At 47.7% G+C, this 286,973-nt stretch overlaps 1 protein-coding gene across 1 annotated transcript; it reads right to left on the bottom strand.

Moving 5' to 3' along the window:
* Positions 1-75,367: 75,367 nt before the first annotated feature.
* PAX2 (paired box 2) lies at positions 75,368-200,293 on the bottom strand. The gene is made up of 11 exons (XM_055793641.1): positions 200,203-200,293; positions 162,844-162,954; positions 158,997-159,165; positions 157,727-157,924; positions 129,118-129,203; positions 126,917-127,036; positions 104,984-105,159; positions 103,029-103,155; positions 86,597-86,698; positions 80,513-80,599; positions 75,368-79,168 (listed from the first exon to the last, which is right to left on the bottom strand). The coding sequence occupies exons 1-11, from the start codon at positions 200,291-200,293 to the stop codon at positions 79,092-79,094; spliced, it is 1,344 nt and encodes a 447-aa protein (XP_055649616.1). The 3' UTR covers positions 75,368-79,091.
* Between the last annotated feature and the right edge of the window lie 86,680 nt (positions 200,294-286,973).

Below are 286,973 nucleotides of genomic sequence, written 5' to 3'. Positions count from 1 at the left end.
TTGCACTCAACTTATTTGGAGAGAGGGAAGAGTTAAAAAATAAAAACACATGGAAAAAACTAAAATCATCTTCTCTTCAAATGGGTCCCAAGTGTATGAGGAGGAAAGAGGAGAGAGGAGAGGAGAGGAGAAGCAAAACAAAGCAAAGAGAATCTGAAGCGCAGACAGCCTTGTTTTGCCATCATTTTTCCAAGATATGCTGGAGACTTTTATACATTAGCACAGCATTTGGGAATGAATATTTGTTCAGGGAGATATGACTCACCCATAGCAGAGCAGTGAAATATAGGGTATTTTGCTTGTTGGCAGCAGATTTCTGGCCGTCTACGTTTTTATTAGTGCAGGTTTTCTATATGAGTATAGCTATTTATCTAGCAAGCAGGGCCAGCAGATAGAAAGTTGAAGAGAAAGCCAGCACAGTCCTAAGCTATGTTCATAGATAAAAACCCTTAAGGCAAAATATCTACAGGATTGGGCCATGTGCCTGAATTAGGGGAAATGCTGTTACATTTTCCCAGTCACATCAATATCCTGCAGTTCTTGCACTTCCACAAACACAATTTAAAATGCAGCTGATATAATGCCATACTGAGGATGTGTTGTCAGCTGCCAGTATTCAGTCTTGGATCTTTTAATTCATGAGCTAGAAGATGGAGCTTTTTAGTAGAGGTTGTAACAGGCTGATGACCTTTAGTGTTTTGCCCAGTTACCACCAGAGGCGGTCAGACAGACCCAAAGGGCTTTGAATTACACCAGCATGTGGAGTTTACTGGTCTGATCTGACTGCATGGTGGTGACAGTGGAGGTGAAAGAATCCAAATATGCAGCCTGATTCTCTAGAGTAATAATTTGGGAGTGATTGTTGGGATTAAGCCATACACTAGGATGTTCTCTGATGATAGTGGGAATTTTGTTTGAGTATAAACTGGATCAGACCTGTGAGACCTGATCTTTAATTTATAATACTTGGCGTGTGGCAAATGCTCTGAGGTAACCAGACCCTTTACTAGAGAGGGAAGCAAAGACAAAGGTTACCAAGTGAAACAGCAGAGTCAGAAACCAAGTAGGACCCTCATTTCCAAGTTTATTCCCTAAACTCTTGATGTTTTGCTTGAATAGTTGCTGAAAGCAGAGTAGAAAAGGCAATCTTTGCTCTAGAGATTCAGAAAGGAAGTGTAAGATAAAAGATAAAGACAACCATTGATAAGGATGAGACACCACGGCTTGGGGAATGTATGGAGATTTTCTTAAGTAGCCTTATCTGTATAACCAAATGGAAATAAGTTTTTTGAAAAATGTCATTATAAAGGACTTTACAGGTGAGCTTTTGATGGAGACCAATGAAACAACCTAGGGGCATTTTATAAGGAGCTCTGTTGTTTCATAAAGGGCATCTGAGGAAGAGGCACAAGGGCACTGATTTGAAGATCCAGCAATTACCATTGGGTGTGGGAGTGTTAAAGAAACAAGAAGCACTGGGAAGGTACAAAGAGAGGGCGGCTGTGCTGACAGGTAGGCTAGGAAGGTCAACTGTGCAGTAACATAGCAGAAGGGCACAGCAAGTTTCCAGGCCAGGAAGACAATGGCTATAAAGCTTAGTGGTTATGTGGACTACTTAGTTATATTTCTGTCTTGGATCATCTAGAGGCTCTGCCTGTATACTCTGTTTTTAGCTCCTCCTATAATTTGGTGTGACCTAAATATGATCTGCATAGGCAAGAGCTTGAAATTGCAGCCAAACTGCTATTGAAGTCAACTAAGTTAGGGTTAGAGTGATCTTAAAAGGCCACTCCGTAGAAGCACTTCTAGTCGGGGTTAAAAGCATACTAGTAAGCACGTAAACATGCAGCATCTTGGGTTCCACTATGTTTTGATATACTACAGTTCTGAAGCTGGTTCTAGCATGTTCGGTGTATAACTTCTGGCTAGGCTACAGAGTGTAGGGGAAGCATGGTTGGTATGCCCAGCTTGGGGAGATACTGGTTTCTGAACAAGTCCACTGGGGCTACCATCATGTGCAGCAATAGCAGAGCAATAATAATTTGCAAAGCAGTTTGGGATCTTTTGACAGAACAGTGCAGTAGTATAATTGTACATCTGTATTGTTTTGATATTTTTACCATTATCACCAGCCTTGATCTAATTTTACAAGCATTATAAAGCATTCTCCTTAACGCTGGCACAAATACAGAGCCATTCCTACCAGCCCAGACTCGCTTCCATGCAGCTTGTCCTGTAACTAAAAGTAAGGTTGTTTTGAAGCATGCAGAATTCCAGAAAGAAACAGAAATACCAGCCTTTGTATTATCAGGATGAGATCAAATAAATAAGTATATGTATATGAGTCAAATATATAGATACGTTTATGTATGGGGGGATTCAAAGTATCTTTGTGTTTTGCAATACGGCAGTCTGTGTGGTTCACTCCACAAGGTATTAAATAGCAAATAAATAGGCTTTTAGCACCTGAAGGTGGTTTTTCTTGTATTTTGGTACAGTTCTTTTTTATTTATATTCCCTATTTTAAGATTTATTTTTGGAACAGGATTTGTATTGTTTAGAAACTCAGACACAGATTCTTTAACAAACAGACCTGTTCTGAAACATCATGTCACTGTTATATATTTATTGGCTCTAATCCTGAAAAGATTATTTTTTTTTAAATGTGTTCAGCTTGATTTCAGAATAATTGCCTAGATGTATAAAATACAGAAATAAATCTGTACATATCCAGAGCCCTTACTAATCAATATAACTGTTCTTTTGGACTTGTTTTCTTCACATCTATTTCCAGGGTTGTAAGTATGGGGTATTTTGGTTTGAAGTATCCTATGTGTATTCTGCAGTAAAAGGATTTATCTTATGAGATTAAAGTTGTGGCAGTAATGGCAATTATGGTATTAATGGGTGATTTTTTTAAATGGCAGCTTTCATTCACATCTAAAGCACTTCTGACATTGCTTGATCATTGAAATTCAGCTTTCTTTGGGTAGAACAAACCAGCTATATACCAGTGCACACCAATACAGAAACAACACAGAAATTTAACAGCAGGCAATAAAACATACCAAAGCTAGTGAATCATTCAGACCTACTTAAGTGGCTGGCTAGCATGGTTTGTGCTGAAGTGTGAAGAATCCAATTCTCCAACATCATGATCCTTGTGCAGTGTCCAAGGTCCGTAAAGCCCACAGATGGTCAAGTTTGCCATTGCAGATCAGAGCCCACAAGTTTTGTCATGGTTGTTTGGAACTGAGGCTTATGTAGAATGGAGGCTGGTTTTGTGTTTAAGTCATTTGAAGGGACTTAGAAGGACTGTTCTGTCACCTGGACAAAAAATGTGTTTATCTCATGGTCATTTCATAATATGGGAAATTTATACTGCCTTGTATCAGAAGGGACAACGGAGGGAATTGTGGACTTGATTCTCATTGAAGTTAGCTTGCTATTAATGTTAAACAGATGTGTAATGTCTTTTTGAACATAAATGAGAGTAATCATGGGCTTATATGACTTTTCTGACTTGGGGTGCCTAGCACATGTATGTGTGATAGTTATTTCATCGCTGCTGTTTAAGACCCTGGAACAGAAACTGAGTGAGACACCATGTCCGATCCAAATACAGAAGTCTGTGGAAGGATTCCTACTGACACCCCAGGGTGTCCAAGCCAGGCCTCCTTTGTTATTGTAGCATTTGCATTTTTGCTCTCAGACTCATGAGATTTGGTTTTTGGTTTTGTTTTCTCTTTATGCAAGATCTTTTCCTGACTGCTTCTGTCCTGGTTTTCTCCATTCTTATTCTAGCAGTTTTCAGTAGTCTTGGTAGCCTGTTTCCTGTTTTCTCTCGTAGATGTCTGATTCAGGGGGACAGACTTTGTGCACTGCAGCAGGGCTGGTGGCAAGTCTCCGGCTTTCTTAGTTTAAGGTTAGAAAGAGAACCCTTTGGTGGAGGGGAAGAACCATGGCATTGAAAGGTAGTTTTATGTCAGAAGGAAGTGAGTATTCTCCTCTCAGCAACCCTAGCATCTAGTAAAGTCAGAGGAAATTACGCTGCATGTATGTGCAGGTCAGAGCCTGGGCCTTTTACAGTAAGATTTGCCTAGGAAACAGTCTTTAACTTCAGGTGAGTATCTGAAATGGGAACGTTGTTCTACTTGAAGAGATTGTAAGTGAAGAGATGTGAGTGCCTTTGGGAGAACTCTCATCGGGGTGTACCAGTGATTGTGCAGGCACACTAGTGCCCGCTGTGTCTGTGAAAATGGATACATCAATGGTGACGCTACAGTCTGTGAGCTCTGTGTGGCTGAGTGTGAGAGCATGTGTACCTGCCTCTGTGACACTGGGACTGAGTACCCGTGTGGGGGCTTGTCAATGTGACTGTGTGTGGTGCGCAACATGCAAATGCTAGGCCTGTCTGGTGTATCTATGTTGGTGCGCAAACGTGTAAGCAAGCATGTATGTGAATGTGTATGTTGCCATGGGTGAGAACGTAGCCATGAATGCGTATGTGAGCATGAGTGTAAGTAGCTGTAGGTGCAGAACATATGAATAAATGAATGTGAATGAAGGTATATGTTAACGGGTGGTCTTAGAGGGAGAGATGCTGTTCCAGACATGGCCTCTGCTCTGTCTTGTCCATTTCTGTACACATATTAGTTGTAAAGATGAAAAGCGCCCCAGCTTGGCTTTAGCCTGGGCATCACCCCTGAGTGCACAGTTGCTATGCCAGCTCAGTGTGTTTGTGTGCTCTTGTGAGAGAGTTGGTAATTGTGAGTGCTCCCTAAGAGAATCTCTGGGGCCAGGGGATACAATAGGCAAGGGTCTAGGGTCTGAAACTGTAGACTTTAATAAAGCCACTGACAGCAAATAAGAGCCTGACATGTGAGTCACATTACTGACAACAAGGGCTGCTTTGTAGTCCCATCTGCACCCCGATCGGGTCCCGTACAGTAACTGAAAGGACAGAACAAACTGCTGCTGCCTTCAATAAATACAACAGTGCCACAAAGGCAGCTGAACAGACCAACTTTGTGTGGCTTTGCTGCAGCTGAACTGCTCTCCTAGCTCTCTTCCTCGCCTCCCCCAACAGTGGAAATGACTGATGTTACCCTGTAAGGGTTGCTTGAGAGCCCTGGCTATGTGCTTGGCCCTATGGCAGTCATTACATGCAGCCCTGGAACATCTCTCTTCCCTGTCACCCCCTGTGCTCCCATCCGGCGCAGCCTTTCCCCTTCTCTGACTGCAAGGACTGGGAGAGACCCAGAGCCTTTGCCTTGTGAGCCATGTTCCTTGGACCTTCTGCCCTCACCTGGGCTAGCCAGCACTGGGAGCTTAAGCAAAGCCTTACATCAGGCTATGAGCACCGTTACTTGAAATGTCTGTTGTTGGACTCCCACTGGAGTGGTTGTGATGAAAATGTTGGACTTCCCAGCACAGTGACTTGAAGGCCTTTCAGACCCTTAGTGGTTGGTCGCATCCATAGCCCAGGTAGCATCAGGGGATGACAGTGTTTGCTATTTATCCGGATGTCACCTAGTAGAGTCAGAAGCATTTTTTCCCTGGCTGCCCTCAGAGCCTCTTGCTCTTCCCTCCCTCTGGGCCTCTCTTCTTTGGCTTGGAGATTTTCCCAGTGAAGCACTTTCACATGGGGGAAAAAAAGCCGTGCAGATCGATCCCCCTTCAATGGGAATTTGTGCCACTGTCATGTCTTTCTCAGTTTCTCAGTGCTTTTCTGACCAGTTTTGTTGGGGTTTTTTGTAGTCTTTTTTTTTTTTTTTTTTTTGTCCCTTTAGCCCTAGAGAAAGGGTCCTTGCTGGACCCGACAGCATGTTCTGTCAGGTATTGAAAGAGTGGTATAAACCCTGGGAAAGATCACTAGGTTATAAATCAAAATAGAAGCCTGTGGTTGACAAAGAGGTGATGCTAAGTATCAGGATAGTATCTGTGACAGTGCAGGTGTGCCTGTGTTGTCTATCCTAGCATGTAGCCTGTCAGCCCACCTAGCAAAAGTCTGAGTTCTTGTCTGCCTGAAAAAAGGAACATCAGACTCAGCAGTTTATGCCCAGCAGAAACTCTTGTTTCCTTCTGTGTTATGTAGTGCACACAGAACTGTGTTCCCTGGAGGTTAGGATACATCCCATGTGGGACCTGTACCATTTGCCCTGAGCTTCTGTAGTGTGCAATAGAGCCTGTAGCCTGCCCTGTCAGTGTACATGTACAGAGTCTAATTGACGGTGTCTTCAGCCAAGATGATCTCAGCCATAGTGATTTGTTCATAAGATGTAAGCCTTACCTACCTTAAAGGTCAGATTTTCATCTGTCAACTAGTATACTGCAGATTATAGGAACAGAACATGCTACAGGTGAGATGCAGCAGCTCTTTCCTTGGGAAGGAGATCAGAAATCGGGAGCAGATGAACCCAGTTTCTGAGCATCTTTAGGAAATCCTGCAAGATGGTCTTCTGTAAGAAAAAAACTCCTTGTGATTTCACATCCCTTTCTGTTCAAACAACCACTCCAAATAACATCAAGCGAAGTACAGACCAGCATAGAACAAATCAACAAGCAGTGAGAAGCAATACATCATACAGGGATGTATGCAGAAGAGAGAGATTTCACTGGTGTCAAATAAAAAGTGCCCAGCTGCTATAGTGGTAGGCATTGATAGGTGATATTTATAGGAGCAACTTGCGATGCTGTTTTGAATAACACTTGATATTTCTGATAGTTTAATGTGTAGAATTTCTGCTAGAAATTCCTGTTCTGTCTCTATTAATAATATATGTAAGGTTAAATACCACTGTTTTGAAATAACCTACTTAGCTGAGAAGCAGCACCAGAAACCTTAAGTCCTGTAGCACCTGTGTTTTCAGGGAAACGTCTGGAATTTTTGAAAAGAAATTTAGAGCATTTTATGTCACTGTTAAAAAGGAATGCAGGTTCCCCAAATCCTATTCTGGTGCTTTGATCACATAACAAGCTTCCTTTTTGCTTTGCTGTCCAGGCTAATACCTGGACAGGGCAAGGCCAAAGAACATGCATTCAGTCATCGTATCTGATGGTGGATGTCAGTCCCCTCAGTCCTCATCTGTGCTGACTGTAGAGGCTTCAGCAGAGGTGGCACAGCTGGCTGAAGTGGAAAATGATTATCAAGCATGGAGTCTACTGCCACAGCACCTGTGCCTCCCTCTGGAGCAGCTCCATCTCTTGAACAGGCAGGACCTCATGGATCCCATTTCTAGTAGCTTGATGCCTCAAGAGAAGAAGTGTTTCCTAGAAGGATATGGAAGGATAGAGCCCTGAAGAACAGGAACCTCCTGCTGTCATGTGGTAGAGAGAGAGAAGAAAGGGATCTGTGTGCAAGTCTGGCCCAGCTTTTATGTTTTCTTGTATTTACATTGTTTCTGTTTAAAAAGATGCTGTCATAACTGGGGGGAAATTATGTAGTTTCAATACCTTATGAAGCAATAGCCTTAGGGTGCCTTATGGGAGTGGATATCCTTCCTCACAACCCTAGAATGCAAAGGCTTTGTATTTAAGGAAGCCATTTTAAAATTACAGATAGTTCCTGGACCGCATGTTATAGTATGCCTGTTAAAGCACAGATACCACACAAATGAGGATGAAGCAAGTGAGAGCAGCTGAAGAGAAGAGCAGTGGCTAGGCAGAAACCTAGTGGTGACCCTGGCTAGCAAGACTGGCGAGGAAAGGAGGAATGGGTGGGAGAAGCAGGCTGTGGTGGCTGTGTGGCAGCACATCCTATAGGTCAGCTGCAATCCGGTGCCACCTTACTACCTTGGAGAGCAGAGGACAGAGTCCTGAGACTTGGCACAGGCATGCTAGATTGTGTGTCACTGCAGGCAGTAGGAAGCAGCTTGCTGCCCCAGCTGTTCCTGCACCAGGAAATCAGAGAGGAGAGCTTTAAATTCTTCTTGCTGTTCTTTGAGAAAGGTGCAGTTGGTAATTAATTGAACTCATGTTTTTCTTTCCATTTCTTTCTTTTCTCCCTTCATTGAAGAACTGGATAGTTAGGTCATTTGAGTTGTCATTCGTGGAGAAGCATAGCTCATTGAGTGCCCAAGTAGTTTAGTTTAATTTTTCCAGGTTTCTGAGTGGGTTCTCAAAGTGGTCTTTACTAATGACCCCTAAAAATTGAACCTGGTTCTATATGTTTTAAGCAAAGCCTGGCAGAAGGACTACAATAAAATGCAATGAAAAGTCAAATGCAGGGGAAAAAAAAAAACCAAAAACCAAAAAACAAACCAAAAAACAACCAATCCCCCAGAAAACCTTAAGGTCAACAAAACTTTGGAAAAGAAAAGACTATGGAAGGCATTGGAAATTACTTTTACGCTTTCCCATGATAAAGCTGAAGCCTTATTCAGTTCTTCTGTCTGGAATATCTTGAAAGCAGAGAAGAACTAGGGACTGCAGTGGTAGCCCATGAAGCATGTGATGTCTTACTTGGCCTGTATGGCCTCATCTAGCATATAAGAAAGGGGAGAAGACGACAGGATAGTCATATTCAGGTTGCCAACTTAAAGATGAGCATACCAGCTTCATCACTCTCTTCCCGTGCCCCGCCAAGAAATGCTTATTTGCATACTAAAGACTCTGTAAATAATTGGTGCTACAGATACCTGAGGCTGAAAGTTGTCTGAGTGGAATTTCATGTCCAGACTCCACTGACTTCTAGGAGAAGGTAGAGACCAACTCCTGCAAGCCTCCCTTCAAGCCACAGGCTGGGCTGTCATGCTGAAGCTCCAGAGCATGCACTGAAGTTGGGAACCTCCTGTCAGCGCTTGGCAGCTCTTCTGTTGTTCTTGCTTTGTGGTCTTAGTTTTTGCAGACCCTAGCCAGATCTTGGAGATTTGAGAGGTAAAAGAAACTCAGCCTCAGAAAATCTCAGATCCTTAGCAGTTCTGACCAAATAAATTTGTTCCTTATGGTTGAGGTCCAGTCCTTTTCAAGATAGTTTGAAGACCTAAATAGGTGCAAGAGGCTTTGGGAATGGGGAAAAGAGGTAACCTTCTGGGAAAGAGAGTTCAGTCCTAAACTGTCAGCCATTAAAATAAAGAGACTTTTGCCAGCTGAACAGGAGAAGCTACTTCCAATAAAACCAATCAAAAGCAATTTCCCTGCTGAAAGGTGGCCTACCTGAGACAGAGCAGCCCGCACCAGCTGCACGCTGCTGCTGTCAGCCTTGGCCGGGTCTGTCAATTAGGGGAACACAGAGCAATCTGTGAGTGCTGAAAGGGATCCCTTCAGAGCCCTCCGCGGCTGAGAGACAGGGCCATTGTCTGCATGCATGTCTCACATAGTTTCAGAGTCCTGATAAGCAGGCATGCCATGAAAAACTGCATTATATGGTGAGCTCAGGAATACTTTGGCTGGGGGCAGATGAGATGGAGGGGGGGGAGAGGAGGTAACACTGCACCTTTGCATTGTGGGAGGTGGGACAATGAAAGACGTCGCGTTTGGTGGTCCCCCAATATAACCACCTTTCTCACAAACTCTTGTTGAATGATGAAGTCGTCGTTTCCTCTGCTTTCCCTCCTCCCCTCCATCCTTGTCCTTTCTTCTGGAGTACAGAAATCAGCTGGGAAATGACTGCAGCACTAAGATGACAAACAGCTTAACCACCTTCAACTGCCACCTTGCCACATGTTGGAAGTCCTTTTTCCTAGGAATCTGGGACCACCAGGATCTATATGTCTGTGATTAGGGAAGAAGGAAGGCTTCAGATTTACACACATGTGTTGTGGAGACCATAGAGTAGGAAGGTAGGCACAGCACCTAGAGGAAGGAATGAGTGGGATTCCCTCAGCAGCTGCTTACCAACGTTTGCTTTCATCTTCCTCACATTACAGCCTGGTACCTGGATCCCTTGGTACATATGGACCCTGCATGCTTCCTAGCTGCCAGCCCAGAAGGGCTTGTGCTTTCAGCTGGGCACATCCTAGTCTACAGCAAGATGTTCTCTTCAACTCGACTGCTTGAGCTTGGGAGTACACAAATGTGTTAGTACATGCTAAAATGTCAACATTACAAAGCAAATAAAACCAAAGTCTTATGTTGCTTTTATGTTACCTTTCTAGGCCATTTTGCATAGAAAGAAGAGCAGAACTTTCTTTGAAATAAAATATCCACTATGTAATGTTAGTTTCCCATATGCTTGGAGGATATAGAAGCTGTACACTGATAGGGAGCAAGGGAATGTGTATATCGGAGCAAGAAAATCTGTTACTGATGCTGTAGTGTATAGTTGGGAAGAACCAATGTTGTGGTAACAGGGCAACAAATGCCACCATCCAGAACAGGAAGGATGGGCTGGCTGCAAGTCACCTTTCCTAACACTTTTCCTTTCCCCTTCTGGCTGGGTACCCTGTTTTCTGCACTCACTGAAGTTGATAATCTTCATGTTTAATTTTCATTCAAGGCATTCTAGATGATCTTCATTCAGAGTTTGAGCCAAAGCTTGTTGTAGACTTTTAACTGTCACAGATATATTGGACCAAAGCCATTTCTGATAAGTTGGTTAAATTCTGTGGACCTACCAAGGGACAAGTCTGCAAGTCTGGCCCGTACACTTCAGCTTTTACATCCATTTTTTTTGCAGTGCAGTGGGCTACCAAAGAGAGGTTTGGATTTCTGATCACTCAGTCCTTAGTCTTCAGCTGATATACCCTTGTCAGGCTTTAGTGATTTGCCTGCAGCTCACCCAGTGTACAGTGACACTCCAGGAGATGGCAGCTCCTAGTTTTTCCCAGTTGGGGGATGTGCCTTGGCTCAGCACATTTGATAAGGAAAATTAATGAATTTGTTATTGGATGGAAGCTCCTCTTTCGCATCTGACTTGCTGAGGCCCATGGAAACCCATCTTTCTTCTCATGTTAAATAAAGCTCCCACCATGGATGCCAAATTCTACTGTCTATCCTCACACTCTTGACTGCACGCTTGCACCATACTTGCCAGTCCTGGGTAAGTTTGTAGTGCTGACATATAATATTTGACCTTTTTTTTTTTTTGCTTTGTTTGATTCTTGTATTTACCCTTTATTTTATTTCCTTCTGTTAGGTATGCATACTTAAATTGACCAGAGAGACTAGCTTTGCTTTGTTCTCTGTTCCTCAGTTCTCCAAGCTGGAGACCTCACTAATGTTCACATTAGTCTCCTAAAGCTGTATGTGTTGCCCCCTGTATCCTCATTTAAGTGCAGTTCATGACATTTTTCACACCCAAATGCAGATATACCCTTTTCTGAAGCACACCAGAAGCCCACAGCATCCACTCAATCACACTGTGGGCTGTGGAGGACATCTTGAAGAACCTTGTAGTTTCCTTTTGCTTGTCTGTCTTGGTGTCTTTTTGGGCCTGTTGAATCTGAGTCATTCTTGATGAGGGGAAGATAAGTTGAGGCATCCCCCAAAACTGCTAGCTCTCTTTTCAACAAAATGAACTATCTCTTTGTGTAGCTTATATAAAGATAGTCCTAGCACAATCTTCACATTGCATTCTTACTTGCTTCAAGGAACAGTGAACTAATTAAGTGAAGATATTTAGCAGATTGTCATCAGGAGGCAAGTAAGCCACTCAGGGAGATGAATGGGGCAGTCTGTGCTTCTTGGAACTCTTGTTTCAGTATCTTTTCAGACGTAAACAGATACTGATGGCTTCAGGAAGGGCATGCATTTAATGTTTCCTATATGCTCAGGGTAGAGATTTGCTGCTTCATTGTAAAATGGAAGCTGAGGTTGAAGACCAGAAGGGATGGTGGTAAATGATTCCTGGTGTATCCTGCTGTAATTCTGGTCTTGCTTTTCAAGGTACAGAAGCAAACTTCTCATCCTTGCTCTGCTGTTTGTACTCTATTTATAAGCCTGTGTTCCACGTCGGAGCTGTGTGTCACGAGCTCTGTGTAACAGCCCTCACCTGCTCTCCTGAGTTTCTGCTGTGCCTCCCTGCGATGGGTACGAGTGATTGGGTGGTTTTGTGTAACTCAGACATGTACCTGGGGTATCTAAGGGGAAATATTTTCCCTTCTACCACATATTGCAGAGACTGCACAGTTCTGCGTGTGTGTGTCTAGCAGAAAGAGAACTGCTATACATCTGCTTCTTCGAGCCCCCTGGGACCTATCTGTGGTTTGGAAAGGGGAGGCCTTTGATCTGTGGTTTGTGTGGGCGAAGTAGATTATACTTTTGTGGTTTGCAAACAGCTGATGGTTCTCTCTTTCCTTCAAAGAAAAAGAATAGTGTCTATCTGTGATAATGCAGGGCATCACATGAGCAATTGGGAGTGGGCAGGATAATGTGGTTTGCTCTGCAAGTCGCAGTTCACTTGTATCATGGTGTATATTTAAGAAAAGGTGACAGCCTTGGTTGTGTCTTTAAGCCACAAGCCTCCTTTAGGGACAGCAGGGAATGGCCCAAAACCAGCAGTGAAACCCCATGCAGCTGAAAATTTCCTTCTGCATGTCTCCAGGGCATGTAGCAGTTGTTCACCCCAGGCAAAAGTGCCCCTTCTTATAACAACTTGCCAGTAGAAGGGATATTTGTCTGCAGGCATCTACCCCGTCAGGGGTCCTGTGGCACTGCCTAGTGCAATTTTAGAGTTCAAAGGAGCGTGACTACCATTATTCCTCATGACCCTGGAGATATGTTCAGCAGTTTGGGTGAGGACTGCTGAGAAAATGTTGAGTTTGAGCAGAAACTGCTGTGTGAATGTTTGTGTGTATTTGGGGAGGGTGGCATTCAGAGTAAGCAGCTCTGAAGGAAGAGAGTGGGGTGGTGCTTGTGCCCCTGCAAATTTGGGAAAAGTCTGGTGTGCAAGAGTCCAGTGCTCAGGATATAAAATATGGTGCCCTGGACCAAATCAAAGATCCATCTTCCATGGGATCCTGTCTCCCTGCAAGGTGAGTATTTAAGGAAGGGAAAATAAGAACAGGATGGTTATATAGTGATCTCTCTGATATATAGCGTCTAGCAATCAGAGTTGAGAGGTTTCTTGAAATGGAGAATATATTTGGCTCATTACAGCTGGTGGTCACCACTGGATTAATATCAGTCCCTCGAACTCCCATGATGCGATTGCCTTGGGCAGCAGGTCTGTAGCATTTAAAGCAACAGGAAGGAGAAGCTATTTGTTGGCAGAGGAGGGACTACTGCTGAGACCTGTAACAGTGTGAGTGCTGCCAGACACGGCGAGCTGGGAGGTCTCCAGCTGGGAAGGAATAAGAAGTGGAAGCATGTAAATCAACTACGTTCAAGACACTGCAAATACATCAGAGCAAAGCCACAGTTGTGGGACAGGAAGCGGGTGATGCATCAGCTATAGAACAGGTTTCCCTTCCAGGTGCCATTTTGGGTTTTGCCTAAATACTTAAGAACCTGATCGATTTGCCTCTGACCTCTTGTAGCTTGTAGGCTCGTGGGGCCAGCCTCGCTCACAGCGGCTTGGAATGGCTCTGGGCAATATTCTGCCACTCTTCAGTAGTGGGCTGTTGAGCAGTGCTGCTACATCCCTTTCAGCAGTAGCCTATTCCCAACACGCTTCAACATTGAGGACGTACCTGGTATGGTCATCTGACATCCATTGCAGATACACAGGACATGTGGTCCTGTGTGTGCCCCAGCAACCAGCTACTTCAGCAGCCTGCTGGAGCTGACTGCTACCCGTCACCTGTAGCTTGTGTGTGGGAGGCCTGTCTTGGCTTTTAATACCTAAATTTGATCCTTCCTAGGGACATTGCCGCCGTTTATGAGGAATGGGATTCTTAAAAGAACTTAGTACCACTTTCATTCTTTTTTCCAAATCAATGGTGTGCTGTAAAATCCTACCCTTGGGGCTTACGCATGTTAGCAAGATTGGAGCCCTACAATTTTTGAACATGTTTTTTTGTGAAATCCTTAATAGCTAGGTGACTCCTACTTATCATTGCTTCTTCAGAGCTGCTGACATTTCCAAGGAACACTAGCAGGTCAGGAAGTCAGCTTGGAGAAGCTGAGCTGCTTCTTTACCACATTACACTCACCTAGCCTGGTGCTTTATAACTCTGTCTTTAATGATTTTCTCAGCTATTTTTCCTGGTACTGGCGTAAGGCTCACTGAGGTCTATAATTCCCATGATTGCCCTTAGCACCTCTTTTAAAAGAAATGCAGAGTGTTGGCTCCCCTCCAACATGGGGGAAGAGTGCCTGTTTTTAATGATAAATCGAATATTTTTGTTAGTAACTTCTTCATACTTTGATTTCTTTAGAGTGTTTGCACAAATGTCATCTGGTCCTGGAGGTTTCTTACTATTTCAATTCTTAGGTTATCCTGTGGTGTCTTTTTTGTTCCTTTTGGGTTTGTCTGTCTGTTTTCAATATATCTGACTTTCTGTCCTCTACTATTATTGCTGTTTGCCGTTACAGGGTTAGTGTAATGTGGTCAAGGTGCCCGGACCTCAGACTGGAGACCCCTTATGCTAAATGTTTTACATAATTCCAAACCCAAACCAGTTCTTACTTTAGGGAACTTGTGATAAGGCTTTTTAAGACAAATTGAGCCTTTATCTAATTTTCTGCCACAAGGCAAATGACTATTTGTTTGTTTGTTTGGATCAGCTAGTCCAAGAATAACCTTGTGCAAATGTGTCTGAGCTCAAGAACATTGCCCACGGGTGGCAGTCCAGAGCAGAGAGGCCACAAGCCTAGGTTTCCACAGCTTTGACATTCTCATATTCTAGTCCTGTATTTTAATTGCAATGCCAGACATCCCAAACTCATCCTGTTTCCTGTACAGTTTGAAAATCCCTATTCTCAGTGACTCATAGTAGAACATCCCTGTAAGGGCATACCCCCTTCACAGTCCAGTATTTCTGCCTGTGTCAGAGCAATAAGGTATCCAGAACGTCATCAACCAATTCATGTTGTTTAACAACCCACTGTTGTTACTTGGGATAAGCTCTGCAATCTTTCCCCTTACATAGCTTCTGCCTCCTCTCCTCACCTCGCTCCTGCTGTCAGCATCTTTCTGAATGGAGTTTGCTGAAAGAGAATGAGCTCTACCCTTTTCCCCTCCCTTCCCCACTCCCAGCAGGCAAGCAATATGGCACAGTGCGGTCTCCAATGTCCCTTTAGTCACTTCTCCGCTGTCGGTGTCATAGGGCTAGTGTTTAAGCATTTTCACGCTGGATTTGAAATGAGATTATAGACTGGTCCACTCAATTGACTTAATGGATTTTAAGAGACTAGATCCTATTAATGCAGTCAGTGCCCCAGGGTGCCTCTCCTACTGCAGACAAGATAATCTGCCATGCAAATTAAATCCTGCCTCAAGATGCAGGGCCTGCTTAATGTGATCCATTACACAGTTTACTTGTTTATATCTAATATTGTAACAGGAATAGGCTTACGAGCAGCAGGACTCAACTGAATAGAAGAGTAAATTACCAGGAAAATGAGGTTTTAGAGCCTCTCTCTCTTCCTTTCTCTCAATCTCTCCTATTTTCTTCTCTCTCTCTTTCACTGGTGAAAACACATTCCTCTTCAGCTTTTTGCATGTAGGGAACAATCAGGGAAAATAATATGGCTGTGAGTGATGGATTCTGCTTCTGTTTACAGAGGAGTAAATTGGGAACTTACCCTGGAGAAGGAGCTCAAGAGTTTCAACAAAACCTGTATGGAGAAGTGAACCTTTCTTTGGCTCTTGTCCAGTCTGCATGGAGTTTTGGAATGTGGCATTCTGACTACCCCCTTTTACTGCAGAAACTCATGGGTGAGATTTCTTCTCATTCCAATAAAGTCCCAAGAAGAGGTGGCAATGGTGGACAAGAATACAGAGACTAGTCTTAATTGGAGGACCAGGTTTGAATTCAGGAAAGAAAAATCGGGGATATCCAGTTCGGATAGTTTAGAGGGAAAGAGGTCAGAGTCCAAGGAGAAGTGGTTCAGCAAGGTCACAGGCTTCCAACAGAAGGGACTTGGGCCCATGTAGTAATACACGTCAAGGAAAATGTGTGTATAAGTGATTCTTTCAAGGGCAGGCGGGATGGTTTATCTGATCTCCTGCTTTTATGATACTGTAGCTTATGTTAAGAATTCAGAGATAGGGATCCACAAATTTAGGAACACTGACATGATATTGGAAGAGATACCTTTTAATACATGACAAAGTCAGTGGCTTGTCCTGGAGTTTCTGGGATGAGGATGTGGAGGATCAAAGTGATGGGGCAGGATCCATAGCACAAATAGCAAAGACAAAATAGATGGAAAGGGCTGCATGACTGTCTCAAGTTTTAGGGAACTGGTATTAGGAATAGATGAGGGTTTGGTTTGCCTTTGCTTTTGTCCAGGTGCAAACAAGGTCTCCACTCATCTCCAAAACTAAAGCAATTTCCTGGTAGGGGAATAAAGATACACTATACCAGCAGACTGCTCGAGCATATACAGACTTGTATACCTTTGTACCAACACAGTAAGTGTGCTGTGCATGCACAGTGCAGCTAAAGCAGCGCAGCTGCAATGAGGGCTCTAGGCACAGCGGTGAGATGGCCCTTCTTCACACTCCTGAATGAAATGACTGACTGTGGTGTAGGTATGTAGGCATGCTGTGATTTGCACAATGCCTGTGTTGGATCCTGAGATCTCCAGGGATTTCTGTGTGAAGGGAGAGTCAAAGGCAAGGGCATATGTGGAGTGATTCTGTAGGACTTGACACAGTCTCTAGCTTTAGAGCAGTCATTGCGCCTACAAAGACACTCTGTGGCCAGACCCAAAGCCTGTTCATTGCAAAGGCAGGAGCATCAGGCTGCTTCACTTTTACGATATCTTATTGAATCCGTTTTTATTTCTGCAGTGATGGGAAGCGTCCCTGACAGGATTCAAACAGTAATCTGCAATTCCTGTCATTCACAGATCTTCTGATTTATCTCATGTAAACTAGTTATCTCACCAAGCCTCAATTGTCAGTCCATAGCAGTGTGATCTTTTCAGTTTTGTCTGTGCATGTACAGCCCAAGCACAGGGACCGTGCCTTTGGGAATAACCAGAAATGTGTACAGTACAACAGTAACTCTATGTATCTTACAGCTGGGGCCTGGCACAAGCAAGTGGTCACGGCCAGGGTGTTTGTTGTCACTGATGGTGCAAAGAGGTAGATGAGCCCCAGCAGTGGTACCTGGTGGGTGGTCCAGGCCTCATAACTGGTGCGGACTTCAGAAAAGGTCTCCGTGCCAGGGAACAACTCTACCTTGAACCAACGCTTTCACCATCTCTGCTGATGGCACCTCATGCAGGAAGAGAAGTAGAGGGAGGAGGGAAGTGAACTGTTTTTTTAACTTAATTTAAAGCTTTTTATGAGATTTTCACAGCTGTGATCTTATCAGGGTTTGGCTATAGAAATTAAAGCTGCAATTATATTTTCCCCTTCCTGGAATGTAAAATAAAAGTCTAGTGCAAAATGCATTAAGAACTGGAATGTAAAAGTGTAATTAATGTGGAGCAAAAAGCACATTGCGTCATTAACTTTTTTATTAATATTCTCACGCAGTGCAATTTCAAAGCTCAGTGCCACTCCATTTCCCCCAGTGAAATATCTCCCACTCTTTCATTGCTGCTACCTTTAACCTCATCTTTAATGGGATGACAGCAGCTTTCCTCTGGAATTACATCTCTGCTCATCCATCTGTCCCACTAGATCCTTTCTCCTTCCACTTAGGGTTCCTACCATGCTAGAATGCAATTCTGTTCCTACTGAAAAGAGAGAGGGACAAATGCGTGAGGCATTCACCTCGCATTTGTAGAGCAACAATGGACATCCTTATCTTGGTGAAGGCAAAGGGGTAGGATTCTTTCTTCTGCTGAGCTGGAGGAGCAAGGCTTCGTCTTTGAAAGGCATTGTAAGATGTCTTGCTTGCAGCTCACATCTGTAGACTTTGTGTATGTAAGCAACGCTCATTCTAGATCTGTTTACCCTTGTTGTGTTAAGGCCTAATCCTGTAAGTAGTAGTTGCTAGGCACCATCTGGGTACTGACTTAATTTCCCTTATTTTGTTGTCTCTGCATGCAGCAAGTATTTTTCAGTTGCTGCTGTGTAAACAGAGGACCCCTGCTTTCTGTGAGATGTCAGCCCAGGCTCTTTGCACTGTAGTGTTGATGGGAAAGCTAATATATAGCTCTTTTCAGTATGGTGCATTTTCCCAATGTCAGCCAGTGCCACAGAAGGAAGAATAGGGCCAGAATCAGTTCTTGCTGAAATCAGGGGTGGTTTGAGTAATGGAACTAGAGTACAATATGCAGAAAGCAGACTAAAAGGTAAAGTGCAGTGAAATCAAATTCATAGCAGTGGTGTGGTGTGTGCCCTGCATCATTTTAGAAGAGAGGCCAGGGGATAAAAAGAATCTAGAATCACCACTCAGTTCTTTCTAATTTCCAAAAGTCAATTTTTCTGGACTCTGTTTGGTTCTGGAGTGGGCAAAGACCACTCAAACTTGTTTTATGGTGACCTCTAACGGCTTCTCTGTCACAGACCAGCAGGTGATTTGTTCCCAGTTTCTAAGCTCAGCTCCTGGCTTCCTCTCATCATCTATTTTGATGCCAAATTACAATTACAGGATCTGAGTTTTAGTCCCTACAGTTATCGCTAGGCTTGAAGCAGAAGCAAGATTTTGAGAGCTACCATTTGCTTACTTTGGAGATGACTAGAAGAGTCTAGCATGGGGTATCTGTCCACTGCATGTGCCAGGTACATGTATTCACAGACGGTCCATGGTATCAGATCCAAAGGATTCCACCTGAATTTCCTGGTAAAGGTGGCATGTAAGCAAAACCTAGACTGTATTGGGAAGGATGGGACATTTACCGCCTCTGATGATTTTATCACATCCCTGATGTACATTGTAGAAGGGGATCATCTGCTCACCCATCCATTTGTGTAGAATACCAGAGCTGACAAGTTGTTTAGATCTTACTATGGTCCTAGGAAGTTGACAGTTTGCTTGCATCTCACCCGAAGAATTGGTAACATGATTGTGGCGCTGTGATAGTTAGGTCATGACCAGTAGAAGTGGAGGTTTATTGGTCACTTCATGTCAGGAAGAAGAGGAGAAACTTGGAGAAAGGAATTTGGGACTCTACAAGTCAACAGGAGTAATTTGGATGCTGTGTAGAGAAGAGGGGGCTTCGGTGAGTCTTCAAAAGCATTCTCACTTACGCTGCCTTGAAAAGCCAATTGACTTACAGAGCCTTGGTCATGGATTCCCTAGCACCAGTAATGTATAGAAGCAAAATAAAAGTTAGCTTTGGCTCAGGGATCTTACAGGCTGGTGAAAATACCCTTTAAGTATGTGATCAGTTCCTTACTGTTAACTGGGTTTTCTCCAAAGATCTGAAATAGCTAATATTGAAGAGAAGTTGTCCTTATTTGTCTGTCTAGGGTAGAATCCCAAAACCCAGTGAGTATGAGCTGGTATTTGTTGTGATCTGCTGCTTGTCTTACGAAGACATCTGATAGTGTCAATCAAACTTCCCATTTATTGATTTTTCAACTGCTTGCTTAACAAAACCAATGCATTTCACAATGTGTTGCCAATACTATCAACATTTTTGTGGGAACTGTTGTTCACATTTTGACTGAAATTATTATTGTAATTGCTTTCAAATTATAAAATTTTTCCTTTAATGAAAACCATCTCCCTGGAAATCATACTGGGTTTCAGATTAATTATATACGTATTTCACACATCTGTGATTCTGAGGTCCTATAGTATCAATTTCATCATTCATTTTCTTAAGGCTTTCTTCTGCATAAAATGTTTGTAGGTAAAATGAGTGTTTACCAGTTCTATCCAGTAACAAAGTTAAGTACAGGCTGGGGACTGGCTCTTCACTCTTTTTCAATAGGTACTTTGTTAGCTTGATGTTGTTTTCCAGCATCCTGGGACTGAACTGGACTGGACTTGAGGAGGACTATGTATTGTGTAACTTGCCAGGTACTTTTCTGAATAGTGCTTGAATTCTTGTAATCCCTCCTCGGTGAGTGCTAGCTACCTGTCAGATGTTACTATGTCAGGTACACCAGGATTAGAAAAATTACTTGCAACATGTGTGTTTAGCTTTAGTACATTCTCATAAAACTAAGCTGGGGAAGTGGAAGTGTTTGGCTTCAAATGTGTGATACTTTTTCAAGTTGTTATGTTCTTCCATATCATCTGCATGAGCTCTTCTCCTTGTCATAGCATTGCTTCCCCCCCCACCACTGGAGTTCTGCTCACCTGTGACCAGTATAAAGTAATTCAGAGATGTCTTCAAGATTTCTCAACTCCCAAATGGCCAAAATGATCCTGACATTGTAAAGACAGCATAGCATCTTGGGAATCACTATTTTTAGAGAATCCCCTCTAGTACTGGAAGTGCTCTACCTTAAACCGTGCTAGTGGTCGCAAGTATGCTTTCCCAAACTCTGTGTTAATCATTTCAGTAAAAATGCAGCCTTTTCTCCTGGAAATCATTGCCCAGAATCTGAGACCAAGTTATTAATTTTTAAATGAGACTGATATCCACACAATTAAGCTCTGGACTTCTGTTAAGTGCCCTGGAGATTGGGTCAGTGGCCAGCAGAACTCTTCGCTGCTTTCATTTGAAATTATGTCTTTATTTTTAAAGGCTTGTGTGGGCAATGATAAAAGGGAATTATTGGTTACTTCAGAGAACACACAGTTATATTAAAAAAGAAAAAAAGGGGAAAGGAAGCAAAAGTACACCCTGTCCCATTGTCTCCTTGTTGCATCCATCTAGTTTTTGTTACTGCCAAAGATGCATATGCTGCTCCTTTCAATATTTAAATATTAAAATGACAATGTCCACTGACAGATTAGTTCTGTGCTTACTGCCCTAATACCTACAGGACATTTCCTTTACCTCTTATCAATTTCTCACTGTTTTTATTGAGATTTTCATCCTGTGTTCTTTGGCCAGTTCTGCAGAGTGGTGCTATAGGATCGCTGGTTAATACAGCTAGTTTGGGCCATGTACTCCTTGTACAGTTTACTCTTTCAAGGTATGTTGGTACCCCTTTGTATATTGAAGGATGGGTATCGATGGTGATTTCAACTTTAACATGATCTACCTGCATGCTTTCCTGCTTTTGCTGGAGGGTGTGTTATCTCTCTTAAATGGGATTTACATATTTCATGCCTATTCAGCCCAGCAGCTTTTGCTCTCTTCACAGTTGCCTTGAGCCTTTGATCATTTTCTTCTGCTGTTTTACCCCAGCTTAAAATGCCATCTGTATCCATACCATCAACAGTTTGTTGTTCTAGTAACAACCCAAAAGGCAGTCTGCAGAAGCAGCATTTCTCAAAAGGAGTGTGCAGTCTGCACAAATGAGAGCACTGGTTTTTTGAATCTTGCTGATGTATCCACTGTAAAAAAAGATTTGGCAATCTTTCTCCAATATTTTTCTCCTTATAGACAATAAAATATGTTCCTTTTTACATTGTTAGTTACCTTTTAGCTCTGTACATCAGTGAAAGACTCTTCATCCTTTTCCCACAGTAGTCAAGGCATTCCCTCATTTTGATGACTCTTCTGTTTACATTATGATTCCCAGTTTATTTTAGCTTTTGATTTAGCAGTCATAGAAACTGAGACAGCTTGGCTTTTCCTCTTCTGTTTCTTACTGTGTTGATTCTGACTCCTTGTAATACATGTTTGACTCTTCTTTGGTAGCTTTGGCCTCCTTGGCTCTTCAATGAATACATTTGCCTGATGATATCCAGGATGTAACATACTTTTTTGTTCAGTAATGGGTGCTCTTTTCCCTGATATCATTAGAGTTGGTATTGAAAATTGTATCCCTTCCAATTTGTGCTTTTTTTTCTATATGATTCTGCTTTCGCTCCCCCCCCCCTCCCCCCAGTTTATAAAAGGAGTTATTTATGGTGGTTTTGACAATGTATTGGCTTAAGACAGTTGGCTTAAGATATCCAGTTGAAGACTATTAAATATCTCAATTATTCTCAAGGTGGTAATGCATTCATCTTAAATATCATGATGTGCATACCACCTTGGAGGAGTTTGTTGCTGAGGCCCTGCTCTTCTCTCCCTGCCTGTTGTTGGTGGCAGCTTTCTCTTCTGCAAGGACTGGTCCAGAGCTGCACGGTGGTTCTGTGTACTAGAGGTAGCCTGAAATATAATCAACTGTGTCCTGGTTACTGTGGACTTAGGGTAAGAGGCTGGGTGTCCCTTGTAGGAAAGCAGAGCTGACAGAGTTCATCGCAGCAGTAACTGATCACCCTAACACAGTATAACAAAACTCTTCCTTCTTTTACTAGGAAGCAGTGGTGACCAGCTACTCTGCCATTCACTCTTCTCTCTCCTTCTAACCCTCGTTGGAAATAAAACTTTTGGGCTGAGAGCAGTGTAGCTGCCTGCATTAGCTGACTACTGCACTTCCACTGACAGCCATACCCAGCAGACATAAAAGCTGTAGAAGAGGCCCATCTGATGAGGGCAGTAGTTGGGGATGTGCTGGCAGAGAGATGGCCTCTTAGAAAAAAAAAGTAATCAAATGCTTACTAGATTAAAATTGCCACCTTCAGATGCACTTGGGAGCAGATGGGAAGCTGGTACACTACCCAGAGGACAGGTGGGCTGTACTTATGCCAGCTTACTTTTCTAAGCAGGTGAATTACTGTCTCTGGACTAGCTGAGGCTCTCCAGGGGTCTTTGAGGTGTTCTACTGTTTCTGTCCTAGCAGGAAGGAAATACAGCCATGCATACACAGTGCAAAGCTGCATTAGCAGCTAGGCAGACAGCTGCCTGTGTGCAGCCTAGAGCTGGCCTGAACATATCAGCATAGTGTGCTTCCAGCAGAGCAGCTGGGCGTAGAGGACTTAAGCTGCCAAGTGCTGAGAACTTCCTTGGTAGTGCTGTATATCCACACTTGCTCTGTTGAGAGGTAAGGCAAGACAGGCAACAGCCTTGGAAAGGAAGGAGCTCCTGTTTACTAGTGTGGGATTGCTGTATAATTATTTGTGAACTGCCAGCATTTAGGTCCTTACCCAAAATCCACTAGGACTGCAGGAATCTCTTGAGCATTTTAAAGTAGGTTTTCAGTTTCCCCTGTGCATGTCAAGTTTCCCTGAGGAGAAGCAGCAGTGGCTTTCCATGTTCCTGTGTGTGGGTGCAGAGGCAACCCTTGCTATATGCCAGCTCCAGCATACAGTGGTCAAATAGCACTGTCAGTGGTGAATGCAACCAAGAGAAAGGGATACCTCATGGCCAAATCAATTTGTAGCTAAACCTACCCACTGCCTAGGAAATATGTAAACTTCTGAGGCCAAGTGCTAGCTTCTGAGCAAAACCTGTGCTTCAGATGCTTGAAAAATGCCTGGCCACTGTTTTTAATTAGTAGTGGAGGCATAATCCCTTCACATGTATACCATGCTGAGAGACATATGCGCAGTTCAGTAGCCCTGTGAATGAGGATGGGAGACTTAAAGGGTGAAGAGAAATTTGTATTTTCCTTTTCTAACATTTCTCCTAACCTTAAAGAGCCCTCAAACTGTTTGCAATTATGGGAGGGAGAAAGAGGGATTCACAGAGAAAGAGCAGGCTCTCCTCATAGGCTGTACTGTGGACAGGGGTTTATTTGGGTGGGAGGAAAGCTAAATGTCCCCACCCATCTGTCACATTCAGAACTCGGTGACAATTACCGACATGCTATTTCCCCCGAGGAATAAGGACATCTGGGAAGGAAGGACACCCTGTTAGATCAGCTCACAAAAAAGGTAGCACTGAATTTCTTCAAAACTATTAGCCAGACACACTGGTAAGTGATTGAAGATATTTTCCTTGTTCAGCCACCAATACTCTTAAACTCACGAGGTAGCCCTTGAGAACAGACCTGATACACTGATCTGTTCTTGGCTCAGGCAGAGTCACTGCCTTGTCTTCTCAGTAGCCATCATGAAGGCCCAGCACATCATCTGCATAACCAGTGATGTGATTGAGAATTTTCTTTCCAACGACTTGAGTTAAACTATCATGCTGGATCTTCTGTCTGTTCTGGCTGAATGGGTAGAGCCAGTAGCTTCTCCCCGTTTGAAAGAAAGAGTTAAACCTTGCCTACATATGTAATATTTTTGACATCTGTCTCCTCAGAACAACCTTATAACTGAGGAATAAATTCAGTCAGCAGGATGGGGAGCTTCTTACAGTTCTGTCCTGTGTTCCACTTGCTAAGCATTTGCTGGAGGAGTAAGTAGGAACTTCAATCAGTGTCTTCACATTCTTACAGCGAGCAGGATGGCTAAAGGCTCACCAGGTCAGTCTGCAGTCTGTCATAGCCACTACACTTGCCTAACCTTGAAATAGACTGATCCACTTGGTGACACAGGAAAATATAAGATGAACCAGAGAGAAAGCTCGGCTGAGCTAAAAACTGGCATAGCCTGTTCCTCTCTTGCCCACCCCTCTATCCCAGCTGAGGGCCAACAGATAGCACCCATCTGCTGACCACCACTTGTTCCCCCATCTCTTTCTCTCCTTTCCCCTCTCCAACACTTTCTTAATTGTCTTGTGTAGAAATGAATTTGGACAGAGTTTGAAGGCAAGGGAGCACACCTTGTTCTTTAAGGCAACCTCCTTGATTATTGTGGGGACGTTTCCTTTAAATCTGTGCTGGACTCCAGTGGAAGATCTGTCTATGGCCAGACTCCAAGCCTGAGTCCCTGGTGAATGCAGACAGACAGAGAGAATGGAAGGACAGAATAAGAGAAGGAGGAAAAGGGAGGCACTGTGACCCCTGTGCTGAAGCCTTGTGAGCGTGGCAGAGACTTCTGTGTGTTTGTGTGGAACGGGGGCTGTTTAGATAAACAGATGGCAACAAATGGCATAAAATTATATACCCATAATGTCAGTTCATAACATTTTGTTCGACATACTTGATTTAATCGCTTAGCTGACGATTTTGCTTTTGGGCCCATATGGTGGCAAATGGCAAATGAACCCTCTTTACACAGCAACTCCAATCTGGCACTTTTATCACTGAGACTTGGGGAAGAATCCGGGAGGAGAGAGATGCAGATGGAAAATGAATGAGCAAGCAGGGTGGGGTGCATGTGTGGGAAGAGGAGGTTTTGAAGGTGCGGCCAGGGGAGTGTTCTTGGGAGACAGAATTGAGGGGGGTTGAAATGAGGAAGGGAGGGCTGGGACAAGAGGAATCAGGATGTGCTATTTTTGCAAGCATCTAAGAGATGAAACAGGGAATTTCTTAGCAGGGAGAATCTGAGAGCAAAACAGTGGAGAGAAAATACACAAAAAATAAGGGGAATGGTGCTAAAGGAAGGGAGAGAAGGGATGCCACCAGTGGGCAAGGTGGGGATAGTAGCAGGTTTTTTAGGAAGTGCATTCAAATCCAATCTACAAACGTAGGGGAGGAAAGTGTGAAACCAAGAAAACAGATTGTTTGACTGCATTCTTCAAAGGGCCCAGGAACAGAGTCACGGGAAATGTACCAGATGAAACTGGGTTCTCCTGTGCTGTTACTAGGGCAGTAATCCCAAGAAGGGCAACATGAAGATGATGACCAAGTTCCCGTGGCAGATGACTATATTGTCACCAAAATTGTGGTAGAATCTGGCAGGACATTCAGGTTTTAGAAAGCTATTTCACAGCCAAGCTTTTCCTAAAGCTGGGAGGAGGCTGGACCTTCCCTTTGGATGTTTTCCAGCTAGGGTGTGAGCTTGCCAAGTGCTGAGGACCCTAAGTTTGCCTGGCAGTCAGGGAGCAGGGCAGTTGCCCCAGACACATCCAGGATACCTCCATGGACTAATTCTGTGGTGCGGATCTTCCTTTGCATGTTCCAGGGAGGACGGAAGAGGCAGCATCCTCCAGAAGTGCCTTGGACATGGTCCTCAGTAGGGTGGAGCTGGTAAGACATGGTAGTGCCATGCCAAGACCGTATCTAAGCCTGGCAAGACTGTGAAGTTAGGAGAAGTCAGAAGGAGCTGAAAATGTACTTTTTGATGAGACATTTCTCCTAACACAACACCAGCATTCTCATTACTTATAGTTCAGAAAAAAAAACACCCACCAAAATCCTCGGTGAGTCCAAAGAATTGGTCAGTGAGGCTGGCATGTTGCTAGTGAAATTTCATCATGACAAGACACACTGTCTCAGCATAATGATACTAAGCAGAAGTCAGAACATTGCAAAGAAATTTGTCATAATTTAGGCAAGCTTCCTCTAACACTTCTTCCCCTTCGGGCTCTGCTTTTTTTGTATTCTTTTCTCTGCACTGTGCAGTAGGGGAATGCCAGGCTGGTTCATCTCATTGTGGGGATCAATCCAACAGTTGATGTGAATCTGATTTGCACAATACTCAGGATGGTGAAGATTGCCATGATAAGTGCTAGCTGCTGGGGAGCCTATAGCTCTGTTATGGGAAAGCTGGATACCTCTAACCCACTGTTGTATATCTCTAACCCACTGTTGTATATCTCTAATTAATGGCAGATTCAGCTACAGAAACTGAACCAGATCAGAATTTCCACTAGGATGTCCTATACGTGTCTCTGGGCATACTGAGCCCTCAGTTCCACTGTTTCTCCTGAATGTTACTGCAATGCAGCTGTGGCTGTGACCTCCCCGCTTTGCAACTAGTTAGCTTGTGACCAGTACTGCTTATTTAAAGACTGCCTGATTGATTGAGGCTTATTGTAGTTAAGTCTAGATGTGGCTCAGGTCTGTCAAAAGTTTGGGGTGACTCCAATATTTGTGGTATCTACAGACAGTCCCTTTCTGACAAAAATTAGTGCTGCTTCTTCCCAGCTTTCCTTTTTCTCCTGACCAATTGAAGCTGCCTCCCAAACAATGCAGCCCAGCAGGCAACCGTGTGGTAACAGCTGACTGTGGGCTGTGCTGTTCCCACCTTATCCCACTGACTGGTGGTGAGGGGTGCTAAGCAGGTCCCAAGTTTGCCACCAGACTCCATTTTCTAGAGGCTTATGGGCTTCCAGGATAAACCATAGGGGTTGGTTCCCCCACCCTCCCGCCCTATCCATAGCTCATGGATATGAGTTCAATTTCAAAGCCTCTGCTTCATGAAACTAGTTTGACACAGCTCCCTCCTCCTCCCCCATTCACACCCCCCAGGCTCTTTACAACTAAACAGTTTGTCCTTTTCCTGACGTTTGGGAGAATCTGGGAATGTAAGTGCTCCAATAACTCATGTCTGAGCTCTCATTTACCCCCTGCCGGCATGGGGATGCTGCGCACCAGCCTCTCAGAATGCCAAATGAGTCGTGGCTGCCGCCTTGTCCCCCATGCTCCCTGAGGCCAGTGAGCGGGACCCTCGGTCTCGGCTGGGGCTGCTCAGAGGGAGCTGGCTGAGCATCCTCACCCGCTCCCAAGTGTGACAGTGCTGGCAAGCCACCGGGACTGGGGGGTGCTGTGTGCAGGACAGGTGGCTCCCCTGTTTTGCTTTTTGGATATAGTGAGGGGAGGGAGAAGGTTAGGTCCCAAACCTTAAGGAAGAAGAGTTTTGTAGTTTGGATCGTAAGGGGTGGCTTCACGCAGGGAAATCCACCTTTTAATTTTGGCTTTGCCGCCCTATGTGTCGCATTGCCCTGGCTCAGTTGCTTAGCTTCAGGTGTCTCAGTTTCTTATGTTGTCTGAAGGACAGAAAGGTGTTTTCCCACCATCCCCGTGCAGCTGCAAGGTTCACACTGAGAATTTGTGCAAAATGTTTTGAGATCCTTGGTTTGAGCAGAGCAGATTGTGATGAAAAACAAGATGGGAAAACGCATCATCAGTTCCAGTCTTTGAAAAAGTGGGAATGCTTCTCAAGCTCTGGGCTTCACAGTTGATGGGCTGAGTATCTCCCAAATGTCCTCTGAAAACAACCAAGGATGATTTAGGGTTCAACTATAGTGATGATGGGACCTGTGTCTAAGCTGCAGGGAAAGTTTGGAAAGTTGGGGTGGGTTTTCCCTAATGTCGTCTCTCTCCTCTGGCTCTGACCAGCTCCTTTTAACTTGCATGTCCCTTATCTTTGATTCTCCTTTTCAGCAGTGTAGTCGTCTCCCTTTGACCATTCTCTGAGGACTCTGGTGTCCTCCCAAAGGTTAGTTCGGTAAAACCAGCACAGGTTTCACTACCCACCCAGCTCAGTACGTCTGCGTAAGGGGCACTGTTCTCATTTTGCAGAAGGGAGCACAGCACAAAGCAGCCTGGGACCATCCGTGTTCCCTGGTCCCAGCCCCGAGGAGAATTGATGCACAGGGCTCACTCCGCGCAGCTAGCAGCTCGCTGTGGTGTTCCCGGCAGGGACAGGTGGGTTATCAGCCGCAGGTACTGGCGTGTCAGGCCGTTTCCCTCTGTCCTGTGTTCGCACTGGCTGCTTGGCCAGACTGGGCCGGGAACCCGACGGGCCGTGCGAGGGGAGCGCGCCGACGGTGGGTGCTGCCTCCCCGGTTTACGTTTGCTGGTGCCCTCCGGCAGTGGCTCCTGCCCGGCCCGGCCAGGCCGCGGTCCTTGCAGCCACCTCCCTGCGGGGCTGGGGCGGCCGCCCGCAGCGCTGGAACCGCAGGCTGGGCCGTTCGGTGGGCAGGAGGCGAAGGGGGTCTCCCGGGGCCGGGGTGACGCCGGCTCTCCCTGGAGGTGTGGAGTGCGCCGAGCAGAAGCGCCTCCCGGGAGCGCTGGCCGCGCTCCTTCCCGCCCTCCCGCGGGGCGGCCTGGGCTGCGCGGGGGCTCCCAGCCTTTCCCTGCCCGCGGCCCTGGCAGGCGGCGGGAAGCGCCGCGGATGAGAGCGGGTCCCTGGTGTCTCCTTTAGCTGCCATTGCAGTTAAATTAGAACAGAGACCTGCAAATAAAGCACCCCCTCCCCTGGCCCCCCTCCCCGCTGCCAGAAGCTCTGCATTTCACTCAAGTGCCCACCCGGGAATTTGCCCATTTACTCTTGTTATTTGCATGATAAAGGCTGTTCTGCTGCCTTTTCCGCAGCCTGCCTTGAAAAGGCAGGGAAGTTGGAGCGAGCAGGGGGGCCAGAGGGGTCGGGGCACCCAGCCCCGAGCCCTCCTGCCCCGGGCCGAGGGGGCGCGGCGGAGGGCGGCAGGCGGACAGGCCCCCCTCGGCCCCCCTCGGCCCCGGCTCCCGCTTTCCAGTTTTGTTCTCATTAGCGGCGCTGTGCATTCCCTGCGCTCCTCACAAAGCGGCTTATTCTGGCACGGCAATGTGCCCTCTGGGGTTTACTGAGGAAGAGACAGGGAGGGGAAGGAGGGACTTGCACGGGGAGAGCCGGCGCTGCTCGGGGTTGCATCCAGGCTGCCGGGGCGGGAGTGCGAGGGGAGCTGTAACCCTGCCGGGTCGCAGCCGGCCGTCGGCATCCTGCGTTCATCACCTGGAGCAGCCTCGGAGTTTCTCTGCCTTTGGCCAGGCTCCCTCTGCCTATAGCTATTCTGGGCAATTTAGATTCAATGGAATTTCCTTGAAATAAGCTGAAGCACAAATATGCAATGATATGCCGCTTTCAGTCCAGTCTTCACCCTGGTTCCGATTTAGATTGAGAGCTCTAAGGCCCCCCTGACAAAGGAAAAATTACCTAAATGAAAACATTACTTCCCCCCCCAGACAACTGGATGTTTCCAATGGGGAGGGGAAGCCCCAAAAGTCACATTCAGAAGGTTTTGTTTTCATTCCAGTGCACAAGAAACACAAATTTTGAGTCCTAGAAAGCAGTCACGAAATTCTTCTTTGGCTAGCTTGATTTATGTTCTCCAGGGGTATTTTGCCAGGCAAGAGTGGCTGGTGTTCAGCGGTGGTCTCTTCACATGTTTCCAGGCCCAGTGAGGCTCCTTGTGCCATTGATGAGGAATAGGTGACCACACAGGAGCTGCAGTGGAGATGCTTTATTTCCCCAGGTGTTCATGTTTGCTGTGGGAATCCTCTGTCTGCCTGCAAAGCTGGCCTTGCATGTACTTCGCAGTTGTGGAACTATCTGTAGCCAAGCCCAGCTTATGTACCACAGTCCAGCGGCATCTGGTAATAGTCTTCATCTCCCTGAAATACCTTGTTGCAGCTACCATGCATACTTAACCTCTCTGCCGGCAAGCATAACCAAAGCCCCAGCAGTCCAGCCTCTGAAACACTCTAACTGTGTTGGCTTCAGCTGCTTTCAGCCTGCTCACACAGGCTGCAGAGTTTGGAGGTTCACCCTCACCTTTGTGAACAACTGCAGGAAACTATAAAGGGTATAGACAGTGTAAAGGAAAAATGCCCAGGGAGAGGAAGCCCTCTCTCCTGTCTTGGACATTGAGCTGTGACAAGTATGGTAGTGCATGAGGGTAAAGAACTGGTGGGAGTTTAAATAGGCACAAGCAGCAGCAGCGGGTACTGTGTCAGTGCCCCAGCTGTGGTTTCACAAAGAGCCAGTGACAAAAGCTTGGAAGGCATCCCCATTTGTTGTGCTCCCCACGACTGGATGGTATATTACTTGATGGGAGAGAGTGGACAGGATGGGATGTAGGATCTGTTATGACTGATTGGACTGGCAGGGTGTGCAGGAGAGAGTCCTGGGAGTCCTGACATACAGGTGCAATGAGATCTCTCTGAGATACTAAGCAGTACATTTTTGTTTTCTGTTGTACTCTTTTCCTTTTGTCCTTCCTTTCTCATGGTGCTTCTTTTCCCCAATGCACGTATCAGAGAGAAATCGACTGCCCCAGAGTGACAGGCCACAACCCTCTGAGGATTTCTGATCTGTGCACAGGCTCTTTTTTAATAGACTTACACCTTATTCGGACTCTAAAGCCTATTGAAGAGGCCCCAAGGGCTGACCAGCCGGGTACAACCCAGACCAGTGCTGTCTGCTGTTCTTTTCCTCAAAGAGGCAGATGCAGATATGTATGTGTGGATTTGCCTTCAGGACCTCAGCTGGAACTCTCCACTGCAGAGTCACTGAATCACTTGGTTTTGCACTTTTAATTTTAACAATAACAAGGCTGGTGGAAAAAAAAAATAATTGTACTACTGTGCATTCCACCCTCCTACAAATTCTTGGAGATGTCTGGAGATAGGTTCCAAAATAATGTTTTTACTGAATGTGGATGTCCTTGGTAGATCTGGAGGGTTTTACAGATGCAGAACTTCATGAGCAAAGTTTGATCAGTGTTTCTACATTTCCCACCAGACTGCACTCTGACTGCATCCACAGTGGGCTCGAGAACCAGGATGCTGCTGATGTGTGGTCATGCTAGAACATGGAGTGAAACAATACCATTACAGAGGCTGGCCCTGTTGCAGTTCCTGGCTGCAGCTCAGGAGGGGTTCCAGAAACAAAACTCTACAAGCTTGCATTAAATTAGGGAAGCAGGTTTCTGCAAGCATGTGGCAGGCTGCACAGCCAGGATTCTGGCATCCTAAGTGGGTTCTGGAGCCAGCAGTCTTGGAGCTTATGGCAGCTCCTGGCTAGCGCTTGGGAAGGGTTCCAGAATGAAGACTTAGTGGCATCCTATTTTTTTTTTCAGACTCTTGATCAACAAGTTCAGAAGGTCTGTTCTCATATCTGAACTCCTCTGTCTCTGGGAGACATTTTGCATTTTCAGTATGGGTAATGATACCAAACTCATCCTCTCTTCTTGTCCACAAGGAATCAGATCTGCAGCACTGCCTGTTGTCTGAGCTGCTGCTTCCCAGCTGAAGAGTGGTGCACCTCTCATGTCAGTCTGGAAACTTCTGTGTTCACTGTCATTAGTAGTATCTCAGGTCCTCGGGTTTGGTTTTCTGGTATGTTGATGCTCGTTCTGCATCTGAGAATAAACATTTGTTTTGAGGTTTGTAACTTATTTTTTGATGGTACTTGCTGCAGTGCTGACCTAATGGAGGCATTCAGTTTAACAAGCAGCTGTTGACTAGCAGGCTTCTGGGAGTCCTGTCAGTCTCTTCTGATGGCTTTCATCTTGTACTATTTGTAGATTAAAATTAATTTGAGATGGATAATCAGGGGCTTTACTCTGAAATGGCATGTTTTACTTTTTCGCCTCCTTTGGCATCAAGAATGAAGAAGGCTGGACAGAGAGCTTGGCTGTGATTGCTTGCTGCACCTGAAAGGCACCATGGTAAAGATGACAGAGGGGTGTGGTGGGCATGTTCAGTAAATATAAAGTAAAAAAAAAAGTAAAAAAGGAAAGGCTTCAGTAGTGTGGCTGAGGAAGGCACTGCTGAGAGTACCGGGCAGGCCTGTCTGGCTAGCAACACCCAGAAAGATGGAATCAGAATGCAGGGACTAAAACTGTTTAACTCCTGCACTGCATGCTGGGCATCAGTGGCAGGTTGGCTGTGGCCAAGATGATGTCTTCAGGTAAGGAGAAGCAATTCTATACTTGAGCACAGACTTCCAACATGATTCTTAGAAAACCACTTAAGGCAGGGTTTGTCTCTTCTTGCTTTGGATGCCTGGGAGTCATCTCGTTATAGGATACTTACCTACAATATATACAGTAAGTTACCATCTGGATGTGTTTATGCTCTCCCCATTGTCTGTAGAGGGGGCCTATATAGATGAGACTGTGGCTAGTTTTTGTGCAGCAGAAACCTGGTGAGATGAGTCCCTCTGAGCCTCAGTTCTTCATATGTAAAGTGGAAATGGCAGCATTGCATAGTGAAATGATTGCAGGGTTATACAGCAAAGGACATAACGTGCCAAGATTCTGCATAGGTGGAAGAGGAGCAGAGAGAGGTGTCTGTGGAGTAGTTTACCTGACAGTATGCTCATCTCTTTTGGCATTTGGCCCTACACAAGTGGAAAGGTGTTCAGATTATTCTGATAAGCTTCACAAAACCTTGGCTTTGTAAGCAAATCACATTAACAAATTTATGTTGCTTAAGTTACGTTATCCCCAGCTATCTGATGGCTCTTCCTGAATGATGGACAGACAAGGAAGAATAGAAGTATTTCCATCATCTTGAGAAATGGCATCATAGCTCAGTTGCTGTTTTATTAGAGGCCTCCAGACTATTCTTCCACTTTTTCATGTCTCCTGCTGAAGTTTCTCTGTCCAGATGTAACTGTTTGGGGCTTGTGTTCTCTGTTTTTACCTGTTCAGATGGGAAATGTAAAAAAAGTGGAATGAAACAAGAATGAAAGCACTTCTAAGAATCTCTTCCTCATTGCATTAAGGGGGCGAAGGTTATGCAAGGGGAGTTTACGCTGAAGAGATTCTTTGCAAGCCCTCTGAAGCAAGTGTTCTGCTTTTTATTACTGGTTTGAATTAAGATTGATTTTCCTGGGATTCCTGGTTTCCCCCTTGGGACCAGCTCCAAAAACCCTGAGGCTCAAATGAAAATGGAAGGTGCTAATTAAAAGCACCATTTATCTCTCTTTGAAAATAGACCCCAAGAGTACATGGGGATTGGCGGGGGGTGCTCCTGGAAATAAGCTGCTCTCTAGCTTGGTGTTGCAGGTGTTCAATGCCAACAGGGCTGTTAAGAGCTGAATCTCAGTGGCAGAGATACGTAAAGTAATAGCTGTGAGCTCTAGTTCTGTCCCAGCTCAGCCAAAGTTTTGGGGCCTGAAGCACATATGACCTTTGGCCTCCATTGGGCAGGAATTGCAGGTACTGTCTGTGTATGTATGCAGGAGATGAGTGCATGTTCTGTGTTCCCTGCTGTATCTGATGTAAAGTGTTAGAGCTGAACTGGGAGCACTTAGCCCTGAAGGTCATGCATTCATTTTCTAGGGTACTGATCCAACAGGGCTGTCATGCTCTGACACCTTAGGACTGAGGTGGCTGGCTGGCTGCCTTGTTCTCCCCTTTCTATAACCCACCCCAGCAAGCCCTGGAATAAGTTGGATTGGCACACAGTGAGGAGACAGAGCAGCCAGGGACTGATAACGGGTTCTCCTCCTTTGAACTCAACTGAGTGCAACCAAAATGGTCAGTTCACTTATTCCCCCATCAAGCAGGCCTGATCCAAACCACCGATCAGGATTATGCTGCTATCACTGCACAAAGAACATAGCTCCGGGGCTGTATTAACTCCTCATTAGTAACAGGACTGGCAAGCCTGCTATGTACTGTAGAAGATGTGTAAGAAATTGATACAAATAGGAGCAAGAAGCTAATTTTACATTTGCTTTGCTTACTCTAGTTCACATTATAGATACATCACATTAATAGGTAAGGGGTTAGTTAAAAGGGTTAAAGTAAGAAAGTATTTGTAGTCATTTAAAGGGCTGTTAAAAGTGGACTCTGAAAGTTTGGTACGAGAATCCCCCAGGAGGATCTGCATGCCTACGTACCTTTGGCTTCCTGGATGTTTCCAGTCTGACCACAGATGTCTGGAATTTGGATGAAGTGCTTCCATCTCATGGTTATTCTCCAAGCTGTTATTCCCTATCACGCCACTTCTAACAGGCGGACTATCCTCACAGTGTTGAGTTTCTCTTTAGTGCGATCTCTTTGTGCTTGTGGTATGGCACCTAGAAAAGATGTGGATCATTTTTTTGCAGCCACATTTAAAAATTCTGTCCTTATGAGGTTCTCCACCTGTTTAAAAGGATTCAGAGAAAATATTATACATTAGAGAGGAAATATCACTCCTGATCTCCTGTTGCCTACCTCTTACTGTGGGTGGCTAAATGTCTCCTAGAACTGGTGATGGCATAGGGAATCTCTTGCTTCTTGTCACTGCAAGCTAACACCAGTGAACAAAACTTCCTGATTTCTGCAGCCTAATTGGTGAAATGCAAGAAAAAGATCTGGAAGCTGAATGTAGTTTTTGACCTGTAAACATGACAAAACCAACACTTTTACTAACAGCCACAGAGGACAAACTTAAGTATGGATGAGCCAGTGAGACCAAGGGTCACTGTTGCTTTTTAGATCAGGGAGGGACTATATTCTCTGTTCTTAAGCTGCAAACTGTTGCCATGATGGCTGGCTTCCCTGCCTTTCAATGTACCTGTTGTTGGTGGCAGGGACAGACTGTCAGTAGTTTGATTTTCGTGGTGTCCCAGCAGCCAAAAGAAAATGGCATCCTTTTGCCATTGCAAGGAAAAGCTTTGCTCTAGAAACTTGGCAAGCTGATCAGAGGGAAAGCGCTGCAAAGTCCACGGTATCTATCACGGGATTAATGTCGATAGTCTCTCAAATACAAATGGCACCCTGCAAGTGAAACTGTGATGCCATATGCCTGCTGTTGATTTCTGAGCTATAGCCACCACTCTGGAATGCCGGTGCCTGCATTTTCCAGGTCTCCACTGGCAGTGTCTGTAGAGTACCCTGCACCAGCCTCATCGCTGCCAGGCTGATGTATTTCCAGAATAAGGACATGTCCTCTAGTAGTTATAGCAAGATAGACCTGCCTGACTTTTTGGCTAATAGTTGGATTTCAAACTAGTCACCTTGTTTTATACAGTTTGTTTTCCCTACTAGAGAAACAGGGATAAGTTACTGTTAACGCTTTTTGCAAAGCCTTTTCTTGTCCTGCAGTGGAAGGGGGCTTCCAAGAGCCTCAGGGCGAGACAGGCACTGGATGCAGGAAACGCACGTAGGGTCACCAACAGCCCAGATGACATGGGCAGCATCCAGGAGACTTCCCTGGCTCATTCCAGCAAGGAGACACAGGTGGCACTTCAGTAAACATTTCACAGCAATTTGGCATGGAGCAGCACAGGAGAGTGCTGCCTTGGGTGCACTCCCCGCTCTGTGTGTCCGTGTCCCCGTGCAGTATCTTTGGCTGTTAGAAAACAGATCTGGGCGGCATCAAGCAGCCAGGCAGGAGGTGGCGAGGGCAGGAGTAGATGGGCGCACATGGAGTGCCCGTGGGGCTGCCAGGCACCTCTCATTAGAATGCATTTGTTCCACAATATTACAGCCGGCTGGTTCATCTCAGTCTCTTTCTTTGCGAGGCTGTTGCTTACAGAAGGTAGAGGCAGGGACTTGGGCTGGGTCCAACCCTGGTGCAGCTCTGCCTCTCTTCTCGGTGTCTCGCTGTGCGCAGAGCCGGGCCCCCTGCTGTGCCCTCGCCAGCTTTTACAGCCGCCCTGCCTGTCAGAACAAATGGTACGGCTCAGAAAATAAACTCATCTCATTTGTATGACAACACGGCCCCTCCGGTTAGAATGCTGCACCATTGCTTTTAACAAGGCTTTAAGCTGTTCGGTTCGGAGTGTGTTACAGCCCCTGGTTTATTGAAATACAAACCTTCTCCTGCTCAGTCATTCCAGGTGTGTTCCCCGATGCCTAACTGAGGCTACAATGCCGATGCCCCCGTGCTCCGTGGCCTGGCTAAGGCAGCCCGAGCTGAATGGTGTCACTCCTCTTCCTCCATCATAGTCCTGGGTTCTACGTCCCATGTACTGCTCCCTACAGTGGAGAAAGAAAGGATGGAAAAAGACCTTTACTGCCAGATAGTCAAGTGGCTGTGAATTTCTTGCTGTGCTGTGTTCTGACTTTGTCAGTCTATGTGCAGGGCAGTATCCAGCTGTGGCCCTGGATGTGTGTGTGTGTGCAAATGCAGGTACTTCCATGTCTGTGTCTCCCATTCTGTGAGAGTCTGTATGTGTGCATGAGGGTTGAGTTTGTGTGTTCCTGTTTGCGTGCGGATCCATCTTCAGCTTTGTGTGTTTGTGTCTTGTTTCTGTGTGTTTGATGTGTTGGATTCTGTCTGTGCCTGTCTTTATGCAGCCAGTGATTGTGTGTATTTATGCCTCTGTTGTCTATGCGTATTCCAGTGAGCATATTTTCATATGTCTCTTGCTTACCAGTATTGCAGAGTGTGCAAAGGTCTCATTACATTGAGCATTTCCCCCTGGTGTGATGTGTCCCAGCAGTTTACCAGCAGGTGATTGACTGTGTCCGTTTCTTCTATGCTGCTCAGAGCAGAGTGGCCCAAGAAGGAACCCTGGAGTTTTAGGTGAACCTAAAGGGTGCCTTGTTAATAAGGAATGAAAAAATTACAAGCAGAGGGAAAATAAACCTTTAGTATACACCTGGTGGCATGCAGCTCTTTCTGAAGCACACCATATGTTTTTTCCAATGATAAACAGAGGATCTCATCCTCTACTGTCAAAGTCAGTGATAGCTTTTCTAGGGAAAATGGGTGCAGAATCACATATGTAGAACAAGAGTAACTGTGCATCAGCTAGAGATGCACGCATGTGGCTGTAGATGGATGTGTTATCCTCCCCTTTCACCAGCCTCATTACAGAATACCTATTTAAGGTTCTTCTGCTTCTTCCATACCCTGTTTAACTTGTGCTGGACCAAATGTAACTATTTCATCTCATTAGCACATGTACTTAGAATTAAGACACCTGAATCCTTACTTTGCCACTAGTTTCCTATGTGACCTTGACAAATTACTGTGTGGTTTTGCCTCCCTCATTTGCAGGAAGGGCAGCTGATAGTGGGTTACCTTTCAGAGATGCCGAAGGGCTGGTATTAGTAAGTTATTTTGAGATTCCTGGATTAAAGTGGTACTGGCAATCACAAAATATTGATTCTTTAGCAATATTAACATTGCTGATAACCAAACATGCAGTTCATCCTTAGGCACGTGATGGATTTCCCTTAGGTAATAGAGCATCTCTGGAGGTGTTAAAAGCAAAATAGTGGCTGTCAGTAAAGCATTGAGGTCTAACGGTAGGATCTGACTGAAAATCTCTGCTCTTTTCACTGGACGATAGGCAGTAGCTGCTGCTCTGCTTGATGAGTTGGGCTCTGTGAACCCAAGCCTCTGTCCCCATTTCTTTGGCATAGGGTCCGAGGCTGCCTCTGCATATCTTCTAATGCCCATGAGCAGGGATTTCCACGGCAGAGAGTGAGCACTAATGGAGTGCACAGCCATTTGTTAGCTAAGGGCTTGGGGTTTGCAGAGCTGCGTACATTCCTGCTGACGAGTGCATAGACAGAGGAGTAAACAACGGCCGCCAGATTTACTGCTGCAGCAAAAATAAACCATTTGTCAAAGAGAGGATAACACAGGGATGCCAACAGCTTGAGGCCACGCCACCTTGGGATAGGATCTGGTTAGAGCTCGCAAACCAAGCAGGAAGGGACAGAAGTTCCACTGGGATTTGGCTTGGAGTCCATTCAGAAATGCTGTCCCTAGGGCTGCAGGGGAAAGTGCTGGGGAGTCAACAGGGGGTGCACAGAGTATTTCTTTATACCATGCTAAGAGCTCCTGGCAAATACCAAACTAGGTAAAAAACAGTACTAGTCTAAGCTCTACGCTCTAAAGCATTTGTGTCCTATAAATCAGCTGCTCCCAATTACGATGCCAAAAGAAGACTCTTTTCAGTATACACAAAAGATGGTCTCAAGGCTTTGATGGACGTTCTATGCTATTTTAAGAGTACTGTTCTCTGAGTACGGTATAGCAGCATTGATCAGAGCATTTGTGGTAATTAAACACCCCATGGCAAGTTTCACCAGGGACAGGTGACAGGTCAGTTAATTATTTTTAGGAAGCAAAATTCCCTCTTCAGTTCTGAACAAATTTGCTATCTCTTCCTCTCTACAGAAAGCAAAAAGTAACAGCAAAATTATCTTTCCCTAGGGGTGATATGGTGTTGTCATTAATATTAATAGAATATACTTCCCTTTATATTTGGCCAGATTTCGGTGAGTGGCAATATACAGAATACATTAATTACGTGTTTGGTAAAAATCAGCAAGATGTGGTAGAGTTATTTAAACGGGAAAACTGACAAAAACAACAAAGGGGATGTGAATTTAACCTGAAGCACAAATTTTTAATAGCAGGAATAAGTCTGAAGAGTATGAACATTGATAGAGATTTGCCTGGTGAGAAGTTAGATGCCAGTGTGTTTCAAAATGTATCCTGAACTGAGGAAACCAATTCACCAGTCCTCCCCTTAGACGATTGTAATATTTTAGATATAAAGTGGCACAATACTGAAGAAGATAGATTTGTCCACTTGATTTTCATTGGAGTGACTGACTCCCACGTTGACAAATTAAAGGGAATAAGGCTTGGTGAAGGGCTAGGCTGCAGCTAGAGAATCGGCATGTACAGAGTACTGACACAACCGTCTCCCCTTGTATGGGCCCTGGGAGGACCCAACTTGAGATACATCACCTGTATGAGGTTCATACCAAGGGTGTGTTGCCCTGGAGAGGGAGGAGGATGGAGGGAGGGAGGAGGAGGAGCACTTTCACACTGGATTGTGACTGGCTGTAGGATAATGTAGGGTACTTTGGTACCAAGAGGAGCATGCTCAGCGAAAAGCAGAAAATAGTCTCGTGTGGGCTGACAATTGAAAGAGTAAGAGAACTGAAAGATACAGAGTTAGTTCTGAGAGGAGATGGCAAGATGCAAACATCCAGATGCTGAGTGCAAAGCGGAAGTGGATTAAGGAGATGGAGTGCATGGCTCTAAAGATCCATGCCTGCCTTTTTTCTATGACTGTAACGATTAAGATGAATTACGTGTCTAATGTAAAACTGCTGTTTAGTTAGTCATCTCAGAAATTTAACAAATGAATCCCAGAGCTAAAAATTGAAATTGCTGTAGCTGAAGCTATTAAAATGGATTTGGCTTTGATAGCCTTCGTGGGCTGGGCACAGGGTAAACCTGAAAGCTATTGACAAGAAGGGTATCCTGAGAGCTTTTGTACAACTGCAGAGGAAACACCATGGCAAGTTCTGCACTACGTGGCAGAATTTGCTCACATTAAGCTCTTGGAGATACTCTGACATGATGCATGCACCCTGTAGTCTTCCATGTCCAAGGAAGCCATGTTTATCACTTACAGCATCCCCCTTCTTCTACAGACAACCTACCACCTCTACCAAAAACAAGAAGGAAAGAAAGCCTAAAAGGGTGAAGAAGGATTTTCATTATGAAGTTAATTAGCTTCTGAGCCAAGCTGCACCTTTTCAAGAGGAGGAATTAGAGGGATTTAATTGCTTTATCAGCCTTCTCTTTGATTTTCAGCAATCAGGCCGATTCCATTTAATTTAACTGCCACAGATGAGAAGAAAATTGATGCACTCACCTGCCTCGGAGCAGAAAGAGAGAGTGAGAAAGAAAAGTTGGAGAAATTGGCAAATATAGTGTCTGCAGATTAATGAAAACCAACAGCATTTGCTCACAATTGGAAATGATGTGCCTGCCCTGAGGTGTTTGGAGCTGTGCGTGTGTTGCTGTGCATGGTGATGTGAGACCCATCTTAATGGCAGAGAACAGGGAAAAGGGGGTGGACCTGACCTGGGGAAAGAGGGGAAATATGTTTGTGAGATGATCAGGGATCAATTAATGAATGGATGTGCAGGGGGGGTAGAGAAGAAAGGGGGAGGGAAGCGGCAAAAGCCTCGTGCTAGTGTATAAGCAGGCAGAGGTCAATGTGCTGAGTGGGCTTAGCATGGTGTCCATTGTTATCCTCTACCTGTGGGCTGTATCCTGCACTTGCTAGGCGAGAGGACTGGTTCATGTTACTAGTAATTGATGGTCTGTTTGTTTTGCCAAGGTACAGGGGAGAAGTTAGGAACTGCAGTGCAGTCTTTTGGTAAATAGCGTGCCTTTGCTGAAATGCTTTTCCTTCTGTCAGAATGAGATTTGCTGTTGCTCCCTTCCATGTTCTTAGAGATATTTAGTGTGGAGGCGAATGAGACACAAAAGCAATGTGTTGAAGGGGAAGAAGGAAATTAGAAGTGACAGGAATAGCAAAGGACCGGCCCATGAGGAAGTGACAAGGAGAAGGTGGCGAGAAGAGGAGCTGGGACCGTAGAACTGGGATCCACACAGGGAGAGCTGACTTCTTCCATGTAAGGTGTGCCCTTGCAGAGGGCCTGCTGGGTTTGTTAAACAAAACAGTTGCCTGCAGCCATCTGTAGCCCTAAGAGCAGTCTGGGAAAGTCCCGTGGCAATCAGACCCTCGGTTTTCAAAAATGAGGACTCCTGATGCTATCTAGAAACAATCCTTCAAAAATGGACCCACATAATTTTTGAAAATCATGACCCAAAATTGTAATGTGACTGTATTGGAAAGCCTGATTTTCAATGGGAGGGTACCTGGATTTCATGTCACGTTACTTTGGGAGTACACGAGCTAATTTCTTCACCCCCGCTGGCCCCCAGGTTGAGGAGGGCTGTTCCTCACTTAAGCCATGTCGGATGTCAGATAAAGTTCTCTGTGGGGAAACTTGGCATCCTTTCGGTCTGTGCAGCAAAGGTGAGGCTTCCTCCTGGTGTCCAGCCAAGTCTTGGTTTGGGGGAAGATGGTAAGAGTGAATAAAAAGCATTCAGGAAGACGGTATTTTATTTTAGTTGTGTCCCCTCAGAAAAAGATAACCAGGGGAATTGTTTGGTTTTAAGAGAGTGTTTTCCACCAGAGAAAACTGTTCAACTGAAAATGGAAACTTCTTGCTGAAATGTTGGATTTGCTGAGGTTTTGTTTCAGAAAAGTTTTTGACAGAACCCTCTCAAGTGTGATTCTTACCTTCCATTTCACTTCTTTGAAAGCAAAAGTTTTTTTTTACTTTAAAATAACTTGTTCAAAAATGTTTCTATAATATTCAGGAGGTTCTTTAAAATTTTAATTGGAAATTATTTTCTTTTTAACAAAACACATTAAAATATTTTTTATTTTATTGGAATAGAACATTTTAATTTAGCCAAATTTGTTTCTGTCAGGCAATTTATTCTATCATAGATTTCTTTTTGTGTGGATTATTTCCAGTCCTAGGTTAAACACATTACAGAATTGGAAGTTTTTTTAAAAAATGGGAATTTTCAGTTTCTCCATAGATACTGTAACCGGGGCTCGAGTGCTCTCCCCTGGGATTCCAAGTCTGTTTTCTGTTTCAGGTCTGCATATTGACTTTAACAAATCTCCGATCCACTGGTACTTCTCCCATTGTTTAGGTTTCATACTTCATGTCTTTGGCGCAACCTGACTATGAGAATGACCTTTAATTATTTGTAGGAGGCCACATCAAGATTCAGTCAGATTAGGTACATTATTTTAGATGCTACTGGAACTGTATATTAAGAAATAGCTTTTCCGCAGGCAAAAGGAGGAAGAGGGGCAGAAGCAGGGGAAAGGGAAGGAAGAGTGCAGAAGGTCGAGTGACTCGGCCAGGGCTGTATGGCCTGGGGGAGCGGACTCGGGAGCACAGCCTGTGCCTATGGACCTGCAGCCAAGTGATAAAGCCGATAGTCTGCGCTGCCTCTGTGCCAGCCCATCTCCGGGCTCAATACCAGTGGTCAGCCTGGAGTAGAAGCAGGAGCATTTAGAAGCTGTCATCACCCTTATGAATTAGCCTGTAGATCCTGTGAGATGGAGATGGTTCTTTGTTAGAATCTAACACCTTTAGGTGTGGACTTAAAAAGGAGCAGCTTTGTGGGATGTAATTAAGACTCTTGGAGGAGACTTTTTTTCTGGTGATTCTTTCTGCTCACACACAGCAGGTTAAATGAAGGGGTTAATAAGGTATTATTTCCCCACAAAAGCCCTGACGGTGCATTTCCTCACAGCTTGCCTGCCAGGCTTGGCCTAGCTCTGTGGATCAAAGGCTGGTTATCACTAATATTGAGCTGTTGTAACCTCTGTCCCCTTTGATTAAAGTGGTGCTGCTGTGAATTTCTCAGTTAATCACGCCTTGGCTTGCAGGGTCAGCTTGCAACTTGGCAAGTTCAGAAAACTACAGCGGAGGAGAGAAAGGTAAAATGTATTATGCAAATGCAATTATGATTGAGCCTGACTCCATCCAGCCCAAGCTTCATGCTGCTGGAAAGGCTGGAGGGAGAGGAATTGATAACCCGTCCTTCAACAAAAGCCTCGCAGCAGGGAAAGAGGAATGGAAAAGGAGACTCCCCTTTCCTCTCCCCTGAACTTCCCGCACCACTGAGGAGTACAGGGTTCTGGGGGCTCTGAAGCTCTCAGCCAGGTGCAGTGTGTTTAGACAAAAATGTGGCCTCCTAGGCATTTTCCATCTCTGGGAGCTATGACTTACAGTTTTTCCTTGGACTACGTTGAAATGGGAGCTCTGCCAATGGGTTCAGGACCACCAACTGTGTTCCACTCCGCATCACTTCCCAGAGCCTCAGGTTGAGAGGAATCAGCAGGCATCATGGCAATGTGGATCCAATTTCAAAGCACACAATAAGACAGACAGGAGTGTAAGTCACAAGGTGTATGTGCAGGGCTAAAGATGAAGGTCTGAGCCCCAGGAACGCTGTAGTGTGGGATGTGAAAATCAACCTGCTTGGCAGTGAAGTAGGTTAGTGAATACGGTAGCCTAACTGTGTTTTGAGGATGCTGAAGGGTAGGACTGCTAAGTAGAAAGATCAGGAGAATTGAGTCTCCTTATGAAAATCACTCTTTCCTGTTCTGTGTTTTGTTTTCCCTACGTGCACTAGGGTGTGATGGTATTGCCCTGCCATATGGAGGTGGATATGAAAGTTCCTCAGCACTCAGGATATGGGCTAAGTGGTTATGTTTGGTTTTTTTTAGGAAGGTACCCAATTCTTAGTAGCATTTCAGTAGCCTATAGAATTGATCTGTCAAGAACTGAGCTATCTGCAGGCATGTGGTAAAGCCATATGTACATGCAGAGATTTTAATGGTGTAGAAATACCAGTATAACGTACCAGTGAAGCATTTCTACTGTGGCTGCAAAACTGAGCTGTGTACTTTGCTATTGAATCCAAGTGAAACAAGCTACAGCTATGACTCCATTTTTGCATCATTACTGCGTCTTCAGGGGTGGTTTTGCCAACCATCTATTGATCAAGGTTTAAATCCTGGCTGTCAGAGTTGCTCCATGAAAGGTGTGCAGCCTAGGAGAGGTCTGTGCAGAGACTTAGACCAACAGTAGGTGTGACAGAGTGATGGAGCCACACTTACAAACAGCTCAGCAGTGCAGCCAGGAGCAGAACTGTGTGCCCAGAGCTCCAGCTCCCCTGTGCCAAAACTCCTGCTTTTCCTGGCCCTGGCTGACTTTAGCAGTGGTTCTCAGGTTCAGGATGTTGCCTGCAGATGAAGGGAATTTGCTGTTTCCACCGGCCTGTCAGAATCTTTCCTTACCAGTTCATATTCTGTCTGGATCCCAAAGTGATTTGCTGTCATCACATGCCTTCCCGCTCTTGGGCGAGAGGGGTGTTTTTCTGCCACTGCTGAGACCTGTTGTGCTTCCTGGCTTCAATGGGGAGAGGAGGGAGGGAAAAGAAAGAGATGTTTCTAGGGAGACTGGTATTCAGGAGTGCTGGTTAAGGTGGCACAGAGGGATATGTCGGCTCCAGCTGTGCTGCAAAGCAGCTCTGAACAGGTGAGCAGAGGTGAGGGGGGAAGGCAGCAGAGGGGCACCCAGGGGCACACCTCTGCTGCTGCAGTGCGGGTCTGAGCAGAGCACAGAGCACAGAGCACAGAGGGGGAGTGGGGAACGCTGGAAGAAGAACGAGCACGGCAGGGCATTCTTGATCAGACCCACTAATTAACTGCTTGCTCTTATTTTATTTACTCCAATCTTTCTATTTTTGCATCATTTGTTTCCCTGTTCAAGCGAAACAGCAAGGAACTTTTTAAAATTTAAATTCAGAAGTGCTGGAACTGAGCTCCTGCTGGGGAGAAAGTCCTGGAGCTCTCTGCTCCTGATGGCTTTTGGGAACGGCTGGCAATGTTTCATTGTCTGTCTCCCTTCCAAAGGCAGGTACCATTCTGCTCTGCTGGGGCATGTGGATCTCATTATGTTATCAAACTTCACAACCATGGGATCGGAACTGCAATGCCTGCTGCTATTTGAAAGACCCCTAAGCTTGAATTTTAGTAAGTAACGCATCCAGACATCTTCCCATTGTGGGCTTTTTCTCACTTTACATCTATCTTTCCCTTATGTGCTTCTCAGTCCCTTTGCACTGTTTTGTTGTTTCAGAATCCTTACATATAATTATTCTGTATTTTTTGGAGATGTTAAAGATACTACCCCGATGGCTCAAAGGTGCGACATGGACCTGGGCAGGATTTAATTAAAAATTACAGTTAATAATAATATCGTATAATAATAATGCTAAATTATAGTTCTTTTGTCAGAATGCTTTGGGAAGATAATGCAGCACTGCTGTCTTCATCACATGAATAAATTGTGGCTGGGGAATATGGTTCACCCAAGTTCATGGGAGAGTCAGGGGGTGAGTAAGTGTTCCTGGTAGTCCGTTTCCTACAGAAAGTGGGGTTTACTCCAATTTCTGTTTTCCCATCCTCTGAATCTCCCTCCGATTTCTTGGGCAAGCCTCCAAGAGAAGAAACTGGCATTGCACTGTGAGCTGAGGATTAACAGTTTGCTGAGGTCCAGAGGGATTGCCTTCTGTGATTCAGTGTAAGGACCAGTAGCTTCACTGTCCAGGTTCACACTCACAGTCAGTGAGGCTGCTCCTCTGTCAGGACTCAGGAGGGCTCTGTAGAACAGGAGCTGCACTTGAACTTCCTCTGTAAGTGGATGTGGCTGTGATAGAAAGGGTGTGATAGGCCAGGACCAAAGCTCTGAAGTCTCTGCACCTTACCCCACACACTTTACATTTCCTCTGGCAAGAGTGAGGACTTTCAGCCCAGATGAACCTTCCAGCATCCTTTCTGTGGTTTCCTGTGCAGATCTGGATGCCTTGATCTGTAAGGGAGCTGAATGACATTAGGCTCCCAGGTCCTTTTGAAATCCAATGGAAACTAGGCATCTCTCACCATTCACTTAGTTAAAAAATCTCTAGCAGTGACATGCAATGGGCTTATCAGAGCAGGGTTCTTTGAAACACTTAATGCTGTATTTCTTCAGTCATTAATACCTGATCTGTGCACTACTGGATCCCCCAGTAGTGTTAATGCAATTGATTCAGCTGCAGGACAGGTGGAAGTTCTGTTCAAGGTGCTGGAGCACTCGGTAGGGTTTTTAGGCAAGCGGTGTTTTTATGCACTAGAGGACATGTGGGAGAGTTATGCCTGGGCAAACCGACGTCAGTGGGATGGATCTGTGACTCCAGTCATTAAACTCTTTAGAAAAGATATTCCTGTGGACAGTCCTTGCCATAAAATACAGCACTTCTGAGGCTGCTCTGATTTACATTCAGATTTCCCCCTGCAACAGCCCACTATCCCAAAGGTAAAAAGGAGGTAAATACTAACCCCCTTTAACTTAGAGGTCCGATATAAAAGCCTATTCCTTATTTATCATAGTTAATTCTTTCAGTGGTGCCTGCCACTGTAATATCCTGCTTTCTCTCCCCACATCTTCGATCCTTCCTTCTTTTCTTCCCTCCTCCTTCCTCTTGCCCTTCTTTTCCCTCCTTTTTTCCCCTCAGTCCTCTACTTCCCTGCGCGAGTTTGCTGCCTCTTGATTAAAATGTTGACTTTAACTTGGAATTAACCTGATTAATGTAATTGAAAGTAAAAGTCCGCTGCTCAGCACTTTGGGTGATGAGTGGAGATGGATTGAGAAAGAAAGCTTTCAGATTGAATACACTTCTCTCCTCTGGCTGTTAATTGCACCGTTTACTGGTACCTGACTCGCTGACCGTCAGTGTTTAGTCCAGTTAATGATGATACACAGTCCATACTTTCCAGAGATAATTAAAAAACATTCCAGCAGACGCTCTGCTGCAGAGAGCTTTCCTATCTGTTGCAGTCAGCAGGCCCCAGGGGTTAGGGGTTGTAGCGGGTAGAGGCAGAGACGGCTGTTCTCCGGGTGCCGAGTGGAGCTGGCCTTGGTTATGCAGGTGTTGCGAAGAGGAGAGGGATGGTAGCTGCTTCACATGTTGGCTTTAGTGTGTTTGTCTCTTGACTGTACAATATTGTGCATGGGTGAGCGTGAAGGCTCTCTGGGGTTGGGGGCCTATTTTTGTGCTTCCAAAGCACTTTGACTAAGACATAGGATTTTTAAGTAGAGCTCTCTTGCCGCAAAGTCATTTGAGCTCTTATCTGTAAGGGTAACTCAGCGCTGAGATCCGTGAGAATTAGGCATTTAAAGGCTTTGTGCATCTGGACATTGGTCTCTTGTGGCATACTTTTACATCTGCAAAATAGGAATGCTCAGACTTCTTTACAGATGGGGACCTCTCAAATGTCTGTGGACAGAGATTTAGGGAAAATGCCTTGGCTGCCATATCCTAGAGGCTCCCATACACTGAAGTGGTAGCAGAAAAATTTTCTCTCCAAATAAAAGAATCTGTTTGGAAGCAGACTGGCAAGGGATCTGGTGAGAACTCTTACATTGCTGAAAGTAGTGTTCAGGCAAAACCAGCAACCTGTACCAGTGCCAGCAGTGGTATTAATATATTTGCTAATGACCTGAAAGAGGGATGAACAAAGGGAAGAGGAACTTGTAGGTGTGATAGAGGGTTGGTATGCTGATCAAGATCAGGAAAGATGACAAAGAACTTGTGAGGGACCGGGCAGCAGTGGATGGGTAGGTAACAGAAAGAATAGGTTTACACATAGGAGGAATCCAGAAATTGCCTACTGTGTCCTCCCAAGTGAGGCATGTGTCGTGCAGGTGACATTAAGAGAGTAAGAACTCGCTATTTCAGTTGGCACTTTGTTCCAATAGCTAATTACTGTAAATTAAAACTGTGGGCTGTATTTTTCATCTGAATTTGTCTGTATTCTAGCTTTCAAGCCACTGGTTCTTGTTAAGTCTGTCTTTGATAAATTAAAAAAAAAGCTCTTTTATACTTAATGTTTTCTCCCTGTTCAGATACTTCTGTGTTAGACTTGGTGTAAGATAATGCACACCAAAACCTATGATTTGCATTTCTTGTACGCCTTATGCTGTCAACACGGGGGAAAAAAGCTAGGTGTCACTGTGACCAGCTCAACAAACGTTAAGTACTCGGCATGTCCTCATCCACCCTCTCTTGTCCTGCTGCCATTTCCCTTTACACATGGAACCTGACTATGAGCAGTGTTGAAGCTCTGGGGAGGAGGATGAGATTTTAATGAGTGGGGTTAGTGTTTATATTACAGTAGCAATGAAAGGCTCTCATGAGATCAGAGCCCTTGTCATGATAGATTTTGTGTTTTGCTTAAAAAAAAAAACCAAACAAAACCCAAAAAACGGCAAGCAGATTATATCCCAGAGGTTTTATAATTCAAATGGCCTGGAATTTGGAAAGACTGTATCCTCACACATGGATTTCAGATCCACAGAGGGGAGCAGAAGGATTAAAAACCTTACGTCTTGCTCCTTAGTCCAGCACTGGTATTGTAAGAGCCTCCTGCACCTTGGATAACTTTTTAAATTGGTATTGCTGCACAGAAAGAGAGTGAAACAGTGATTTTTAATTTTTTTTTTCCTATTATGTCTCCTATTCCCAAGAGACTAGCAGTCTGCATGTGGCTGTGGTATATTTCCATATATTGAAATAAAACTTAAATATAATAGTAAATGTTGGGGGCTGCAAGGCTGCTTTCCTCTGAGCAGGTAACTCCAGAGGATTTTCAAGTATTTAAATCTGGCCCATTGGCCCATTCCAGACACAGTATCTGGTCAGGCATTTGATCAGGATGCCTAGCCAAAGCATCCAAAAATACTGAGTCCTTCTCGACCTGAAGGCATGGGTTGGTTTTGGCTTTAAGTAGAAATTTGAAAATCTCTGGTAAATGCCAGCTTAAAAAAAAAAAAAAGCAGGGAGATACAAAATTTTGGAGTATGACTGAAGAGCTGTGTCCTGGCTGTTCCACAGCCCTCCCTGTTTCATTTTTCATTTTCCATTCCTATATCTGCTTTAGCCTTTGTTTCATGCTCTTTTCCATGGTGATCCCATCTTCTCTGGCCCTCCTCTCTCTGCTCCATATTGCATAGGCTTGTGCCCTTCCCCACCAGCTGCTACCTCCTTTTTCTTTGTCTGTAGCCCCAGGCTGGCTTTATCAGATTTACCTTCAAGGCCATCCCATAGAGTATAGAAGTGTTTTCATCTCCATTTTTTTTTCCTGCTGAAGACTCACAAAAGCAAAGGGACTTTGGTACGGACCACCTAGCAGGTCTTTGGTACAGCTTGCTTTGACCAGCCCCTAAGACCAGGAGTACTTAGTCACCAAGAGCTGGATAACCTTCCTCTAGACTTTCAGTGGAATTTTTTTCATTGAAAAATTTTCCCATCATACTGACAGCGCTAAGATGAGAAGAGGGACTATTTCCTCAGGGTGGGCTGGTCCCTGCCCTTGGCTGACCTGTGCCTCTGGAAGGGGAACATAGCTGCAGCGGGGGGCATAACTAGGGTCCTTGAGACCTGGCCTGCTGAGTGAGTTCCCAAGGGACACTGACCTGTCACTGTAGAGAGTGGCCCTGCTGAGGGTTGCTTTGTGCTTGATTTTGATGCTGGAGTGAGTCTTTGACAGCACCTGAATGTGGCTGGTGGGTGAGGCTCACTGAGGCAGAGCTCAGCGGGAGGATGCTGCCATGGGACCTGTCGTGCTGGCACCTGCAAAGAGGCCAGGCTGGCTGTTGTTTGCTATTCCCTGCACACATGCAGGGAGCCTCGTGCACTAAGTGACATCAAGGCTCATTATTTTCATCAGATGGCACATTTGTAACCTGTTACCAAGTAAATCGTGATAAAATAGACTGGAGCAGCCCAGAGTCTGAGTCTGTGCTGAGATGGCTGCTGTGAGCATAGCAGGCAGGTACAGAGCCTTACAGGACCACTGGCTCCAGCACCTTAAAGGAGCAGGGAGCCCTCACAGATAGTAGAGGGTCTGGGTCAGAAGATGCTTACGATGCATCTTTTTGGCAGACACTGTGTGCTTGTGATGAGGGTGAACTGCATCCTTCCAATGGTCCCAGGAGTTGGGTCATTTACCTCCCTCCTTCTTGCTATTGGGGAAACTGAGACATGGGAAAAGAGAAGTGACTTGCCCAATGTCACATGGTAAATCTACAGCTTCATCTCCTAGTTCTGCACTCTGTGCTTGGAGCTGAGAATGAGTCCCTTGCAAGTTACAATCCAAATGGCAGGGTGAACAGCAGGGGACCCACAGTTCTCACATTTTCTTTTCCCCATGTTGAGAGTCCAGATAATGTGTGTGACTTGCAGTGGCAGTTGAGAGCACCAGAAAAAAAACCCAACCTAGCTCGTTGCTGGAGTTTAATTTTCTGGTTTTGAAGATTCTTAGTCTACCTGGAACATTCAGGTTTTTGGAGAGGAACTGCATTTGTTTCTGTACTGAGAGGTACCAACTCTGTTGCCGTTGCTTTGTGCTTCCCTCTCAAGCCTCTCCCTGCCCCACAGGAATAGATGAGTATGTGTTACAACATATTGTGAAGCTGGATTAGATATTATCTTCAGTTTGTATGTGGAGAAACTGAGGCAACGAAGAAGCTTAGAAATTTCTGCAGGGACTCTTTTGTGTCTTTGAGAGTTAGAAAGCTGAGAGCAGGAGTCTCTCCAGAGCACTCTCCCGTGAGATTTCTAGTCTCTGTTTCTGACATACGTGGAAGTACCCACTGTGGTTTTACAGAACAAATGGGACCTTTAGTGGAGATCGGATCTTCCAGTGTTGTGCATATCCGTAACTGAACTGCACCCTGTAGCACGCTTTATTTGGCTTCTAAATAAATATGTTCTTACAGGATTAATAGATGCTGAAGAGCAAACACAAAGATGCTTCACATGTGAACAGTATACGTCACTGGTGGTGCTGCAGTGGAATGTGCTGGAGGTGGTTATAATGATGGCTGTAAATACAGAATCTCTCAGGAATTTTAATACATCAAAAAGCGTGCTGTGATCCAGAACAAGAACAGTCTTTGAGAAGTTTGACTAAACTGAATGAAGTAATTTTAAGAGCAATGTAAATGTTTCACTCTGGCAAAATCCAGACGGTATGATTTTTAGAGCCTTTCTCTATTCTGATTTTTTACAAATAGGAGAAAACATTGAAGTAAAAATGTTTTCAATAGAAGTACAAACATTTATCAGAAAATAAACTGATAATATTTGCTTCCAGATTTATAGTTTAAAAATTCCCCCAACATAGTGAAATTACAAAATACTTTCTTGATACAGAAGGTACGTTGTGGGGAGGAGGTAGTGCATGAGCATTTTTTCTAACTTTAGCTGTGTGTATCCGGACCCTGGTTACCAACTGACTGGCTCTTCGCTGCCGCACTTCTTTAATGCTTACTGATCCCTTATAAATATAATAGAAGGTGTGCTCTACTCTCTGCCCCAAAGGTCTTACAATTTAAATTGGCAGTTTAGAAGAAATATCTCCCTATTTCAGGAACTGGAGCATAGCAAGATCAGGGACTTGCTCAAGGTGACATGGAAAGTATAAAAATCCAGCACCAGCTTGTTCCACGTCCAGATGAGATCCATCCTTTAAGTTACCTCTCATTTTGGGAGCACTCCATGATTGCCAGGCTGGCCTGTTTTACTGCCCCAACGGCTTGAGGTGGAGAGATGGCCAGTGGCCGGGGATGGGGGTGGCCAGCCAGCCCTGCTGCAGCTGTCACTGCTCTTTGCTGACAGTTGCTGTAATCCATGGTGCTTGCTTTTATGGTGCTAATTAATCTCTTTTAATTAATGAAATCCTTCTTCCTCACATTATTCCCCTTCCCTTCTTCTTTGCCTCTTTTCACCTTCCACAGCTGAAACCTACAGCCCTCCTTGAGCAGGGGCTGATAAAATCTCCAGCCTTTAAACATCTCTGTGTACTCGTCTGTGGCAGTGCTGGTGGCTCCATCTGCTTTTCTGCTTTGGTGCAGTAGCAGCTTAATCTTCATGGCCTGTTATCTTTGAAGCACACTTGATTTCTCAAAAGAAAAACAGCTAAGCATTTTAGCACCCGCTGCTTTCCTTCATAGACTGCTACATGTCATTGCTGTTTAATCATGGCCTGAGCTTGCAAACACTGTGTATGTGATGGTACTCCTTTGAATAGATGTATGGGCTTGATTAGGACAACACATTCAGATAATATTGCTTGCCAGCATCTTTGCACTCCAGGACTGTTTATCTTCTTTAATTCCATTCCTTAACTCCTACTCATAACCTTTTCTTTCTTCTCCTCAGGGCCCAGAGTCTAATTCTCGTCCTTGTGCTATAAGACTTGTCATAATGTGATGGGTAAATCAAGAAACAGAAGAGAGACTTTGGAACTGCAGGACTGGATGTACCCAACCTGTCCTCCCCTCTTCAAGTTATCACTTCTGGTATTTCTGAAAAAGCAAGGACCAGAGCTCTGCTGCACAAGCAATGGACAACACACAACAAAAACATAGTCCTGGTTCTGAAGGACATTCAGTTCATCTTGGGACAAGGAGCCCATTTCTGGACTCGCAGACCCATGTCACTGCTTGGCTTGAAGGGTGATAGAAAATTCTAGCGAGCAGAACTGTCAGCATTACAAGGGGAAGTTTCCATACCTCTGCATATTCAACTGCTAATCACAGCATATTTTTTCCCTTTGCAAACCCTGCCAGGTATGTTGTCTCTTTGTTATGTTTTTTTCAGCAGTTTCTTTCCCTCTTTCAATATCTAAGTTTATAGTGCCTTTCCTCTAGCTCTAGTGGCTGATTTACATACAAAAGGGTGATCAGCTGTGGGAAGAACAGTCTAGCGGATCAAATACTAAGTGACATTAAGTGGCATCTAAATGACATTACTTCGATTCTCTGCCGAGCTATGAGTTGCCGTGTGACCATGCACACAGTAATTAATTCCTGTGCCTCCGCTCTCCAACTGTAAAATGGGCATGGTTTTGAGCTCCTGGAAAGTCCTGCATTAGTTTGAGGCGAAGGTCAGGAATGCCTGCGTAGAGCTGAGAAACTGGTGGTGGGATCCATTTGAACACATCCTTAGAACCTGCTGGAAAGGTAGTTACTGTGTGTGGGAAGAATTGTATTGTGTCTTGTTTGTATGACAGAGCTATGCTTTTACATGATGGAAGAACTACACAGGGACCCTCATGTTACATTAACTTCCGCTTTTTTCTGTTCATTCCCATTTCTTTGGGTCAGAACATGTACGCAGTCCAGTGAAAGGCAGAACTGCAGACTGGCTCCTTAGCATAGTGAATGTCCAGGTGCACAAATCAATATAGCAAGGCACATCAACAATCAGAAAACTTTCATGGTTCCTATAGTAGGTTATAGTTTAGTCAGAGAAAGAGAGAAAAGCATACTTTAAAGAGTAGTCATAGGAAAGTGACTGGGAAAAAAAGCCAAACACAAAACCCCACCAAAAACTTCCATCTTGCTCATACTTGCTGATTCAAACTTTCCTCGTAATGGTTTAGATCCAGAATTGGTCTGTTAAAGTCAACATGAATACATTAATTTTCAGCGTATGTTCTCCGTGTACTTGGACAAAATCAAGTCCATTGCTACATCAGAAACTGTAAATGGTCTATGAAAGGCATATACCTTATAGCTTTAAAGGAGCGGATTCTTTTCCTGATTGGGCTGATGTAAATCACAGATGGTCCTGCTCAGGACAGGGTGAACCCCAACAGGCTGAATAAAGCCTGTCTCAAGATGCAGGATTACCTGAAAAAGGAAGGGAGCAACAGGGAGACCACAGAAGCTTAGTAAAAGCTCTTGATGTCGCCTTCTCTCATAGCTAGGTACAAAAGGTCTGCTCCAACTTTGTCCCAACCCAAAAATAGACCCTGTGTCCCTTGCAGAGACCTTTGCCTCTGGATCAGAGGTGATTTCAGCCAAGCAGCAATGTGCCTGTACTGGCCTTTTCTCCCCAAAGGGCAATCTCACCCATCCTTAAAGGACACCTGTGGAGCCACATGTGCTTTCATGCCCCACCGTGCTTCTCAAGCGGTAAATGAATATCACAGAGGGAGAGAGGGACTGTGGGGGCTGAGAGACCTGTGGGGTCTCCACTGACACCAAACACATCATTGAGCTGCCAATACAATGAGAACTGGGAGAGCTGCTGGCCTAGGATCAGGTGTCAAGAAGAAGTGGCAGGAGGTGAGAAGTGCCAGGAATACTGCTTCCCAGCTGGCTCTGGAAACAGTTTATGCCTGTGTCCATCTGCACTCAGATAAAAGCCTCCCTGAATTATTCAGGTACTCTTTGAAAACTCTGATCGGGCAGAAAGAAAGTGAAGGCAGCTTGGCTTTACCTGCTGGAAAACAAGCACTCACTGTAAGCTCCAGGGCCAAACCAAAGTTCCTCTCCTCACACAGTGACAGCAGCTCCTGCCACCTTTATGGCAGGAGTTCTCTCTGCTTGTTACACTAGGTTCTCACATACAGGCCTCAAATGTGTGGGCCTTCAGTCCTTACAGGCTTCAGTAGGTACTTTGCAGCTAATTGGGCCCCCCACCCTTCCAGTCCTGCAGTGATGCATTGGTACTGCCTTCCCAGGGTTCTGGACATGTGGAGAGAGGTGCACTTAGGAACAGCTACTGGCAAACCCACCTGGGCGGTGAGTGGTTCCAGCTGTATCGGTGGGAAGAACATTCAGTTTAGCCAAAAAGAATCAAGTAAGGTAGCACAAACTTGAGATTTCCAGGAGGGTGAGGGCAGTGAGTGCTCTTTGGTGCTGCAACCAGCCTGTTGAAGTGCTGGGGCCCCAGCTCTGCCCGCCACCCTTTGAGGGCAGCAGCACACAGCAGAGAGTGCCACACAGCAGCTTAAAAGAAAAAAATGGCCTGAGTAAGTGGAGCAGGGTCAGAGCTCTCTACTGTCGTTTAAGCTACCACTGACTTCCTCTTCGGGGGGGTGAGTCAAGCGATCCCCGTGTTAGATACCCGTTTTGGTATCACGGGCAGGTGAGAGCTGTCTTGCAAGGAGAGACTGCATACAGTCTTCATACCGCTTTCTGCATGTTAAACACTGTGCATACCCAAGACTGGGATTACACAGTCCAGCATTATTGACTGCTATGTCTTTGTAACATTTTAGTTGTGTGTTTTCTTTTAAATGACAGTGCCGGCAAGAAAGTATTAGATTAAGAAGTAACTTTCAGTTTTAGCATGGCACTTTACTAGCCATGTGGCTGAGAAAGTAAAAGGATTAACAAGGAGGAGGAAACCCTCTATCATCCCCAACATTTTTTTGTTTCTGAGATTTTAAGGCTGTCTTCTGAGTTGTTGAACATTTGCAGGTAGCAGCCCCCATTACTGGAAAGTTCATCAGCCAAATGCCACCTTTCATCCTCTGCTGTTGAGTGCCTGCAGGTTTGTAGAGTCAGGCTGTTCGTCCAAGAAAAGGTAACAGCAACAGAATCACACAACTTTTTCTTGCTTGTCAGTATTAGTTATATTGCAAGGCCTGTGTCCTTGATGTGCATAACTGTGGATTATGGTGGTCTGTACCCACTGACACACCCCGCCCCCCCCAAATTGTTACCAGCTGCATCACAGGATAACTCCCCAATAGACAGTGAAGTGGTTTGACAGTTGCACATTAGGAACTGATGACCTGTTGCATTCTAGTTTAGGCAAGGTAAATTGCCACATGCTGCCAGGAGATGATGCTTTGAGAAAAATGTGTGCTTCAGAGAGGAAGTGATTATATGGAACGATGTCCACAGCAGAGCTGCAGTGCAGGGACCTGCTCACTGAGTTCTTTGGCCTGCAGAGTGAGCTCCTTGAGGACAAATTATTGAATAAACTTTAACAGGAGAATACAGGGTGCTTCTATAATAGGGATGTCTCTCGGGATAAGCAAGCAGAAGCCCAAAATACTGCTCTGTGCCACAGAGTAGGTTTTATCTTTTTTGCTATCTTTATAGACAATAAAGGTGATCAGCATCTCTCTAAGAAAGTCTGTCCCAAGACAAAATTAAATTTTCTGACCTGATTGTTATTAGGTCCTCCACTATCAAAACTATTTCATATCTGATTTCTCCTGTCATGCCTGCTCTGTGAAGGAGTAGTTTATTTCTGGCACCAAGTAGGAACATTTTAAAATATTTATCTATCTTTTGTTTTGGTTATTTATAGTATCACTACTATATCAGACTGATCTCAATATTACTTGTTGTTTCTAGGCATTCATGGTTCCTATTACAAAGAAGTTATAATCTAGTGAAAATGACGTTAATCAAATGTTCCATTCAGAATATTAGCTGTAACTTGAGAGAATTAGCTTGTGCTATGATCCCTATTCTGAATATCTGAAATATGACATTTTTAAAGGCCAAAGAATGACAACTGTATACCTATGTTTCACTTCTTGAATTCATTGTTTTCCTCATCACTTTTCAGATGAAGCATAGGAATGAAATGAACAGAACTAGCAGGGATATCTGGGGTTACTGAGTCTAGGGTTTTTTCCATGGGAGAATGATTGGTTTTTTTCTGACTAATACAATATTGCAATGATTACAAAAAGATAGGGGAGTGGTTACTGTTTCTGCCTGCATGCTAATACTCGCACCACAGGCAGTTATGTAAGAGTTGGTGGTAAGGATGACTGCAGGCTGTGCATCCTGCACATCAGCTAAAACCATCTTTGCCCATGTACGTTACTCATTAGCTGAAGTAAAACATTCTCTTCCTCTTCACATGTGAAACTAAGGAACAGAAAACATTTTTTATCTACGTTTCTCTACGAAATATTGGTTGCTAGCAAGAAATGAATGCTAAAAAATGCACTTAAAGCTGATGGAGCAACATCAACTACTGTTGATCTTGGAAGGGATTTGTAAGGATTTTGTGTGACTGATATAGTCCTTTGTCAACTGAATCTCCTGATCAAGCTGTATATTCCATAACACACTAAGATTTATCCATTAATGGATAAGTACTGAGAGAGTGGAACCATAAATAGAAATACAGATAAATAAATAAATAAATACAGTTTGTCATTGGATCAGTTGTTTGCTTCCCAGCATTTGTTGTTCAAGATACATTCTTTAGAGATATTGTTGGGTCTTGAGGACAGAGTAGATATCCTTCCCCTGGCTTGTGTAAAGCATCTTTCTTTTAAGGAAACTGGCACAGTTATTCCAGTTTTTCAGCTGGCCTGTGGTGTGATAAGGTGGTTGTGGAGCTGTGATCTTGGAAGGTCACCTCTAGGATAGGGGTGGGTGCAAGGGAGCAGTCTAGGATGTCCCTCCAAGGTGTCCTCCAGGCTCTGGAGGGATCCGACTGGTAGCTCTGAATCAGCAGGTTACATTTTGTAGTTTGTGACGTTAAACTGAATCTGTTGTGCTGTCTGATGTGCTGAAGGGTTTATCTGAACTGTTCTCCCCTCTGTGTACTATGATAGGCAGGGCAAGGATTTCTTGCCACTTTAAAGCAGACTGGGGGCAGGGGTTAGGACAGATAAAGGCAACAACTTTTTGCCAAGGTAGAACTGCAGTGATTCACCAACTCAGACTTCTGCTGTAGTCATGTGTCCCTGTTACGCTGATAAGTATGGAGGGCCAGGTGTGTATTCAGAGAGACATCTGCAGAAATGTGCTTAAGTTCCATATTTGAACATTCCCAAAGTTTGGGAAAATCTAGACCCAGAATCCAAAACTTTGAAGTGTAGCTCTGTGTATCCAGGCATCAGAGTAAATAATGTGTGGACTAGAAGTGTTCCAACACTGCAGTTCTTCACTGGACACCAGTAATCATGTGTGGAGGAAAAGATATTTCTTCTTCAGTAGGCCCTTGACTCATCAGAGTTGCTAGTGGGAAACACAAACTCTGCCAGCACCAGTGCAGTATCATGACTCCCAGGATTTCTTTGTGTTCTTCAGCTTTTATATGGTGGATGAAGTTTTGGTTCTGCTGACCCAATTGGAAAATATGTCATATTGGATTAAACCAGAATTTATCCCACTGTTTTCCAACCAGACAAGAGAATGTGAAAAGCAGCCCATGCATCATTTGTAAATCTCTGCCATATGGTAGAGACACATTTCTGTCTCTTGTTTAAAGATGGAGATATATCTCAGGGCCTGGCTTGATGTTTTATGTGAGGGAAATGAGCATTTTCAAATCTTAAAGCCACAGCAGGGTAGAGGGGAACAGGGTAGTAGAGCACTGGGGTGGATTGCTTAAGGAGGTTGTGTAACCTTCGTTGTTGTTCTTAAAAACAGCCTAGACAAAAAGATGTAGAAGTACTTTAGCAGTGGTTGATGCTGCCTTGGCAGAAGCAGTCTTGACGATCTCCTAAGGTCAACTTCAGCCTTGTTTTCTGTGATTCTGTAAAAAGAATTGTTACTATTTCTGTTACTAGCATTCGAGGAGCATTTCTCAGAGATCAGAATCTGGTGTGTGCCTGGTGCTGTACTCACATGCTCGAGGAAGATGGTCCTGCCCTCAGAGAGCTTACGAATACAAGTCAAGAAGCAGTGGCTAGTATGGACAGCTGAGGGAATACAGTAAGGAGCAACGAGATGCTATTGATCAGCAGGATAGGCAGTACTCATCATACATCAGCAGCCTAACTGCTGTCAGATTTTTGCAGGCGTCATGGCTAAGGAGAATTTGAAGGAGGATAATGAGGAAGCTTTGCAAATGAAATCTCCAGGCTCCCACCACCTCTGCTCAAGAGCCGGGCAGCAGAAGGATAATGGTTTGCCACCCACTTCTGGTTGTTCTTGTGTCCCTGCCGGCCGCTGCCCACTCTCGTGGGGGGCACAGGTGGTGCTCTCGCAAACTTGCTTCTAGTTCATGTTGTGGCAGGATGGCAGGAGACAGAGCCAAGATAAGGCCTGGCCCTCTATCCCACATGCTGTGGGATCTCTTCCAGTGACAAGAAGTAAAGTTGACGAGTCTGTATCGAGACAGTGAAGTGACCCCCGTGCTGCTCCACATAATTAATAAATAAAGCACTGGGGGAGTTTTTGCCATGCCGGCTGCTATGACAGGGCTGTCTACGGTGCACTTAAGCATTAAATGACCAATTTCTGTCAGACTAACTTCCCAAGCCTCTCTCTCTCTCTCTCTCACTCACAAAGCTAGCTTCCTCGCTCCCTGCACTTGGAGTTTTTCAGCAACTGATGGCTCCTGGTTCATTTCTGTGGAATTAATTGGTCCCTGAATGAATTCTGTTGACAGGGCAATTTATCATGTGTTTGGGTTGACAGTGTTGGATATCGGTAAAGGGGGGTGGTGGTGTGTGGTGGGATGAGGGGAGATGGACAGGGTGGGGGTGGGTGGGAGGATGAAGAAGAGGAGGAGTAGAAGAAAGGGGAGGTGGAGGAGGAGATTCTTTAAAAAAACAAAATGAAAGAGAGAGGAAAAATTCTGTTCTTCTTTGGCTCGCTCCAGTTCAACTCGGTGTGATGGATAATGCACAAGAGGGATGGGAACAAGAAAGGGGGGAGGAAGGGAGTGCCACTTGTCTCATGACAGGAGTCAGGATGCTGCTTTTCCACAATTTGCACCATGGCTTGGGGGAAAAGGAATAAAAAACGAAACCCAACCAAACCAACAGCAAGAGGTAGTAGTTGTTGTGTGGTGTCTCCGGGGCTCAGCCAGAAGCCTCCATATGTGATGCCCAAATCTATTTCTTCCTCCTATGAAAGTGAGTGGGAAGCTAGGGGGAAATCTGGTTAACCCTCAAAATGCTAATACATGCCCAAATACTGTTTCAGTAGGTACTGAGTGGTGTCCAGCACCTCACAATGTGTTGGTATCTGCTATTGTGTCTACTGGTCAGGGACATCCAGGAAGGAATCACATCTTACAAAACAATGTCGTCGGTTTGGGTTCCCAGTTTCCCCTCAGTATGGGTCAGAGAGGGGTGCCTGGTACCATATGATCTCAGGTTACATTATTTCATTGTCCAAGATAGAGACAACAAGTGACTTCCCAATATAATTAAAATTACATTGTAATTACATTGTCATTAAAATGTTGTGACTCTGGTGTGTGGATTCAGTTTCTAGGCAGCGCAATCTAGATGATCGTTTAGTCCCTCTGGCTTCACAGCTTCTGAATGCAGAAGTGTGGGTATGTATGCACATGCATGTGCTACAGCATGGATAATGTTAAAACCAACTCAAGCCAGAAAGAAATTCAATTTGGATGAAACAAAAGTATTCAAATAAAGATTCGATAGATTTTTAAAATTATGTCTTTTCTAGGAATTTTTGAATGACCTAAAGAGGTGTAGTGAAGACTTGATCCAAGGAAGGCATGTCTGTGAAATGTTGGTTGCGTGCACGTGCAGAGGATAGGCTCCATTAGTGTCGTCTTCACTTCTGTCTCCTCCCCCACCTCTCCCTACACTGCAAGTGGGATGTTCCAAGATACTCAATGCTGAGATCAGTGGAAAAGTTACCAGTAGCTTTCCTGCTGATCTCACTGGAAGCAGCATTAAGTCAAGAGCTCAGCATTTCTGAAATTGCCATCCGGAGCCTTTAGCTGCAGGCTAGTGGGACCTGCCTTTGGGTTTTGGAGCACTGTGGGTCAGTTTACCAGCATTTAGTCATCATCTTTGTCTTGGAACCAAAGGCTTCATCAATTCAGCTGACAAAACAAGTGCCCGTATTGTAAACAGCCTGGAGAGAGAACTGAATCTGAGTGGCAAGCCCTACACTGGGGGTGGTGAAACACGAGAGGTGTGGTGGTTGATGGGCTCTCTCTTATTTTGTTCAGTCAGATGTAATGCAAATGCAAAAATAATTCTCATCTGGTAAAAATGGTGCGACTGAGCATTGAGAAGACTGCTTGTTTATGGTTGTCTTTACATTGGTTTTACCCCAAGTTGGGTCAAACCTCCAGCCTGCATCCTACCTGAGAACATCTGAGCATCAGGTCTCTAGAGTGCTAAAATGGATCAGGGTGAGGAGATGTAGGAAGCAGGGAGCTGGCACAGTCAAACTGCAGAAGATTGAGAGAGACTGTTTGTAGTGCCCCCAGGTTTCCTGCCAGTTAGGAAGCCAGTTAAAAGTTACTGTACTAAGAGCAAGTGTACAAGAAAAGGCAGTCATGCAAAGACATACTGGGCAGAGGGAAAGTTTGTTTTCAAACACTTTTATTTTCCTTCTCTTGGTGTGATCACGCCAAGGAAATGGTGCAAGTAGCTCCTTCTCAAGGCTTCTGTAACAGGTTTCCATTGTAGTTACCTCAGGTAAATAAAGCTCAGGTTCATCTGTAGTGCAGGGGATCAGATCTAGAAATACTCCTATTGGAGATGAGTGGATCCAAAATAACAGTTATGACTTGAGATAGTAGGATTAATGAGGATGCGTATGAATGTAGCGTTTTTTAATGTGGGATCCTAAAATGTAAGTTGTTTGGGGCAAGGACCAGCTCTGTTGTAGTTTAAGACAACAAACAATAATACATATAGTAACTAACATATACAAATTGACAATGGTGGCAATAATAGCTGAGAAGTGATTTTTCTACGCAGAAGTCATGCAGACAGACACAGAGAAATAAGAAAACTTAGGAGGTGTATGTGGTGCTCAGAAAGGGCCAGTCTGAACTGCAGGTATCTGTGAAGGGGGAACCTGGCTGGCTGCAATCCCACAGAACAAAAACATCATGGATTTCTAATGAGAAGGCACTTGTGTTGGAGTTGTGTCTTTTTATAAAGAGGGCCTCCACACAGAGATATGAAGCCTAACTAGAGGTTATTTACAAAGGGGTTTTTTTTTTCCTCATTAAAAACAAGATTAGTAGTACTACAGTTTAGAAAAATAAAGCAAAGTGAAGAATGTACAATTTGGGTAGCAAAAGCTCTGCAACATAGTATACAAAGATCTGACATAGCTCCAGCAGCTATAAGTTGATAGTAGGTAAATTCAACCAGAAATAATGTGCATGTTTCCAACAGTGCAGGTAATCACCTGTCAAAATATTTTAGCTAGGGTTCACTGTATTTTCCAGCACTCAAATCTTTACACTTGGTAGCAAATGTTCCTCAGAAACAGATTCCCTTAGCTCAGTCCCAGCTATTGGACCCACAGCAGGAATTAATTCAAAGCAGCCCTATGGGTATCTCATATCAGAGGCCAGACAAGATGATCACAGTGCACTAGGAGTCTCCTCTGGGGTAGCTGTGGCAATGAACTTGAAAACAACTATCTTAAAAGTCAATGCCTGATTCCAGTTTCACTTACGTGTTGTTTACATGAGTGTAACTCTTTTGACTTCAGACTTCTGATTGACAGTGGTGGATACAGAAGAGAAAGCAAGCTTCTGAGAAAAGTGGTTATGATCAGGCTGTCCTGAGCCAGTCAGATGAACATGACATAGAATGCATTAATGAAGTAAATGGGCGTATTTTCTCTTATGTCACTGAACCTTTGGAACAGAAACACAAACATTTTTATAAAAAATACTATCCCTAAAACCTGAAAAGAGAGTAAAACCTGAAACAAAACACATCTTTCTGTATTGTGAAATGGAGAAGAAAAACCTCCTGTCGTTGAAAAGGCAATGATTCAAAACTGAAGTCTGCATAAAATAGTGAAGACAAAATGGACCAAAATAAGCACAGAGCAGGTTGCATTTAGAGCTAACCAGGACACAAAAGGTAGCTAGCTAAGATGGCAAGACAAACAAAAAGTATTCAATATACAGCTCCTGCACAGTGGCTATTAGAAATGTACATCAGAGTTGCAGTGTGAATTTACTTAACTTTAATGCTAAATCTGTGGATTTAGGAGTATAGAATTTGTAAGACTGGCCCAGGCTTATGTTTTGTCTGGTCTACCATCTCCAGCAGTACTCGCAACAGGAAGGCAGAACTGTCAATGGGCAGACATAGGAAGCATCTGCAGTTTGTTGGGACCTCATGTAATCTGGATTGTCTTAATACCAGAAATGTTCATATCATTCCAGAATGTTTGTTGAATGCTCATAACTCTGGATTATTATTTTTTTAATCTGTAAAACTTCCCAGTCTTTTCTGAGACCTTCATAACTTCTTGTGGTTATGAATTCAGTTGGTCAAAATACAAACTGTGGGGAAAAATTTAAATCAGCTTTGAATTTGCTTTTTGTAACCTAATCAAGTGTCATCTTTTTCTTGTGTTCTTGTGACCTGCAGGGTCTGGTTCTGCTAAGGAAGCCTCTGTCTTGCCTTCTGCAGAGCGTTCAGAAACCGTTTTGATGAATTGCAATTAAGAGACTTCCTGACACCAGGGGATGCAGAGGTCAAAGAATTCCCTGAGCAGCATAGCAGCAGACCACATGGAGCAAAGATAAAGGTAAGGATATGGCATAATTGTAAAACAGAACAGAAAATTTCTGGAGACATGAAAGAGATTTGAATTTGGAAGGAACTTTGAGTGAAGAGTTCAGCTAAGATTTCTTCCTGGAGCCCAGAAGATTCTTCTGTACTTGGTGGAGAAAATAACAGTGATAATAATGCTTTGCCTCGCCTCGCCTCCATATGTAGTGATTAATCTGGAATGGAAGTTTACAGAAAATTGTAGATAGTCTGGGCAGAAACAAGAGCTTTTTGTGCTCATGTGAGATTTGTAAGGAAGATTATTGTGGTCACTTGAAGATAGATCCCTGAGTGCCTTCTGTTTGGTCATGATTCCAGTTGAAGCTGTGGGAAGTCCTAAAGATCCTAACAGAGGTGTTCTAAGGCACAGCACCAGTGCCTGATCTTGGGAGAGAAGCAGGAGACCTCTATCTGTTGCTAGAGGTGGCACTTGTCTGTGTAGCAATTTGTTTTTAATCAACTCTGTCTATGGCTAGCAAAAGGAAATCCAAGGGACTAACCTCCCAGCCAAGTGGATACTGTCAGGAGCAGAACTGAGATTCTCGCTGATGTTTGTAGAATTGATCTCTGTCTGTAGTACAGCACAAGTAACTTGTCATACTAATATTGTAACATTAACTGAGCTAGATAGGAGGTCTCAAATGAGTCTGAGGGACTTAACCTCAATGTAGATATACACCCATCTGGCTGTAGGACTGAGAAACAGTAGTGACCTTGGACAGAAAGGTAAAATCTCATTGCTCAAGTTCAGTACTGCAAGTGATTGCATAAACAAGTTGGTTGCTATCAGGATTGCATATTTTCAAACACTGGAGTCATGCTAGAATTCACAGCGGAAACTACTGTGAGTATTAGTCTACTACTTTGGCAATTCAGAGAGCAGCAAGAAAAGGAGCTCTTTCACACCATGATTATTCCAGGGACATGAAATCCTCCATGGAGGAGGCATGGGTCATTTTTGCAAAAAGGTGATGGCTAGAGCTTTTGTTTTCAGACTGTTCCCCTCTCTCCTCCTAATGTGCATTTTCCTCTCTCTTTGGCTTCTTGAGTCTAGGCTGTACTTCAGGTGACTTGTTCAGCATTTGAATAAGAGACAGATGAGAAAAGCTCACTTGAGGGGAAAAAATATAATACAATGGGGATAGGTGGCAGAAACAATAGTTGTTACTATTTTGGCCCTGCTTACTGCAACTAGAATCCTGCCAGGGTTTTTTGAAGATTGATCAGTTTAGGAGCAAGCCATGTTAGACAGAACACTGGCTAGTTTTGGGTGCCTGGAGAGAAACAGTGTCAGGAACATCATTCTCCATCTTTGCTAAGCTTACAGATTCACCACACTTGTCACCTTGAAACTGGGTTAATGAGACAAAGTGAGAGGACCTGCAATCACAACACTTAATGTCTGAGGAGGAGGAGGGTAAGGACATTGGCAGCTGTATGATTTTATGATTTTTGTCAGTATATATCTCCTCTTTTAGCAGTATGGGGAATGTCAAACTAAGAAGTACCCATTTTGGCAAATTAAGAGCATGAGAACCCTTCTGCTGTTCTGGAGCATAAACCAAAGTCAGTAGCAAGATTCCAGCTGCCTTTTGAGGCTTTTGCTTGTCCATTTAATGCAGCCTCTGATGCTTACTGAGGTAGTACACAGATATGTATTGCACAAAAAAACATACATGTAGCTCTGTGCATATGTAACTGAATAATCAGGCTCAACTTCTGTGTTCTGCATGGCTGCACAAGGGAAGAGATGCATCAAAGCTGTTGCTTTTCCCATATTAAAGCCCTTTTAGTTCTGAGGTGACACAAATCCAGTACCTTTGCTGCTGTACAACTCACCCAGAAGGAAGGGCTCCAAAAAGCCTTGCCTCTTTTCCTCCCAGTCACCTCTGAATGGAACACAAAAATTATGAAGCCCAGCCCTGTGATACAGCCACATAAGCATCTGCCTTCCCCGGCACTTCCTTCACCACAGGTCCCAAATGTTTTGGGGTCTCCCTCTCTTCTGAGGGAACAGGTGTTGTCTGTGCTCAGTCTCGGTTTGTGAAGGCAAACAAGTCTCAGAGCAAATAAAGATGTTACTGAATTTTTGCTTTTGCTGTATCACCCAAGCAAAATACATATGAAGAGGTAGAACAGATGAATAAACAAACAATAATGGGTCAAAATAGGCAACCCATACTCAAAGATAAAAATAGAAAGACACACAGGACAATACTGGAGATAACAATAAAGACTGTGCCGGGTTTCCAGAATCCAAGACTGTGCTAAGTTCCCTTTAGCTTTGTCTGTACTCTGTCTCCCTCCTTTTGGTGGGAACTTCTCATATGGCAACTTGACCCAGAGCAGGATTTTCTGGGAAGTCAGTAATGGCAGAGAAGTTGCCTCCAAGGAGAAGAAATGTTCGACATCACCAGGATTTTTCCTAGGAATGGTACTTTGTGGTCTTTCCCCAAAAAATATTTTTCCATTTACAGTTTATTTTGTGGTAGCTCTTTGAGACCTCTGGTGTGGGCCAGGAGCCCGCTACATTACCTGCTGTGCAGACACAAAGCAGTAAGAGAATTCCTGCTACAGACAGAAATGACCACAGTCTAGTGAGAGTGATCACCTGATACAGACAGAAGGGGGAGCACAATGAAATAGTTGGAGCAGAGGGTATAATTTAAATCCCTTCTGATTTATAGTAAAACTTAAGAAGTTGTTGGATGGTATATATGTATCCTAGCTTGTAGAAGAACAGGGTAAGATTTTTCCTAATGAACTTAAGAGAATTTTCAAAGTAGGGCAAGTTAAAAATAAATAAATTAATTAAAGCTCAGGTCTGATTAGACACATTAAAAACAATGGATCGATTTTCAGGAATCTTCAGCAGTTGTTGTTACAAAACTTTCCCCAAAAGCTCAGTGTGTAATGTGCAGCTGAGTGCCCCAAACACTCCTCAAAGCCTTCTGGTAAAAATACTGAGCGGTACATATTTGCATGCTTAGCTCACATTTGGACCCTTTTGAGGAGCTGGTCACAACTGGAATGTCCTTTGGAATATGCTGACAAAGGTGAAACCGAATAACAAAAGATTGTACAGTTCAGAATACCGGCCAGTTTCTTATGGTTACTGGCTAGTGAATCCTCAAAGTAGAGTACTGGGATGGGAGTAAATCATGGAAGGAAATCTCAATCCACTCCTGAGTGCATCTACAACAAGAACAGATGCTCATGAACTGGGAAAATGCTGGGCTGTTGGTGATTTGGGAGAGTTGTGGTATTTAGTTAGATCCCTGAATACGGGGTACATTTTAGAGAGCTCCATTTGGGAATCTTGGCTAAGAGTCTCCCTGCATAAATAGCTTTAAGGCTGTTCTTCAGGCTGTCGATGTGCTTCTGTGAGCTATCTGTTAGCTCACGCTTTCTTTCCACTATGTAACATCCTAAAGTTTCTCTTCTATTTTCTCACAGCATTTTCCAACTCATTTGCTTAGACACTCTTTACACTATATGTATGTATTCCCCTGCCAGAAAAGGATGCAGCAGGTAGAAAACCTGTGCTGAAGATTCATTATCTTTTTTGTACTTTCTCAATAATATGGCGAACCTTTCAAAGTATGTCACTGAGGTGGGTCTGAGCAGCCACCTCTTGTCTCTTCCCAGAATGTGATTGCTTGCCAGTATCCTTCTGCTAGGGCTAATTGGTGGTGGCCCACTTTGCTTTTATTCCTACCTGCATAAAGGGCAGGAGGATCCGGCATGCTGGCACGGCTGGTGAGGTTTGTGCGTCATTCCCTTTCTGTCAAGGACCAGGTAAGCAGCGTTGAATGACTCGCTTCCCCTCTCTGTTTTGTCTAATGATAAGTGCGTTGGTCAGGACAGGAGTGATGTCTTACTTTGTACAGTACATAACGCAGAGTTGTCGTCTGGATATCTCTAGGTGATGCTGTATTATGGTTCATAGTCGCAGTACATAGGGACTGTAATGTTTCTCTCCGTGCCTGTAGCCTGTGGCTATGCTACTTTGTGTACTTGTTCAGTACCCCTGCAGCTGTCTGCTATAAGCAATCTTTCAGCAGGCTTTTCAAGACCCCAAACTATGATGTACAGATTGTATTTTGACCTTATACGTGTAGCCCAGCAAACGTGTATATGAATGCTAACTAGCATCATCTGGTCAATGTTTTACCAGATTCATTTCTCACATGAAAATCAGTACTTTGTATGCCCAGTTTGGCGAGTCTCAAACACTCAGTAAGGAAGAATTGCTTTCGTCCACCTGCAAGAATAATGACATGAGCTTAAATGTCATAAAGAGCTCTTTTCCTGTGTGTTTTTAAGTGCTTTGTGTTGTCATTTTGAGCCTGTAATTGAAACTGGATGGTTGAACCAAATGAACTCACAACTGTTTTAGGAAGGCTGAGATTTTCATCTTATATATCCTGTAATTGGAGCAAAAGCACCAAACTTCCGTGAGACTTGTGAGACAACTGTGAGAGCTAGTCATGTACCACATTCTGATTTTGAGAGAACTGGCTGGCTACCGCACTGACGAGAGAATTATGTTGATACCTGCAAACAATGTAAGTGGCATATGATGGCAGAGCTGTTCTGAGCAAAGCAAAGTAGAAAGGAAAAATAGAGGTGCCTGAAATGAGCTTGTCATGCAGTGCTTAAGAAGCAACATAAATCCATCATCAAGCAGTAGCTCTGTGGAAGAGCAAGTTTCTTGAATGGTTCAGTGGCAACCTAATGCAAATGATTACACTTTGAAAAATTAGGTTAAATTCGCTTTTTTGAGTGCAAAAGGAACGATAAAAATTTGGCACCCTTCTTTGGGGCAGACAGCAGAATTCAGAATTTTCCAGTGAAAACTGGACAAGTTGAGATGTCCCCTGAAGTCTGATCTCTCTGGGGATCATTCCCACAGGTATCATCAGCTCCTAAGTGCCCCAGCTCCTCTCAAGCACCATGCTGTGAGCTGTTGTTTTTGCTACCTTTTTTCTTCCTCTTTTACGCCTTTATAAAAAAATGCTTCCCTTGGCATGTGAGGCCTTGTTCACTCAGTCTGCCATCCCCGCCATTCCTAGCAGAGAGGTAGAAATACCCTCTGCTTCTTCTCGGTGGGTGACCTGGCAGGCTGCAGACAGCAGCTTTGGAAAGGGGTTTGGAATACTCCTCTCTCTCCTCTGTGGTATTGTAGCTCAGTCCCCAGAGCCCCAGGGATGTGGCGTGTCACATTTACCGCTCCTGCTACATCCTTTTAGCCACCGGAAAACCTGCATAGTTTAAGAAATCAAAGCTTTCACTTAAGGTGTGGAAAAAACCATGCCAGTTCCTTGCCTCTCACCAGAGCCATGAGGAAGGAGCCAAGCCGCAGATTGCATTGAGAGTGAGGAGGGTAAACTCCCCCTTCCTCCTTCCCCATCCCAGCCCCAACCCAGCCCCCAGTAAGGCTTCATCTCTCCGTGAATGGAGTCCCTCTGAGCACGATGCTGAGCCAGAGGAGTGACAGGTGCCTCCTGATATGCCTAAATGAGAAGAACCAATCAGAGGAGCCTGCCCAGCTTTTGTTGTCATCTGGCTTTGCTCAAGAAAGATGAGTTTGATTGACAGATGCATCAAGGTTCACAGTTTATTGGTTTTTGCAAAAGAGCCAGATCTGCCAATTTAGACAGGGGAGTGACACAAAACTTTCCATCTAAATGGACTAATTTTACCACAGGGAATTCCCAGGCAGAGCGCTCCAAGGCAGGCGCAGTCCTGTTTTATTTTTTAACAAGGACTGAATGACAAATATAAACGACAGTTCTAGGCTGACGGAACATCAGCATTTGACACTTCACAGGGGAGTGGTGAAATAAACAATAGGCAGAGAAATTGAATTAGAATCAGATGAGAGTCAGCTAGAGAGGGAGAGGAGGGCCTGATTCTGTACCAAATCATTTATAAAAGAGCAAACTGAATACTAAGTAGGTGTAACATGCTCACATCCTGGCTTATTAGCAAATTTAACCTACTAGCATATTACATTTGTGTGATGTAAATGGATCACTGGACAAAGGTGTGTTGTAGGGAAGACCAATGGACAGGGAGTGGGGGGTGTACGAGGGGTGTCTGTTCGTGGTGGTGCAAACCTCTTGTGAGAATCTTACCATGGGTTACTAATAGGCTCTACAAAGTTAAGAGAGCAAAAAGTATGACAAGTTAATTAATTTCTCTCCTGTTCCCTCCAGCACGTTGCCTACAGAGTTCTGTCCAGTCTTCCTGTATTATGGAACTTGCTAACTTTTGGGTACCCAGCTTTGCAGCCTTGGCTCAATTCTTTTACTGCTGTTTTTTTCTCTAGGACTTTTCAATTTAAAACAGGCAATCCATGACATTTAAGGAGAATGATTCTGAGCAGAGCCTGTCTGGGACTTCTGAGTGTGGACCGTGTCTGCTTGAGATAAAAGGTTGTCTCAGCTGATAGCGTTAGCCAGCTATTATCCTATTTCTACTCAGTTTTAACAGGGGGATAGGATATATAAACTTCCCCAATGGGTTAGACAGCTAACTGTTAGCTAGATGTTCCTTGGTAGAAATTTGGATTCCTGGATTTTATGTCATGCTCTGAGATTTGAAGCGTGTCTAGAGAAGTGATTTTCAATCTTTTTCAATTAGCAAACAGTAAGAACAAAAAACCAGTCAGCAGAAGAATAGCTGCTAGTATACTGCATCTAGGTCCATGAGCTCACTTTTCCCAGTTACATTAAAAGTGGTTTCCTTAAAAATAAACTAGAGATGTTAAAAACGTAAGATTAAAACCTAGTGGTCTTGATGTTAGAGAAAGGGGCATGAAAATATGGGGCTTTGGATTGATTTGCTTGTTAATGATGATTTGACTTTCATAATATGAGTCTGAAAAGTGCACCTGGTGAAGCTGCCTTGTTAGCTGGGTGCTGTAACTAACCTTTGTTGGTGTCTTAAGGAGGTGCCAAATGCAGGTCTGTAGTTAAAACTGCATTCTGATGGACGTTGACATGGAGGAAAAATGCCTCTTTCTTCTGTACACAGAGGTACTCTATCTGTGTGAGATTTCACACTGTTCAGTCTTGTACCCTTTGGGTTTACTGTGTCAGATTTGTTTGTCTTCCTTTCTAAGTGTTCAACAGGGTGTGTTTGAAATTGGTCTGGGGCTGAAAGCTGCAATGTTTGTAATACGTCATTGTTGGTGTGTCTCTTTAAAACAATAATTCAGATGCCAATTATATGTTTTGAAAGGAGATAATTTAGAAGTGAAGCCATTTTTGTTATGTTTCACAAGAGAAAGCTTATCCTTCACCAAAGACTACTGTGTAGTGCTCTGTGAAACCACGGCCATGCATTGCATTGCGTCAGATGGTCCCTTACAGTTTTCCTCCTGGAAACCACAGGTGGTTTCAGTTTCAGCTGGTCAGCACTTACTTACAGACTCTGGCAGCGGGAAGTTCAGCTGCCTATAGTAAAGGTGGACATTGCATCTGTCCTGAAACCTGATGTTCCTGTCAGGGTAGTAAACGGGACTGAGGAGAGCAGCAGAAAACAGTAAGGATAGAGAAGGTTCTCAATGTGTGGGAGAAAGGGGTGTGTGGAGAAGCCAATAGTGCCTGAGCAGGGAAGGTGGGGTGCACGATGGTCTCACCAGTGTGTATGACAAGGAACATGGGAGGGTTTATACTTGAGAGGGTAGGGGGCAGGGGAGGAGGAAGGATATTTACATAGAATCCACATGTTCCACATGAGGGGCAATGCTGAGGGACAACATGCCCAGGGCAGGAGAACTAGCAAGGCACTGGAAGGGGTCTTGAAGGAAAGGGCAGAAGTGGCAGGAAGCAGGGGTTGCAGACAAGGGGGGGGTCGGCTGCATGGACAAGGAACAGTGGGAAAAGGTCCTCTCCAAGCAGCTGCTATGGAATGAATTTTCAGGTAGAGTTTTGAACCTGAAATGATCAAACATGCTTTGCATGGGCAGCTTCCACCAAAATGTCACAAAGCAGAAGGCAGGAAAAAACCCAAGTCTTTGACAAGCTTTGGTATCAGACCAGCTCTGTCAGCCTTGCCAGGAGTTACAGGGCTATTTCCAGGTCTTGTGACATTTGAGCTGCTTACGAAAGCACTAGACCACAGGGTCCTTGCCATGCAGTGAGACTCTGTTTTCACTGAATGTGAATTTCTGACTCTTGCGGTGGAAGAGGCACAATTAATAACATAGCTGTAGATGTCTTGAGAACACTAAAATTATAAGTCAAGCAAGAGTTGTTTCGGTTTTGTTTTATATACATGTATATAAATATACATATATACAAAATGGTATCTGCTACGTACAAATTACGCTATTTCCAGTCAATGTTGTGAGTTTTATGTGTACTTGGTTCATGATTTTTCAAGTATTGAGGGGCTGGCAATACAGACTCTAACAAACTTGCTTTGCTTCACTGCAGGTAGCTCCTGAATCACTTAACTGTCCTAAGGATATTCCCAGCTTTTTTTCTAAAGCAGACAAGAATTTATGTACAGACTGTCTATTATGCATGTGTTCATTAACCACTACTTGTTTAGTGAGCTGATCCTTCCCTTAATATTTTAAAGTATTTTCCTTTGGATACAGTCATCACTCTGTAGATCTACTAGATGATAGTTTTCAGGATCAGTTTTTTCCTTTAAAGCATTGGTGCTGTTCTTCCATTTTTGCTGTTCCCTAGGTCCTTACAGTTTTTCAGTACTGATTATGTGTCCAGTAAATTCATCCGCTGCCTCAATTAATACTTTCAGATGTGTATCATCTTTATTTGCCTACATCTCTTTAAAGAATGTATTTATTTTTAAAGAAGGTTTGTCATCATCTCAGAATGTTCAAACTTATCTTTATTTTTCTTGTCAGAGGAATCATAAAGAGGTTTTCTTAACTTAGTGTTTCATAATCTCTTACAATATCATTTTCCTCATTAGGAGACAGACTGTGGTGCTCTTTTTAATTTCATCGCACATTTTCACACCCAGAACTCCCATTGATTATGCAGGATTACTAAAGCAACATAACAGTAGTTGGAATGGTAGAAATAGCTCTTTCATGCAAGCATTTCTTTCTGCAACATATACAAGTTCTTCAAAATTGCCAAAGTTTTGCTATAGATCTATCATCAGTTGTAGAGACTTAGGCAGAAATGTCAGGCTGTGATCCTCTGGGCTGTATTCAGTGCAATACAAATGAGATGATCATGCTAGTTTCTAAGTGTTTCTTCTAAGATTATTTGGCCAGGATTAATTTTGAAAATCCATTTTGCTTTCTTCTGGTGCATCTGTCTGTTGATTTGTAGCCTGTCTTTCACCTCTGACAGTGAATGTACATTAGTAATTTCTTTTTATTCCACTGAGTTTGACATCCAGGATCTCATCTGTTAATCCACTGTTTGATTCCTATCACCTAAACTTCGGTAGATAAAGAAAATTCTGGCACATGAAAGATTTCAGAGTCTTGGAGTCCAGTTTTGTTCTGATTTTGAGCGTAAGCCTACCCCTGCATCGCACCCCAGGCCTGCCTCGCGGGCGGCGGACCCTGCAAACCCAAAGCCTCTGACTTCAAGAGAGTTGCCAGGCAGTTCTGCTGCAGTGTTGTGAAAATTGAATTGGTTTTACAGACTGTTTGGATTTGAACAAATTTACTTTCACTTATGGAAAATGCCCTGTTGGAGGATTTTCAGCCTATTCTTGTAATGCTGCAAGGGGAAAATATAAACTGAAACAAAAGGAAATACTTTAACTGTCTGATGAGCAAAGGCTTCATAAAAGCATTTGATTTCATGACAGCACTTCTGCACAGGCTTTCCTTAAGATACACACATGCAGCAGCAGAAAATGTGGCCCACTGGCTTTCATGAGCTGTTGTGAGAATATTTTTAAATGCCTAAAAATTGTAGAAGCAAAATTGGTTTTGCCTAGCTTGACTCCTTGCTACATTTTTACCCTGCCTCTATGACCTTAAACTGCATCTGACTTCCTGCAGAATGAATGCTTGACTGAGGGAAAACAGAGTGAATACTTAAGTATTTGGTATGTTTATAGCATACCTTAATGTAATGCCTAGCTCTTTGTTAGGCAGACGATGAATGGCTTGGAGAATGGTTATTAATGACATCGCATTTGGGTTTGCCCCCCGGTTGACCAAGACAGATAGAGATTAAGAGAGAGCAGGATATAATAAAACAACAAGCTAACAGAATTCCTCTCATGGAACTAAAACAAGGGTAGCAGAGAAGTGGGGAGCTGAGAGCTGTCAGCCACCCTCGCTTTATTGCGACCTCGTGCACAGGCCCCCAGTGCTCTGATGGAGCATCAGGGCTGATTCTGGAAGACTTAAAATCCTCCTAGGGATGTGTTGAGCCAGTGTTGCTCATCCCCAGCTGGGGCTCTGAGGAAACAGGCATAGAGGGGAAGGGGAGTTTGGGTTACCTGATGTTGTGGCTACCCAAGAGCATTTTGATTTTCTGAACTACCTGGGGATACCTGATGTGTTATGGATCATTGGGAGTCAGTCAGGTGAGATCAGTAGAAGAGGGAGTCCTGCTGGCAATGAATGAATAGGAGCAGGGGGGGGGGCTGGCGGGGGCTCAGAGGCTGGATTGCAGTGTAGGGTGTTGCAGACACGTGTGGTGCCTTCCGTCACATGGCGTGGTGGTTGTTAGCAATGATAGTGTTGTTTACATGGTGCCCGAAGGGTGCTAGGTGCAGCAAATGTAACATCCTGGAGACCTCAAGGGGAATCCACTGCAGAGAGAAGCGCTGGGGAAGGGGGGAGTGGGACGGGAGAGGAGAGAAAGAGAAACAAGCCAGAAGCCACAAAAATGACATACAAAAAAAAAATTGTTTTTATTTCTCATGTGCACAAAAAGAGAAAAGAAAAGGGTCAAACAGAACTGAAGCAATGAGGAAAAGCCAAGAGTGGCTGCAGCAGCCTAGAATGGATATGACCCTGTACTTGGCACTGGCCCCCTCCCCTCCATGATCTCATTTCTAGCTTAGCCTGGAGAGCATCGGCAGGGCTGCTTACGGTTGGATTTGTCATCAGTTCTGTAATTGTCACTGTTTGGTCCCTCCTTCCTGCTTTGCAAGTTTGCCACTGTCCTGGGCCCAGCCAAGGAGCACACTGTGGTATTTGTGGGGTCCCTCAGAAGCCCTCATTCTGTCAGTGCCAAAGGGGGCAGCTATGACTCATTTATTTTCCCAGAGGGGTGCTTTTCCTTAGGGACAAAAGGGTGGGGCTTTTGCAACAGTTCAGCAACCCAAAAATTCCTTTAGGAAAATGTTCATGTGCATATATAATTATATACTCAAGAGGAGAAAGAGATGCAGGGCTTTTTGTTTTCCTTTCATTGTTTAACATCCTCACATTCATGTTGTGATTAATTCTGAAGTCTTACTCTGAATTTGAATCACTGCTACCGATGGGTCAGAAAGATGTGGACTTCTCCCTGTTTCCACAGCAGGGCTCATTGCCACCAACATCCCCAGCAGATTTACAGGTCACAAGGGTGCCAGCTTGAATGCGTCCACCTCGTGCAACCCTCCTCCCATCTTGCCCCACATCCTGTTGGGCCAAAAAAATACAGGAGCTTCAGAGAACAGGACTCAGTAGTGCTGCCCAGTTTTAAATGCCATGGTCCCTGTTGCTTCTGGTGAAGCATGGCATTTGAGAGCTCATGAGATTCTTCCCCCGCAAAAATAATGGTGACAGAAGGAGATCCAGTCACACAACATTTCTGCTTCGTCCATTAGATAAAGCAAATGTAGCAGCAAAGCTAAGAATGATAGAAGAAGAAAGATGTGAAGGGAAAGCTAAGGAAGAATAAATAAATGAAGAATGATTTGTGAGAAAAAGAGAGAAATGTAATAGAAACATTAATTATTATTCAGAATAATACTTAACACTTCGATAGAATTTTCTTTCCAGGATCTCAAAGCACTGAGCCGGTGCTAATTAATTCAGCTGCACAATCCCCCTGTGAACTAGGAACTGTTGTTATCCCCATTTTACAGAAGATTGGAATTGAGACACAGGGGGGAAATTGGACTTGACAAAGGTTCTCTAGAGCCACGAGGAGAACTGGGGAGTCTGAGGTCCCAGATACCTGCTCTCCATCAGTAATCCTGTTCCCTCTCTGGACAGAAAAGTACATTGGGAATGAAGAATAATAAAAGAGAGGGATAGAAACAGAATGGAAAGAGGGTGTGAGAAAGAAATGGGAAAGGGAAGAGACAGCAGAATGGAGGAGAGAGATGTGAGTCATAGACTTCACTAGATTTTGCATAGTGATTTCTTCCTCCAATTATTTCTCATTTTTTCCTGTAAAACTTTTTAAAGAACAGAAAAAAAGCCCAAAATCCACCTATAACAAAGCAACTGTTGGCCTGTTGGGGAAGGGGTCCTTCCAAGGTTTGGCTGTTCCCTCAGGTTCTGGATTTGTGCTGTGCTTTATTGAACATACTGTTTTGTTTTCAGTGAGCACAACGAGACTTGCACAGTACAGACAGTGTGTTCCTTATCTACAGGATGAGACGAGGTTGTTTTAATAACTACCATGATGAAGATGGAGATGAACTTATATACAAGAGGAATTGCCTTCACATTACACACATTATCTTCCTACAAAGCAGCAATTGTTTTTGCAAATAACATAATATTAAATAATTGGTAGAATTTTTGCGTTTCCTGCATAGTCCAGTCTAATGGAATCTATATGAATATTGATGGTTTTCTTCTGCATAATATCACCACATAAATCCCTGTGTCAGATACTAGACTTTAGCTATAATACTGCTTTACAATGCATCCACCGACTGTAAATCAAAACAACCAACACAAGAAACTCTTTGGCAAATGTAGTTCAGTACATTCGCATGGGGGTCTACAGATGGTGGTGGAAGAGGATTAGACTGCCCGGTCCTTTGCATAATTCTGCTTTCCTTTTCATTTTCCTGGTCAAACTACATGCCGTACTTATGAACTTTCCAGACCAATCCAGTGCCTGGTGGAAATCCTCTTTTATCAGTGGAGTTACACCAACAATGGATTTGGCCCTCCGAGGGTCAAATCAAGCCAGCCATGAGTAAGCCAACCAAAATCCTGCTTTCATACCCTAGCTCGTGTCTCAAGTTTAGCACAACACCATCATAAAAATAAGCATTTCTGAGCTGCTAGCTTCTCTTGAGGTGGCCCCTGGACTGCAGGTCACCAAGTGTGAGGCAGGACAGTCTCCTTTTCTCTAGCCTCCTCAGGAGGTTCTCCTTGCTGGTCCTGGGATTTACTGCCTCTGCCCCGACCACCCGCTGCGTGAAACGGGGTGGTGCGCAGGGAGAGCAAAGGCTGTACTGAGACACTAAAGGGGAGACTTTGCTAACAGGGTCCAGCATCTGTCTGGTGTCTGTGGAGGAAAACAGAAGGAGTGGTGAAAGTAAATTTTCAGAAATTACTCAGAATTTGCTTCTCATACAGAATAAGATGAGATAACGGGCCAAATTCTGGTCTTGGTGACAGTGTAACAACTCCGCTCTTTGCAGCAGGTCACTCAGAGGTAAGACATGCAGAATGACACTTTTAATAGAACAGGAGTAACCTCTTTGATTTTATTCTGTACAGGAACAGATTTTAGCTCTATATCTTCTATGTAAACATCCCGCCAAATACCCTTATCATTTGGGCACCCCAATAAAGAAGACACAGACCTATAATCAGCTAGAGCCATGCAAGGGCTAAAAGTGTTAGGTGAAAGGGGCCTTTGGGATCAACACAGCTGTTTACTGATGATGGATTTCATACATACAAGTTAAACTTGGAGACAGAATACCGAGTCCACAACCACATCTCCTCTGAGGCTTGGAACTTTGGATTTTATACATAATGTTGGCTGTACAGATTGCTCCGCTGTTCACTTTTATGCCCTTCGGGGGTTTGATTCTCAATCCTGTCTTTGTCCATGGACAGTAGCCCACAAGTTTTATCTGAAACCTCTCTAAAACAACACAGATCTACTTTGGCAGACTTGATGCCCTGGGGACAGGCTATAGCTGCCTTCATGTTTTCTTTGAGTATTTTTTAGGAAGTGTCAGTGCAAGGAACAGTTTATGAGTTTGCTGACGATACAGGAGTAATAAGCGTTTCTATTGACAGTTAGCCTTTTGCAGAACAGTGTTTGCCAGTCACTTGGGAACCAAAAAGAGCAGAGAATCCCTAGAGAATCATCAGGTGAGCATTTGGGTAAGGGGTAAATACTAGGGGTGCACAATATAGGATTGAAGATGAAAAGATGGGGCTGTATGTTGGGACTGGCTGGTTGAATGCAGGCATATGGATTTGAATGAAGGCCTATAAATTAGTAGGTGTATGAGCAGATGGGCTGGGAATCGAAGGGGGGCCGTAACAGCAAGGCTGCAGTGGTTAGGAAATTAGGTGTTGGGCACAGATCATGAGGCTGTTGTCACCGGCAGTGAGGGTCTGGAGAATGGGTGCTGGACGTATCTAAAATTGCGAGAGTTGGGATGAGGGTGAACTGAAGTCATCACAGGTACAGGGGTTAAGGTGAAGGAGAAGAGGCTAAGGGCTAGGGAACCAAGCAATAATCCCAGCCAATCCTGAATTTGTCCATCTCAGTCTCAGCTGTCCAGAGGGCAATCAGATGGGCCCACATGAAGCCCCACTCTTTCCACCACACAGCGCAGCTAGAGCGCAGCTGGGCTTGTTTTCTTTGTTTGCCAACCAGTGACATGGAAAACGTTTGTTGACTCAGAGTGCTTTTTTTGTCGACTGATGTGTTTGGTAACTTTGTCAGATGTGACTTGTCCACACTGCTCCCCAGAGACAGGATTTGGGAAAGGGGAGGAGGAGGAGGCGACAGGGGTGGAGCTGGCATCCAATCCTCTCCAATACCACCATCCCATTGTAGTGCAAAACAGAAAGGAAACAAAACCCTAGAGTGAAAGAGGAGCATCAAACGTCAGAGGAACTTGTCTGCCATTCAGGTGGCGGGGAGGGATGGGACTTGGAGTTTTATTTTTGTAGGGTTTTTTAATTATTATTTTGGTTTTTTTGTTGTTTTTGTTTGCTTGGGTTTTTTAGAAAATTGGGGATTTGTTCTTTTTTTTTTTTCTTTTTACAGACCTTCATGACAAAGCATAAAAACACAGTTATATTTATATATCTATTTATATATTTCTTCATTCCGTTGGTTGGTTTGTAAATGTTGCTCCATCCTCCTGTCTGAGCTGATTGTGTGTCACAGAAGTTGTGGGTGTGTGTGAGGTTCCTCCCGACTCCGGCCTGCAAAGCCGCCGCGCGTGAGGTGCAGCTGACCGTGGGGGGCTGTGCTGGAGCATGGGGATGAGGTGCGCAGAGAACCCCTTGCGGGGCGCAGGTCCTTGGTCCTTTTCTTCATTGCCAGGCGGGGCAGGTCTCTGCACTGCCATCTCTGCTCTAGCCAGACCGTTCCCTCTGTCCTGGGGAACAGGGTGAGCATCGCGGGTTGCACATGCCGAAGGGTCCGCCATGGGAGACCGTATCTTTGGGGATCAGTGTTTCAGGAGCGGCGATCTCCCCTGCTTCCCCTGGCCCCTACCGCTCCCAGAAGAAGGGGGTCCCATAAGGCAATGGTTGCCAGCTGCATTGCTTCCCAGTCCCCCTAAAGTCCTGGAAGCCGAGGGGGCTTGGTGGGGCTGCACTTGGCCCAGGCGCGGTGGAGGGCTCCAGCAGGAGAAGCCGCTGGGCCACAGGCTCTTCCCAGCACAGGGGGAGCGGTGGGGGTGGGGGGCAGGGGAGGGCGGGGGTCTCAGTCTTGTGTGGTGAGCGCTTGGTCCGGTGCCTTCGTGGCGAAGAGGAAGGAACTGGACTGGGGAGGAACGGAGAAGGTCTCTTCACCCTTCCCAGGGATGGAGGGAGGTGATCAGACAGGTACAATGTGGAGGCCTAAGCTGTCGCCCTGCAGTTTCATGTGGTTTCCATGGTAACTAGTGGCGGTCATAGGCAGCGGCAGCAGTGGGAGGTGCGGAGCCCCGGGATGTGGCACTATAATAATAAGGGGAACCTGAAAGTTAACACAGGAGAAGAATGGACTGGTTGAAAGGACAAACAGTAAAAAAAAAAAAAAAAAAAACCAAACCAAACAAAAAAACCAAACCAAAACAATCAAACGAAGAAAAGAAGCGAAGGAGAACTGAAAAGGAAAGGAAGAAAGAAGAGGAAAGGAACCAAAAGAACAAATTTGGGGACTCTGCTCTTAATGGGGCTAGGGAAAGGCAATCAGTGGAGGCCAGGCAAGGACTGCGTTTCTGTGTGGAGATGATGCTACTGTGGCCGCTGGCTCTGGAGCCCCTCTATGGGAAGGAGATCCTTTTGCTCCTGGCCATCAGTAAGCTGCTGAGAGGGAAGCCCATGAGCGCTGCAGCACAAATACGCCACACCTGATCTGCAGCCACAGAGGAAGTGTCAGGGCCAGATAGCCTCAACATATCTGACAAAGTATAACAGGTCACTTTTAAAACCAGGAGGGGAGAAATTAAACAAAATTACAGGGTTTTATTGTTTGGGATTTTGGTCGCATTTGGTATGAAAGCTCTCTAGATGTTTATTGAATGTGTGTTAAATAGTGATTGATTATTAAGATCACATTTACTGAGGTTTAACAACACTAGAGTGAAATGTGCATCTATTACCCAGTTGTTAAACCTCAGTAAATATGTAAGTAATAATCACAGCTGATTTATTTTTCATATAATAAATCTTTTCCTATTCCCTTGCAAAAAAACGTTGTGTTAGAAGACACAGTCTTTGCGGAGTTTTTTTTCCCCTCCGAAAAAACCCCTGACTCTTTCTGGGCGTATTAGTCACTGAAGATGGATCTACCCTTGCAAGAAATCTCTACAGGCTATTATAAACCTAGTGATGCAGGCTGCCTCCCACTCCGGACACTGTTCCAACTGGCCTGATAGGAAGAACTTCTATGGGATTTCCAGATCCCCAGCAGCTGGCTCTGGGTGTAGCTTGGGAGAGGAGTGAAACCTCATCTGGGTTTTCAATCAGATCCTGAATGGATGCTGATTGCAGCCTGAAAGAGTAGCAGAACCTGAGTTTAACTTCTGATCTAATGTAGAATGAACTGTGGATGCAGCCCACAGAGAAGCCAGAGCTGAATTGGAATTCTGAACCATCTCATGGAAGTGTCATCGGCTTCAGAACACATACAAAACACACATGAGGTGTATACCCATCTAGATGCTGGACTGGAGAGTGAGGGAGAAGGCCTCTCACCTGCTCAAATACTTGAAAACCCCTCTTTAGGGGGGGAAAAAAAAAAAAAAAAAAAAGAAAACAAAGAGACAAACAGAAGGAGCGCGAAGCTGGGGGTGTGCTGTGGGAAAGAGGTACTCACTTAGTAATGCAGGGTTGCTGAACCGCCAGGCCTCGTTGTAGGTTGTGTACTGAGGGTGGCTGTAGGGATTCCCTGAGAACTCGCTCCCTGGAAGAAAACAAGGAAGGTGTGAAATATGGTTAGGAATGAAGATTTACATCTGCTTTTCCATCAAGCCAGCATTCGTGCCAAATCCGTATGCCAACATAAAAACTAGCATACATACCTTCCTAGCCCAACTGAGACTGTGCCTTTGAGGACACTGTAGTTTGTTCAGTGCAGTGTTACTCACCCATAAAATTTAAACTTATAAAGCTGACCTTTTCAGAATCAAGAAATTAGTTTAAAATAATGAATTTCAGTAATACAAATAAATAAAATGGTTTACTTTTCGTTGCCTTCTGACTTCAGTTCCTCAGGTTGCAGTGGGATTGCATGTGCAGGTTTTTTTGGCAATTAGCCGTCAGCTTTCTTTTAAATAGGATCTAAGGTTCTCAAGGCAGCAGACATGGGAGCTTGATGGGACAAGTTCACAATAAACACATTGGGATTAGCAGTGCTGTTGATGGCGATAGGTATTGTCATGTTTTGTTCACAGGGTACTGAGGGCGATGATGTTTTTGTGTAGAAGAGTACTGTTCATTTTTGGAAATGGTCTGAGAGCAGGGTGGGCTTAAATACAAACCAAAATGGAAAACGTATGAATCACTCTTTCTTACTCTATATGATGATGGTAGCCAGAAAACTGATTCATATATGATTAACCCCACCTTTATGCTTAGCTAGTGAGTTACATAGAAAACTTGCTGTATTCCAGTTCTGGCAGATAGTTTTCTAATGATTAGCACGTTAGGTACTACTCTGAATCTGAAAGGCAAAGCTGAGCTACAGCATCCTTTTTCACATTCAGTAAAATGGGCCCAAACCAAAATACTTGCGAGCTTTGTGATCCAATAAGGCTCTGACCCAAGATTTGAATGTTGTAGAGTCTTCTTAAATATTCATTCTTATTGTGCATAAGGAGCTGAGTCTCCTTGTTTTATAGAAGGCTGTGCACAGCTGAAGGAATTGTATGTGGTAACTGAGGAGGTATGGTGCTGCATTGAAAATAAATCCCCAACATTTAAAAATGTATGATTCTGTTAAGTAAAAATATGCCATTATCTGATCATAAGCTCAATTTAATGCAGTGTCAATAGACTGGGGACAATTAATGCAATATGAAAGGTATTGTGTGGTTAAAAGACAGTGAAAGAACAGTGTGACTATTGGCTTCTGGTCTGCCCTGGGGCAGGAAAAGAGCTGTTAGGAGAGAAGTGTTTGTAAAGCACCTGGGGTTCCTGCTAGATACCATGGAATAGGGAAAGAGGGCAATGCAAGGCACGCTGGATGCCTGTGATACAATTACCAAATAAATGTCAATTAATTATACTGTAATCTCCGCAAATCTCCCCTCACCGGAGGGTTAAAGCCAAACCCACAGATTCTTCAATGGTGAAAATTAAGTCTGTTGAAGTCAGGGGATTTGCCGTGGTTTAAACATGAAGAGAATCTGTCCAGCCAGATTTTTCAAAGACACACTGTGTAATAACCAAAGAAGTCAGTTTGAAAATGTCTACATATCAAAATGAATCATCATCCAAAGCTGTTTTAGCCACAGTAGTTTTTAGTTTCAGCATTCAAACCTCATTTTGTGTGACGGACCTTTCTAAATACTGTTTTAGTGATAATTGACTCAGCATATTTCCATATCTAGAAACATCCTCCACTGAAAATCTTGACAGCTGGCTGGGAACAAATAGGTGAAACCTGCTATGGTGACCAAGATGCTGTGGGATAGGATACAAAGGCAAAAAGCAATGCATAGTCCAGAGTTAGCTCTAACTGAAGTGAGTTATCTGTGAGATATACCGGAATGAGTTTGCCCCCCAAAGAAGGAAAAAAAACCTATCTGGATGAGAATTTCTGCTTTGAAATGCCTCATATAAACTTATGTCACTTCTCTGCATGGAGAAAAGTTGTTCTGCTATTTCAATGCTTCTCTCTCGCCCTCTTCTGAGTTGTCACCCTAAACTGTTTATAGTGTTCCTAAAGCACGGGTTAAGTAGAGGAGAAAAAGCCCCAGCTATGGAGAGCTGGGGAGGAGGGAGGGCAGCCACTGGAAACAGTGTTTATTGACGAGGAGTGAAAGCATGCATGCAGCAGGATAATGAGCTTTTGAGCTCAACTGTGACCAAGAGGAACTGAGCTATCGCCTTCCCCAATCACTAATGAAACAAGTGTAATTTCCTCATCAACATTGGATTCTGTTTAACGACTCCCTGCCGTTGCCATCACCAGCCCTCTGCAGACTCTGCGCTGCTCTGTGTAAACTGCAGTTCCCTTCACTGGATGCTCACTTCACCAAAACAGTTTGCAGAAACTAGATGGCCTTTCTGGGAGAGATGAAGAATTAAGGCAGGGATCAAAGGTTCTCTGTTACCTGTGCAGGAAACCTCTCTCAGACACATGGGTTAAGCATAGCACAATACCTGATTAATCCTTCTTTGAGGAACTAACTCCTGCTTTTTCAGGTCTGTGCTCCAGGACTTACATCCACACCTACAGCCTGGGACCTGCCATTATGGGCAAGGGCAAAGGCAGGATATGTATCACACCACATCATCCGCATAAACCTCAGAGATACTTGCATGCATGACTGACCATGCTGCATGGACGTAATGCTACTGGAGACAAGCTCCTCTCTAGGCTATACAAGTAGAAGTCTAGTGAAAGGCTGTCATGGATAGAACAAAGCGGCTTTGGTCAGCACTGGTCAAACAATCTTCTCAGAAACAGTTTTCCACTGGAAAATGCTGTCTCATCGAAATGGAAATGTTTTGCATGAGCCTGTCAGTTTCAATGGAGTTTTGGAAAGAAAAGTTCTGAAATGATTGCAAATTGAAACAAAGTATTGTTTCAACTTTCTTGTTTTGTTTCATTTTGCCTTTCTCATCTCATTTAATTTCCTTTCAATTCTTTTATTATTTTAATATGTCTTGACATCTAGAACATGTTGACATTATTGAAATGTTTCATCCTGATGTTTGCAAAATGAACTATTTCGATTTTGATTCCTCATACGAACACAAGAGGAAAACAAATGTAAAAAACCACAGTGTTTTGCATGGCTTGGAAATTCTCATTTCTGACCGGTTCTATTTTTAGCTCTGTGCCTTTATGTAGAGAAGACAGGGCACCTTTTTATATTCACTTACATCTGGACAATGAGGTTTGTTTGCGCGCCAGTATGTTTCTTAAAGATACTCCCCGAGTGGCTGTCTTGCTGGCTTCTTGTTTGCAGTGTATTTAAAGCGCTGGCCCCTGATCTTTCTCAGCCTGAGGGCATGTAACAAACTGTTGGCAACATCATATTTGTTTTCTCAGTTCAACCTGGACTCTCAACAGAGGTTGCAAGCAGGCACAGAGGATCAATCTCATGAGGCCTATACTCTGTGCAATCTGTGCTCTGGGAACCTTTACTAACAATATTTCTTGGTATCTGTATTTAAATCTTGGCACGTTTAGTCTTTTAATACAGAAACCATGAGGCATGAAGTAAGCCTAGCAGGTGGCGGGTTCAGAACAAATAAGGGATGTAGTTTTCACATAATATGCAGTTAAGCTGCAGAACATCTTACCATAGGTTGCTACAGATGCTGAAGGCTTGTATGGGTTCAAGAGATACTGTTCAAGTTTGTGGAAGGGAAACCTATCCAGGGTGTTTAATACTAAATAGAAAAATACTAAATCTGGTGTAGGAAGTCTCTGAGCTGCAGCTTGTTGGAGGCTGGGAAAGCTTTTGAGAAAGCACCGATACATCCTTCCTCTACTCTTATACCCTTCCCCAGGCATTCACTTTTGGCCCCTGCAGAGAGTAGTGGCTGCAGAGATCTGTGGTGTGACCCATTAAAGCCAAGTCTTCTGTTCCTTCCCAGGAAGCCTCTTTATCTCCAGCTTGTGGGCTTCCGTCAGGTTAGAAGACAAGAATAGAAGGGCTGCCAGGCTGGGTCTGACCAGTGGGCTATGACTGAAACAGCCAGAGCTTGGTGCTCTGTGGAAAGAGGGAGCAACTACTGCAGGATGCCCAATTAGGACACTGGGAGAACTTCCTCTAATTGAATATTGACATCAGGTGTAATGTAAGGATATCCATTTGACTTGAATAATCTTTTTTTCTTTGAAGTGTAACTCAACTTTTTTCTTTATCACCTGCTCCTTTTCCTTTTGGGGGTATTTGTGTGGTTTTGGGGACACTGCTGTCTTATGGACAAGTAGCCTTCACATTAAGGAACTGAAATACCCTATTCTTGGATAAGCGGCTCCTGTCATATTAGTGGTCTTAAGATTTTTGTCCCAGTTTAGATGCCACTATCATCCTTGCAATGAGGATGTTAAACTTACATAGCAGTTACTGAACAGTTGAGAACAGTTAGAAGTTGAGAAGAGCCTGTTTTTTAAAAGTACCTATTCAGAGACTCAGCTACTTTGGTGTTATTAAATATTTCAACATCCCACAACCTTCTATAAGTTTTGACCTATAACTGACTTTAATATTGACAACTGCATCTACCTAGTGTTACTGTGTGGGGTTTTTTAATTGATTTATATTGTCTTAATGCTTCTCTGCTTCTGGAGCTAAACCATCTCCTTGAAAAATTTAGTGTAGAAGGAGATGCCCTAAAATTTGCCAACTCTGCACCACCCCAAAAGTTCTGCAAACTGGTCAACTATTCCAAGGGACTAAAGTGGGGGTGAGGATGGGACCAATCCACTATTGTTTCCTGATCTGGAGGTCAATCTCATCTTCTTCACAACATAGCCCAAGATTTTGTTCTGCCTTAGGACTGTAAGCTGTAGGTAGCTTGTTAGCTCTGTGACCATAGGTATTAGCCAGTACTCCATGGTATATAAGCAGTGATTTGTCATTTAAAGACGTTAAGACTTTGACTCGCAAACATTTCCTATCAGCCATATTTTCACTGTCCTCGCTATAGTGTATGTTCATTTAGCTAGCTGTTCCGAGATTCGGATGAAGGTTAAGTTAGGCTTTTCACTCATAAGCCCTGGCAAATCATATCACAGTGATCTAAGAGCTTTCTGTCATCTGCTTTCTGCTGCTTTAGTTCTGGAGTCATCCCTTCAGTAGCAGAGGTTGCTGAATGGACTGTGTACCTGCTCATTAGCTGTCACGACTCACAACCGAGGGCAGTAACACAAACAGAAATCAGTGGCAAGTGAAGTTCTGAGCTGCAGTGGCTGAGAAACAAAAATCCTGCCTCTTAATTTATCTACTGGGGATAACTGTCATCAGAGGAGCCGGGAACAGAGCCTGGGGTAAGACAGTCTTCAATTGCCCTAGGGTAAATGTTCTTCTCTTCTCCCTAAGCGGTGGGAGAATCCATATGCCAAGAGAAGGTATTTCTCCAAAGGCACTGGGTAGCAAAGAAAGAGTTTGCCTTTGGATCTAGGGTTAGGTAGGTAGTTTCTTGGATTGGAGGCACTGTCTTACAAACAGGAGATGGGCAAGTAGCTGGTTGTTGAAAGTGAATAGTCAGTTTCTCCTGAAATGCTGTTAATCATTGCTGAGTCTTAGCTAGTTTAGGCTATGGACAGTAGGTCTCCAAAAACTGCGGGTATTAAATTACCATTGATGATTTTCAATTTGATGCCTTGGCTTTAGATAGAAGGTAAGTCCATACCCTAAGTTAGCGGATAGCTGAATATCCTGAGCCATGAGCAGTACATAATAATCTGCACGGGTCATTGGAAAATGATTACATTAGTTAATGAATACTAAGGTTAATTAATTACCAATTAATTGCCACAGGTTACAGATAGCTAGTTGCCCATAGCAGCAGTGAATCAGTTACTAGGGTGAGAGGGATACGTTACAAAAAGGGTTGTTAGCTACATTGGTTATAGGCACCTGATGACTTCTTTATGAAAAGAATAGCCCTTAAGATCAGCAAAACAATAGCAAAGCCAACTGTGAAAGCTCTTACAGTGCTAGTACACTGTTCAAACACGTGTGCACCATTACTGAAGTCTGAGGGGGTGACTTACCAGGAACCATTCCTGCAAGAGTTGAGGTTGGGTAGCTGCCTTGTCCAGTTGGGGGAACATGGGGTGGGTAGCCAGGCAAGGTGGTACTTGCCATATCACGACCTGGAAAGGGAAAGAATCAGGGCAGGTGATCAATAGGGATAAGGTCTTTCAATATTGATTTGATATCACCTTTTGTCCCACTGTCACATGACTAGCAGCTTGGTAGGCAAGTGCTGTGCAGCCTTTGTCTTATGTAAGTGCTGTCCATCCACTGACAATTCTGGGGGAAGGTCGTGGTGCTTTTGATCTCACCCTGTAAGGCTGGATGTTAAAACTTAGTTTTGTGAGGCTCAAAATAATTTGTTTTCTTTCATTGTAGATTTTGGATCTACTTTAAATCAAAATGGCCCTGAGCTGGACAGAGAATGGCAGCATAGTTGCTGCCAGAGTAGCTGAGGTCCTGCCTATATGCAATGGATGCAGTTCCAAAACTGTGGTGATGTTGCTTTAGGGCGTGATCAATGCGCAAGACATTGGAAAGTGATCCAAGAGTTTTCTGTGCCTGTCTGTCTGCCCACCTCTCCATTCACCTGCTGATGATTTTAGGCAAGTCATTTCACCTCTCTATGCTTCTTTTTATGCTGCAAACTCTTTGGTGCAAGGGCACACTTTTAGTACATTTGCACAGCGCTTAGCATGAGATCAATACTGGTTGACTCCCTCCAGGTGCTAGTGTAATATATATAACAGGATCATGCAAATTAGTTTGAGTTCCACTTCATTTTTATCACAGGTACCAATTTTTGTTAGCAGTGCTTGAAGTCGTAGTATCTTTTCTCCACCAAAGAAGTAGAGAGGGGTGTGAACTGGGTGGATGATTGTAGTTTATTTTTCATCTCTTAGGAAGTGCAGCTGGAGGCTTCTTGGTTGATGCCAGAGGCATTTCCTCATTTGGACTGGTTAGCCTGAAAATGGGCCAGCCAGAAGGGCATTTGCTGTTAGCGCTTATTGCATTTAAATGAACTAAAATCATCTCAGAAGCTGCTGGGAGTTTCAAGCCAAAACAAAACCAAAACCAACAAAAAAGCAAAAAAAAAAAGCAAAAAAAAGAAAAAAAAAGCTAAATAAATTAAGATAATCTTTCCCCCACAGCTGCTGGGAGATTTACAGCTCAGCCTCCAACGCTGCCTACTGAGATCTCAGCCTGTTCCAGGCATCCAAAGCCTTTCACATTTCCTAGGTGAACTGTCGCTCACCGAGAAGTTTGTGCCATTTGTTGTTCCTTTGTTAAATTTTGTCTCTCCTGTCTGTTCTAACTGGAGGGCTGGAGTCTGATTTGCCTTTAGAAGTGACAGGTTAAATATGGCCCGTTAACACCACTGGAGTTACTGGAACCGTGCTGGGATATGCTAATGAAAGAAGAGTAAGAGTTGGTTTAGCTGTACTAGTGGCACAATGGTAACTGGTAAAGCAGGCCCTGGAACAAACATGGACCTTGGCTGGGGAATCAGAAATAAAAAACCAGTTATACAGCAAAGCAAAAACTAATCAACATGGAGCATTAACCTGAAGGGAGGAAGTTTCTCTGGGATGAGGTAGGCTAAACCAGTGTCATCACTTTCATAGTGATTCATCTTGACTAAAGATTACTAAGGTGGTTTGCTCAAGAAAAAAGAAATGCAAGGTCATTCTTTCTCCATGAAGAGTTTTCTGATCAGTGGCTGATGTTCCTAGCTCACCTCCTCTTAGGTAGTGGCACAGAACCACCAGACAACAGCTGAGCCATTTTCCAGCCACTCCCCAATACTGATAAAAATAAATATATAATGCCTCAGGGATTTGTATTCTACACTCTTCTACTCTTATCACCATCATTCCTTTAGTGATTTGTAGCTGTGTGTTAAGCTACATGATTAGCACCTACTAGATGTAGTACTTTTTTTTCCCCTGACATTCTTTTAAGGCAAGAAAGTTCTATGCTTAAAATTCATGTTCTTTTGGTTTCATTTATTGACTAGCCTGAGAAATAACAACAGGTGATGAGTGAGAAAACAGTGTCACTGAAAAGTTAGAGAGAACATTATGTAGCAGCAGGCGAAATTAATTCATTTTGACACTTCCATTCAGGTGGCAACACATACACACTCACTCTGCTACTCGATCTATGCACATACGCCCCTGTGTTTTTATTCAGACATGAGTGCACAGAGGCTGACGTTCAAAACTCAGTGTGGAAAATTCATTGGGAAGTGATCATCTGTCAAATCTCCCAATCTTGAAGAAGAAGATAACAAACAAGTATGGTATCAGCAACATGAATAAGAGTTCCACAGAGAGACTCTGAAAATGCTGTTACATACAAGCAGGCCCCTTTCATTACCTCTTCTCATTACCAACAGGTAGATAGGATTATTAAATTCTTGTACTTCAGGGCTGTGGCAAAGCTAGCACCTATCCTGCTCATAACATGCTTCCAACTCCAGACATTCTCCCTTCTCCAAGAGCCCTCTGGATGAGGAACAGCACCTTCACCACTGTGACATTGTTTGAGCTTCTGAACACTTTCTCCCATGTCTAATTCTCCATAAGGGTCCTAAGGCAAGTGCCTCTCCTGAAACGCAGTGCCTTCTAGGCTAGAGGGTGATCATACATGTCTGCATCCCCAGAGACCTATATTGTTGGAGTCTTGTCAGGAGACTCCTTGGCTTAGGAAGTGCTCAGAGCTCAGAGGCACTTGCTGGCTGCAGTAAGATTGGACCAAGACAGTGCTATGAACTCAAAGTCTTCTCTGCTGTTACTTAATGCTGTCCTACAGGGAGGTTTAGAAATGCAAATCTCACCTGACAAGACAAAGGGAGGATGTTAGGTCAAAAGAGAAAAATAATACAGGAACATGAAGGAGACAGAGGTAAGATGTGTTTCTTCAGCACTAGGAACTGCAGTGTGCCCTAAGACTTTGTCTGTTCTGAAGAAGCCCAAATTACATTCTTTGACAGTGGAGTGACAACAGCCTCAGTGGTCACCTAAAATGATATCCACTGTTTCATCCAAGCACCCCCTGAGCTTCTGCAGCAGTGTTGCTTCAGTCACCTTGCGCAGGAGTTTCCCCTGGTACCTACCTGGAACTTGTCCTTCCTCCACATCCTCCCCTCCACCCTGCTGCTTCTAAGTGCTGCCACCTTCTGCGACCTATTTCTTCTCTTCTGTCCTTCCCTTAAAGGCTGCCTACCTCAGGTCTGTATTCCTTCAGCTGTAAGACATGAATAGTCTCTCACCCACCCTTCCTGGTCTGGACATTCAGACGTGACGCTCTGTTTCTTAACTACTTGGTCTGCTGTGTGAAGGCACCAGCTGACACACTCCAAACCAGGAGACTCAAATGTTGCTCACAATGTAGCTGTGGGAGTGCTCACCAGCTGCCTATGTATTTATCTGACTTCAGGGTTTGTACAACCCACACTGAACAACCCTGTCAGGCCTAGAGCTGGCTGGGCTGGTCAAGCTGCTACCATCTGCCTAGGCTAGCACACAGCACCCTTGCTGGGCCTGCAGAACTCAGGGGCTATGGCTATTGAGGCAACATGGGACTTTGCTGTATGAGTGTTTCTGTAATAAGTCCCAGACCCATCCAACGGGGACACCCAGTTGCTTCTAGGTAGTTACAGCTTCTTTTCCCATTTTATGCTAAAAATGAAGGACAGGCATGAAATCTTTTTTTGCTTCTCCATGGAGCTGAGAACACATGCTGCATACACAGAACTGGATCATGGTTGGTTGCTCTGGTTCCCACTTGCACTCAAAGAGCTTGCAGCATTTACTGGTCTCCCCGTCAGATGAAACTGAACCCGTTGCCTGCAGCATCCCCACTGAGTTCGTGGCCAAGGCCGGTTACCTGCTATCAGAGGCTGGCTGCTGGACTGCCCAAAGTGGGCACCATGATGAAGGAAGGCACTGTAGCAAGGCGTGGACGCATCGTCTGAAAGGGCCATGTGGAAGGGCTGAAGATCAGCCTGCCCAGAGCCGACCGGCGTGGTGGGGGTGAAAGGGGTGAGAGAGGCTCCATGAGGCTCTTGCTTTATACTGAGGGGAGAGGAGAGGTTTTCTGTGGTAGGGTAAGGGATGGACACAGACAGACAAAGGGAACAGGGGGAGGAAGAGGAGGGTGGGGAAGGGAGGAGAGGAAGAACAAAATGGGTAAATGAAAATGGAGTGGTTAAAATCTACAGGGAAATTAATTTAAAAACAAAAATAAAAATAAAAAGGTTAGGAGTAGATCAGAGGAGCCAGTGCTGAGACAACAGCAGTAAACGTACCCGGGGGCTAGGCTCTGACCGCAGGGATGCCTCTGCAGGAGCAGCAGGAGATGAGGAGAATGGAGTGCAGTGGCATGGGAGGAGTGGGATGCAGGAAGAGGAGAGGTGACGAAGGGAACATGCAGGAGAGGGAGGACAGGAAGAAGCGTAGGGCTGGGAAGGAGAAGAATGCTCTGAAGCTTCTGTGCTCCCTTTCCTGCTGCTTTCTCTCACTGGCCGAGGGCACATGAAGGTGCTACACTTGCACATTTTGGCCCAGGGAGTTACACTGCTTTGTCTCTTCAAACTCAAGGTAACCTTCCCCAGGAGAGCAGCACTGTTATGAGCATCTTATTGAACAGGATGCTCATTGTAACAGCCAAAGCTTCTCAAGCCAAACTGTGGAAAAGCTTTGACAAAAAAGGTGTAGCTGAAGTTTGAGTTGGTTAAAATAAAAATGGGACTGTGCAATTAATAGGTGGATAGACAAATAGATCAATCAATTGATCATGTTCACAGCGGCACACTTCGGAGCTTTAAGCATAAAAGCAGTCAGAACTGACTCTGGTTGATCGCACAGTATAGTGTTGCCAGACAGATACCTTGACAGAGAGATATAATGGAGGAGAGGAAAAGTGGGTGACTTATAAGAGGTCTCATTTTCATTGTTGTTTGTGTTGGGCCTCCATTTCTGATATGCAGATTTGCACAGGCACAACAGATACAGCTTTGCAACTGCTCTGAACTTGGCTGCCAAGTAAGAGGTTTGAGAATTGGAGAACTCTGTGACCTAAAGCACGATTACTCCAGAACACCCACCGTTGCTGGGTCAGCAGTAATAGAATCCTGTATTTGAACACCTGAAGCTAAGTATGGATGATGTGATCAGATCCAATCCAAATCATCTAGCAAACCATCCACCCTCAGGTGGACAGATTAAAGCCAATAAATGAAAGCCATCTCTCTGCCATGACGGCAAGTGTTGCCAATGGCCTATGAAATAAGTTAGTTCTGGTGGTTTTGATTTATACAGAGAAATAGAAATGTGACATATAATTAGGTCATAAATCTGACTTCATTAATGTAGGACTGCCTTAATTAACTCTAGGCACTTATTACGAGACTGCAATGCTCACCTAGACAATAAAGGGCTGGGCAGTTTCTGTGTGTGAATGCTGTTTATCCTGAGACATTTGTTTCCTAAAGGTTTGCTACCTGGCAAAAACGATGGTTTGCCATCTGTGTTCTCCAAGTACCTCTAACCTGGATGGCCAGCAAAGGCCTCTTGATCACTGACACTCCTTTGCAGCAAAGACATATGTTCATGGTTCCATTGATTGGGAAGGATCAGTCCTGGCCAAAAGGTGTACAGTTCCTCTTTAGTTAGTTTACTTGTGTGGAGTCTCTGGTATGCTGTGAGGATTGTAATTTCTTCTCCCCTTTTGCTATAGGAAGCTCTGTTTGGCAAGGGCCTTTTGTGAAGGATATGGGGGATAGAAGCTGGAGTGCCTGCTTCTTGTTGCACGGTTAATTAAAGTCACCAGAGTAGGCAGCACATCAGTGCCCACCTTCTGCTTTTTACAACTACAATCCTACCAGTGAGCTTCCATGTGCTAGTGCCAGTCTCTGCAGATGGAGAACCCCTAAAGCTATTTTTCCCCTGCATCCTCTGTCATCAGATGGCAAGGAGTGCACGGATTTACCTTCAGGCCAGACAGGCAGAGTCACCACCAGCAGTCTGGGAGTGCTGAAGCCTTTATCCATATAATGTTGATACTAGATAATTTGGATGAATAGCTCTACCTGCAGGCAAAGGGCCAAAAGTTCCCCTGGCTTTCATGGGCTGCAAGAGAAGTGATATTTTTCAAGGAAGCAGTTTGACAGTCATATCTAAATAAACTAGGGATGCTTTGGTCCTGGGCATTTTCTGGGCTCCTTTTTCAGCTCTCCATCTTGTGGGGAGCCGCCGGGGAGGAAAGGGCAGAGAAAAAGATGGACACGGGAAGCGTGGGTGGGCAGAAGCAGAGGTGCTATGGGCAGAGGTTAATCCTGTTTGCACAACCTCCAGGCACGTTGGGTTTCCTAGTCCCTCCCCTGCTTTATTTCTCTTTTAAAGCATGGAATTTTCAGCTATAATCCTTCCTAAACCACAGCATTTTTCAGGCGCTCTGTGTAAGTGAAACCATAATCTCTGGTAAAACAGACCGCTTAAGCTCCTGTAGCATTAGGCCAATCTGATCCAGCCCCTGGATTTCCGCTCTGCCCAGCCACCACAGAGAGGATTTCAGCCTGAAAGACTGTCTAAAGCCCTTGCGATGGGAACAACAGTGCTAGGCCTTGCCTTGCAAAGCTAGGAAGGGTTAAGGGACCAGGAGCTATTTGTCCCGGTGTTGTGAGGCTGTTAAAGCCCCTGTCAGACTCACAGCAGAGACGAGTCCAGCCCTCTCTTGAACACATCAAGGCTTATGAAGAAAAATTCCTTGCACCTTCCAGAGGCAGCACCATTTACTCAGTGCGGGGGAATAAAGAAGTCAACAGCAACATGGCAAAGAGACTGGGACACAATAATGCTAAACGCTCTTCTCTCCAAGAGTAGTGGAGAGGAGGCAAGAATAAGGTCAGACAGTGAATGATTGCACAACCAAAACTCAGACTTTTATGTGTCTGTTTTTCTGTCTGTCTTTTCCTCCACGCTCAGCAACTGCACACACGTAACTTCTATCCCACGTATCTTTACTGCTGGATGGCATTTACTAATTTTTACTCCTTTGTTGTCCAACTCTCCCCTGACTAAAAGCACCTGAATTCCATCTCCGATGTAACTCCTGCCACTGCTGTGCTGGAATAATTGCCCCAGCAGTGAATTATAGCTCCAAAGTGTGTCAGTGTAGATGAGATCAATTGATTGATCTATCTATCCACCTGTGAATGGCACGGTCCCATTCTTCATTTTAACCATGTCAAAATTCAGCTGCCATTTTTTTGTTTTCATTTCTTTCTCCTTTGTCTAGTTTTTCCATATTTGTGGTGGAGAACTTGCCCCTTCCTGTCCCACATCCTGCTAGAGCCAGCAAGCTGCGGAGCACTGCCTTGTTGGCTTCTCTGTGCCTCGGGGTGTCCCTCAGTGAGGCTGCGTCAGAGAGCCCCAAAGGCCGGAATACTGACCTGTAATCAAATGCAGGGTGGAATGAGTCTGCAACCCCTTTCCAAAGCAACTGAAATCTGTTCCTGTCCCAGCCTCCTTTCATCTAAATGGCAAATGATATCCTTGTTTATGAGAGACCAAAAAAAAAATCACCCAGTGTCATGGTGGGGGAAATTTGAAAGGGTCAGCAGAGTGGGGATGTGGCTGGAAGCATAGCAGAGGACTACATATTTTGTGCATCTCTTCTCTTTCTGACTGTACTTGTTGAGTTATGGCTGTTTTTCTTCCTTTCTAACCCTCTCCTCTGTTATTCTGGCGGAGAGCTAGAACTGGTGATCTCTGGCCTAAATTCCCCCTGCGAATGAAGGGATTTTGGCCAGACAGGGTGAGAGGAAGATTCACAGCTCTGGGTTCCTACAGAGACTTGTCTCAGCTTTTATCGTGCTGTCTGCTGCTGAAGGGAAGGGAAGCAGAGGGGTTCGCAGGACTAGATAAGCTGCTTGTTTTTCATTGCTGGTTTCCTGGAGGATAAGCTACCTCCATCCGGTGCTCCTTTTCAGTAAACAAAGAATATCAAGATGGCGCATCCCTGCATAAGGGATGGCCTGTACACAACCACTTAACAACACTGCTCACCACCCTGACAATTTTACCCTTTGCCTTCTCCTGGGGTCTCTATCAAATATTCATATGATTGCAGCGCCTCGCTCTTTAGAACACATATCCTTACAGCATCCCTTAGGGATCACTGTTGTATCCGTGAGGAACTGAGCACAAAGAAAACGTACCCAAGTTCATGTAGGAGCCCTGTGCCAAAGCAGGTGTTTAAAATCCTGTGCTTGTACCCACCATTGAAACATCTTTTTCCATATTTGCATTCTCCATTCCTTAGAAAAGTTTCACTGGGGCAAACAGAACGGGCCTGAGTCCTCAGCATTCACAAACTGGTAGTTTACACTACAGCCAGTGGAGTCACATCACTTTATCCCACATGAGAACCTTGCCTCAGATTCTAGAAGTCGTGCAAAAGACCAAACTGGACTGACACTGCATATCTTTTACTTCTGCTTTCTGTCATGTCAGAACCACTGTTTCTTTCATTTCTTAGTTTTCTAGCTTTTCTTTTGCAAGAGCATTATGCAAGTTGCACTGAAGAGAAAAATGATCCTATTTTTTTCCCTCCCCCTGATCACAACAGATCTTTGCTAGAAAAAGCACGCAAAGACTAATCGGCTTCTCATTGTACCTTTCTTGTCTTCTCTTTGTATTCTGCTAACTGGACAATGAGCCTTGTGTGTTCAAGCTTATTTCCTGTTTCTGCACAGATCCATCCACGTTCTTAGCCCAATACTTGCAGGTTATTGCCTTGGATTGCTTTCCACTGAGAGTCAAAACTCTTGTAGCATCACTGTTGTCAACTTTTGAAATCTATTTGCCCCAATTTTTATAAAACTGAATTTTATAAATCTAGATTTTGTGTCTGATCTGGTGAACTGCTGCTCTCCAAGTAATCTGATGTGCTGACTCTCTATGTTACTTTGGACGGAAGAAGTTTTATAGTCTTCGTAACATGGAGCTTCCAGTAGACCTGTGATCTGGACTTACTCGTTAAAGCTAGTTGTACTGTTTATGTTAATCACTTGAGAACTCCACTGAAGTCAACTTCATGTGGCTCCAAGTACATTTGTTTGCAGATGGAGCTGATGAAGGAAGATGTGCTTTCAAGTCGGGGGGAAGATGTGCAGCTTGTACACTTGGCAGGCAGAGAGATTCAGTGGAGTTTGTACTGTTGCCCCTTTCTGAAGTCCCAGCCTGTCATGCTGGGCAACTACTTCCTGCCTTAAAGTGTAGCATATGCCTATTCCTTGGTGGTCTGGGACTTGAATGTTACCTCTTAAACAACATGCTTTTGAAATATATGCTGGGAAATGTAATTAGAACACATTAGTTTTTCACCCAGTGTTCATTACCGATACCTCCAAGGTTTCATCACAGTGGTATTCTACTGATCATAAGATAGGATAGATCTTTCTGGGTAGCCCACAGCAATCCAAAATTTGCAAAGAAGGACCAAAGTCTGCCGAAAGCTCTCCGTTTCTCTGAAAGACTGCAGTGGGCAGTTTGAATTGTACAGGCAGCTGGCCTGCCTAAATCCAGTACAGCTGATGGAGATCAAAAGTTATTAACACCTGCTGACAGGTGTTGCCTAACTCAGATATAAAACACTGTCTTTGCTGTCAGTGGGAAAATGTCTACATCACAAAAATTTTCATCATAGCTATACTTCCTGGATCCTGCATTTAGCCTCAAAAGAAAAGGCAAAAACTGAATTGCTGGGAAGACAATACAATTATTTTCTCTAAAAAAGTCTGTTTTTCACCAGCAGCATAGAATGTGGCAGCCTGCAGTGCTGTCCCCTTGCTGAGGGAAATCAGACGGGTCATGCCAATTCACAGCTGTTGTCACTACACAGCATTATTGTCATTCACTGCTATCATTCACTTAAATGCTAATTTAAGGAAGGTGAACTCCTTATTTCTTTCGGGCCCATTCATTTCTGGGTTCCTCACGTCAGTGTGCCTTTCAAGCCCACAAGCCGCATTCTTCAGCATCATAAAGTGATGTGAAGTGAAACTTCCATTGGATGCATGGAAATAGTTTATGTGATTGCCCCCTGCTATTCCTGTCTGTTGCAAGGATCATTCATCTGACCATCTATCACCCTCAGCCATTTGGTCCTGGAGAAGAGTAGTAACACCTTTTGCCTTTTCAAATTCCTTGACTAGATAAGAAGATGCTATCTCTTCTTAGGGATGAGAAACAACTGATGAAGTTGGGAGGTCCTGTGGACTTCTACTTTTGCCAATTCCTCATCTTGAATAGAGGAGAGGCTCACTCTCAGGAAATACCTCCTTCATTTTGATGAGGCAGGACAGTAACAGCCTCGTAGCAGCCACGTGAGTGATTATCATATTCCATTTTGGGGGCACTGGGGCGCCCAGCGATGTGCCCCTCTGGCTGGCTGCCTGCTGGCGGCTGCAGCCGTGGTGCTGTGCCGCAGGGCGCGGGTCTGCATCTCCAGGGGTGGCCATCACCAAAGCCAGCCGGAGGCCTCAGCGGGTTTCCTAAGTCAGCTCAGTCACACCCTGACCGGGGCCGTTGCTCACTGGTATCAGAGGCTAAAGAAGGTTGGAGCAAGGCAGGGAATCTTCACCAGTACCAACAAGGAAAAGGGGAAGGAAATGCTCCCCCTCTCAGCGTAATGATATAAGTACAACTGAACGTAATGGTCAGTTTTAATTATGATTTAAAACAGCAGGCTGGATCAACTTGTTTTACATGTGCACTGTGATGCTGTTGTCTAAAAGATTGCATTTTATGGGTGGTAATAAATATTCTGACAAATACAAAATTTACACTAAACGTGGTTATTTCAGTTTTTGCTAAGTAGATGAACTACATCTGTGCACATTTATTTAAGCAATTATGCTGTTTAATATAATTTGTCTTTACATGTTATTACATGAGAAAATAGTGAATGATGAGTCCATATTATTATTTTATGAGATTACTAACTTTTTACATGTGATCTGTGTCAAGTTATATTTGGTTGGAAATTAGAATTAAATTAAAAACAGTATTTGTAATTATTCATGCTAATTAAATAAAATGACCACAAGTTCCCTGACTTCCTAAATATACTAGAACAGAAAATGCAAACCTTTTGAAGCAGGTTTTGCTTCAAATGGCATTAAAAATGACTAATAAATGAAGAAAAGAAAAAATATATATAAGGAGACATTTCAACTGATTTTAGAACTAATAGATCTCATCCTTTCACACCAAGCTTAATTCATTTACTGACAGAGGAAAACAAATTTTTTTTCAAATCCTAGTTTGTTTCTTAGTTTTGAATGACCTGGTTATTGAACTGAACAAAATTCTTTTCCATTCACTCACTAGGCTGAAACGAAGGAAATAATGTCTTTTCACCTTGCAGGAGGCTAAAGTTCTCAAAAGATTGTTTATCATTTCAGAAAAACTTTGGATCCAGGTGTCTAGCCAGTGATTTCTCAATGCTCAGCATCACAAGTTTCTTGAAAACTTACATAAAATCAGATGCTGTTTAAGTATCATTTTTGTACATCTTTCAGATATAGCAAGTAGCCTTTATGTCAGTATTTCCAATTTTTTTTTGCATACATTCATGTATGAATTTGAAAAAATAACTTAAAATGACAAAAACTCTGGTCCCATGCCGAAAAGGGAAGGTCTGGAGGAGATTTAGACCAATGGGGTTTGTGGTTTTTTTGGTGCTTTTGTTTGACACATCATGAGCTGTCATCAGGATTTCGCACTCTGGCTGATACTTGTTGCTTTAGGGAAAAGTTTCTTTCCCAGAGAGAAGGAAACGTTTTCTGTATAGGATGCGGTAGCTGTTTTGGTGGGTGGTGTTGATTTTAAAAAGTTACCTATTGCTGTTAGTAGGTGCTAACCGTAGCATACAAAGCACTCAGAAACTGCCTCACAGGACAAGATGGGGACACATACTCCCATTTTCAGTCAGCAGTAGAAGTTCCTGAAGTGCTTTTTTTGCCCCGTTTCTCTTGGGCTTGTCTTTTACCTTTACTTTTTTTTGCAGATCTCACTGGTTGTAGTGAGCTGGGAAACATGGTCTGATTAGTTAAAACTGCCAGGATTCAGTTAAGGGAAGTTTTTTCTTTACCATTGCTGTAATTTTAGGATCCATCTAGTACGTAAATCCTCCCCTTTAGTAGTCTGTTAATAAGAACATTTCAAACCATACCTTAAAAGTTCATTGCGGTTTATTTCCCATAGTGCTACCTCTCTGTTGTGTAACTTCTGGGCTAGATAACTGAGCTGGAAAGGACTCTGCTCCCAAACTATCAAAGTCCCCAGAGCTCAGAACCTGATCTGAAGACACCTCACTTCTTTCATGCATGCCTATTCCAAAAGATGTGGCTTCTGATAGTGCTTAAAGAAGGATCTTAATCTTTGTTCCCAAATTATTCAAGGCTTCTGAGAACAACCTTGTGCTTTTAAAGTACTCCTGTTGCTAGTGCCAAAATCTTGAGGTTGTCCTCCACTCACCTCTGGGTGTTAGCTACCGAGTACCTTCCAAACTCAAAGATCTATGGAAACTACTGAATAAAAGAAAGCTATTGAGGTTTTCTGTGTTTACTTAGCCCTGTACAGGTTTATACCCATCTGCCTGGGCCGTTTGCACTCAATAGAAATAACCAAAGTAGAACATCTCTGAACAACAAAATTCTTGTCTTGGTGTTGTGCATGTACTGCACATACTCGCCATGGTATGTTCGAGCTTGGATCTTTGCTTCTAGGAAATCTGACTGGGGTTCAAAATTACTGTCCAGGGAAAGGTGTCACAGATCTACGCCAATCTAGCGATGATGGCCATGCAACATCAAGGCAAGATGTAGCTGGCTTACTGGCCTCTGCATGAAGGAAGAGGGGAGATGGTGTTCTCAGACAGTTCTTAGAGCTTTCTCTGATACTTCAGAAGGAAGTTGAAAATTTCTGTGTTGACTGTTCTATATGATGGAGAGCAGGAGCATGTTTCCTAGCCTAGTGCCCAACTAGCCCCCAAGTGTCAGCTCACTCATGGAAATGCCTTGCAGGTACTTACTGGGGAGAAATAAGGGTGACCTGCCTGCTCCATACTGAACAAATGTTCTTGTTTACTTGCTTTAGGAGATATAAGTAATAAATGGACCATCTAAGATGCATCAGATAGAATAATTGTCTGAAAGGGAGAGCTTGATATTGGCAGTACTAGGCAAGGCTGCGCTGTACCTAACTGTGATGCTAAGCTCTGTCTTGGAGTAGATGCCCAGGACTTTGGGGAGGTCCATCCTGCATGTTGGGGAGGGGGCTGCCTGCTCTGCAGCATTTCTAGCTCTTCGGTTCAACAAAGCTTACAAGCAGATAAGGGGACTTCAGCAACACCTGTACTCAACTATCTCACCAAGTTCCCAGATTTCAGGTAGCCATATATTGTTGAGGTTTTGATGGCTTTTGGAGGGGTATATTCTCAGAATGGTGTGAGCTGAGAGAGCTTGCTGAGGAAAGCTAGTCATGAGACAGAGAGTGGAGAAGGGCTTTCTCTGAAATATTCAGAAAGGGCAAGAATCCAGGGCTGGACAGCTTTGGTTTGGAAGGAGATAGTGATACTTCTTTCTGTCTGGCAAGACTGAGCTGAGGAGACCATCTTGTAGACTGAAGGTAAATCTTACACCCTGAAGTGACTGCACGCAAAGTTTGTAGCCTGTGTGGGTGGATTTTTGTTTCACATCTCTTTCTGTTATCACCTGGGTTCACAGACTGCCCTGCGACAAGAGCAAAGAGGCATTTCAAAGATAACACTATAGCAGCAGAACAGGCAGCCAGCAATTAAGTACTCGCTCTTACTCCAATATCCCTTCTTGGGAGAGGAATCTGGGCGATACCAAAGAAATCTGCATGCTCCCAGCCTCTTCCTTAATTTCCCGGCCAGGGTAGATCAGGAGGCAGCACTGAGCTCCTCACCTCTCTGGTCCTTCCTGAAAGCATTGCCCAGCCCCATAGCAAACATATCATGAATCATTCATCTTTAATAGATTATGCAAATTGAGGACATCAGATCAATGAAGATCAATAACTGCAACCATTTAATTGCCAGCAAAAACATTTTAAGAATGAGCATTATCTGAAGTCCTTTCTTGGGTAATGGCATCATTAATCCAAACATTGGATCCTGGCCTAAGTGTAGAGGAAAAATTCTCCGCCCTTCTTTCCCTGCTGCCTTTCAGGGTGTTGAGGGTTTTTTTTCCATTTTCATTTCCAGTTTCTGAGTTTCCCCATCATTACCACCAGTGAACAGCTCCCAACGCTAATAGTTCTGCTTTTGTTACTCTGCGCTGATTGAAATGTCGCATACAGATTGAGATGTTAGTGCTAAGTTGCCACCTGGGAATGTCAAGCTGGGTCTGAAATGAACTTTTCTCACTCTTGGATCCAGATGGATCTGATGGGGATGTTCTTGAGCTGAGCTGGGAATGTTGCAGGGAACAGAGTGGGGATGGCACTAGGGTGGGGGCAAGAAGATTTTCTGCCTCAGCCCACAGCCTCTTCTGCAAGGCCAAATCTCTCTCCTGCTGTCCCCTTGTGACAGTCCTGTCCAAAGCTTGTGCAGTGTCCTCAGCCTTCAGGAATTCTGCTCTCATATTAACATGCTGGAATGCACCATCTTCACTGAGGCAGAAGGACTAAAAAGAATTATTTTAATGGCCCCTTTGAACCTTAAACTCTGATTTTAGTTGTCTCACCTTTACATCCAGCTATGGGGATCTGCCTTCCATGAAGGAAGGAAAGCACTACTATCCAACTGGCTTTGCACCCCAAAGACAGGGAAGTATTTCCTGTAAGAGATGTAGAGCTGCTAAATAGTAGATGGACACCAGCTGAGCTTTGTCTTGCATATGCAAATGCAAAGAAACGTGGAGCAATTCTGCCACAGCTGAGCCATTTTTTTCTGGTTGGCTAAGAAACTGCATGGCTACAAGGATCCTGGATCAAACCTGATAGTAGTAAAAGCCATGAAAAAAAGTCTGGGAGTAGCACGCCTTCTAGACGCTTCCTAAATAGGCAGTTTGCCTCCCCATGACTCTCCATGAAATTTTGCAGACCTCACACTGGATCGCCTCTGTATTTGGGATAACAGCTACTAATCCTGCCTGGTCCCGAAGTTTTGGGTAGCCAAAATTTGCATGCAACAATATGCCTTTGCTCAGTGTTGACCGAACAAGCGATGACTGCCTGCCTCAGCCAGGAGCTGCTTTGACCTCAGGGGCTATTAGCTGTGGCTGCTGCAAGAAAAAGTTGAGATTCAAATGCCAGTGCTCTTGACGCTGTGCCATGACAGGACAGTTTTTTGGCTAAGAGGCAACAGCTCCTTCCCTTGCTAAGAGGACTTACACCTCTTTGTCATGAGTTATTTCTCAACTTCCACCGCGAGGTTTCTAGAGGGGCCACAGCAGCTGTAGGGAAGGAGGGATGTACCAAACGGGCGAGGTGCTCGGGCCTTGCCAGCTGCCTTAGCTACCTGGGAGGAGATGTGCAAACCTGTGGTAGCTGTGTGGCCAGGGACCAGCGGCCACTAAAGCCTGAGAAGAAGAGCTGTGGCACCAGAATACCTCCTTACGGCTCTAGACACGCACGGGGCAGGCAATCTAACACTAGCATCAGGGTGGTGTGCCCCATGGCCCCAGGACGGCCCTGTGCCACACAGGTCCTGCATGTGCCATCAGCGGAGAGGAAGCTTCTGTGGAGCAGCTGCTGCAGGAATTGCCTCCTACTTGTGTGCATCCCAACCCCTCTGCTGTCACGCACTCGCTCTCATTCCCTACTCTCCCAGACACACCTGAGTTTCATGTGCCCGCATGTGAGGCAAGGAGGAAGGCTGTGAAAAAACATCTTTTGCCAGCTGCTGCTAGAGACTCATGGGCTTAAGGAAGAAGTTGTTTAGCAGTCACAGTTCAGCAGACCTCAGTGTTTAGTTTGCAAATGCCCCTTCCAAATGCCAGGGCTGAATAAAACTTAAATTATTGTTTCTCCTGAAGAAAAGCAAGTGTGGATCATGGGTAAGCCACAACCCTCTTGTTCTCAGACACAAAGGCAAAAACCACAGTGCTTATTTGGACATGGCTGTCCTCCACCAACATCCATCCCTAAGCCCCATCTGGGCACACAAGTTCCTGATTCATGCCTGGTTTGCCTGTCTTTGCATCAGAGCTGGGCAGCTCTAGGTGTACCCAAACCTGCCAGTACTCTGAATGTCAAGCTTCTCTTGAGCCCTTATGTCCTCCACAGTCTTTCTGTCTCTTTCCATGTTTGCCACAGAGGGATATCTTGCATTAGCAGAAAAAGCAGAAGCTAATGGTGATGAGGGAAATAAATAAAAAGCTTGGTTTTGCTGTTCGGTCAGGCAGCTTACCGGTCACCACAGGGTACGTCTGGGGTCCTGACACATTTGTCCCCAGGTCTGGGTTAGCAGAGGTGGATAGACTTGATTTGACTTCATCGAGACCAGGGGTCAGAGCTGGGAGGGAGTACTCATTACCCTGGGGAAGAGAGCAGAAAGACAGCTCGCTATTGATGCGCCAGGAGAAAGGGAAGAGTGTACAGATGGGGGGGAGGAAGAGGAGAGATGCAAACCCCTGCACAGATGGAAGAGGAGGAGAAGGAGGAAACAGAGAAGATGGGTTGCGGGGGGGAGTTGCGGTTCCTAGGATGAACTATACCACCCGCTGTGTGCTGCTGTGAAGGGGAAGAGGGGTGAGGGATCTGACCCGTTACTGCAGTACAATTGAGACCCAGTTCAGTGCTGTGGGGATGGGGATAGCTGCCTGTGCCAACCCAGGGGAGAAGAGAGGGGAAATCCACATCTCCTCCTCTTGGCTGAGCGGAGGCAGGAGGTGTTTGCCCTGGTGACAAGGACAGCTGGAGCGGAGGGCTGCAATGACATGACTGGGACAGGCGGGCTGTAAGAAGCAGCCAGTGTTGGCCCACTGTAGCCAGGCTCTCTGCTGAGTTGACTGCCTCCCCTCCGCTGTTACCTCTGTCCTAGCTCTTTAAAAACAAACAAAGAAGCCTCATCCCCTGCCTCTGTCACTCTGTGCATTGGGGTATGAAATTGGGGAGGGGGGAGCCACATGGCTAACAGAAGGGTGGGAGGGGGAGAGCCATTGAATCTGAAAGGGTATCCTGTCCGAAAGGTTCTGGTAATTGCCTTTTTATTGTGGCAGCCTCCGGACCAGACGCGGGAGCTGGAGAAACTGGGAAGGCTACAAAACAGCAGGAAAAGTTGCTCTGATTAATATTACGTTAAATTAAAACTGATTTTCTGCTCTTTCTGCTCCGTTTTTTTCCATGCGCTTCCCCAACCCCCTCCTGACATCTCCCCCTCCTCCAGCAGGCTCCCTGCACGCTGCCCCCTCCCCGCCCCTGTCCCTGCTTGGCTAGGACTGCCTAGTCATTTCCAATTCCTTCTTGTATTGATCTTCCTGTAGAAATCAGTTTTGTAATTAGCTGCAAATTAGGCCTTCTACTGGGGGTGAGCCTGCCCCCTGATTTATCACCAGAGTAATTCGCTGTGATCGGAGAGAAATTAAAATGAACTCAATTAGGCTTCGGATTTGCTTTATGGGCCCTGCTCAGAGTTTCAGGGGGAAAAATGACTGTGCTGGTGCTTAATAGTCTAATGAAAGTAAATAAAGGTTATTCATTGTAATAAACCCAGGGACTCTGGGATGAAGGGAGTCCACAGCCAGCCTCTCCTTCTCTTCCTTTGTTGGTTTATGGCTTGGGGCGGTTTAAAAAGACTTTTGATTTTCATTTTATTAAGACAAACAGCTTTTGGGATAAAAGGCCGGGGGAGCGGGGGAGTAAGGGGGGCAGAGCTGCAGAAGTGCAGGAAACTAGGTTGGAGATGGGAGTCAAGTCTCAGCTTTGGGCCATGAAGGAAAATGCTCAGTTAAAGCCCAGCCCTGTGGCTCGTTGGCCACCAGTGTGATCTGAGAGTGCAGGAGCTTCTGTGCAGTGCTGTGTGCCGGTGAACATGCATGGCGGTGTTTGCACGTTCAGGGCAAGAGCGTGCCCGCCTGCCTGCAGGAGTCTGTGCCAACGGAAAGGTGGACATGGGGATTTAGGGAGAGCAAAGTGCGTGCGTACATGGCAAGTTCATGAGATGAGGTAGAGCTTGTGTACACATGTGCATCGGCACAGTGGTATATTTACAACTAGAAAGTGCTGTAAAATGTAAGTGTGGTGTATGTGAAATAACAGGTCAGTGTGAGAGCAAGGGGTGAGTGAAGAGGGAGAGAGTGGTTTCAGTGAGACAATCTCCCTGTCATCATCCTGTGGGTGCCCATTACTGGGCCAGGCCCTCACCTGCTCAGATTTGATGTGCTCTGATGTTTGAAAGACGTCTGGGTAAGAAGGACGCTCAAAAACTCGATCTAAAGCTTCCAGCTGCTGCTGGGTGAAAGTGTCGCCACGAAGGTGCTTCCGTAAACTGTCCACGCTGCTCTGGGAATCTCCATTGGGAACTGAGCCCTCGGATACATCTGCAGGGCACAGACAGAGAAAACAGGGAGTTAGCACCACCCTGGCTGGGATCAGCAAGGGATGCAGGAAAAGGATGGAGTGGGAAAGAGTGGGGCACTCCGCCTCCATCCAGGGAGCTGTGCCGCTCCTGCGGGAAGCAGGGGCTGAAGCACCCAGGGGAAGCCCTCTCCTGTCTGCTGGAGCTGCCAGGCTGCTCCCACAGGCTCTGTGGGACAATCCTGCCCAGGATGAGTGAGGCTGTGGGGAATGGTGCTTGGCTCAGAGATGAGTTTCGGTTCCGCTGATTTTCAGTGTTAAAAATTGCCAAATCTCCATCGCTGAGCATAAAATGGGAGCAAAGCAGAGCGATTAGCATCGCTGGAAGGCTACCGGGAGAGGCAGCTCATAGAGAAACCAGCGTGCTGAGGGTGGGCCTGTACTGGAGAGGGCTGAGGATGCCTGGGATGGAGAAAGGGCTCTCTTACAGCTTGGAAGTGAGTCAGTCAGTTGTACCTCCCCAGTCCCAATAGAAGTTATATCTCTGATATAATTTCCTTCTCATCTGATCTTATCCTGTTGTACCCCAGATGAGTCTTTCATCCCCTCAGATAACAGGAATAATCCTGCTTCTGACTCCATGTTTCACCAGAGACAAGTCTCTCCCTGTGGAGCATCTGCCCCATCCAACATACGTTGGTTTCTGTTATGATCTCTGTCCCATTCTCCTATGTGTAGCTCGTGATTTATCACAACCCATATCTCTGTTATAAAACTCCCTCCAAAACGAGATGAATCTTTGTCTCTGTTGGTCCCCCTTCCTATCCAAAATGAATTATTGTATTACAAAACCTAGTCCTACTCAGTAGGAATTGGCCTTCCTGGTATTCCTTTGTTCTTCCTAGGAAAAAAGCCCTTTTCTGGTAGAAGCATTGCCAGAAGTGCTTCTCTGTCCCTGCAACAGACCGCTGACACAGTTCAGTCTCACTGCAGCGCCTCCTGCCATGTTCCAGGTGTCTCTGTCTCTGCTGTGCCATCCCACATCTCTTACAGCCCACTCATCCCCTCCGAGGTAAGCCCGTTATAAATGCCCTGCCCCATCCAAAGTGAATCTTTCCTTGTGATAAACCATCTTATCACCCACCTGTTTTTGTTTTTTTTTTCCCTGTTATCCCCCAACTCAAATGAGGTACATTTATCTCTGTTATAACCCCTTTTTATCTGGAGTGAGTCTCCTGCTATTAGCATCTGTCACATCCAAGGTGAGTCTGTCTGTTATAACCTCCTGTCCCAGCTGAAGTGAATCTTCCTTTGTCATAATCCCTCATCTCATCTGAGGCAAGTCTGCTCATTATAATCTTCTCCAACTGTGCTGAGTATCTTTCTGCTGTCACCTCTCAGCCTAACTTTGGTGAGACTGGTTATAATCCCCTGTCTCATCCAGGCTGATGTACCTTCATACCCTCCATGCTGAGTCTCTACCTACTGTGCTCCGTCAGACACAAGGCTGACCTGAAATCGGGTTCTCCCTCTTGCGCTGTGATTACCTTCCTGCTTTTTCACTATTATTCCTCATACTTCAGCCTTTCTTGGCTGAAGTGGTGGCTCCCAGTCTGTGAATCTCAGAAACTTGCTGTCTGTCTGTCAAGAAAATGGTTGAGGGATCTGCATAGACTTCTTCCCTGACTCCATGAGACTGCGAGGCACTCGTGGGCAGATGATGTTCCCGGGAGCCTGGATTGGCACTTGCTGTGCAACGGACAGAACCGTGCCACTCCGCCACTTCATCTTTTAGCTTGTGGATGGTGCCAAGGCAGGTATTTTGCTGGCACAGTTCATGGCCAACTGGTGGCCCAGAGTTATAACTGAGCCTGCTGCCTTCTGGCTATGAGATATATCCGTTTATAGGTGATTATACGATATGATATAATCAATAGTACATTATATACAGTAACGTAGTACAGTACCACTCACAAGACCATAGAAAATATTACATATTGATTTGTCCTGGCCAGCAGCCTTCCCTCGAGCAGCCCCTTCTCTCTTTCTTTTCCACCCCTAGCCAGAGCAGGGCTGTTCACTGGCACGGATCCCTGGCATTTTCTCCTCTCCTCAGGCTTATCTGCACAAGGGAAATCTCTCAAGTTCCCGAAAGCTGGAGTTCATGACAGATTTGACTAAGAGAAAACAAAGCAAAGATGAGGCTTGGTGGACTGCACACTGTGTATGTCAGTGCAGTTTTCATGTTTTAGATGGACTGGGCTGGTACTGCAGGGAGTGGCTTTCAGGAGGACTAGGGTAGCTTGAGGCTCATGCTGCCAGTTCCAGTAGGCATTGCTGTCCGGTCCTCCCTGCAGAAAGCTGGCACAGAGCTCCGGGGTCCAGGCTCAAGCAAAAAAAAAAAAATACTTCTTTCTGTAACAGCACGTGTCTCAACCTGTCTGCAGACTGTAAAGCTGTTTGCCTTTGAGGATTTTTCCACACGTGTCAGTCAGTGTGCACGACTGTGCACACCATGGTGCTAATACATGTGGGTATTTTTACAGCAGATCATTATTCTGATATTCTTTAGATTCTGCATCACTGTGCATGCCTCTGAGCAGCCGTTCATCTGCAGCGGCTGATTTAGGCTATGTTTGATTTTCAAGAATGGCAGCCCTACACCATGCATGGCGTTTGGTGTGAGTGGACGTGTGTTCACGTGTATGCTAAAACTTCCATTGATTGTAATTAAACCAGATTTTACACTTAGTGAGTTGCCCTGGGTGGTTATACAGATTGGTGCACACATGCATGTGTATTTGCAGTTCTTATCTGCCTGCAGAGCCCTGTGCACGCATGTCTCCTGTGTGTGCACAGGCCATGCCTTTGTGTGAAGAAGCTGAAACCACAGCTTTCCCAAGTCACTGTAGGAGTCTCTTTTCCTTCATTTATTCAGGGGCCCTTCAGATCTTGACAAATCTGTCACTCTAAATTTGCGAGAGATTATGGTGCTCTCTCCCTAGCACGGAGAGAGGTGATATATGATATCTGCTGCCCCTATTGATTGCCTGATCTGGTGGCAGAGGGCTGGCGAAATGAACTTGAAATGAACATCATGCCTCAACTCATTGTGCGTATAATACACTACTTAATCCCACATTTTTGAGCCGCTATGGAATTCAATTGATCAATCATGTCCCTCTGATAGTACTGTTTTAGGGGTTATTGCTGCTCTGCTCACTGACCTTTCTATTTATTTATTTATTTGTGACAGAGTGTGTGTGTGTGTGTGAGCGCGCGCGCGTGCATGTGCTTATGTGTATTTGGGAAACTCAGGACCGGCTGATAAGAAGGGACCTGTACAGTCAGTGGGAAATTAAAGAAAAAGATGAAGGGAGGAGAAGGGGAAGGAGCAGGGTTAGATAAGAAATCAGAATGATCAAAGCAAGCAAATAGATAGGGAGAAGTGGAAAAGCAGTACAGGATTCTGGATACAGGGCAGGGGGTAGTCTGCCATGGCCTAGGCTTTAAAATCTACAAAAGAAAAGAAACTTTTGAGAGAGACCTGTAGGCTACCTCAGGGTGGGCCTTGTCCAAACTGCTTGCACTAGTACTGGACTTAATAATGGTAGGGCATGCAAATCCCAAACTTTGCAGAGCAATAATATGACCTGTGCATAAGGATTTTACTTAAAAAGCAAAGTTTCAGAGAGGTGATCCTGAAAGACAGATTTATACATCTTGTGTTGCTAACACTGAGACATTCACAGTCATAGATCATTATATTTTCTTCAAAACCAAGGGATTGTAAATCCCCTATGTTTGTTTTCTGGTGTCAAAACCTATAGAGGATGCGTTTTCATTTTTTCCCTGAAACTGCAAGGGACAGGCATTTATATCTGGGTTTAGATCAAGTCACAATTCTCATCTAAGCATATGACGGTGAGCTGGACTATCAGGAGAAGCCTCAAATACAGTACACCAAGTATGGGAGCTGGCAACTGCATAGATATGAGCAAAGGTGGCAGTAAGGAGCAGAGGAGACTGGTCCATCAAAGCGCTGTGGGTGAAAGTGAAGGGAGGGCTCATGGGGAAAATTTGGGTTGGGGAAGACTAGCAGATCCCATGGGGAATGGCACTGTGGTGGGCAACAGTCACTTCAGCTGATGAAGAACAGTGCTAGGAGTAAAAGCTTAAGGAACGGGGATTTGCCAAGAAAGCAGCTCTTGGAAGGGGTACCGTGGTGAAGCAAGGCTTCAGCTGCAGGAGAAGTCTGGGGGTGCCACCTGGGTAACTGCACTAGCTGTAGCATTAGGAAGCAGCATCACCTTTCCCAGTTCCCTTTTTACTGGAGAGGGAAACTGTGTGGTGCTGTGACACAGGGACACCTCTCTCTTAAATCAGAAGTATCTTAACAGTTTGAGAGGTGAACCATGGCCTCGGTCACAGTGTCCCTCACAAGAACACACAGTCACTGTCAGCACGATCAGGACTGGCCTTGCACATGTGACAGGAAACATCTCTCCTCCTGAGGGGCTGCTGAGGGAGCACACACACACGATGTTCAGCGTAAACCTTCGACACAAGACACAGAAATGCTCCACAGGTGTCACAGAAGTATCCTGACAGATAACAAGGAAATGCTGTGCCAGAGGACAGAGGAACAACTTTAACTACATCTGATGCAGGGAATACACCCATTAAATAGCTCCAAAACAAGAGATGTTCCCAGGCCTGGAAGCCACAAAGTCACCACCACATACAGGTAGCACAGAGCAGCGTAATGCAGTCACCTCCCTGGCTAGAGGCAACAGAGAGCACCCTTGCTCAGGGTGGGACAGGGCTGTCTCCAACAAACAATCCAGAAGTGTTGCTGGCACAGGAAGACCTTTGTGGCACAGAAACATGTAGGAAGGTCATGAGAAGCCGTGCAGCTGGCATGCAAACATGGAGATACTTTCTCTTTCGGGGCAGAGGCTGTTACCACCCCCATGACGTGTCTGCCTGCTGCCTCATGGGGCCCCAATCTCGGCTGGGGCCTCGCAGCGCTACCAATAAAAATCACAGTCATAATAAAAGTGAATGTGACTGGCATGAGAACTGCCAGCCAGGTGACACAGCAGAACCCATCTAATTGTCAAAAGCCTCCGAGGGAAACGCATCTGTCTAACGCAGTGGTGCTGAGCCGGCTGCTGCAGTGCCATCCCCCTGCACCAGCGAGACAGCCTGTCCCCTCCTGCAGCCTGCCTTTGTCACCATCCCAGCTGGGGGGCTTAGCCCAGAACAGTCCTGTCCTGCTTTCTGGGCACTCGTCACTATGTGTGCTGCCCTTCCTGAAGTCACCCTTTGTGTTAGGGCTGCTCTTCCCCTTTATCCAATTTCCCTTCTCTTTTTTCCCCCTCTGATGTGTTCCGGTGTCCCCGCACAGCCTGGGCCTGTCAGGCGGCTTTCCTGGCCGTCCCGGGGGGCCTTTCCCCGCACTGCCAGTTGTTGCAGTTTCAAACTCAATTGTTCTCCTCGGTACTGAGGCAAATGGAGTCATTAATTACCTTCTATCGGCTGGGCCGAGTTCAGAACGCGATCGATAGCCAGTGCTTGTCATTCACGGCAGCCAGCCCTGCACAGACCCTCACGCTGCATTCGGCACGGGGCCAGGAAGGAGCGCAGCGCTTTCAGACCCAGGCTTCAAACCCTGGCATCAGGCTTCTGCTGGGAATAGCGGACCTTTTGCATCTGCGTCTGAGCTGACCCCCAACCAAGGGAGAGTTCAAAGACAAAGACCTTGGCTGAGGGAGCAAATCACACATTTTCACCTGGCCAGAAGCGTCTGGTGCTGGCGTCCTGGTCGGCACCAGTCTGCAGTCGTGGTGTTTCTAAAGACTTTGTTTGCATCCTCAATGATTATTAAGCTAATGCTGTGCTCCCAGTAGCAGGGACAAAGGTGAGGACTAGCAGCCCTAATCTGGTGATCTTTTCACCTGTGTTGACTTTCTTGCCCTACTCAGTAGGGTTTGGTAAGGAGGGCTGAAAAATTTGGTTTCTGTTTCCTTGCAGAAGAATTTTTGCAGCCTTTTGGGCAGCATGGAAGAAGACGTCATCTCTAGATGGGTCAGTGCTGTATTTCAGCACATAGTAGTGCTGCAAGAATCGTCAGGGCTTTCACTGTGATAACTGAACAGGTGGGGAGAAAGATGAACCTCAGAGTCAGATGGAAAGGATCTCAAGTGAGTGCAGGGGGGCTGGCGAGGTTAAGCAGCGCATAGAGAGGGAATGTTATCAGGGGTCTCCACTGTGATAGTGCAAGAAGATCAGGTACAAATTCAGGTTATGTACAGGATCCTGCAGAAACAGGGATACTGGGAGGTGAGTGCTGGAACAGTATCACCTCAAGGAAGTGTATCAGCCTTCGTGAACTCTGCAGTTGTTGAGGTTCCTGTGACCATTTGCCTCAAGGGAATCCTCAAGCCTGGAACTGAGTATGCTAATTGATGGTACTGTGTCGGTCCACGTGTCTCTGTAATTTAAGTGTGTCAGCGACACATAAACTGTGTGTATTTGTTCCTTATATGCTCAGACTTAGAGCCAAAAGGTTCAGAAACAAAGGGATTTTATGTTTTGAAATGAGGGTATAGCACAGATGAGGAATCGGTGAGCAAGGAAGGCTGCTCATGCAGGGAAGTGGGAAGTGTGCCTGACCGAGGAAGAGTGAGATGTGTGCCGGTGCCTGACAGCTGAGGGGCTGCGGTGCTGCTACCGCAAGGGTTGTGTATGACTGAGTCCCTCAGATGGAGCAGGGACAGGCAGTGCAGCTTTAATGCAGGGCTTACATGAGCAAAATGGCAATGCTCAATGAGAATGTAAATGAAATGAATTGTGTGTGCAAATGCATAATGAAGTGTGTACTCAGATCTGTCTTGGATTATCATGGGAGCATGCAAAGCGCATTTAAGGGAGTGTGTGTGTATGCGTATGAAAATCATATGTATTTACTACAGCATCTAAGGGTATGATTGCAAATTTGGCCCAGAGCATCTGGGAAACTAAGTCTGTACAGACCTAGGTCTATGTGTTAGTAATAATCAGCACATCCAGCCTTACTGAATACACCAGTAAGGGCCTTTCCAGGTATTGGTGGGATGCAAGCAGCTGCCTCAGATGTGTGTGCAACATGTACTACAGCATGTGTGGGTGTGCAGATGAGGCATGTTAGCCCGGGTAGTCAGAGCTGGTGCCTGCTGTGCGAGCAGTCACTGCTGCTTTGGGACCTTTGGGTATGCTGGAGGTGAGCGGACATATTCTGCTCCTAGTCAGGTGGCTGCAGATCTGCAACAGTTCACTTAGCTCAGAAGAAGCACTGGGGATTTATACCATTGTAATGAGGGACAGAGCATGGGTCCAGTCTCTCTTACTAGCACTATTAGGCTTGACTGCTGGCCAGACAGAAATGCAGCTGCCTCCAGGACCCAGTACATTTGCTTTGTTTATGCTGGCAGAGTGGCAAGCAGCACTGTCACGCAGCGGGCCAGATCCTCCAGTTAGTGTAAATCTGTAAGTCTCTTGCATTCAGTGGTTATACAGATTTACACATCCTGAAAGTTATCAGAAGGGTTATCCTGATTTATGCTGCTGTGGTGTCCACAACATTGCCTTTAGCGCAGAGCCCTCAGGGAGAGCTGCTGCCGCAGGGAAAGCGGGGCACCGGGAGCTATGCGGTTCCCTCTGCCGGGGCAGAAGATGTTCTTAACATCATTGGTGTGACTTAGCTCCCTCCTCTCACCTTCCTAAGCCCATTTGTTGGGGGGCTACTCCTTGGCAGGATCCCCCTTGGTGAGCACATAAAAAAGGGTGGCTTTTGTAGCTCCAAAGGACAGAAGCAACGCAAAAAATTACATTGCATGCAGCCCTAACTATGCTTGTTTAGAGAAACTGCTTGCATTTATGAAGTCTTTGGTGCGGAAAGCAGGGTTGCAAATGACTGCATCAGAGCGACAGTAAAGGCCATTAATTTCCTGTTATGTTTTCCTGTGTTGGGGGCTTTATTAATTTAATTTTACACTGTCGAACAACAGCGAGCGCTGACACCGCCACACTCGGAGGGTTTTTTTTTTCTCAAGCAGTGCTTTGCCTGCCTGACATGCAAATCAACGCTGCTATCAGGACCACTAGAGACAAGGGAGGGAGCACAGAGCTGGGCTGTCCCCATCTAGCCCCATCTCCCAGTTTCTGGGAGATCCCTGAGATTCCAGTGGAGCAAACTGACACCTGAGAGGCCACCAGCGTTAGGGCTCAGCAGATCTGGATCAGGCCATGGACACCTTCGATGCAGTGTCTAGAAAATATGAACTCCTCTTTAGCCTGCTGGGTTCCATTGGCTTGGTCACCCACTAACATGCCTCTTAATACCTCCTTTCCTTCCATTTCCCTTGCTCTAGACTTTGCCTTCCTTTCATTCCACCTTATTTTCCCCTCATACACACTTCTACCTAAGCCTTGCAAGTCGAAGGCGGCTGTGCCTGCCCCTGAGCCAGATGCTAGTGAATCATGTTATTGGAAGCTCTTCTGAGTCAGCACTAAACCAGTGCTCAAGCAGTGTGTTTTTAGAGCTGCCATTTTTGACGTGCCATAAAACAAAGGCTCCAATCACTCAGAGTCATTAAAATTCCCATGGCATTTTTTGCAAGAGTGCAGACATTAACCTGGCTGTCCTGAACAAAATCCAGCCTGAGTGATTACCCACAGCATATCTTAATTCTCCTGTGGTTTCATTTGGACATGGCACAGCAAAATTTCACAGTTGATGCTCTGTATTGTTCAACATCTGCCATGGTCCACCCGAGAGTCAGCCACATTTCAGTATTAAATGAGATCTTAAGAATGGGAAGGTTAATAAACAATGTATGATACAGGATGGGTAATTGCAAAATGCCATGCAATGAAAGAGCTACAGGCTTGCAATATGCAGTAATCTGCTTGGACTGTCAACATGCAAACTCTTTGGGTTTTTTTAATGTTCTTTCTTATAATAACTGTAAATCATTAGTAGAGTAATTTGGAATCTTTCTGCATGTGCTCATGTAAAGGCCCTTATTGGTATATGAAGGAACCTGTACTAATATCACCTCTATAAGACACATGTGAGAGAGATGTCCCAAATTGTAAGAGATACCTCCCCAAACAAGAGGAGGCCCGGTCACGGGTAGCAGTCAGTTTCACAAATAAGAGAGGGCTCTGCAGAGAACAGCTGTAAGTATCTTTGAGGATTAGCTAGAGGGGTGTTTTTTTTAAATTTCCTGGGATTTAGTAAAGTTGTCCCAAACTCTAGGATAGTTCTGATCTGCTTGCAAGATCAACTCTTCTGTTCAAAGCCTACCTCTTCCCACACTAAATGCCAAAAGCCAAAGCAAAAAAAAACCCAACAGCTCCTTTGGGAAACCCAAGCATGTAAGTGCACTTGTCCTTTATAACAGCTTTTTCTAAAGCATCTAAGAGAGGACTAGAAGGCACTGAAGACTTGATGGACATTTCATACACAATAACCACTTCATTAAGGCTTAATCAGATGCCTACAAACCTGTTCTGATGCAGATCCCCTAGCTTAAAAGCAGAATAACACCTCTGAGCTCCCAAAATAGGCAGAGTGAGTGAGAAAAAGAAATGCTGGCCTACTCCATATCCAAATGGAAACAGTGATACCCATGACCTAGCTCCTGTTCTGGCACCGTGCTCCTGTGTGTTCTGTAGCTGATGACAACCTGTGTGAGAAAAGGACTGTATACCTTGAACCTGATGGCAAGTAAGCAGTAGGATGCTTGGATGGATGAAGGAAAAGCAAAGGAGAAAGGTTGACCTAGGCATTATTTTTAGGCCCCTTATTTTATCTGATTGATGGATGTAAAAATCACCTTCAGAGTTATGGATGGAGACAGACATGTCTGCTACGTCTCAGTAGATAGGTATCTGTAACTGCTTCTTTCAGGCCATGTACTGTTAACAGAGTTGTCCTCCAGATGCAAGGACTTAGAGCTTAGCCTAGCCTCTGCAGGCCAACACAAAATGCTGTTTATTTCAGGTCTTGCTTGGCAGCCACAGAGATAGCTGGAGGAAATCCAGTACTCCCTGAAATGCTCTTAAAATGTTCACAAACTGCATTTTTCTTTAATGCAAGTTCTTGTGGCAAAATTAAGCATACTGGTTTCTCTCTCTCTTCACCCCCCCCTCTTCCCCCCTGCAGCACGCAAATCAGTTCCCTGCCCCTCATCTCTCCAGCCAGGATTCTCACAGGCTAATCACTCAGTGAGATCTTGTTGCTTTCCCCTGTGATCCAGTGAAACAAGACTAGAGGATCTGATGCTATCACTTAGGGAGGCAAAATTGCTCCTGCTTTCCTTCCAAACAGCAGCAGCCCCCATTTTGGGAGGAGGAGGAGGAGGGGGTTCTCTCTGACCCTGACAGGGAACAAGGTGCTTAGTGTTTTCCTTTAGCACAAGAAGACACCCCTCTATAGGAATGATTTACATCTATGAATGGCAAGCAATGCTTAACATTACATTGACATAGACTTGGGAGTGCAGAGATAGCCAAATTAGGAGCTAATTGGTGCACTGGGGATTGACTGTTGAGCCCCTTGGCTGCTGGGATGTGACTGGGGGGGGGGGGGGGGCGGGAAGGGAGAGAAAGAAAGGGAGAAAGCAGGAGCCATCCTCCGCTGATGCCTCTCTAAAGGTTGGGATTCCTGAGGCCACTGCTGTCTAGTGCTGTCAAGGTCAGCAGGTTCAGGTTCACTGAACGGTCAGGATAGTTTGAATTACTGGCACTGCCTGCCGATTCCTCTGCTGATCGTGATGCGTCTTCCAGCACCGGCTGCGGGATGCTTCTCCCTGGCCATGTGCTGTGCATGGTGTGGGGCGTAGGAAATGTCAGAGAGGTAGATGCTCTTGCTAAGAGGGTGAGTTTTTAGGAAGATTTAAGGAGCCAAGGCAGCGCTGAAGAAAGGCACACGCCTTTCTCAGCTCCACGCGCTGAGCATGTAGAGACCAGGCTTCCAGAAACAGCAGTTCTGATCTGTTTTTCTTTTGTCAGGAGAACCCCTGCAAGCTTCTGCCTTTCATGAAAGTTAAGGGAATGGCTTGAACAGGGCCTGTCAAACCCTTATGGGGTGAACAACCTGTCGGTGAAGATTTCTGCTCAGTTCTACATAGGTAGAATGCTTAGTGAGCAAAGACTAACGTGCAAGGCTTTATGTAAACCACACTGCTAGGGCACACGTGGCTGTGTGACCCTGCAAAAGGGCAGGGGTAGCCAGGTGTGTTCCTGCAAGGTTGTCTGCAGAGAGCACCAGAAGGTGCCAACCATTGTGCACCCCAGGGCAGGCTTGGGCCACTGAAAGGGACCTCACCAGAGCAGGTGGGGAGAAGGGGTGTCTGCAGAGCTGTGGGTATGCACAGGCAGGCTGCTGGTGTCACAGACGTGTGCCTGGGGTGGCATCAGCATGTGGCTGAGTGCCTGTGTGTGTGTGTGTACTGTACACATGTGCTGTCTTAGCATACACAGCAGCAGGGATAGCAGAAGTAAGCATGTGAGAAGGCGCACAGCAGGAGAGAGCAACAAAAGGGAATCAGAAGAGGACTGGGAGCTGTGTGGAAGTAGCGTCCAGTGTTTGTCTTTCACAAGAATGTGTTGACAGGCATCATTGACTGGCTTTCAGTGGAGTTGCTACAGAGATATCTGGCCCTCTCAGTCCATAAGCTAGAGTGTTTATTTTTGCTTCCTATTCTGAGGTTTGTCGTGTACCTCTGTGAGTCAGTTAGCTCCTGGGTGCAGTCTGTCTATAGCTATGTATGCGTAGCTTTCACACTAACACCTCTGCTTCTGCCTACCACGCACATTTCCACACCTGGAGGAAACTCAGGGTAATGCTGAGAATGGAGCCACAAGGGGCTGCCCACACCTGGTACCAATGCATAAGGCCTCTTGCGCAGCACTCTCAGTGCCCACCAAGATGTGGAAGAGACCCCAGTTAACATTATGCATCCCCTCTGGAAAAGGGAAGCCCCTGTCTCCCTAAGCTCAGTGAAGGTATTCTAAGCAGGTTCTCTGTGTGGCCTGGTCCCTGTACATTAGGAAGTACGTCTGTGCCTTCCATCACCTCTTCTCTTGACTCCTCTCCCAGTTCCCTCTGCCACTGCAGAGCAATGGGAACTGGCAAGAAGGGTCACGGACAGTGCCCAGTATCATGCTGGTTTACATTAATGAGATACACACAGTGTAATCCAGCAATGGAGTCAGCCCTACAAAAGGAGGTAATAGCAGGCTGCCATGAACAGAGCAGCTCAGGTAATTGGTTTATCTATCTAGAAGCAGTAGTAGCAATCTCTGCACAGACAGAGTAGCAGTAAAGTCTCTTCCTTAAGGCTATTTCCTTTGTCTTTTCAATTGCTTGCACATCCATGTGAGATAGAGAGAGAGAGAGAGGAAGAGAGAGAGAGCTAGAGAGAGGGGGAGAAATGTTAATTTGTGAATTAATGGCTTTTCTCAGTGGAATTGTAAATTCAAATGTCACCTCACAGGGTGACACTACGCTGGGCTGCTGAAGAAGCAATGATAAGATCCCCCCCATCCCCATGCCGACATATACCCATGCCCCTCCCCTCCCTGAAAGATAGCTATGGAGTGGAACAAGCTACTTTTAATTTGCAATAACACCACAGCAGAAGGATGCAAGAATGACTGCTTTCTGACTCTCCCTTCCACAACAAGCCGGGCCACATCTTTCCCTTTCCACCTCTACCTCCTTCCACCCCCTCTTCAACCCCTCCCATTTTAAACTGAGTCCAAGACAACACATTATCTCAACTCCCCCCACCCCAAACTAATCAAAGGATGAGCTAAGGGAGGGCTCTTTAGAAAGGATGCCTCTGCAACCCTCTCCTCTCCTGCAATAATCAGGTGAATTAATGACCCTGAAGTTAAAGTGAGCGCTGATACTCAGGCGTTGTGCAGCGTAGGGGAGAAAGCCTTCATTGTTTTCGAGCAGGAGGCGGGCAGCAGCAAGGGAGATTCATGGATGGAGATTGAATATGCAATTTTCTTTCACCTTGCCAAGAGCTGCCCCTGGGCTGTGCCTGGCCTAAATTTTTTTTTCTTCTTGCCATCTCTGCCTTATCCGGCCCTCCCACCTCCCTTCCATTCTTTCCAGAAAATTACCTTCAAAATTGATTTCCACTTTTACAAACAAATATAATGGGAACATGAGGGGGGAAAAAAAATCTTGGGCTGTGATGAATTAGGGCTGTCAGGTGCTTCCAAGTCTCCTTTGTTTTTGTTTTACTGCCCGTTAGGTTCTTTGTTTTTCCAGCAACTGGGAATAGTGCCCCATCCCACACAGTCCCTGTGGTCTGTGGCTACTGTCACAGGATATGTCCATCACCTGATGTCATCACTGTGTTTGTCCCTGCTCTCCATTACTGTGATGCAAACAGCCACTGCTAAAAGACTGGCCCAGCCTTCCACAACACGATGCAACTGATCTCCTCATGGGGACGCTGCATGTCCCACACTGCCGGTGACCTGGCTGCTACAGCTGCAGTACGGGTCCCTTGATTTGCCTCCAATCTTCTTCACCCTGCTTCTCCTGTTCTACTTTGCCTTGTTCAGCTGATTCTTGATGAAGGTTTCCCAGCCCTCCCTGTTCTGATCGATCAGCCTGGGCCATCGGCATGTCACCTTGATCCCAGTTGTGCCTCAACGCTGTGTCACCTTGATTCCATAGCAGTATTGCCCTTATGTCTCACTGCCATGTCACTTGACCCCAAAAGCAGCGTCAGTGTCACTCTTGTCTCCCACTGTCATGGCACCCTGATCCGCTGTTATAGCAGTTACCAACAACCCTCTAAAATGCCATTTGCCTGCACACTGCCAGCTGATCCCTTTTGCAGTTTATTCTGTCATCCACTGTGCATTCACCTGGGATCCTCACGGATCCAGGCACCGTGCTCCCTCTGACTCCCATGCTCTCTCTACATCCATGACAAAACGTAGCAGTCACCTCCCTGAGTGCAGGCAGAGCCAGGGTACAACTCATCTAGAGCAAGAAGGTCCAGAGAGAGACGGGCACCAGCAAAACCGGGGAGCAGCCTCTGCACAGGCAGACACGGAGCAGGCAGAGACGCTGGGAGGAGTTGTAGCTGCCTGACTCCTGCTGACACATCAGCTGCAGCAACTCCTCCCAGGAGTGAGTCAAAAAGTGGAAGAAGAACTAACCACAAACTAAATACCCATAAATAAACAGTCAGACAAGCACACATTCACGACACTCACACAAATAAACTTAAAGAAAAGCTCTATGCATGAGCAAGACTCACCAAATGTAGCCAATAACATTTAAAGACACAAGAATGCAGACTGGGACACAAGGAGGTACTAATGCAGGTGCATGTCAATTAAATGTAATTTCTGAATAAACAAATAACTTACAAAAATATACATACACTAACTAAACAAAAACCTGGAACTCAAAGTAATTTCCTTAAATTCACATATACAAAATTAAATCATGTAAACAAATACAAACTATTTACATAAATAAACAACCTTCACACAGGCAAGAACAACCGATATATATGTACAACATACACGCAAATATATAACCCCAATGCAAATACACATCTGTACAAACTATATACAGAAGTGCACAGCACTAACAGGCTACGTATTCATATCCAGCAACCACAAAGATACAGAGATACTCCAAGTATGTAACAACACATACACACAGAATATACATACAAATATACAACATTCACATATATGCTCAAAATGTGAATACAAATACCTGGCATTCATAGAAATACATAGCACTAATACTGAGCCATACATGCCCAGACATCCATGTGATCCACAGTATGCATTCTCCTACTAGGCAATATTATACACAGCTTAATATAAACATTTTCCAGGTCTCCATAGGCATGCACAAAGACACGGGTCCAGCCTGCCACTCACCCCAGCACATAAGCACAGAGTAGTAGAAACCAGTGATCCTAACACAGAAATACAAAAAACAAACAGACGTGCATTCCTAGGGACACAAATACACAAGCAGAGACGCACACAAATACAGCTGAAGCCAGACCAGCTTGTCTTCAGATAGTACCAAACCTGTCAAACTAAGCAGCACTATAAGCTTCAGAAGCAGAGCATTCTGCCCAAACTGCTTTCTGTGATGTAAGCTGTTAACTCTCCCTTACCTGAAGTCCTCTTGAGCAACGCGTACCCCCCACACTCCCAGGGTGTGTGCGGACACACACACACGCACACCCACTGTTCCTTTTGCTTACAGGCTGACCTCCAGACGCATGGAGCATCAGCCCTCATTTCTGACAGTGCTGTGCTACTTATTCATTGTCCTCTCCTTTATCCAGCTTCCCCCTCCTCTCTTTTTCCACACATACTCTCCCTTTTCTGACCATCCTCCTGCAGTTTTATTTAAAGAGGTGCAGGATCAGTAGCAGGCACTTTTTTTATGTCCTGCCGCTAAGTCTCACCAGCTAGAGACCCTCAGGAGGGAGAAGTGGGTGGCTGCTAAGAATAAACTCCCTCTTCAGTTTACATTTTCATCTACAGTGGCAGGGAGTGTTACCTACACTTGTGTGTATAGACACAATGCACCTGGACATCCCCTGTGACCACGGCTGTTTGCAGTGATACGCCACTGCTGCAAGCTGGCAGCCACTGGAAACTCTGCCACACTGCATGGAACAGGGAAGGCAGGTGGAAGACACTGCAAGAGTGTCTCCAGAAACTGCTCATTCCACTAGCACAGCCATAAACTGCTGAGTGCACGCCCCACAGCTCTGTGTGATGGTTGGAACATGGAGTCAGCACCCAAGGCAATGTACCTGCATGTGTCTCCAGTGTCACTAAGACTATTGCTGACCTGCAATAAAGTAATCATATAGCACAACACAAAGCACATCAGCTGTGGTGACAAGAAATCACAGCATGAAATGATGCAGCCACACCACAGACTGTGTGGTTGTGTCACTTGGAGGGGTCCAAACTCACTCTGTTGTCTTCAGCAACACAACGGCTTTGGGAGAACAGGTACACCTGACACGCCCAGAGGTGAACGTACATCAGATGCCATGATACAGTCAAGTGGAATGACTCACTTGTACTCTTGGCAAATGTATGCAGGCAGCATAGGAAAATGAATGCATTTCCCTACAGGACAGTTAAGGGCTAGACCTCTCCGCACTAGAACAACTACAGCGCTGGTAAAGCATCATCATACTGCAGATGCCAGCATAAGCGTGCTGTATGTCCTGAAACAACCCCAGTATGCTGTGGCACAATACAGTCCTATGTTGTGAAAATACACAATTCTCAACACAGTGCTGCAGTGACGTAGCCATATTGACTTCACCCTCGTGGCCAGGTGACAGTCAGTTGTCAATCAACACATTACATCAGCTGCAGTAACAACTCTGTGAATTGCAGTGACAGGACAGTACAGCCTGCACCAGTGTACCAACAATCACCACATTGAAACAACCTCACCGCATGCAGCGATGCAGACACACCACCAGAAACAATTCACAGCCACCTCTGTGAAGGGTGTAACGGCCTTGAGTGTAACAGGGCAGCGTAGCAAGCAGTGATACACTCCATCTCATCAGTGGTGTCACCGACCCACAACCTATAGTGGTACAGTTACAACAACATGATAACCACAGCCACACTGCCAGCAAACACATATTGATGCCACTGACAATGACACAAAGTCACTTGAGATGTCACAACTACATCTGCCAAATTATATTATCGCCACTGTGAACCACACAAATGGGATCATACTTGCAGTGGCACACCCAGCTGCTGTGTATCTGCTCAAAAACACAGACCCTATTAAACACATTGCACATCTCTCCTCTCTGCACTACTTTCCACTTAAACAATTGAGTTCACAATTTTCTTCAAGACAGTCTATGTCCTGGGGCAGTATCTAAAAAAAACAGCTCTCAGGACTGGGAGTGTTGCAGATCTCCCTGCCTCACACTCCACCCAACGGAGGAGGTTCTGCTTTCCCAGTAGGAAAATGAGATCGTGGCCAGGTAGGAAAAGCCCAAACTGAACACTGTCAAAACCCTGCCCTGCAGTCAGCATCCTCCCATTTGGAGGGAAGGAAAAGAAAGCTACCTGTAATAAAAGCAATGCTTCTCAGTAGAGGGTATTGTGGTAGTAACAGAAAATTATGCGGAAGGGCAGTGATGCTGAAAGTCCTGCAGCTACGGGACTGACAGTGTAAATGCTCCTAGTGCTAGCAGGCAGCACCCTGTTCTGCATAGCTGAACCCCATTTTGAAGAGTACAGTGAACCACCTGGGCTGACACAGCTAACACTCTTTGCAAAATGCCACCAGACCTGCCAAAATTTTGGTGACTCTACTGTCCCCCTGCACTGATGCAGCCCTGCATCACTCACTTCAATGTAAATTACTCTAATCATCAAAATGACAGGTGAAGAAAGGAAAGGAGGAACTTCTGCCTTCTCAGGTTTGCTCCCCCATCTCTGCTGGGGATTCCTTTACTGCAAACAGCCCGAGTATTATTGGCATTTACAGTAGCAATCACTCCGTCCCCTCCTCTCCCACAAACCTGCTGCTGATATTAGCACTGATCATACTAACAAGCCTGTGGGTTTTATTACAACTGATACTAATAATACCGGACACATTACGTCTGCTTCTGCCAATGGCAGGCTGCAGATATGATCCCTGCTAATGTCGATAATACTGGGGGATATTATCTCTGCCATTGTCGGCATGGCAGGTATTATTGCCGGTAATGCTGTCAAATACTGCAGCTACTGCCAAGGACCAAGATTAGTAATGCTGAGAATGTTACAGCACAAGCCTCACTGGAAGATGAATCCCAAGTGAGAGTTTGTGTCTATAGAAGTCTGTGTTCTGCTATGGAGAGAAAGAGCCATCTCTAATGAGAGTGGTTTTGTAAAAATCCGAAAAATTTCACCCAGCTGGAGATGCTGTGGCATGCAGGGAGCAGTTTGAAATACTGTTTTCTTACTACCCAATTATCTGTTTATCTGTCCCTCCATCCATCTATCTATCTGTCCTTCCTATCCTCCCCATCTCTCTCTTTTTCTCCTTATACATTGCTCAAGACTACAAGCATGAGTGAGACCTATTTCTTGTTAGTGCCTCTGGGTCACCCCAATTCTCATCCTTTCAGCTATCAATTGGGGGTTATGGAACAACAGAAATATTTGTGTATTACTTTTCCCCTTTATCCTTCTGGACTTCTTATTGCTGCTGCTTAGTCTGACAATGACCCTGCTGAGCTTGGCCTGCCATCACAGCATGGTACAACATTAGGATCGTGCAGAGCCAGGAATTCCTGTTTCCAGCTGCAGCACGATACTGCAAGACCCTCAGTGGTCTTGGGAAAGTCATTACATGCTCCAGGGACACTTCTGCCTCTGGAAGATGGTGGGCGTAAGTGGTGGAGAAGGTCAGAGTGAAATTACAGCAACATTGGCAGTGCCTGCAGACTGCAAGAAATGGCATCCACAAGTGGAGGTGAACTTTTTTTAGCCAATTTATTTAAAAAATCAGAGGACACCAACTCTGCTTTGTCTAATCTGTCATGGAAGCCAGAGGGTTTACAATCACTGACCAAAAACTGAAATAAAAGGAATACATGGTCTTAACAAGACAAATCCTGACCATCCTTCCTAGGCACTCACCTGAGGAAGATACAGTGAGTTTTGAGGAAAGACTTGTGATCTGACAGTTCCTTGTTGTGACTAGTAGACACTCAGAGCTACCTCCCTGCCAGCTCACTCTCAATGCTGTGGTCATCCCAGGCCACCCTCGAAGTTGCAGCCAGCACATTTGATAGTTTGGGATTTCCCCTCTTCCCTCTAATGCCTTGTGAGGGGCACACCTCACTGTCAGCATCCATCGCTAAGCCCACCTCATGCATCTGTCTGGCTCCTTCTGTCCAACTCGGGAGTTCTGCTACATCATCTTGACACATAATTATCTCTCCTCTTCTTAATCATCTGTGCTACTGTCTAATGTAAGCACCAGCTGCAGCAAGGAGGACCTGGGGGAGGGGGTGTGCTCCTCTGTCTTTCTCCCACCCTGTTCCCCCCAGCCATCACAGAGGTTGCCAACAAGGTTTTCAGAACTGGGGATTCAGGAGCAGCTTGGTACTTCCCCCCCTTCTGCTTAACTGCATTCCTCATAGAGGAATCCTTGCAGCAGAGCTGGTCCAACAGAGCGGAAAGCAAGAGCAAGCAATGCTGCTGCTTCTGTCTCCTTTAGGGAAGATCCACCCGCAAAATGCTGGGAAAGTAGATGTGCATTGGGAGCTCGTAAGGGCTTTTCAACGCAAGAATAAACCCTGCAGTGAAGAAACTGCAACAGAGCAGTGCTTAGAAGCTCTGGGAAATACTGAGAAGGTGTATGCATACAGCATGAGCGTGAAAGAGGTACCTGCACTGGATTTCTTGCCAGGCTTTCCTAATCCCCATCTCAGCTAGCACAATCAGAGCCCTCAGAGCTACAGGGGAGATTGCCCAGGAGTGAGTGCAGGTTCCCAGCTGTGCAAAACCTCCCCTTGGACCCTTCTAGCCTTGGGACCCAACTCTGCAAAGTGATGATGTCTTTCAGCATTTCTTAAGGCCAGTGTGAGCCCAGATAACTCAACTCTTGGCTAGGGGTCCCATGCAAGGTTTCTCTGGGACAGCACAACATCTCCCTGCAGCATCTATCTGGGGTGGCAGGATGAAGGCTGTTCTCTAAGGCAGTTGCAGCAGTGTGATGTAACTGCCATCTAAAACTCTGAAAGCTAAAGGCAAGCAACATCTCCAGGTCTGTTTGGTACCTTTTTCATTCCTAGTGGGATATGTGGGCTCTTGTCCAGCAGTAGGGAGTCACAGAGTGTTGCTTGCTCTTCATAAATCAAATCTGGGATGAATTAAGGACAGACACAGGGAGTTGTTCTTACTGTCAGTGTATCATTGTGAAGTGTCAGAGTCTTAGATTGTGACTTGGTTGTTTCTGCATTTAGTTGTACCGCTCAAAAAAAGCTCTGGTTCTGAGGCTGGAGGTGACTGCGTGGCTGCACCTAAAGTGGGATGATCTTTCCAGGTATTTGGAAAGAACAGCTGCTAAAGCCAGACTGAACTGCTTCATTTCAAAATGAGGTATGGAGGCACCATATTGAGAGCTGGTGGTCACTGTGCTAGACGGTATGAGAACAGGGGTTCACAAAACCCCCAAATAACTGCCAAGAGATTAGCACAACCACTAGAGAAACTTGTCACTCAGTTTGAAATGTTGCTATTTCCTATATATGTAGTGATGGGAAATGCTGGAGGGGTTTGCAATGTTTGCACCCTCTTATTCCTGACATTTTTTGACTTTGAGGCATTGACTCAGCCCTTCGATTGTGACACTTTTCTCTTAGCTGGGCCCTACTGCCATCTAGCTGGGAAGTGGATCTTCCTCTGGGGCCTGATCCAATTTCCAATGACATCACAAAAATCTTCCCATTTGCTTCAGTAGGAGCTGGATTGGGTTCTTACCTCTAGTTCTACTTTGTATTAGGGAGAAGGGGGTCATGATGACTGCCTTTTTTTCATGGGGTTATTATGTTCATTTGGATCAGCAACTTAACAGATGTGAACCTCACCAGAACCAATACTGAGAAAATTACTAGCAAAACCCCAAAATACAGCATCTCTCTCCAAAGAGCTTTCTCTTCTTGCCACGTATCGCAGAGAACCCTCACATTCTCTTGCACCGCACAGGTGTGGGGTTATAGCACACACAGCACACTGAGCCACCGGTACTGCTAAGAGGTCCCTCCACGCAACAGACAACAGCGGGAAACAACATACTGAAGGCAGAGCTGAACCAAACAAAGTGGTCAGGCACTACTCTTAAGAAAAGTTCACCTCCTGGCCCTCAGTTTTTTAATGCATCAAATTAAAAGAGCAAGACTTTAGGAAAAAAGTTTACAAAGCCACCACAAGAGCACCAAGACCTTACCCACCCCTCCTGACTCAGTCTGTCTAGACCTGGGACTCCAGCTGTTGGCTTATTTCAGGATTTACTTTGCCCTGAGTCCTTCCCAGCAGGTAGGAAGGAAAAGGAAATAGCTTAATCCTAATTCTTTAGAGCCCTAGCAAAGGCTTGGATAACAGCCTTAGGGCCACAGTACTCAGAGGCCTCCTGTTCTGCTTTCAGACTGTTGCAAGCGTGGCAGTTCTGCTGTGGTAGATGCTACCCATAGAAAACTGGGCCCTTATGAGCACCAGCTAATGTAGCTCATGGCACGTCACAGGGCAGGAACTTGTTTGCAAGGGGAATGAAAGATAACTCCCACATTGCTGGTGCTTCTCCGAGATGGCATTTTGTTTGAAAACGAGTGAGTCGGGGAAACCACGTTTACCCGCAGTTCAAAGTCCGGGCACCTGCTGGCACCTGGGGAGTTCAGTTCCAGCCGTTTCCAGCAGTGAATGAACTTGGGATCAGCTCCAGCAATGGAGACGGCTCTCTGCCTGCCGAGCAGATGTCTGGAGACGCAGCCTGTCATGAAAGGGCCTCGGAAGAAGAGCATTCCAAGCCAGCAGGGCAGTAGCGGGGAACGGGTCTCTGTTGCTAAAACTGATCTAGCCCCTGGAGCAGCTGCAAACCTTGGCCTGAAATTGGAGCCTGTACATGGGGACAAAGAATATAAAAGGGAGGATGAGCTTCTCCCCTCCCCCTACCTTCATCACGTTTCCTCTTCTCGCCATTCGACCGAGGAATCCCCAGGATCCCGTTAATGGAGTAAGAGCCCACTGGATCATTGGAGGCACTGGAGACGGGAGGGGATGCTGTGCTGGGCACTGGACAAAAGGAAAAGGGAAAAAGGGCCATGAGGAGAGCAGCACAGCACTCAGGGATCCCCCAGCTGAAAGCTACACATGCCACCAGTCGCATAGGAAAGCCTGGGCGCTAAGCAGACTCCAGTCCCTCGCACTGAAGGACTCATACTCACTCTACTGCTAATGTTGCTGCATCCCAGCTTTGCCAGTCCATTCTTATACCGTAGCTCCTCAGCCTTCCAGTACAAGGCCATTAATAACAAGCAGGTGTATTCCACCAAGAAGCTAAACCTTGTTGTTATACCCCAGTTCCAATCAGGCTTCCCAGTGCATGCCATGGTAACTGAGTGCAATGCTGCACAGGCCACATTCTCTTGTGACTTCCTAGGCCATCTGTATTTTGCCAGATCATTTCCTCTTAGCATTTTTCCACCAGGAGCACCATGTTCTGTGTTAGCCAGATCAGCCTCTTACATGTCCACCCAAAACACTCGTTGAAAAATTACCTACTTAGCATAGGTTAGAAGAACTTCAGTGTTGGGCACTTCAGCTCCCTACTCGACAAATGGTGAGTCGGTGATACACACTCCGACCCAGATCAGTAACAATCTAGTGTCTTCCTTTGGCACTTGCCAATGTCAACAGGCAGGCTCCTTGTGCCACTCAGGGCTGTCCGAGATTGCTCATGAGTTTCCAATATATCAGAAATGACACGTCATCCAGATTGGAAATTATCATTTTGTGATAATCGGGGCTTTAGACTATAGAACAAGTAGAGCTATGCATTCCGTAGGCATGCTCATTATGTCCCAGTGTGTCTCTGTAATGGGGAGAACGTCCCGATTCTCTTATAGGCCACTACCCATCATTCAGCTCATAAAGCACTGACATGAAGTAATCAATACGTCCAATACAAGCCTTCCAGGGTGGAGCAGAATCTGTCAACACTATCCAATGTAGACCCACACTTCCCAGTACATCCCAGAGCAATGACAGACTCCAGCAGCAGCACTCGCAATCGCTATCCCATCTCAGCCAATGCATTCTCTAGACATTGCGCTACTTTTCCAAGAAGGAATAATACCTGCCAATCCATCTGTTGTGGTCAGTGATCCCCAGTCCAGTGAGCAAGTCCAGACGAAAAGGGCATCCAGAAATGCTCTTCCATACTGGCCTGTTAATTCCATTGTGCTCCTGAACACAATTTGTGTACAGGATTATATCTGCCAGCTCTGTCCCCTGCAGACCAGCACTTTCCAGTAAATCCTTGTACAGCAACTGATTCTCAGTAACCAACACAATCTAAGACAGCATCTAAGGCCACAAATAAGCCACTGTATTTCACAGTATCCCAGAATACTGTGTGTTTTTTCCTGCTCTGAATTGTTAGTGGATAAGCTGTACTAGCAACAGCAGACATATGCACCTTACGGCCCACAGAGTGAAAAGTACCTCATTGCATATCTAGCACAGTACCTTTAAACACAGCAGACCAGGAGACATTTGGTCACTTTATTACAGCCTCCATCTTCTGCTCACCTCGACAAACCCATCTCCCCCAGCAGAAAAGGCATTTTCTCAGTGAAATACACCCATGGGATACCTGACTGCAGAGCTAGAACAATGAAGAACTCAGTTGTGAGGCATCAGGAATACCTTACCCATGTCTGTGTATTACTAGCTCTAAGAAACAGACCAGTTTCAGCAAAGGGAGAGAAGAAAAATTGGGAGAGGGAGGGGAAGAGAGAGTCAGGGTAAGAAGGAGACAAAAGGTGAAGACTGGTTCTTAGACAGGATAGCAGTAAATACTCCTCTCTGGGGAGGTGAAGGGGAGAGCATGACCATGAAATGGATGTTAAGGCAGAATCACTTTGGGCAAACCCCTGCTTTGGGCTGGTTTCTCTGCCATGATTCCCTTCCCTACAATGCAACAAGGGCAACGAAGAACAGAAACCTCTGATTTCTGTTGAGGCTTCTCACACACACACACACTCCTCCCTTTTGCTCTGCTTAGCACCTGCTTCTCAGACTTTGTTCCCTCAACTAAGCTTCATCCTCATTTCCACTTGCCCTGCCACCACCCCTCATGCCAGTCTTCTTACCAATAGTATGTCCTGGTGCAGTCACGCCTGTCCCGCTCCCGTCTGGTGTTGGGTGAAAAGGTTGCTGAACTTTGGTTCTGATGATCCTGGAAAAGAGCAAAACACTTTCAGAACTCAACTGTAACTTCTCTCTGCCTTCACACACCCGTAATCCCGGCTATCGGAACCCGAAGGCCTGATCCGAGCTCTGGGTGCAGCAAAGTGCCGTCATTTGCCTTCTTGTGGTTCTGATTCTACTGTTTCAATGGTCCCATTCCCAACAAGTTGTCCTTGCTGTGCTCTGTCATCTTTTCCCCAAACTTGGGTATTCCCTGCATAACTGTGGTGCTCAGTGAGTGAGGTAGGATCTCCTGTGTGTTAGCAACTGCAGTATCGTTTATGACCTAATCTGCCAGCATGATCACAAGGCAGGCTTTGCAGCTAGTAGAGCCACTGTGGGATTTACAAACGGTGTAGATTTAATTTTGTTGTGTACTGAAAAAATACCTTTCTGGCATAGAACTGAAGGCTTTGTACTGATAGAAGGCTTTGCCAAAGCCCTTGCCCTTGATAAATGAGAAGGTGGGAGCAGAAGGTTCCTGTAGGAAGTGGTGATGGGATACAGATCACCAGGAAAAAGAAGCCCCAACAAAGAGGGCAAAAATTGGTGTTTATCAGGTGGTGAATGAACACAGCATGGGAACTCAAAAAGATGTCTCAGTGAATGCCACAGAGCTCATAATGCAGCTCAGAATTAAAATAAACTGAACTGCCAGTGCTCCGTTTCTCGTTACATGAAATCTTTCACCTTTGTGTCAGTGGTTTAAATCCAGCTGAGGTCAGCGGTGAAGGTAAATCACTAGCACCTAGTGCCTGGCTGGCAAGGTCCCTGCCTGCTGGTGGGTGCTGGGTATCTGTGACCCACGGACGACTGTCTCAGCAAGGAACTCTGTGAATAAGCCATGACCTGTGGAGGCCAGATTCCTTTCTGACATTAAAATGAGCCTTTCCAATTAGGGTGAAGAGTGCAGATGCTCTTCAGCCTGAGTTTCTGGAACTCTCAGCCCTGCATTATATTAGCTTTAACTTCTTCCAAAAAATCTTTCCAGAAAGTGAAAGCAAATAACGCATTCTCCCTGCCCAACCGAGATCTTCCCTTAAAGATTTGTTCTGTAGAATAAGTTGGCAAAACTTCAAAGAGTGAGTGTCTGGCTGGTGAGCGGTATGGCATGGATAGAGATAAGCAGAGGCAGTGAGAAGGCATGTTTTAAAAAGCACAACTCCTGAGAGTGAAATCTTTTTAGGAAAAGAAAGGTATTTCAGAGCGCTGTCACCTCAGCAAGTTAGGAAACTCCGATACACACGTGATGAAGCCTAGGCAGTAGCTGGAAGTGACAGAGAGGCTGCTTGGGACATAGCTGGAGGCAGGGAATGGCAAGGTTCTAGCTGGGGATGGAGATCCAGATCTTCACCCCATACAGCTCAGCAGTACCAGGGGCCCTACTCCTTAGCTGCTGAGGAGCTCAGAAGGTGTCCAAGGGCCTCAGGGCCAGATTCTGAGGTCTTGCTTATTTGCACTAGCTGAGGAGCTGATCTGAGAAGTCTGTGCTAGGGCAAATAATACAACTTTTTTCTTTTCTGTTTTTCTCTTTTCTTTCCTCTCCTCTCACATTCCCCCTAAAACCCCCTGAAGTGCCACTCTGGTTGTGTGAGTTTATTGATTTCCCCCAGCCCAGAGAAACAGAAAGAGGGGATGGGGTGCAGGCAAAGGGATGGAAATAGAAAGCTATAAATTATTTGTGACAGGAAAGCAATAGTGCCAGAGTGCTGAGCACAAGTCCCGTGTCACTATTAGATTCCTTTTAGCCTGATGACACTGTAAAAGAGGTTAAGTGTCTGATGGAATCGTACACCTTGGGGGCAGGGGCAGTCCAGGAGCAGAACAAGCCACAGAGAGCAGGTATATCAATTCTCCAGGCCAATAATATTCCCCTCATTGATCGCAACACAAAGTTCAAAAATCTCATTATAGCCAGGCAAACCTGCAACTTTTTAAAAATCAATAGAGTGATATAATGTATGTATACTTTGTATAAATGTATCTATCCATCCATCCATCCGTCCGTCCGTCTATCCAAAATCTGCCTGAAGGTGTCTAAGTTAACCTACACATTATACTGTGTTACGTTCTATTGTAGTGTAGCATAGTGAATGGATTAGAAGATTATCCCTGCAGCCTTAGATGACATATTATAAAAAATCCTGTTAGCAGTGAGGTGACATCAGACGGTTCTATTCATATGGAGATATGACATCAGATTTTCCATCCATACTGGGAGGTGGCATCAGACAGCTCAGCTTCTAGTGAGGGGAACCATAAGATGAGCCTAATTATACTGAGATGGCCGATCAGGCTGTGCTGAACCACGCTGCATGAAAATTGCGAAGTTTCAAAAAGCCTTTTAGAGTGAAACCAGCCTGTGAAACAATGGCAGTATAAAATGCCTGTCCATAATGCTTCAAAAACCCCGGCAAAGGATGAAGAGGAAGGTTCAATTTCCTTCCCTGTTCAGTTCATGGTCTCTTGGCTAAGAATGCCAGTCACTGCCAGTTGTGACTGTGATTACTGAGATGTGTCCAGTGGGAACTGGAATGAGACTCACCAGCTCATTTCACCAAGTAGCCGTCAGCTGCTAATGATTTTTGGTCACTACCAACCAGGGCCAGATTTCAGCTGGTGACCCAGGGGTGAAAGGCTCTGTTCAAAAACGTTCCCCTCCTAAGAACGAAACTGGTTTTATGTCAAGGGAAAGCGCTTGGAAATGGTGAGCAAAGAGGAGCAGTTCTGGTTGTGCAGCCTCCAGTGGCCTGGGTCAGATAATTCTTGGTATCAAATGAACAGCAAACCTAATGAGGCCTCAGGCAGAAGGTTGTTTCCTATGGCTAAAAGAAGAGGCAGGTTTTGAAGAGGCTCTGCCCAGGAGTGCTCCTTTGTCCTGCAGTCATGGCCGAACTCTAGTGCGTAAGTAAAGAGGAGAAATCTCAGGGCCCTGATGCTCAGCATGGAACACGGCAGTGTGTCCCCCGGGGCTGAAGCATTTAGGGATAGTGACAAACAGCAGGATAGCTAGGCATTGCTGTTGCTGCTTTAAGAGGCTTTGAGTGAGGCTGTCCTACACGAGACCACCTAATGAAACAGCAAATGAGAGATGAACAGGGCTGACCTGGTCCTGTAGCAACAGATACAGCATAATAATGCTGCCTTTAAACTTCAGGATTGCTGAAAGCTTCACACCCTTACCCGAGACTAAAATACGCACTAAGCCAGCTCTGCTGCCTCAAACCCAGGATTTCTGGATTACTGCTGTGTAAGAGGGAGCAAAACCTTGACCACCTCTTGCTGCCTCTGATGGCTTGTTCTTGCCTCTAGACACTGGAGAAAAAACAAGCTTTTTTGCAGAACACTTCCTCAGCCCTTCCCAAAAGCAGAAGGGTCACAAATCCTGGCACACCAGTCAGCAGTGCTGATTTCTCGAAGTAAGCACCAATATTTTCAAACGCCTTTCTTTCCTCCAGAAGAAATTGTCACTTTGGACTAAATTCATCCCTGCTGTAATTCCATCACAGTCAGTGACTCCAGTAACAGTGTCTGCGTTTAATTAGGGGCATAAACTGGTATTTACTGTAAATTCCCATTTTTCATTTTCCAGTGGGAGGTTTTTGCACAAGTTGTCTACTTTGAGTTTCAGAGAATATACACAGATTTAATACATAACCTTCTGAAGTTTCAGCAACAGGACATTTATAGATCTTTGATTGCAGTAAAGCAACTGAACTTCATTTCACAATCTGAATTTAATACGCGATATTATCTTAAGTAATGGCATGTAATGTCATTGCAGTACGTAGTACTGTACTGTGAATTACACATCCATTCCTGGAATTCATGAGTTTTACCATAGCTGGCTTGTAGTAACTCTTTTCTAGAGTTAATACCACATACAGCTCCAGCTGAAACCAACTGCCTGTTTCCAAATGCCTTTGACTTTCTTAAACGTTCAGCATCAGATCGTGAATTTCTGATGTTTGATTTCTATTTCATTATTTTCAGCTGGTTTAATGCAATTCCTTTTGCTGGTTCTGAATACAGATGGACAGGCAAAAATCATCTCTCCCAGTATGACAGTTGTAAGAAGCACTAATCAAATTTGGTCAAGAATGTAGAAAGAAATATTAGAAGCTAAAATTAGCTGAGACATAGTCCTTTCTGAGAAACAGAACTTTCTTCTAGTCCTTGTAAATTCATGTCCAGAAATTATTTGCTAAAAAAATGACAGCTCACAGGAAACGTCCCTTGCTTCTCTGACATTTCTATCCAAACTCTCTTCAGGCCTGACATACTCTGTGGTTTCTCCTCTCATACTATTACTGGCAGAGTCATTAGTATCACAAATAGAAAGAATCATACTAGGGCTGATCAGAGGGAGAGGAGGTGGGTCTGACTCCTCTGGAGTCCCAGTCTAGCAATTTTCATCCTGGAAGAACAGACTGAAGTTGCACTAAGGGAAAGAGCTGTGTGTCCTGCTGCCCGGAGGAGACCCTAACAGATTTCGGAAAGCACTGGTATCCTCGCTTTGGTCATACTCCTTTGTCATGGATTATTTTTCAAAGTGGAAGGATACACTCAGCAGAGCACCAAACTCCTTGTAATTGTTTTGGAGTATTCATATTTTAAATGCTCCATATTAGAAGCACATTACAAGGCCCCAGGGTGTGCATTACTGGGCAATTAAAGCGGTTCTTGGAAGGCTAACATTGCGAAGCTTCAGCCTTTTCTCTGCAGTGTGTCCAAGGGAGGCTGTGATGGCCAAGGAACACACACCCTGCTGTGCCACACTGCTTAATTAGTGCAGGGCCGTACTGCTGAGTCGCGGGCTGTGCCGGCGGCAGGGACGAGGCAGGCTGCAGGGGACTCAGTGCAGGGCTAAGCAAGACAGTGATGCCTTCTCTGCATCAGATTGCTCCTACAAAGGGCCTCGTGACCATCCCAGCGATGCTGGCATCAAAGCATGCCTGAGGAAAAGAAGGAGAACATGGGATGGGAAGAGGCAGGTTTGGGCTCCTTGGTGACAGCCCCCATGGAGCCAACAGTATCCCAGCTGCAGACTGGTGCTGAGCAGGCATAAGGATCTCTGAACATGGAAGGAGCTCCAATGGGAGAGAGTCATGTTTCTGTGCATGGGTCGAGGCACATCTGAATTCACAGTTGAGTAAAAGAAAAAGGGGGCGGGGGGGTGAAGGTCTTGTTTGCACCAAGTTCAAAATGGAAAGCAAGCTTCATAGCATGGTGAGGGAAAACAACTAAGGGATTTGGGGGTGAAGGATGGGAAATAGAAAGTCTGATAGTTAGAGCCTAATCCGACTTAGGGAAAGGGCTTCAGTTCCTTGCTCTGTCATGGACCTCTCGTCAAGACTTTGGACAAATGGCATTTCTCTCTGTGCTCTGTTTCCTGCCTGAAGTGTGAAGATAGAAGCATTGTCGTGCCACCTGGGGCACAGTGAGGACAGCTGGAAGGAGGAGTGAAGGGCTCAGACTCTGCAATAACAGGGGCCAAGTAAGTGCTTCAGCGAGCTGTAGCACAGTATTGGCTTCATTCCCCTGCTTGAAGCAGAAGTGACATGTACCCTGCTGACAGTGGCTGTACGTGAAGGGAAGGGAGATAGGCAAAGGCAACAGGAGCCGTATTTCAGCTGCACTGGCTTTGGTGATCACGTTTGAATTTGCGGCAGCAGATGCAGTTGGGAAGATGAGAGTGGCAGTTGCCCCCCAAAAGCCACAACATAATTTTCATTAGGATGTGGGGGGGACAAGTAGCTTCTCCTACTGCTCTCAAAATCCACTGCAACACTTGCAGCCCTCAGAACAACAGCTGACATTGGCAGGAGCAGCAGACTCAGCTTCCTTGCTAGCTGGCCTGCGGCTCTGGTGCTCCCTGCCAAGGCAGCAGAATGCCTTCAAACCCTGCCATATTCAGGGGCCACAAGCAATATTCACACATTCAAACTCTCTCCTGTCATGAAAATTGCATTTCCTTCTCCCTACCTTTTGGAATGGGAGAGAGAAGGAGGGTGATCATGTACTATATTAGTATATAAGCACAACTATGAGAGATTAACTTGATTAGATAGATAGATTGACAGTCCCAAAAGGTGCCTGAAGAGGGATTATCTGTTTTCCTGAAGCTTCTAAATAGATGAGAGGTTGAAATGGAGATGCCTTACATATCCCAAAACACAGTCCCAGCCCTCCCTGAGAAAATTTGACCCCTTATCTGCTGTTAATCTGTGTAGGTCTGTCAACTTCACTAGAGCTACGCTGACATCATGCTTGAAGACACAAGGAAGAATGTGCCGCTGTGTTCCAGGTCAGCCTGCTCACTCCAGACCCCAGAGAGAGAAAGCCCAATCCTGCTCTTTTTTCTGACTGCATTTCTTGGCTGCACTCTGCGGAGAGGCAGAATTCACAGCAGCAGTTTTACTATCTGAAGGGCTTAGAGAGGAGCTAGGATTTTTTTTGTTGTTTTAAATCAGTGACCCATGATGACACCATATGGTTTTATTTCATTTAATTTGAGCAAAGCATTAACGTTCAGCTTCTAGCAGATCTCTGCCCATTCCAGTACTGCTGTGCTACACGGTACAAGTCCAGAAGTGAGGAAGAGGGGTGGAAGAAAGGAGAGAAAGGTGAAGATGCCTGCCTTCTGGAAGGGGGGAGATCTGCCAGGCAGCGGGGGCAGCCTGCCAACTCATTCTGCTGAGCAGTAACACACAACTTCATGCCACTGGTACTGATGTGGTTGACAGCAGTCAGCCCCATGTGTATAGGTTGCCTAGCCTGACCTCCCAGAATTTGCTGCATGAAGCTTTAAGAAACATTTTCCCATTCATCCAGGCGGATTTGTGTTAGGGTACAGAACCCACCTGGGAAGCAGAAGGTGTGCTTGAATAGTTGCTGTGCTGTGCAAAGCTGTGCTACAGAGCCATCGGGACCCGGGCTGCCTGCCTTAAAGCTGGCTAAAGTATATCTACATGAGCTGCAGTCAAGCAGTGACTGCAGCATAGAAATGTCCTCAGGCAGGTGTTTCTACTTTTATTACACTCGGTTCACGTTTGGAAGGCTTTCTTCACAGTCAGGAAAGCCAGAAATTCATTAAAATCCAAACATCTAGAAGATGTCATACAGTTTACAAAATATTGGAAGTCAACTTGATCCTGGCTGTAGGTGTTTGACATCTTGGGTTTAAGGTGAATTAAGGAAATCTTAAAGGACAAAAAGAGTTCCGCTCGTCTTGGACGTAGAAACACAGGCCTGGGAGGAACCACCTGGGTCAATGGGTCATCAAGTCCACATTCTGATATCACAAGCAACCACAGAGCAGATGTTCAACTCACAGCACACTTGAAAGCATCCATCCCAGCAGCTACAGACCTACCATTCCCCTTTTACAAACTCATAATCTCTGCAGCAAAAGACCAAAAGCTTCAAAAACAACAAGCCACAGGAAGAGAGCAGGAGAGAAGCATTGCCAGTGGCTAGGTACCCTTCACTAGCAAGAGGTTTCTGCCATGAAAATGCCCGGAAGGTTTTGAGCTCTTAGGCATTCACCGTTTTCTAAGAGTACACCTACACTGCAATGACTGCAGTACAAAGCGGCATCTTCTGTTCCCTAGGGACTGGCTGGCTTGGGTCCTGCTAGCAGCGTCGCTGCAGCAGCATGGGGCTGGTGTGGGGCACAGCCCCAGGAGCTGCCAGCACACCGGTGACAGCCACGCAACACTGGCCGGAGCTGTCGCAGCAGCAGCTGTGCCAGCAGGTGAGTTAAGGAGACCTACAGAAACACATGGGCTTGCCAAGGTTAAATATCTTAATCTGGAGCATGGGAACTTTTAATTGAAAGCTTTGCTTTGAGCCCATTTCCAGTTATTAAAATTCAGGAGTCTGTGCTGAATTCCTTGTGGACATTCATTTTGATTAACAGAAGACATGTGTGTACTAGGAAAGGAGTCTTGAACTGGGAGGAACCAGATAAATGTAGATAACTTTCTCAGCCCTCTTGCAAGTTATGCCATTTTGTGTAAGCCTCAGATCTTGAAGATAAGCAATTATTTCAGCTTTCATTTAATACCGAGGTATTTCTGGCTTTCATAGCTGCAAAGGCCAGGTGGAAGCGGGACCTGGCTGCCTCCCAAGTGGCCAGAACTGGAGGCAAAGGGAAAAAACCCAAATACATTCTCATTTACAGCCTTGTGAATTTTATGCCAGTCTCTTCATTTTGGAGGATATCGACTCAGGACTTTCTAACTTTTGGTCTCGGCAGGATTGTGTGTTAGCTGTGCATTATCTCTGTGTCCTGCAGAGCTCCACTTGAGTGTGCTGGGTAAGTCAACGATTCCCTTTGAGGGGCGTCACTGTGTGTGCCTCCCTGGTGTTCGTTGGAGCTGGTGAAAGCTTCATAGCACAACCCTTAGCAGCAGACATTTGCCCAAAATCCAAACTGAAACAGTGCTGGGAATGTGTCAATTTAGATCTAATATTATTTTTACCTTGGGTTTTAAAGAAATCGTGAGAATAATTTAAGTCTTCTCAGAATGGAAAAATTGTTTTTTTCCCGTTAAAATGGCCTGTTTAGGGTGAATGAGAGACTATGCTAAAAAAAAATTTAGAAGAATATATTGAGATTTGATTGAAGTGGCAGGTTCCAACTACACTGAAATACAGCTGTAGAATTTTATCAAAGTTCTGATTCAAAAGCACACTGAGAAGTTGAAAATTTCCACAGAGAACCTGAATCTTTCCCTTCCTGTTCTAGTCCTCACTGCTCTTGGTATTATTTATTCCTTGCTTTATCATACTGCCCCAAGCAGTCAGGCCCAGGTGAGCACTTCAGGGCATGGCTGCTACATCCCAACACAAAGCCGGTGCCCACCTCCATAGCAGGCAGTCTGGTTTTCATATTTACAGGACAAAGCCATCTTTTTGAAATGGAAAGACAAACCTGCAACTGGTAGGCTTAACGTATGCAAGTTACTACCAGGTTTAACCTTTAGAGAGCACGAGCTATATGTTTTGTTTGCTATATGTTTATATATAAACATAAATATATATGTAAACAAATATATATGTTTGCTGTATGTTGTGTATCTGTATTGTGTTTGCAAATACACTACCGTTAGTCCCTTCGTATGTTTTAATTTACCACACAATGTGCGTACTTTGTCTGTCTTTGCCTATAGGTCTGCATTTGTAACTGTGGCTATATGGAGTTAGATGTTTGGGTCTCATATTATATATTCAGACCCCATGAAGAATTAATAAACATTAATTCAACCGTTACAGTTTTTAACGGAGTTTAATGTGCGAATAGGCTGTTCAGACCTGTGGCTTGTAACCATCACCAGCTAGCTGTATGGATGTTTTTGTACAGCACCAAGCACAGTTATTACAAATAAGTTATCACCACCTAGAACTTATCCATAACGAGGCTATAATATCTGTGATGTAATATCTAACATATCTGAATACTGATACATAACTAATGTGGAACCTTGCTGTATGGTAAGACCCATAACCGTGTGTACGTTTGCACAGTTGTGTAAGTTTGTGAGCTATTTCTAAACCGCACAGCTGGCATCCACCCAGTTACCCGCAGAGCTATAGGGCTCTGCAGGCCTTCAGCGACCTTTCATTCCTGCCCTCCTCTGTTACAGTGGCGATGGCTGGTAGCATACACTGGAGTCTTGGGACCCATGTTCCTGGTTCCTGTATAAATACAGTCCCTGTCCATACGAGTTAGCAGTTTAAGGGTTTACCTACACACAGCTGTGCAAAATGACTAATTTGAATTAACTAAATATGTGAAAATTAAAGTGGTCTAGTTAAACTACATTACACCTTTGACTCCCTTGTTTAGAATTAAGGCAGCTTTAGTTTAGCTTAATTCACTCTGGAAATGAAGTAAACTAAATTCAATTTAGGACATTCAAATTTTGAATGAGCATCCAAACAATGTTTTAATGCTTTTAACCAATGCACTTGCAAAGTTAATTCAGATTAAGTTTGTCATTTGCCCCTGTGTAAACACACCTGTTGACTATTCCCTGTCAATGAAACCATCTCAGCTGAGACTCCCTCAACAACTCCGAGCTGACAAACAGCCTCCCCAGAGCAGCAATTTAAATGATCCCCCCACATGCACAGGTGTTTCCTCATCCCTGCATCCCCATGCAGGCAACTTTTCTCCCCATAAGCTTTAGTGATCTCTAAGACTGATTTGTCCAGAGCTTGGTACATGGAGCCAGGCACTGGCTGGGGTAAACAGAGAAGAGGCACAGCAATTGTTTAACACTGTCTGAAAACCTAGGTTATAAATATTTAATTATTCAAATTTTACAGTTTAGGCTTTTGCTGTGGAATGCTGTATTACAAATTACAACGTATTCTTTCTGAAAATCACAATGTTCTAGAGAATTTTAGTGATTTTATCCACTTCCATTACTTCAAAACATGGTCCCTGTAATCTGAATTAAGTACTTGTTCACCTAATCAATTGGAATACCTCCAGCTGTAAATTAGCCTGTGTTTCATTTTTTGATCTAACTTGGATTGGACAAGATCAGATGCAGGCAGGATTCGTAGGCAGAGGAGAACAGGGGAACACAGGTGATGGTATTTAAAAAACTACACTGCCTTTACATTTTTTCTTGAATATATTGTCCTCTAAGAAGACAGGAGGTAGCATAAGCTGGCCCAAAGATTCTATCTTGCAGTTTTTAAAGGGCAGTTGCAAAATCGATCATGAACAAAACAATCTTAGAAATAACACAGAAGCGTATTTTCAATGCAAAAATATTAAACATTTTTAAGCATTGTTATGGAAATTTCAAACTTTTCATTACCTTGCTTAATTTTAAAACCACACTGTGTATTTGCTCAAAAGATGTCTTAGGAGGAAAATGTCATTGAACATTATTTTTATCACAATGCAATAAAGCCCTTGAAAAATTGCCATTTGGAAAATCTCGACTCAGAGAAAGAACCTGCCCTAAATCTTTGCTAAAAAGTCAACCAGACAAACAAATAAAAACAACAAAAAAAGCAAAGAAAGCCCCCTTCAATATCCCTAAGCCATCAAGTATTATTTGATTAGATGGTTAGGCTATATTTTTGTGAGTTTGTTTTTTGTGGTGTTAGTGCTAATGAATAAATGTTGTTTGACAGCTCCTACAGTCTCAGATCTTTGACTGGTAGAAAATTAGCATAGTTTCACTGAAACAGTTACCAGTATAATATAATAAGGAGACAGTCCTATGTATTAATATGCCTATGCAGAATGCATTTGAGTGTGTGGGGACATCCATTTACGTAAACCTAGCTAGAAGGAGGCCACTGTAAGCAAAATCTAGCTTTGTAGCAACACATCAGTTTGCATGGCCTTTTCGGTGTGGCTGTACAGCTGTATGAGGCTACGCTGGTGTGTCAGCGTGTGCAGGTATGTGCATGTGCACTTGTACACGAAGTCATTGGCATGTCTGTCTGTCTGTCTGTCTGCAGGTGTGTGTCCGCTTGTGTGTGTAATCTGGCTGCAGTGCTTTCTGAATAGCAATGAGCTCAGTAAAAGTATGGATGTATTTGTATCAGCGTGTGCATCTATCTGCATACGGATGGGCTTGTGTAGTGTCTGTGGATGCGTTTCTTCTAGTGTGGTTTGTGTGTCCCTCCTGTGAGATGGATGCCTTCCTGCAGTCTGATCTCCATCACTGTGTGTGCTTTCAGTCCTGTAAAAGGCAGCGTCCTTCAGCAGCAAAAACACTAACTGGGCATCAGGGGATCTGGATCCTGATCCCACCGCCCTGTTGATGGGCTCTGTGTGACTGCGCAGGCTCTTTTAATTCACTCTGTGCCTCAGTTTCCCCTCCCTTCTTTTTCTTTACAAAGACTGTGGACATAGACTATCTGCTACCACAAGGGCATAAGTAACGCCACATGTGATGGGCTCTGCCTAGCTCAGGCAAGACTCTGGGTCCTAAGGAAATCTTGTGATGCTCTGCCACTGCTTTACAGTAATATTCATCCCTGCACATCCCTGCCTTCATGTGTTGGGGTTTGGGTGCCCATCTGTGTACTTTGTGGGTGGCTATTTGTAGTTTTGTTGAAGAGTTTATCTCCCCATGTACATACAGAGCAGGGGGAGGTGGAAAGGAAGGAGTTATTAAATGCCAAGCGGATATGCAATAAATCCCATTGATTTTACAAACTCCAACTTGTCTTCAATCTCTTTCCATTCTTTATCCTGGGGGCATTGCAACAAAACCCTATTTTAAATACCTTTTCTTTCCCTTCCCCCTTCCCCCTCCTCTCACTCCCCAAAAAAGTGTCAATATTTTATTTGGATTTTTAACTTCGCTCCATAACAGTTGTTTGACCTCCTGACTCATGTGAGTCACATAAATTCTGGGACTTTATTCAGGAGCCATGTTCCTGCTATTGAATAAGCAATTTGGGAGGGTGAATTAATGACTTGTGCTGTTGCTGGAAAGTCCCTGAAGAAATATTAAAATTGCTTGCAGACTGAATCAATACTCACTGAACACCCAGCATGAGGACCTGGGCTTTTTAATGGCTACAAGCAGCGGCACTCAGCAGAGGAAGGGGAATTCCTGTACACAGAGCGCACGCAGGCACACAGAACCGACAGCAGTCTTCCCCCAGCCTTATGGGCTTTTTCAGTAACAGCATATTCTTGTGCACACAACCTGGTATGAGCGGATGCCTGCTGTGCCAGGGAAAGGACGTCAGAGCCCAGTTCTCCTGCCTCCCTCCCCAGAAGATCATGCAGGATTTGCAAAAGCCGGCCGTTCGGGCCGCGTGTTAAGCGCCTGGGTTAGCATGCTGTGGCACAGCCTGCAAGGCGCAAGGAAGGTCGATTATTTGTGGCGTTATGAGCATGCTTTATGCGGGCACTTCGCTTTTTTCCTCTCTGAAAGGGAGAGACACCAGTGCTGTGATGGGTTTGGGTGTGGTGCTGTGGTTGTGGAAGAGGGCTGGGCTGTTCTGCAGAGGCACGTCTGTGAGATGGTTCTGTGGCTCAGAGTGCAGAGCAGCATTTGCATCCATCCATAGCGTGGACGTGTGGCGTTTCTGATACTCAGTAGGTTTTGCTGGCTTGTGTTGGCTTGTGTTACGATGAGTCTTGAATGTCATGCACCCCTGCCTGCGTTAGTAGTGACCACATAACCCTTTTGGTCATTAAGCAAAGGTGTCACTTCACCAACGGGTCTGTTTCAATGGCTGCAGGTGCAATCCTGCATGGTGCTGAATGCTCTGGGGGTCCACCAGCCTCACTAGGAGATGAGCACACTGGGCACCTCCTGGCGAGGCTGTGACTATTTGTTACTCTTTAGGCTGACAGCAGCCGGGTTTTGCCCACACCCCCAGTGCTGCTCTAAGCCCCCTCTGCTGAGGGTGGGGGTTGTTGCCAGAGTTTTGAGTCTCCTTTGAGAACGGCCGTGTTTTGCCATTGTGGTGGTGAATGGCTGTTTTGTATTCGCCTGTTGGGTGGCTGTTACTGTGTATTAACACCGGGGTGGGTGCGCTTTGTATGACCGCATGTCTGTCTCATTGATTCCATCAGTATTATTTTGTAATCGTGTGTCTCTGTGATTGAGTTAGTGTGCATTTCAGGGCTCCTGTGTATTGAATAATGATGTCAGGGATTGGGTTGTTTGACTGGGTAATGGCCTCTTTTCAGTGTTGTAAGTGAATGTGTCCTTCTCCTGTTTCCCTGTCTCAGCTGGGGCAGGATCATTTACACTAGGTGATTCCTTAAGATGCTCACATGCACTAAAAGAGTATCCCTTTGGCTCCCGAGCTCTCCCTGCCAGCGGGGTGTGCCTAGGGTGCGCTGCCCGCGCGTGTGTGACACTTAGGGTGGCACGTGTGGCCGGTTCTCAGCTGCACGCTTCAAGGTCTGCGGCCACTTGCTTGTGAATAACCATGTGTCTGTGTGTGTCAGCGTATTTCTACGGCTGTGTGAATGCGCTTACAGGTGTGTGCGCCTTCTGGTGCACGCAGGGGTTTTGCTAAGGCTTTTCAGTTACATTTTTCGACGTCTCCATATCCTAGGTTTCTTCACAAATATATGCAAGACTATACTGTGCAGTTTCAAATAGATTTGACTGAGCCTGTGATGGGATCTACAAACAACTACATATGTCTACAATGAAGACTTGCCTTTGCAAGGGTCTTCTTGCGTGACTTTCTGTATTAATGCATAGAAGGGCATCCGTGTCAGTTAGCAGATGCCTCTGATCTGTGCATGACTGCCTGGCAGTGTTCCATGTCTGAGCTGACCTGGGTCTCTTATATATGTAAGAAAGAATGGGATTCTATGTCAGCAGCGTTTAGCAGTAAATATATATGTTAAGACATTTTAAATGTATGATGAATCTCTGGGTTTGTGCAATGGCTTCTGACTTGTGTGGATATTGTGCACTAATGCCCTAAGACTGTGTAGCCACATTTGGTCCCTTGGAAATGAACAAGAAAGTTCAGTTATTTTTCAGCTGATGATTATGTGTCATTGCCGCGTGGATTTATTTGCTCTGTGCAGGCAATGTGTCTGGCATTGGGCCTGTTCTGTGCTTCCTCAGCCATCAGGATTTGGCCCAGCAGCAGCCACATCCAGACAAAGTCTATGAAAAAGGCTGTGAAAGATCCAGGAAACTTCTAGAGAGAGCTCTCAGCTGCACCCTCTCACCAAAATATCCCATCGGGGAAAGACCTGTGAGCTCTCTCAGTCAGGTCATCTATATGGCTGGGATATGGCAAGCCAGTGAGTTTAGCTTTTATTTTTCAGTGAGGTTGCTAACAGGTAACTCCTTACTCCTCCTTGCATTACCTCAAGTCTTGTTACTTCACCTGCCTGCTTGTTTGTGCTCTCCCAGTCTTTTTCCCCCTTCCTCCTCTGTATTCCTGCCTGCATTTGACCTTGAACAGATGACACCATCCTTAGCCCACCCACTGCTTTACCAGCTTCCACCCCTCACACTGGGTAGCAGCATCAGGGTAATAGGGGGAGGAAAAAAATGAGGGAGTGAGGAAGGGAGAGAGGGGGGAGGGGAGGGGGAGAGAGACCTGTTTGAAAATAATTGGAGGCTGTTAAACAGAGGAGCCCAGCATATCACTCTAGTAATGGAAATAAATTCCATTGTATTTGCATTTTAATTTTCCACATAAACAAAGGCCCGGAGTGTGCTGGCTTCGCCAGAATCACCGGCCAGAATTTAATTAGAAATGAAAAGTTTATAGGGTCCTCTTTAATGCGATTAATGCACAGTTAACATTTATCACATACATATGCTGGAATCGCCTTTTTTAAGCAGCCACCGTCCATGAAATGAATTTCTTTTCAACTTTTTTAGCATGCGTGAGGAAGGCTGTCTCTGGTGAGGCGGTCCAGTGAGCACACTCCTGACAGCTTGGTAAACTGCAGCCCACAGAGGCTTAGTAGCCCCCATCCTCACCGAGGAAAGTTCAAGGTGGCTTAGAGGGAAGCATGGTCTAGTGGTTAAAGCCTGAGGTTGGGAGTCAGGGGATCTGGGTTGTATTCCCAACTCTGCCACATGCTCACTGCATGACTGACTTGCTCTCAGCATCTGTTTCTCTGGGTGTTAAAAATAAAAGAGAAATCAGCTGGAAGAAGATATCTCAGCCCCAGACCCCTCCGTGTCTCAAGCTCTCCAGAAACTTGCCCGGCCCTGGTGTATGGGATCTGGATCGATTCCTGCACTGTGCTGACCTCTCCGCTTGCCTCCCCGTGCCCGAGCATCCCTACACTGGTCATGGGGATGGGGGAGCGCCCACAGTGCTCGCCTGATGCGAGAGGCTGGGTCTCCTGGAGGCACTGCCCTGCACTGCCCTGGCTGCCCCGGCTGCCGGTGCACATGGGTCTCATGCGGCTTGTGCAAGGGCACCTTCCTGCCCAGGGGTGCAGGAGCCCTGGCAGCCCTGCCCTGAGGGGACCTGTATCCACTGCTGAGGCAACTCCACGTTTCTTAGGAGGATCTGCTTATGCTGGCTTGGTCCAAAAAACTGCTAAGAATGGCTTGTGAGATACTGAGGCCATCAAGCCTGAGCCTCGGATCCTAACATAAACCTAATCAGGAGCAGCTACCAGCCCTCCTTGTGGTAGGGGTAATTATTCCTCCCTCACCCTGAGGGGCCCTGAGAGGTTGCCCCCTGAGTACTTATAAAAAGCTTTGAGTTTGTCTGCGTGGGGACACTAGGAAAAGCAAGTCTAAATCTAGACAACTTATCAGTATCCTTCCCTTGCAGCACACACCGCTGAGATAAAAGGCCAAAGGTGAACACCTCCCTTGCAAGCCGTGCCCCTGCCAGAGCCAGGAGGGCATCAGGCTTGACACCTCCCTGCCTCCTCCTGGCTCCTATTGCCTCCGACTTCTCCATTGTCCCTTTCTTATGCCCCCTCCTCTGCTCTGTCTGTGTGACAGACAGGGGCTACAGCCACCCCCCACCCCTCTCCCACGCTTCCTTTCCAGGCTTGCAGACAAGCAAAGCAAATAAACCAGGCCCACGGACACAGAGTGTTAGCGTGTTAGGGACACAGCAGGGGAAGGAGGAACATGAAACCTCTATTGATCCCTTGAGGAATGATGTCCCTTCCTTATCTTATCAGATTCTCTTCACTCTTCAATTATAGTCTGTTGAAATTGGCCTCTTAACCCAAACAAGATAACCTGGGTAATGAGGAGAAGAGTGTGAGGGGAGGGGAGAGGAGAGGAGGGCAGAGTCCAGTGCATTAAACTATGGCTATCATTAGAAATATCTCCTTTAGCATAACCCCCTCTGCCCCCACTATCCCCAGGTATCCCCTTCTTGCATCACCTATCGACAAACTAGCACAGATCCACTCCCTGACAAATACATTGTGCCTTAGGCGCCCCTTGTACCCTCAGATGCACAAGGCACCCCCAGCAGGCACGTGTCCCCACATTTGTACATGACATCTCCATGTATACGTGTATCTGCCCTGCCATACGCCTTCTGCGGTCACACGCCTCAGCAGACGCCACTCTGCTGTACGCACACTCGCACGCACTTGTGTAACTGGCACTGCCCATCTTGCCCGCTGCGTTCTCCTCAGCATGTTGGTGGTCTGGCTGCCATAGCACCTTATGCCCAGGTCTGCCCAAAAGGACTGCTGACAAAGAAGTGAGCACTGCTAGGACCCCCCCGTGCATTTGTTCACAGCCACGGTTCATCAGTGCGTTCACATGGCTGCCTTGCCATGGGAAGCAGTCACACAGCATCCTGTGCAGAGCCCCATGAAACCAGATGGGCTTCCCAAGATGCGTATTACCACGCCTTTTCTTGCCCCTACGACTCCCTGCGTGTAACTGCAGGATTATGACGTTGTTTCCATGGCTAAGACTATTCTTAGTTCTCACGCAGACCAGTAATACCTACTGGCTATAAGTCTATACTCCCAGCTGGACATGTTGCCCTAGTGATATGCCCACGCTCCTCCTTGTACACATGTCATGGGGTATAGGGCATGTCTCACCCAAATATCCATTACAGAGAAGATTGTCTGGTGGAACAATAGAGACTCGGCGGTCTATCTGCACAAATGCACCCAGGTTTCCATGATCAGATTACCTCACCGTGCACAGAATGATCTAGGAGCACATTCAAATGGTGCAGAAGGTGCTTTCGTTTTGGAAAGGTGGTGCTCTGAGCAGTACAAAGGCCTCATTTACAGGGCAGGCACCTTCCTGTTGCAGTCTTCTAAAGACTGTTCCCTAGGATCGCTTTATCTCCTGCCTTTCACTGGGCCAGGGGCAATTCCTGAAATGGGCCATACTCCCTTCATTTCATGTCTCCCTGTGCCACCAGCCCTGCCAGTTTCATCTGCTGGACACCAAGACCCATGGGGATGGGGGGTCACCCATAGGCATGTATTTTTCGTAAAACATTTGCAGGTCACAAAAATTCATGTAATCCTCAAAAGGGGGTTAGAATCACAGCAGTCATCTTTTTACAATTTACACATGCTGTCTCACGTGCAAGCACACAAACTCACCCATGCAGCTCCTCCCTGCTCTCCAGCTTGCGCACCTCACAGGAATACACAGCCAGATACACTTACTCTGTCCCCATCCTGGTTGCCTCCATACACACAGACTCCCCACTCAGGCACACACGTAGCCTGAAACTGTTAAAGCCACGTAAGGGAGTTGGATGCCGGTACTGGGTGACTCTGCATCTTGTTTGGCCCAGTGGCCAAGACTGCCTTCTCTGAAACTACAGCAGGTCTGGTTTTGACCCAATCCAAGTCACATCTGCCTTAGCCTTTCACTCCATCCTTATCTCTTGCCTTTTCCTCCACCAACCCCACCCAGCTGTGCTCTCCACCTGCTGTGGGAGCTTTGTGTTGTGGCCGTCTGTCTGCCAGAGACAGCACCACAAACATTGGCTCTTTAAAACTCTAAATTTACTGTTTGTTCCACAGGGAGAGGGAATTTGTGACATTGCACATTTTCCACTCTACTTCTGCTTGCACAGCCTTGGCCCATTTGTACATAGCATGTCCCAGAAATACCCTTCCCCTATGTGCTCAGTATGCAAACATGATGTCTTTTTCTTCAGAAATACTATTCCTTCCTTTCCTCTTCCTTTCTACACCTTCTGTCTTCCATATTGATTTTATAAATAAGTGTATATGTATTTTTGTGCATGTATAATTTATGTATAAATGTGTAATTTTTCAAGCTCGAGAGTCTAAATTTAGACAACCAAGAAAGGTCTTAAACATAGGCGAATATTAACAGCAAGCACTATTACATAGCTACATGGTGCTGTGGTCTTCCTTTTTAAAGGTAGTGACCAAAAATTGTTCTTAAAAGAATTTTTAGAGAAACACGAGTATGTTGAAAGGCAACAGTCCCTTTAGGAAGTGCCCAAATGTTAGTGCCCAAAGACTCCATTACAATTTTAAAGTGAGAGCTTGAAAATGGGCAGCCGAGTAACGACATTGCCCTGTATCTCAGCCCAGCTTGAAGAAAATGAGGACTAGTTCAAGAGTCAAAGGGCTGGTATATTAACCCTTCCTGACCAAAGAAATGGGTACTATTATTGTTGCCAGAACCATCCAAACTACCCTGAAACTAGAGGGTATCCTGTCTGACAGATACGTGAGGGTTTCTTCTGTGACCCTGTCAATTGGTCACAGTCTCTGCTTTTCCTTTTGTAAATTAACGAACAGACATCAATCTGCCTTGAAAAATATGGATACCTCCCCTCTGAACTGCAATACAGTGATGGGCATTTTGGGCAGAGCTGATTGCTATTCTTGATGCAATTTGCCTCCCAACCAGAGATGGACATTTAACCCTGTGCCTTGGACCCTGCCGAGAGGGGAGCATGCCTACCTTGGCAGAGGAGGAACTGTTCAAAATGGAGCCGAAGGAATAAAAACTAAATTGGCCCCCAAGAGAGGACAATTAATAGAGGCCAACTCCAGCATATCTGTGTGCGTATGCATGTGTGCCTGTGTTGGGGGAGTTGCTAGAAGCCTGGGGAACAATACACTCTGCAGATTTTAGAAACACTACAGGAACTGCAGAGCTAGGGAATGACAGCAGCAAGAAATGTCCTATTTCTGTGTTTTGTACAGGCAGAAATAAGCCTCCAGAATTTCCCTTCCTCATTTAACAGTGAGGTTTGGGTAAATGTTTCATACGTAGTATTTTCTGGGAAGCTTATCTGTGAACTCACAGTCCGTTAGCTCAGGCTTTAGGCACATCACTCTTCCTCCTCTCTGTCAAAACTAGTACACACATAAATCCCAAGCCAGACAGAGGACAAAGGAATATCCTTCCCCGGCCACATCAAACTCCCGCATATGCTTCCTTTAGCCTACCAGCATTTTGTGTCCCTGACTGTGTGCCTGCCCAGAGATCCATGTTCCCTGCCGTATGCCAATATACTCATAGGTAGTATCCAACCAGCAGGTGCGTGCCACCAAAGGTACCTGCATCACACTCACAGTCCCCATATAAATGTCCTGTAAAAAAACACAGTATAACTCTGCTTTTTGCTTTGCCATACCCACCTTTGAACACATCAGCGTTTCAAATTTGCCTTACATATATATATATAAAAAAATATATATATAAATGTACTCGCTGCTCTCCGCCTATCCTGTCATTTCTCCTCAGTATCTGTATGGACAGACATACTCTGTCCGTATGTCTCAAACACTTCATGCATACATCCTGTCATTCCTCACACCCCAACCACAGCTATTCTTCTCCTATGGCTCCAGGATTGAACTATTGTTGTCCATTTCCCAGTGACAAGGGGTCTAGTTACAGGGTTATTGATTGGTTTTCATGCAGACAGATGGATCTGCCTTTGGTCTCCCCACCAAAATCCACCTCTGTATGGGTTGATTGTCACTGCTCCAGGGATAGGATTTCACCAGGAGACCACCCTCCATGCAAACATCCTTCACCCAGACCACGGATGGTAATAAATGGAGTCAGGCTGAGCCATAATAAAAGCAATTGAGTGGGTTACCTGTGCAGACATGAGATTTATACCTCCTCATATTTGATGTGATTGTTTTATTGAGTTCTCAGTGCAGTTAGGATGCCGTTTATTTATTTATTTATATGCCTACTTATCAGGGAAGAGGGGGAGGCAGTTGCAGCCTAGCTAGTGCTCAGCCTCCGTCTCATCAGCTGTGAGCCTGAAGAAGAGGACTCTCCAGTTTTGCTCTGCCTTTTTACCTAGACTCAGGCTCGGTGGGTGAGCCGTGGCCAGATATCTTATTTCCTATAACAAAGATGTTTGTTTCAGGATCCCTGAAACCTTGAGGACTGTCTGAATTACAAGCCTCGTCAAAGCTAAGGGGAGGGTGTAAAGACAGACGTGTGTATATACTGATTTTCTAAAAGAACCTCTCGAAAGAAATTCCTGTTTACGCTGTGCCTGTTTTGGATGGTGGGCGGTGGGCTGTGATCTATGCACAGAGCCTCTTTATGCCATTGCAATAGAAACAGTAAGAACCGGCATTGCTTCTGACTCTGTCATCGCATGTGAGCGTTGAGAAATATTAGCAGGTGCAAATTGATTGGAAATGAATATTTGTAAGTGCACTCTGAGGAGTTTGGAAACCAAGTGATTAGATTTGTGATTTTCAGCTGGGTAGATAGCCATATAAGTGCTACAAAATCAGCTCTCAGTTACTGGCACTAGAGAAAATTGGAGGCTAGCACTGAATATCATACTGTCTAGTATTTCATCACAAGCCTAACGGTGTTTGTTGTGGGTTTTCCAGCTCCTCTAGTCAAGTGATAGCATGAGAATTTCAGTTCTCATTTAATAAAGTGTGCTTCCAATGCTTGCGGGCACTTGTACAGGGGCCTGTTGGCTCTCCAAAGGTGTTTTTAAAGTTGTTTAATGGGAGTCAGATACCCAAATCCATTTAAAATATAGGGTAGAAAAGAGAAAACAAGTAAAACCATCCCCATGTTGTATTACACATACTCATGATTTTTATGCCAACTGCATGGTTTAGGCTGTGCATTTTTAAACAGTTGGGACTGGTAAATACGGCCATGCATGTATAGGCTCCAATAGATTAACTGGGATTGCAGTGGAAAAGTCCTCATTCCCATTAGCTCTCAGTTTAAAGAATGATTGTTTGGGAGAAAAACTCAAACCTTTCTAATCATCACCAGAGCCATCTACACACAGATGGGATTTCCTAAAGCCTTAGTTAGCTGCACGCATGTCAGGCCAATAACAAATGCTTTTGGAAGTCTCTACCTTTTCATTAAGTGGGATCCCTAAATATTTTGCTGATTGTAAGTAGAAAGCCTAAACTCCATTTGCATTTCAACATGCCTTAATTAAAGACCATGGAATCTAAGTGAATCTCAGCCTTATTCAACAGTTTTGAAGTCGTATCTTTTTATTCAGGTAGTATGGAAATCTTTTGTTTGAACGGGCTTTAGGATCAGAGACGGGTTTTCTGGGATATTTGATATACGGCTGAAAACACGACTTTGTTTTGTATGCAGCATGTCATCATATCATAAAGGGTCCAGCTGGCCTGCTAGAGCATTATCTATCTCTTTAGCCAACACAAGATTATTTGTTATTCTGTGTTTGCTTGTTATTAACGCTGTCTAGTTATATACATTCCAAGAAATCAGGAATTCCTATAGGATGCAATTCCACAACTTAATGGACCTCCCTATCAGGCGATACCTTCTGCTACCATTTAAATGTCTCCTTTCTTGTTTGCCTCCCTTCGTTCCTGGCTATACTGCTTTGTTTAAATGTGAATAATTCCTTTTCTGTTGGAGGGACTGTGCCCTTCAGATCACTGTATTGTTCTCACCACTTCGTCATTGCTTGGCCAAGCTACTTATATTTTCTCCTCTTTTCTCCCAAAGTCAAATGAGTTTTTTCACATAATAGTGATTCTGGTAAATGAGGTTTAGCTCCATAGGACTCACTCACCCAGCACTGAAATGCAGCTACCTCTATGGCAGAATGTAGCAATCTTTCACTAGATGCAAAAACTTGAAAAAACTTCCAACAAAAAATCAGGCTTTCTGTACATCTATACAAAAAGGAAGGGCGGGGATTTTTAGGTGATAAAGGGACCAATGTGGTTCTGAACTTCAAGATTCACAAAACAGGGAGCTGAAAACTTCCCAGGCACAATCAGTTTTACTTGCTAAACCACCTCTGTTGAGCTAATATCTCCGCAATATGAAAATTAGAAAAAATGCGGCTAGCTTATTGTGGTTCCCACCATACAACATTCCAGTGGCCAGATATGAGGAATAAGACAAAGAGAAATGCTATGAGCATTCATTTACTCTTTCAGCTGCAGTAACATTGTCTGTAACCTCTGCTTTATGAGCCTGTCCTTTATTTGCAATGATAAAAAGAAGATAATACCAGGTTTGTGTCTGATGGAAAAGAATCTGAATTTAAAGGAGTATATTCCCTGTAATGAAGCCCTGTGTGACCCAATCGCTTCCTTTGCTCAGCTGAAAGCAGTTGGCCGTAAGAAGTCTTCTGCCTTGAGGGCATGCCCTGATGCAGGAAATCCCATGGAAACCTGAGGCTCGGCATCCACCAAGGGAGAGGATGCCTGCTAGGATCCCGAGCTCCTTCTGTGCGCCCTAAGAAGTGCCAGCTTATGAGAGCTGGTGAGCTCTGTCAGGTACTGCCAGGCAAGCTTCCTTCACCCCTGCCTTGCGCCAACACACTGCCAGTCGGAGGCTAATCCCATCTACATGGCCAGTCTAATCCTTGCCCTCTCTATTGAGAAAACTGACTTGTGGCTACTAAATACTGGTGGTGGTGAGAGGTTTGTGTGACACACACACACACACCTGCTGGTTAAAACTGCAATTTCTCCCGTGTTCACTGCAGGCCATGCAGTGGTTGCTGCTTTTGGTCACTATGAACAAACTGCCACTATAGAGATACTCTGTACTCTTCCAGCATCTCCCTAGACTTATTACCTGTCCTCCAAGGATTCCAGATTTGTTTGGTGGGAAAGGCAGGGAGAGATCCACCAATGACTTTGTCCAGGGTGTCCTTTGGGGAAATTCTCAAGCGAGGCCAGCAAGAGTGACTCAGAAAGCTCAGCTTGCATAACATTGATTTCTTCCGCATATGACACAGCCCCTGCCCTAATACACCTGCCTTTTGCCAGACTCGGTTGTTTGTCTTGAGATGTTACATTTACCTCAATCAAGATTCTGTTCAATTCTGTCTCCCTTGCGTGGGCTAAAGCCTCAGCTGGTGTAAAACAACCTAGCTTCAGTTTTGAACCTTTTCTCGTTACGCGTGTAACTCCATGGGCATTTTCAGTGAAGGGTCACAATGAGTTTTAGAAAGGTAGCTAAATACTGTTATTTTCATTTTACAGATGGCAAAGCAGCCTCATAAGGAGTCCGTGTGACCTGCCCCAGATCAACTGGGAAGTTAATGGAAGAACTGGTAAGAGAAATCTGATCTCCTAATATGCCATTCTTTGGTCTAAACTACAGGCCTGCCCACAGCCACTGAAATTGGCCACATGCTCAATAATATTTCAGTGTACGCATGTATTTCACTGGTCATTATAACCTGAATCAATGTCTGTGTCTTTCCATATGTGTTTTTAAAAAGCGCATCATTATTGGAAACTTTAACTAGGAATTATTAGCCAATTGTTGTATAATGAAACAAGAGACATCTCCCCAAACCAAACGCTTAACACTGGGAATTAACATCTACCCAATACCTAAGAGACGACTGAAAAAACATCTAATGGCTTGACTGAGATAATATGTCTGCTAAACTCTGTTCTCTGCCATGGGGTATTAGTTAGGTCTGCTCTCAGGAGCTCAGGGCCCAAGGCATATCCAGAAGGCTGACGGAACTCCGTAATGCTTCGGATTCAGCATTCCCTGGCTAAGGGCTAAGGGGGAGTCCCTAATCCTGAACCCAGCTGCAAGAGAGCTGGGAGAGAGGAACAGATTGTGGGGGGAGTTGTTTTGCTTTGCCTTTCTGGACCTGTAAGGAATTCCTGTAAGGAATTCACTAATTTAACAGAAGCAGAAAATAACGCATAAACTACGGTGCCCATTGCATCACTTGCTGCATCACTGTGAACGTGTGTCCGTGATGTGTTCCATCCTGTTCCTACTGAAGTACACTGTGTAATTCAGATTCTAGGGTGATCATTATCTCATGAAACCTGTGTTCTGAGGCTAACTGTACATGCCGCAAAACAAAGGAAAATTTCTCATTAATATCTGCCTCCAAGTTCACACTTAGGAGACCGCCACAAGGCTTACAGCAGTGCCTAAGTCTGGTCAAAATATTCTAACCCAAAGTGACCAAAGGTAACTCGTTTGTCATCATATGATAGATGGAAAACTTCAGGCTGGCAGGGTGCTCAAGAAGCAAGGTGCTCGAGTGATTTGAAGTAAGCATTAATTGCTTACCAAAGAAATAAGAGCTTCTTAATCACTTGCCTGCTTCTCAGTTACGTGCGCTGTGTCTAAGTGTGTGTGTTTACATATATGCATGTATATATATATGTTTGTGTGTATGTGTGTGTGTATCTACACATACACAATAGGTTTATACCGTATAGTACCTAATGTGTGAAGCAGAAACAGGAAGGCTCCCACGGCAGAGATAACTGCTCTGTCTTGATCCTGTCAGTTCTGGTGTGCTTGCTTATTAACTAGTATACGCTCTAGACTTTTTTGCCATAATTAAAGGAAAATTACTGCATAGCAGAAGACTTTAATATTTTTCCTGAATCTTGACAGGGTAGTTAAGTCATGATTTTCACCCGAGTTTGTATCTGCATGAGTTTGGTATGAACAAGTTTCTGATAAATCTCAACACACGTCGCCCCAAATGCGTCCTGATACTCTCAGTGCAATACTGAAAGATCAGTGCAATGTAGGCACGGAGAATTCAGGTATCATGGAAAACAGATTTTTTAAATGTTTAAGGGAGACTTTTAAAATTGAACTGAAACTGCATTGCTTTGTAGTCTCTCACCCAAAAGCCTTTGTTAATGTTAGACTAATCCCCAGAAAGAAAGGAAAGACAATGTAATTAATACATTTTCAGAAAAATCTTGTAATAACCAAAAGTAATTTTTTTCCATGTACAAGGAGATCTCTGTTTTTAAGTGCACTACTCACAGCCTATCCAGGGACCTAGGTAACTTCTGTTTCAGTAAATGCCTCGCATATAGTCTCAAGATACTAAAGCGCTCGTGGATGTAGCTCTAACAGTTCTGGACACTGAGCCAATGCAGATTTTGCTTTGGAAAAAAAACACATTTTGCAAAAATAAGGTGCCAGGTATTTCTAGAAGGTTAACTTTTAAAATTGTCATCTATCTGAAGGTGCTCAGAGACTCGGAGTGTTAGATTCATTCCGATTTGTGATTGCACCACAGGTAAGGGATGTGCTGTTACAAAGGATTGACCCGATTCTACACATGTATTTTGGCAATGGGAGAAAGGAAAATGTGTCTTTAAATTGTGAACTTAGTCCCATCTTTACATTTTGTGAGTTTTGTGAGCTGGAGTCACAAAAGTCACTGGAGTGATGAAGCTTAAGCTACTCTCCATGGCGCCAGGATTGGGCCCTTACATACTATTTCCCATTCAGCTGCAGTTTTTCCCAGTTCACTCTCCTGTTCTTGCCTAGCACAGACCTGCAAATTTTATGTCCTGTGGTGCGATGGGCTCACCTCCTCACAGGTGTGGGTTTTAGGGAGCCTCATACAACAGTGAACAATGGGAAGTCAGGCCTGAACATTTAAAAGGAATGGGGAAAGACTGAACTGTGTGAAACCAAAATGCTCTTGTACCTTGCTGACTAGACATCAAATGCCATCACAGTATGAATCAAACATGGTGGGTCACAGCTGAGCCTTTTTAGTATAATAATACTTAGAGGCTACAAAGCACTTGTCCTTCTCAAAGCATTTTATAAGCACAATCTAACTGACATCTGTTCCCATTGCCTTCTGAGAAGGATCACTTTCCATTTCCATGGTGGGGAAACTGAGGTGCAAAACACCCAAAGCCTTGCCGCAAACTGGTGGCAAAGATGGGAACAAAACCTGGCGCTCTGCCTTCTGCCTGGGACATCGCACCCCAACACCAGGCGGCAGGTCCAGCAGGAGGGGCTGAGGCCTCAGTGGCATTTGGACGCTGACATCCCCTGAGCTAACCGGGGCATACAAGTGTGTCGGGTCCGTCTAGGCTATTCCTCCAAGAGCCCGCAGCCGTTCCTCTGGACTTCTGTACCACCAGCTTAATTCCTCCCAGGGATAGCCGGCTGTCCTTCCACAGCTGCCTTTGTAAGGTGTCTGAATGTCAAACTGTTATTATTTCAATACCTGACTGAGAGAGTAACAGAGACCTGGAGGTTTTTTAGGAGGGTGTATAATTAGCCGATCAGTATTATGTTACCCTGTTCATAACTTAATAACCATTTTAATACAGATGGCACACACAGGGATAATTTCCTAGGGTAGCCTAGCAGTATATTACAGAGACAGTGTGTCTGAGGGAATCTTTCTTAGCCAAGGTACATTCCACTAGCTAATTCTACCTGCTGTTTTCAAGATGATTTGGGATAATTCCATATCATTTGCAAAATATTAAAACCCATTTATATAGGATGCCAGATTTAGAAATACACAGTCTGAGTTATTAGACATATTTTGATAAATCTGCCATGAAAAGCACAAGACAAAAAATACCGCCGCATTTTCCTTGCTATTTATTTTTTGCTTCCCTTGCTATAAATACACCAGGTTTAAAAAAAAAATCTAGCTAAACTTGTTATATATCAGAAGGGCCAATATACTGACTTGTGTGTTTTTATCTGCGCAGACACTATGAAATCCTGCATGCATATTTACATATATGCTACGTGTGTTTATTTGAGCGGGAAGTACTGTATATTTGGGATTGCATGCAAAATGTCATGTGTGCTTACTCCGCCGGCAAGGTGTTTGGTGGCTGTGTGTGTAACCTCTGCCAACACCCCTGTGTCACTCTCTAGAGGTTGTGTGTCTGTGGGCATAGGCACAGGATCTGTACGTACATTACACTAAAACAGCGAACTACTTTTGCCGCATGCAAAGACTGCTGCGCGCTGCCGGGTGCGGGGTGCGGAGCGCGGGGTGCGGGGTGTGCCGCGCTCAGATCGCGGCCGTGTGAGCGGGCTGAGCGCCTCGCAGGCAGCACTCGATCACATCTATCACCGGCCTTTTTCTCCTGCATCGATCCTTTTTCCTTGCCTGTCATACGGTTATTTTTGTCACCTCAAACCCGAGACCTGAGTCCCTCCGCCGACAAGAGTCGCGCCCTAGCAGCTGGGGGAGGAGATGGGGGGATCCTTCGCTACTACGGAATCGATCCCAGCCGGCGGCCAGGGCAGGGATCAGCCCGAGCGGGGGTCGCAGGGCGCAGCGCTCCCCGGCCGGGGAAGGGGCCGCCCCGCAAGTGGGGGCCGTTCCTTCGGGCTAGCGGTGAGGAGGGGACCGGGGGGCGAGGGGAGCCTCCCCCGGCGCGGCGCGACGCGGCGCGGGGCTGCGGGCACGGCGGCGGCTCGGCGGCTCGGAGCCCTGACGCCCCGGCAAGGCCGGCGGCCGCGTACCCCCGGGCAGGGGGTGCTGGGGGGGGGCAGGGGACAGCCCGGCCCCGCCGCCCGCCACCCCGCCGGCCTGAGCAGCCTACAGCCTCCGCCGCAGCGCGCCCGCCCCGGGCCGGGCGGCAGCGCAGGCTGCAGCCCCGCGGCGAGCAGCGGCCAGCCCCGGGGCAGCCCCGCGGGGCGGGCCGGGCCGGGGTCCCGCTGCGGGCGGGGGGGCAGGAGCAGGCTGGGTCTGACCTGACCCAGGAAGGACTGGGCCGGCTGCGCCGTTCGGGGGGGACTATGGGGCCATAAAGAGGCGACGGGGACGCGAGCGGGGCTGCGGGGTTGCGCTTACCTGTTTATGGAGGAGACGCTGGGGACCGTGTCGTTGTCGCAGATGCCCTCGGCCAGTAGCCTGTCCCGGATCTCCCAGGCGAACATTGTCGGGTTTTGTCTCTTGTACTCGGCGATTTTATCCACTACTTTGGGGGTCGCCACTTTGGGTTTGGAGCCGCCGATCACGCCGGGCTTGATGCTCCCCGTCTCGTAATACCTGCACAAAGGACGGTCAGTGACCTGCCGTGCTCGGAACGGCCCCGCCGCCCCCGAGTGCCCGGCTGCCCCCCGGAGCGGCCCCCGGCCCCGGCCCGCCAGTGCGCGGTGCCGGTGCGCGGCGGCTCGAGTGCCGCATGGCGCGGCCTCCCGGGGCTGGGGCTGGGGGCTTCCTTCTCCTCCTTCTCTCCAGGGCTCGCTCCCGCTCTCCTGCCCCCCCCCCCCCCCCCCGCCTTATTTTATTTTTTTCCCTCTTTTTGTGTGTGTGAGGTGCCGGGGGCGCTGGGCTCGCCGCTGCCTCCCCGCTGCCCGCCTGACACGCACACGCTCGTTCCAGGCCCGGGCATCAGGAAACAAAACGGCAGCCCCCGCCGCGGTGCGGCCAGCCGCAGGCGAAGCCCCCCGACCGCGGAGACGGGCCGGGGACACCGGCAGTGCGGGCTCGCAGCACCCGGCGGGCTCTCGGGGCGCCGGTGGGGGCGGGGGCGCCGTTTGACCCCCTCGGGCACTCGGAAGCGGGTGCCCGTGCGAGGCAGCCCCCGCCGCCGGTGCCGCAGCTCTGACCCGGGCACAGCTGCACGCAGGGGCGCCAGGCCGGCCCCCGCCTTGCCTCCGGGGGTCTTTCACATCCCGTTTGGCGGCCATCGGTTACCGTGGGTATTTATTTATTTATTTGCGCCGTTGTTTGTTTATTTACCCGTGTATTTGCTAAGGCCGCTCACGGATTGTTGTGAGTTGGGGATCTTTTTGTTGTTGGGTGGTTTTTTGTCGTTCTTTCGTTTTTTCTCCCTCCACCTCCTCACCCCCACCCCAGTCCCTTCTCTCTCCCGCCCTCCCCTCGGAAATTGTTTGTCTTCCCAGGAGTTTCCAGACCCCGCCGGGGCGGGGGTAGGCGGGAGGGGCATCTCGGTGCGGCCAGGGGAGGGGGCCCTGCTCAGCCGCGGGGCCTGGGCTTCTCCGGGGAGGCGGCGGGGAGAGCCCGCAGGGGCGGGAGGTCACACCGGAGCGGGGGGGGGGGGGGACACGCACCGTTGCCGTCCCAGGGGAGGAAAAGGAGCTGCCTCTTTCCTTACCTGCCCAGGATCTTGCTGACACAACCGTGGCTGACCCGCAGCTGCCGGGAAATGTCACAGGGTCGCACCCCCTGGTGAGCCAGCTCCACTATCCTTTGTCTCACCACGTCAGGTAGGGGCCTGCCGTTCACAAACACCCCCCCGAGCTGGTTCACACCCCCGTGCCCTGCTGGGGAAAGAGAAATAAAAAAAACACAACAACCCACGCACACCAGAAACACACCGTTAGTCGTGGATTCTTTGCCACTTGCACTGCAAAATCTCCAGTCACTACAGATGGATGGAGGTGAAGGCAGGGGGTGGAGAGGGGGGAGCAAGAAGTGAGGGAGAGAGAGAAGAAGAGGAAAAGGGAGAAAAAGGGAAAGGAGGAGGAAAGAACGGGGAGAATACGAGAAAGAGAATGAGAGAGAAAAGATAAAGAGCGAAAGAAGAAAAAGAGAGAGAGAAAGAAGGAGGAGAAAGGAAGAAAGAAAGAAAAGAAAGAAAGAAAGAAAGAAAGAAAGATAAAGGAGGAAAGCAGGGAAGGAAGGAGAAGGCAGCGTGGATTTCCCGGGCCGGAGACTGGCCGGGGACTCTCCCCCCCGCACGCCGCCTCCCCTCCCGGGCCCGGGCCACCCCCCTCCCGCCGTGCCCGCCCGGGACGCCGGAGCGGCAGCTCGGCGGGGCCATTGTGCGGGGCACGGCGGCAGCGCCCGCTCCGCTCCCGGGGCTCGGGGGCGATGCGCTCCCCAACTCCGGGGCTCAGCTGCTCAGCGGCGCCGGGCAGACCCTGCCGCTGTTCCCTTCTCTCTGCTCCTGGGCTTTTCCTCTCGCCTTTCATTTTCTTTCCACGATTTTCTATCACATTGTCAATTACAGTTCCTGGCGAACCCCGCCCTCCCTTACCCCGCGGCGTGTCCCCCTGCAACGCGTCCTCTCCCGTTATTTTCGGATGCGAGTGGAAGGGATTCAGAGAGAAAAAGAGGAAGGGAAAGAAATATAGGGAGAAGGAAGGAGAGAGAAAGAAAATATTTTTTGTCCCGCGGCCAGTGTTCGTTAACAGACAGACCCTCTCTGTCCTCAGCTTTCGATCTTTGAAGGAAAAATCCTCCAGTTACAAAAAATTAATCTAACCGACTCGCACGTTCCGGTGGTTTTTTTTCCCCCACACAAGTCTAATTCAGGGAGAACTCAAAATGCTCCGTTTTCCCCTGTGTCCCCCCCCCCCCTTTCCGGGCAAAAAACCCGCTCTCTCTCAAATAGGACTGCTAGAGTCGCTTTTTCCCGATCTGTCTTTCCCCATTTCGAGAAATAACTTGTGGGGGAAATAACTCTGCACCTGCTAAGCATGGGCAGGAGGAAGGGAGTGACGGGAATAAAGGGAAGCACGGCGGCGGAGGGCGGCTGCCCGGGCCGGGCCGGGCCGAGCAGCGCTGCCGGCTCCGCGGGCGCTACCTGCGCGTCCCTGTCCGCGGCGCCCAGCTGATATAGCTGTGCAGCGCGCACTGCATTAAAGCTTTCCTTTCACACAACCCTAACCTTCTGTATCTTCCTCGCCAGGAGATCTTAGTTCGTTTTGCGGTTTGCTGAAAAATGATCTGTTTGTATTTTCGCTGAGTTTTTTTTTCTCCCCTGCTTCTGACACTGACTTATTGGCTCTGAACTTAGTGGAAACTCTCATTGCCCTGCGATCGATCCAAGCCCTTTCGCACAAATAGAGTTTTTTCTATCTCCCCCACCCCTTCAGTAACACCTCCACATACCCCCTCCCAGCCGCCTCGGCCAGGGCGCCGGCTGGCTTCCCCGTCCCTTCCCCGATGAGCAGGGGTTATTTGTTGCATTCTTTTGTTAGTCTTTCTTAAAACATACTTGGGGTTTCAGAGTGGAAAGGGGTGGGTGGGTTGTGGGGGGTGTATTTATCTTCCTCCACTAAAACCCGCGGGTATGTGTTGCTCTGCGTTTTCTTCAATTGTTCAGAACCCCTTCTGCACATGTTGCCTCTAAAGTTACAAGACAGCAATTTCTTCGGCAACTCCATGATAAATAATTCAAAGCACCTTTTATCACTCGCATTACAAAGTATTAAAAGGCAACAGATGCAAAAAAGATTAAAAATTAATAATTCAAATTATTGCAGCCCGGATATTTTTCACACAAGTTTGTTTTGCTCTGCCCCGTGGTTTCCTCGGTTATTTCTATCAGAGCAGTAAAGATATTTACGTGTATTTATCCGTGTGTAAGTGCCGCCGTCTGCACACACACCAGCCGGTGCCGCGTTCGTACAGCCCGTGCTCTGCTCTCTGTGTGGCAGGAGCCCGCGCTCGTACGTATTTTAATTGCTGACTAATATGGAGGTCTGTAGCTCTAGAAATGCACTTTAGGGAACAAATCAATTGGTTTTATTTATTTTTCATAATCGAGAGCCAGAATTGTTCACGAATCTCACTGGAGTTTTTAAAAAACCAGCGGCAGTGAAACGCCTCTTTCGGCTGCCTACATGTTCCGGATCGCACCGGAGGCGGAATGACTGCCATCGCGTCTGCACGCTGGAAACCAAAAATAATGTCTAATGCACAGACCATTTGCTGTTAAAGGTCTTCGAAAATGAAACGCTACATTTTAAGCAATGTTTCCTGGAAATCACTGGTTTGGAAACAGGAAGACAGTTACCTACATCCACGTTTGGGGATCTGATCGTGGGTTTATATTTCTGTGCCTCCCTTCTCACGGCAAAATCGGAATTTTTCAAACTTCAAGCATTTCCATTTTGCATCTTTTAGGTTTGTTTTTATGCAGGGGTCAGGGCGTGTCCTCAAAAAGTTTCGGTGTCAAAAGTTACAAATTGCTCTTAATTATTCATTTCCTGACTCAAGATGCTCTCAGTCTCGGCTTTCTATTCGGTTTTGGTTTTGGTTTTTGGTTGTTGTAGGTTTTTTTTCCTTCCTCTTTAATTTAAATCTCGGAATTATTTTCCTTCCGTGCGGTGAAATTAAAATTCCTGAAAATGCCTTGTTACAGTCCCTGGTAAAGGGGTCTTCTCGCTTTCCTTCGCTCCCCTATTATAGAAAGGTTCTTTAAAGTGAAAATACATCACGAATGCGCTTTCCTCTGTGCCAGGAATACATTTAAAATGCGCACCGGGCACCTGGTAAATAAACCAGGAGGGACCGTGGCTTCTCGGGAGCCTCCGAAGCCGCCACATCTCCCGGCCACACAATTGTCCTGTTTCCCCGCAACCCAGCCTTTCACCAAGCCCGGCCGAGGCGCGGAGCCGCCGACCAGCCCGCCGTGGATTTAAACCGGCGTCTCCCCTCTGCCACTGAAACCCGGAGTCAGCGCGAGCAGCCTCGGACCGCGGGGCAAACGGGGGCTCGGAGCCACGGCGGGGGTCGGGGGACCCCCGCCCGGCGGGGCGGGGGGTGCAGGTCCAGCCCGGGGCTGACGCGAGTAGGAATGAACTCGCGTTGTCTGAGGGGCGATGGGGAAAGTGCCTTTGCGGAGGAGAGGTCTGGTTCGGGGTGTGTGTGTGTGTTTTCTTTCGCACACACACGGCACGCAGCGCAGGCACGGTCGCACACAGCCCCCTGCCCCCCGGGCTGGGGATCCTGGCCCCCGCCCCGCCCCTGGCACGGAGCTCCGTTCCCCCCGGGCCCGGGGCTGCCCGGGACCCTGGCTCTGCCGCCGCGGCCGGCCGTGCCCGTCCTGCCTGCTGAGCGGCTCTGAGCCCGGGCTTGGCCGCGGGAGGAGAGGCTGGCGGGGAAGGGATGGACCCGGAGGAGGATCAGGCGAGGAAGAATGGTTGGGGAAGGAGGAATGGAGGGATGAGAAGGAGGGAGAGCAGCAGAAGGAGCCGGGCTCCAGTACTCACGGTGCATTGCTGAGAAGGGGTCTGCCTTGCAGTGCATATCCATGGGGAGGCAAAGGAAGGGGAAGAAATCGGCTGAAGCCGCCGTGTCGCCTCTAAAACTCAACTTCAAGACTTAGGGGAGAAAAAAAAAAACAACACCAAAAAAAAAAAACAAAACCCAAACCAAACAAAAAAATAAAACACAGAAGGAGAGGATAGGAGGGGAGCGGCGGGCTGCGCTGGCCCCCCTGCCCGGTGGAGCGGGGCGCGAAGTACTTTCCGGGGGGCGGGAGGGCTGCGCCGGCTCTGGGGGGCCGGAGCGGTGGGGCCGGCGGAGTCAGCAGAGTCCGTGGGAGCGAGGGGCTGGCGGCGCCGGGGGGCAGGTGGGTGTCATGGCTGGGAGGGCTCAGAGCATCCCCGGCGGCGGGGAGGGGGTGCCGGAGCAAGGTGCGGCCGGCGGCCAGGCGGCAGAAGGCGCAGGAGGACGCGGCTCTCCCTCCTCCTCCTCCTCCTCCTCCTCCTCCCGCGGTCCGGGGCTAGTTCATTTAAGTTCAAAGCGGAGTAGCAATCCCCGGGTAAGCGGCGAGCGGCGGGCGGGCGCGCCCCCTCCTCTCGGCCGGGCCGAGGATCCGGCGCCCGGCGGACTTTGGCCCGAGGTGGGAAGTGCTTGCGAGCAGCCGGGGCCGGAGACTGGAGCCTCCGCTCCCGGTGTGTGTCTCTCTAAAAGCCGCAGCGCCCTCAGCCCCCCGCCCGCCTCCCCGGAGATGGATGACTTGTCAGACAAAGGCAATAGATTCCGACACTCTCTGATTCGCCAGCGCGCCGAGCCGAGCGCGGCCAGGAGAGGAGAGGCGAGGGGAGAGGGGAGAGGGGAGAGGAGAGAGGAGAGAGGAGAGAGGAGAGAGGAGAGAGGGGAGAGGGGAGAGGAGGGGAGAGGAGGGGAGGGGAGGGGAGAGGAGAGGAGAGGAGAGGAGAGGAGAGGAGAGGAGAGGAGAGGAGAGGAGAGGAGAGGAGAGGAGAGGAGAGGAGAGGAGAGGAGAGGAGAGGAGAAGAGAGGAGAGGAGAGGAGTGGAGACGAAACGAGACGAGAGGAGACGAGAGGAGAGCCGGGCCGGCGGCGCTGGGCGCGGGGGGGGCCGCCGCCTTCGGGAGCGCCGACGGCGGGGGAGACCCGGCCGCGCGCTCCGGAGCGCCCCGGGCCACGCGTGTGCGGGGCGGCACGGCACGGCCCGCGGCGGGGACGGGAGCCCCGCTTTGTTGTCACTTGCGGCTCTGGATCCCAACTCCCTGAGCGGCCGCGCACACGGCCCGGCGGTTCATCTCCCCGCTCACGCCCCGCTCTGTTACCGAGGTCTATTAGTGGGGGTGAAACGGGGCGTGGGGTGGTCGGTGCACGCCAAGGGCTCCGCGGGGTGCGGCGGGGAGCGGGAGGCGGACGGGGAGAGACAGAGAGAAGGGAGGTGGGGAGCAAAGAGGAAGGAAAAAGGAGAGGGGCGAGGGAGATCAGGAGGGGAAGACATAAAGAAGAAAAATAAAGAAATAGAAGCCAGAGAGCCCGAGAGGAGGCAAGAGAGAACGAAAGAAGGGCAGGGCGGGCTCCTGGCACCCCTCTGAGCCGCACCCGGGCCCCTTGCAGCCACTGCGAAGTTTCCCCCCGCGCGCGTTTGGGGAAATAACAGCAAATTCAACTTTCCCCATCCCCGCCGCTTTTTCTCTTTTTCTTTTTCTTTTTTTTCTTTTTTTTTTTATTTAATGCTAGAGTGGAATTTTAAAATTGTTTCACAGGTAAGTCTGCGGCTAAAATAGACGTGTCTTTGACCTGGCAGAGCAACAGAGAGCGAGGGAGAAACACCTTCTGAGGGTGATAACCAGGGGTAGAAAGACAAGGCACGAATTGCGAGCTCAATTTTGGTTTTCAGGCGGCGAGTTCATCATCACCTGAAACGTACTTTCTCCTGCTCCTCTTTTCCTCCGTCATCCTGCCCCATCCCTCTGCTGATCTGTCACGAAACAGCCGCTTTTGTTTTCTAACTGGTTTAAGTAAAGAGTCTGTGAGAGATCTTTATGAAATATTTTCTACTGTCTCATAAATCATTTTGGCACTTCAGCTGATGCTTTATCTTTCTTTCCCCCCGCTCCCCTCTCTCGTTCCCTTGCGTGCAAAAAGGGATGGTTTGGGGAAAAATAATAATTTTCTTTTTTGACACCGCCGAGGGTTGAGCACCAAGTAAGGAGCGCTGCGCCCCGGCCCCGCGCTGCGCAGAGGCACGGCGGGCACGGCCCCGGCAGCGCCCTCCCAGCAGCGCCTCCGCGCTCGCGCGGGCCGGGCCCCCCGCCCGGCCGGGCCCCCTGCGCCGCGCCCGAGGGTCCCGCCCCGCGCCAAGTTCGCGAGCGGCCGCTGCGCTGCGCCGGCAGGCCCCGCTCCGGGGTCGCCCCCCCCCTCGGCGGCCCGGACCCGCCGGCCGCAGCTCGCCCACCCGCGTCCGCCACTCACCCGCCGCCCGCCTTATCAGCCGCTCGCACCCCGCGCCGGGCTGCTGAGCCCACGGCGGGGCCGCCCACCCGCGGCGGGGCCGGCCGGGCGCAGGTGCGGGGCAGCGGCGCTCCCCGCCGCGGCCCCTAGATGGCGCCCTCCGGTCGGCTTGGCGGCGGGGCCGGGCCGGCGGCGGGGCCGCCGCGACCCCCGGGCGCTGCCGCGACCCCCGGCCCTGCCGCCGCCCTTAGCCCCTGCCGCCCCCCGCAGCCCCCGTGCTGCCCGCGGCGGCCAACGGCCCTCCCGTAACCCCGCTCCGCCCGGCAGGCACAGTCCCCCCGTCTGCCGGCAGTTGCCCCTCCCTTTCTCCCCGGGCGCCCCGTCGAGCCGGGCCGCGGCCCGAGGCGGGGGGGCAGGGGCAGCGGGGCGCGCCCCGCGGGTGGTACCTGTCCTGCCCGCCCCCCTGTCCAGCGCCCCGGTCGGTCACCCCCCGCCTGTGCCCTCAGGAGCGCTGGGGCGTCCGCCTCGCCTCCCGCGGGGATTCTGCGGGCCCTTGTAACTGTTGATTGTATGGCGAGCAGATAACAGCCCGGGGGGGGGCGGGGGGCGAGCCCCGAATCTCCCCCCAGGAATGTGTTTTGCCGTAGTTTCCTCCCTCCCTGGTGCTGTTTCCCCATCTCAGTGAGGAGAACGGCAGGAGTGAGGGACGCGAGAAACACACCGTGAGCCCTCTGCGAGTCTTGAGTCCCGCGGTGCGGAGGAACCTGTGGAAACGGGGGAGCCTGGTAGAACGGGACCGTTCTCTTAGGAAAGGAAGGCAAGGAGGAAGGGAAAGGGAAAAAGAAAGGGGAAAAGGAAAGGGGAAAGGAAGGGAAAGGAAGGGAAAAGAAGAAGGAAAAAGCTCCTCACTTGCTGTCCCCTACCCTCACCACGCATACCACAGTATCACCTGGTACCCCATCCCGCACCAGACTTCCTGGAAGAATTGCTTTGTCAACATTTAAATCCACCGAACAATTTCTGTCTGCCCAAAGTAAAAATACCGGCCTGTCCCCACGGCCCCGGCACGGCTCTGTTCCCTGCGGGACCGGGTGAGGCCGAGACCGTGGGCTTCTTCCTGCTCCCGCAGCTCCACATGCATCTCCCCAGCCCTATTCCCACTTCACCCGCCTTGGGTGCATTTTTTCCTCATCCCACTTCAAATGAACCTTTCCATCTCTCCTCTTTCTCTTTTTTCTTTTCTTTTCTTTTCTTTTCTTTTCTTTTCTTTTCTTTTCTTTTCTTTTCTTTTCTTTTCTTTTCTTTTCTTTTCTTTTCTTCTCTTTTCGTTTCTTTTCTTTTCGTTTCGTTTTGTTTCGTTTTTCTTTTCTGTTCTTTTCTGTTCTTTTCTCTTTTCATATCTTCTTTTTTTCTCTTCTCTTTTCATCTCTTTTCCCTTCTCTTCTTTTTTTTTTTTTTTTTTGTTTTCTCTTCTCTTTTTCTCCCCCCTTTTATTTCTTTTACTCTTTCTCAAAGAGGATCTAAGGATCTCCCCTTCTTCGCAAACCCAGACCCCCCCCCTTCCTCCCAGCTAGGAACATTTACACTTCAAAAGAGACGGCTGCCTTTCTGCGGAACTTTCAAGAAAAATAAACTTTTGGGGGGAGTTGCTGCGATAGCTATCTTTCGATCTGCTTCGTTAGCCGGCTTTCTCCAGCTGATCCAGCCGAAATCTTCTCCACTGATCCTGTTCCCACCCCCGGCCCCAATACACATACCCGGAGGGCCCTGTCAGCTCCCTCCAAGGCCTTTGCGGTTGCCCCGTGCTCCTTGGCTTGGCCAACCTGCCGTGCTGGCCGTGTCCCTGGGATGCGGGTGGAACAAGTGTTGTTCCTGGCGTTTTCCTCACCGCCGGCTGCTGGCCCTGGGAAGGGCGCTCGGGCCGGGAACAATGCGGGAGGTGACGGGAGCCCCTGGGAGAAGCCAGGCCTGCAGCAAAGCCCTCATGTCTACCATCATCATCCTCTCTGGGGCCAGGGCTTGTGCCCAGCTTGGCTCCCAGTTTTCTACAGGTTTTCTGTCACTGGTTATGCTGGAAACCAGCTAAACGCGACCTTAGCTAGTGGGATGGCATGCAGAGGATGCAGAATTTTTGTGTTGACCTTGCATCGAGGTGCCATGAGTCCCTTGGCCCCACGCACCGCCTGTCTTCCTCCCCGTGTGAGCACCAGGTGAGCATCTACAGCCATAGTGCTGGTGCTTCGGAGGTGGTTTAGCCAGGCCCTTGATGCTGCCCAACACCACGTTACCATATTTACAAATTTGCAGGAGAAATGTGCACTGACCTTCTGTATGTATTTTCCTGACCTGCAACAACTAAGTTAACCTCATGTGAGAAAGTTGGGGGCAAAATCCCTGGCTGTGAAAAGATTTTAAAAAAAGGAGGGGGGGGGCAGGGCTGTGGACATTTAAAGGAAGGAGTTGGCATGTGTGTGAGTGTGAGAAGGGTCTTCAAGGAAGGGAGTGCTTTGATAAAACCTTCCCAGGCGACTTTTGGGGTGCTTTGTCTAAGGACAGAGTGATTTCTGGCCTGAGCAGACATCCTGCTGCCACTCCCCAGCCAGCACCCAGGGGAAGGGGGTGTCTGGACCAGGGATCACTCCTTCGCTATGAGGGGTGCTGGGGTCTGATCTTCCCGGGAGAGAGGGCGATGGGGCAGGGACGAGGTGCCAGGCAGCGGTGTGGAGATGTGGGAGCAAGATCAAAGCTGCCTGAGAGGTTTTCCCCGGGCCGGGCAGGGCGAGGGGAGTGGAGCAGGACCCTGCCGGCTGCCCCCCCAGCTGCTCTGCCCAGGAGACCCAAGATTGCTCTCGGTGGCTGAGTTTAACAAATAAGCACGAAGTTAGATTTTAAATGAACAATTAATAAAAAAGAGAGAGCAAAAAGAATAAAAGATGCCCATCGTTCCCCTCCCCCTGTGTCTCTGAGCCCCTCTCCCCCTCTCCCTCTCTCTCCCCCTCTCAGCACCTCTGGTCACGTTGGAGGATGAGTTTTTGGAGAGCTTCTGGTACAATATGGAGCACCACGGGCTGCAATTTCACACTCCACAGCACATTCCCCCTAAAGCTACTTTCTTTTTTTCCCATCTAAGACCCCCTCATGTCTCCCCCTCTCCCTTTCTCTCACTCCTTTGTGAGCCATGGGTGGGTTGCATGTCTGGGGGGCGCCGGGGCCGCGCGGAGGCCGGCGGACGGGCCCTGCCGGCGGGCGGGTGCGTGTGTGCGCGGGGGGCCGCGCTCCCCCTGCCCTGCCTGCTGCTGGCTTTTCCCTGCTCTGCATTTGTTTGCCCTGAATGGTAATAGCCCACGTGTGCTGCTCTTTATTCAGTCACCAACACTTTAACCTCTCCTCTTTACAAGAGAGCGTTTGCCACAAAAACGAGACAAGCCGGAGACCTTTTGCAGCCTCATTGGGGGTGGGGGTGAGGGGGTGGGGGGTGGGGAGAAAGAAAGAGTTGGGGGGAAAAGCCAACAATGTGAAGAGACACTTCTGCAACAAAGCCAGCTCTCAGCGCACGGGGCCGGCCGGAGCTGGGGCGAGTCGCCAAGCCTCCCGGGCACAGACACATGGGGCCGGGGCCGGCCTGGGCGCAGCCCGCCGGCCCAGCCTCGCCCTCCCCAGGCGGGTAGGCAGGGAGAGGGCTCCTGGCTCCCGGCTCCCGACTCCCGGCGCCGGGCCTGGGCCTCGCTCCGGCCCCGGGCTGGGGCAGCTCTCGCCGCCACGGGGGCCCGGCCCCGGCTCGGCCGCCCGCTCGCCACGAAGCCGCCGCCGCGGAGCGCTGCCTTTGTCTGTGCCCCGGCCCTGCTACCCCTCTGCCTGCCCACAGCGGGGCTGGGGGCGAGCGCGGGGGGCCGTGCTGCGCCTGGCCCAAAGGAGCTGGCCCAGATCTGAACCCTCCCGGCCCTCTGGTGATGGGAGGCTGCGGCGCTGGCGAGGCCCAGCTGCCTCTTCCCTTTGCCCTGGGCTACCGCCGGGGAGGAGGCGTGGGAGCCCCCCTCTGCCTGCCTCCTCCTCCCTCCGCGCTGGAGATGTCTTTTTTTTGTCCTCCTCTAATTTCTCCATAAAACTCCCGATGAGTGAATTAGACGCTTATTAAAGTCTCCTTTTAATCAGCAGTAGTGGGAGACCCTCCCTCCCTCCCTCTCTCTGCCCGTCCAAGGTTAGTTTGCCTCCGGGCCATTTGCAAATGTTAGGATTTACAGTTATCACACGCAAAAACATTTATATAACCCCTAACTATAATACACCCATAAAAACGGGGAGGGAGCGAAAACTGCTGCGGATCAGCGAAAAACCCTATGGCTTGCCCATTAAAGTCCCCGGAAAGGGTAATTCCAGCAGTCAGAGGGGCCAAAGTGTGGTAATGACTGCCTGGGATTCCCATCGCCAAACTGGTGGCACAAAGGGACCCGCGGGGAGCGGGGCGGCCGCTGCGCTCCGCGTCCTGCGCGGGGCCGGGGGAAGTTGGGCGCAGGCTTCTCCACACATGCATTAGAAAGTGATAGATATGCCTCCAGACTTTATTTCTCCTTTCTCTCTTTCTCTCCTGCTCTGCTTCTTTCCCTCTGTGTCCGTCGTCCCGTCCCCCCCCCTTTCCCTCTTTCTCGCCTTCTCTCTCCTTTCTTTTCTTTCTTTCTCTCCTTTCTCTCAGCTTCTTTCTCCCTTTCTTTCTTTCTCTCTGTCTTTCTCTCTCTCTCCCCCTTCTCTCTTCCCATCTTTCTTCCTTTCCCTCTCCCCTGCCCGTCTTCTTTCCCTTCCCCGCCAAGCTAAGCCCGGACAATTTCTATACACACACGAACCCACCTCCCCAGAGAAAGTTGCCCCGGCCGCGTTCCTGGCAGCGCTCCTCAAGCCCCGTTGCGAGCCCTGGCGCGGCCCCCGCTTCCCCCCGCCAGGGCCGGCTCCCGGGCCGCGGGGCCGCGCCGGAGCGGGGCCGGGAAGGCAGGCTGCTCTCCGCCGCCGAACAAAGGCTGGGCACGCACCAACAAAGGACCTGGCGCGGCCCCTCCGCCCGGTGCGAGCGCCGCAGGTGAGCGCTGGGGCTCGCCCGGCCGGGCGCGGGGGTCCTGCTCGCGGAGCAGTGCCGGCACCGGCGGGAGGGGAGCGGGGGTCTGCGGGGCTTCAGGAGAAACTGCTCGTAAGTCGGTGGGGAAACTTTCTCTCCCCTCCCCTCTTTCTGGGAAAGCCGGCAGCCCGGGCGGTTTCAGTTCTCTCTCCCCGCCCGTTCCCTTCGCGCAGGGGGTCTCGGTCAGTCCCTTCCCTTCCCTTCCCCTGGCTGGGAGCCGCGACAGCCCAAGTTCGGCGCCTAATTAAAAAGAGTGGCAGGAAGAGTCATTCCTCTTTAACATCAGCTGTTAATGGCCTCGGAGTTTAGTGCATCTGAGGAAGACGCAGAGCGAGAGGCAGGGGAACGCAGAGTGCGGGGAAACGGCGGGGCTGAGGGAAGGGCAGTCTCCGGCGTGGTGAAGGAAGAGAAGGAGAAATCGAAGGAAGGAGGGAAGGGGAGAATCTTAACTTAAAAAGAGGAGCTGGAAGGTGGAGGGGGCGGGGAAGGACTGGATTGTGAGCCGACACCGGATCTCCCCGCCAGCTCCCCGGGATGCCTCAGCCGGGCAGACTCGGGAGAAGGATGGAGTCAGGGAGCAACTGTGCGGGCGAGGGCGGGCGGCGCGCAGCGGGGAGCGGGCGAGCGGCTCCGGGGCGGCGGGGCGGAGGGACGGAGGGACGGAGGGACGGCGGGGCGGAGGGACGGCGCCCGTCCGAGCCGCCGAGCGCTTTTCCTGGCTGCCTGTCTCGCCTTCTCCTCTCTTGCACCCTGATCCCTTCCCTCCTTCCTCAGCCCTCTGAAGGCTGCAAACCAAACGTCACCAAATCAATACGAACCCCGGCTCTGTGGGTGCGTGGGTGCGTGTGTGTGCGTGTGTGAGTGTGTGTGAGCGTGTGTGTTGATCCTGACCTGCTGGACTTCAAAAATCTGCCGCTTCCGACTCCCTCCCAGCCTGTAAGTTCAGAATTACAACCTTCTACATCTATGCAAACTTTTATTTATCGGAGAATTCCTTTCTCTAGGAGAAAGAGAAATTGTCACCATGTGATCGGCTAATTTCTGACACACGGGGCTATACCCCTCCCCCAGCGTGGGGAAAAAATATCTCCCGTGGATCTCTTTGAACTGTGCACAAGCCATAACTTTGGCAATGTATATACAATGTTATTTCTGCAAGGCAGATTTCCAGGGTTAGGGGAGGTGGTTGCATTCTGCTAAATGGATCCTTTGTGGTGAGTGCAGATTTATGCCCAGTTTTGATTTATAATTAAATTAGCTTCTGATTTGCAATATGTGTGTCTGTGTTTAAAATGTATCTAATCTGTGAAATTGAGGACTGAAATTGGGCACTTTAAATGAAAATTTACCTTTCGCCTCAAGGGTTTCTTTATGAAGGGATAGCCGGGAGGGCAGCGTGCAGCAAGAAAGCGGGGCTGTAATTTCCATTAGGAGATGTCAATCAATCCTTCTTTTCAATACATCAATTAATAAATCCGATTGCTGCTGCGGGCTGCTCCCCCCCGGGCACTCTTTCTGGCCGGATGGGGAAGTGTGAGGGGAAGGCAAACTTTGGCAGGGCCGTCCCCGCAGGCAGCACCGGCCCCCGCCCCCTGCCCCGGCCCTGCGCCGAGCCCCGGCCCCGGCTCCAGCCCCGGCAGCGCGGCCCGGGCCCGGTGGCGGCAGCCGGAGCCGGGGGGCTCTCCGCGGCGGGGCTTGGGCTCTGACAGGGCTGCATGACACAGCCCGGGGGCAGACGGGCCGGGTTTTTGGCCCCCACAGGGGCAGTGGTGGGGGTGTGCACACGCGGTTAGAGCCGGGCCTGGGCCCCCCCGCCTTAGCTGATTTATATTTAGGCTTCACTTATTTAAGCGACACTTCCCCCCCCCTCCCCCCCCCGCACTGCGTCCCACCCCACGCAGCTCTAACCCGGGCGATACACAGCGGCGGACCCGCAGCCCCTGGCTTTCATTTTTCACAGTCCGCAGGGGCCGGGGCGGTGGGGAGCTCCCCCAGCCCCACAGCTCGTCCTCTCTCGCTGCGCTTAGCGTGCGGGGGCCCCGCACCTGCGAATCAGCGGGAAATGGGGAGAAAAGGCTCTTTCGGTATTGGTGTTTGGTTTGTTTTTTTTTTCAACGGGTAAATACAGGAATTGCGTTGTCCCTCTTTAATTCAGCACCGACACCGACGCTCCTTCCCTCTGAGGTGGCGCTGGCAGCCCCGCAGCCCGCCGCGGTGGGCGGTGTGGGGGGGGAGGGGGCTGGGGGCAGCCCGGGGGGGGGGCTGGCCCGGCGGAGACCGGGCAGGTGTGCGGGGGGGGCCGGCGTCGGGACACGGCGGCACCGAGGTCCTCCCGTTGGGTCTCTGCCCTCAGAGCTTCACACAGTCGGAAAATCCCGACAAACAAAACCAATTCAATGTGTCGCCTCTCCCTGCCAGCGCACACACGGTATTTTGTAGAAATCCGGCTAAAGAAACGGCTGACTTTTCTGAAACCCCCACCGATGTAAAAAAGACGCTTAGAGGGAGGGAGAGCGAGCATCCCCAGCCTACTCCGTAGCCATCATCATCATCATCATCATCATCAAGCCTGTCCGTTTGATTTAAAAACAGCACGATGGGGATCACGCTGTCACTGAAGGCTGTCTCCTCAGCTTCCCTTTTTTTACACACACCCCTCCCAACCATACAGCTTTTTGCCCTCGGGTTTGCAGGCTGCTGGTGTCGGTGTGAGTTGCTCGGCACAAGCTCCTTTCGCCTGCCCCCCGGAGCGGGTGGCGCGGGGCAGCCCCAGGGCCGCGGTGGGAGCGGGGACAGCCCGGGAGCTCAACCTCGGCAAGGGAAGGAGTGAAAAGAAGAGAGAGATTGAGAGAGAGTCTCCCAGGCAGCTTGATCCCATTAGCTCCGTCCTTGGGTTGCATATTTATACGGTCTAGGAGGTGAACAGATGGACTATCAATTTAATTCCATCTTCAACACCATCAGAGATTGATTTTCTACTCGCTTTTAATTTTGCCATAATTAATTAGATCATTACAACTGTTTTCTATTGATCTCCCTATTTAAACCTCAGATGCAAAGGGACTTCGGCAGATCCTTTAAAAACACAGAAGGGAAAAGGAGCAGAGGGAGTTGCAAACTTTCTGAAGGTTTTTTTTAGTTTCGACTTTGAAGGTTTTCGGTGCAGAACAGAGAAAAAAGCCGCTGTGGCCTTTTCTTTCGGGAGGCCTTTTTTGTTGCCTTTATATTTTTCCTTTACGTTTGGTGAATCTTCGTGGTGTTTATATGTAATATACGGCATATATAATAGACTCTGTTGGTTCGATTATGAAAATATACGCTCGCACGTGTATGTGCGTATATGCGCGTATATACATACACACACAGCGTATTTGATATTAAGATTTACTGAGGCGGTGCGCGCGCGCTTATATATAGGGAATCTATCGACAGAAAAGAGATGTGTTTTCCTGAAGGGCGGGTGGTTTTATTTGCCTCCCGTCCGTGTCCCTCTGCTCGAACCGCTCTCCAGACGGGGGCACCTCACCCTGCGACCCCAGCAGCAAGGGCCACAGGCAGCGGAGCCGCGCGCCCCGGCCCCCCGCGCGCCAGGGCTCCCCCCGGCCGGCAGCGGCCCCGTACTGGCGCTCGGCGAGGTTTGCGTTTTAAACCTCTGTGTTCTCCCCTCCCCGATCTCTAAATTACAAGCAGCTCCATTTATATACGTGATTTGAGGGAACCAAATCCGCGTAATGGTGCCTTTACCGCAAGCGGCAGCGCCGGGGAAAGCCTCCTCTCCGGCGGGGTTTGTTTGAAGCTTTGTTTGCAAATCATAAAATTGACGACGGGGAGCGGCCGGGGGGGGGGGGGGGGGGCAATCCGGAGAGCCTCCCGGGCGGCGGGGCAGGTTTCGGGGGGAGCAGAGCCAACCCTCGTGGGGGCGATGCTGCCGCGGCCCCCGGGTCGGCCCCGCGGAGAGCGGCCAGCGCTGGGCGGCCGGTGAGCCCCGCGGCGGGGACGGGCGCCAAGGGCCCCACAGCGGGCCGAGGTCGGTGCGGGGAGTCGAGGAGGAGAGTTTAGGCGATGCCCTGAACTTTCTACGGACGGGAGGAAGCTGCGGGGCAGGGGCAAATCGCCAAAACTGGCGTGTAAAGCGGGCTGGGGGCTGGCGGCGGGGTGGGCGGCGGGGCTAGGGCTGGGGCCGGGGGTCGGCCCGGCTCGCCCTGGCGCCTGAAGGGCGGCTGCGTTGCGGGTCCTGGCACAGCCCTCCCGGTCCGAACGGGGGAACCGAGCCCGTCGAGGGGGCCTGGAGCGGGCCCCCGTTAGGCCAGCGGGGGCATTTAGCAGGTGAGGTGACGAGTCTTAGAGGGGAATCTGGCAAGGCGAGGAGGGTGTGTGTGAAGGAGAGCAGAGGCAAGCTGCCTCCTGCCAAAGGAGGGAGTTGGGGGTGACGATCTCATCCCTCCCTGCTGAATATTCAGCGCCCCCCCCCCCCCCTTACCTGCTCTCCCTGAGCTGTGAGCCATGGCTCCTCTGCCTAATGGCCCGTCTCCCCGGGACGGCTGCAAACCAGTAGATCCGCCGCGGCCTTTTCTTCGCTTCTCTCCTCCCCGCTTGGGTGTCTTGCTTTCCCCCGCTGACTTTCGAGATCTAGGCGCAACCACCCAAAACTAAACGGTTTAGATAACAACGCACACACACACACCAGAGCACCACCACCAAAAAAAAAAAAAAAAAAAAAAAGGCCAGCCACAGAGAAAGAAACGCCGCTCTGCTGAGCCGGGACAGGCTAAAAGGAGGAGAAAATAAATAACAATCAAAGCAAGTGCAGCGCTGCTGCTTATAAAAGTGGAGAGAGTCTCACCTGCTCCAGTGTAGCAGGGCTGTGTAGCCGGGGAGGGAAGGGGCTTGGGGGGGGGCTGCGGGGGGGCAGCGCCTGGACTTTGAATCTGCTTCCCCTTGCCCCCCTCCCGCAAACTGGCTACCTGTAGGGAAGTCTTGTTGCAACAGCAGATTAATTTGTTGTCTTATTACCATAAAAATGTGCTCGGAGAGGGGCTGGCAAGGAGAGGGGGACGCGGGACAGAGGAGGAACTTCCTCCGAGTTGAAGAGGGAGGCGGTGGGCTCTGGCGGTGGGGTGAGCGGGCCGGGCCGGGGGGAGCCGGGCAGGGGGGGTCCATGCGGCGGCGCAGCCCACCCGGGGGCCGGCAGCACTCCGCGCGGGTCTCGGGCAGCCTCCCGGTGGGGCGGCGGGGGAGCCGGCCGGGGGCTCCGTCAGACTTGGCAGGCGGCGGCAGGCAGTCCCGTGGAGTCTGCCCCTGGGAGCACCCGGCTTTGTGCTCTTGCGGGATTGTCTGCCTGCCCATCCCTCCGTCCGTCCGTCCATCTATCTGTCCACTCGCCTCTTCCTTGCTCTTACGGCCTCATTTTGGTAGAGGCTTCGCGACTGAAAATAAATAATTAATAAAACAAAGCTCCAAAGAAAAGAAGAAAAATTCCCAGTGCTAAAGACATCACCGAGCGAATATTTTTCTTTCTCTTTTCCAGCCCCCCTCTTCCATCTCCCCATTGATTGAAAGTCTCTCTCAGCTCCAACAAGGAGTCCCAGGAAAAATGAACCATTCTGCTATCGATTCTTCATTAAAATTACATTTCTGCATTTGCTAAATTGGTTTTAAAAAGCTTCCCCTGTTATTATTGTCTTGTCAGAGCCGGCGGTGCTGGGCAAACAGTATTTAAAAGCTTGGGACGTCTCCAAGATGAGGCTGTTGGGGGTTTTGTGTGTGCATGTGTTTCTTTTTCTAAAGTGTTTAGGAAAATGTTAACAACGCGGACTGGCGAAAAGCGTGCCCCAGACAAGTGGATCGTTGTAAAAATAAAGAAGGTGGAGGCAGCGCTTTCCTTCGTAACACTTAAAAAGCATCGATTGTCGCTTCAAGCAAGGGGGGGCGGGGGGGGAAGAGAAATTTAATTTTAAATATTAAAACGGGACGCCAAAAGTCAATAATGGCAGCAATGAGCATTTTTCCAAGGCGCCGTCTGCAGCCCGGTCGGCAGCAGCCGCGGGTCTGGAGGCTCCTCGCCCCGCCGCAGCCCCAGCCCTGCCCGCCGCTCCGAAACGCGCTGCCGCGGGGAGATGCTGACATAAGCGCGGGTGACCCTCACCCAGGCGCCGGCTCCCTCCGACCTGGCCCCAGCGAACCCCGCGGGATCCCCCTCCTCCCTCCCAGGCTGGTGTGGGAAAAACCCAGGAGGGACTCTGGGAGATTTACTTTGAATTCTGCAAATCTCTCTCGAAAGAGCAGGGAAGCAGAAATGTCTTCCTGATGTGTTTATCCCCTAATCAGTTCATTAGTTATAAACAACATGACATTAGAAGTTAGGAGGCAGTTGATATTAATTTTTATTTAACTAGTTGATGTTTAATCCGTCACGCCAGGCTGCTTAGAGAGAGCTGCCTGACACAAACCAGTTAGAACTTCATACACCGCGATGATCGTCCGGGCACCGGGACAAGCAAACGTCGGCGGGGGGGCGAGGAGCAGGGAAACGGGGGGGAAGGGGGCGAGGGGGAGAGGGGCAGACCCGGAGAAGAGGAAAAAGCGGCGAAGGAGACTGGAAAATTCCCCCCTCCCCAGAATAAAGAGAGGAGAAGGGAGGGGGGTGAGTGGGATAACATCTGAATCGGCAGGGAGAGGGAGGGGGGAAGGAGCACGAAAAACGCCGCCGGGGGGCTGAGCCGAGCGGGCCGGGCGGAGCAGGTGCCTCGCCAAGCGCTCCTGCGGGGCCGGGGGCGGCCGGGGGGCCCCCGGGGGTCCCGCCCGGCGGGGGGGGCGGCCGGGCAGAGCGGGGGTCGCCACCGAGCCGGTCCTCCTCTTAATTAAAAGAGGCGCCTGTTAATTAGGACGGGGCCGGCCGAGGGAGAACGGCAGGGCGCGGTGGGGCCGGGGAGGCGGTAACCGGGCCGCTGACCGCGCTGCGGGCTCCGACAGCTCCCGTCGGGGGGCGGCCCTGGGCCGCAAGTGCCGCTGCTGCCGCGGGTGCAAGGGGCGAGCGGCTGAGAAGGGGGGACCCGCGGTACACCGCGGGCATACGTCTGTCCCTGCCCGGGAGCCCTGCCGAGGTGCTGCCCAACTCGAGCCCGCAATCACGGACCTGCCGCTGCAATTCCTGCCTTCTCCCCTCGCAGCGAGCTGCTTCCCTGCGGACGGGCGGGGGGTACCTGGCTGGCTGCACGCCGTCTCCGCGTGCCTGGCTCTCTTTGGTTTTCACCCCCCCCCCGGCCCTACCAGCATGTGGGACCCCCGCCTTTGCTCCCGAGGTGGCCACCGAGCATTGTCCCAGCACCCCCCGCCTCCGCGGCGGGGCCGCCGGCCCCTCTTCCCCCGTGTGGGTGCTCCTGGGCCCCCTCCGGGCGCCCTTTCCCTCAGCGCTGTTCGGAATGTGTTAACGTGAGCTGTCCTAATTGCCTCCGCGTGCATTTCCCCATTAACGCGTCTTGGCGGGCCAGGAGAACCCCGGCAGTAGCTCCGTGCGCCGCTTTGCCCTGGACGCCTGTTCCTCTGTGCGGCTGTGACTACAGGGAAAGTGTTCATGCCTGCGACCCATATTTTAATATAAATTTCCATATTAATCAATCACCCCATCTATCTGGTGGATAAAGGAAATAGTTCACATTCCGAAGAAAATTGCCTGTTTTCCTGCAGTTAATAGTTAACTCCGGAACAGAAAGTTCCCAGGGACATGCGGAGGCAGAGGGAGCGCGGCTCGCCCTGCTCCCGCCAAGCACCGGCCGCCTCTTCCCGGCCGCGGGAGCGCGGCCCCCGGCCCCCAAGGGACCCCCCCGGGAACTCCCCGACTCCTCCGCCACGGGCTGGGGGTCCGGCCGCCTGCGAGTTTTTGGAGGGAAACCGGGACGGAGTGTTTTAAGGAATAAACTCCTGATGGGGATGTGGGATGCAGGAGGGAGGCAGGATATTTTCCCATAGACCGAGGCAGAAAGTGGCTGCAACAGGTAACAGGGCAGCCACCAGCGACACGGGGAGCAGGGGGCACACTGCTTGGCCGTTCGGCTGGAGAGCGGCGTAAGGAAGTGGGTGCCTTTCCCTTCGTCCGGTGCCTCGTCTCCCTTTGAGGTCGGGTGCGCTCGGAAGGATAGAAAGGGTTCGAAGGGGGGGACGGGCTGAGGAGCCTGCGCGGGGGGTGCAAGGGCAGAGGTGAGGCGACCCCCAAGCGTCGCGGCCCCTCGGCAGCCGAGCCCGGGGCCAGCCGGCCCCTTCCGGGAGTTTCGGGGCGACTTCAGGGGCGCGGGGACGCCCGTGTCGCTGCCGGCGGGCCCCGCGCGGTGCCCCGGCGCCGGGCCCGCCCCCCCGGTGCCTTTGGGCGGGGGTGGAGGTGCCGGGGAGGGCGCAGGGAAGGGGAGAGGAGCAGAGGGTGGAGTGGGCTTCCCCCTCGGCCAGGGGCTGCCCGGGGGGGGGGGGGCGTGGGACCAGCGGGAGCAACTTTGAACTACCCAGGTCGGAGGGATGCTTCTGGCACGGGGGGAGGCTGCCCTCCTGGGGACGGGGCTGGTGGCAGAGCAGTGGAGTGGGAAGAGGGTCGCGAGAGGTGTGGGGCGGGGGCGAGCGCCTGGGGAGGCGGTGGGTTAGGGCTGCTGTGGGGCGGGGAGGGGGGACCCGCCCCCGCAGGGCTCCCGCTGCCTCCGGGTCTCTCCGGCGGGGTATCGCGGAGCTGGCGGGGGCTTGGGGGGGGACGGATGGGTGGGGGCCGGCGGAGCTGCGGCAGGCGATGCCGGTGTCGCGGCCTTGGCGTGAAGTTGCGGCCGGGACCGGGGCCGGGGCCGGGACGCGGCGCGGGGAGGAGCGGGCTGGGCGGGCGGACGTCCCGCTGCCGCCCCGGGGCACCGAGCCCGGCCGGCTGCGGGAAACCGGCTTTTGGGCCGGCAGCTCCGGCGCCGGCCCGGGGGGGGCCCGGGGGCGCACCCCCGCTGGCCCCGCGGCTCTCGGGCCCCAGCCGCCGGGCGGCTCCGGCCCCGTTGCCCGTTGTCCCGCCAGAGGGGGCAGTGCAGATCGGCGGTGCCGGGCTCCGCTCCGGGCCCCCCGGGCACAGGGCTGCGGCCTCGGCCCGCTCAGGGGGCTTATGCCCCGGTCCCGGCGGGGACGGCGGCGCTTAGCCCCGGTGGCGAGGCTGGGGCCCAGGAGCGCCGCCCAGCTCATTCCCACGCTCACCCCCCCGTCCCCTGGCAGCTGGCAACATCGGGCGAGGGCTCCCTGGGTCCGGTGTGCCGCAGCCCCGGTGCGGCAGCGCTCCCCGGGGGCTCAGGACAGGCGGTGTGAGCGCTCCCTCCTTCCCCGGATAGTTCAGCACAAGTTTGTGGCCCCAGGAGGGGCCCGGCGGCCTGCGGGTGCCCTGCGCTTGGAGCCCGCCAGGCTGGCGGGGCCGGGGAGCTGCCCCGGGGCCGGGGAGCGTGGGGGGGCCGCTGCGTGGGGCCGGGGAGGAATGAGGGCGGGGGGCACGGGCGCGGGGGGCACCCCTCGCCGTTGCCAGGACTGAAGAAAGGGGCAGGGGAAAGTGGAAGATCACGTAAAAAACGCGAGAGGCTGGAGGCGCAGAGCGCGCCCTGTACTAATGTGTAGAGAAGGGGAAAATAAAAGATGGATGAAACTAAGTGGGAAGGTGGAAATCAGGATGGATGGACAGACAGACAGACATTGATTTTTACTAATATTAGAAAAAAAAAGGGCTGAATAAAGAAGGGGACGTTTAATTTGACGATGAAAGGAGGATGGATGGATGGATGGATAAATAGAACAGAGATAATATTTTAATGGGAAAGATGGAAAATATGAGAAGAGGGCAACAGAAAATGAGGGGTGAAAAAAACCCTTCTAGCATTTGTGGACCGAAAGAAGGGAGTGAGGGGAAAAAGGAGAGGAAAGGAAAGGAAAGGAAAGGAAAGGAAAGGAAAGGAAAGGAAAGGAAAGGAAAGGAAAGGAAAGGAAAGGAAAGGAAAGGAAAAAAGACATGAGAAGAGGTTTTTAAGAGCTGTCAAACAGTTGGTAGACATCAGAATTAGAACAGAAAAGCAGAAGCATTTATGGCAGCCCGCGCCGAGGCGATTTTCCCCATTGGCATTTTATGGAGCTCCTAAATCTCCGCTTAACGCTGTTTTGAGCCGTAAGAGTTATTTCCCCCCACACTTTTCTGCTCTAGGTTCACTTCCAGTTGCCATCGCCAGTCCCTCGCAGCGGGGGCAGCCGGCGCCCGGCGCCCCACAGCGAGTGCCTCCCGCCGGGGGGACACGGCGGCTCCCGCCCCCGCCCCCGCCCACCTCGGCAGACCAGGGGTCCCGCGGGGGAGCAGCAGGCGGCTCCCCGCTGGCCCGCAGCCGCCGGGGTGGGCCTTCGGGCAGGAGCAACAGTTCCCCGGCACGTCGAGGGAGGGGAAGGACCTGCCCTTCCCCGGCACGGCTCCCCCGGGGTGGGGAGGAGGACAGGCGGCCCCGCGGCGGGGGGAGGCACGGACAGGCTGTCTAGCTCCTCGGCTCTTGCCGGGCGGGGGGCGACGGTTGGGGGGCGGCTGCGGGAGCGACGAAAGAAGGACCTCAAGGTGCAGGGAAGTGGGGAAGCGAAAGCCACTTCGCTTCCCCAGGCAGCCGGTCCTTACACGCCGCCTCCACGTCGGTGGAAAACTCCAAACCTCGGTGGAAAACTCCAATACTCCAGGCACTAATAATGATAACAGGAACAGTAATGACAACAGTGATAATGCGTTTTCGTATATTAAAACCTAGGAAATGTCCTCCTGCACCCGCTGCCTCCCGCTCCCCGGGTTTCTGGGACGCGCTGAGTTTTGAGGGTGCTCCGAGGGCCGGGGTGGGTTCGAGAGAGGGACATTGATGGGAAGAGTGAGAGCCGGGGGAGGTGTAACTCGTGTGCCTTTCACCTTATACCGGGAACACAACCATTGTCCTTGTGACAAGAATCTCTGTTATGGTCTGGGAGCTGCAGAGAAAAGGGAGTTCTGCAGGTCTGTCTCCTAACTCCGCTGCGGCCAACCCCCCCCCCCCCCCCCCCGCCTGTCCCGCCACCCCCGGCAGCCCCCGGGCTCTGAACCAGTTGATATAAAAGTGTGTGCGAGAGGGATAAAAGTTCCAGTCTCTCATGAGGAGAGAAGGCTGCAGGGGCAGAAGCAAGTTAATTTCCAGCCGATTTCTCATTACTCTTCTTAACGCCTATAAGGGAGAGAAAATTAGGCACACAGCACACGTTTTGGCCACTTCATAAAAAATGCAGATTTGAGAGATGATGTGAAATGTGCCCTCGAGTCAATGATTAAAGATAGCTGACTGCATTTTTTTTTTTCCTTTCCTATTTGGAGTTGAGATGAGAAATGCCCCTGAGCTCTGCAGGTCCAGGAAGGGTCCTTCAATAACTGATAGAGTGGCCCAAGAGCTCCTTTCCCCCCTCCCTGCCCCCCCCACCCCGCCGGCCATAGGGGGAGATGTGCTCCGCGCTCCCCGCCCGGGGACGCCCCCGGGGGTATTTCCCGGGCGGCCCTGGCGTGCGTGGCCGCGGCACAGCGCAGGTGGGCGCGGGGGCTGCGGCCGCTCCTGCCTTCTCCCACTCGTGTCAGCAACTTTACCTCCCCAGCATCCCCTTAGCCTATCAGCTTTGCCTCCGAGCCTGCCGAGGGACGGAGATTCTGGTTCAACCGCTTTAAAGATTTATCCTTAAAAATAACGGAGGGAGGAGACGGCCAGCCCGGGGACAGGCGTATTCCCCTTGGTTTGGAAAGCGGAGAAAGCTGCGGAGGGCTGATGGCAAGGGGCATCCCCGGCAGCTGCCATCTTTCCCCTGACTGCCAGGGGCAGGGTCTTCCCGCAAGTTTCCCGACAAAGTTTGGTCATCGACGAACGTCCACGTAAAGGGGGGGCACCCGCCACCCCCCGCCAGGGCCGCCCGCAAGCGGACAGAGGCACTTGCTGAGCCCTCCGGGCGCGGTTTGCAGGCAGGTGCGGGACAGCGGGCAGGACGCGCCCGCGTTTGTCTCTCCCCGCCTGGCGCTGGCGGGTGCGGGACGGCCGGGCTGCCGGCTCCCCGCGCCGGGGGGAGTCGTGGCAGCGGGAGTCGCGGGTGCGGGGGGGGCGGAGGGCCGCAGCCCCCTCCAGAAAAACGCCTCAATTTCGGACTTTCTCAAACGCATCCTTCCCTGCGGCCCCCACCGCAAACTTGGGAGGAAGGCAAAATAGAAAGGGAAGGAAAGATAAGAAGAGAGGGGGGAAATGAAATCAAAGCTTTCCAGCCCGCTGGAAGAAGAAATGTGTATTTCTTTTCTCTAAACACTCCTAATTTTTCAACCCAATTGAAAATAATAAAATGTATAAAGAAAGCATGGATGCAGTTTTCCAGAGCTCAGCTGCTGAATAACTCCTCATCAGCCGCACCGATTTCTTTGATTAATCCCGAGGTCTGAAGTAGAAGCAGTTCCAGTGCGATACCTTACACGCCAAGCTGCTTCTGCTTCCCTACTTTGTTAGACTCGTTTATGCGCAATTTTTTTTTTAAACAATAATTTCAACTCCTTTCCCCCTTAATAAATCCATTTTTTGAAGCGGTACCTGCTTTCTAATTGCCCTGAATAAATGCCTTTTCCCCATCTCCGGCTCCCTAAACCCCTCAGCACCCCGGTGGGAAGGAGGTCGCAGGCACCAGGCGGGGGAACCGGACCACCCCAGCTTCTGGCAATTTCCTCCCACTCTGTCGCGATGAACTTGTAATTGTAATTTCGTGTGCGAAACGGCGCAGACCGACATTCTCTCTCTTAATGGGACTTAATGTAACTGTACACGATCCTTTATGCAACTATATATCTAACGAGTTCTCTTATTGCTAGACGTATTGCCAATTCTCAGATTCCCTGCATGACTATAAGTATATACGTTATATTCACAGCTACGCGCATATACCCGAAATACATTCGTCTGTGGAGAGGAATACGTGGCAATATGCACGAAATGTATAGTATAAACCCGAATCTCTATATCAAAATGGAGATACTTTAATTTATATATATTTTATTGCGTATAACGATTTCTTTCGGAGACAGCTAGGGAGCATCTAACATGGGGAGAGATGCACCTGTGCGGAGATTTGAGGGGGAACGCTCCTGTGTGCTTGCACAGCCTGTGCTTATGCACATATATCACACGTATCTCTCTCTCTCCCCCCTCTTGTGCATGTATAAAATATCAACGTGATGCTTTAGAAAAGCGGTGAGCTCGGCACAGTTCTTTACCCTTTTGCCAGATGATGCTGTTGTTTATAAGACCGTACTTCTCCGCGAGGCGGTTTGCGCCCTCCACTCCAATTTACACTCCCGAGTCGTTCGTCCAGCTTGCTTTTCTCCCTGAATCACCCGGCTCGGAGTCAACCAGAAGCACCAAATTCCTGCCTGTCTGATGAATGGACAAGATCGTCTGCTCCTTTCGGGGAGAGAGAAAAACAGCTCGGGCGCACGCGAGCGGAGCCGGGGGCTGCTGGGCGGCTGCGGGACCCCCATGGCTGGGCGCAGGGCAGCGGCCCGGCCGCCCCCCGCGTCTCCCCGCCGCGAGTGGGGGAGGCCAGGGCCGGCTTCGCGGGAGCGGGGCTCCCGGCCGGTGCCGGCCGGTGCCGGTGCCTGCCCTGCCGCAGCGCTTCCTGGGCTGGCTCTGGGCAGCTTCGCAGGAGGCGCTAATTAGAGTGTAACTGCCAGGTCATTGATTTCATGTTACCGGAGTTGTTGTTGTAGTTGGGTTCCCCCCCCCCCCTTTTTTTTTTTTTTTTTTTTTTTTTTTTGACGTGAAGTACCCGCCCGGATCAGAGGCAGCAGGGGCTGCGCTGAGGCTGGGCTCCTAGGAGACCCCCAGACCCCCAACACCCCGCTCGGCCGCCACACACGCTGCCAGCTCGGGAGTTGCAGCCTCCAGAGCCGGGGATCTGCCTGTTCTCCCTTTGTTGCTTTGTTGCAGGTCTCCCTCTGAAGCCGAGATCTGAATGCAGGGAGCATTATCGATGACTTTTAAATAATAACAAAGGGGGAAAATAAAAATAATTAGCCCCGCCTCTTCTAGTTTCAATTACTCTAATTAAAAACCCGAAAGGCAATTCCTAGGCAATATCTAATAATAGAATTAGCAATCGGATCCATCATTTCACACGGGGATTTACTTGCAGGGGTACTGTGCGAGCTCTATTAATAATAATAAAAAATCCTGCTAACCCTCTTTTTAAAATTAATAACTCTGTAATTATAATAATTTTATGTGCCTTTTTATAAGAAGAGGTTAATGTTGCCACAGTCTGGGGATGGGAAGGATGAAGTGAAGCGAAATACTGCTGCTTAAACTGACACCTTCCTATTTTATTAGGAGACATTATTATTATCAGACATCTGCAGGTAGAGAATTAAAATTAAAATCGCTTTCAACAATTCAATACACTTTTTATCAGCCATCTATCTGAAAATCATGAACATTCATCATCGGAGGCATTCTCCCTGAAAACAAGAACCCATTCAAATTTTATACAAATTATCATATTTATCATAGTCTGAAACTCTGGAGTAACATCTCCACAAACTGTCTGCCAACTCCCCGGGGAGCTGAATTCCGCTCCGCAGCCGCTCGGAGCGGTTCTCGCTCCGCTCCTTCTCCCGGCCCTTCCACACCCGCTGCTCCTCGCGGCCCCGCAGCCCCCGGCGCGGAGGGCCCGGGCGGGGGGCGAGGGGGCGCTGCGGCGGCGCAGCCCCTGCGGCCCCGCTCGGCCGGGCGGAGCCCCCCGCCCCTGGCCAGGGCAGCGGGGCCGGCCGGCGCGGCCGGGCTGCGGGCGGGAGGCTGCCGGGCCGGCGTCCCTGCGGCAGCGCGCCGAGGCTGGGCGGCGGCCAGAGCGGCACTGACAGTAACAGTAGGAAAGTCTCATTCCCCTCCATCGTTTTGTCCTTAATTTTCTTTTTCTTTCTTTCTTTTTTTTTTTTTCTTTTTTTTTTTATACACCGCCGTGGGTGTTTGCAGGATCCCGCCGGCGCGGAGGACGCGTTGGCTGCGCCTTGTCCGCGCGCTCGGTGCCGGTGACAAATGACACGAATCGGTGCTTCCCGGTTGAGGGTCTGGCCGAACCAAATCACTTCCCACGCCTTGCTAATGACAAAAAGTTCATTAGTGCTGACTGCGCGGCCGGAGCCGCGCCGGCCCCGCGCACCCCAACCCCGGCCGCGCTCTTGGCGGGGGGCTCAGCCCAGCCCCGGCCCCGGGGGGTCCCGGCCGCGCTCCTGGCGGGGGGGGGCTCAGCCCCGGCGGGTCCCGGCTCCGCGCCCCCCGGCCGCGCTCCTGGGGGGGGGGGGGGGCTCAGCCCCGGCCCCGGGGGGTCCCAGCCCCGGGCCCCGGCCGTGCTTTTGGCGAGGGGGGCTCAGCCCCTGCCCCGGGCGGCCCTGGCCCCGCGCATCCTCAGCGCCGTGGAAAAAAAAGTAGTTCCAATACAATGTTTGTTAACTAGGTTATCTAGGCTGTAGAAGATTTTAATGTTGAATTTTATAGCTTTACCACGCTCTACCGTCCTTCTGAATATTGTAATATTGCATTTTTTACAAGTTACTCTTCTGTTAATGTTCCAGCTAGTAACTTTTATAATCCTCCTCAATGAAATTTTTTTGTATTCTTCCGCACCGTTAACCTCAATGGCGGCACCTCAGCCCCTGGCAGGAGGCAAAGATGAAATGAATTCCTCTTTAATCAGAAATAATAATAATAAAAACACACACAAGGCTCCCTCTGCCTTTTATTTCAGCTTCCCTTTTTGGGGAGGGGGTGATGCCTCAGGAGCCTCCAGCCCCCCACTCTGTCCTGCACCCCTGGGACGTGCCTGTGGCAGAGCCAGAGGGGGCCCAGGGATGGTGCCCACCCGGCCCCTGTCGCTCTGCTGGGGACGGGGGTGGGGGGGGCATAGCCTGCTCGCCCTGGTCCCTCTGCCCCCCAGTCCTTGCTGCTGTTTTCGGGGGGCAGCTTGGAGTCTGGGCTGCCGGCAGGCGTCAGCTGGCGGCCTTCTTGGAGCTGCCCACCAGAACGGAAAGTTAGGCACTTGTTTTGCTGCTTCTTCTGGCATTCCCTCTGTGGATGGATTGGGATGCGCCACAGAGCAGCATCCTTAGCGTGAGCCCTGCCAGCATCAGCCGGCCCAGCTCCACTCGCTCTCTGCTTTCCCTTGACCTCGGCTGGGCTGGAGGTGCCCCAGCCCCAGCTGTTTGTTTTCCTGGGCGGTTGGAGGCAGCTCTCGAAGAGGTACATACACAGGAGATACACTCAGATGGACTTTCAATAAAATATATCCCTTCAGATGTAAATAAGGCAGGAAATCACCCCACCCTACTCCACTCCCAACTCCCCAAACTCTAGATGCCCTTACAAATGAATTAGACTTGCAAGCGCAAATGATCAACACCCAGCAGAAAAAAGGAATCACTCAGCAGTAATGAACTGAGTGCCCTTTAGCCCAGGGAGCGTATTTTGAACAAGGATTGGATGTTGTTATTTCCCTTGGTCGTTGTTAGCATTTAAGAACTTTATTCTCAGGCTCAGCCTGAATCTTGCATGAATGAAATATTGGAGGGGCTTGTGACTGTTGCAGGGCAGGGGCGAGGGCTGCCTTTCAACCTTATCTACCAGCTACCTCCCAGAAGCTGCTCCTACAGCTTCTGGGGTATTATCCCCGAGATTATCCTAACAGCAATTTCTCTCAGTCCTGGCTCCTGGAGTCAAGTGATTATATGCAACTCTCAGCTTCCACGTTTTTTTAAAAGTGTCTTTATGGTCATTTCAGAGTATAAAGATCATTTTCTTGTTTTAGAAGTCTACAACTGGGCAATCACATTAATTCATATGGTCCAGGGTTAAAGAATAACCTGAAAACAAAACACATGTACACAAAGCAACTATTTTTCTTTTTCAGTTATACTATTTAAACAAATATTATAACTTCATTGTCATTGCTTCTTCATTTTTTTTGCTTTTTTTTTTTTTTTTTACATTTATTTTAAGGTGAACAGGTCCAATAGGTGCAAGTTTCTCTAAAAAAAAAAAAAAGTGAAACAGTGCAGGGGGTTAGATTATTTTAACAGAAATGTTATTATTTAACTAGTTAATACTCCGGTGTCACCTTGTAAGGCAAAGATCTAATACAAACTAGCATTTGCTCTAAAATCTTGATTTAGGAAAGAACTCTTATTCTTCAAAGCACCTGTCTGAGAACCTCATGGGATGCTTTTCAGAGTTAGTACAGAGCAGATAAGTGGGAAAACCAGGCAATAGTAGTATTTCAATGTTGCTGGTGAGGAGCAAAGGCAAAAGTAGATGGAAGACACAAACAGCAGCAGAGCTGGGAACCAGGTCATTGCTAATTTAGTGAAGGACTGTTACACTAAATATCTAAGCTGTCCCCTCAGGCCTGGACAAAATCAAGAGCAGGTTTGATCTTGTCCCGAGAGCATCAGGTCACACCAGGTTTGCTGTGTCCTGCCCAGACCGTTCTTGAGCCTCCCTCTGCAGAAGCGCTCCGGGGTCTCTGGCTGCCTCTCGGGACATCTTGTAATGACATGGGCTGAGCAGGGCTGTGGTGTTACGCTGGTCACATTCTGTTTGGACAAACCTACCTTCTCCTGAGGAAAGGGCCCAAATGCCCTGCAAAGGTTTTAATGGTCCTGACCAGCCCTACCTGGAGCCTCCAGATGCCCCACACCCTCTGGCCCATGGGCTGGGCTCCAAGGAGCTCCATTTAAGCTCAGACCTGGGCCTGGCTTTGGCAGTGCTGTAGGTGTATTTCTTCCCCTGGTCCTTTGGGCGGACTTTAGGCTTGTGTTGTAGGTAGGTGTCTCCTGTGTGCTTACCCTTGTAGGTACATTGCACTTTGTCTCCAGTCATGTCTTTCAGCCATTACTTTTGTGTGGGCTCTGGACCCATAGTGCAGTATTTTCTCCAGTCCTGTCTGCTGTTGTTTCCCAGCTGGACTCCTTTGGAATGGACCCTGGAAGCTGGCTCATTGCCTGCTTTGCTTGGGTCTGTGGGTAGAGCCTGCTGCTGACTCCTGTCTCTGCTTGTTGTCTGCTGGGGCTGCCCTTGGCCCCTGGCTTGTCCCCCCTAAGGGGACAGCTGGCCCTTGTTCCTCTCTGGCAGATGCTTCTGCTTGTCCCACAGAGCTGCTGGGGCCCTTTGTGCTTCCTGCTGAGGTTACACTTGCTCTTGGGAGCTGATGTTGCAAACAGATGTGTGAAGGCTCTGTTGAATTATTTGGGGTTCTTGCTACTGTTTATTTGTGTCCTGGTTGCAGTCAAAAAGTCAAAAGATTAGCCAAAAGCCCATGCTCCCTGATGTTTTTTCACCATCAGAGCTCAAGAAATACTTGCAAGGTAATAATTTAGTGTCTTGTGAGTTGGTGGCTGAGGGGCATCAGTCCCTCTTCTGCTGTCTGTGAAATTAATATTCAAAACAATTTTCTACGGTCAGTGGAGGCTTCTAGGTCAGACAAAACCTGATGGAGAGATTAAGAACAGTACCTTTCCCCTTTTCCTTTCCTCTTCAGCTTATGTACTTCTTTTTGTTTTTTTTTTTTTTTTTTTGCCAAAACCTTTGCAGTCTCTGTTTATTCCTTATAGAGATTTTAAAGTTCTTTATGCTCCTTCCCTTCCTGTTTAACATATATGTTAGGGTATCTTAGTGCCAGTACCGTTTATTCTTGAAGCCTGGGAGAATGCTCAGAGTATGTCTTGCTGGATGCTTTTCTGGTACAACCACGCTTGCGCTCTTATGAGTCCTTATGTCCAAAATCCTGTATGAAAATTTGCATGCCTTGACTCTAAATTTAGTGTTTTCTTAGCCTGGAACAGCAGCTCGCATGTGTTTGCTATTGGCACGCAATACAAAGTTAACCTGAATTCCTTCATTTTAACAACTAAATTATAGTGGGGAGTTTTTCCTCATAATTATTATTTCTTTTTTTCTACAAACCCACTGCTTCTCTTCTGAAAAGATTTATACTCAGTTTGAAGGTAGCCTGTGACTGCTGAAGTGATTTGGAGGCAGATCTGCCAAAGTGTGTTCTGTGTAAGTGCTGGCAGTTCTGGACTTAGGTAGTGTCTCACACTTCTCAGGGATGGGGTTAAGGAAAGGAGAAGAAAAGACTTAATTCTGAAACAAGTAAGTTCATATGTGTAGTTTTTCCATTACTAGCAGATCACTGACTTCTGAAGAAAATTTATTTTCAAACAAGGTATGAAAAATTACGTTTGGAAAGATCAGAACTGATGAACTAGCACCTCTGGAGACAGGAAAATATTTTTGTAAGCAGCTGAAAATGCAAACTTATATCAGTGACGGTGTTGACAATGTAAATGTGTGTCAGAGACCATTATGTTGTGTAGACAAGCCTGGTCTGGCTTTAAACTTGCTAATTTGGGTATTGTTTGTAATCCATAACTAGTCCAAGCTGGACTCTGTGCTTAATACCTGCTTCACTTCTTGGGAGGGTTTGGCAGCTCATGCTGAGCTTCGCGCTGTCACGGCTGCGCTGCCGCCTGTTCTGGCGCTTGCACAGATCTGTCTGCACCGTGCCGTCGCTCCGCGGAGGCTGGTGAACCCCGGGTGCCCGCTGGTGAGTCCAGAGAGGAAAGCTGGGTGTTTTGCTGGGAAGCTGGCGGCACAGAGGTGTGTGGTGAGAAGGCGAGTGCAGGGCAGGAAGGGGGAGAGTGTGCAAGCAGGCGCTGTGCCCACCCAGGCAAAACAGGCCCCTACCACTGTAATCGGCTGTCATGCTGCACTGGGCACCGAGGAGCTGGGATGTCGGCTGTAAACTCTTTAGTCAGGATTGCTCTGTGCAGCTCTTAGCACTGTGGGTCCTGATTCCTCGCTCAGGACCTGGTACTGCTGCAGTACAAGCAGCAATGGTGGCATTGGAGCGGGCTGTATGCTGGGCACAGGAGATAGGGCAGAGGTTTTTGCTCTCTTAAACTGGTTGGTGAGGAATGTTTTATGTCAATTATGGTAACAAGTATCTGCAGTTTAAAACTGCTCCATATTTCTGCCACAATAATGAACTGCAAAGAGAAAAAGAATTTGATTTTTACTAAAGAGCAAGTCTTTCCCCTTACAGAATTGTCAGCAATTCATTTCTCAGTGAGGCTGCTTCATACGTACATACATGAATGTGACTTAAAAGTGTCTCTGTAGGTTTGCAGTGTATCCACACTCTTTTGCAGGCACATTTAAATATGCATGTTGTATGCATATGTCTCATCTGTAAGTAAATATTAATTTATGTCTCAGCATGGTACAGGTGTGGAATTTGCATACGGTATCTGTGCTGGGGTGTGTGTGAATGCTTGGGTGGTGAATGTATAGGAGAAGGAATGTGTACCTTTAAGTGAAGCATCTTCAAATGCACCACACCCCATGCTATTGACATGACTGTGCCTGAGAGGCAGGTAGGAAAGTGTGTTTCTGTATGCCATGATACAGACACACCTGTGTACCCCTGAGCATTTGGTGGATGCCCATACACAGGCAGCTTGGGGACTTCTGTACACGAACGTGTGTGTGGGTGCCTGAGTCATGAGTGTGAACGTGTGTGGGCACACGTGAATGTGTGAGTCTGCACATGGTTGAGCATGGATGTGTGGGAAAGGGAGCATGAGTGAGCCGTACATTTCCTCCTGGTGAGTACAAGCGTAAAACTGCAGCATGGGGAGGACCTTGGCTGACAGTCTGGCAGTACCAAGCATGTTTGCAGAAGATGAAGCAGAATAGACAACACAGAAGTTATTTTTGTCTATCAGCTGAAGCATTATAGAGACATCAACAAGCTCTTGTCTCATGCCAGCTTAATTCCTAGTTAATCAGCAGTCTGCTTGGGCAAAGGAAGGAACTCACATCAGGGGCTGATGATGAGCCAAACTTCCCAATACCGATTTGGGAGCCTGCGAGGAGCCCTCAGTATTGCTGTGCTTGCCTGTGGCTGCGTTGCTGCCCACTGAGCAATGCTCTGGGGTAGCTGAATGCTACATCAGCTGTGTCCTGGTGGGAGCCACTCCTGCCTAGGGAATATGGGTTTGTCCTTTGGCTTGCCCTCCCCAGGTGGTCAACAGAAGCTTATTCTTCACTCTGTGATTAGATGCCTTAACCAGGCCAGTTTCAAGTGACTTAATTCCAAGGCTTCCACCCTCTCTTGTGGGGCACTTCCACATAACCTGCAAGCTGACTTACTTGCTTCACTCCCAGACCTTCCTCTGTCTCTGGTGCTCTGTAGAGATGCTGCTTTTTTCTTCTCTCATTCATGAACTAAACCCATCTTTGCTCACGGGACTTGTACATTGCAGCTGAGGGCCAACTCACTTATCTCTTCTGACCTGACTTTCCCATCTCTTTGCTGGAAAGCCACCTTCCACCTTCCTCCTTATTTTTCTTCCGGCCAGTTTCTCTGATGCCACAGGCCTGGTGTGGAAGGGTACCTGCCTGCTCAGGTACTCTCAGTCAAACTGATTAGTTTGCACACATCCTGGCAACCAGCTTGATAGTTGCTTTCTGTGATGCACTGGCATGGTGTCCTATTGTACAAATGTCCACGGAGAGTAACAGGGAATGGCAGGTTCTCATCTGTGGCTGCTTGGGATTCAACTGAAGGAGTTACCATGGGGTGAAATGAGCTCGGGAGTGTGCCTTGAGTGTTGGCTATTTCAGGCAGTTTCTGTGCATGTCCTTGTCCTGCAGCACTCTGTACTAAGGGCAAAGTCATCAAGGGCAAACACACCCCATTTTTTACCACCCCCCCACCCCCCCACCCCAAAAAAAAAAAAAAGCTAAGCTACCATGGATTTCCTAGGTATTAGAAAGCACCCATGGGCAGTTGTTATGGTATAGCTGGTGTTCATGCCCTGTCTGCTTTCATATTGGTATTTTATCATGATTAAGTATAGTGTGATCCAACCATCAAAGCACTCATGCAACCCAGCACGTGAGCTTGCCTTTGGCTTTGCTGGGTGGATTGATCTCTTATCCTTTTGGATGCTGAGCAGGTTGAGGCTTATTTCATTCTTGAAAGGGACGTGATCAATGAATTGTGGGTGCTGTCGCCATTGCTGTGGTAGAAGACCTTATGTGTACTAGACCATAGGCATAAAAAGAGTGGAGAGCCTTCACTTGGCCCTGTCTTAGCTGCTGAGCTGACAAATGAGAGAATCAGGTATCATCCACTATAGTGTTTGATATGCTTTGCTCTGTGTCATTAATAAACCTGTGAATTGGCCTGACACCAAACTCAGCTATCCCCTCCCCTGTGCTGATCATTACTGTGTTACCTTACCTTTGCTTCATGGGCCATCAGCCAGGTGTCAGCCCACGGGATAGTGTTCTGTGCAAGCCCATCTGGTGTTGCTTTCCTACTAGGGTTTTGCCTGGCCCCTTTCTCAAGGCTACTACAGTACTGCTGGACTTGCCCCACTCCCCTCCTGTACTGGCACAAGTCCATTTGTGTTCCAGACCTTTCCCAACTCTCCCAGTGGACTGCTTGGCAACAGTGCTTATCACTGTTAGTGCTGTGAGGCCAGGTAGCCCAGCAGAGGCCAGCATAGCTGTGTGCAAGGTGCTGTGCGAACACACAGAGCACATACATCTAAAGACGTCAGGGTGGGAGGTGTGAAGTGGTTGGAAGGGAAAAGCTGAGAAGAGGGGAAAAAGAGGCACTGAGAAGGGAAGTGGCTTGTCTTGCTTCCCCTGGCACACCTGGATTGTTTCTCATCTCTGTTGTCTAGAAGGCCAGGTTAAATACTTCTGAACACTTTCCTACCTGGCTTTTTTCAACCAAGAGCTCCAGGATCAAAAACTCTATTGCTGTCTGAAGCTCTTAAGCAATATGTTGCTCACTCTGGGATCTTCCCATGTAACCTCAGCTACTTTGGCCTGGGAAAAATGGAAAGCAGATCCTGAGAATACTTTTGATGGGAAGCACCTGGCCAAAGCCTGGTAACAGGGGAACAGGTGAGGCTGGCAGGGGAATGGAAGAAGTGGTCTGGAAGTGGGTTCCTAGTCTCTTCAGCAGCACAGTCTCCCTGCTGGGTCACTGGCCTAGGGCAGATATTCCTCCTGGCAGAGCCAGGCGAGCCAAGTTGTTTCTGTGGCAGTCATCTGGGCTGCGTGTCCATGCTGTATCCCAGTGTCCCCATCTCCCCTTGCAGTTCACAGTGCAGTCTTCTCTGGTGGTGTGCTAACAGGCGGCTGCATTATTCTGCACGATCTTTTCGTGTGCCAGAGGGGAGGGTACACACAGTGGCCTGCACAGGAATACTCCAGTTACCTCCTGGGGTCAAATGGGACATGCCACATGCTTTTTGGTTAGGCTTGGGGAATACTGGTGGCTGTACAGATGAAGCCTCAGCAATGTGACTGGTGTGTGTGTGTGAATTACTGACTTTCTGAAGTTTGTTGCTGTTGTTATTTTGATTTCACCTTTTCTCCTTCATCATCGTCTACCCCCCAAGTACAGTGCCTTTTTGTTCTGCAGCACTCACTCCCACTCCTCCTTTTTGTTCTGCCTGCCCAACCTCAGCTCTTGCCCCCACCCTGGCAAAATTGGGGTGATGGCAAGAGAGTTGGATCTCTTCATCTAGAGTGCTGGATATTTGAGGCTCCTTCTGTAGTCAGCAGAGCCAGAGATATCTTCAAGGGAGGTTCATTTGACCTAAGATTCAAGTTACTCTGGAGCAGTTCTTGGGTTGGCTCTGTGCCTGTGAGACACCTAGGCTAGATGAGCTGGAGAAGACCTGAGGGGTATGTGTCAGTGGGTCAGACAAAGCTGCAGAATGACTTAGGACAGGAAGGACTGAGCAGGGGTAATCAGGTCTGTTTCCTAGAAACTCCTCACTGGTCCCCCTGTTAGTTCCACAGTGGTGGATGTTTTATGGTCAGTGCTAAGCAAGTGCATATGCCGTCCCTGTTCTGTCCTGCCTGGGGTCTCTAATAGCAGTGACATGCAGAGAGGAGTGCCACAGAGAAAAACATTGCTCTGACTCTGGCGCTCAGCAGACTGTGGTCGTAGCTGCTGGAGAAGGAGTTGAGATTGATGTGAAGGGTAGCTGCATTTCTGTCTCTCTAGCCTCTTACTAGGACTTGGCGAACGCTCCACGTATTGTGGTTTGCTCATCTCCTCTTAATCACCTTCATTGTAAATGACCCAGGGAGATGTCTGTCACCAAGAAGTGGGTGGGGAAGGCAGAAGAGACTTCTCTTGATCGGAGTGGCAGGTGGAAAATGCCACAGAATATCTGCTTTGGTCCTGGCCATCTTCGTGTCAGATTGAGGGGAACCTGTAAACACACTCCAGCCTCTCTGATTGCAGGAGTCGCTCTGGGTTCCACTCTGGGGCCTTGTTTACTTTGGGAAGCGGTCTTTCCAGTTCTGCCTCCCTCCCAGCTGCATCCGGATATGGTCCAGGACTCACTTCCCCCCTGTCAGCCCTAACAGTGATTAATAAGGACATGCATTTCCTGGGTGTTGCACCCATTTTTCTTAAAGACTTGCCTGCCAGTGGTGAGCAGACCGAGATTATAAACCACTGCTGGCACGTGAAGGGCCCGGGGGCAGCAAGTCTTGGAGAGGCTGTGATGCAGTTCCAAGCATGGAGAGAGCACAGGGCGGCTTACAGAGACAAATTCTGCTGTCAGCTGTAGGTTTCCTGCAGCTGAAGTGAAACACTGGAATCTATGGTTCATTGTTATTCACACTGATATCTTCTCAGAGGTGACAATCCCAACAGTAGCTGTTGTGGTACTTCTGGCTCTTGCAAAGCATTTCTTCACTGTCTGAAAGATCAAGAAAAGCCAACAAGTGAGCATCCTGGAAGATTTTCCATCAAACTTGAGACTTTTTGCCTCTCTCATGGGTTCTGACTGCTGTGAATCCAGGTGGCTAGGTGGATGTTCTTTTGCTTGCCTTGCTCAAATGGATCATGGTTCAGGCAAGTCTTCCTTTGTAATCAATGAGAGTCTGACCTAAGTACAAAGCTCGAGGCCAGCTTCACTGTAAAAAAAAATCATGGACAGTGGCAGGGAGGTTTCTTGGGATTGTTGCTACTGCTTGCCTGTGGTAATGTCCTGTTGCCTGAGCTCTTCCCGCCTAGCTCCATACTAAAAACCATGTCTGGAACACAAATGTGTTTTGCAGTCAACCCTTTCTTCCCTGTCCCATCTCACAGTGGAGTAAATGCCAGCGCTGTCCTCTTGCTCCCATCTCTAATTATTTCTCTAAAAACTTTGGTCATTTGGTCACATATTTAATATTTAGACGTAAACCAAATCTAGGATAGGAACATTCAGGAGGTTTGGATCCCATTTGTGTCTTAGCTCAGTGTTATAGGAGATACCAGCTGAATTTACTCTGTGTTACTACCCTGTACTTAAGACACCGATAACTGACCTGAAGATGTGGAGGGACCTCCAAAAAGGTTCTGGTGCTGAAATACCAGAACAATGAAATCCATGGAGGTAATTCAGGAAAAATTACTGTAATGCTGCCAATCAAACACAGCTCTCTCCTGAAAAAGGCTCAGCACTATGGAGCATTGAACCAGAAGCTTCAGTCTCTGTAGTCTCACAACCAAACAGAAAAAGATTCTTATTGCAGCTTGAAATATAGGCTGGAGAATCATCCCTATCCAAATGACTAGAACCAAGTTTAGCCGGACACTACAGAGCTCTCACAGCTGCTAAGTCTTAAGTTTCTCTTTACCGTAAAGGTGGGCTGTCCATTATAATTAAAGTGAAATTTTAGGTTGAGGGAGCCAAAATCAACGTGTTCTGTGGGGTCATCATCCCTAGAGAGATGTCTAGTTCTCACCAGGGCTGATGCCTCTGTTCTCTCTTGCTATGGGAATGACAGTCTTGGCTATCACTTGGTTTTGGGTCAGAATATAATGATTGAACAGTTCTATTTTTTAGCAGTATCTGTTGGGTCTTTACAGTAAGGAAGAGATCTGCTTCCTCTGGACTTGTGTGTCCTATGTTCTACTTTACTGCAGAGATGGGTGACTTGGCTCTTGAGCTTTGGGTTTGGGCTAGGGTTAAGGCCAAAGCTTGGAAATTGTGGGCACTAAAGTGCAATGCTTTCTGAACAGTAGCTCAGAGTAATGTGAGAGGGAGTAAATAGTTTTCTCGAGGTAGGCTGAGTGTTCTAATGCCACGTTACAATGATATTGCAGGTTATGGCTAATCGGAGCAGCATCTGTGAAAGTAACTCTGCCCTGAGAGATCTGAAATGAAAGGCTATGTTTCAAATCAGGCATTTTAATCCTTTCTTACAAAACTTTTTATTGTTACTGCATTGGAAGGAAAAAGAGAAGGAACAGCAGGTTCAGGGCCTGTTTTTTAGTGGTCTGAAGTACTGTGGAAATTCCCACGTTCCGTGTTTCAACCTGTCGCACTCTGGCAGGGCCTGGGGCTGTGGCTCAGGGAGAGGGGCACGGCCCCTTCCCGTCAGCAGTTGGTCTTCACTCCTGCCTTCCTCCTCCTCCTCGCCCGACACGCATGTGCTTTCAGCTGAGACGCCCAGCAGCAGGATGCCGCTCCAAAATATCTTGATGAACCAGAGCTCCCTGGTGCTGCCCCGTGTCCTGTGGGGACTCGGTTGAAAGGCAGCATTTTCAAGGACAGCCAGTGCTCAGCTTTTTGATGAATTCAGCTCCAGCTGCTGTGGGGTAAACTCGGTCTCCAGCGCAGGGTGCAGGGAGAGAGCCAGGGAAGGATCACTGTTTCTCTCTGGGACTGCAGCTGCCTGCACATACATGAAGGAGAGGTGGGAAAAAAAAGAAATGAAGGCAGAAAGTGGAGAGGATACCAGTTAGTAACCTCTGAAACTGGGGTTAACCACATTGCTTCCAGAGATGGCTGCATCCTGCTTAGGGCCAGACTTGAGTGAAGCTGGTGTGCTGGTGATAGCGGCCAGAATGTACCAGCTCACAAACAAACAAGCACGGAGAGGAATAAAGGAAGGCAGGAAGACAGATGCCCCTTGGGCAAACACTTGTTAAATTGACAAACTTGTAGAAAATGATTAAGGCTCTCGCTGTTCCTGGTCCAGAGGGGCCCTGAGCTGCTGCCTCGAGCTAAGATACAAAGGTAGTTCCTTGGGAGCCTACAGTGGACAGGGCACAGAGGGAGGTGAAACAATTACTGCCTGTCTCTACGGTGCTGTCTCTTGTCAACTGTTATTTATGTTTCCCCAAATGTTGCAGTCTTCTTACAGGGAAAGCAGGCCCTGCCAATCTATGGCAAAATAATTGCAGCCACCTTTCTCTCTCCTTCTCTCCCCCCTCCCTCTGCCTCCCTCCCTCTCTGTTTCTTGCCATGTCTCACTCCATCTACGATTTACCTTGGATTCCTTTGATAAAGAATTGCATTGTAACATCTGCTAAGAATTCAGATCACTCACAGACTGGTAGGGATGAGCGCTGTCTTGTGCCTTGGACCCTGCTGTGACCCCTGTTGGAAGCCACCCTAAGACAAGAGACCCATGCCACTACAGCAACCCTTGCTGAAGGCATTTTGTGCCATGCTTTGTCTTTTCTCTATTAGTTTGCAACTGAGGCAGTGTAAAAGTTCTTCCCTGTCCTTCACAGCTGAAATACACTCCCAGGAACTGAATCAGATGATGTATGCAGGGGGGCCCAGCTGTACCGACCTCACTGGGGGGGTTAAAGAGAAAGGAAGGCTTATTACAAACCTACTTCTCACCCCTCTTGGGGGGCTGCCTATGCTCTTACAACTGATGCTTGTTGCCCTTGCACTTGATTTTCTTTGGAGGTGTCCACTTGGGTAGCAAAGAGCCAAACCAAGGGCCCCAAACTGGCACAGCTTGTGCTAATAAACAAAGCGAAGCAGCCAGGGCTAGCCTGGGTCTGAGTCTCTAATTGCTTGGTATAAAAGTGTGGTGCAGAGTTCAAGTTGCAGTGAGCAGCTCCTGGAGATGATTTTTGTCAGGGACATGGTGTCTTCCAGCAGCCCTTGGGGTTTGTTTCACAGAGGAGCCTATGCCCTTCTCTGTCAGCATACTGTACAGCCCAGGGAACAAGGTAAATGGAAACGAGCAGAGACCTTTGCCGTCTCTTTTGGCCTGGGAGCGTGGATGCTTTCAAGGAAAGCCATCAGCACCTGGACATGATTTCAAGCTTTGGGCTTCCCCTCACCTACTGTTCTGTCCACTGCCTCCTGCCTTACCTTCATTCCAGATAGGCACAGAGCCAGTCAGGAAAGGGTTAAGTGCCGCTTACCCCAGCCAGCTTTGCGTATTTAAAGTGAGTAAAGGTTTAATTACCAAATGATGACAGTGTCATATGGTTTTGGTGATGGCGCGTGGCATTCGATGAATGCAGAAGAGGGGAGGATGTGAGAAAGACACTGAGTGGCAGTGGGGAAGCGAGGAAGCTAAAAATGCCAAAGACAGTAAAACATCTGTAATTTGCAATTCGCTAGTGTTCGCTGATTGCTCATGGATTAAAGATTAAAATCTATTCTCTGGCAGATGGGGGAGAGAGAGAGAGGAAATTCTTACGAGCATGTTTTGCATCTGCATTTCATTCTGCTCCTCTTTACAATAATCACGGATGAGGAAATAAACCCAGATCTGGGCTGGCAGGAGGCGGGGAAAGCACACAATATAGGCAGGACTCAGCGTGCTTCTGCTTGGGAAATGCCAAGCAGAGAGGAGAAGCTGACATCAGGATCGCTCTTCTTGGTGCCTGGGACTCTGTTTTGGCTGCATGAGGATGAATGTTCCCATGAGGCTCAGAAGTGCCAAGAGCCACAGCAAAGTCTTTCTTCTGGTCACCCCAATTCTGCGTCAGGGGGTTTCTTTGATGGGAAGGGGACGTTAGCCATCTGTCCTGTCTCAAGGGATGACTGAGTCTGGCTACAGTGTCCGTGACGTGATGTTAACGCTTGCAGGCAAACAATACAAGTAGAAATAATGTTTGCAAGTATAAATCATTTTTATAACTTCAGCTAATCAGAATCTGTCCCTTTTATGGGCATGATGAGCTTGCCCCCCTGTTTCTCCCTCTCATTCTGACTCTCACACAGGGTTTCTCAAGTGTGCAGGGCATTAAAAGAAAAATGGATAATAAAACTGCAAATGCAGGGCCTGTGCCTTTGAGGGGCTGGGTACTCATGACTCTGGTTGGCTTCACTGGAGCCAGCTTTCGCCGTGAAGCCCACGGTTTGAAAGGCACGAGGCCACCTTCGGACCTGCACAGCCTGGCAGCCTCACAGAGCTTAGGGAGCTCTCCCTGCACTGTAGCAGACCAGGTGGTCTCCTGCCTGTGAAGTGCGTCTGGCAGACCTGCCTGGTCTGCAGGAATTCTCTTCTCTGGAAGGAATAAGGATCATGCCAAGTGATCAGGATAGCGGAAGGGGGCTCACAGCTCCGGGGCCCTGCTCTGGGCCCTGGCCGGGTTCTTTGGCTATTTCTGGTTGCCAGGAAAGGCAACTTTTTTGTGCTGCAGTATAAGCCAGTATTGGTGAGGAACTAACTGTAACTCATTTCTGCTCCAGCTTCCTCCTGCTTCCCACAGTGCTGGCTTAGCTCCACCCACACAAAGAGTTTTTTTTCTGTGCAAGTAAAATTTTGTTAATTGTCTTTGGACGTGTTGCACAAAGGTGAAGATGGTACAGCCTGTCAATGGGAAAAATCATTCCACAAACAGCATGCATTGTCATAAAATTATACAAGTGTACTGATATGTAAGTTCATTCTCACATGCTTACCTTCATCTTTATGCACATACAGAGGCACCCCAAAATCCCAGTCCTCATCCAACAAACCCATGTACTCCTTCCGTTCAAATATTACCATCATTTTTGGTGCATGGAAATGATAAGGTGGACATGCCAAATGGAACCTAGACTGGGCCAAGTGTAGTTCAAATGGGTACTTTCCTTGAAAACAGGAAAGGGAACGGGTCTAAATGTCCTCGGGGCCTCCTGCATCACACCCCTATTCCATTTCCATGTCCCAGCCATAGCTGTGGCCTAGCTCCAAGGCCCCCATGCCATGTTGCTGCTTGGCTCTGTGTCCCACTGAAACAGAATCGTAGAATTGTTGAGGTTGGAAAAGGCCTTTAAGGTCATCAAGTTCAGCTGTTAACCCAGCACTGCCAAATCCCACCAAACCAAGTCCCTAAGTGCCACACCTACATGTCTTTTAAATCCCCCCAGGGCCAGTGACTCCACCGACTCCCTGGGCAGCCTGGTCCACGCTCGGCCACCCCTTTCCGTGGGGACATTTTCCCCAATACCCAACCTAAACCTGCCCTGGCGCAGCTTGAGGCTGTTCCCTCTTGTCCTGTCCCTTGTTCCCTGGGAGAAGACACCAACCCCCCTGCCTACAGCCCCTGTCAGGGAGCTGCAGAGAGCGATCAGGTCTCCCCTGAGCCCCCTCCTCTCCAGGCTGAACCCCCCCAGCCGCGCCCCCTCACACTGGTGCCCCAGCCCCTTCCCCAGCCCCCTGCCCGGCTCTGGGCACGCTCCGGCCCTTCTCCGTCCCTCTGGCAGCGAAGGGCCCACAGCTGGAGACAGGGTTTGAGCTGCAGCCCCACCAGTGCAGGGTACAGGGGCATGGTCACTGCCCTGGTCCTGCTGGCCACGCTGTTTTGAATGCCAGCCAGGATGCTGCTGGCCTTGGCCACCTGGGCACACTGCTGGCTCACGTTCAGCGCCCCCAGGCCCTTTCCTGCCGGGCAGTTTCCAGCCCCCCTTCCCTGGGCCTGCAGTGCTGTGTGGGGTTGGTGCCACCCACGTGCAGGACCCAGCATAGAGCTGTGCTGGATCTCATACAACAGTCCTATGTCACCTGGCAGCAAGCAGATTGTTTCACCTGTACCCAGATCTCCGTAAGGTGTGATGGCACACCCACGGGGAGCTGGGGGGGCCTGACAAGCCCCACCTGGGACCCACAGTCACACACGCTCTGCCCATCGGTCTGGCAGGTCTCATCTGAGGCCTGGCCAGCTGCTCCTTGCTTAACGTGTGCTTTAGGCACATCTGTCTGCGGCTTGGTCTCCTGGAAGGCTCTTAGACCAAGATTTAGCTTTGTCTTCGGTTCTGTTCATAGTACCATCTTGTGCTGCTTCTGACTGGGCTCCCTGGAAGGAGCCTGAGCTTAAGTCAGCATCTTGCCTGGCCCAGGGACACTGTCAGACCTGTTGCAGCAGTCCTGCGAAGCTGTGCTCTGGTGGGTGTAGCCTCTGCTGTGGTTCCTTTGGGTGGTGGCTTATACTCTGTCATGGAGCAACCCTGCTCCTGCTGCTCCTTGATGCTTTTCAGCCTGCTCTGACTGAAGCGCTGGGCTTGCTCTTTCTACCAGTTGTAGCTATGGTTCTTTTGTTTAAACTGTCCTTTTCCTGGTTTGTCAAAGAAGAGATCGCTTTAGCTGTGGTCAGCAGGAGATTTCTCCCATCTCCTGACAATACCTGCTTTCCTTTCACCATGTGTTGTCAGCCCCGCTCCAACTGCCCTCCTGGGCCTTCTCCCCCTGTCATCCTTAGCCCGGACCCAAATCCTGACCCTGATCTTCCAGGCTGAAAGTGCTGGGTCTGCCTGGGCCACAGCCCTGGGGCTCTGCTGACAGCTTTGCAGAAATCTTAAAGAGTTACAGTTGGGTTCTGTTAAGTGTTTAGGGATGGGAGAAAGGTAAAGCATAGGGCAGTATTGCTGTGGGACTGTTAATGGGCTATCAAATGTAAGCTGGAGCTACCAGGAAAACTTAGCTGGGAGATGTGTTTTGTCTGAGCGATGCCTGATGCAGCTTGCCTACAGCTTCAGAGAAAACTTAAGGCTCAGTTTAGAGCTGAGAGAATAAAAAAGCTGAGCTGTAGTAGGATGGGGCTGGAAAGATTCTGCTGAAGGAAAGTGGATAGTGCCAAGGTATGTCATGTGATAGTGGTGGGTTTTTTTGTTCTTTTTTTTTTTTTGTCTGGGGAACAACTGGTAAGTGTTGGGGTGATGTTTAAATCCTTGGCAAAAAGGTTGATTTTGTATTTCCATTTGATAAGTGAGAAGGAAAGTGTCAGAGGGAGAAAAGAATGTGCATGGGAGGAGAAAAAACCTGGTATGTGTGGACAAAAAAAGGAACGAGCATTTGATTAAGAAGAGGAAAGTGATCTCTTTGAATTGGGTCGCTGCTGTTGGACCACTGGGAAAGCGGTGTCTCTGTTTGCGAGTGATCTGTTTCACCAAGCGAAAAAGATGAGGCAGAGCAGAAGAAAAGCTGAAGAAAGATCAATGGGAGGAGGGGGACAGCATGGCAGATTTAATTAATTACTGCATATTAAAATGTTTGTTTACAGTAACAAACAGCTACAAGAGGTCTGATGTTAATTAATTCACAGCATTTTTCACCAGTCCCTTTGCTGTTGCTGGCAGTCAAGGAGGTAACACTGTGGCAGGTAAGATAATCTCTCTTTGGATTTACAGCAGCTTCTCAGAGGTGGGTTGGGAAGGTAGCACAGTTCTGACCGGCTGCCTCCGCGCAGCATGGGATTCAGGGAATCTTGTCCAGCCGGTAAAAAGGACATCGTTTCCCAGCCTGGGCAAATGGTGCGGCAGTGTAAGGGTGGGTGCTCAGATAGGAAAGCCAGGCTTTTTGGGGTGAGGTTTTGGTGCTCTCTTAGCTACGCTGCAGAGGCAGGTGTGCTGTGAGGTTGCAGCTGATTACATTGTTGTGGGACCTGCAGCTCCAGAGGAATCTGGGCAACCTCTGTGGTGTCCAGGGCTGTGTAATATGTTCTTTCTAGGGCTGGCATGAGGAGGATCACTGTTTCTTGCATGTGTGAAAGGGTCTGGAGTAGCATGTGTCCTGCCCCAAAGGTGGGTGTGGTCAGTCTCTACAGGCATTTAGCAATTTTGTTCCAGGCTGGGATCAGTTAGGTATTGTTGGGTTGATACCAGGGAAGAGCAAAGCTGGAAGAGTTTTGCAGCTGGAAGGAATATGTCTGATCCCGGGCATCATTGAACAAACCAAAGTTCAGGCCCCAGGGAAATCTACATGTGTGTTCCTCTGGCCCAGCGAGGCTTCTCTGCCTGCCCATCTTCTGCTCTGACCTCACTCCTCACCTAGATGGCTTTGGAGGGTAAAGGAGAGATGGTATTTTTTGTACCACTGTCCTGATTGTGCTGTAGTCGTGGCTGGATGCCTTCAAAGTGGATGAGAAGGTCTATGTGTGAGCTCTGCAGACTGAGGGGAAAACCTCTAAGGTTGTTCATAATGCTCAGTGTGTTGCTCTGAAACGGCTGGAGTGCTTAGCAGAGGTCCGAGAAGCCTTTCCACATGCTGTGTAATGTGCTTATGGATGGACAGGTAATTAAGCATGGAGGGAGCAAAGCTGAGCTTGAAAGCTCTGGCGCTGGTTTCACTAGTGTTAACACTAGCAAAGAAGCAGTACAGGAGGTCTGGATTTCACACCTGGCTGGTTCCTCAGGATGGTAGAGCTGTGCTTGTTTTCAGTGAGCCCTTTGTAAATGCAGCTGTTTCTTGCTACTGGTAGTTCTTTACAACCATGAGACTGTTAACACCATGAAGAAGGTAAATCAAATCTTACCTCACTTCAACAACACTGAAGGCCTTCAGGCTGAAACCCCAGCTGGAGTAAATCAGCCTTGTTTCCTGAACTTCGTGGAACCTCAGTGGTGCCAGCTGGGGGAGACTGAGCCTCTGTTCCAGCTGCCTCAAGGCAAAAAAGCCCTCTCCCACTTCTGGAAGCTAGTCATCTTGAGTTTCTCTGTGTGGCTGCAGGTGGGCTTTGTTCTTATCTACTTCTGGGCCTTTGCCGTAATCCCATAATTGATCTTTGTAGTGGCCCTGATATTGGCCCTGTCATTTTAATTGGCAGTTAACACTTGTAATTGGTCCTGACTGTATCCCTCTGGCAATTAGCTCTTGTCACTGTGGTTCAGTTCCAAGTCCTTGATACCTGGTGTTAGGTCCCAACACTGGCTTGCTTAAACTGCCCTTTGCTGTTTGTCATTTGACCTGCTACGGCTCTGGACACGAGCAGCTCTCTCCACCTTGGTCTCAGCCGTACCCTGATCTCAACATTAACACTCCTTGTAATTCTCCCTTTTACTGACCTCTGCAATCAATCCCTGTAACAGAGAATCATAACAGTAATTGAATGATAACCGGCAGAAGACAGCACTCTAGCAGGGAGATGTGCTGAAGCACAGGGCCCAGAAAAAATGGGTTAACTTTTTTTATTCACAAAACATTTAGGTTGTCTTTTGTGAGTGCATGCGGGCGGTCTTAGCTGGGTGGCTGCTTCTTTGCATCTCTGTCTGTCATGGCACTAAATAATTTCTACAACCGAAAGAGAGAATACATTGTGGTGAGTTAAGAAACGACAAGGGGTTTCTAGGTACTAAGTGTGGCAGGGTGAGAGCAAGTTCTTCTGTAAGTACCATGTTGTTTCAGGGATAAGCCTGCAAGGCAGCAAAACCTTTGCTGACAAATGATTTCTCAAGCCGTTAACGGGCTGAACATAGCTGAACATCTGGGGAAGACACCGGAGCAGCTGTTTCTGCTCTTTAACTTTCCCTCTGCTTTGCCTTTAACCAGAAAAGTGCTGGCAGAAGGTAACATGGGGGAGAGGCGGTCCCTGCCCTGGATGGAGAAGCGACACAGCCCTACGGAGGAGATCACGGACTGCAGGGCAGCGGGTGTCTGTTTGCACCTGGAAGTTTTAATGAGAAGGAGACCTATGGCCCTCTAAAGCTGCTGTAGAACGATGTGGCTCTTGGTCCACCTGAAAATTCCTGTTTTGTGGCTATTTTCTATTCCCATGGTTATCCATGCTGCAGTAGGATGACTTCAGATGTCTTACACAGGAATGAAAGTTCTTTCAAAAAAGTGAATCACTGCAACAGAGATCTGAGCATGTTCCTTGTGTAAGGAATACTCAAACAAGGAACTCTCTTGGGGAAAGCCCATCCTTTTCAGATCTGTGGACAGGAAAAGGTAAAGGCTGAACTTGTAACAGGTTGTAGTTACTAGGAAAAATGTCACCAGTGTTGGTGGCAAAGCGCAACACAGAAAGCTGCTTTGTTGTGGATGTATTATCATGGTTCTTCTGAAGTGAACAGAGGATCTGGAGACCCTGGGTTTAGTCCTGCCTGTTGTGTGAGCTAAACTGAACTGTGCCGCCCCTCTGCATCCCATTTCCTCACTCTTTCTCTGTCTTGTCTGTTCATGGTGTGACAGATGCAGCGTGTGGGGCCTCAGGCTCCAGCTGGGCTCCAAATACTGTTGCAGTAGGTTTGTTATGATACCAGTGGTGTGCAGACTGGAGCTATTCCATTTTGTTTCTGACATGTGGTGGACAAATCAGGCTAGGAGGTGGTTGAATATCTCCACATGTAAGCTGTGTACCAGTGATTTTTATAGGGTGGTCAAACACTGGAACAGGTTTCCCAGCGAGGTCGTGGAGTCTCCATCTGACTGGACACAGCCCTGAGCATCCTCAGCCTGTTCAAACCTGGTTTGAACGGGGCAGGTGGACTAGACAGTCTCCAGAGGTCCCTTCCCACCTCATCCAGTCTGTGATTTTGTGTTGTAAGTCACAGTGGTGCAGAGAGATCCTGGAGGGTCGTCCTTCTGGTACAGGCACTGCGGGGCATGGCCCTGAAGCTGTCTCCCAGTGACCTCCTGGAAGTCTTTGATGTGGGGAGCTTGGCAGTGCTGCAGAGCTGTAGGTATCTCTAGGACCTGTAGTGTGGTCCAGGAAGGATGCTGTGCTTCAGAGAGGCCTTTGGGCTGGCTGCTCACAGCCATGGCTCTCCTCCCACCTGGGCTGCAGGTGCTGTGCTGCGGGAGGGGCAGCACAGCCGCTCATCTTGTGTTTCTTTTTTGGTTAGTAACTGTATGTATGGGCAATAGTGGCAGCTGCTCTTTGGGAGACTTGGGTTACTGCCTTTAACTAAAATAAAGCAGTTAACTAACAGCCGAGAACACACCAGAGCAGGGAGGAGCCGTGCTGTTCCCGTGGGGGTGGTGGCTGCCAGCGCCGCGTAGCTCCTGCACCACTGTTTCAGAGCAGTAGTGTGTTTATTTTCTTTCCTAGTGTGTGCTGGTATTTCACTTTTTTTCCTGACAGAGATAAATGATTTCTTTAGATCTGAATAATAAGTAAGTAAAACAAATGTGCACGTCGAGTTGGCAATTCTGACTTGAGTTCAGGCACGTTGAAAACTCAGTCTGGAAAGTTTGTGTCAATTTTGACTCATGAGGGTTGGAGTGGCATTTTGTTGCCTAGCCTGTGGTTCCTGTTGTTTTGTTCTTTGAGCTTCTAGTTCCTTCTAGACAGATTTAGCACAAATAGGATTGAGAGCCAGCCCAGCCAGTGGCTAACGTGCCATGCACTGAAGATGCGGTTGGAAACCAGAAATGGACAGAAAGTCTAGCCTGGAGGTCTGAGATGTGAAGCTTCTTTAGGGAAAAGAGAAGCCTTTCTCTGCAAGATCTCATCAACTAGGGCTGGGAGCTGAGGCTTGAAGAAAAAATGTGGGCTTGTATGGGCTCACCATATGATTATGAGACTTGGCAGTATTTTCGTCATCTGAGAGTGTATCCGGAATATACCTGGTTTCCATCTCCTTTCGTTGCAAGTTGTTGAAGCAGGTGCTGTATGTCATTACTGATCAGCACAGAATATGGGGGAGTGGGGACTTTGGCCTTCCTTGGAGCCCTGAGGCACTGAGATCATACTTCGTAATGAATAACAGCATATGGGCACAGGGTGATTGCGGACGGGGCCTGATTGCGCGCTCTTGCCTGTATCATGTCTGTGGGGTTTTTATACAAAGTCAGTGAACTGCACTGATTTGTATTAGTGGAGTGTCTGGTGCATTTGACTCCAGGAACATCTCTCCTGATTTACCCCACTGCAAAAGGCGTCGTTGACTAAGCAGGGGCAAATGTACATGTTTGATGTAGACCTCTGCTTTCCCTCAGAGTGATTTTGGAGTAGTTTGCCAATTTATTTTTGTCTGTGAAGCCTCTAATTCTTCTGTGAAGAGCAAAGCAAATGTTATTTCACAAGGAGAATACAATGTCTCTCTTGATAGAGGCAGCCTGTATAAATCGGTAGTAATAATACCAATAATAATAATTATTATTCAGTAATCTCCTATTCGGGATTCTGACTGTGCAGGCAGTTTCTCTGTTTTGACAGCCTTGTGGCCAGTAAGAAAGCGTTAAAAATGATGCAAGCATTTAGCATTTGTGAACTTAACTCTATAAACTTGATGGAGTGAAGAGAATCTTTTTGTTCTGTGCTGAGCTGAGAAATATTCTGGCACTCTGGACACCTGCCATCTTCCCCCTACTGCCTCTTTTATGTCCTGCTGTGAATCTGTAGTATCTTCTGCAGTGGCAGCAGCTGGCAGGACTCCGGTGCCTTCACCCCCCTGACAGCTTTCTGTATTTGTGCAGCACCTTGCACTATGCGGCCCGAGTTCCTGTGCAGAGCTCCTTAGGGCTCCAACAGTGAATGTGATAAATAATGACAATAAAATAGTCAACGTGACCCTGTAAATAATTGACAGCTAGAGCAGAGCAAGTGTTTCCTCTTTGGAAAATAGTCACCCTCGTGTCTGTATTATTCTTTCATCTCTTTATTGTCTTTCCTGCGCTAGCATCGGACAGCAGCCAAACAAATCCATGGGGTAAATATGCCGAAGTGGATCTGCAATGTGAGTGGAGGTGCTGGGGTGTCGGTAGAGCCACACTGATTTATGCCATTGCAGTGCAGCCCCCTTGTCCCTAGGACACCCTCCTGTAATGCTAATCTGGGTGTACAATTCCTGTAATCACTCAGTAGGCATATTTCTGAGAATGAGATCTGAGCCAAGAGCAGAAATCTAATTCAGGATCTCGGACGATCTTTCTTTCTTCTAACTGGTGGCCTTGGGCTCAGAGTGACTGACTCACACAAGGAAATGAGTGTGACCTGTATGTTGTTACTGCTATGTGTGCACGTAAGGGCAATTGAGTTGGTTGATATCTGATGAAATCACTGATGACTTTTTGGTGACCTCTGATGGAAAGGTCACGTTTGAGACCCGGAGATTTTTTTTCTGCACAGTAGTCTGTCATAAACAACAGCACCTCATTTCCACAGGCTGGCTCCGCAGGAAACAGCAGTGGTCCAGCATTGCCGGACCTGCGTGTATGAAGGCTGGGGTTGGACCCCCCAGTTGCCTTAAATCAGTGTAGCTCCCTGGGAATCACGGGAGCTTTACTTACCTCCACCAGCTGGTTCTTGAATGCAAGGCTTGAGCACTGAATGCTGTGGGGTGGCCAGGTTTCTCTCCCGCCCCCAGAATGGGTGTGCTGCTTATGCTAACTTTTGAGCAACGAAACATTCTTAGCAGTAGAGAATATGCAATTGGGAATCAAACCTTCATTTTAAAAGCTTGAAAATGTTGGTCAGAGAGCAACATGCATGTGATCTCTTGTAGATCACTGGAGCTTACATGCGTCTGATTTGTCTGCAATTTACAGTAGCTAGCAAGTGCGGAGAGAATTTGGTTACATGCTGTCTAGTTCAGTCCCAAATACAACTGCTGATGTTTAGGAAAAATTAGGGAGTAGTTGGAGAGAGGAATTAGGGGAAGACTGAAACCTGTCCCTTGTGGCTGCCCGAAAGGGGGACTGTGTGACAACTTGAAGGCAGTGGGTGAGGGTTAGAAATGTTAACCTCTGAACTGTGGGGCTGACAAGGAGCCAGAGAACTGCACGGACCAGAATATATAACCTGCAGCCTGTGGCCCATAACAGTGCTATCATTCTTCACTGGTGAGCAGTCCTGCACCCTGTCTTTGCTTGTTGTGTATATATGTGTATGTGTGTATATATACACATTTTTTGGTGGGTTTTTTTGTTTTTGTTTTTGTTTTTTTTTTAGAAACTGCCCCAGCAGTATTGTTTCCCGCTGATCTCAGTGGAGCCTAATCCCAGTTCTTCCTCTGCTCTGCTGTCAGCCAGGACCCCGTTCTCCATACTGCTGTGTGTGATATGTGATTGTCAAGCTGGGGCTGTCTGGCACATCTCAGAACTAGGCTGCTCTCCGGTCCTTGATGAGGCTACTCTCTGCATGCACTAGGATTAGGGAGGAGGTGAGGAAGAGTGCTGACATGCTGATGATGATGAGGGATGAGCCTACAGTTGAGGGAAAGGATTAGGTTCAGTTGGTTTCACAGCTGCCTGTAGTCATTGGTGTCAGCAGAGGGTCTGCTTGATTCTATTATGCGTTTTGGGCTGCATCATCATATGTTACAGGCCAACTGAAGTATCATATGTGACTTTCCACCAGCTAAGAACTGGCCCTCACCTCATGCTGCTGCTTTGCACGGCACCGCTGCCACCGTAGGTGCTTCTGCTTGTCTGTGCCTCCCTTGGTGCCTAGCACAGATTGGCAGGGCTGGATGTGGCTCCCCTTTCTACCTGGTCGCTGTGTAGGATGAACAATCACAAACCTCCAGTACTGAAATGTGTCTTGAAGAGTCAGTGAATGGCTCTGAGAGGCCCCTTTCACATCCTGCACTAACAAATGAAGCTCCCTGTGTCATCAAAGTAAGATTGATAACTCCTCTGACATTTCATATTCAATATTCTGAATATTGAGAGGTGTGGGTTTCCCTTGAGACACCAACCTTTCTGTTTCTCTCTCCCTTCATCTTCAGAGAGCCTGCTGGAAGACTGGGAGGAGGGGGGAGGGAGAGGGGAAGAAAAAGAAAAGAAAGACTTGGGGTAGGGAAAAGGAAAAAAAATGACATGGAGGAGCTTTTTCCTTTTTTGACTTCATCAGCAGTGAGTCTCTCATTTCAGAGCCTGGTAAATGGAATTGTGTTGCTTAGCCACAATGAATGATCCTGTTTCCCTACCCCCACCCCAGCAGGGTCATTGAAATAGGCTTCAAAACTAAAATAAAAATGTTCCTGGTTTTATGGACATTGGAACCTGTGTTCTGTTTCAGTTGAGAACTTCTGAGAGGTCACAGTTTGGAGGAGAGGGGGGAGAGAAAAATCAAAGGAGCTCAAACCAGTGTGAAGCAGACTTTTTAAATATCTTTTTTTTTTTAATTTGCCATGAGGAGGTATTTGCCTATACTGATAGCCAGGGGTTGCTTAAAGAATGACAATCTGGGGAAAAAAACCAGTTTCTAATCGCATTTCTCCCCTCCCTACTCGTCGCTACCTGATGTTGTGAAACATGGAAGCAGTGGCACCTGGAGCAGTTGTGGATACCCAGAAGTGTAGTTCTGGACACATCGTGGCCAGGTGGAGGTTGTCCCAGCTGAGTTCACTCTGGAGGGGTTAGCCCAGATCAGTGTTCTGCTCCAGCTGTTTAGATCAGGGGTCCTCAAACTACGGCCCGTGGGCCGGATACAGCCCCCCAGGGTCCTCAGTCTGGCCCCTGGTATTTACAGAACCCCCCTGCCACCCCGCACCCCACCGCCGGGGGTTGTGGGGGGAAACCAAGCAGCCGCAGAGGACATCCTGCCACTTAATCCATGCGCCGGCCCCCTGTTCAAAAAGTTTGAGGACCCCTGGTTTAGATGCTGAATTGCACCCTAGGTGCAGCTTGTTGATACTGTTTTCTGTCCTATCATACCTGGAAAGGAAGCACCCTGCATTTCTATGTGTCTCAGTCTGTCGGATGAGGTGGCCTGAATTCCAGCTAGTCAAACTGGAGCAGGTGGACAGGTGATTTTGAAGGTTTTAAATTTCCCAGAGGCAATGTGCTGTGTAGCAATGATACTTGGCCTGCCTGTGTCTGGCCGCAGTACTGTCTGGGTCCATGTTGTGCCCATGGAATCACAGCGTATCGGTAAAGGGACCCTGCAGCACTGGAGTCTATGGGGAGCTCGTCTCCAAGATGCTGCCTGTTCTTTGCTGTCCCCTCAAGGTCCCACACAGGTGTGTGTGCTGTCAGTCCAGAGGGCAAGCCTGTGAGCCTCAGTGACACCTTGGGGCAAGAGGTGCTCTGTCATCAGCTCAGTGAGAGAAATAGTGAGAGTTTCCAGTGCCACAGCTTAAAACCTGCGTGGCGCCGAATGTCCCCTATACTGCTCAGAGTTGTTTCGCAGGTGGAGCACAACTGGCTTGCTTTGCAGTAGGTTGGGGTAGCGTATTTGCCTTAGCACAAAAGAAATATGTTGTCCAGGGAAGGGGGTGGATTGCAGCCTCCTGTGCAGGAAAACCTCTCTCTGCAGGCTATGGCCTGGGGCAGGCATTCTTTGCTTGCTCACAGTAATTCACCATCTCTCAGGGGACCCATTGAGCTTATTTAACAAAGGTCAGCTAAATTTTCTAGTATCCTGCTGTGAAAGCAGGATTAGCAGAAATCTTATTTATCCTTGGTGTCCAGCTACTTGACTGTTCACTTCAAACTGCCATGCTGGCATTAAGTCCAAAATTGGTGTGGTTGTGGTGGACAGAGTCTTAATGCACCCACTGCATCATGACTTGCAAGAGGCTGCAGCTGTACAGAGAGGGCTTGATTTGCTCCCTCACATTCCCTGTCCTGAGTTTCCATGGCTGAGAGTCCCTAGGTTTTGAGTCGCTCATGTTTTTCGTCAGTCTGTATGATTGTAGGCAATTTGGGCCAATTCTGAGCTTAAAGAGGACTTCTTTTCAGAGGCAGTAGAAACAGTTGTGGCTCACCGGGTGTGGTTTCAGCCTCAGGGATGTTCCATGAATTGAGTTTTGTCTGTTGTATTTTCATTGCTGCTCTTCATGGCCTGGTGGCCCCATCTCAGCTGGGGGTCTGTGGTGCCTGGTGCTGTGCAAGGCGTGATAGGAGGCCACAGCTGCTCTGAAGACTGTGCAGTCTGAATGGACACAGCTGCCAGGTTTGCAAGGATGGTGTTCTCCTTTCCTCAAGTGCAGGTCTGTTACAGGCTCTTCATGCTCAGTCCTGCGAGATATCGAATTTACCTCTCCCTTTCTCTTTCTTCAACTGTGCTGTTGAATCTGTGTATCCCGCTTCGGGGATCTCCCCAGTCACACCAAGGAATAGCATGTGTGTTTTGCTTGTAGTGTACAAGATCCACCCCTCATCCCTCCTGCCCCAGATTTTGCTGTGTGAACAGCCTGTTAGCAGTTGCTGGAGCACTCAGCCCATCTGCAGCCTTATTGGCAGCAGGAGCATCTCCACGCACCACCTGGCTCATCAGTGGGGTAGTGGTAGCTGTGCTATGGCTTGCTGGGGATAAGTAGCCACCAAAAGCCTGAGGAGATTTTGCAGCTTCCCCAGGACATGGTCAGGGAGCTTGCAGCAGGTGTGAACTCCCGATCTTCTGAGGGCAGCAGCGTCTCAAGCGCAAGGTCACCCTTCCCTTCATAGCAATGGGTGCAACTGCTGGCTACAGATGGCTAAACCGTGGGGCAGACACAGAGTAGAGGGGGCTGAGTGGGTCAAGGCAAAGCAAAGGGAGTTGGTGGTGAAGGCTGAGAGGAAAGCCTCCCAGCCCTTTGCAGTTGAAGCTGGAGCATCTCCATCCTTCCCAGACTTCTACCTGCAGCTCCTGAGTGAGCGTAGCTGGAACTGTCAGTTCTGCTGATATGAATTAAAAGCAACAAGGCAAATGGTGTTTTCTAGCTGCTGTAATTATCTCTTGAGAAGGAAACAAGCCGCTGCCTTTGGCACAGCTCTGATCAGCTGTCTCAGGCAGGAAGGGCAGTTGCCACTTCACCTGTTGGGTTTCCTTTTGTTGCTGTGCGATGATACTCAAGGCTGACTCATGGCGGGGCGCCGTGTAAGCTTGCTCCTGGCACAGTAAAGAGCTGAATGGGGAGGCAAGCTCCTGCCTTCAGGGAGAGTCTGAGCACTGATCACTTCCAAGGTTAGACTTCAGCCTTCTCTTCAACCCTGGGAACAGTTCCTGCTGTAAACAGACACTGATGATATTTCTACCATGGAGGAAGGAGTAAAGCTTTTCTCTTGAATTTCCATCTTTGTCAAGAGTTATAAATAAATAAATCTGTATGTCTTGGTTTCATGGTCCCTAGTCTCATCTAGGCCATGAAATGCTCTGTAGGCTCTGAGCCAGATGTGTGTTGTCTTTCGAAGGAGAAGGCTTTGTGTGGAGAGCACCCTTGTGCCATGTCCTGCTGGTATCTCATATGTGGTGCCTGGGCTAAATATAAAAACCTGACTTGCTGTGATCCAGTAGCCAAGTATGTTCTGTGCATTTCTGCTGTTGTCAACCCTTCTATTTCTTCTCCAGTGCTCTTCCATCTTCCCTCTGTACAGCTGACTTGTGTAATGTAAGGTGTTATTTTCAAGCGTGGACCCTTCCAAGGGTGTGTGTCATCTGAAGGTGCAGGCTGTATGATGATATGATAGTCTGGTTTTACTGTGATCAAAGTTAGGCCCTGTGTAATTGATACTGCTGTTTCTTGGCCGTTGGCTCGTCAGAGCCATGGTTTCTCCCTCCTATCACCTCACATACCTCCCTCAAAATATCACCTGTTCTGGAAAACATTTCCCTCTGTGGGAGAGGGAGGTGAAGAAAATGCAGCTCTGAAGATGCAACACAGAATCTGCTATCTGTAAGTCTCACTGATCTAATTTTTGGCTAGGGTGGACATAGACTGAAGTATGGGTTGTCTGAAAAGGTAGGCATTATACTGCACACTACATCTCCCTAGGCACTTGGTCAGGATGACTTTTGTGTAGGGAAGGACATCAGAACTCAGGGATGGGAAGGAACTGCCTGGGTTTCAGAGTCCAGTCTCCTACAGTGATGGTGTCAGCCTGTGAATCAGGTGTATAGCTCAGAAGGGGCTGCAGAACTCTCAGTCCATACGCCCTGAGTGTTCACAGACCCCTCTCCCATCCTCTGTAAAGCCTGCTGTGCATCAGGCTTGAAGCTACAGTGATGAGAGCAAGAAAGATCAAAGACTGGGCCGGGCATCTGGTGGGTAAAAGCACCCAGGCCACACCTCACTGCAGAATAAAGTGAAAGCTTCCCTCCCCCCAGCGAAGCTGACCTGAAAAAATACAAATAGCATGTACATATGAGTCATCACCAGCCTCCACTGACCTTCCTACCTGTTCCAAGCCTCCCTGTCAGTGTGGGCAACCCCAGGCCTGGACAGGGGACTGACATGCTGCAAGAGCAGTAGGGGCTTCAAAGTAAGAGATGGTCATCGGTGCTGCTGCGTGCAGGCAGTCTCTCCTCTGCAATGAATTGGATTGTTTCATGGCTTGAGTTGGGACACCTCCTGCAACCCATGGGCTGTCTTCATCTGTCCAGCAGCAGACAAAGGAAAGGAGATGCTTGCATGGCACCAGGAAAGGGAGGAAGCCAAAGGAAAAATGAAAAGGAGAATAGGAGGCAGGAGGTATTATGCTCTTTCTTTTTTTTTTTTTTTTTCCCCTTTCCCTTTTTTTATTCCTGTGCTCTGCCTGTTCCTGTCAAAGCCGCTGGAAATTGTTACCGACAGATCGAGTGTCTTCTAGTTTCTGTGTCAGGGAGTTTTGCCGATTCTATGAACCATGCAAAAGAGGGGTCAGGCAAGAGAAGGAGAGAGCAAGAGAATGACCAATTCAGCAGAGCTCTGGCTTTATCACTGATCTGGTCAGGTTCACTGGGTTTTAACTCCATGAGCCAGTCAGGCTTAGAAACTCACACCTTTGTTATCACCTTTCAAGAGGAGGGAGTGGGGCGGCGTGAATTCTCTGGGGTCATCAGGAAAGGCAGGCCAGGGATCATCTCCTGTGGCAGAGGCTGCCTTGCCCTCACCCTCCACAGCATGCCAGACACTTGGATGCTCTCTGTCAAGGTTGATCACTATTTATTACTGCACAGATCAGACTGGGGACAAAGACATGTTGGAGGAGGTTTTGGGTCCTGCTTGGCCCCTACCATCGTGGCTTAGGGCAGGGAGGACCGCGCAGAGATCAAAACTTGCCAGCACCGAGTACTATTGCTGTGTGGCCAGAACAGAGCTCTGAGATCGTGGGACTACCTTAGCTTTGGCCACGTGTTTCCGGGTGGGAACAGAGGCTGTGTCTGTACAGGTCTAAAAGCACAGGCCACCTCCTGGCTGTCCCTGTGAATGCCTTTGCAAGTGGCCTGCATGCAGCTTGTCTCAGTCTGCTTGGCCATGAGCTCTGTGTGCTTTTGGACACCTAAGGCCCCTGTGCTCAAGAGGACATGATGCAGGGTGTGTGCAGCCAAGGAGGGGCCCAGGGGCCTCCTGCCTGACAGCACAACCCTATCTGAGGAACTCTATGCTCACTGTTGCTCTGCCTGCCTGTGAAGGTTGTACTGGACCTGATAGTGTCAGTTGTGCTGAAGATGGCAACTGGAAGGTGAACTACAGTCACTGGGAGGATCAGGCTAAATGGGCATCCCAGCCTGGTGTAAAAGACTGGGAAAATATCTCTGGAGACTTTGCTGAACCCTTTTCTGTGACCAAAAATCGGGAGCAGGAAGTCTTACAGCAGTGAGACACTTGGGCAATTTCTTCTCCTCCTCCTCCAAGAAGCTGGCACCTAGTGGCTGTGAGAAGCAGAGTGTCTTGTGGGGAACGTGTTACTGCAACAGATTGTCACTTTGCTGGAGGCTTAGGCCTGACTGAGCCTGAGTGGAGGCTTGGGGGGATCTTTACTTGATTGGAATGAAGTCTTTGCAGGTCCAGAGTGGTTCATTAAAGCTGTGTATCTTGCTTCTGCTCACCGCTAAAGCTTTGATCTGACATGTTGCTGGCAACATCACTGCTGAATGTGTGGGATATCTCTGCTTTCTGAAGTAGGTTCCTGGTTCATCATTCGTGGCTGTCTGCAGAGTGGAGGTATAGAAGCTGAAGTAGCATTGCTCTGTGGAAGGGAGGAGCTGTAAGCCACTGGGACTTTCTGATCCTATTGCTTGGTTGACAGTGACCACTAGGCTGTTTGAGTGCCTCCGCTTCCTGCTCCAGAAGGGGTCTGCTGTGACCCCTCTGCTCCAGAGAGGCTACAAGAGCTGTTCTGCAGTCAGCAGGGCTACCAGCTCAGGAGGATGTCCACAAGAGGCCCCCAAAGTGCATGCCGAAGACCTGAGGTCTCCCCCAGCACTGCAGTGCTTTGCATAACTACTTAGCTGTCGGAGCAGGAAGGCAGAACACTCAGCCAGTGCCAGCTCTGGGGACAGCGAGTGAGATCAGGGAACGATGTGCACATTTTGGTCGTGGCTTTGGCAAGGACAGTGCTGAATGTGAAGATTCCAGAGGACGTGTACAAATAGCAGTGGGGCTGGTGCTCCTCTGCAGGCCGATGGGAATCGGCTTTCCTGCTGATTGCTGGCCTGTTCTGTTCCATCACCCTGCAGAGAGAGCAAGATGCTGGCTGGGTAGGTCAGAAAAAAAAAAAAAAAAGAAAAAGAAAGTGTTGCTTCAGCAAAAGGTTCCTGGAGTTTGGAAAGGAGGGAGATTGAGGGGTGTGTCAGCTGACCTTCCTTCCACCACCAGCAGAAGGCAGAGGGATGTTGGGCAGCTTTCTGTGTGTGTGCTGGAGCTGTATGGGGGCTGTTGCTGCTTCTGTGGTGGTTGGGAGGCCTGGGCACATGGTAGGTTTGGTACAAACACAGGACACAAAGCTTTCTGTTATCCAAAGAACTAACAGTCTAAGGTGAGACAGGGTTGCTGACACAGGTGTCATCGAATGAGTAGGAGAAACAAGAGTTTATGCCTCCTGGGCTCTAAATAGTTCACTGCTAGAGCTGAGCAACTGGAGATCACCTCCTGCAAAGGACATCTCTAGGGTCTCTCAGCTCCCTCCCTCAGGGCAGCTTATCTGTGAAGGATATGGGGATCAAGGTAGTGGTGGTCGAGCTCCTAAAAGGTTCACATGGATCTGATCTGCAGCACAGAAGGGACGTGTGATAATCTGATAGCTGGAGTTTCTGCTTTTCCCAAGTAACTTTGCTTTATGGCTTCTGACATGGTGGCAAGATGGCAGGAATATGCTGGGTGCTGGGAAGTAGGGACTGTTGGAAATACTATTGGTGGGGCAGGTTATAGCCCCAGCTTAGAGCGGGGTTTTGTGGTTGTAGGTGCTGAACAACAGCAGCCTGGATTCTGCACTGTAGAGCTCTTGGGCAGAAGAGTGGGGAAAAAAAGAGATATTGGAATGGATGTGATTGGCTCCAGGTCAGCCATAGGGTCTGGAAATGGTCCCAGACCTCCTGACTCTGAAGCTTGTTGTCTTTCTTCAGGTTCACCTTCCTTGGCAACATGCTACTCAGCTGTGGCTGGGTGAAAGTATCCTGGACCAGGATCCCCACCGGAGAACTGTAGCTCTGTGCTCTTAGGCTGTGTCATCTGAACAGAAGTTAACTGCATTATGTGTGAGTAGGGTGGCCTGAAGTCTCATAAGGAAGCAAAATAGTGATGGGCTGTCTGCCCAGTAAGAACCCTTTTTTTCCCCTCCAGTCCTGTTTCTTTTGCCTTCACATTTACCCCAGAAGATGATGGACTAATGTTTCTCACTAAAGGAAAGTTCTGTGGGGTTTTTGGAAGAAGTCTTTGTCTTGTCCATGGTATTGCATGGGCTGGCCATTGACAACAGGAGAAAAGAGGTGGGTTCAGTACTTGGAAAGAGCAAGTGTTTGAGGCGGGTTGTTAAATCCTCTGAGGGCGTGAGACGCGCTTAGAGCAATTTCAGGTGGTTTGCTCCCCTTCCTGCATGGATGTCACCCTTGTTGTGGGCTGTTTTCTGATGGCTTCTGTGGTGTGCTGCTGGTTCCCAGTTGTGCTGTGGGGTTTCAGAGGTGGCCAATGTCCTGACTACTGAGTATGTAGAAACTGAGTAGACAGCTGTTGATTTTGATTAGTTGTGGGCAGCACCAACGGTAGTTCGATGAGTAAAGAGCCCTTTAATTTTGCTTCTCGTTTCAGGACAATTTGAGTTGTGTTTTCCAGCTCTTCATTCATTGTGAGAGAAGCACAAAGTGAAAGCTGAGATTATCCATTTACTCACTTGTCTCCAGTGTTCTTCCTGTTGACTATTGTCTGTGAGATCTGGTAACTGCAGGGAAAAAGAGACCATGCCAGCAAACATCCCAAACCAGACAAGCCTTAAGACAGTTGAGATTCTGTGCAAAGCACATAGATGCCAGTTCAGTTTCATTGTGATCAGCTTTATAGATTGTGTGCTTTCTTCTCCTGTGGTGATGTGCTAACCATTTTCACAGTGTTCCCAAAAATTTCAGCTGGACTTCAGAAATGCAGGCTTTGAGTTTCAGAAGGTACTGGTGAGCAATACAGGGAGGAAGGAGACAAGGAGCCTTTGGCAGGAGTCACCCAAGTGTGGGTACTGACGGTGGCTCTCAAGGGTGGTGTCTTCTGAGTGAGGGATCATGAGCAACAGCAACACTGTGTGCAAGGTGCATCTGGATGGCCTGGAGCATCCCCTGGCAGAGCCAGCCCTAGTAAGTCTGGAAGGAGTGTGTACACAGCAGTTGTGGAGAGGGAGAGACCTATGGTGTGGTACTTACAAGCTAGGGGAACCTTTATTATATGGGCATTAGAATTAGAAAAGGGGGTGTTTGTACTGGAAGTGTGTGTGTGAGAGGGGTGAGTCAGGGAGGGGAAAGAGCTGGCGGTGATGGGAAGGAAGGGAGGGTGCCCTGACCTCTCCTCATAGCCCTGACTGTGTCCCCATCTGAAGGTCTGGCATATCCACTCTCACTACTTAATGATAGTGACATTACCCATCCGCCCAGCATCGCGGGGCTTTTGTCTTCATTCAGGCAGAAATGAAGTTCTCCTGGGCGCACTTATCAATCACTGCAAAGCTCCAGCTGTTCCGGAGCCTTTGGATCGACTTCAACAGCCGTGCTTACAAATTGTCTCTGAATAGCACCGAGCTGAGACCCCCTTTTTTGTCATTGTCTTCCGACAAATGTTTTTTTTCGGCAGCCTTTCGCAGACGTTGCCGGCTGCCTTCTGCCGCGGTGATTGAAAACAGGCCTGTTTTGCATTCTCCTGCCGGAGTCCTGGGTTCAGGGAGCTGTCCCCGAGTGCCACTCCAGCGAGTGCCGTGCCAAAGACAATTACATGCATAGTTTTGCTGATTGCATTAAAATCATTAGAATGAAAGATTCTGAAATCGTACATTAAGGGGGGAAATTAGAAAAAGCTTCAGAGACAGACAGCAGCGTCCCCAAAGTGAGGGCAATACAATTAGCTCAAATTGTGTTACATACACACAGACTAGGAGTAGCTCCTGTAACAAATGACCTTATTATTGCTGTTCCCCATCTCCCTACATTCCTTTTTCTCTCCTTCACTCCCTTCTCACTCCCTCTTCCTTTTTCTCTCCTCTGCAACTTCTTTATCTGGGACAACCATTCTTATTCTTCCTTTCATCTTGCTTTTCTCCCCATCTTTTGTCTTGAGGAGTGCCTGGGAAAGGTTGGTCATGGGATCCCTGGAGTGCAGTACTCGTCTTTGAGCCGCTTTGCAGGCCATTTAAGTGGAAGTGAGTAAGTGCAACCCCAAAGTCAATTTTCAGCTGAGCAAGAAACTTTGCTCTTCTGGGGAACAAGGAAGTGCATGGCTCCAAAAGCTTTGTACATGCACCAGCCATCAAGAAGATCAAAGCATTCAGCTGTCTAGCTGTACTCCATCTCCAGTGCCAGGAAAGAGACTAGTAACTATGTCTGAGGTGGGTGATGTTCCTGTATACCTGAGGCACCAGCATTGTAGGAGGTGCAGAAAGGCTAATTCTTGAGGAGAGAATGAAGCTTCTCCAGTGTGAATTCTGGATTGTTGGGGAAAAAAAAAAAATAATTGCATTATGCCAGGGCTTATGGCCCAGCTCCTTTGTCATCCTGTAACCATGCTAACAGGGCACACCAGCCACCTGTGAGCACCTTACAGTTCACAAATATAATATTTAAAGATAGCTGAAGGGGAGAACTGGACTCTCAGGGGCTTGGTTGAATGGTGATTAGTCTCTAAGGAAAAGGGGAAGGAAGAGGATTATTGAAAACAGTGCAAAAAGAGGGAACTGAGAGGAAGAGGATTTTCTGGGGAACAGCAAAACTCAGGTTGTAGCTTAGGGAAAACTCCGGGGTCTTGCAGTCAGGGAGACACCTGATAAAAGCTCGAGGAACCAGAGACTGCCTTGTGGAAGAAGAATGTGAACTTTATGCTGGAGACTGGACATACCACAAAAGGGTGTCTGTCATCCCATCTAGACTATGCCAAGAAGCAAATGAAAGATTGTGTCCTTTGTGTGAAGATGGACTCCAAACCATGGCATGTGAACTGAGTGAGGTCAGCCAGGGAACCTCTGTCAGTCAGGGACTGAAATGCATCTTCCTCAACTGGTAGTCAAAACCAGTTATGTGTCACTCTGCACTGTGACAGTGTACAGCTTCTCTGCTGAGACTTGGGGTAGTTGTGGTATGGGCTGGGGTAGTTTTTTTGTTGCCAGTGTAACAGCTTGCAGCAACCTGCTAGCTATGCCTGTGTATCAGCCTGCCCTGCTTTGCTCCTAGTGCTTCTGGTCACACATGATCTCTGTGTCCTGCTATAACATTATTCACTGCAGACTTTGTGTCTGCATCCACTTGCTGCTTCTGAAGAGCCTGGACGTGTTATGCAGGCTCTGTTGAAATGCACGTTGAGGCACTGAGCATGATGGCATACACGTGGCAGTGAAGCAGCACCCCTGGTCCAAGCTCTGCCTCAGGGTCTTTGCTTTGCTGTTTTCACTGCTCGGTGGCAGCCTGGGCTGTACTCAGCTGGCCTGGATTCCACCCATGTTTCTGTGCCAGGCTCCTATCAACTGACTCTGGGTCTTCATCTGTACAGTGTCCTGGGTATTTATTGTTAGTGGGGTGGGTTTTCCTGCCCTCCCTGTGTATGCCTGACTTTAGGCTCCAGCTCTGCTCTCTGAGATGTACGGTGTTGCCTTTCTGCTCTGCTTACATTCTTGCTCCTGACAGGAGCTGCTAGGGTTGACTTAGGGGAAAACTATAATGAAGGAGCAAGCAACTCTTAATACTTCCTTTATATACTTTGCTGCTTGCAGTAGGCTATGTCTCAGGGATACCTGAACCCAAGGTGGTATCTTTGTGTTAGTAATGTATTAACAGTAATATTTCAAAGCACTGTATGTTGACAAGGCACTGTAAAAGCTTTGCATAAGATGTACTTGCTTTTCTTAAGAGAGTGCATTCTCAGCAGTGGCAAAGAGGGAAATAGGATGTCTACTCATGTAAAGGATTATGGGGTGGAGGAAGCAGAGCAGGCTGGTGAGATAATGGGGCAAGGACCACAGTAAGTATAAAAAAACAGTAAGAAGGGGAAAATGAAGGTAAGAGTGGGGAAAGAGGTAAGGGAGCAGAGGATATGGTGATAGGATGAGAGGAAACAGCCTCAAGTTGCACCAGGGAAGGTTTAGATTGGATATTAGGAAAAATTTCTTCACTGAAAGGATTGTCAATCATTGGAACAGGCTGCCCAGGGAAGTGGTTGAGTCACCATCCCTGAAGGTATTTAAAAGACATGTAGATGTGGCACTTAGGGACATGGTTTAGTGGGTCTTGGCAGTGCTGGGTTAATGGTTGGACACGATGATCTTAAAGGTCTTTTCCAACTGAAACAGTTCTGTATATCAGCAGAGTAAAGTTGGTGGAAGATTGGTGTTGCCTTCCTAATGTGAATCTAAAGTGTGGACGGACTATGTAAGAGAAGTAGAGGAGTCCAGGAGGTGAGAGTGTGGGCGTGTGAAAAAGGGAATGGATTTGGTATGGCAGGGCAGCATGGACTGGAGACAGATGTGACGGAGGTGGAGGAACCAGGCTGGAAAGGAAATCAAGCTAAGATGACCTGTTACAGAGGGAGGAAGTGCTGGGTTTAGTGCCTTTAAGGAAGAGAGGGGTATATATTTTAGGTCAGGGGAACTGGGTGTTGGAAAGGCGAGCAGAGATACGGGTTTGAGCAGTAGGAGGAGAGTATAGTGATGGAATAGGGACAGATGATGGTGAGGAGGGAGTCTGACTTGCTCAGAAGTCCAAAATGGATCAGGAGATGCTAAGCAGAAGGACAGGGTGAGCTGTGGACCCCAAAGATGACCTTAAAAACATCTGCAGAGAAGTGGGATGCTAGGAAAGTGCAAATCTTCAAGGATATATCAGCAGCCAAGACTCTTCCCAGTAGCAGGCCTGACCCAAGACAACTGTCCTTTATGGGGATTTCTGCTGCTTTTGTTTCCACTTAACTCACAGGAGGAACAACCAAGAACCAGTGGGATTTATATCAGTTATCATTACTCCCGTTGAAGCACCTTCCTCCTTGCCTTCTTTTGTGACCAGTTCTCTGCTTTATTACTTGCAGCTGTTGGTCTGTAAAGGGCATTGTGAAATTTTGGCGTTGCAAGTGCCAACAGACCCTTTGCCTGTTGGAGGTAAAGACTAACCTTGGCTTTTCCAGAGACTGGTAGGAGTAGGGAACGTTGTTTCACACCAGCCTCTCCTTGCAGGTTGGAGAGTGATGTGCAAACAGTCTACTTGTAGGTGCTATGCCTAAAGATGGGTAGCTTGTGGGTTTCCGCCTCCGAGGTGAAGCAGCAGAAAGATCAGATTATACCGATGTAAGACTCTGATATTTGAGACTTGGATATTAACTTCCAGGTGGCATTAATATCCAGCAAATGATGCATAGCAGAACTTAGCGGTGCCGTCAGAAGGTGCTCTTTGAATCTTCTCCACTGTCTGGCCTATGTCTTCTCTGTACCCTTATCACAATGTGGTCTCCAAATTCAGAGGTCCTATCTTGCTCTCACCCAGTGCAGACAGTTGTCATAGACTTTTCTGAGACAATGCACAACTTTCTGTAAGACACATTCTTTGCATCAGTGTGAGAAGATCTGAGAAGATCAGTCTGCCAGGGCAGAGTTAGCATGTGTGAACATCTGTCTACCCTGCCGGAGATCCTGCTGCTGCTTTTGATATGGCTTGTGAAGGTGGCCAGTTTCTGGTTTGCTTGGAAGTGAGTGGAAAGTATGGAAGGGCATAGGCTAGAGTGCGCTGGGGCCAACAAGGGCCTGACGTGATCAGCTTCAACAGGCGTTGGATCAGGCCTTTAATGAGCATTCACATGTGGGCTGGTGCGAGCGGGCTGAGGAGGGATGTGGTCTATGGCAGGATCTCTGCAGAGAAAGGATGGTGCTTTACTGGGGGTGGAAAATGGAATTGTCACCGTGGAATGAATGAATTGTACAGTTTCTCTTTTGTAACCCAGGGAATAATTAAGATAGATGGGTAGATGAATTAGCTGTCCTGCAAGGTCAAAAGTGGATTGCCTTATTACTCTATTATTTCACTGTTGTGGAACTATCACCACTAACGCCTTTTTCATGATATTTTGTACATTGCACCAAGAAAAAAAAAAAAAAGAAAAGAAAAAAAGGGGGGAGATACAAATTGATCGTTTGCTGGTGAAATCAGTCTTCGTCATCGCCAGCAGTGCTTGGATTAATGGGATTGAAGGCTGCTGGAGGTTCAGCCAGAGAGACGGGTGGAAAAACAAGAGAAATTGGTTTGCACCCCTGGGAATGGGATTGATGTGACTTGCACGGAGCTGCTGCGACAGTGGTGGCTGCTATGCTGTGATGCTGTTTTGTGGGGTTTTTTTGGTTGTGGGTGTGTGTGTGGTTTTTTGGTTTTGTTTTTTTTTTTTTTTTTTTAAATGGGAGATGGGAGAACAAAATAAATCCCTAGCTGCAACACTGGGTCATTACAAACATGGATGGTAATCTTCTAGGGTGTTTGGGAGGTCCAGAAGAGTACATCTGCTATAAGCCTTTAGGGAACAATAGAGCGCAGTCTTTGTGAAACACAGCTGTTTTCTGGTGGTCTTCTGCTATTCCTGTGGGACTTTAAAGATGAGGTTTGGGACAAGCACCAGAAGCTGGACATTGCTCCTGTTACTGGCAAATACTCTCCAATATACATAGCTAGCCATGGAGATCTTCCAAATGGGTAGAGAGTATCACGTGGATTAATGGAAGCAGAGGAGAGGAGACCAATGATAGACGTGGCTGTAGAATGAGAGAATCAGGGGCATATCAATTTAGTTATTGTGTCTTTGACCTGACAGTCACGGAAAGAAATATGGGGAAGAGGAAAACCCGTAGTTAGTCTTGCCATCTGCACTGCCAAGAGGCGGCTCAGAAGTGCTTGCTTGCTTCTGCATTTCTTGCTTGGATTCTGGTAAATAAGGGTTTGGAGAGGATTGGACCTCTGAAGGGAAGACACTCCTTTTGCTCACAAGAAGTCTCGCTTATGCTTGCCATTGTGGTTAGAGCTGATCATACCTTCCTCAAGCACCATGAGCAGCTGCAGAGGGAATCAGTGTCTATGAGCAATCAGCGTCAAGGGTCTTCCCTGCCTACATGCATTCTCTTCTGTGTTCACCCGGTGTTAGCAGGTGATGGCGCAGGGTGGATGTGGCACAAAACACTAAAGTGCTGAAGTTAAGGCTATGCTTGACTAATCTCAGCAGCAGGATGCATAGTGTTTATCTGGGCAGCTTAGAAGCAGAGCTATTAAGAATGGCTTTCCAAATGTGGGGCTGGATCTGAGGAAGATGAAGTCAATACAAGAATTCTTTGTGTGAGCTGGAGATCTGTCAGATTGCTTGCCCAGTCAGAAATATTTGCCTTTTATCCTGCTCCGTTTTGGTCAGCACTGGTGCCAATGATGAGGAAAATCAGCTGTGAGACTGAAAGTGTGAAACCCAGATTACTTCTGAAACCTTTAGCGTTGGTTGCAGACTCAAGATATCGCACTGCACAGCCGTGTCCTGTCCATGGGGAGTCAAACCGAGACTGGAGGTGGCTTTCTAACTCATGACTGACTCTGGGAGCGTTTCCCATAAATGACACTGTCCACAGCACAGGGCAAATTTCCTCTTTGCTTCGTCTCCCCTCCTTTCCTGGGCTACACTATTGGTTATGAGAGATGATGGTGTAAAGTTGGCTGTGAACTCTAGGCCATTTATAAAAGTCTTCTGCACTTGGAGAGCCCTCCCCTATTGATGGTTAAATTAACTTTTTCCAGTCTTATAAATCCAGCATAGCATAAAAATGAAATGAAGCCTACTAAGGGATAATATAGCTGTGAGCTGTCTGTGTTCATCTCAGACACGTTAATTCTGAAGTGTAAAGAAGGCAATTTTTATCTCAGACAACTATTTGGGTGATCTTTGGGCAGGGCTTTGGTGGAAAGTCTGACCTCCCCATCCAAGATGTCTGTGGGACAGCACGAGCTCTCTCACTTCTTTGTGCAACACCATTAGGCAGAACATCAGTGAGAAGGGGGCAAAAATTCAACAAAGGAAGCATTTAAAAGAAACCTCAGAAAGTGGGGTGTGCATCCCAGAAAATTCTCTCACCTTCTTCTACTTTGCTTTCTTCTTTGCATGGTGCACAGATAAAAAAGACTGGAGGGGAACTGGGGAATTCCTTTTCCAGCACTGTGAACGGTACAGAAGCAAGACCTTGATGCAAAACATTACGGTGTTTGCATCAGGCAACTGGCTCTGAAGATAGTCAGGGTGAGCTGAGCCTATTTACAAGCAGGAAGAACAGCTGGCGCACAGGGCCACTGACGTTTTCTGCTCTCAGATCTGCACTGTGGATCTTGCCTCCTGCTTTCCTGATGAGAGGTCCTTGCATGTCTGAGGGGGCAGGTCCTTCTCTGAGCTGTGCCCCTCAAGGCCTGAGGGAAGCATGCTTTCTGAACTGTGAGTTGCTGCGCTAGGTAAGGAGATACTTTAACCCTTGTGAGCTTAAGTAAACCTCCTACTGTTGCCAAAATCTGATTTGCGTATTGGATTTTTCCAGAGCATCTATTACTCTTGGTGTTGGCCCAAAATACCTCTTCTTTCCCTGCAGGGAACAAGGTCAAGGCAAAGTGCTAAAGGACTTCTGAGCTGCAGCTTGTAGTTGTGGTTTATAGCTAACTGAGCAGTGAACCCAGCGAGGAGGGTCTGCTGCACAGTATGAGGCTGGACCCTGGCCTGGGGAGCTGGGGTTTTGGATCAAAAATAAGATGTAAATGTGGTGGACGGTTACCTGACCGTAGGCTGTGTTATGTACTGTGGTCCATGGTGGTATGGACTGGCATCTGCCAGGAGTGGGCAAGTAGCAGGAAAGCCTCTGCTCCAGCTCTGCGGCTCCGTGGGACTGTGGCGTGACCAGGGCGAGCTATTAGCCTGAGCTGCTGCTTGCTGGCGAAGTGACTGGGTGTCTCCTGGAGGAGCACACTTTGCTGCAGCTGTTTGCAGGGTGGGTTGGCCGCTCCTGGAGAGTTCTGCACTATCAGTGTCCCTGTCTCTGTTCTGGGTGATGAAAGAAGGCAGCTGGTTTGTTTCCCAGATGAGGATACGGCATGTGTTGGCCTCGCACGGGTCTCTGTGTGCCTCTCTGTTGCAATTATGAATGCCAGAGGAAGGGTTTTGAGTCAGCTAGGTGAGTGCTTCACACACATTTTCATGTGTAGCAGAATAAAGGAGTAATTCGCGTTGCTGGCTTTGTAGCTCTGATGTATGATGCCTTCTTTTGCCCATTACCATGGCTCTGTGACTGTCATCATCCCAGGTGAATTGTGTTTTGGCTGAAAACTACTTTTTTGACCAAAAACAGAGATGCAGGAAAACTGTAAATGTTTTCTTCTAATATTTAGAAGCAAAATAAGCTTTCATTTTTTCCTGTTACATTGGTTATTTTGAGTTTTATTGTAAGTGCAACTTCAAAGAATTATGGAAAGAAAACCTAATACCAGATTACAAGGACTAGCTTGGAGTAAACCCATACATTTTGGTTGTTCTGAAACACTTTTTTTTTCATTTTGCCAAGGCAAAACTTAGACCAATCCTTCTCTCTTTTTCCCTGTTTCTGGCATATTACTTTTTGAGGTGTGGTTGTTTGTGTTTGTTTTTTAAAGTGTGTAGTTTTACAGCTGAAATTTAAGAGGTGAGATAGCAGGTAGCATCAAGAAGCATAGCTGATGAATCTGATGAAGTGCTTCTTTACCTTTCTGTCCTCACAGCTGATGCAGCTAAGTTCAGTGTTGGGAATCCATAGCTTTTAAAACCATACCTATGAGGAATAAAATTTTTCTTTGACACTGAGGCTTTCATTGTTTCAGCTGAATGTAATCAGGTATGCTTTACCCTCTGGTGAAAATCAGTGCGTTTACAACACAGTTGATTTTTCTTCTGTAAAACAAGCCCTAAGTTTTCATCCTGTCATGTGCCCTTCCTCCTACCGCATTTGCACACCTGACTGCATGTCTGAATTTGACCCGTTGGTGATGGTAGCTGTTGTTATGGTCCTGCTAAATCAATGGGTGTTAATTAAGTTAGAGCAGCATGAGTGGAATAAAGTGAACAGAAAAGGTACTGAAAATACAGTTCTGAGCTCACAGCTGCACCTTTGAAAGCTGAAGTAGGCACTTTATCTGCTAGGTTACAGTCTCTGGTTATCATCTATGGGAAATTAAAGGTATTATTTTTACCACCGGAGGGCTCCCATATTTTTCCATTAATGCAACAGAAACATATTGAAAATGACTAATACTCGGGTGATAAAACCCATGAAGTTCAGACAAAGTATGTTCCCTACTTCACAGCAAGATCTGTATGCATAGGACTTTTGTGAGAAATGAGAGTAACGGCTGTATTGCTGGCCTGACCGAAGGGCAGGGCAGCCCACGTGATGAACAGACCTCAGCTGGTGGTGACACCAACCAGGCATACTAAAAATGTGGAGTTTTGTCCCTGGATGGAAAGCTCCAGGTCCTTAGTTGGGGGTGGCAGCTGTTCAGCAGGGCTTCGTGAGGGTAACATGAAGACACCAACTTACATGAGGTGGGGATGTGGCCCGGAGGGGCAGCTGGTCCTGCACAGAAGCACAGTTTAACCTGTGCTCAGTCCCATTTGCAGTGAAGCCTAGGGGCTGGGGCTGGGTGGACGTGTGTGCATTTCACCCTTTGAGAAGAGGTGGTGGGTGTAACGGCTCTCTGTTTACAACATTCCTCTTTATCCCACTGGCAGCTTGCTACAGACATTGCTCATGCTCTGGTGGGAGAGCTGGGGTGGGCTGCATGAATTTTCTGAAGCAAGTAGTTTGCTGACTTGGTTACACAGTCCTGGGAAATAGCCACATAGATCTGTGTATTTTGTACCCGCTACATACAATAAATAGATTAGATCAATGTAACAGCAACGTGCAGGCCAGGGGCAGCATCAGTGAATACTGATGGATCCCATCTAATTCCACCAGCAAACATTTTGGCCCTGTGAGAGCAGGAGAAGCAGATTTTGCAAATTTAATGGGAGAAGGAGCTAATTTGTTACCGTATTAGAAAGATGTGAGAGAGTTCATCTGTGATAGACCACATGTGTGCCACTCTGGAAGTGGAGTGTCAGAGATCAAGTGCATAGTTCCAGCTGGGATCTGCGGAGCAGCATACAAAGCATACCAGACCATGTAAAGGCATTACCGGCATGGCAGGAACGGCTTCACCGGGATGAGGTGGGGCGCGGAGGTGCCCAGGCTTGCTCCCCCACCTATGGCTCTGCCCACGCAGGTGGGAGCGGTGGTGCCGCGGGAAGGCAGCGCCGGGACATGCTGGATGCCAGCGTTGGAGATCAGCTCCAGGCAAAGCGGGCAGGCTTCTGCCAAGCAGAGTGCTGCTGCCCCTTGAGCACCGAGCCCCCGTGACTAATAACCCTGTGCCCCTCCACGTGTCTGGGGACCCCAAAATTCTTGCTGCTGCCTTCCAGAAGACAGAAGCACAGATGTGCTTAGATTGATTCTGATATCTGGGCTCAGAAATGCCAAAACAGGTAAAATCATTTGCTTAAAACGTTGGGGTTTTTTGGTTTATATTTTCTTTCAGGAGAGAAATTAGATATGGAATGACCTGAAAAACACTTGCATTTGGTTGCATTTTCTCAGGAAAAAAGTTTCTGAAGTCTAAATATTGTACTTTCTCTTCTTTTTTTTTTTTTTTTTTTTTTTTAAATGTCTGTATTCCTTAATGGAAAGCAATTCCTTAATTAACATTAAAAAAACCCCAACCATAAAACCTCAAGAAGAAAAAATACTTAATTTCTAATAAGGAGAAATGTTTCTACTTATGCAAATATATACATAACTATTACAGCCTTTTGGTTAGGTCATTTTGAACATATTTTAGGACACTAAGGAAGGGAAATCACAGAAAATTACCCTTCTACTTCTTCTCAATATTTTTTTTTGCAGCTAGTATTGATGCAAATGCTACTGATATGCTTGTATCATTTCCTGGTGGTCTTAATTCTGTCTTGCTATGGGTCTAATATATGGCTTTGAACATATCAATCAGCTTCACTGTAATTTAGTTTCTTTAATTTGAATATGATTATCAGAAAAATTAAGCCTGGGATTAGCACCATGAGATCATCGAACCCATCTCCCTACTCTAGGGCAAGACCCATTCTACCTTGGATGTGTATTCTAATTTTCTGTTCTTAAAAGCCTTCAGCGATGGAGGTGTCAGAGCTCCCTACAGCAGCCTGCCCCACTGCTTCACATGACTCCAGCACTAATTCACAGTGCCCAGAGCTTTCTCCTCATGAATCATCTGGATCTTGCTGCAGTTTAACCCTTGTTCTTGTCTCTGTGTTGATGTGGAGAAGGGCTTTATTGCCTGGCTTTTTGTCCAGTTTTTTACCTACTAGGAAGTTGTTTCTCCTAAGCTTTCTCATCTCTAGATTGAACACCTCCAGTTCTTCCCAGCCTTTCAGGTCATGCTTTCCAGATCTTAGGCCAGTCCTACTTCTCTTCACAAATAGCTCTTGCCAGCATCTCTCTTGAATGCTGGGGTCTAGACCTGGATTTAAAATTCCAGTGAAACCTCACCAACGCAGAGGCCTGATCATCTGTGCTCCTCTTTAAGCTGTCCGTGAGTTTGTTTTTTTCCAGAACAGCCCTGCACTGACAACTGCTATTCAGCTCGAGCTTTTTCTGCAGAATTTCTGCCTCACTTACTGTTCCTCATCCCATATCTGTGCCATCGATTATTCTGCCAAAGCGAGGCAACTTGTTTGTGTCTGCCTTCATTTACATCCACAGAAATGTTAAATAGCTCCTTTGCACAGGAATTGAAGACTGACACCTCAGCTGTCCAGCTGGAATTTAAATAGGAACAAACTGTCCCTGCAGGAACTTCATAGTGTCACGTTGGTAAACATGGCTGGTCTTTCCAATATGTGGCAACCCTTGTGACTGCAGAAATGATGGACTGAGCTTAGGGTTCATCCGAGCAGCGCTCGCTAGAGTTGCCCAGGGTCAGCCTGTTGTGAATGGAGTCAGTGCCTGAATACAGCCGTGCTGTTTCTGTCGATGCTGGGTGGTCTTTGCAGGTCTCCTATCCAAAAATCAACCTCATGTGAGCCTCTTCAGCTAGTAAAACCATGGAAGGTTACAGAACAAGGTGGTTTGTCTGTAGGCCAGGTAACATGATTAACAGCGGGCATTTAATTGATTCTGATGTCTTCAATGATCAGCATCGGAATGGATTATTGCCTCCCAGTCCAGATTTACTGTTGACGATGTACCATGTACTACCACTAAATTGTCTTGAAGGTGATTTCTGGCCAGCACGGTATCATGCAACTGTATTGCTGTGACATTTTGGGGGCAGGGGGGGTGGGGTGGGGAAGGGAATAATCAATGGCATGCCTTAGCTCACCAGCCGTGCAGCTTCAGTGTGTTCTGGAAGGTGGCCCTTTCCAATGGGGCAGCCCTGAAACTGCTGTACGTCTCCCCAGTTGTGGGGAATTGAATCAGCTTTGATTTTGGTTTTCATCCTACTAAAGGAGGAGGATGTTGCAAAACAGCCACAGCCTTTCATATAAAATTATCCTTTGTGCTTTGCTTTGCTTTTTCCTGTTTTTTGATGTTTTTCATTAAATGGAAAATAAACCAAACCAACCCTGAACAAACCTTTAAAATATGTATTTTCTTCCTTTCTCTCTCATTCCTTTCCTTTCTCATGAAATGTCCTTTTTTTGTTACATGTAAAGGCTTGGATTGCCCCAAAATGACATCTTCTGTTTCAGTTGTGTTCAGCCCTTTCTCTAATGTTGGTCCTTTTTTACACAAAGGAAATAGTTTTGACTTGCAGCCAGGAGGTAACGTTTGGAAGACACTGAACTTGGGTCTTTCAGCATTTTTGAGAGCTACCTGTATTTTCCAGCTGAAATGATCTGTCAAATTGGTTGGAGGGTTTCTGGAATTTTCTCCTTGTTCTTAAATATTGCCTAGTAGTGGTCTAGGGTGAAATACCTCCCTTGAATCCAGCAGGAGGGAAACCGAGGCACTTTACAGCCCTTGGCTGTCTAACTCGCTGTTTAGAGTAACTTGCTGTTGTGGTTCACTGTCCAGCAGCTTTTATTACTCGGTCTTGTTGGCTCCTGTGGTACGTGTGGGGCGTGATGGGGAAATGCGAGGGTCCTGTGCTGAGTATATTCACTTTTGCTCCTTGGCTTCCCAAGTTCCTGTGGCCAGTTTGCTACTGGGGAAGTCTGTCTGTCTGGGGTTACAGCCCTTGATTGGCAGTGACTGACAGCTGAAGTAGCAGGTTGACTTAAATGCAAATCCAGTTTCTGCCACCTTATTAGTGCTTCTGGAGTACCATTTTGCAACAGTGAAGCCGATGCGATTTGCTGACTGAATTTACACTTCAGTGATGTAGCAACAGCTATGGTAATGAGTGAAAGCCAGCTTAGAGGAACAGCATTGCTGCTGCGGCTTACCGCTGTGACTCTCTCCCACCCAGCTGGGGTTGCCGTGGGGGCCACGTGCTGTTTACTTGTCGTGTGTGAGAGGCTCTGGGATCCCAGCTCTTCTTTTGGGGACTGTCACCTTTCAGTGGGCACCTGTAATGGTGATGTAGCGCTGGTAGCTTCGTGTGCCCTGTTTGACCACCATGGGGCTCCCGTCTTTCCATGATGCAGTGCTGCTGAGGTGGGATCATCCCTTGCTACTGGACAAAAAGAAATAGCTGAGTGAGCTTCTCCTTCCTGCTTTCCCCTTTCCGCACCACTATGGTCTGGCAGCCAAGCTGACCTGCTTGAGTTTTTCTGACTGCGCTTCCCAGTGTTTATAAAAACCCAAATATATTTTGAGTAAAACTTCTGTTTTCTGAAGACTTTTCTTTAAATATGTTGCTTTTTTTAATCTTAAGGGACTTGCTAAAACTCAGTTTGTTTTAACCCATGCATTTTCAAAACATGGATCTTCTGGGTCCTCTGTTTATTTGCCTGAAATGGCCTTTACAGTCTGGAACTGATCTCTGGAACATGGCTTTAACAAAATGTGTTTTCCTCAACAGAAGAAAAACTGATTTTGAAAAACAATCCCCAACTCTTTGCTTGCTGCACATTTTACTTTTGAGCGGGTTCTGTTTTTTGCAATGTCTAATGCTGAAATGCAAGTCGGGCTGTGGCTGGCAGCACGGCTGCTTGGCGTGGGGTGGGTGAAGGCGAGGACAGCCCAGCTGTCGGGCGCAGGCTGTGGCGCTGGCTGAGCCCCTGTGCTCAGCGCCGAGCAGAATCGAGGTGTGCAGCGAGTGCTTCCCCTTAGCCCTCCAGGAGCAGCACGTCACAGGGATCTGGGAGGACTGGGCTGGTGGGAACACTCTTTGTGAAGCTTTTTCCTTGAAACACAAAGCAGTTTCATTGAAATCAAAATGTCTGGTTGGGACAATAAGAGTCTCCAGGGACAGTGTGAGCATTTCCTGAATGGAAGTGAAGCTGCCTGATCTAAACCAGCCGGAGAAAGTGAGCTGGTGTGGTTGATAAAGCTGTGCTCTGGGCACTCGGGGCAAAGGGCAGAGTCGAACTCAAGTCCAAGCACAGAGTGATTCAGCAGGTGACCCAGGCCATACGGCTCCTCCACCCCCAGCAACACTTGGGCTGGTGTGGAGGTAGGGGTCGCCTCTGTTAGACCTCTGCCAGCTCGTGCCAGTGACTAGTGGCTGGCCCTAGATGTGGTCGGGCTGTCTGCCTTGTGCAGGACCCGTGTCCACAAGCCAGGCTGGTGGCCTCTCATTTCCCTGTCCTACAGCAGTCTTGCCTTTCTCCTTGTTTTTCATTTTCCCTTAATCCATCCTTCAATGTGATGTCAAATACCTCTTTAAAAATTCAGACATGCTGCTTTAGCCTACCTCCCAGCCTGGTCCTGTAAAGCTCATAAGTGTTTGCTGTCTTCTGCACACACCTGCATGATGCTGCAAAACTCCCTTTGTTAAAGAAACAGGGTTTCCTTGAGGAATTTGTGCGTGGCAGGTGGGTTAGCAGCAGCCAACACACGTGTAAAGGAAACCTGCATATGAACGTAGCTTTCTGCCTCAGGTGCAGGCTTCTTGTAAGGTTTAGGCTTCCATTTGAGGAGCAAACAGTTATATGCCTTGTTTGGTTTAGCCACCCTCAGTCTGCTCATGCAGACAGATGGCTGATTCATGAGCTGACAACTTTTTGTTACTCCTGTATTTGGGTTGCACAGCATGGACGTTAATATTTTCGGGGAAGTCCAGAGTTGTGACTCTGGCCTTGACTAAATAAGCATTGTGGTGCTAACCCTAGGGGTACCAGCAAAGACAAATACCTGTGAATCTGTGGGTCTCCAGCCCATAAGTCTCTTTTTGAGATTTGACTTTTGTCCTGCTGGCCATTTACTTCCTCCTCAGTCTTGACAAAGGTCCCATTTCTCTCACCTAAATTTCTGCTCCCCTTCTTTGTGCCAGGTTAGCCTTGGCTTATGTTTAGACAATTTCCTTAAGATTGGCTCATCCTGTCTTCAGTACAGGTTCTTGTTTTCAAGTCCAATTGCACCAACATCAAGCTATCCCCATATATTTTTCTCGCAGACACCAGACCACGCTCTTACAGGTTACGGAGAAGCAAGGCAGGACATCCCTGAGAGCTTGCCATCCGAGCGGGCTCCGTGGCTGCAGCGGCAGGAAGCAGAGCCCAGCTCCCTGTCACCTGGAGCAGTGCCTTGGTTGTTGCAAGCTTCTCAGCACTTTCTCTTTTGAGGAGCTTTTTCTGCTCCCCAGTCTTCCTTAAGATATGATCAACCTGTTCTCATTTCCCCAAGGCCTCCTCAAGCCCTTTGTTTTCTACTCCAGGACACTTGTACTGCATTTTCCTGTTCTTTATTCCTTTATTACCTCTTGCTGCAAAGTCCTTGCCTCACCTAATTGTGTTATGGCTTGGATCCATCTGTATTCTTTCTCTGGGAACATTCCAGCATGCTGCTCTCCCTCCCTTTCTCCGTCTAAAGCTTCATCTCTTTTGTAACTTTTCCTGAGCCTTGTGCAGCAGATGTGAGTTGGGGTCTGCATCTTTCCCATCCCCCCCCACCCTGAGGCTGCCTTCTGGGCGGCCCACCAGGCAGGTATACCTACTGCATGTGGCTCTTACATTCCTGTGACTTTAGTGTCTTAGGCAAAGTTATGTGGGCCATTAATGTGGTGACTTAGCTGAGCATTTGTGTCTAGCTGGCTTCTTTCCTGTGCTGTTTTATCATCTTTGCCCCGCAAGTCCGCATGGAAAGCGGGCAGGATGCTGTCGGGGAGGTGACTGAGAAGTACTGACGTTTGGCCTCTGGGGCTGTACTTGTGAAGCCACTTGACCACCCCTCTCCACAAACACATGTGCCAGGCAGTGTTGGCAGGTCCTCTTGTTTGGTTTCATTTGTTTGCCTTTTGTAGGTTTGTTGTTTTTTTTTTTTTCGTAAAAAGCCAGCAGTAGCAGCAGCAGCAGCTGTACGGCAATGGCACAGCCGCTCTATTCCTGGCCAAGAACCCTGTGAAATTAATCCACATCTCGCTGAAATCCTACCCCGCTTTCGGGTCACTGCCTCGTTCCGGCACTGCGGAAGGCAGGGATCCCGCGATGATTTATTACCAGCCCCAACGCACATATTATTATGAAATGAGTTTATTACACTCTAAATCTCCTGTTAATGTGCTACTGTTTTAATCCCTTTATCCAATTTTCAGTCTCTCAGGCTTGGCTGCTGTTCACTTGCACAAAACTCTCCATTCTGAAGGTTTTATTGTACGATATCCATATCCATTTATCCTGCTTTAAGGCTGCAGCACTGAGGCTCTGGTGAAGAGGGGGAGCACAAGAAAGGGATGGGAGATGCAGGAGGGGATGGGCCAGGGGCTGCCTGGGGCAGAGGAAGGGAATGGTCTGGCTTAGCCTGCAAGGGTATAAAACAGACTTGAAGGAGGGGGGGAGTGGGAAGAGGAATAGAACTGATTTTAAGGGGAGCAGCGAGGATAGCTACTGAGCCAAGGAATGAGGGAACAGAGTGAAGGCACTTTGGTAAATCACGTAATAAGTGGGTAAGAGGGGAAGGGGCCTTAGCCTCTGCCTTGAGACCACCATGAATCAAACAGCTCTAGAAGTGGAGAAAAAGAGAGGGCAGGAACAGAGCAAAGATGGAAAATGAAGGGAAAAGGCAAAGGAAGAGAGTGGAGGGATGGGAGAGGAGGAGCATGAGGCTAAGTGGGAGGGTGTGAGGGAGGAGACGTGGGGGGAAGGGGCTGTTGGAGAGCCAGAGTGGAAAGAGCTGCTCTGGGAGGCACAACAAGGTTTGGGCAGTGGGGCAGTGAGAGGAAATCACATTCCTGATTTCCCCCATCAGCAGTCGGGGAGCGCACAGTGCCAGCACAGAGGGAGATGCCTCATGGGAACTTCTGTGGGTCAGATCAGTGTTGCCATGGGGAGGTGCCCCACAAGGATGAATGTTCCCCCCACCCCACCCCCCGATGTACTCAGCTTCCTGCCCTCTGGGCTGGGGGCTGTCCCAGCCAGCTGCTTGGAGGTGGCCCACTGAGGGGATGAGGTGACCCTTGCCACTTCAGATCATTAGCTGGAGGGAGTTGGCTCTGCAGTATTGTGGCAGGTGATGAGCATTGAGTGCTTCCACCCAGCCCTCAGACCAGGGAGGGACACAGCTGCAGCAGACCTGAGACAAGGAAACGGGTCCCAGAACAGATCCTCGGAGACAGCTCCCCACTCCCCTGTGGCAGGCACTACTTTCCTTTTCTCCGGCTAAGGATCTGGTTTAGAGCCATACCCAGTCCCTAGTGAGAACTGGCAGACAGACCTGTGCCTACCCAGCCCTGCTGTTGGCTTCAGCTGCATGTGCACCAGAACAGAGTCACGTGCTGGAGCCGCAGCATCCCTCAGCCGGGGGTGAGAGGCTCCAGAGGCCGCATCCTGCCTGCTGGAACGGGCAGGGTGGCTGTGTCCCATGCCCTGCTCTACGGTTGGTTTGCTGTAGCCTGAGGTACTTTCAGCCCCTCCGTGTGTCCAGCTATGGGATGAGCACAGTGACCCTAACCCATCTGGTCCTTGTATAGGTAGAAAGAAGTACGTTGATGCACGCGCGCTGGTACTTTGTGGCTGCCAACTGTGGCTTGCAGGAAGCCTGTGGGGAGAATGCTACTGCGTGAGACTGTTTTGTACCGAAATCCCTGGGCTGCAATAAAAATCTCAGCCACAGAGCACGGTGGTGAGTGTCTGCACTAGAATGTTTCTCTGCTGGTTTATGCCTTCTTGTTGTACAGGTCTGTGATATGCTGTGCACTGTCCTGTAGATACTTGCGCAAAAATATGTTATGTTCTGAACAGAAGAACATATAGCAGAGTGCAAGGTCATTAAGCTTGTTTCTGATGAAGTTCAAATATTCATGGCATCCCCCCAGCACGCTTCATTTACTTATAAAACGAAATAAGAATAAAATGTATGCACCAAGTTTGGAAATGAAAATATAGGGGAAGGGAATGCAGCTAAATAAAACTCCCCAAAACTTCTTTGGGAGGAGTGGAAAAATCCCCAGACTTTAAGCCAGAATAGAGAGGCAGAGAGATTTGCTTAAAATAGCACAAGCTCTTGTGATGGAACTGCTGAGTAGCTAATGTCCTTGGCTTTTTTTGCTAGCCAGTTATTTAAAATAGCTCCTGCTCATAGTGTTTGCTTTATGGTGTTCTTCTCTTTCCTTCCACCTATTCTCTTTCATTTTCTCCAGAGAGATATTTTATCAGATCTAGTCACTGAGAGTAGGAGAGAGAGATTAAATGAGACGGTTAGGAGGCTAATGTTTTCTGTCCATGAGAGGGATTCAGAAGCTGAAGAGGCGGCTTGTAGTTCAGCCCATGCTGGAGAGTGGGACTTTTTGCACCTCTGGTGTGCTCACAAGATTAGTTGAGGGAAGGGAGAGCCAAGTGGGAGTTAGAGAAGGTGGTCCCAAAGGCTCTGCCTGTCAGGCTGTGTTCTGGCCCTAGCCCTGCTTCCAGTCTCACCACCTTGGGCAAGTCAAAGACCTGTTCTGTGCCCCCGTTTTCCTTCTGTACAAGGTGATTGTGATTTGATGGCGGGTACTCGGTGGATCGCTCTGAAATGCTTGCAGAGAAGGAGGGTCTGCCGACAGCCAGTATTCATTTAGGTCTTGTAGCTGCTGTAGGCTTTAGATCTTCAACAGGCAGCAAAAGCCTTCCTCTGACCTTGGTGAGGATTTCTGTGGGGTCCTGCCCTGTGTTTCACGTGGAACTGGCGGGCTGGGGCACACAAAGAATTAAGAGAAAGCCACCACCAGGAACCCAGCGCCTTGGCATTCACCCAGCCCAGCCGAAGCCAGCAACCACGCTCAGGGCTTCTGCCAGGTCGGGATTTCACCGGGCACCCGACTCTGCTTGTGTTGCAATAACCAGCTGGCTTCATGGCGGCCCTTTCTGAGCATTGCCATTGAGACCAGCGGACAGCCCTGCCTCACTAGCCTTCCCTGCCCTCCTCTTCCTCCCCTCTCCGCCCTGCCTGGCTGTCTGCCCCGCTGCTCTGACTCCCTCTGTGTTCTCCCTCTCCTCCCACGCCACACTCCTCCTTTTCTCCTTCTCTTCCTGCGACTCTGGCTCCTGCTTCCTTTTTGTCTCACGCGCTCCCCCTCTCCCGCTACCCTCCCACATCCTTATAGCCTCCCCCCCACTCCCGTGCTCTCCCTCTCATGTCGAGGACTTGCCTCTACTCTCTGACACAGAAGCCTGTATCACTTCCAAGGCTCCTGCTGTCAGCTGGGGAATAGATAAAGATAAATGATATTATGTTAAATTCCACTTAATGACAAATTTTTAATTTTCTGAACATGGTCATTTTCTGGCTAGTGAATCAAGTGTAGGGAGCTAATTACATGAAGATCTGAACAAAAATAACTCCTAATTTTCAAGGATAATGGAAGAGAAATGTTGGAGATTAATGGCACTATTTATCTTTTTTAAATTTCTATCTTTCTCTGTGATAGCACTGCTCCCCAAGGAAAATATTCATAAAATGAAATTGAAGTCGTAACTTAATAGGTTATTAAAATTTTTGAGTGCATATCACTTTCCTTCCGCCGCACTGTAAATTTAAATTGAAGTTTGCGGCTCCTCGAGTCACCAGCGGAGTTTTTTTTATGATGGCACAATAGAGGGAAACATGCATCTTTGTCAGGAGGTATTTGCTATTCTAATTTTATGGCAGGCCGGATTATCAGAAAGGAATGTCAGAGCACGGGGAAGCTGACAACACTACAGCCTTCAGCCATGTGTTTCCATTAACGCCCAAAGCCGTCCAGGGGTTTCTCTGGACTGTTATTTTCCATTTCAGTCTTTTATCTTGATTTAAAGTGAGGGCGCCGAAAATTCAGCTCCTGTCATTTTTCTCACTCTCTCTCTTTTTCTCACTTTCTCCCTTCCCACTCCTTTTTTTTCTTTTTTTTTTTTTCTTTCTCTGCCTCTGCTCACTGCTTCTCTTCCATCTTTTTTTTTTTTTTTTTTTTTAAATCCTCCCCCCAGTCTCTGCTGGGAGATCCTCTCTCTGTGTCCCTGTCCCTTCCCTACATGTCTGTGGTCCTTTGGGTGTAAAGCTCGAGGGCTTGATGTCTGGGGATGGGGACAGGGAGGGTGTTTTCCCTCAGTCCCCTAGGAAGGGGGCTGCCGTAAAGGCTTCATCTGGGAGTGCAGCGCACCGTGCCATGGTTTGAGTTGGGCGTAAATGTGATGCCCGTCTTGGCTGTGTCAGATGTCAGTGCCAGGGATAAGGTGCTTTGTGGTGTCAGATCCTGCTACCTCAGCGGGAAGCAGCTGGAGCAACGGGCATGGACAGCACACGAGGGAATATGCAGTCCTCCTTTCCACCAACTTGCTGGGTAGCCGAAGCCACCTCGCCTGCCTTCACCTGCCGTCCCCTGCCTTCTGCGCCGGGGGGCAGAGCCTTTTTGTGCCTGCGCTGGTGTGCTGCTGGAGCTTCCCAGCCGCTCTTGAACACCTCTGCAAGTCAGGGCACCCGTCCACAGGGTCTCAGTTCTCCCCATGTGGGGCTGCTCAGGCCTGGGCAGCCCACTTGGTGCGTGTCATCTGCTCGGAGGTGTCCCTCACCAGGGTGCGGCAGGCTTGACCTGTTCCTCGTTGGCCCTGTCCCTTCCCTTTTTTGCAAGAACATGCTCACATCTGAGGCTCTGAAGGTTTTAAACCATGGATGGCACAAAGCCAAGACTACTTAAATGAAAGTTCAGCACACTCTGAATTACCAGCCCGGTACAATTCCTCTTGGCTGAAGCGGTGAGCCTGGGCTCAGGCCGCAGGGACTTGCTTTGAGCCGCTCCTGAGCGGGAAGGGAAGAAGGTGTTTCTGCTGCCCCAGGTCGCTGCACGTGTGGGACCTGCTGTGCTCTTTGTGCAGGTGAAAGGCTTGGGTTTTTTGGTAGGAGGTTTTCTTCAGCATGTCTGGAACCAAAGCCAGTAAGTTACAAAAGAAAGGCCTGTTGGGTTTGGTGCAATGTTCTTTGGATTTGCATTGCCTTCTGGTGTTGCTGAATCCGTTAGGTGTTCTTCCACTGAATGACAGCTCAACCTCTGCCCTTCAACACCTCTCCCTCCAAATTCATATCCCCTAAAGTGTCATGACTCTGGATGCTGAAGTTTGAAGAGAAGCAGCAAGTATCAAAAGGCCCAGAGTAAAGCTGGGAAAGTGGGTATCTGCAGCCAGCACACCAGTTTTTGCCAGGGTATAGAGGGAGGTGACAGCAGTGTCCTCTTTGCGGGCCTTGCTGGGGTCTCAGGTCTGTGTGCCTGGGAGCCCAGGGTGGCAGAGCTGCCAAGGAATGGAACGTGCTAGCACCTCTGGAGGTGGCTGCCTGTGCCAACCACATGGCATGGTGCAACTTGATTTTTCTCCTTGGGATCTGGTTGTGCAGCCTCCTCAAGCGGCTACCTTGAAGGGAACATGTATTGGAAAATGTATCCTGGAGGCACGATCCCTGTGGAACCAGTGTTTGTTGGACAGATGTCACCATTGTCCCTGGTGCCCAGCCTGCGTGGGAATGTACGTCGATTCCGCCATCCTTTCCACTTCCATCCATGGACAATGACCCTCACCCAGCCTGTGCTTGCTTTACCAGATTGAATGCCCTCATCTCTCCTCTGTCCAGTTTAAAGTGACATATTTGATGGGAGAGAGAAAGTATCAGTTCCTGCTGGCCTCACTGCACTTGGCCAGAAAATAGCTAAGTTTTTTTTGGAGGGCCCTAGTGAGGAAGGTGCTGCAGAAGAGCAAGAGATGTTCTGGAGCCCTGCCAAGAGGTAGAAAGCTGGAGGCTTGGTGCAGCTGGCAGCATAGGGCATGCTTCCTCTCTGTCCTGTGAAACTGGCCAGGTCACAACACTGCGCCATGCTGCATCATATGCTCTGTTAATTCAAGGCAAGAGAAGAAGTTTGAAGGTTCAGGTATTTCCTTGGCAGCTTGCCTCTGCACCCAAGAGAGCTCTTGAATCCTGGCCACACAAGCAGTGTGCCAGCCCGGCTCTGCGTGCCCCTGGCGGCTGGAGCATCTGTGCTGCTATGTCTTGCTCTCCCTGCTCAGCACCAGAGATGTGGTTTCAGGAGGAGCTCTGGAGAGCGTTCCCACATATCCTGATTTTTGCCAGAAGCGGGGAATAGGGGAGGTTTTAGCAGGGGCTACTCTTGCCCTGTGACTTGACGTACTGCGTGTGCACCTTCTACTAGAGGTCTCAAGGTATAGAGGGGAGCGGTGTTTTGCAGTTTGGAGATGGGATATTGCGCAGACCCTTCTGGACTGTCTTTCTGTCATGCCTGTGAACCGTTTGCATTTGATGAGTTTCCTCTCTTCTGTTCCCTCGTTCCTAAGCTGGTGGCAGGTGTCACAGTGTACCAAGAAAGACAGGCAGCCTGGTGCTTAGGGGACCCTGCTTCGCCTGTCTCCAGTTCTCAGGCACATCTCTGAGAGGTTTTGTAAATGGTTGCCAGTCTTCTCCTCTGCCTCAGTTTCCTCACCTGTGTGATGAGGATAAAGGATGCTTTCCAGAGGTACCTGAGGTATTTACCTCCTGATTTTTGTGTGATATTCAGAGTCCTATGGACCATGATGGAGACATGATAAACCAAAGTTAGACTCTCAGTGTTAACAGCATGTCCTCTTTCCCTCGCCCCCACCTTCTTCGCTGATGTAAGTGGCTTTGGAAAATGTGGGTCCTTAAGGGATGAGGAACAAGATAAATGCTTTTACATTTTTTCAGCTTCTCTTACTTTTCTTGCCCATAAGGATTCTGAGTAACAAATAAAACACGACTGCTATCTGTATGACTGATATATTTGTATAATTCCATCCATGGACTCAGACCCCAGAAGACACATCCAGGGAGGGAGGGTGTAGGTGGGAGAGAAGCTGTTTATCCCTGATAGAAACTTTTGTGTTGGCGTTGATGACAGCTCTTTGCCAACACACGGGGAAGGCCAGGACTCGACTGCTGGAGATGGAAAACCTCCTGGGGAACAGCATGGCAGCAGAATGGAAGTGGAACTTGTAGGAGAGAGTGGTTTTGGTCCCTGGGAAAGCACCAGTGGATCAGATGCTGGGCTGGGCTGTCATGGGAAGAATGCAGCTGGGACAGGGTCTGTGAGGCCAGGAGGGTCAGGAGATCCCTGCTGGTGTAACTCAGGATGGATTCATTGTGCCTGCAGTGTAAATCAGCAACGTACCCTTTGTCATCGCTGGGCCAGCCAGCCTTGCCTAGGCAAGCACCAGTGGCTATCTGAGCTGCCTCCTTACAGCTTTCCCTCTCGCTGCCTTCCTCACCTCTTGTACGTGATTTGATCTTATTAAATTGACACATAGATGTGAGTGGCCGGGCCGTAGTAAAGCAGCCCTGACCCTGGGAGGGAGAGGAGCATACTGCCTCCCTTTGCCAGACAACAAGGCCAGTCAGCCCTCGGTAATTGAGCTTTAATAGACTCTGAGAGGGGTGTAGCTCTCCAGGGAGTGGCCTCAGCTGGCAGCCCAGGAGGGACGGGGTCTATTGAAAAAGGCTTTCGTGACAGTGGGGAATGGTCCTTGCTCCGTGCCGACAGATGAGGCAGAAGAATTATTATCAACAGGAAACGCTGGACACTCAGCCAGTACTCCTGTGTGAGTGAGCGAGCTGGAAAACCTGCACGTGTCTGAGGTTTTAGAGTAAAGACGTATGCTGGCATTACTCAGTGCTTGATTTCTGGGACTCTCTCCCCCTCCTCTCTGTTTCTTGTGCACTTTCTGTATGATCTGATCACTGACACCTGTCCTCCATCCCCTGAGACGTTCTCACCCTAGGGTACTGATTTTCCATCTGCTATAGAGATATTCCTTAAGGTCCCCCCATCTCAATGAGAAAGTAGATTCTCCCTGAAGGCTGAACTTCGTGCCGTGGGGCTGTTTCCCTGGTGGGCAGATAAGACATTCTCCAGCTGGAGATGTGGAGGAGGCTCAGAAGTGGACAAGCCAGACTTCAGCACTGCCGACCTCTCCCAGTTGAACTCACCATTTGACTAAGAGAAGAACACACACGATGTTTCTCTTGTGGCTTTGAAAGAAAGATAGCCCGAGATGTTTTAAATAAATGAAAGCCCTAAACCAGATGCACCTAGCAGCTGCTCTGGTTTTCTGGCAGAGCTGGAGGCAAAGTACTGAAGCTGAGCTGAGGCTGGAACCCAGCAGCCCTGCCTCTGGGTCCCCTGCCCCCAGCACAGGGTGAAACCCTCGCGTGAGCGTTGTTCCCTTCTCTTTGTTGTCCCTTTCACTAGAAGGGTAAGGTTTCTTCATCCAAGTGTCAGGAAGGTCCAGGGAAGTGATACAGATTTACCTTGCCACTAAGACTGGCTGTCTCTCAAGTTTATGAGTTCTTCTCAGATGAATTAGCAGGTGATTTCCAGATGTGACTCCTGCTCATTAGACGTGGCTGCTGTTAGCAGATTTCATGCCATGTGCCATGCACTAAGAGCAGCTTCTGGGGGGTTTTATGACTTAGCATGTGTGTACTACATGTTCCGTAAACAGCCCCACCTGTATAATTGCATGTACCGCTGTGCTTCTGTGCCACTGTCCTGTGAGTTCACCCTGATTTGCAGGAGTGCCTTCACGTATATTCTGCAGGAGCGTTTTTGTTGGCTCAGAGGTCACACACACTTTTCAGCTCATCTGGTTTGTGTCTTTCACCTGAGAGCACATCCGCTCCTGAGTGAATTCCACAACCATCACAAGTGGGCCTGGATTCGGCTTGGAAAAGGGGAAGATATGTGAGTATTTGAACAGCAATGAGCTGAAAGCCTGTGTGTGTGTGTTATTTAGGCTGGATCATATGGGCAATGGATGAAAAAAAATACATAAATTAAGAATACTTAGCACATACTATCTGCAGTTCTTAAAATATCTCATATAGATGGAAATTGGATCTAGGCAGAAAATAACTTTTTTTTTCTATGAGAATTTGTAAACTGCAGTTATGTCTGCTCCAGAATGGGATAAGAAGTAAAAATATGTAATGCTTTCACAAAGGAATAATTTGATTCTCATCCTGACCCTCTCTCTCTCTTCTTATACCCTAGCCCCCATATTTTGTATCGGATCAAATGAAATATTTTGTTCCCAGCGCAACTTTTTGCCACTTGAAAGTCCCTTTTAAACCTAAATGGTCTAGAACTTAAAAATGAGAAGTCATTTGCAATCATAAAGCAAATGTTTTTGTTTAGAAAATGTCAGAGCTGGATGTTGCCATGGTTCCACAACTTTTTTTGTGTTCTTTCCACGCCCCCAGTTGCTTCAGGGAGGGTGAGTTGTTAGAAATTGACCCCTCCCTTTGGTTTTAATCAATTGATGCTTTGGGAAGTAAGAGGTTTCCATGGAAGACTTGCACGTGGATCTAGAGGAAAAAAGAAAAAATTCATGTTAGTATTACGGGTTCTGGAGATATTTTTTTGTTCCACACCATGCCAGCTTCATGTGGTCAGCTGAACTGTGAGCCTTAAGCTCAGCAAAAGAAAGAAACTTCTTTCTAAATCTTGTAGAAAAGCATGGAAACTTGAGTCCCATAGACTAGGTTCTCTGAAGGCATGTGAGTCCTCCTGTCTGTGGCCCTATCCTTCTTGAAGGTGTCACGATTTTTCTAAACCGATCTCATGATTTTGGAATGAGGAGATGGTCTGATTCATCATTTTTAAGTGCTTAGTTTTAACAATACTGCATTATTCCCAGATAGCAGATGGGGAAATGGAGAAATGTGGTGAATTGCCAGCAGCAGAGCCAGAAATAGAACCCAGATGTCCTGGTCTTGTGTCGAAGCTCCCCGGTCTCTCCAGGAGGGCAGCGAGCAGGCTGCAGTGCAGGGGGACCTTCCTCCCAGGAAAAAGCAAAGGCCCGGCGGGCAGCGTGCCCCCCCCGTGCTGCGGGATGCCGGTTCTCAGTCCATCCGTCCACCAGTGCAGGGAGGGGGCAGAGTGGCTGGGGGGTCCCTGCCAGCTTTGTTGTCAGTGTCCCCGTGCTGTGCCACGCGGCTCTGCCGTTGCGGCAGCCGGAGCGGGCAGCCCAGCTCGCACGTGCCGTTTCCACCTGGCTGCGCGTGCCGCACAGGTCAGCGCGCCGGCCTGGCGGGGCTGTGGGGAGCTGCCGGCTCCCGCGTTCAGCTGCCTGCAGGCCTAGCTAAGCCGAGGCAGTGTCTGGCTCCCCAGCCACAATCTCTCGTTAGAAAGAAATTAAAAGCCACTCAATTTTGGCTAATATCCCTCTGTAGGCCTTTAACTCCACCTGTGACTAACCCATTCATAATAGCTCTGTTTTAGTGGCTTGGGTTGATGTATCCTCAATTAATTCGGGAGGAGAGCGGCAGGGCCATATCTCTTTGTCTCCCCCTCTCTTACTCCCTGTCCTGCAGTCTGTCTTCTCCCACTATTTCATCTCTGCTATCATTTCTCCAGTCCTTCACCCTCTTCTCCCTGCCCAGCTGCCTTTTTCCCCCCTCTCACTTTTTGGTGTTTTCTTCCCCAACTCCTGCCTGCCTGTCTTTCCCCTTTGTTCTCCTCATGTCCTTTAACCTTCCTTCTCTGGCTTTTTCTTTCTCTCTTTTTTTTTTTTTCTTTTTTTTTTTCCTCTTGACTGGTATCGCTTCCTTTACCCTTTCAAGCTTTCCCTTCCCTTCTAGTCCCTTTTCTCCCTCATTTGGACCCCTTCTGCTGATCCTCTCCCCCTGGCACCTCTCCTCTCCCCCAGCTCTCCCCTTGCTGCCTCTTCCTCCTTCCCCAGGTTTCAGATCCTCACGCGATTTCTCTCCCTCTTTGTTTCAGGCGCCCCCACCCCGCTCCCCACTCTCGATTATTATTAATGATAAAGGCTAAAACATCACATCAGTAATTTCTGAGTGAGTTTTGCAATGAAGCTGGGGCCTTATCAGCCCCTCCCGAGTGCCACAAATTTTACTTTTGCAATTTCACGCCTTTGGTTATTATCACGCTGCTTCGTCCCTGCTCTGCCTCGCGCTTTCCCTCCCCCCCTCCTCTGGAGAGAGTACTTAAACTTGTTTTCATTCCCTTATTCTTTATTTTTTTAATGTCCACTCTCTCTGGAGCCAGTAATGTTCTTCCTCTTTTTTCCTCTCCCATTTTCTGTTAATTCTGTGCCATCTGCCTTAGCATCTGTTAAAAATAAAATTTCCCTCACAATGAGAAGCCCTCCCAGCCTTGCCTCCATCCCCTCCCCCACAGCCTCAGCCCCCCTACTTTTCCTACCAGGGTTGTCAGAGGCTGCCGCTCTTCCTCTTGGGGTACCTCTGCATCCCTCTTCCCAGCTCCCCACCCGCCTTCCCGGGCTGGCTCAGCAGCATTTGCTGGGTGACGGGGTGGGAGTGGGAAGAGAAGGGATGAAGAAGAAGGTGCTGGGTGCAGATGATTGACTCTCACCCCACACGTGCTCACCCATGGCTCTCTTACGTGTGAGTGTTTCTGTGAGTCCAGGCAGGGTGGGAGTAGCACTGGTGTGGTGAATCAGCGCTGGGTTGAAGGGGGAGTTGTCTCCCTGGGATTGGGGAGTGGGGGCACCCTGGGAGCAGGAGAGGGTCTGGCTGCTGTGTAATGCACCAGCTGTCCACCATCCACACTCAGCTGGTGAAGGCTGTTTTGACCAGAGCTGTGGTCAGGTGTGGATCTGGCCACTGTAGAGCAGAGCTCCTACCGACCTGGTTGGCATGATCATGAGGAAAATTTCCTGGTCCAGAAAGGAGACTGTTGAGTTTTTTGGGAGTGATTTCCTTTTAGGGCCAAGCTTAGAGTAAAAAGTGGGCCAGGCCTCTGGGATTTCCCATTTCTATTGAGGTTTTGGCTGGGGATCTGATATGCATGTGAAGCCTCCCTTGGAACAGTGTCTTTGAAGGGGCTTTGGTTGGTACTTCCCCTGGGCAGGGTTTGGAGGATGAGGAGATGGAGGCTCTGGTCCCCACTGAAAGTTTCTTTTGTGATTTTGTGTCTGACGGCTTGGTTCCCACAGCAGGAGGTTGGATCCCTCATGGAGTCCGTGGGACTTGTGTGCCAGCCTTTGGGAGCTGCCTTGTGTTGGTGCTCTCTCGTCTCTGATCCAAGTCAGGCCAGAGTTTGAAAAGGGATCTGGCTCTCCCACCCCACTCACCCTGACCCTGTGGTACCTTAGAATGCGTCCCAGTTTCAGTATCAGGCTCTTCGTCTGGTCAGTCAGGGTCTTTGGAGGATGCCTGGAGCACAGTGTTTTGGGAGATTCTTAGCTCATGACACACAGCATCAGTATTTGCAAAACTGCTGACAGCAGAGCCCTGCTCACAAGCCCCTTCCTGAGGCTTTCGCTCCCCAGGGACCTTCAGCTTCTCCTTGAAGCTTTTAAAACAGCATGGCTTAGCATCCCTTCTGCTAACTCTACCGTGTGCTCATGATCTCCAAGACAGGGCCTCAAGACTTTCTTGTTTGTGTGTGCTGGGAAAAGCATGCTTACGTACTGTTGCGCATGGCTTTACCTGACTCCGTGTGTTTGGGTTAAGGACTTGCACCCAGATGTTGAGGCTGTACATATGAGCCATCGTGTATATCTGTGTGTCCCACTGTAGAAGCCTTCAGCAGTGAACTGTTGCCTTTGCAGATCTGGATGTGTGTGTGTTTATCTCTGAACCCGTGAGTGGCCAGTTGGTTCATCTGTGTGTGTGAGCACGGGTTTTTGCTCCATGCACATCTGAGCATGTGCCTATGGCAGGTGCATCGGTGGGAGCGTACGTGAGCCTGGCTCCCTTGGCAGGTGTCTGTGGATGCCGGTGGATATGGGAAGGGAAGGTGCATGGCCACCTGCCTCCTTCCGCACACGCCTGCTCAGAGCCAGAGGGTGTGAGCAGGCAAAGTGTGTGCAGGGGGAGACCCCAGCGAGTTTACATGGAGCAAATCCCACCCTCCGTCTCCCTGCAGCGCCTCCATTAACAGCCACACTGAAGGGGCTCAGAAGCAGCATGATTCTGCTCCAGCACAATAACCTCTGCGGCTTTGATAACAACAAGCCCCCTTAAGCCCTCTTCCTCCCCCCAGCTCCTCTTTTCTCTCCCCTGCTCCCTTTGAGCCCTGCCGACAATAGGCAGGCCTGCTGCAGTGCTGCCCACAGCCCGGGCAGGCATACAAAGCCGCCGAGAGCTTACAGGAATTCTTTGGCAGGCTGCTGGTTGCTGCGGAGAAGAAGAAGGGCCCTTCATACTCGGAAGCTGTCTCATTGCCCCTGGCCCTATTCTCTTCCCGTGTTTGATAGACACTGAGCCACGGTAATCTCTCTCTGCCCCGAGGGGAACAACAGCTTTTGTGAAACAGATTTTTACAAACTGTTTTGACCCCACATCCCCGGCGCCCCCCCTTGCCTCCCCCCTTCCCTCCCCTCCAGTTCACTGGCTGTATCAGTGTCACATAATTAAATCAGCTTTCCTGTTTGCCTCTGCTTCCTGCTAATTGTTTGCTCACAGCTAGGATTAGCAAGTCAGGGTTATTTTTCACATATCCTCACACAGGTTTTTCTGCTGCAGGAGGCCACTTCATGGTTCTTGGCCTCCTTACCAGCCTGCTCCTCATGCACGGTGGACAAACGGCTCTGTGGGCCTTGGAGGTGCGTGGAGATCTCTGGGCTTCCCAAGGGACCACCTGGCAGTTCTGCAGGCTGGCGAGGGGAGAGAATCTGTGTCGATTTCCCGACACCCCTCCCCTGCCCTCCCTCGCCCCCCCCCCCAGTCTCTTTGGCAAAACAAGCTGAAGATTTTCCATAAGGAGAAGCAGTTTGAGAGTGGGGGTGACCCGCTGGGCACCTGGTGAGCCTAACACCCATTCTGCAGATCAAGTTGCAGCTCAGGGGCCAGTCAGATGAGGAGCTCCTCAAATGGAGGCTCGTGATAATCCCTTTGGGAACTGCTGAGCCACACCATTTTAATGGCATTAGCATGAAGGGTAAGCCTAAAGCAAATACTTGGTGTCACTATTGCAAGTGCATCACAGTATAAGAAGTTATCTCCCATTAGCTAAGCCCACATAGCTGCTCAGGAGCCCCACTTGCAGCCTGCCTTGGCTAGGAGGCAAAATGGACTAGCAGGCACCCCCTTCATGGCGTCTCCTCACTCTGCAGTTCACAGAGGCTAAAAGTGGGTTGCAGAGCTCGGCTAACAGACTGCGAGTAGTTAAGGCATAGTTACATCATCTGTTATGAGCCTGGACTTTCATCTTCAAGCCTGATCAAAATGCTTGAATGAAACAACTTGTTTTGGAAGGAGGGAAATAATTATTTGATTCAGCTAATTAGTGCAGAAAGTATCTTTTGCAACAAGCACTTGGAAAAATTCACTGTTTTTTCAGGAGGAGGGAGCAGAATATGTACAACATTGTAGTCTTTGCTCTGTCCTGAAGAACTACTGCTGGTGTGGCCTTGGTCTTTCAGGAGACCATGCGATTTTAATGTTTTTTCTCTCTGTTGGAAGGCATTTGTACTGAATGTTGCAGAAAAGTTACATAAAGTTACATAAAGGTTATCCTTATATAAAGCATAACTGCAAAATTCTGTTTTTCACCCACTTTTTTTTCCCCAGGGTTAAAAACTTCTTTCCCAATGCTACCAATTAGTCTTCCACTCCCTGATGGCATGGGCTAAGCATCTAAAGTGGCTTTAAATACAAATTTAACTGCTGTTTTCTTTTTGCTCCATGCTAAATAGATGAAAACATTTTTAGCTGGACATTTGAGGGCTGTTGGCTAACTGATAGAGTAGTCTTGAAGATATAAAATTTGCTTCCCTCTAAGCCCAGAGGTTTAATTAATAACAACAACAACAAAAAAAAAAACCACCGGTCTTGTGCCCTGAAAAATATCTCTCCAGGTGTTTCACACTGAAGGCTTTACCTGCAAAGAAAATATTTCTCTTTCATAGAGACCTTTTGACTTTTCATTGGAGCTGCTTTTTGACTCCGGACTACTTGGGTGAGTAATCCTGGGCCCTTGGTATTCCCCGGCCACCCTGAATAGAAACACCCAGCCTTTCCTGCTTTGCCACATTTTCTGTTGGGAGATTCCCTCCCTGCTCTCAATATTCTTGTGTCCCTGTCGGTTCAGTAGGGCTTTGGTAGTTTCCATGTGGGAAAATAGATTTAGTAGGAAGGGCTTGAAAAAGACGATGGGTAATACACCAAGCCCTGTGTGATTAAGACAGATTCCTTTTTTTTACCAACCTCCTAACACTGCACCAGACTGAAGGTGTACCACTTAAATACAGTTTGTGAAAGTACAGCTCAGACTTTGCCTGCTCCCTGTATGCAGCAAAGGGTGTGCATTACCCTTGGCTCCCTGGAAAGTGTGTTGGGACTCCAGTTCAAAACTGGCTTTCCAGTCTTCCTCTTGCCTGGCCAGAGGATCCTCTTCTCCAGCAGGACCTGAGAAGGTGGGCCTGTATGTGTCAGCCACCAAGGAACTCAGCCGCAGTGCTAGATCCTAAAGCCAACTGCTGTTCCCTGTTGACAAGCTGGCCAGGGTCTGGTGCATGGCAAAGCTCTGCTATTCCGTTCCTTGTTTAGATTCCCTCATCCAACTTTCCTGCTAGTACAGTGTTAGATGGAGCCCTGAGTAAATGAATCTGTTTTGGGTGGTTGCTAATTAATTGGCTAATTATTAGGCTGACTGATGGTTTAGTTGATGATTCAGTGGTTGCTGGTAGCTTCATCATATGGGTAAAAGCATCCTTCATGTGTTTCCCAGGGAAGGGAACGAATACCAGGCTGGGAACCAGGAGTTTCTTCTAGCTCTTCCTGTGCCCTGGTTGGGTTTTGTAGCCTGGGATAAAGCTCTTTGCCTCAGTTTCCCCAAGTGGTAAGTAAGTGTTCATAGCTCATTGGACTGTTATGGACATTAATTAGTTCCCACTTGTTAAGGGTTATTTGAAAATGTAAAATGCAATTATCTATTACCTAAGTAACAGGCTGGTTTTCTGGCTGGCAGGATGGCTAGCAAATTGGTGAGTTACTTAACTAGCTTGATTAATGACCTGGTGCCGTTTACAATAGGAGCAAAATGACAGTAGGATGGTTCTTTTCGGCAATACAGAGCTATGTGGGTTTTTTCCCCCTGAGATAATGAATGGTAGGAATGCCTTAATTCAGTATAATAAATTTAGATCAAAAATCAGTGCAAGGCTAAATTATAGTTTAGGGTTCCGTTTTGGAATCGGTTATCATTCAGATGGAAGTGCTTCCTCGCAACAAGTTTTGACCCAGGTGAGGTGAGCCTGAGTAAATGGCAGACGTGGCGAGTTGTTAACACAATGACGAGCTGCCGGGCCGGGGGCCGGGATGGCGACCCCCCGGCGGGGGGCCGGGGTGGGCGGGGTGCCGGGGTGGGGGGTGCCGGAGTGGGGGGGCCGGGATGGCGACCCCCCGGCGGGGCCCGGGCCGCTGCCCCCGGCGGGCGCGGCGCTGCTGTCCGCGGTGCTGAAGGCGCCGCCGCCGGGCTCGGGCTGCGCGGGCCACCCCTGCCGCTGCCGGGCCGGTGGGCAACGGCGGGGCGGCGGAGCCGGGCCTCGGCCGCGGGGCGAGCTCCGCAGTGGCCAGCAGGGCCAGAAGGGGCGGCCGGTCCCGTTGCTGCGACGCGTGGGCGAGCGGAGTGGGGTGCCGGGAGGAGTGGAGAGCGGTGCCCTGTGCGCTTTCTGGGGGTCTGTAACATCACCGCGTGAAAGAGCCCGTGGTCTGGCAAGACCCACTGGCTGCAACCTTCTCTGAGATCCAAGCAAAATCAGGCTGGGATTCAGGAGATATTTGGGGTGAATCGGCCCTGAGCTGGAGTGTTCACCCATCCCTGCTTTTGTGGGAAAGGCAATTCTGGGACTTTCTCATCAGCTCCACAAGCCACTGCTGCTTCAATCAGTGCAAATCTCTTCTGTTACAAGGGAGACCAAAAGTGCCAGTTGTTGGTAGGATCTGCCCTTCCTGCCCTATCCCTTGGTAGGATCCAAAAGTCCTATTATTGACCCCTGTTTTCTGTTCCTTACCATTTTGTCAAATATTAACTGCACATCTCAGGTCTTGCAGGCTAGGTGTTTGCTCAGTTGAAGTTGTACATTTATTACCTAATTTATATCTTCTGGAAAAAAATAATTTAAAAACAATGTCATATTTGTTTTTCTGAGCAGAACTAGCATTCCATGCTCTGGGTCACAGTGCTGGAATTTGATGAGGATAGCTTTATTCAGGAGATCTTTAGCCTGTACCTCTGCTCCCAAGGAAAGATTACAGTATTCCAGGCAATTCTGTCAGATGTTTAAAACATCCTTAGAAGCCTCCAGTGAAGTCATCCTCCTTTCTCCAGGCAAATATATTGCAGCGCTAACTCCTCTAATATTCTTTCCAGTGACCAAAGTAAATCCTTTCTTGTTGCAATTTAAGCCTGTAACCTCTTTTTGTATCTGTCAGTGACATGGAAGAAAATTATTCCTTCCCTCTTTCACCTGTTAGTAAACTGCTGCCATGTCTCTCCTCAATCTTTTCTTTCAACAAAACAATTCCAGTTCTTTTGGTCTTCCATCTCATCTTCACAGATGTCTGATCATTTGTTCCCTGCTTCTGAGGGCTCAGAGTCCTCAGTAAGTTTGCGTATTTCTTAAATTGCCCCATATGGAAAGCGGCCCACCAGAGGAAGCCTTTCTGGGATAGATTATAGTGGGAAGAGTAATTCACATGTCTTGCAAAGGATGCTGCTGTTCATAATCCTGGTGTGGCAGCTGCTTTTTTTTTCCTGAAAAGCTTGACATAGTTGACTCATGGCTGTGATTCATCATCACTCCAAGATACTTTTCTGCAAATCTGCTGCTTCCTGAATTGTGTTTGCACAGCCAATTATTCTTGACAGTGTGGTGCCTGGTCTTTTTTCTTTTGATTTGGATTTGGGGCAGGGGGAAGTATGTAGTTTTCTAATGTGTTAGAAAAGGAAGCTAAGTCTTCTTTCATCTCTTCCACAGAATAGTCACAGTAGTATTAAAAGAGCATTTTCCACATTGCAGTCAGCATTAGTGTGGTGAAGATCTGGTAACTTCTGCCAGACATCTTTGTCTCTATTCCTTATAGATAAGTTTTTGGTTACAAACATTTTAAATAGTATTCGTGTCTTCTCTGCTGCTCAACCTGGATGTGCTCAGGAGTGAGTGGAGCAGAGTGAAAGAGATTTGTCCCTGTTGCCTCTGCCTCTTTACTTACTGAACCTGCAACGAGTCAGGGTCTGGTGAAGAAATGCTCATTGCATGGTTATTGAAAGGGGAGTTCCAAAGAGATGTTGGATGAAACACTTTGCCCCAGTAATAATTCACTGATTTTTAGGGTCGTGCTTCCCCCTGCTTTATCTTGAGGTGTGGCTCTGAGTCACAGATGTCATTGCTGAACATAATGGGAACGGTGGTGCTTGCACAGAGTGAGCTAAGTGCACTTGAAAACATAAAGGGTTTCCAAAGCAAATCAGATGCCTTTGGATCCTCATTCCTCTGTGACTCAGTCTCTTGTCTCTAGAATGGAAGTACAAGTCCTGTTTTTGGAAGTGGTTTCAAATCAGGAAAGCACTCAACCACTCTTGTGAAAAAAAATCCACAGGAGGAAGAAATGTACAGTTCTGTCTTCAGAAAAAGGTTTGCACAGTAAGCATAGTGCATAGAACCCAACAGTGAACAAAGAGAAAATGAAATAATGGCAGAGTCACTTATTTTAAGGGAAGACCTACAAGGGGAGTCCTAGAATCAGGAGCCATTTCCTTGGAAATATAGTCGAGATTGTGTAATTTAAACGGATAACATAATGCAATGTGTATTTAGGGGCTTTAACACTACAACGCAGTTTTAATTCTGGCATTTGCATCCTTTTGGCTCCTTGGCTTTGCACTTCAGGCAGGATCTGTTAATGCTGCAGGCAGTGATGTGTGTGCGCGCGCGTGTGTGCATAGTGGAGGAGACACAGCGTTTAGTTGCCAGAAAAACTAATTTGGACTCCACTGGAGCTGCGAAATGCTGCTCACCCTCTTGTATTATGGGAATGTCTAGGGAATGAGGGAAAGTCTCAGGAAGCCCTGTGTGGTTTACTATTTTTCAAATTTTGTCAGAAGAAAAGGTGAATTGAAATGTAATCTTTGAATAACATAAAAAAGGAGAAGGGTTTTAATGCTTTTGTCATCCCCCTCCCTTCCCCTTCTTTCAGTTCTGGAGCTGATTTAGAACTGGTTGGATACATTTACTTGGTGCAAATGACCCACTGCCAGCAAAAACCTTCTAATTTTCTCTTCTTCCCAGAAATCAGCTCCACTGTGGTGTCCCGCTGGTAGCTGTGATGATGCATCGCAAGTTTGGTGGAGTCTGTTTCTCACCCATGATAAGAAATGTCTTTTTTTAATACAGGCTGAGGGAATGTATTTTTCTCATGAGCCCTTTGTTAGCTAAGGGCTAATGAGTTTGGGCTGGTGGGATCTTCTGTAACATGTTGATGACTGCTGAAGGCGAGCAGTGTGATATGGCTGATTTCAGGGAGTCGTGAGGTGAGACAGGAGCAAAGTGAAAGGTGGGAAGCCAGGAGGAAGGGCTTGGGGACAAACTGAGAAAAGATGAAGAAGAAAGGAGAGCAGAAGCACACTTGACACATGATTCAGGTCCCTAATGATAGTATTGGCTAATCTAAATGCTCAGCATTGGCGCACAAAGCTGTGATCAAGCTTCTTCTGATCTTTAGCAGGAATAGAAAATGTAGGACATGAGGATCTCTGGACTCTGGGAGCACCAGAACAGGAGGGGGGTGGCATGTATTGCTTTTTGTGTTTCACAGGTGCCCATGTGGTCTCCCATAATGCCAAGAACAAGTTAAGTCTTGCTAATCTGCTTGCTGGAGTGAACGCAAGGACATGTTTGATTGAGCTTGACAGGCGTGACCCTGGCTTTTCCATGAAAGGCAGCTATGTCTGAATGGCTGGGCCATACCAGGCCATGCCAGACCAACACAGCCAGGGGAGCCAGAAGTGTGCAGAAATGCTCTTACCGCTTCAGAGGGGAACTTGCATCAGCCATATCTTACCGATATCCTAGCTGTATTTTCAGCTGTGTAGTCTCTGCTACTGTGTGCACTGGAAGTGACCACGCAGTCATCTACTTTCATCTTCCTCAGTTTCTTTCCTCAGTTACACTTGTCTAGGAACTAGCCTCCCATTCTTTATTCCTAGTCTTAGTTTTCTCTAGCTCTGTTCAGTTGGGTTTATCCTAACCAAAGGTCATGCCTGTGCAAGTAGGCATTTGAAAGTAGCCTTCATAATGGTCGGAAATATTTCATGTGAATATTTTTCCTTTTTGATTGTGTTTATTTACTGCACAACACATCACAGGAAGTATTGATTGTGATGATCTACATGACTCTGGTGAACAGAGATGGTCAAAAATATTCAAAGAAAAGCAGAAATGACATTGCTGCCTTCATAGAAATATTCCCACTCTCCCAGCAACTCTGCTCATGAAATCTGGCTGTGTACCATCCCACACTGTTGGTTGTGCAGGACGAAGCTTTCTTATTGCTATGGGACGGTCATCTGTCCCCGCATTTGTATGTTGCAAGAGCACGTGGTCCCTTGCTCTCTTCCCCTGCATTGCCCTGAACCACAAAGAACCAGGATGGTGTCCCTAAAGCATGAACATGGAGAGATCTGTTCTTTGAAAAGCCCTTGAACGTTTCATCTTTACTCAGAGAATTCTTGGTGATCTATATCCAGTATCAAGGTTGTGATCAGCATTAAGTGTTTTAAAAGCCATGGAAACATTTGTCCTGATCCTGCCAGATGTTTAGTCTTCTGTGCTGGTGGGTGACTGCACAGCCTGAGATTTGGTCCCGTGTTTGAATAAGGTGTTTAGTCCAGGAGAAGAAACATTGATGTTGTCTTCCAGGAAAAATGTTACCCCCATCTGGTAACGGGAACTGTTGGTGAAGATGGCCATACTGATTTGGTGCCTACACTGAAGAGATGAGGCTGGGCTGTGGTTTTTGTGCCTCAGAATGCCCAGATTTTTTCAGTTGGCAGTCACAGACACGTGCTGAGAACATGATTGCCAGGGTAAGCTGGAAAGAAAGCAAGCCTTTAAAAACCTGGTATGGAGACGACTTCTTTCTGTGCCTACAAATATGGCCACTTCCAGCTTTCCATTTGGATCCTAGAGCTGCTAAGTGGCGTTTGTCCACCAGAGGGCATGTGGGCCATTTTCTCCTCCTGAACACACAAAAAAAAGCAAAAGAGAAAGGTTTCCAAAGTAAATGCCCTTCCAAAACAGGACCCTGCCACTGGCTGCCTTGGCCGTTGCCATTGCAGCTGGGATGTGGAAGCAGTGCATGGGCAGCTGAGCTGGCGGCAGGAGTGGAGCTGATGTGACTCTGTGCCACTACTGCAGAGCCATCTCGATGTGATGCGTGGTTCTGCCTATGTGAAGGGTTAAATGTAAGTCTTTATGGTGCCATGACTTTATGGTTCCCTAGACTTGCATTTCAGTCCTCTGTATGTGCACACGTGTGTATATGCATGCATGAGATACACACACATGCACATGTACACACCCACATTTGCTCACACAAGTATCTGTATCCACACAGGCCCACTCTATAGCTTGCAAAGTAAATTAGACTTAAATGACTCTTTGGAAACAAAATAAATCAAATAGCATAATAGTACCATCTTTTTATCTCATTTGTTCCCATACAATTAGTAGTTTTACTGCCATGTTGTGACAGGTGACTGTGTTTGACCTTTGCCGCTTGGGTGGTTGGCTGGTGCTCAAACTAATGAAGACCCTTAATGGATTGGCTTTTGTGAGGCTGTGAGCGGTGGGGTTAAAGAGAAAATGGTGCCTTAGACAGAGTCCAGAGAAGATCCTTCAATTAAACCTGAAGTCTATTAGCAAAGAAATATTGAGGAGGTTGAGAGTTAGCAATGATTTAACCAGCAAGTCTTCCTTGTGAGTCGTTAAAATAAGAAAAAAAAAATATCTCCCTCGTTATTTATTGTTGAGTGTGTGGTTGGACTCCCATCCTCTTGGGTGAGAGGGTAGGAGCAGAGTCGTTGGCTTGGAGAGTCTGGGGCTACTGGTCCAAGTTTGTTATCCCCTTGGCAGCCCACTTGCCTTGGACAAAGAGTGGGGAAAAATGAAGCAACGGCAGGAACAAATGAAAAGTGATGCTGAGGAAGATAAAACCAGATCTCTGGGATAAATAAGACTTTTTGGAACTTAATTGTTTTTCATGATGTAAATAAATTACAGTGAAAGAAAAGGAGAACCGGCAGCTTCTGGGCAGTGAGTCAGAGGGTAGTGCCGAGCTGCTGAGGGTGAGTAATAAACAGGAGTGGAGGGAGGCTGGTGCAGGACAGGCAGGGGCAGGCCAGAGCGGCACAAACAGACACGGCAAGGAGCGTTAGGTGCAGGGAGCCAAGGGATGGCCGAGCGGCGAGAGCACTGGAGGGGCTGGGCCTGATTATGGCAGAGGGCCATGGGGCCATCCTCCTGCTGTGTTAGATGCTTCAACAAAAATCATGCACGTGGCAGATACAACCTGCCTGCTGCTCCACGGGATCTCCTCCTGCTCCCAATGGCTAATGAGCTGGCTCCTGTCTCTTTCTGTTAGTTTCAGTGTCAGAACCTGAGCATTTTCCATTCCTCCCAGGCAGCCTTCCTTCCTTTTGTTTTCAAGAGTCGCTTAACTTTCAGCCTGAGCAGTATCTTGCTGCAGTGTCCACGATCTTGAGCAGAGCCAGGGCTGTCTGCCCCTCGCTGGTCCTTTGGGCGGTGCACTGTCCTGTGGTTGAGAGGTGGGAGATGGGAAGGATCTGATGAGGGAAACCATGAAGCTGACTGTGCTGGGTGGAGAGACCTACCTTCCCACTAGTCAGCCAACATCTCACTGTTGTTGGGGTGTCCTAGAGACTGCTGGCGTAGCTGAGGCTTTCATCGCCACACGCTTCCCCTGCCTGCGCACCCGATGTAATGCGTGTGTCAGCCAGGCAGGCAGTGGCTGAGGTGGGATTGGAGGGAATGGTGTCCTGGGTCCTGATGTGCCTCCTTCACGCTGGCCTGTGCAGGGGCTGGTTCTGCATCTCTGTGCCGACCTCTTTCTTCTCTGCCCTGGGCTACACCCCTGCAGATGGGCCACGTAGGTAGAAAGCAGTTTGTTTCCAGCAAGTGTGTTTGCTCTGTGCTTCTCCCTTTATCTCAGGGTGGTATTTTTTTGAACATGCACTTTTTGAACAGTGTTTTTTGCAGTTTTTTCTGCCCCTGCTGCTCTTCTCAGTGCAGAGGCCTTTCCTGGTGGATGCATGAGTGCCTGCACGTGGGGTCGAGCTGAGCAGTCATGCTTGGATTGGAACTGCACCCAGAATGAGACCAAACCAGACACTCCCCCTTACTGGGATGATAGAATACCTTTTGAAGGTAAAAAGCGGGGAAAAGTGAAAAGCAAAGAAAAAAGGCAAAATGCCTCAGTGGGCAGGGAATGGGACTCTCTTTGGAGCCTCTGGTTGTGCCTCAGAGATGTGAAGGGAACAAAGCTGGAGGGAGCCCAAACTGCTTGATGCTTACACAGGGGCAGTGGGCTTTGCAAGGTCTGCAGCCTTTTCTGGCTAGGGCAAAGGAGAGGTTTCACTCCGGTTCAGCTGAGCTGTCACACGGCTGTGGAACGCCTCGGCTGTAGCGCCCAGCTGTTCCTCTTCCTGGGTCGTCCCACCTCTGCACCCTCAGACAGGACTCTAGAACTGAACACCCTGCTCCAGAGCTCCTCTGGCGCCATGGCGGGCCCTCGGAGTGGGGCTCCAGGACTGCCAGAGGCTTCGCTCTCTCTTCCTCTCTGCATCTGTCTGATGTTTCACTCCTTCCCCACAGAGCAATTCCTTCCTTTCACTCGCACAGTCCCTCTTTCTGTCTTTTTCTTTTCTCTCACTCTTAGACACGTGCCTCCCCCCTCCTACCTCCCCCTACTTTGGGGATAATTTAACATGTTACACACTAACTTTCCAGTAATGGCACTCCAGCTTTTTGAAATTCTGCTTCCCTGTTTTATGGCTGGGCCTCTAATGGTTATCTCGCAGCCCTGCCTCTGGCAATCATGTAAGGAATAAATAGAAGCTGACACAGTAATTTACTTAAATCTTCTCCACACTTTTGCAGCATTTTCCTCCAGAGGATACCCCCGAAACAACAATTATTTGAAATGTCACGCGTTCCTGCCCCTAGGCTACCGACAAATGAACATTAAATCTATTAACAACAAAAAAAATTAAATGTTTACTTTTCTGCGAAGGTAAAGGAGAAGCTGGAGAGAGGGAGGGATGTCTCCAATAAATTTCTTCTCAATAATAAAGAGGTGTAGTTAATGTTCTCTCTAAGCAGAGTCAGCTTGCAGCCCACATCCTATGAGGACAGAGATGTGATGCCACCGTACTGCCACACAGACATACCAGGGCAGCTCTGATCACCTCGTTTTTCCAGGCCAGGGAGCTCAGTTTTAGGTTGGTATTTTTGTGGATTAAGTAAGATGTGTGGTGGGCCAGCAGCTGTGAACAGGGTGGTCCCAGCTCTCAGCCCATCTGGCTGCTAGTGCGTGCTATGGGGGCTGGAGCGGTAGAAGAGGAAGCATTACCCTGTTGCCAAAGGGAGGTGAAGAGTATAACTCATCCCTTTTACAGAAAGGAAACCTGAGTGTTTTGGAGATCTGCCCCTGCCTCCTGTAGAAGAAAGTCTAAGCTGGAAGTGGGGCCCAGCTTCTCTTTTTTGTCCTGTGCTCCTGTCCCTTCACTCAACTTTGCTGAACATTGGTAAACATAGGTACTGGGGGTGGGACCACGCGAAGGTGGGCTCAGCCGTGCCTATGGGTCCTGGTGGAAGCTGGTGGGAATCTGGGGAGTCACTTGCATCCACTTGCTGTGGATGAAAGTTCACATAAGGATCTGGGCAAAACAGGCTTAGGGGCCAGGCCTAAAGCATGGGGAACCATTTTCTGTGCTGCAGAGGGGAAGTTCTCCATCCCTGGACGTGTTTGAAAATGCATAGATGCAGTGCTTTGGGACATGGGTTAGTGATGGACTTGGCAGTGCTGGGTTAACGATTGGTCTTGATGATCTTAAAGGTCTTTTCCAACCCAAATGATTCTATAAGTTTAGGTCCAGAGCAGGTTAGAGGCTCACCAAGATACAGCAGCAGAAATGGAAGGAAGTATCCTAGCTCTACCCTGATCATTTCATACTCTCTTACAAGGACTGTCCCACTACTTGAACTTTCAAGTTTATGGATACTTTGAAAAATGTTCCCTGTCCATTGATTCAGCATAAGACTGTCTCGGGAGCCATTGTGTTTATACAGCAGGAATCTAGCCCTATTTCTTTGAAATCCTCTGGCTGTCTGAGTTTGCGAATGGTTGGATTCCAAAGGAACCAAAAGGACCACACGTCTTTTTGTGAATGAACTTGTGAAGGAAAATTTCTCATCTGATGTTGAATGCTGCAGACCCCATAGAAAAAATTGCTTCATTTTCCCTTCTTTTCAGCAAAAGAAGATTGGGTGTAACCTCAGACACCTTGGAGAGGGAGGCACCTCTGACATGGTATATGAACCAGTTGTTGATATGGAGTGTGAACAGAGACCTGTTACCCACCCTTTGAAGGAGGACACATGAATATCTGACCAGCCTCCTATTCCTTTGTGTGAAATGGCCAGGCACTTTAAACTTTGCTGTCACCACAGATCATTGTATCGCCAGGCAAGTATGCTAGGATGTGTCTGTCTTTTTTTCCCAGCAGGCTGGGGCCACACTTCCTTGCCACTGGTTCTGACACTCAGAGCAGTGGCAGAGACATCTAGTAGATCTGCAGCATTCAAGTCCCAGAGGAGCTTGCTGTCCCAGTTGTAGTCCATTTCTTCACTGCTGTTCCGTGTAAGCGGTCCCAGTCCACCTACTAAGGTGGCTGATGATACATGGATGCTCAGTCAGGCATCTACAACACTAGAGTGCTCTTGAACTGTGATCGCTTTGTATCAGTGGGGGATAGTGCTCCTGGGATGGTGTCTGACTGGGAGAACACAAGGTGGCTCCTGGAGTCCTGCTGGCACAGGCCTGTGCCCTCACAGGGTAGTTTGTACAGCCAGGGCATTCAGAGCTGGGACAAGGCTTCCACGTCCCATGGCTCCCCTTGTTGTTTTGTTGCTACCTGCTATGGTTCTTTAAGGAACATGAAGTTCATCTTTCAGGTGTGTGATATGTGTATGTGTCTGGAAGGAGTGAGTTCGTTCTCTACCAACAGCCCTGTTGACATCCAAGGGTGTTTCAGAAGAGGAAAGTAGCTCATCTGGTTTAGCTCTGGAGGAGCAGCTGCTTAGGGCTCTTCTCAGACCTGGTGCAAATTCTTTGCCTGTTTTCTTGCCCCTGCCAGGGCTGTGCATGGAGAACATGTCCTTTCTCATCCAGAGAGAAGGGTTTGTGTGAGGTTTTTCTGGGGTTTCCCATTTACTTTCTGAAACAATCTATCCCTTTGATGGAAAGGGTTGTCTTCTTCCCCACTCCAGATTCAGCTAAGTGCCTGAGGTTCAATGATGCATGAAGAGCAAGGTAAATATTACACCCATGATCAGACAGCTCCACAACATAGATACTCCATATGGTAGACCACACAGCTAACAATGCACAAAGCACAGGGGTCTGACTTGGTCTTAGCGCAGGCCTCAAAGTTTACTGTATATTCTGGAGTATATACCACAGGTGAAGTCGTCTCAGTATTGCAATGAGTTGGTTTAGATGCGCTGCCAGCCAGGAGTCTAAGCACCGTAGCACGTTCCTGAGTTATCAACGCATAGAAACACAGTTATGTGGTGTAATATATTGGGATCGATTCTTAATATGTAGTATCAATACAAACCAGTGTCTGCCATTATAAATTGCAGGGCCTCGAATACCTCGTACCCTATTGCTTAGAAAAAAAAAGGCAGCAGGAAATTGGGAAGAGGATTCACCAAACTACTTTGCATTAAGTTTTATTAAGCTTCCTCCTCTAACGTCTCCGCTTTGATCTCTTCTCTGCCCAGATTCAGATCCTAGCTCCTGATTTCCACCAAGGTATGCAGGGAAGCTGGGTGCCTGCACATGATTTTTTTTCTTTTTTTTTTTTTTTTTTCCTTAAGCTTTGTAGCTCGTTCTTGTGCTCTCAATTCCGGATAATGCTGGATCCCTTTTATCCAGCCCCTCCTCTCGCCCTTTCAAGTGAAAAGGCGACTCCTGTGCCCCCCCATCAAAGTTAAAGGGAGGCTTTAGAGAGGAAGGCTCAGCACGCTGGGGCTCTTGAGCTGTGTTTAATCTCTTTTCCCGTTCCTGTGTGCCTCTGTGGCTTCCCTGCCAGTTTCTTTGTTGTTGAGTTTCTCATTTCCTTTTATTTGTGTGTGCGGGAGGTTGCCAGGCTCACTGGAATGCAGCTGAAGTCATCTTGGGGGGACGTGGCTCAGCCCCTGTCCAGTTATACCGACCTGCCTCACCCACCCTGGGCAGGCTGGGGTGGGCTGGCTGGGTGCAGGGCAGGAGAGGCGCCCGCCTCGCTGGCACAGGGGTGGCGTGTCCAGCACCTCGCAGGGTGCAGGGGAGGAGGGAGGTAGGAGGTAGGGGGAAAGGGAATGGAGAGCGCCTTGACCTCTGGGCCGCTGTCCTGCCTGGGGAAGGGGATCGGAGATGAGTGGAGCCTTTGGCAGGGGAGGGGGACCTGGTCCGTCTCGGCTTCTGCCTAGCCTCAGCTGACCTCAGTGCTGTGCCCCAGTTCCTGGCCATGGCCACCCTGCTCTGCTGAGTGACACTGGGCTGAAGGTGTGGCCTTTGGGTGTATGCTGGGATCTGTTCCCAGGAACAATATGGGCTGTATTAGGCTCCAGAGGGAGACAGCTTGAACAGGACTGGTCCATCGTGAATGTTGCTCCAGAGCTGGACATGGCTCTGGGGAATGTGTTGGTCTTAACGTGTCAATAGAGACTGAGTTTATGTTCGTGCTATTTGCTGTTCCTTCATCATGAAGGTTCTTCAGTGGAAGACACAGCATGCTTCTCAGCCAGCCTCCGGCTGGTGTCCGTAACGGGAGGGTGACTGCTGGATCTGCCAATACCTCACCCCCTCTGTGACTTTTTTGTGGGTTGTGGTCCTCAACGCGCAGCGATGTGTATTGCCCCTCGACTGCAGGGTTTAGACTGAGCCAGACCTCTCGTAGCTTGCTTGCATGTTGGGCCTTCCTCCTCCATCCCTTGCAGCATCCAGGCTTTGATTGGCAGCTGTCGCTGCATCGCCCTTCTTGTGCTGGTGCGGCAGCCCCCTCGGTGCAGGGCAGCAGGGCTTCCCACAGTCAGAATGTGGCCGGCATTCTGCCCGTTCCCTCCCGACTGGCTTCTTGCATGCAAGGCAAAGCTCCGCTGGCCTTTTCCTGTCACCTTCCAGAGCACCAGAGTTTCGGTTCCAAGGGACACCTCAGCAGCTTTGCTCTTTCACTCCAGTTCATTTAATACTTACATGTTTCTGGGACTGATTTGGGCTCAGGCGTAACATTGAACCCAAGTGCCCTAACAGAGCTGTTTCGTACAGATGTGCGTACTGCTTTTTCAGGTTTCCTGGTCCTTGCGTGATTTCACCTGAATTCCTGGTAGAGCTTGGCAAAGGCTTTGTCAGGGCTCCAAGTACACTGATGGACCTTACTCGTCCTGAGAGTCTCATGTGGGACCTCCACCCACACGCCCCACTCATAGGCCCAGGGGCTCAGTTTGAGCTTGTCGCTGGGCCTTCAGTCTCTGATGGTGTAATGCTGGAGGAGTGGCTGTCCGTGGATCAGCTGCTGTTGTACCTGCTGTGGATCTTGTTAGTCCAGACCCTGGTGCATGCGCTGACTTCCCAGCTTGACCTTGCTCCTGCCTTGTTGCTGTGGTATGTGACGTGCTGAAAGTAGGGGTTCCTCACTAGATGAGAGTTCCCAGTGGAAAGGACAGCAAGCTGTGTGATGGTTTTGCTTACGATGGGTGTGGAAGGTCTAGAACTGGGGATTTGCTGTGTAGCAGTCTGCAGCAGTTCTGGTTGGGGCTGTCCCATTGTGCAGAGCTGAAATCAGTTAAGTTTTGCTGTTATTTTCTGCTCATGGGCACTGAGAGCAACAGCGATGGCAAGGACCTTGTCCTGGCATGGTCTCCAGCAGCAAGCATGTTCCTTTTTGATTCTTTTGAAGGTCTGGTTAGGGAACGCAGAGCCTGCAGTCCTGCAGTGCTTCAGTGGTTCCATATTGTTCTCCTATGGTTTGCATTTTCCTGGTTTCCTTTGTACTGGGCAAGTTCTGTGGAAGAAAGGTGGTCTTTCCAGTTGGTGTTTATATGGAGACTCTAAGGATGTTTTTATCATTTCACAGTGATTCAGGAGACAAATCTGGAGAGGAATCTTGGTCCAGACTAATCCACATACTAGATCAGGTCCATTGAAATATTTCTTGGGTTTTGTGGTGTTTTTTGGGGGGTTTTTTGTTGGTTTTTCTTTGTTTGTTTGTTTTTTAATTGGCAAATTTTACCTTTTTCTTCTGTATTATAAGTCTTCCAAAAATCCACTGACATTTTGACTTGAGAAAAACATCTACTGGAAAAAGGGAAGAAGGGAGGGCTTGATGATTTGAGAGAATTGTGGAACTGAGTGGGAGAATTCCTTGAAGTTAGTTTCAAACCCCTGTAGATAGATGTACACCATAGGTAGGTCAAGGCAGGTAGGTAGGGACTCCCTGCTATATGTGGGTATTTATGCATAAAGGGATCCACGTACATATCTTTAAGTGTGTTTTCCCTGCCTTTTGATTTTTGGTTCTTACAAGAGCAATGGGGCCTGCTGATACTTTTGGCTGGTCCTGCTTTGTAAGGGCAGAATGTGTTGCCTGGTTTCTCAAAGTCTCAACAGACCTGTCTTCTGTGGCTGTGAGTGGTTACTGTTGTGCTGTACAGACCAGAGCTGTTAGGCTTGTGGACCCTATGGCTACCAGCCAACATGTCACTGGCCCGGTATCTGCCAAATCTCCCTGCTGCTTTGTTCAGGGAGCATTTGTGCTGCCATTGCCTCTGTTCCCTCTGGACAGGCCCATGGAGTTGTGCAACTCCACATTTATGTAGTATCTACCTGGACGTAATTGTTTTGGCTTTGCACCTAGAACAGTCTGTCAGTTTGCAACCCTGAAACTCCTGCAGGAGACCCAGAGATTGCATCACACATCAAGGGGATGACTGACTGGTAAAATCTATTGCAGTGAGCAGGGAAGAGTGTCACTTGCTGTTAATACCCATCTGTCCTTGCTGTGGTGCTGCTATTTCAACTCAGTGGTTTAAGTATTGTTGCAGAGAAGATTCCACACTTGAATTTTCCCCCTCTCAATTCTTCTGTGAAGTCAGGGTACTTCCTTGTTGTACATCTGGCAGTTCCTGAATTTTTTATGGAGGATTCCTCCAAAATTTCCAATACTTTTTAAAGTGAAAAATGTGTTTTCTTAACTAAGGTATTGTGAAGAAAGCTTCTGATAAAGGCAGTGTCTTGTGCTAGAAACACTTTTACTCAAGTATTTTTCAAGAAGTTTCAGCTTTTACTATATCCACTTGCTGTTTTTTCTTACCAACCTCAAATCTTTTCATTCTTGGTTTTCTTCACGAGGAAGAACTGCTGTAGGATGGCAGAGCAGAAGGAAAGCGCATCATCTAACCACTCTGATTCTCCCCTGCTGCTGCTTGGCATCCGCACATACTGTGTATTGCAAGAGAAAAGCCAGACCTGGAAGCAATCTGCTGAGGGTTTCAGATTCTCTCTGTTCCTCTTTTCCAGTCCATTAGGCCAGAAAGGGAATGGCAGTCAACAAGTTTTTCATCTGGAAGTGTAGTCCTGGGATTTCCCCAGATTTTTACCCCAGCTTGAGCTGAAGGCCAGTTTTCAACTATCAGTCATTCTTGGCTGAACCTCTATTCTGTCTTTTCAGAGCCGATTTCTCCCCCCTGCCCCCCTTTGCAGGACCTCCTTTGCACTCATTCAGGATGTGGTCGGATCAGGCCCCAGCACAGGTCAGGTACTTGCTCGTGCTAGTCTGGACACAGCATGGTCCTAATCTGTGACATAATTATTCTTTGAAAAGGGAGTTTCTGCAGGGGATTAGCCTAGGCCTAATTCTGATCTGTATTTTAGTGGTTTTAATAATACAATGCAAACCAACCAGAGAGGTAGCAAGCTGGAAGAAGGTTGCAAGTCTGTGGGAGGACAGGGTTGTAACTCAAAATAGCTTGATATACTGGAGAGATAAACTAGAATCAGGGAAGTTATATTCAGTGGATGCAAAGGCTCTATGTGGCTAAGGAACGGTGGAACTGGTGCCCTGCCGAGGTGGGAGGGCAGATCTTGAGCTGGGTGCAAGTCAGTAATATTGCACCCTCGCAGTAAGGAAATGTTTGGGTCTGGAATATGTCAGTGCCAGGGTCACTGCTGAGACACAAGAGGGGTCCCCTCCTGCTCTGGTGTACTGCTGCGGGGTCTTGTCCAGTGCTGAAGGCTGCCATAGAGCTGGAAACGGTGGCTGGTGAGGAAAGGCTAAGGAAGTGCTTTATGGGGAAGTAGAGGAGAAGGCTATGGGTGTTAAAGGCTAAGTTTCCTGGTGTGTGAGTGAGTGATACCACGAAGCAGGTAAACAGCCATTTCCTCTGCCCACCTGCTGTCAAGCAGAGAGAAACAGGGATCCCTAGAATGGAGGGAGACTGTGCAGTAAAAGCTCTTGCTAACTCATGGAATGTAGAAGCACTAGTAGAGATTACCATGCAGCTGCTGGGATCTTGGCTGGAGGTGTTTCAAAATATGTGACAGCCAAGGATGGTCTGGATGTATTTGTCTCTAGAGGGAGGTACCTGGGTCACTGCATTGCTTTCTCCCAGCCTGCGTTTATGCCTTTCTCTCCATCCTTCTCATCTGCCTGGAAGCTGACAAGACAGTGGGAGCTTCAAAGGAATTTGTACTTTGAAGTTTTTCCTTTTTCCTAGTGGAGAACCTCTAGAATCAGCAAAAACACATAGCACACGCTATGTATTCCCCCAGCAGAAAACAAAGCTATCTATCTATCTGATGTAGAATGCTTTGAAATTTCCTGGTTGGAAGACGATTGATTGTCAGACAACTATTACACAGCACAACAGAGATTCCAGCTCCTCTTTGGTGTTGGAAAAACTAAGGATTAAACTGGCACCTCCTTGGGGAGGGATCTTTTGAGACAGGTGTCCCCTGCACAGAGGCAGGGCAGTGAGCACATGGTGCTTTCACCAGCCACCAGCTCCTGTGTTCCAGTCCGTGCCACTGGCAGCTCGGAGCTCTGCCCCTCTTTCTGCAACCCTGGCATGCGTGTGGCTCGTTAGCAGCAGCCCGGCAATCGGGAGAGCCTGCTATGGCAGCAGCTGCTTTTCCAGAGCTGTCCCATGCGCAGTGCAGCATGGAGGCTGTTTGCCAAGGTGGGGCGCTCCCTGCAACTGACTGCGACGGAGCCTGTGGGAGGGGGGCTTGGTCTTCACCCAATGCAACCAGCTGGAGTAAACTTTGCTTCCTTGCAAAGTGCTTCCACCTTGCACTCCGGCCTGCCCAGCTATTGCCCTGCTCCCTGGTGTATGTGCAGCCGAGTACCAGGGAGCAGATGGAGGACGAGCCATCTGGCTTCTACCAAGCTCATTCCCAGGCTGGAGCTGGGGGAACTGCTGGAACAAAGGATGGCATCGCTTGGGAGTGCCTGGACTAGGGAGTTTGTTAGTGCTGTAGGAGTCTTAAGCTTGCTTCTGCCCAGCTCATTGGCTTCTCAGCATCAGGTTTCCCAAGCTGCAGCACTTGTGTGTGTTCCCTGATAGCTGAGCTGTGGGCTCCAGCCACGCTCCCTGTCCAGGGGACTTCTGCTGGACTCATGCAAACCACAACCTGTTTTTCCCCTCCTCGGCCCACACTGCTGCCCTTGTGGTAGGACCATGTGGGTCATGTTCCTCATGGACAGGTCATCCTGGCTTCCCCTGACATGGCCGACACAGCCAGACCCTGTGGTGCTGGCTGAGATTTTCTTGGCTCAGGTTCTGCTTCGTTCCATGCTAGCTCCACACAGCCGGGCTGCGTGGGGCTAGTCACCAGGGAACAGGGGCTGGCAGAGATGAATAGAGGATGCGAACAGTTCCCTTGGTGCCCTTTTCCCTCAGTCTTGTTTCCCTCTCAGCAGGGGGAAGCAGTCTCTGCGCGGTCCTCTGCCGATTGCATCGGGGAAAGTAATTAAAAAGAATTAAAAAGGAAGCAGAAAGGGGGTGGGGAGGAGCCCAAACCTGAACAGCCCCAAACAGTTACAAACTCAAACAAAAGAATAGCAGGGTCTTCCTGCTCAAAGCCCTGGGCCACCCTCGCCGGGCAGCAAAAGACAACAGTGCTCTTGTGGCTTACCGAAGGGGAAGGGGAGGAAGGGAGGAAAGCCTTGGCCGTATTTCTGCTGGGGTGGTGACGTGAATTGTGGGCTGGTTGGGGAAGCAGTCACCAGATTGTTCAGATGGGCAAAAAACCCCCAACAAACCGGAATTTAATTACACAAGGCTGACTCTTCCATCTGCTGAAATAGGCAATGGCTCTGCATTCTGCCTTTTGGAGATGGAACAGTGTGCGAGGTACCAATCCCAGGCAGGCAGCGTCTCTCTCCCGTCCACTTTGCTCTGGGCAAGTATCAGCCTCTGTTGGCAACTGCTCTAGCTGGGGAGCAGAAGGTGCAGCTCCTGGTTCCTCCTCTTCTGTCTCCAGGGAGGGCCTGAGCTCTAAGGGTACGGGTGTGTGTCTGGTCTGGGAAGATCTGGTTTATATTCCAAACCCATAAAGGTTTTCCCCAAATAGTTGCCTAAATTTTTGAGTTTGTCTTGAGATGTGGAAGTCTGGGCTCTTTCAGCCACTCATTTGGTCTGAATCATGACTGGATGTGACCAGTCATCTTTAAAAGGCTTGATTGATCTTTGAGGTCTGGTTGAGTGCTTGCAACTTGGAATCTGTGAAACGATATGGGGGGTTGTTCTAGGACCCTCACCATCTTCACTTCCTTCAGCTTCTGCTTCAGTGCCAGCATGTACCTGCCTGAACACACCTTTCTAGGGCTCTGGGGCAAAGGCAGAAACTTTGAGACACCAGTGAGGTAATTTTTGTTGTAGTCAGTGCAGCCTGCAGGCTGGTAACGGAGGTGGTGATGGAGAGCATGGCAGAGCATGGACTCTGAAGATTAGTTGTGGAGTCTCATTCTGAAGTCCTACAGGCCACACACTTGCCTGGGTCTGACACAGTCCCTGCTTCAGGTTTGAGAAGGAACCTGAACCTCTCAGAAAGAGCAGTGCTTCCCCTGGGTTTATTTCCACATGTTGGAACTCAGCTTCAAATGATTTGGGTTTTCTCACCCAAGTACTGGCCCCAGGGAATTTCCTGGACCATTTTCCTATTAGCCCTCCTTGCTAGAGTTCCACTGAGGTAGTTTGCAGCTGCCAAGGCTTAGGCTACAACCCTTACAGTAGTCCTTAAATCTAGCGTGGTGGCTCCCCGTGAACATTGTGGATATGCACATTTACGTCTCACCTGGCATACCGCAAGCTGACACAGAACCCAAAGGGGTTCTGCTACCACCAGGGAGGTTCGGATTATATACTGAAATTGGTTTAGCTGCTGTGCAAAGAGTGCTTTTCATTGGTGGTGCATCTAATAGCTTGCCTTAGTTTATTTACATGTATATTCTGGCATCTACTGTGTATTAATATGGGTCTCTGCATTTATATGCCTAACTGCACTCTTCTAGGTATAATGGTGTCCATGTCATTAAAACTTGCAGGTTTATCTTTATGCAGATTACCAGTATTGGGGTAAAACATTACCAGTTGGATGCACTCGCAGCTGATTTCTAGTTCAGTGGCTGATCCTGTGGAAACGTGTGGTCCCCAGACATAGGTCAGGTAAGTGTATTCAGTGGTGTGTTTCTGGGGTATGTTGTGAGGTGCAGCATTGTTAGGTTGTGCGTTGGATGCATCCCTCCCCAGGGGTGTTTCTGTGGGGTGTTTTGAAGCATTCTCTCTGAGCGTCACCATGGGGACAAGCAAGGGGAGAGAACGCAATTTGTATTTCTTACTGTTGTGTGATTGTACTCTCACAGCGCCTCGGAGTGAAGGTGCGTGATGAACTATGTACCTCTGTCCTGTATGTTTCTGTATGACAGCAATATGCACGCACACATGCACTCACACACAGAGGCACACACCCTCCAGGCTCCAGTGCGTGTAGGAGAGTGTGTGTGTGTGTGTGTGAATGCTATTTAAATAAAAAAGAAAGGAAGTGAATCAGGGTCGTTTCCATTTTAATTGTAAAACAGATAAGCACTAAACACTTTGAAAAAGTAAATGACTTGAGAATAATTACTATCTATTACTCTGCATCCCAGGGGGGCAGTTGGAGGAGCCCAGATGGCTACAAAAATGGGATTTAGCAGAAAATTGAAGACATTATTCACCGTAACACATTATCAATTACCTTCATATCAATTACAATAACCTTACATTAGAAGAAGGGCCAGGAGACTATCTTCAGCCCCCAGCCTGAATAGTAATTGCACTACCCCTATGGATGTTGTGTGTGTTAGAGGGTGGGGGGCACCACAGGGTTGTGCAGGGGTTCTGGCAGCTCCCACTGCTCGTGGGGGGGAGGAGGATAATGGCTCAGGGTAGCTTTCCCTTCCCTCCCCACAGTCACCTCATGGAAGGTTTTTCTCTGTCCTGTTTGTGTGGTCTAATAGCTCGAAGGGCAGCTGATATGGCTCCTTCCAAGAAATTCTGCTTGGCTTGTCATTTGGGAAGCTCACGGTCTCAGTGCAGAGACTGCTGTTTCGCACCAGTGTCCTCTACTTCCCTCTTCCCACTCTCAGCCATTTCAGCCAAGCTGCTCAGGTTATTGGTGGGGGCTGGTATGCAGTCTGAGGTCCTTTTCTGTAGGACCTGTGTTCCTTGGTGTAGTGATCTGGCTCCCTCCCACCCTGTGCAGGAGGTGGGAGCTGCTCCCTCTGCCAGACCCAGATGGGGCACCAGCTCGTGTTCCCTGTAAACACTCGCAGAGAGGTCATGCGAGGCCTCGAATGGGATATGGGGATGAACCAACCAAATAAAATTAAAAAAAAATATCTTTCCTCCTTTTTCTCTGGGGGTGGCGGAAGGTGTCCTAGGGAGGAGCAGTACCAAGGCTGTTCCAGCAGGCTGGTAGCATGAAGGTATCTCTAAGGACATCTTGTTGCCTGTGGCTGTCTCTTGTTGCCAGCTGGGATGGCCCTTGGAGCTGGTGGTAGGTCAGTGCTCCTGACTGTAGCTGGCTGATGCTTCTGGCTTGCCATGATGCCATTCTGAAATTCCTCCTCCTGGATCTGAGCTCAGTCCAACTCAGCCAAGTATTTACACGTGCAACACGCAGACCTAGCTGTCGTGGCACCGTTCTGTGCTGCAATCCAGACAGGTTTCACTGCCACTGTGTCCTCGTCTGTGCACAAACATGTGTGCATAAGACAAGCATTCGGACACATCAGGGCACTTATGAGTTAAACTCATGTGGTGACACTCCCTCCAGCCTCCCCCCTTTCCCAAATATGCAGTGGAGTGTCCAGTGGGTTAGTGCAGAGAGGACTAATTGCTATTAAAAGGCTTTAATCTGGGAGATTAGTGCTGGCTCCAGGCGGTGTTTGCACACGAAGGAGACGTTTCCGATGAGATGAACTAGAATTTGTCCCTGCTGTTTTGTTGATAGAAAATCATCTTCCCCTTGGTTTTTTCTCTTTATCTCTGTCTCTCTTGCTATCTTGTTCTCTCTGATCATTTGCTTTTGCCTCTTCCTTGAAGTTGAGCTGAGAGCTTTATTGTTTTTTAGAGTAGCAGTCCTCTTTGACCTTTGGGGTCGATCATCTTTGAGCATGTATGTATGCGTAGATGTGACCAGCGTTCCCTGCTTCAAGGAATCCTTCAGGAAATAAATCCTGATCAGGAGAAGTAACGATAAGTATTTTTTCCCCTTGCTTGCTGTTGAGTCTCTCGTGGGTCTGTGAGGGGCCTGCAAAACCCTTCCTGCAACATGGGTCAGGCCAGTCCCCTTCTGGGCAAAGGACTGATCCCAGGAGCATCAGGGGGTGGTGTTGCAGACTGACCATCTTAAAGCTCCCTGCAGAAGTAATTAGTGGGAGGTAATTAAATGATTACATATGGGAAGGTATGGAGCATTACTGGACCTCCAGCATGACCCAGGAAATGTCACTATTGACTTTGATGAACATTGGATCAAGCTCAATGGAAATTAATTTGATAACATGCCAGATGTGTCCAGAGAGCCTGTCCATGAAGGAGACGCATTTGACCTGGGAGCACAGAAATCTTTGTGCTACACTTGCTGGAGGATCCAAAAGCGGAGATGCTTGTTCTGAATTCAGTGTTGTCAGGAAATCCAGGACTGTATCTCAGGTCTGACTCTCTAGACAGGCATTCTCTGCTGCTCCTAATGTATGGCTAGAATTTTCGCAGCATCCTCAGGAAGTTAAGTGCCAATTCCCTTTGAAAAGCACAAAGGAATAAATAGAGAGTGTTTATGTGTAATTTGAGTGGAAGGAGCTGAAGACGTTGTATCGTAAAGAGAAGGATGTGTGAAAACTGGAGGAGAAAAGGAGGATTTGAGTGGAACCACAAAGTTGCATGGTCCTTCTGGCTTTGAGGGTGGCCAGACAAAAAGCTGTGAAAGAGAAATGGTGAGAGGGAGTGAGTGTCCTCAAATTGATGAGGCCAAGATTCGAGGGGACACTTGGGCAGGGGGGAGAAAGTTGGTTCGGAATCTGGGTCTTCCATTCAAAGTGGTCAAGGCTTTCCAAGGAGGAAGCACTTCCTTTGCAAAGTGTCCTGCATCAATTGTCTGGGCATTGTCTGAAGACTGTGGGCTTTGCTCTTTTGCAGGATGCTGCTGGAAACTTCCCTGAGACTGCACTGTGATTATTTTCACTATAAGTAGGTATTTTTAGGAGACATAAATCAGGCACTGGGAGCAGAGAGGGGGAAAATTAAGTCACCTCTGTATCTCTGGGGGCAGTGTGGCAGTGGTGGAGCCTGTCGCTTGGCAAGGTGGTGTGGTGGTGTGTTGTTGGTGGGTTTTGTGTTGGGTTTTTTTTTGTTTGGGTTTTTTTTTGTTGTTGTTGTGTTTTTTTAAGGCATCTGAATCAGATATGAAGTGTCACAGTTGGGTTTTCTTAGGAAAGATTTGTAGTAGGCTGGAGTTTTGTATAAAGGTATTTATTTCTCTCCCCGCCAACCCCTGCCTGAAAATACAAACTATTACTGTTAGCCAGCAGGAGGGAAGACCTACTGCTCATGTAAATTGCTCTGGTTCCATCGTTTGCCCTTGTTCCCTCAAGTTTGCAGATGACGCTGGTGTAACTGACATAAGGATCTGGCCTCTAGCATGTGTTTGTCCCATCTGCTGTCCAGCATGTTAATTTTCATGGAAGACACAAACTTGCACGGACTGTGATTTTAAGGAGGGGCCCTTTTTCTTTTCAGGAGCCAACTGCGAAGCCTCAGGGGCCAGATTCTGAAAGGCAGTCAATGCCAAGATCAGGAGGAGCTGAGAACTTGGGTTCTGGCAAGTTCTGGCTTGTGGTCCAGTACTGACAAGACCATAGGGAAGGAAGCATGTGTCGGCCATTTGTGTAAAAGCAGCAATGGTGTTAAAGATATTTTCAGTAGCAACATCCTTTGGGGAAAGGGCCAGGCTTGTGAAAAAGAACTCAGTCGAAATAAGCCTTGAAAAATCCTTAAGGGGTTAGAAATAGTGAGACAGGGAGCAACTTATTTGGTTGCAGTTGTCAACCAAAATAAAAATAAAGATTTCTTAAAAAAAAAGAAAAAGCAACAGGTAGGAGAGAGGGGCCCTGTTTCTTTGGCTGATTCTTTTTATCTGTCTTATTTCAATAGGAGCAGAAGTGTGTCAGATAATGGTTCAAGTGACTATTTTTCCCATTATTTGATGCTGCAGATATTTACAGATATTAACAGCCAAGCTTCTTAACATGCCCAGTGATCTTGAAAGTCTTGTGTTTTGGGATGCAAGACTGGAAATACCTGAGATTTTCTAAATACTCAGACATGATCCTAAAAAAAAAAAAAAAAAGAAAAAAAAGGTGCCAAACCAAAAACCATGAAGGTATTTGGAAAGTGTCCTGCAACTGGGAATTTAGATTCCATCTCAACTATCCTTTGCTTTTCTTAATGTTTGTTAGGATACATTTCTTGATTGTTACTTGTCTTATGCAAGTGGCTTATTGTGTGTTGGGTGGTGGTGTTAGTAACTCTTCCATTTTTATTGACTGTTTCACAAAAACTACTACGTTTCTGAAACTCCCGGCTCTTAGAATCAGGTGAGCATATGACAATGTCAACTGTCCTTTCAGTTTGTTATCTTTTCAATGTTTCTATCTCCAAGTGGGCATTCAATCAGAATAAATAGCCTGAGAACTTATTAGAAGTTTAAAATTCAGAAGGAACTCGGGATCTGTGATAAAGTATTTTAATGCCTTTTGGTGAACCTTCTGGTTTTAGCAGATATGGCACACCATTTTTGAATGGCTTATGTTGGAAATGTCACAGCTAGGCTTCTGGTGACTTCCAAATACTCATGGAAACCAATGTTCTATTGCATTCACCTGACTGCATGGTTGGAGCCCCAGGGGTCTGTATCTAGGGCACTGCATGCTGGCCACTCAGTGTTTGGAGAAGTGTTAAGCTCTCCATGTGCTGAACCTCTTCAGCCACAGTGGTAAAACCTCCACTTCAGAGGGGTTTGAGCCATGTCCCACATCCAGGAGTGCAGGTCCAGTCACAGACATGACTTGCACATAAGTACCCTCAAAACTAAGTGAGAGCATGCTTTTGGGGAGCGGACTGCACTGGTACTTAGAGAAGGCAGGAGGGACAGTGAATGGTGCAGGACCAGGCTGGGGACAAGAGACTTAGGAGGGGCATGTGGGAGACCTGTAAAGGACCATTGCAGGTGGCAGATTCCAAAAGAAGAAAGACTGATGCAGGCACTGGAATTGGAAAGCTCCATGGACACGACGCAGCAGGGAGCTTACTCAGCCACTAACTAATCCCTTTTCTCTGAGCTGGAGCTAACCGAGGATGGAGCTTGCCTCTTCTAGCCTGCCAGCGGCTTTAGGAATTTTAAGGAAACCTAAATTAAACCTGGCCCCTGATGGGTGTTCTGCCTTCCCAAATCCAATTAGCCAATCATGAGTTTTCACTTAACTGCAGTGACTTCAATTGGATCAGAATAACAACAGGAAGGATAGAAAATTACGGGAATTTACTTAGCATGCAGGGTGGAGCCTTGCAGCTGGGATCATCATTATCTCTAGTGCAGGCTGTAGAGCTCATCAGAGGTGTAAAAACGAACTGCCCACAGTATTATGTATTGAGTTTTTACAACTTCTTTTAAGCTACAGATGTCCCTGTGGAAAGCTGTGATAGGTGTGGTGGCCCAGCCTGACGTTCCCCTGCGTGCGTGCCCTAGCCAGCAAAACCTGATGTCGTGCAGCACCTCTGCACTTGGTGGCGTGAACAGGCTTTTGGCCAAGTGAAAAGCCTGGAATGGCCTCATGTCTTTAAAGCTGAGCACAAGCTTTTAGAGCTCTGCAGAACTGAGGCCTTTGGGCAGCGGTTTTCCTTTGGACTTTCAAGCGTGCACAGGCTTTAGTGAGACAGAAGCTCCAAACGTGCATTCCTGTCTCGTTACAGGGCGTGGGGTGGCACCATCAGGTGAGCTTTAAAAGCCAGATCCCAGGGTATCAGGACAGCAGTGACAATGCCTTAGCACCAGCATGAGACTCGTCACTGACAGAGATGAACTGTGATGTGGGAAAGAGGGGGTGTGGCTGGCGCATCCTGTATTTTTTGCGCATTATTTGGAATGAGATTTTGGGCATCAGAACATACATAAAAAGATTCCAGGTTAGCGATTTCTTTTTTCTTCTGTATTATTTTACTGGTCGGGGTTGGCACTGAGCAGCATATGATGAGTGCAACACCAAACAAAACACAGAAAAAACAGGAGGAGAAAAGCAACTCTTTTCCCAGTTTCTGTACAATTTAAGGGACCTCCCTTCTACCGAGGCAAGTTTCATCATGCAGGCCACGCTCTGTGCATGCTGATGCCACCTCATATCCCAGGGATGCCTTGCACCCTCGGTGAACGTTGATCTGGATTTACATGACATAACGGGGATCAGATTTTTGCCCGCTGGGAGCTGTCAATGAATGCAAAGTGTGACGTAGTGCTTATCTAGCACGCACATGAGGGACCCTGCTGCAAATCAGGGACGGCTTCAGTAAATCCAGTGGAGCTGAACAACCGTAAATGAGCAGAATGAGGCCCACGCATTATCCCAGGCTAGCATGCTATCTTTAGCAGGCCCTAATGAATTCAGCTGCAGCATGTAGTCATTAATCCCAGTGGAAAGAGCAGCTCACCATTACGCGACCTGGGATTTCAAGAGTTTGCTATTGACGCACCAGGCTGCTGTCCTGATGTGGAGCCCTCGGTGGCTGCAGGCCTGGGGGAGCGCGTGTTGCCCTGCACCCTTGGCAGGGCCAGACCCTCGGTAGGGCGGTTCCGGCACCTTCCGGCCAGGTAGGCAGAAGGGCTGGTGAGAAGGGAGGAGAGGCCAGGGTAATAGATGGCACACAGGGCCCTGAAGTTGTTTATGATGCAAATATGTTTAAAAGCACCGCATTGCCTCCTCTGGGAAAAGGAGCTTAAAATTGAAGTCTAATGATAACAAATGATTGTTAATGAGTTGTCTAAACATAATAGATGGAAAGAATTAAAAGCCTAGAATAAACAGGGTTTCATTAAAGCACAATAAAGAAACAACACAAATTTCATATCTTAGAATAAATGGGCCCTTGCGGCCTGGCTGGGAGTGGAGGGCGCTGGGGGGTGTGGGGGCCAGCAGCCGAGCCCCCTGCCCCCTGCCGTCCCTTGGCACAGGGCGCCGCTGGCAGAGCGCGGGGGTGGCAGGAAGTCATGGTGGCACTGGCACCGGCCAGGCGCCCGGCAGCGCCCTTGCTCCTGTCCCCTGAGGCCCTGCTGGGTGCCCGCAGTGCTCTGTGGTGGAGAGGGACTTGTGCTCCCAGGTGCTTGCGGCCAGGGGCCGGCCCTGCTGCAGCAGCGAGCCCCGGCTGCGGGGTCCACAGGCCCCCCCAGGGACCTTGGGCTGTTCCTGAATGAGTCTGCAAAAGTTGCTGAGAAAAGCGAGTTCCAACCAGCTGTACAGGGATCTACAGATTGTTTTCTAAGCCCCTTGGAGTATGATTTTTTTTTTAAGAGACCACAGATAAAATTAAAGCTGAAAAGTCACTCCCCACAAAAGTGTGCTACTGAGAATGTGAAACTCTACAGAGATTTCACAAACGGTTCATCAGAGTGTTAGATGCCAAGAGCATGCACCATATTTCATCTCAGTGTGTGTCAGATGGCATATTGTGGATAGATTTTAGACCAAGATTTTATTAAGGACATGTGAGGAGATGATCGATAATTCCTTGGTGGGTTTGTTTCCTAGACTGTCTGCCTTTGACATGGTGACATTATTTTTGTTATTTGTGTGTGGTGGGAAACTTTGAAATTTGAAAGTTGTTTTGAGGCTTTAGAACAGGCTGCTACTTCAGGTTTCATTTTAAATCATCATCTAGACAGGAGCAATATTCTGCAAGCTCTGTTTAGACTCTGAGAGTCTGATTTAGCTTTTAGAATTTTTCATTGAAGGGAAATGTGGGGCAACAGACAAAAACTGAAAAGATGTGGCAAAAAGCGTGTCAGGATTTCCTCAGAAAATATAGGTGTTTGTTTTTTTTAAAAATGTATTTCTTTTAAAAGACTCTTTTTTTTATCTAGAAATAAAAAAAATATTAAATCTCAGGACTCTTTCCCCCCGATCCCTATTTTCGGTTTGTTGGCTTGAAGATCTTGTTTGTGTTTCTGGAAGGATTGCATGTTCAGCAGAGTGTGTGTGAGAGCAGGAGTTTTTGCTGCGGTGACGTGCCTGTGTTGCAGAGTGTGTCCATGTCCAACTGTAATGTACTTGTCTGTCTTGATGCGCTTTGTGATGGGTGGATTGCAGATCTGACAGGCTCTTTCTGTGTCTTGGTAAAGCTGTGTGGGGCTTGGCAAGACCCTGGTCCTGACCAGGACCCCAGAGCACCCTGATGTTCAACTGGGGCTGGCTCCTGCCCCCTTTATTCATGCTGATTTGTGCTTTACCCAGTGACTGTTTTGCCTGAAGCTGCTGGGGATACTGGTGAACCATGCAACACAAATGCAGGACAAACAAGGCTTGAAAAAATCCAGGCAAGAATTAGAGCTGTGGAGTGTTAGAGCTTGGCAGTGTTTCCTAGTGGGAGAACGGCTTTCTCATGACACAAGATGTCTCTCTCTTTCTTGATTAAAAATCTGAATGGTTTTTTTTGAAAGATGCTATTTGGAAGTTTCTGTTGAAGCTGAAAAATTATCAAGTTTTCAGTATGCATTCAGGATAATTTTTTTCTTTTTGAAAATTACCTAGAAAAACCATCCTTCCTCATCTCTCCAAATCAAGGAAAACCAAAGTTACAACTGAAATGGTATTTTCCATAGGAATGAGAACATTGCTTAACATTTTTATTAATAAGAATTAGTACTAGTATTATCATTGTTACCCTTTTGTTAGCAATATTAATACAGGTATCTGCTTGTGCGCTTAGGCTTATCGTAGCGTGGTCTGCCTTCCTGAGGGCATTTGGCCCTACAATTGGGTGTGCGAGAATTTGGGGTCCTGCCATACCTGTGACATTGTCAGTGCTAAACACAGCTGTGCATAGGCACTGGAAGAGATGGGGTGAACCTCAAGACATATTTGTGTTGAACTCTGTGTGTGACCATGTGGGGAAAAGGCACATCCATATGGATATGTTGCTTGTCCTTCACAGAGGGGAGGTCTGGAGGGCGGTGGTCCTGCTCCTTGGCAGCTGCAGAAGTTTTTTGCACAGCAAGAGAAGAGGGAAACCTTCAAAACTCTTCTTGTACAGCTGAATGACATCAAAATGCAGTCTGGGGGTTCATATCTAAGCCCCTTGGAACCACAATGTTCTCAAGAAAAACTTGATCCAAATGGATCTGGTTGCCCAAATAGTTCAGTTTTGGTAAAACTTGGTCCAATTAAATGAAGTTATATTGAAATGTTCTGGCTGGCTCTAGCGAGGCATATCACAAATGGCAGCTTGAGACCTGATCTGGGGAGTCTGATGCCCAGCATCATGGACAAGCAAAATCCGCTCTACAATTTCATAAACAGGAATGTATGAATCCACCTGGATGTCCATGTTTATTGAGCCTTCGTCCACAGGAGTGTGCCTTGCTGACTGAGCAGTGTGTCACGCCTCGAGGCTCAGCCCTTGTGTGCGTTGATCAGGCCAGGCAGATTTGTCTGGGTGTACCTGTGGTGTGTTGTGCTTAAAGCAGCATGGGTGTACGGATGCAAGCGGTGTCGTTGGTTTAATGGGTGGCATGTGGGTCTGGGAGGATCTTAGAATCACGGAGTGGTTGAAGTGGGAAGGGACCTCTGGAGGCTACCTTGTCCAGCCCTCTGCTCAAGCAGGGCTACCCAGAGCTGGTTGCCCAGGACCACGTCTGGGTGTCCCTGCTGGTCTCCCTGGCTGTAGTTGCAACCACAAGGAAAGTTGTAAGGCTCGGCTAGGCAGTGCTGGCCCTGTCAGTAAATCATTGCGCAATTCAGGAGTTTTTTTGCCCCTGGATTGGACTCTGTAGAGAATCAGACAGACTGTGCTGAGCTGGTCCCATCTGCACCCAACTTGGACAGCAGCTTTATCTTGCCTTGTAAAACTGCAGAGCTGTGTGACAAAAGAGTTAATCTCTGCCTTTGTTTCTCTTCTTCTCTCTCTTCTCTTGCAGCGGGACTGAAAGGCAAGATGAGAGCAGATCCATCAGTGTCAGCTGCTTTCAGCACATCAGCACTTTTGGGGGGTTTATTGGGGACTAGCCCATCAGCAGCGCTTCCAAACTGCAGACACGCTGCAGCCAGGCTGCCTGGGGAAGCAATGGCGGGACCCCAGTGCCACTGGCCAGGGGCTGGGTGATAAATGACTGCGTGAGGCATCTCCGTGGCTAGCGAAGTCCAGAGGGTAGGCCAGAGCCAAGCTCCTGGGGAGGCAGTAATGAAACCATATTAATTTCTGGGCGTGCGTCCATGTGTGTCTGTGTGTCTGTACTGTCTGAAATAATACACTTGACATAAACACACATGCTTCACTTCCAGCACACAGAGTAACATGGAAGAGGGGTGAAAGACAGAATATAATCTGATTGACAGGTTAATGAAGCAGTTCATAATAGCAATGCATATTATAACCTTAGAAACAGCTTGTAAATACCCAGTTGCTTTACATGTATAAACATACTCCCGTGCCTAGGTCTGTGTATATATGTTTGCCTATATATGAAATGTGTGTGCCTGTGTATACACACACCTAAAAAGCACAGGAATGTGAAATCAATGCTCTGCAGTGAAACCGAAGAATAAACAGGAGCTGGAAAAAATTAAGCTTCATTAGCCTAGCAGCTGTATATATCCCTTGCCTTTTATTTTGTTCCTAGGGCTGGAAGTCTTCCGAAGCAGTGGAGGGACTTAGGAGTACATGTCATTGACTGGCACTCCTAACTAAGCCCTCTTGGTAGTTGGATTTTGGTGTTTTTTTGGCGTTTGCTTTTTTTTTTTTTTTTTAATCCAAGGGTCTTGAGCAGAACAGCCTCAGCCCATCCATGCAAGGCTGGGAAGTCACAGTAGTGTGAGGAGAGTGGGGTTTGAATTCTTATCTAATCCAGGGTTTTAACAATTCCTCATCACATTATTATGTCACTCTTTGAAAAGCTAGAGGTATCTTTTACTAGGCAGATATTTGGATGTCTTTCTTTGCTTCTGCATTGTATATATCCATGGGAATTTCCCAATGTACTCTGGACTGGGGCAATGACTTACACAACAATCCTTTCTCTCTTTTGTGGGACCTATTAGCAAATATAAATAGCGACATACTGAGCTCTTGTAGATGGACAACAACCCCAGGAGCTGAAAAAGCAAGTTCAGCATGACTAAGGACCTTTAGCTTTTCATTTCATGACTCTGCTTTTCCTTGTAAACCTCAATTTTACAGTAAGGTTATTCCCCTGAGTTCTTTTTCTAGCTTCTCTTGGAGAAAAAAAGAAGATTAAGAGATTTTTCATACACACAAAGGAGTGTTAAATTTGCCAGTTCCCAGTAAAAGCCAAGCGGTATTTCTAAGCCTCATGACTGTGGACGAAAAAATTCAAAGATCCAAGTGTACTGGGAAGGATTAGAACCAGAAGGTTGATAGAACCCAACCTACATGATGGAAAGTTGACTTTATCACAGTGAGGTTTGGCTCAGACTTGAACTCTTGTGAAAACACGGATCAAGTTCCCCTCTAAGAGTATACAGCTATGTTCCTGGCCTCAGGTCTTCTGGAAAGAGTTGTGCCAGGTATTTTCTTCCCTGATGTGAGTTCCAAGATGGAAGCGCTTGAGAGGTGGGATGTGTGCAGAGACTGCTGATGTGACATGTGTGGCACCACACAAGGAGCAGACGCACATGCGTATCTTGGGGCAGTGTGCAGGTGACCATACCTGCGAGTCTCTAGCCGCATATGCTTGTGCTTTTGCTACAGCAGCAGGGGATGCATGTGTTAGAAGGCAACTAGCACTGTCTTGGCCTAGCTCTTGACCAGCGCTCTTGAGCTTGTGATCTGAGGAGCTTACAAGCAAAACAGTTAAGCCAAGTACTTCTGTATTAATCTTACAGCTGTGGAACAGAGGTGCCTTGTCACTGATCGCATGCAAAGCTGAAGGCAGAGCTGGGAGTGGGACTCGGATGTCCAGCATGGTAAGCTTTTTCTTTTCCTTTCTGTCTACTTTCTGTCTAGACTGCTCACTTACGCTAAAGCAACACCGGCTGAACATTTGCATAGAAGTAATAGCCGTATATCTTAGTCTTTAGGAGCATAGTAGCTCTGCAGCTCTGCAGCTCTGCAGCTGGGAATCCCCTGTGTTTGGGTGCAATTTGAATCACTAAGAGTACTGCACTGCCTGGCATCTCTGTCCTTCTCTAAGCTCCCTCGTCCTCTGCTCCTGAGATTCGGGTCTGTAGTTGCTCTCCACAAGCATTGTAACCCCTTTCTGTAAGGTGGAGGAGAGCAAGTTGACTTAAGCCAGGATGGGAGGAGATTGGGGTGATATAAGTTTGATTTGTAGCCTGGAGAATTAGTGTCCTTGCATCAGGGACTTGCCCTTAATTCTCCACCAGGGAGGACTCAGTTTTGAGCAGACTGGTGCTGCCTGTGCAAGCCTCTCCCCTGCCCCAGAGACCAGAGTCAGGGGCGGGTCTTGGGGGACAATTAATTTCATGTGGGGGCGGTAGGTTGAGGGACAGGAGCTGGCAAGGTCTCCCTGTTTTTGGTGGTAAGGAGGAGAGGGCTACGCACAGCAGTTCAGCTGTCTTCTACAACCCAGGCCAGCCAGCCAGATCCGGGAGGCCTTCCCGATCAGCGCAGCGAGCTCAGCTTTGCTGCCATCAGCACTGCTGAGAGCAGAAGCTGGGCATGGGTGAATCCAAATATCCGGATCGCATGGATATTGGCTGGAAACATTCCACTATATCCGGGTGGCTGCCTTTGCGTGATATTCATGCTTGTCAGAAAATTAATTATTCCATTCACCAGGCTCTCTATGCTGGGAGGATTACCTCTCAATACCTAGAGCTCCTCCTGGGGGTGGTGTGTGTGTGTGAGCACATCTGCATGCCTGCTTACTGAGAGGGGGTGTATGTGTGGACAGAGATCTGTACAGACAGCAAAAGACTGTACAAGATGATAGGCACAGAGCAGGAGTTGCACGAGTGATGCAGAAACAAGGGAAATGCCTTACCCTGTGTGTCTGTGAGAGAAGGGGCCCCTGGAAATACTGCGTGGCTTTGCATGCCAGAGAGAAGAATGCGTTCCTCCGGGTAAGGTGAGCTATGTGCAGGGAGCAGAGGGTACAGGGCCTGGGTAGGTGGCAACATGTTCCCTGTCTTTGCCTTTTATGTGTGTGAGGGGCATGCACATGGCCTAGGCAGTGTTCCCATGCCTTTTAGATCTGCCTCCAGAAAGGCTGATGTGTGCTTGATGCAAGCCTAAGTCTGCCCGTGGTTTCCTCTGTGCTTGGGCTGAGAACGCAGAGAAAAAGTTACTGTGTATGCACTGAGTATTGAAAAGCTGCATGTGTGGTGGAAGATCTGGTGTCAGCTGACATTGCAATACTACCTGTGATTGTGCGTGCATTTGATTTTGACTGTGGCCCTCCTAAACGCAGCTCCAGTTCTTCTTGAGTTCCCGCTTTTACAGCTGATCAACCCCATGTACATCAGTGGGTAACTTACACCAGCAGGTAAGCAGAATCAAGTCTTGTGATATTTAAAAATAAAGCCGTTGCAACTCAGTCCAAAAGCTTTCCTGGGATCCTCCAAGTCACAGGAGGCCTTATTCCATATGAGGCATTGTGGTCTGTATATGTGCTGGGGTTAGGGTTTTCCAACTGCAGCAGCAAGGAGCTGTCTTTCCTGGAAAGCAAAAGTATTTAATTGTGGCTTGACTCTGGGAGTGCCCTGATCGGCTCTGCTAGGCAGCACAGCGCTGTGTTGCAGGCTCGGTGTGTTCTTGGAAATTTGTATTATTAATTGAAAGCTTATTAATGGCAAACACAGGATGACATTTTACATGGTTTAGTTATGTTCTGTGAGTCATTGGTACAACGCAGCCTCAGCCACAAGGCAAGGAAGCTCCTGCCGTAACTGATAACAGAGAAGCAATAACAGCTTAGTTCCCACGAACTGGTCCTGGGGCGACAAGGACAGCCCTTGCAAATGTCTGATCATCTCCTCTTTGGTGGCCGCTCGTCCTGGGGTTAAGGGAAGTCTCAGAGGAAGGCAGACTTAAGTCACTGACGTAATAAGCATTCTGGTTTATTACCAGTGGGCTCGAGAACTTTGGCTTCTCTGATGTCTGGCATTGTCCTTAAAAATAAAAAGGCCTTGAAGTGAGGGAACTACTGCCACCACCCTGGAAGTCAGTAGCCCTGTGTCTAGGGCAGGAGATGTGCTGTTGCTCTAGACAACGAAACTTTGGGTGCTGAACTGTGACTGTGTTCTCTAGAGTAATGCTTGAGTTCTGTCCTCCCATGTTTGAGACACGGGTCAGTCTGGGTCTGGTTTGTATGATAGCGGGGAAAGCATGTGTTTGGAAGGGATTTGACTGATATTTCTAATATCCTGCAAAAAATGTCCTTTTCCTCTGCCAGCCTCATAAGTAGGTAGTGCCATATATCTACAAATAAAAATGAGGTTCCTATTGAAACAAGAACAGAACAAGTGTCTTAGATTCTTAATATATTTTTAAACAACGTAGCATTGTCCAGTCATTGTGTGGGCATGGGTGCTGTGTTCCCTAATCCATGCAGGGTGCGCCTTCTTTAAGCAGACCATTTTCTGAAGGCCATTGACCAGTTGTGTTTGCCTTTCTTAGCTATAGGCATGGGCAAAGCAGGCATACTGCTAGGAGAGGCACTCTTGGAAGCCACGGCCATGGATCAGCAGCCTCTTTTGTCTGGGAAGAAACACAGGTTGTACAAACCCCCCAGGTATCTCCATCGATCCTCCTTGTCCCCTCTTCCCCACTGCAATTTGTGCATCCCATCCTGTCTGCCAGAGCTCCCTGGGTCTTTCCCAGGCACGGTGAGGGTACTGGACCTCACTGTTGTCACAGGTGGCGTTTGCTTGTGTTGCTGAGGTTCCTCAGGGAGGCCCTAACTCCAGCTCTGCTTTGGCCCTCAGAAAGGGAGGCAAGAGTTTGGAGACTTTTCCTGCCAAAGCTTGGTCTTAGGTTGGGAAATCCACCCTCTGGGATGGAAGAAGCAAGGGAGTTAATGGGGGAAGCCCTCCACCCTCTGGGGCTGTAGAAATAGCAATACACCCCACCTCTTCACAAGGGAAAGCTCATTTGTGGGTGCCAGCTGGACTGTTCCTTGTCTGGGACAGCCAAGAGGGGCTTATGGAGCTAAGCATCTGCACAGGCTGATGAGAACTTTCCTTGAGGACTTCCACAAATCTTTCGGATCTATAGATCTATGGGACACGTGGTGTGTCACCCGTGTTCAGTGCTGCAGTCCCACTCTGCCACTGTCCGCTTCATCAATGGCTGGAGCTGGCTACAAATGGAGTCCTCTCTCTGCAGCTGCTGGGAGCTGTGCAGGGGAGTACAGACAGCAGAGCTCCTCTGCACTCCCTTGTCCAGCAGCAGAATTATTTCCACAAAGGCATTGCAGGCACTGTGAGGAGATTGTAGGCCAAGTGCTTAAATTCTTCCACCCTGGTTTAGCAAGAGCCCCACAGCTGTGGATTGTCTGATGCCAGCAAATAAACCAGATGGACGACATGGATGGAGACAGGCCAAGCTGGGATGGAAAGCACAGTGTGCCCTCCTGTCTTAATGGGCTTCTGGAAGATGAAGTAGCACAAGCTGGAAAGAGCCTTCAGCTGCAAAGCTCCCTGTGTTGAGGTAATGAGAAACGGGCCCTACTGTTTTTTGTGGGTCTTCAGCTGCGGCTGGTGGGACCTCCTCTAATGCTGCAGGAAGACAGGTGGTGCCCTGGGCGCCTGCAGGAGGGTGGGACATTTCCAGGCTCCACTGGAGAGAGGAATCCAGCTCTGCAACTACAGAGAGCAGTGGGCTTGGGAAGAAAAATCCAGCAGTCATAGTGAGAGGTGTCATAGATCGTATGCATGCTAGAGGATATAACTGCAGTTGCCAGTTCTGGTTAGCAGGTTGCAGGGAGATGAAGCCCACCCAGTCTGCAAAGGACAGTCATGGGTCAGTGCTGCTGGGCAACATATGCTGCTTCTGCAAGGGGCCAGACCTGGTTGTTCCTCCAGCACTTCATGACTATGATTTGTTACCTGGGTGATGGCAAGGCTTAAAACTCAGATCAGTGCTAGGTGCTGTATATTCAGGTCTAATGAGATTCATGTCCAAAAAGGGCTTCCTCCCATGATTAACAGGACATCATTTTATGGATGGGCTGTCACAAAGGGCTGTGAGAAAACCACAAGTGCTGCCGTTCACCGGCTGCCCAGGGTCCCCCAGAATCGGCCTTCCTTCAAAACCCGAGGTAAGGCAACCTGCCCTTGTCTCTGCACCTCCCCAATGACTATTTAGGCACCCAGGTTTGGTGCTCTCAAATAACAAGCGATCTAATGACTCATGGATCTTGTGACTACAGAAAATGCCCCAGGACTCTATGAATAGAAGACTGCTGCAGTGTCACATGGTGTCCTTATCAGTGC

This window comes from Falco peregrinus, chromosome 1 (assembly GCF_023634155.1).
Source record: "Falco peregrinus isolate bFalPer1 chromosome 1, bFalPer1.pri, whole genome shotgun sequence".
Lineage (NCBI taxonomy): Eukaryota > Metazoa > Chordata > Aves > Falconiformes > Falconidae > Falco > Falco peregrinus.
Note: the sequence above shows the minus strand (reverse complement) of the source record. Positions and strands in the feature narration are given on the sequence as shown.

What these genes read in the sequence shown, in the direction of transcription:
- PAX2 (XM_055793641.1), bottom strand. Translation starts at nt 200,293, where the DNA reads ATGATGGTAATATTTGAACGGAAGGAGTACATGGGTTTGTTGGATGAG. An exon ending in GTATGTGCATAAAGATGAAG is followed by an intron (nt 162,955 to 200,202) that starts GTAAGCATGTGA and finishes TTCTCCCCTAAG; the next exon opens with TCTTGAAGTTGAGTTTTAGA. An exon ending in GAAGAGGAAACGTGATGAAG is followed by an intron (nt 105,160 to 126,916) that starts GTAGGGGGAGGG and finishes TGTGCCCTGCAG; the next exon opens with ATGTATCCGAGGGCTCAGTT.